This window comes from Argiope bruennichi, chromosome 4 (assembly GCF_947563725.1).
Source record: "Argiope bruennichi chromosome 4, qqArgBrue1.1, whole genome shotgun sequence".
In the NCBI taxonomy this organism is placed as follows: Eukaryota; Metazoa; Arthropoda; class Arachnida; order Araneae; family Araneidae; genus Argiope; species Argiope bruennichi.
In genome coordinates, this window is record NC_079154.1 from 34,093,380 (window position 1) to 34,356,693 (window position 263,314).

General features: G+C 27.6%; 11 protein-coding genes across 17 annotated transcripts; 6 read left to right on the forward strand and 5 right to left on the reverse strand.

The window, feature by feature from the left end:
* Positions 1 to 8,532: 8,532 nt before the first annotated feature.
* On the reverse strand, positions 8,533 to 18,597 carry LOC129966923 (CDP-diacylglycerol--inositol 3-phosphatidyltransferase-like). The gene is made up of 6 exons (XM_056081539.1): positions 18,479 to 18,597; positions 17,078 to 17,212; positions 12,970 to 13,123; positions 12,692 to 12,773; positions 12,446 to 12,530; positions 8,533 to 9,045 (listed from the first exon to the last, which is right to left on the reverse strand). Exons 1-6 carry the CDS (start codon positions 18,516 to 18,518, stop codon positions 8,888 to 8,890), a joined length of 654 nt encoding a protein of 217 aa, XP_055937514.1. The 5' UTR covers positions 18,519 to 18,597; the 3' UTR covers positions 8,533 to 8,887.
* Positions 18,598 to 38,874: 20,277 nt separating this feature from the next.
* LOC129965475 (copper-transporting ATPase 1-like) lies at positions 38,875 to 64,594 on the forward strand. Of its 4 annotated transcripts, none has more exons than XM_056079374.1 (21): positions 38,884 to 38,981; positions 43,704 to 43,936; positions 44,967 to 45,840; positions 48,045 to 48,182; positions 48,306 to 48,469; positions 48,881 to 49,042; positions 49,693 to 49,772; positions 50,600 to 50,765; positions 51,317 to 51,550; positions 52,160 to 52,300; positions 52,891 to 53,124; positions 53,809 to 53,949; positions 54,098 to 54,286; positions 55,695 to 55,877; positions 56,765 to 57,038; positions 57,303 to 57,458; positions 59,030 to 59,172; positions 59,683 to 59,886; positions 60,541 to 60,658; positions 60,743 to 60,845; positions 62,435 to 64,594. In XM_056079374.1, exons 2-21 carry the CDS (start codon positions 43,802 to 43,804, stop codon positions 62,691 to 62,693), a joined length of 4,098 nt encoding a protein of 1,365 aa, XP_055935349.1. In that variant the 5' UTR covers positions 38,884 to 38,981; positions 43,704 to 43,801; the 3' UTR covers positions 62,694 to 64,594. The 4 variants fall into 4 exon arrangements, with proteins under 4 accessions (XP_055935352.1, XP_055935349.1, XP_055935350.1 ...); XM_056079375.1 differs by lacking the exon at positions 43,704 to 43,936 and adding an exon at positions 44,693 to 44,822 and having other exon boundaries at positions 38,901 to 38,981; XM_056079376.1 differs by lacking the exon at positions 38,884 to 38,981 and adding an exon at positions 44,693 to 44,822 and having other exon boundaries at positions 43,807 to 43,936.
* Positions 64,595 to 64,970: 376 nt separating this feature from the next.
* LOC129965477 (GDP-Man:Man(3)GlcNAc(2)-PP-Dol alpha-1,2-mannosyltransferase-like) lies at positions 64,971 to 69,514 on the reverse strand. Its single transcript, XM_056079378.1, has 3 exons — positions 69,278 to 69,514; positions 66,884 to 67,803; positions 64,971 to 65,269 (listed from the first exon to the last, which is right to left on the reverse strand). The coding sequence occupies exons 1-3, from the start codon at positions 69,475 to 69,477 to the stop codon at positions 64,998 to 65,000; spliced, it is 1,392 nt and encodes a 463-aa protein (XP_055935353.1). The 5' UTR covers positions 69,478 to 69,514; the 3' UTR covers positions 64,971 to 64,997.
* A 466-nt stretch (positions 69,515 to 69,980) lies between these two features.
* Positions 69,981 to 74,195, forward strand: LOC129965967 (mediator of RNA polymerase II transcription subunit 7-like). The gene is made up of 2 exons (XM_056080279.1): positions 69,981 to 70,303; positions 73,189 to 74,195. Exon 2 carries the CDS (start codon positions 73,283 to 73,285, stop codon positions 73,937 to 73,939), a length of 657 nt encoding a protein of 218 aa, XP_055936254.1. The 5' UTR covers positions 69,981 to 70,303; positions 73,189 to 73,282; the 3' UTR covers positions 73,940 to 74,195.
* Positions 74,196 to 82,368: 8,173 nt separating this feature from the next.
* LOC129966681 (UDP-xylose and UDP-N-acetylglucosamine transporter-like) lies at positions 82,369 to 91,387 on the forward strand. Its single transcript, XM_056081196.1, has 10 exons — positions 82,369 to 82,609; positions 84,243 to 84,356; positions 84,847 to 84,949; positions 85,654 to 85,703; positions 87,535 to 87,616; positions 87,704 to 87,746; positions 87,907 to 88,016; positions 88,752 to 88,827; positions 89,771 to 89,843; positions 90,833 to 91,387. The coding sequence occupies exons 1-10, from the start codon at positions 82,536 to 82,538 to the stop codon at positions 91,056 to 91,058; spliced, it is 951 nt and encodes a 316-aa protein (XP_055937171.1). The 5' UTR covers positions 82,369 to 82,535; the 3' UTR covers positions 91,059 to 91,387.
* A 209-nt stretch (positions 91,388 to 91,596) lies between these two features.
* On the reverse strand, positions 91,597 to 103,258 carry LOC129966680 (tudor domain-containing protein 3-like). Its single transcript, XM_056081195.1, has 10 exons — positions 103,115 to 103,258; positions 101,168 to 101,252; positions 100,651 to 100,716; positions 98,819 to 98,976; positions 96,307 to 96,451; positions 95,222 to 95,324; positions 94,832 to 94,971; positions 93,687 to 94,265; positions 92,449 to 92,586; positions 91,597 to 92,146 (listed from the first exon to the last, which is right to left on the reverse strand). The coding sequence occupies exons 1-10, from the start codon at positions 103,147 to 103,149 to the stop codon at positions 91,946 to 91,948; spliced, it is 1,650 nt and encodes a 549-aa protein (XP_055937170.1). The 5' UTR covers positions 103,150 to 103,258; the 3' UTR covers positions 91,597 to 91,945.
* A 359-nt stretch (positions 103,259 to 103,617) lies between these two features.
* LOC129966815 (uncharacterized) lies at positions 103,618 to 133,814 on the forward strand. The gene is made up of 8 exons (XM_056081387.1): positions 103,618 to 103,690; positions 110,530 to 110,767; positions 116,139 to 116,215; positions 116,502 to 116,646; positions 119,112 to 119,351; positions 123,688 to 123,798; positions 125,728 to 125,805; positions 133,709 to 133,814. The coding sequence occupies exons 1-8, from the start codon at positions 103,653 to 103,655 to the stop codon at positions 133,766 to 133,768; spliced, it is 987 nt and encodes a 328-aa protein (XP_055937362.1). The 5' UTR covers positions 103,618 to 103,652; the 3' UTR covers positions 133,769 to 133,814.
* Positions 133,815 to 137,886: 4,072 nt separating this feature from the next.
* LOC129965799 (protein Red-like) lies at positions 137,887 to 157,654 on the reverse strand. Its single transcript, XM_056079995.1, has 20 exons — positions 157,523 to 157,654; positions 157,057 to 157,120; positions 152,980 to 153,090; positions 151,316 to 151,399; positions 150,635 to 150,704; positions 149,778 to 149,875; positions 149,228 to 149,342; positions 148,126 to 148,193; positions 147,013 to 147,056; positions 146,742 to 146,905; positions 145,153 to 145,310; positions 143,523 to 143,640; positions 143,360 to 143,398; positions 142,045 to 142,106; positions 141,509 to 141,610; positions 140,272 to 140,338; positions 139,163 to 139,251; positions 138,564 to 138,678; positions 138,093 to 138,136; positions 137,887 to 138,014 (listed from the first exon to the last, which is right to left on the reverse strand). The coding sequence occupies exons 1-20, from the start codon at positions 157,536 to 157,538 to the stop codon at positions 137,981 to 137,983; spliced, it is 1,662 nt and encodes a 553-aa protein (XP_055935970.1). The 5' UTR covers positions 157,539 to 157,654; the 3' UTR covers positions 137,887 to 137,980.
* A 399-nt stretch (positions 157,655 to 158,053) lies between these two features.
* Positions 158,054 to 203,130, forward strand: LOC129966573 (tuberin-like). 3 transcript variants are annotated; one of them, XM_056081030.1, is made up of 42 exons: positions 158,054 to 158,175; positions 163,200 to 163,334; positions 163,833 to 163,919; positions 166,554 to 166,664; positions 167,488 to 167,567; positions 167,659 to 167,723; positions 170,366 to 170,498; positions 170,576 to 170,624; positions 170,845 to 170,970; positions 172,387 to 172,460; positions 172,560 to 172,686; positions 173,159 to 173,308; positions 173,396 to 173,533; positions 173,835 to 173,938; positions 174,927 to 175,008; positions 175,150 to 175,305; positions 175,424 to 175,525; positions 176,617 to 176,739; positions 177,253 to 177,353; positions 178,411 to 178,537; positions 179,375 to 179,497; positions 179,595 to 179,735; positions 181,575 to 181,764; positions 182,538 to 182,631; positions 182,713 to 182,815; positions 183,502 to 183,554; positions 183,674 to 183,784; positions 183,871 to 184,040; positions 184,984 to 185,179; positions 187,996 to 188,060; positions 189,055 to 189,194; positions 190,086 to 190,209; positions 191,130 to 191,354; positions 191,769 to 191,918; positions 191,998 to 192,133; positions 193,692 to 193,770; positions 193,853 to 193,939; positions 195,244 to 195,430; positions 195,649 to 195,788; positions 199,766 to 199,847; positions 201,143 to 201,234; positions 202,826 to 203,130. In XM_056081030.1, exons 2-42 carry the CDS (start codon positions 163,209 to 163,211, stop codon positions 203,015 to 203,017), a joined length of 4,941 nt encoding a protein of 1,646 aa, XP_055937005.1. In that variant the 5' UTR covers positions 158,054 to 158,175; positions 163,200 to 163,208; the 3' UTR covers positions 203,018 to 203,130. The 3 variants fall into 3 exon arrangements, with proteins under 3 accessions (XP_055937005.1, XP_055937007.1, XP_055937008.1); XM_056081032.1 differs by having other exon boundaries at positions 191,772 to 191,918; XM_056081033.1 differs by having other exon boundaries at positions 183,677 to 183,784.
* A 2,574-nt stretch (positions 203,131 to 205,704) lies between these two features.
* On the reverse strand, positions 205,705 to 235,383 carry LOC129966466 (trifunctional nucleotide phosphoesterase protein YfkN-like). Of its 2 annotated transcripts, none has more exons than XM_056080891.1 (14): positions 235,118 to 235,383; positions 234,526 to 234,698; positions 233,312 to 233,398; positions 230,360 to 230,499; positions 229,241 to 229,366; positions 227,302 to 227,427; positions 222,329 to 222,494; positions 221,623 to 221,718; positions 220,654 to 220,821; positions 211,041 to 211,213; positions 208,965 to 209,042; positions 208,743 to 208,870; positions 208,137 to 208,314; positions 205,705 to 206,535 (listed from the first exon to the last, which is right to left on the reverse strand). In XM_056080891.1, the coding sequence occupies exons 2-14, from the start codon at positions 234,683 to 234,685 to the stop codon at positions 206,440 to 206,442; spliced, it is 1,722 nt and encodes a 573-aa protein (XP_055936866.1). In that variant the 5' UTR covers positions 234,686 to 234,698; positions 235,118 to 235,383; the 3' UTR covers positions 205,705 to 206,439. The 2 variants fall into 2 exon arrangements, with proteins under 2 accessions (XP_055936866.1, XP_055936867.1); XM_056080892.1 differs by lacking the exon at positions 235,118 to 235,383 and adding an exon at positions 235,064 to 235,088.
* Positions 235,384 to 235,687: 304 nt separating this feature from the next.
* LOC129966841 (protein asteroid homolog 1-like) lies at positions 235,688 to 243,478 on the forward strand. Its single transcript, XM_056081429.1, has 2 exons — positions 235,688 to 236,037; positions 241,420 to 243,478. Exons 1-2 carry the CDS (start codon positions 235,877 to 235,879, stop codon positions 243,377 to 243,379), a joined length of 2,121 nt encoding a protein of 706 aa, XP_055937404.1. The 5' UTR covers positions 235,688 to 235,876; the 3' UTR covers positions 243,380 to 243,478.
* The last annotated feature ends 19,836 nt before the right edge of the window (positions 243,479 to 263,314 follow it).

Sequence of the window (263,314 nt, forward strand, 5' to 3'; positions counted from 1 at the left end):
TTTCAACGTTAGACTCTGGCTGCTGTATAACTGTCCTGAAATAATAAAAACACCACCACAATCTCCAGACTTAAATCCCATAGAGAATATTTGGCAAGAATTGGAATCAAGAATTCGCAAACACACCATTTCTTCAAAACAACAATTAAAATCGGTGCTTCAAGAAGAATGGGGTAAAATCACTCCAAAAATCACAAAAAAAAAATTAGTCGAATCCATCCCAAGAAGATTAAATCATGTTTTAAAAGTAAAAGGAAATCCAACAAAATATTAAAACCTTTTAAAAAGTAAAATTTTTGGATAAATATTTGATGGAAAAGTAAGTGTCCCATCACTTATGTGAGCCATTTTTTGCTCCGTTCCAAACAATTGTATTTTTATTAAATTAATATTTTGAAAAAATGTATGTTATATAATAATTGTTACTAACTTTAAATAGGAAACACACACAAAAAATTTTTGTACATGTTTATTTATTTATTTTATTACAGTTTTCTTTTGTAAAGCACAAGTGTCCCATCACTTTTGTGAGACACTGTATAAACATTAACCGCGCTTTTTAGTACAGTACCATATTTTACATCATTGTTGCGCTTTTTCATGACTCACATTTTTACGCTTTTTGACATTTGGAATTTGTACTGATTCCATGTTCTGATCATAAAAATTGATACAAATATTTTAATTTCATGAATGTGGAGTAACTTAGCCAAAGATGGCTTTGTGCCATAAAAACAAACTCAATCCTACCGATTGAAACAAAAATTTCACACAAAACTACACTTGTAGTCACAAAATCCCGTACCAAATTTGATATGTTTAAATCATTGCGTTTTTGAATTCCCGCTTTTACATGTTTCCGAAAATACAGACTGACAAGATTGTAAGCCCCTAGTTAGATTTGGTCCAAAATTTTGTAGATCTCTATACAAAAGTTGTTAAATCTATGTACCGAATCTTATCTATCTAGATCTCTCTGTTTTGTTGTAATCGTGTTAGCTTATATCCGAACAGCCAGATAAACGAACTTCCTCTAAACTGATTTTACTCAAAATTTGATAGAAATCTGCAAATGTAGTGTTGTTGTTTATAATGGCACTTGTCACGGACAAGCTCACTGACGAAGTCAGCGATTTTAAGCCAAGGAAGCGTATTTTGTTTTAGTAGCGCCAACTAGGGCCAAGAGTACGTCTTAGCTACTCACGCATCACATTCGCTTGCATAACCCCTTTTTAAGGGGGGCACATTAACACATCTCACAGATAGAACAGATGAAGAACAACCAGGCCCAAACCGGAACTCGAACCCAGGACGACCAGGTCACGGGGAAGACACGCTACCCCTATGCCAGGACGCCGGCGCAAATGTAATGTAAAGACCACATACCAAATTTCATCCATCCGGCTCAAAGCGACTTTTTGTTATCTTCGTCACAGACAGACATTTACCAAAAATTTTTTGTGAAGACGAAATGTGTAGTAAAAAATGTGAACCAGTGTGTGAAAATTTTGAGAACACTCCCGCTTGTTTAAAAATATTTTTTTTTTGTCTCATTTCCAACAATAGATTACATTGTTGCCAGAAATTTAGGCCGTTTTCATTGTTGAATGAAATACGTAATCACGTGGTTTTCTTCCATTTATTGATGTTGAAATTAAGGAAAAAGAATTCTGTTTAATATCGATATTTGTATAGTTTACATGACAGGAAAAAAAAAAAAAGTGGAAGTTACAATGGCGCGAAATTTAGAAGACAAATGAACTGAATATTTAAATTTTTAATAGCACTATGAAATTATGGGATTGCCTCCATTAGAAAGGTTCATGTACACAAAAAATATAATTTAATTAAGACAATTAAAATAACACGGCTTTATTGTCTGACAGTTTGACAGTATCAGGGATATGAAGTTAATCTAAACGATATAACCAATATTACTAGCGAATCAGCTGGCCACCAATGACATTTAGTAGCAGATAAATAAAATGATTTAAGGTAGGCGACTACGTTGAAAAGTCGATTTTTTTTTTTTTTTTTTGAGAAAATATGAAATTTATTTTATTTAATATTCTTTATAAAATCGTTTGAATTGTTTTTAATTCAGTTTTTAGGAAGTTGCATTGATTTTTCTATTTGCATTTGTACACGTTTTAATGATATTTTACATCTTCACAAGCTATTTTCTCAAGTTCTAATTTTTGGTAGAATTTTCTTATGAAAGACGTCATAAATAAAAATCTAACGCATATTTTTTTCGTTCAAATTATATACAGCAATTTCTTAGTTCCTTTCTACAGCTTCTGAATTAAAGAATAAGTAATCTATTCATTTACAAATATTCTATGGTTGTTATAATGCTTCACAATACAAAATCATGTTATTAGTTTGAAACACGATCTTTAAAGAAGGGTAGAAATGCGAAATATATATATATATATATATATATATATATATATTTAATTCAGGAACTAGATAATATATTCCTTAAGCTATCTGCAAAATGTTAAGCAAATCATTTGATAAACCTCTAAACCAAAAAATTTTTATTTTATAATTTTTTTAAATAAAAAAGTGCACAGTTTTTTTTTTTTTTTTTCAATTTTTATAAAAGTTTAATCATTTCATTGGTATATTTTGTTTAAGCAAAAATTCAAAAATTTAACTAGTTTAGAGTCTTTCTTAAAAAAATTTATTCCTAAAATAGCTAACATACTTTTTCTGAAATTATCCTGGCAACTAATATCCCTGGTGAACCAGCTGATCATTAATGCCGAGGAATAAAAAATGAGATTACAATACCACAAATGTTTGAATATGCTAGAAAATTGCATTTTTAATATCGCTAAAATATCCCGGGACTGGTTTCCATTAAAATGATTCATGTACATAATGGGCAAAACCTATATAAGGGATTATTTATATAATGTGGTATTCAATGTAAATAACTTGACGCGTTAAAATATTTTCCAAAGGTACATTGAACATTAAGTTATGCAAATGAAATTTAATAACTTAACATCTTGCTGGGGTTACAAACCAGCAAGATGGCGAATTTGCATTATAAGTATATTTTGTATTAATAAAGAAACTGATGTCAATGAATATAAATGAAATACATATATGTTTGCTCATATCATAAAACCGACGAATGAAAACTTCGACTTAGTTCGTAGATTGGTAATTGAATACAAAGAGGATGGAAATGGGATTTACCCATAATTACCTTGCGAATAAAAATAGAAAGATAATTAAAATCAGATAATCATACTTCATCATAACAAATACTTTTTTTGATAGTTCCAATAGCTTAGACTTTAGGGGTTAAAAAGTTATTTTTAACCTCAAACTTCGACTACTTTTTATTACAGGGTGTAACACTTCGTTGGAAATCTCTCATCACTTCAGTATCTTCCACATTTCATTATCCATATAGCTAATACATTTAAGAAATTAAAAGAGGTAGCAATACAGGAATTGTTTTTTTTGTTGTTATTGTTTTTTTACTTACACTTTTGGGCTTCTCAATAATAATGTTTTAAACTAAGCTTTTGTTTTCCTGGTATCTCTGTAAACATCGACAAAATATTGAAAAATTAACAGCTACTCAAATATATTGTCTTTCCTTTAGAAAACCAATTAAATGAGAAAGGTTGCTTTGGAAACATTTTATGAAAAGCAAAAATAGTAGCTGAAATCAAAATTTTTATAAAGAATTTATCTCTGATATCTATAAAGTTTAATCAGAATTATAAATAAGTAGATGTTGAAAAATTCATTATCCATTTTATTATCTAGCATATCTTTTTTTCAAATTTGATTGCATCTTTTTCCTTTTTCTTAATTTGAGAGAAAATAACAAACCGTATAACTGAAATAAGATGGATGGAACATAACTGCTTCGACTGCAATGTGCAAATCCATATATATAACACTAAAGACTGGCTAACTAACACTAACACTGGCACAGAAATCACTTATTGTTGAACGGCAACAGTCAAATGTAAATAAACCGTCATATGAATTTAATAGCTGTATTGAATTCAACATTTTGCTTAACTAATTAATGGAGCTGCAAATTATTATTAGAAAAATGTTAAGATTAGGAAGAAATTTTTTGACATAGTTCGTCGTATCATCAAAAAGTGTAATAAATCAGATGAAATAATATATAAAAGAAATCAAGAAATAGGATTCATGCAGAAAGTTTAAAACAAATACTAGATAAAATATCCGAAATCAATAATACGAGGGAATAAACTGGTTGTCAAAGGTGGCTAGTTTAAGTAATATTGCATCCCCATATTAAATTGTCAGTGCAAAATCTGATACCCTACAATTTTTAAAACAATATATAACACGAGCCCAAAAACTATTATTTAATTAGTAATCGCAATATTTTGCTGCATTTTTTTTTATTATTAATAAAATACAGCACAAAAATTATCAAGATCTTTTTAAAAGTTGAAGGAATTTCCAATGGCAGATGGAACATCAAAATGATCAAGTTGTAAAAATTCTCTGCTTTAATAATTAATAAATAAAATTCTTGAAAAGCACATCCTTACTTTAAAAAATTACAACATATACTTACTATGGCATTATTTTTTACTCAAGTCATGATCTAATAATTTTTTTTAAATAAGTTATGATGAGATTATATTTGAGGTTTAAAAAAAAATCTTGAAAATCATTTTTGTAAAGAGAACATGGCTATTAAAAACTTTTCTGGTTACTGATATCAACTTACAAAATGAAGACAGATTAATATTTAGAAAATATGTGTTTCAATCATTCATTTTAAATGGCTTTATTAAAATTTCATTCTTTTGTAAACATTTTGAATTTTATAACTATGTGAAAAAAGTAGAAAGTCATAATTTGTAAATTACATTTTGTATTTTGATCCTGTTGATCCAAATTCCCTTTTTACATTGCATGACTATTTTTCTTTTATTAAAAAAAAAGAGAAGATTTTATCTACTACTAACAAAAATTAGAAAAAAAATACTGAATGATTTTTGGTGTGTGAAAAAAGTAGGACAGATGTTAAAATAATTGTTTTGGAAGATATTGTAAACCTTAAACATAGATATTCCATTCTTTTTGACAGTTTTTGTTATGAAAGGCATATTATTTTACTGAGAACTAAAGAGTTCATCTTTTTTAGAATGTGAACACCAACTATATCAAGCCAAATATTGTTTTGAATTTTATTAAAAATCCTAGTAGTCAAGGGACCAAAAAAGACTGGTACACACACACAAAAAAAAAACTGGTGCAACAAGATTAAAAAGAATCATTTAAGAACTAAACAAAGCAAAAAGAAGTGTTGCCAAAGTTTAAAATAATGTAGGCATTACACATGTTTCAAGAGCTGTATACAATTGCATTTTTAAAAAATCGAAAAAGTAAGTATTGAATAAAAGGAAGCACCAACCTAAATGAACTAAAAGACATGCATTAAACACCAATTGACCACACATGTCCTGGAGTTCAGAAAAGACCTCTTTTATATTTTTCAGATGAGAAAATATTTAATTTAGACTGCCCAAATACCTACCAATACAATTGGGCATGATAATGAAGAAAAGACATATTCTACTTGACAGATGGGAAAAAGGTGTTTAATGATTTGGTTGGACACTGAGGAAGAAAAAGCCTAGTATTCCTGAGAGGTAGGTAGAAACAAACTGACAAGTCTTGAATTCTTATCTCCTTCCCTAAGACATTAGACTAGACAAAAATGAATGGATTTTTGAACATGATGGTGCACCAATTCACCAATTAAGAGAGTTAAAAATTGGTTTACAAAAGTAATATTCATATTTCATCCAAACTTATTAAAAACCCAGAACATATGGACAAGGAATTTGTTGAATTTACAATGAAGAAAATCAGTTTGAATCTGTAGCAAAGATTTGAACGATGAATGAGAAAATATTTGCCAAATAGAAATTTAAACTTTATAAGATTCACTACCAAATCAAGTTTTTGAAATAATCAAAGCCAATGATGGAAGAATTTCCCTTTTAATAAGAAATTTATTTGCACTATTTAGAAGCGCCCTTCTGCTATTTTCACAGAGTATAATGTAATCAAAACTGATTTTTTAAATTGTAATTGTATTTATTTATTTTCGTATTTCATTTTTCAAATACAGTATCTATTTATAAACAGGCCTTCAAAATGTTGTTCATTAAATTGTCCTGAAAAAAATTCAGTGTTCCTCATTTTTCTAAAAAAAAATCTCATGTCCTACTTTTTTCATATAATGTAAACAAACATTTAAAGGATATAATGATTTATTTTTTTAAAAAAATCAAGCACTTAGGTAATCAATGGAATATTTTATTATGAATGACTAGGATAAAAAAAATCTATACAGAACTGTACTTCAACAATTACATCATAAATATATCTATATAAATTTAAAGTAAAAAATTAAGCAGCAAACAAATAGACAAATTTCTGAATCTACGATTAAGTATTTTTTTACCAGACCAGCTGGTCTATATTTCATAAATAACATATATTTTTATTTATTTATATGTACAAATAATTAAAAGCATTTCAAAATAATGATATTATAATCAAGTTTCAAATACTGTTAGAGAAAAAAAAATTAATATTTGCAAACATTAATATCAGATGTTTACATAAAAATAAGAATATTTAATTTCTAATTTATGGAAAAAAAAATGTGAAATATAAAAGTTAATCAGTTCTATTAGATTTAAAGCATCCTTGATAATGCACTTTGCAGCTTTCAGTACATTAAATAATGGAAAATAATTATTAAATTATTATTAATTTATGGGAATATAATAGCAGTATTCAATATCAAAAACGGAACACTGAAAATGCTCATAAGAACTTTTGATTTACATCAATAATTAACAGATAAAAAGTTTTTGAACATCCATTATAATTAGGTTTTACAATTTATTTTTTTATTTATTTATTTATTTTGATACAGCATATGGCAAATTAATTAACTCCAAATGTATAAAATTAACAGAACAAAATAAAATGTAATACAAAAATAAAACTATGCAATTTTTTTTTTTTTTTTTGGTACTGGAATGTATGCTAATGAATCTACAAATAAGAAGTTACTAATGATCAACATGAGATACTCCACTATGCAGAATATACAATGTAATGAAACTTATTACGACTACTAAAAAATATTTTTAAAAAACAGCAACATTGGCATTTAAGTTACATAATGGAGTACAGTAAATAAATGCATAGCAGAAAATTAAATAGCACATATAATGAAGAGCAAATGAACAGTGGAACCTTGACAAAGATAATAGAAACAGCATGCACTGAATACTGTGAAATGTTCATTAATTTTATTAAGAGCCACATAGTAAAACTTAAAATGATTACAAAATAAAAACATTATTTATAAGATGAAAATCAATAAAATCGCAAAATAATAATAATAATAAAACAAAGAAAGATTTTGAAAAATCTTAGAAAAATTTTATTTGCCCCCAAAACCTTTCTTGTAGCCTTCCTAGCTTCTCAAACCGTTCCTGGTTATTAAATTATTATTCTTGTCAATTAGTACTTATATTAATAACTAATATAATTCATAATGAAGGTTTACAAGAGAAATTTCTTGATTTGAAATAAAAGAATTCAAATGTTTTCTATGCAATATAAATAACAAATTAAAAAAAAAATTAAACACATTTTATTGTTCAATACCTTTAATCTTTGTTCTAAATTTGCAAATGAAATAAAATCAAAAGAATTTACTCTCGAAACCTGTTATAGAAACTAACTTAAAAGATTTTTCTACAAAAATCTAAAAAGAATATTTTCAAATAGTTTAAAGTTTTGAAAATACTTTTTATTATCAAATAAATACTTACTTACAATTATTTGATTCTTTGTGTAAAAATTAATATTAAATAATTATTTTGCAATAATTTTAACATTAGGCATATGAAAAAAACATGTGTATTTATACAATGTACACAGTATATACTTACATAATAATCAATATCAATATAAAGGCCACAAGCCTAACAAAATAAATGCAAAGCTAATTTTTTGAAATTCATAAAAATTTCGTAAACTTTATAGATATAAATTTAATCTATTTTCACGATTTAAAAAAATAGATGAATTCTGAACTTGCTGAATTCTGATTAGTGTAATGGATGTAGTATTTATTGATAGAAGCAGAATATTTGAAAATGTTGTTCTTTACAAATTATTTGGTAAAATTGCTTTCACATAAATAAAATAATTTAAAAAACATTTTCATCATAATGGATTTTTCCTTAAGTAGTTTTATATAATATAAAATACTCAAGTATTTTTTTACTTTACTATCCAGATAATAAAATTGCTAACAAAATTAGAAATAAATTAAGTACTCTATGTATAATCAGTTACCAAATAAACATTTTTTTAAAAATAATTATTTGTTCAATACTTCAAAATAATTTAGGTCTTAAAATATATGCAAAGGAATTGCAAGTTATTTTCAAGAATAATTATCCTAAAATATTTTTAAATTTATTCTTAGCATAGTTAAATATGGTATTATAAAATAAAATTTAAAGCCTATATTCAATAAAAATGGACATTTTTTTTCATGATAATTTTTTATAAGCCCTTTTGAATTGATTATAAAGTGTTTCTAAAAATATTTGAAACTGTTCAATAGGTATTAAAAACTAATTACTAACAGAAACTTGAAAATCAAAACTAAAGAGAAAAATTATATTATTAAAGCAAAACTGAGAGATTTAATAATGATTAAGATAATACCTTTGAATTAATCAGTGAAAATAAAATAATGATTTATAAGAATATTTCTACATCTAATCAAAGTTCCACAATAATAAAATGAAAGGGGAAAAAACTACTTTTTCTTTCTTGCTTCAATGGCTCTTTCATTGGTATCAATAATACCAATATTCATGCATGCAACATACAATTGTAAAAGACTTATCAGTGTCTTCACTATTGCAATTGGTGTGGAAATATATAGAAGAATGTGGAAAAATCCAAGGCCAAAAACTATTCAAATAGAAATTTCAGAATTAAAAACTTAGAGAAAGAGGAACACAGAGTATAAAATATATTCTAGACATAATATACATCAAAGAATTTAATTAAAATTCAAGTTATTTCAGATAACTTTTTTTATAATTATTCATTTTTTAAAGTTCAGAAACATTTAAGAAGGATTCAAAGTTGCATTCAGGAAACAAAAATTTATTAAAATAAAATGTTTTGATACATAAGTGCTTATAAAATTCAATTGAAACAAATCAAAATGCAGAATAAATACACTTCTTTCCATAAATTTTAAATAAAAGTTGAAAATAAATGTTTGAAACAAAAAGTATTCTACTATTTTTAATTTATAAATAATTATTCCAAATTTCATCATACATTTCATTTTTCTAATATAAATCCTATTAAATTGGAAAACTTGCAATTTTCAATTTCTGAATTCTAGTAAATGAACTAATCCAGCAGATCAGCTTTTTCCCTCTCTCATTCCCATTGATTAATGTTTCTACACTATCTACCAATAAGTATTTGGACACTCTTACAAAAGAGGATATCTTCTGTTCAGATCAACGTCACGCCTTCCGTGCTTAAATATCAAGTAGGAAGTATCGTTGGCATTAGTTACATGTAGGATGTCATGAAATTCTGGAGCTGTCTGACTTCCAGAATGGCTTAATTGTCGTATCACAGAAATGGCTGATCCTGAAGGGACATTCTAGTGAGTTAAACATTCCAAAATCGACAGTGGTTTTTGTTATTAAGAAGTGGAAGGTGAGTGATGATTGCCAGAATGTGCTTCAACCTGGCAGACCCACAAAACTAAGAAATAGAGACTGACGAATGCTATCCAAAGAAATTCGGAGAAATGCACTAAATCGATTTCCCATATACTCCAGAAGTTTCTACAAGCATTCAGGACAGTTATTTCGATAAATATCATCCACAAGGAAGCATATTTGTTTGGTTTCCATGGTCATGCTGCTGCCTATAAGCCTTTGATTTAAAAATTCAACTGCGCTGCTCAGTTGAGGTGGTACAAGGCACGTCAAAATTGGACTGTAGTTGAGTGAAAACAAGTTCTCTGTAAGGATGAATCAAGGTTCAATCTCTACCAGACAATGGCAGAGTCTTTGCTTGGTCGCTTTTTGCCAGAATGCATTGTGTCTACAGTAAAGTTTAGCAGAGGAGAATTATGGTCTGGGGATGTTTTTCTCATGGTATGAACTGCCACCCTCGATTCCAATTCATTGTAAGCTCAACAACAACTCCTACTCCACTAATGTAGATAACAATGTGCTTCCTACGCTGTGGCAATTTTATGGGTTGTATCATTGTTAATTCCAGGATGACAATGCCACTTGTCTTGTTGCAAGGTCCACCATGAATTGCTATGATTGCAATGGGGTGAACCGACTGAACTGGCCTGGTCCAGACTGGAATCCTATAGTGAAACTATGGGATGAGGGACAAGTTGGATCACCAAATTATGGAGTACAGCAACTATCCAAAATCGGTAAAAGTCCTTGCATGTATTCTCCAAGCCGACTGGGAGCAAATACCACTGTTCATCATCCAAACTTTTGGGAAATATGGCCGGAGAGTTAAAGTTGTAATTGCTTCAGGTGGAGTTGCTATTAACTATTGAATATGAATAAATTGTGTTTATCTCTTTTGTCACAGGTGTCCAATTACTTTTAGTTTATAGTTTATTTCTGAGTACCTCTTAATGTCCAATACCAAGTATATAGTTATATGAAAAAGTTTATATTAATATTGTTAAAGACTTAGGTTATTTTAGTGTCACAAAACCTGACTGGCTTAAAACCATTTGCTGGATTTATTTATAATGTTATATTTTAACCCATTTTTTTAATGTAAAAACTAATAATTACACATAATTATGATCAATTATACAAGAGAAAGACAATTTCAGCACAGTCCTTAAGACTGTTTTATGGTAGTCAATTTTTATAAAACTTAGTACAAATAAAGACATTTAAGTTCCTATCTGAAACTGAATCCAGCTTACTGCAATATCTATTCTTCATTGTATTCATAAAACAAGAAAACTCTTTATTTAAGGCTTTTCTTAAAATATTTGTATATTATATATATATATATATATATATATATATATATATATATATATATATATATAATTAACATCTATTATTCAGAAAAATACTTATTTTAAAATGCAAAACTTTTATTTTATATATGGGGGGGGATTTTAATTTTAATCTCTTATATTTTGTGTTTATTATCAAATTATTCAACGTGCATTCATAGGGGCAGACATACCAAAGGTTGGAAATCTCTAATCTAACTGATCAGATTGTGAAAAGGTTAAATAAGTATCTTTATTCTGAATACTTTGCTAATATGCTTAATTTTATTTTATGGTGTGAATAATGTAAGGAAGAATTTTACAATCAATATAAGGTTCCAGATGTTTATTTAAATCTCATATAAGTAAATATGTAAATAGTTTATTTTATAAAAATTAATTTGAACATAAGACTGATAGGAACTTGCATTAACTTATCTTTATTTATTAGGGGGGATGTAAAACAAGAAAGACTGTTAAAGTTTAAAGATGCTTAGAGATATTATTTTCCAAAAAATAGACAATGATTCCAAACAAGACATCTAAAATACTTCCATGAAGGGAGAATCAAATGCAGTAATAATGTTTAATATTATAGAGCTATGGTCAAAATATCTTCAGCAGAAGAAATATGAACAAAATTTTATAATTTTCTAATGAAATTTTTTCTTGTTCTGATCAATATCTTTCAAATAATATATAAAATATTTAAATGTTTAAAATTTAATTAATAATTGAGTTTAAAATCTAATTTTTCAATTCATAATTTACTATGTACGATTTGGAGTGCTTTACCTAGCTCGAAAACTCTTTTGATAAACATGCATAAACAAGCTATTCTTGAGTCAATATATAGAATTTAGTGTTAGTGTAATAAATTCATAAAAGCACACATAAAACTATTAGTTATATTCCACTTAATAATAAACAATATACCATGCAACTTTTCATTTATTTTAAAGCCTCGGATTCTGAGAAATGTGTTATAGAATTAATCTCATTAACAAATCATCAAACAGCATAAGATAAAAAAAAGTTATGAAGAAATTAATATTGATTTAAAAATATGTACTGAAAGTGAACAAATTCTACAATAACAATTCACATAAATAATCAACTATAACAGTTAAAAAAACTACTTTGAAAGAAATTCAATTAACTAACACAAAGAGGATACTTTTCAAATGATAATATATTTACCATATTAAATTTATTATCTTAAAATTCAACTTTACAATTTAAAATTGTACATGAATTTATTATTATTATTATTATTTAAAACTAGGAACTTACTTATAGTTGGTCCTGGGGTGAAATATACAAGGTAAAGCATACTATAAAATAACTCATTTCCAGCACACATGAAGAACAATACAGGCTAAAGATAAAACAGTAAACACATTAAATTAATTTCAGTTCCCAATATCTTTTGACAATAATTATCACAAAAAAAATGATGCAAAATGCAATGAAAAAAAAAAATTTTAAATACATATAAACCTGAAAAAATAAATGTTGTAATCTGATAAAATTACATACCCTGGATGTATAGTATATTTTGATAACAGGGTTTGCTGAAGCATCTATAAACTTGTGACTAGTTTTTCCTTGCATCAAAGCTCTGAATAATAAAATAAAATAATGATAAATAATTTCACTTTATTACTACACAACCCAAAAATAATAGATTATATTTAATGCACAAAAGTATTTTTTAAAATTTTATCATTAGCACTTCAATCAGTACAAGTATATTTAAAGTTTTTAAAAATTAGTAAATATGAAAAATATTAACTAAATTGTATAAGAATACATACGCTTGTTGGTGAATCCAATGACTAGCAATGTCAATTGTCATACTCAGTTGGAAAAAAAGCATCCATTTTGGATAAAAACATGCCAATGTAACAAGCAAACACATTGTAGCACAACGATCGGTCAACTGATCAAGCATGGCACCAAATTTTGTTCCTTAAAAAAAAAAAAAAAAATCAAAATAAGGTTTTTTTTTAAATTTATTTTCTAATTTTATTGTATGTATGAGTAACAGTAAAGAAAACTGAATATAGACAAAGTATTTAATAACATTAGAATGCTAATTTAGATGCAAATAAATGATCATAACACAAAAATAATTATAGGAAACATTATGATACCTATTAATTTCAACTAACCTATTAATTAACTATTAAACCTTTTGCAAAGCAAACATAAACTAGTTTGAATTCAATTTTTTAAAAATAAAAACTGCTGATTAAAATAAAGCTAGTCAAAAACTTAGATATAATTCATTTTGAAATAATAAAATATAATTTCTCATTATTCTAATCTTTTGCACAAAAATAGGCACTAGGCTTTTGAATGAATTTTAAATAATTAAAAAACCAAGCAAAATTATTTAAATAATATCAGTTAAAAGTCCACAAAAAAAAAATCAACATCTTAAATTATAATTTCTTTTAAATTAAACATAAAATATGAAGAAAAAAATTCCAGACATGAATTATTAATACCTTGATGCATGAAAATAATAGAGAAAAGGCACAATGTGGATACATGAATTAAAAAGCTATCAATCTTATTCGACACATTTTGAACTTGTTTAATTTGTATGCAAGATTTAAATGCAGATATTCAAACCATTTCAAATCTTCATATAACAAAACTTTCAAAAGATTCTGTCTTTCAAAAAATACAACTATTCAGGTAAAATGATTATAGTATATTAAAATAATTGGAATATAAAATTCTTGACTTTGATGACTGATTTTCCTGATTGACCAAATGACTGATTTTCACAAAATCAACTTAAAGAAGCAAGCTAAAAACTTTAAAAATAAGTATTAAGTACATTATATTTTAATTTCCTATTTTTCAAGCCTATACTAAAGGAATTACTTTTTGAGAATTTAGATTATCATGTGCAATTGTGATTTATGAAGTCATGTTAAGGGGTTGTTGAGTACTACTATTTAAGGAACATATGGTAAATGATCTACTCCTGCTGACTAGGTGGGCATAAGGAACTTGTCCAATTTCTTCCTTATAAGAAAATGAAATATGATGGTACATACTGAAATGAAATGATACATACAAATAATTTATTTGGAATAAAATCATATAAACCATTTTGAGTCTATGGTGGAGAAATGGGAAGATCCTTTCTCTAAAAGCGATATCTATAACAGTGAAACAGAATTAGAAGAAGAACAGAACAGAATTATGTAGAAAACAAACATTTTATTTCAATTATATGTCAGTTTAAATTAATTTCTTGTTTAAATTATTAAATTTCATTAAAAATGCTATTATTTATTTTTAGATGCCAAAGCTTTTCATAGTAAGTGCCTTTTATTAAGTTAAAAATAGTTTTATAATATTTATATTTATTCAAAAAACAAACTCAAACAACTTGCTTTAATTCTACATAATTTTTTTTTTCAGAAAAACAATTATCTTCATTTATATAATGATGAAATGGTCTTTAAAACTGAATGAGAGTGATGGTTATTTTTCAAAATTTTATTTATAAAAAAACTTTATTTATATATAAACTAAGCAATATGTTTCATAGAGAACCCATATACATTAAATGTATAAATAAATTTAATATAAAACTTTTCAGAAAGTATTCAAGAAAAAAAAAAAAACATTTTTTAATCTAGCTTTTACAATTTAAAAAGGTAAAAGAGAAGCTCAATTTACTTTAATACCAGAATCACTGAAATATGTTTAGTGAAAATTAATTTTAAGAAACAAAAATTACATGATTCAGCAAGATTTGGGATTATACCAAAAAAGATTCAAACATATGTACTAAGGTTAACAAAAGTGTTTTTTACAAAATCTTACGCTATGATAACACTTTATACAAATAAATAACACTTTATCTACACAATAAAATTTCATGACACTGAGAAATCGCTGATCAAATGTTGAAGACTAAGAGTCATCAAATTAATCTAATTATCAGCCTATATCTAAACATCATCAAAATATAACCTTTGAATACAAAGATTTTTTAATTGATATACTATTTGTAAACTGGTTATGCAATATGCATGATTAAAAATCAAGTATATATTATTTAAGACAGACTATCGGATCAATTAGTAACCCATCTGACATATAATTATTTCTTAAATAGCAAGAGCTGATTCAGGAAAGGTTTACAAAATGCTAGTTTGATATCTAATTTAAAATTTATCAAAATATCCATGTACTTCAATAATTTTGTATATTAAAGCACAAAAATTATTTTAACATCATTTTAAAATTAGTCACTATTTTAATCACGACATTTATATACTCATGCTAAATCTTTGGTGATTTTAAATGCACTTTTTATGTTTATGTTATTTTTACAATAAGAGTACTTAGATAGATTAATCAATCCTAAAAAAAATATTATTATACAATGTATCAAATTAGAAGGCTGAATATTCTTTATTTTCTTGATTCTATTGTATTTCCAATTTCAAAATGCAAATACAATTACTCATATTTTGCTTCCACATTTAAAAAAAAAAAAAAAAAAAAAAAAGGTTATTTTGTTTAGTAATTTATTGATTTTGGAAGTAATATTATTAAATAAGAATGGAACTAATAGGCTAAAATGACAATTATACACAATCGGAAACTTAAATGGTGAAAACAGCAATTTAATCAATTTAATATTGAGAAAATAATATTTCAAATTATTTTCTCAATATATTTTTATTTAATATTACAGAAGCTCATTTTAAGTTATTAATATTTAATTTGTTATATATTTTGAAATATTATTATTTTTAACTGATTAATTAGAAATAAAAGTTAATCTTCAATGTTCATTGAATATTTGTTTAGCATGCACCTGTCAACTTACAGATATATAACTATGTCATGCATCTGCTTACTATCATTATATAAACATCATTTAATCATATGATAATGCAAAACATTTGGCACATATATAATGCATTTGATAACCAAGAGAACTTTCTCTCAAATTCCCTAATAAAGTTGTTATTGCTCTTATCCCACATAAAAGTTTGGACCTTGGACATGGCTGCAAATGCTTTGCATGGCATTGGCAAACAATAATTACAAAATTTTTATCTTTGGCATGAATTCAGCATTTTTCCTGAATCTATTTTATGATCCTTAGCACCTTTATTGTTGTTGTTGACTAATCCCTGGTATGTGGTTAATTATACCCAAAAGATCGAACAGTGTTTCAAATATGTATTTTCAATCAACTGAAGGAAAAAAAATCTGGCACAGAACTACAATTGTAATCACAAAATTACATACTAAATTTCATATATTTAATTAATTGTACTTTTGAGCTATCACATGCATATTCTTGTGAAAGTATAGACTGACAAACAATACAAAATCAATGGATTAGATTCAAAATTTATCAGATATCTACATTTTAGATGTTAAATCAATCTAAAATTATCTCTAAATAAATTTCCTCTATCTAACTCTCTTCATTTAGTTTTTTTTTTTTTTTTATGTTAACTTATATTTAGAGAAATAGATTTTCTATCAATGGATTTCATTTAAAATATGATAGAAATCAACAAATTTAACGTAAAGATCATATCCCAAATTTTGTCACAAAGAGACAAACATAATTCTGAAAATGTGTCCTTTGAACTCATCAAGGTGAGAGAAAAATGAAAATTTCATCAAAATCTTATATATATATATATATATATATATATATATATACATACATACATACACACACACACAATATTTCCTCTATATTTTGTACATGAGAAAGTAAAAACTATATAAAAGATTATATTGTAAAAATACAATTGTTCAAATACAATAATTTTAGACATAAAAATGGAAAGTAAAAAATCAGTAGATTATTACAAAGGAAGTTCGAATATAAAACTGTATGAGAATGTGATTAAAATTGCAAACCTTGATTCAAGAACCTAGCAGCATATCCATCAAATGCATCCAAAAGTCCACTCAATAAGTAACAAAAAGTAGCCTTTATATGATCATTCGGCATATAATAAAATGAAATGAATGCCAAAATAATCCGTGCATACCCTAGGGAAATAAAATGAAATTTATACAATCTATCATAGATAGAGAAAAAAAATTGTTGAGAAAAAATAAAGTATGTGAATTTATGGTTTAAAAAAAGATATTAGAAGTTTTTAAGTCAAATCAGCAAAATGAAAAAAAAAAAAATTTTTTAAACTGATAATAAAAACAGCAAACATTTTCCCAGCACTTCTTTTCTCATTTTAAAAAGTTAAAAATGGACAAATAAAAAAAATTAATGGCACTTATTCACATAATTAAGAATTTCAAAATTATAAAATGTGCTGTATTGTTTGGAGTTGGTGAGTAAAATAGAATGATTCAAATTTATTAATTTATGAACACCCAATAATCTTAGTAAACCATTTTACAACTTTCTTGATAACCATGCAATTTTAAGCATTCATTATTTCACTCAGATAATTTATATTAAGTATTAAACAAGAATTCAATTAATATTACAATAATTAAATGAATAAAATATATAAGTTATAAACATAAAAAAAGAGCAACTAACTTTTATGATAAAAGAAAACTGATCAAAATGTTAAGGATATAAATAATTTTAAAAACTATAATCAATTTGACAAAAATATTAATTTCAGAAATCTGCAATCTCAAGATATCCTTCAGCTCGCAGAAACTTTCTTGACAGCTGAAAAATAAATGTTTTTGCTGAGTAGTGTTAGCAGTAAGCAGTGCTGAGCAGTAATTTTTTTTCTGGTAGATGATTCAATTATATTGCTAATCAATACCACTAAAGAAAATATGCTTTTAACTATATTAAATGGAGAAAAAATGCCGCATGGTGAGCAATTATTTTGTATAAGAATTTAGACATTAAAATTTTTGGTGAAGTAACCATAAATAAATGTTTATTTAGAAAAGAAATTTAATTGCCTTTTTTAAAACGACACTTCCATTAGACTTTTGTAAATTGATTTTTAACAATTATGTAAAGAGTTTTACGTTTATAATTTAACAATTATTTAAAATATTGTAAAATATTCAAATGTACGCAGATTAAAATCACAAAAATTGTCGAAATTTCTAAAAATAAATTTAATTTATGGCTTTTGTTCTGCAAACATAAAATTCTGTAGGAGTATTACCTCAGAGAAATGTGTAGGAAACAAATTTTAAGAAATTAGAGCTGAAGTAATGAGTCGGCATTTCCCCGCAAACATTTTCCTTTATATGTATATTGTTTTATAACTTGCAAAATAATTTTAAGTTTCAAATTTAAAAATGGCCACTTATTCAACTTACCAATTAGATTGGGTACAAACAGAAATATGTTTTCCGACATTTGGGAATGAATTGGAGAAAATCTTTCTAAGTTCCTCTTTAATTAAATTGAATATATGTTTATCAATAGAATCTTTGTAATGATGAAAGTTGAAGTTTTGATTTTAAAAACTTAACAGGTAAATATGCAATATTTTTTTAGCAGGAGATTAATTTTTTCTTGTATTTCTTGAATTTTTACTTATTTTGGGCATTTCTTCTTTAGTATAAAACATATCTCAGTAGTAACTAGCATAATAATAATTTTCTCAGAAACAGTGACGTCATATATGAGCGCATGTTTTTGCAGTTGTTGCATATTTATCCCGTAACACTTTTCAAAAATAAAAAAATAAAAAATATGTTTCTCAATTCTTTTTATTTTCATTGTAGTTTTAACACAAATTGATTTATTATAAAATAAGCCTTGGTTTTAAAGTTTCTGTTTTGTAAAGTTTTTTGTATTATTGACTATACTATTGTACTATTGAAACTGTAATTCGTCCACGTTACTTTTTCCGTTCCGTCTGATTGGAAGTTGAAAGTTCATTGACGTTTCTCACGACTATCAATTCGTTTTCGTTTTATCAGTCATAAAGCAATGATGCGTGATGTACCTTTCTTGTCGATCTTTTTTCTGAATTTCTCGTGTGTAGTTTTAAAGCATGCATATATCGAATATATATTTTTAATTAAATTTATGTTGCTTTGAAGAAAATTGTGCTATGTAAACAATAAAAATCTCATCGTGATTTGCTTCGGCTGACATTTTCTTGTATAAAATAGATATTTTTCAATACCTTTTTAATGTAAGATATTATAGGATATTTCTACGAAGTTTCTTGATGTTCTAAATTCCAGAAAATAACATAAAAAAAAACAGTGAGAATGTTGTTGGACATTTTCTGCAAATAAGATACATATAATAATTTCAATGAAGCATATACAGTGGCTCAAAAAATTGAGAGTACACCTTACGTTTACTTCATAAACCCGACTTTCAATATAAATAACACATTACCGGGAAGTGCAAACATGTTTTTATTTTTACACATAACAAATGGTTTAATTTAGAGTAAAAATAAATAAAAATCAACGAAAAATTTCTAAATTGAAAAGTTTCAGAAACATTTTAAATAAACATACGCAGAATTTTGCCTCAAAAAATTGAGAATACACCAATGAAATTTTTGCAATATCACGCATATAAACTATTAAATTGCATGTCATAATGGCCTTTAAACGTTATGGTACCGATTTGACCCATTTTTGGTGGTACTTGAAGATATTTTACCCCATTCTTCTTGCACCACTTGTTTTAAATGGGTTTTGTTTCTAATTTTGTGTTTTTGAACCACTTTATCGGATATGGCCCACGAATATTCAATGGCATTGATGTCGGGGTACTGTGGTGGTGTGTGTAACTGCTATTTACAATGAAAAAGACACCATATTTTGAAGTTACGTGTATTCTGTTTGGGGTCGTTGTCTTACTGGAAAATGAAATTTCCATCTAAACCCAAATTTATAGCACTTTCCTTTAGATTGCTGCTAAGCATATCCAAGTAAACCGTATCATTTATAATGCCATCTATAAAAATTAAATTTCCTGCCCCGGATGAAGCCATGTAACCTCAAATCATCACGGAGTCACCATCATGTTTAACTGTAGGATGTAAATTTTTTGGATACAAAGCAGTATTAGGCTTTCTCCATACAGTAAGATGGTTGTCACTGCCAAAAATGTTGAGGCTTCTTTCATTACTAAATATAGATATCTTCCAAAGGTTATTGGTCTTCAATTGATGAGTTTTTGGAAACTTCAAATGCTTTTTCTGAATTTACAAGCTGATGAACGGTTTCTCTCTAACAATGCTACTTTTATATCCAGCTTGTCTAATGGCATTTAGCACAGTTTCAGCACTTACACTTCTGCCTATGATTTGAAAAGTTTCTGTAACAAGTTGGATGAACCATATGGTCGCCGAAATCTAAAGGAAAGTGTTAAAAATTTGGGTTTAGATGGAAATTCCATTTTCCAGCAGGTCAACGACCCGAAACAGAATGCACGTAACGTCCAAATATGATGTCTTTTTCATTGTAAACAACAGTTACACACACCACCACAGTACCCTGACATCAATGCCATTGAATATTCGTGAGCCATACTCGAAAAAGTGGTTCAGAAATACAAAATTAGAAACAAACCCCATTTAAAACAAGTGGCGCAAGAAGAATAGGGTAAAATATCTTCAGATACCACCAAAAATGGGTCGAATCGGTACCATGACGTTTAGAGACCATTATAAGAGCCAAAAAACATGCAATTTATTAGTGACACTTTGTTTCTATGCGTGATATTGCAAAAATTTCATTGGTGTATTCTCAATTTTTTGAGGCAAAATTCTGCGTATGTTTATTTAAAATGCTTCTGAAAATTTTTAATTTAGAAATTTTTCGTTGATTTTTCTTTATTTTTACTCTAAATTAAACCATTTGTTATGTGTAAAAATAAAAACAAGTTTGCACTCCCCGGTAAGGTGTTATTTATATTGAAAGTCGCATTTATCAAGTAAACGCAAGGTGTACTCTCAATTTTTTGAGCCACTGTATATGCACACGTATTCATTTTAACAAGTTTTTTTTTTTTCTATAATTAAGTCAATTAGTAGAGAGGTTTTTTTTTTCAGTTTATTAATGTCTTTCAGAAAGTTCATATAATAAGTTAAACTGTCATTTTTTTAATAAATTCAATCAAATAGATTTATAATGTAATTTTCAAATTTAGAAAACTAAAACGCAATTATTTGATTTTTAACATTATTTGAATTATTAAGTTTAAAAAAATTATATTTAAAGTATTCGTAATTCTGAATAAAATTAAGTAAATTCATGTGAAGATTTTATCATGTAATTGATAAAAATAATAAATTTTCATTGACTACTGAGATTTGACTCCCCCCCCCGCCATAATGTCTAAATTCATCCACCAAAACTTTTAATGAATCATTTTTGTATCAATTTTCGAATTATTTATCTCAAAATCGATCCTCTGAAGATTTTATTCATTAATTGAAAATAACGGTCCTATTAGAAAGTATTGCAATTGACCAATCTCCAATTAGAATCCACACACAACAAAACAAGGGGAAAATCGATGAGCTGCATCTTATTTCTGAACTGAATGTCCAACAAATGCTATACTGCTCCTGTTCCATTCCAATATACTCCTTCACTTTGCATTGTCTTTAATAAATAGTTTCCACAACACCGCCATACCTCTACAATTACACAATACTATACAATGTCTCTATGATGTTCTTCTATCAATTGAATAGTGTTTGTGCAAGTTGAGGTTCGAACTCGCAACGTTAGGGTTCATAGCCGAGTAACAAAGCCACTAGACAAAAGTGTACACTCTTCTCCGGAAGTTGTTATCTGGCTTATGATGTTACCGATACAATTGTCCCCCACCAGTGAGTCGGTAGAGTTTATCGCGCCAGTTATGGCGAGCGACGAACGTGATTATCGCGCCAGGCGTTATGGCGAGCGACGAACGTGATTATCGCGCCAGGCGTTATGGCGAGCGACGAACGTTGTTATCGCGCCAAGTGTTATGGCGGGCGACGGCGAGCGTGTGTGTGAATGGTTGCTGCCGGTAAATGGAGCCACGACAGCTGAATGAAGGATGCGGTTGTTCAGAACCAGGGTCACCAATGTGCAGGTTGAGGTTCGAACTCGCAACGTTAGGGTTCATAGCCGAGTAACAAAGCCACTAGACAAAAGTGTACACTCTTCTCCGGAAGTTGTTATCTGGCTTATGATGTTACCACTACATGTTCGATATCTAAATATCGCTTTGCATTTTGACTAATAAAGTTCATTACCCAATATCGTAAATATATCATCAGCTTAGCACTGCTATGAACAATGAGCAGATTTTGACGCTACCTAGTCGAGAGGCGAAAACGTCCATGTGAAAACGCAATAAGAGTGTTTAATTTGACATGAGAAAAATAAGAAACTATTTAGCAATGTTGGGATAAATAATATTCAATATGCATAGTAACATGCATGAAACACTATTTCATAAGTATAAGGAACAAAATATTGCAACAAAAAAAGTCTTATTAAAAGTATATAAAGCTATGGAATGTTATTGTTTTTCATTGCTTCAAACAATATTGTTACAAAATTTTTCTATACAGCAAAATGCCGTCGATCAATCGTAATGCATTTAATCTCTAATGGTTCATTAGTTCAGCAGCTTTCTTGCTGTCTAATCCTCCAAGACCTCTACGTGTCGGCGACTCCGACTCTCTCACACACACTTCTTCCGATGATATACACGACAACTCGGACGATCCACACAACTTCTTCCGATACACACGGCACAACCCTTTCAGCTTGATGGTTGGGTTGACGGGGCGCCTAGCCCCGGCAGGGGCTTATCCCCGGTAAGGAGAGACTTCACAGTGCTTTGCTGTCTATACTTTGCCGTGGCCATCTTCGACGAAATTTGGAGATGACGAGTGTCAGGACTCATTGTGATTGTCTGATATTAGGGTGAGGGTGTGGGGGGGGGGGTACGCTGCCGTTGGGCTTAGTAAGTTTTTACTGCTTGTGAGCTAGAATTGGCTATTGAGAAACAGTATAATTTGAGTTTGAAAAAATAAAAGTTAGGAAGAAAAACTAAGGGGCTGAGATAAATTAAAGTAGTATATTACGGGGTCTTCTAGAGTTTGTAGATGGTTTATATTTAGGGATTTTAGCTATTGCTTCATTTTCATTCTTATCCATGTTTTTAAAGAAGTTAGTGGCTAGATTTTTAATGAATTTTTTAAGAGGGGGATAGTCTAGGCATAAGTACATATTTGTATTGGGCATGTAGTATTTCATATTGCAGAAATTTCTAATTAAGTTATTTTGCTGGCGTTCAATAAGTCTAAGATTAGTCTTGGCAGCATATCCCCACACAGGGCAGGCATAAGTTAATACTGGACGCAAGTAGGCAGAGTAAATAAGCATTTTATTTTGTCTACTCATTTTGGAGTTTCGAGAAATTAAGGGATAAAATTTACGAGTTAGGTCTCGAAACTTTTTAGCTGTGTAAATAAAGTGGGGTTTCCAAGTTAATTTACTATCTAGAATAACGCCTAAATATTTGCATTCCTTAGACCACGGGACAGTTTGATTTTTAATTTTAACTGGGGAGAAATTCTTTTTACAGTTATTTTTGTTAAAAACTATAGCTTCAGTTTTACTAGCATTTATTTCAATTTTCCATTCGACGAACCAGTCCTCAAGAGATTTAATATGTCGGTTTAAAGCTATGGTAATGAAATTTTGATTTTTGTTTCTAGCTAGTATTGCAGTGTCATCAGCGTACATGCACAACATAGTGTTAAATTGCTTGGGGATATCATTAATAAACAAGGAAAATAAAATTGGCCCTAGTTTAGATCCTTGAGGTACACCTGCAAGAATAGGTTTTACTTCCGAAAATTCATTGTTTATCTTGATTTTAAAGGATCTGTAACTGAGGTAAGAAATTATAATTTTGATAAGGTGTGAGGGTATGTTGTAATTAATTAGCTTGTATATAAGACCATCTTGCCAAACTCTGTCAAAAGCTTTCTGAATGTCAAGGAAAACCGCTGCACAACCCTTTCAGCTTCAGATTGCCCATCTTTTATAGTTCCGGGAGGCGGGGCTAGAATCTTCAGACCAATCAGGGCGTAGCTGGCTGCACCTCGTGTCTTAGTGGATGGATCGTGAAAGTTCTCGAACTTTCCGGTATTATCCATTTCGTCGCCAAACTCGCCAAATTTATCGCCAAGCCGCCAAATGCTCGCCAAGTCTGTCGCCAAGCTCTAAGTTCATTGATCTCAGCACGTACAGGACCGATCGTACAACGGTCTTTCTTACGATGACTCTATTCGTGCCGGGTAGCAATTTTATAGGTTTGTAACAATATGATGAATAAGGAAATAATTTATGAAAGGTAAACTATATAAATCAACAATTTTAACGTGAAGAAAACATATCAAATTTTATTTATGAACTTGTAATGTTTTCGAGTTAGTTTCGTGTGGCTACTTATCGGCAGATTTCCAACCAAAATTAAATATGTATCAACAATTTGGTGCAAAGATTACGCACTAAATTATTACATTTCTATATTATTACACTTTTGCGCTATCACTTTTACATACGCATGGATCGATTGGCAATCAAATTCACTGACAAATGCAATCTAAAATCTGATACCAATCTATAATTCTACATCTAAGGCCATATGCCAAATTTCATTTAACCAGTCTGCTAGAGCACAAGAAGGATTCAGGAATCGTTCACATAGATGAATTTCGTCAGAAATTTAATATAAATCTGTAAGTTTGATATAAAGACAGTAAGTTAAATTTCATCCTCCCAGTTTGTTTCATAGTTTGACATATGTATGTAAGAACATCAGTAATTTCTCAAACATAGCGATGACTCCAGTAATCACTGAATTTACGAGAAAGTTTTTAAACAAGATTTCATATGGTGAGAGATCTGCCATTTCTTCTTCTATATATAGGTGATATTATTAATTCATTTCTGACATTCTTGGAGAAAGAAGCCCTAAATCACCTGATTTGATTGTCATTAAATACTAAGTCTTCTTAACTAAAGCAATATTCCTAATTAATTATTGAGAAAAATGGCTGTGCAATTTCTAGCATTTGCTGAAATTGTATTTATTTAAATTCCTTAAAGGAACCCCTTAATAAAATTTTTCCTGGTGGATTAAAACATTCTTAGAGTCTGTGTAATTTCTGTAGGCGTTTCAAGAACACTCGATTTCCCCACTCTTCACTCTTTCTCCTTCTCCGTTGCCATGGTTTCGACAAAGCTTGCTTTTTTTTCCATGCCAGTACGTTTTAGTAAGGATGTTAAGCTGGTAGTGTAAGCAAACAATTTTATTCAATCGTTGAATCTGAGATATTTTCTTAAGCAAATAAAACAAATGATAATAATTTTAAATAAACCAGCTGGAGAGGTCTCTGTAAAACTTTCTCGCACATTCTTTTATAAAGATGCTAAGAACGCCTTGCATGGTGTAGATTAGTTATGAAATATTAATCTTTGACATGAATTTAGCATTTTTTACTGAATCTACCGTATGATTCTCGGCCAATTTTTTGATAGTTAATCCCTGGAAAATGGGCAATAAGATCTGAAAATCGAATTTCCGTTTTAGGCGAAGTTTTTTTTTTTTTTTCCCCTGATTGAAATAAAAAAAAATTATAGTCATAAGATCACATACCAAATTTGATATATTTAAAACATTGTGTTTTTGAGTTAAAAATAAATATATATATATTTATACATCGTTATGTTTATCAGAATAAATTTTTGCATGTTTGATATTGAAATAAATAAAACAATTATAAAACATAAAAATATCTAATTTAAAGTAAAAAAATCTACAAAATATTTACCGCTTTTACTTTATTGAAATTAATTTTCAATCTGTTTTCATTAAAAAATATTTAGGTGATAAATATGACAAACTTTCCTTATTTCTGCTATTTTCAAAATACTCCTTTTAAAGTAAGCAAGAACAAACTAATTTTCTTTTAACGCAATAAATATAATTGCGAAGGAAATAAAATCTCTAGAATGATAATTGTTTGGAGCGCGCTAATGATTCTATTTACTGACCAATTACATTAGATTTTTTTTTTGTTAATTTATATAGTTGTATCACTAAAACCTGAATTGGAAGCCAAAATTTGTCAATTGTAGCCTAAAAATTCAATTTCCTATGTATTATCTATCCTATTCTGGCTAACTTATAGTTTTCAAATTTCGTTAAGTGAAAATGTCCTCTTTTGACATCTATCTTCCTTACCTTTTTTGCAAAATATAATTATCTATTAGACATCATAATGTCAATGTTCAGAAGAGACAAATTCTTAGGGAGAACTTCTCAGTTTTACCATGAGAAAAAAGGAAAGGACCCTTAATCATTCTCTTATCAATACGAGAAATATGCATTCTCTATAGCCCCTCCAGATGCACGCCAAGTTTTCCTGCCAAAGGTAATTAAATCCCAGTAAACCTACAATGCGAGCGTAAATGAATCCCACAATCCCGAACAAAGTATAAAGCAGAAAGCTATCGGAATACCTTAACAGCTGTGTAAAAAAAAAAAAAAAAAGTGACACTGTTGACTGCCTCAGCGTTGCGAGGCAGACAACCAGTAACGAGGTAGAGAATATGACCTTGAACCGCCTACAGAAAATGCACAGACTCTAACACAATAAAATATTCTTATGATGTTCATTATGCAGAACACACACATTATGACACTGTTTTGAGAGTAGTTTTTACTAATAGAGAATTTCGAAATGGAATTATTCATTTATTTGTTATTTATTGTATTATTTGTATTCATTATTTGGGAACTTTTCTGCTATGAAAAGAAAAACTGCTGTTAAGAGCATATGATGTTTTGTTTCGGAATCAGGATCAGAAGTAAACTGATGTGTGGCAAACGCTCTGAGATAAGTGTCAATCTCATCATCGAGCCGTGGTTCAAAATTATGAGACTCATCCTAAAATAACTTTCATGTTACTTTTTAATACAATGTTAATACAATTCAACTAAATCTACAAGATCATGAATCAGCAAACTTTACTTTAAATCAGTTATGAAAGTACTCACTGCTTAAGAGCAAAAAGACATGATAAGCCCCTGAAAGCAAGCAATAACTGTAATAATGCTTAAAAAAATCATTTTTTAAAAAATAAATATTCATTTCCAAATAAGTCTGACTTTTCATGAATTGTTTAATCTATATTAAGCTCTGAGTATGGCATTATCTGCTAATAAGCCGAAGGTTAAGTGCACGTTGTCCAATAATAGTCAAAAGGAATATAGTCCTTTCGAATTTCAGGTATATGTTCACTCAGAGTATCTTTGTAATTTTGCAAATATAAAAATGAAACAAAATTTTTAATATTTCGCTGTTTTCAAGCTATCATGATTGTATGCGTAAGGGTAAATAATTTTCGTAGCTCAATTTTGAAAAATTAATGATTATATATAATTATTAGAGATAAACTATAATATTCGTCAATGACAGATTCGGGTTTTCTGTAGATATAGATTACAGATAACACAGTGATTCAACTTGTATGTGATCTTAAAACTTGTATGTGATCTTAACAACGAATTTGTAAATTTCTATCAAATTTTGAAAGAAATCCCTTCAGAGAAAGTCTGTCTGTTCAACCATCCGAGTACAGATGAACAAGTTAATTTCGAAACGTAAAGAACTAAACAGATAAAATTTGATATACAATCTTGAGTGTAGATAAGTATATTGTTAGGGAACTTCAACTGCACTGAGTCCGTAAAGTTAACGTGTTCATGTAGTGGGTGCCTGGAGACGCACAGTCAACAGGCCTCGGTATAAAACGACCACTTTATTAAGATATGCAGAAAAATTCACAGCTGGAGATGCAAACAAGCAGTACACACTAGCACAACACAGCACAACAATGATAAGCTTGTCGAAACACTCAGGGAGTAAGTTCTTTCAACTATTAACCAAAGTTGAACTCAAAACACTACCTTCAGCTTGAGACAGATGACATTTTATAGTTCCCGGAAGGCGAGCCGAGAAGGTTCTCAACCAATCAGGCGTATCTAGACTCCTATTGGTTGAATTGCTAATATTCTCAAAGTTTCCAGTAATATCTATTTTGTCGCCAAGTGCGTCGCCAAGCTCTGAAATCACTGACGCGGCACCCGATCAGCACCCAACAGAGCTGATCGTAAAACGGTCTTTCCAGTGTTTGAACTAACCGTGCTGGGAAGCAGCAATACAATACGAGTCGAATTTATCAAAATGTTGACTTTCTGTCGGTCTGTACGTACGGCGTGAAATTACACACCAAATTTCATCCATCTAGTTTTTATATTTTCTAGTTAACGTGTTTACAAACAAAAAGACAAATCCAAATATATATATATACACAGGGTGTTGTCGAATTCGACCGACAAACTCAAAGAGGTGATAGTAGGCATCAAGAGGATAAAGAATCACCATAGAATATGGAGTCCCAAACGACGTTTAGGGGGTGAAAAATCGCAAAAATATAGGGAGTCGGAGAATTGTTAGAAACTGTAAAAAATTAATAAAAAAATAACAAATGGTGTTTCAAATATAATTTTTTTTAAGTGAAAGCACATTCTTAAAGGCTATTTTTTATGTGAGTAACATACCGATTTGATGATCCAGGGGGTCGTAAATTATTGAAAACGAAAAAGTAGAATCCTTATCTTCAAAACTATTAAAACTTTAAGAAAAATAAAAGCTTGAAAATATAAGGAATTTTATACTCTTTCATTTGATATAAGTCTGCAGTGTTAAAACTGAGGAGGTTTTAAAATATTCAAGAAAAACTAAAATGTTTGCCGGGAAACATCGCTGCAACATCAGCACCAATGTTTACAGAGGGTGTTGCCAAATTCAAAAGGTAAATTTAGAGAAGTGATAGTAGGCATTTAGGAGATGAAAAATTATCATAAAACATAGGGTCGCAGGAGACGTTTATTCTGTGAAACTCGCAAAAACAGACATCGAAGAGACAATTAGCCTGGCGAAGAGAATGGCCCCATGAATGCGAGGATTTCGAAAAAGATAGTCGAGAAGAAGAAGATCTCTTGTATGTAAATTTTCCATGCGTTCGAGGAATATATAAGCAGCGAGCATTGCAGAATTGATGGTTCGATGAGTGTAAAAGCAACATCGGCACCGATGTTTACAGAAGGTATTGCAAAATTCTTCTAAAATATGATAATATTCAAAAAGGCGATAAGAATTTCCAAAGAAATAAATATAAAATCGCAAACGATGGTGAAAATTTATTTGGTGGAATACAGATACAGCATACATTTACAACACAGACATTTTAATATAAGAAAGGAGACGATGGGAAACTTTTTTAAAAAGTACTCAATGTTGCGGCCGCGAAGTTCATTACACAACCGACACCGATGTTTAAAGGACCACCGGACGCGCTCAAACATACTAAGTGTGCTTGCGATTTCTCCAGCAGTGACGACGATCCGTGATACGAGATCTTCCACTGTATCCAAAGATGTCTAATAAACAAGAGATTTCATGTAGCCCAGAAGAAGAAATCCAAGGGATTGAGGTCGAGGAACGTGGAGGCTAATCGACAGGTCTGAGATAAAATCTGAGAATAAAATTCTTGCAGGAAAGAATGCATTTTCCTGTGTGGCACCAATCATTCAGAGTGCCGAATACCCAATTCAGCTGCAACTGATCGTGTGTTTGTCAATGGTGTATCGGCAAAGCGCTGCAAAACTCGGTTTTCTGTTTCAGGTGTGCGCATTTTGCGTTCTTACCCTGCATTTGGCCTGGTTATTTTGAAAGATCCTGCCTCCAGCAACCGTCGATCAGTATTTGCAAAGGTGCTGTGGTGTGAACAACGCCTACTTGGTATATTCTTTGGTATCTTTCTGCTGCTCTTCGTATATTGCTCTTCGTATATTCTTTGGGCTAGACGTCCATTACCATCCTCTCGACCGTAAATTAAATGCATATACGCCATTCGTGAAATCTGACGTGTTGTTTACGAATGAAACTTATCGACTATCAATTCAGCACTGCTCTTTAATGAATACAAGATGCTTTTATACTCATCGAACCATCAATTCTGCAATGCTCGCTGCTTTTATATTCCTCGAACGCATGGAAAATTTACATACAAGAAAGCTTCTTCTTCTCGACTACTTTTTTCGAAATCCTCGCATTCATATGGCCATTCTCTTCGCCAGGCTAATTGTCTCTTCGATGTCTGTTTTTGCGAGTTTCACAGAATAAACGTCTCCTGCGACCCTATGTTTTATGATAATTTTTCATCTCCTAAATGCCTACTATCACTTCTCTAAATTTACCTTTTGAATTTGGCAACACCCTCTGTAAACATTGGTGCTGATGTTGCAGCGATGTTTCCCGGCAAACATTTTAGTTTTTCTTGAATATTTTAAAACCTCCTCAGTTTTAACACTGCAGACTTATATCAAATGAAAGAGTATAAAATTCCTTATATTTTCAAGCTTTTATTTTTCTTAAAAGTTTTAATATTTTTGAAGATAAGGATTCTAAACTACTTTTTCGTTTTCAATAATTTACGACCCCCTGGATCATCAAATCGGTATGTTACTTACATGAAAAATAGCCTTTAAGAATGTGCTTTCACTTAAAAAAAATTATATTTGGAACACCATTTGTTATTTTTTTATTAATTTTTTACAGTTTCTAACAATTCTCCGACTCCCTATATTTTTGCGATTTTTCACCCCCTAAACGTCGTTTGGGACTCCATATTGTATGGTGATTCTTTATCCTCTTGATACCTATTATCACCCCTTTGAGTTTATCAGTCGAATTCGGCAACACCTGTATATATATTTTATTATTTATTTAATTTTTTCCCAGATTCGGAGAAATTGAAGAATTTGATTCTTTAAAATTTTGTGGCAGATTTTTTTTTCAGTATTTTCTTTTTGCATACCTAGTATTGAGGGGACAGACAAGGGAGAATGCCGTACTTTGAGATATTTTTTCTAGTATAAGACTTAAACTTCGCAATTTACATTCTGGGTTCAGTTAAGTATGTCCAATTTCATGCCCTATTCATTCATCTTTACTTTTCACTATCTCTAAATATTTGTAAAACATAGGTAAGAAAGCTTAATTTAAAAAAGAATATTCTAACTGCATGTAAAATTATCCTATATACAATGCCAGCTTGTGCCATGAATTATCCTGTAGTCTGTACTGTCTTTTCTTCTTATTCCAAGTGTGATAAGTCAACCATCTAACTCTCCGACCCGCCCTAAGGCACACGGATTTAAACCATAAAACTGAATGACCGGACCGCCGCAACAGCAATTGGCGGGAACTGTGGTTGAGTCCTAAGGGCCGTCACCGGCCACGGTACAACCCTCCCCGAAAGAAGTACGTCCCATCATCGATGGGAGGAGCCAGATCCCTCACCTATTAGTGTACCCTCCAGGGTGGCGAGATCCAACCACCATGCCGGAAGCATCTCATCCTCATTTCGAGGTGCCCCCCCCCCGAGGGAGTCCAAGTGTGATAAGGAGAAAAGGAAGACATCTCAATATACGTCTTTGAGGTTCATACAGAAATTTCAACACTGATAGGGTTGAAAGCTCCTGCCTTTGACAAATTTGTCATTGTTTGGCTTTTCATGAGATAATTTTGAAATATCATCTCATAAACAGTCTCAATTTGTCTCCTTTGCCTTTTTTTTTTTTTTTCTTCTTCTTTTTGTTTCATTTGACAAGCGAATTTTAATTTTGGCCATTTCGAATTAATAAGCCAGATTCCGAACTGGTATCATAAGGTATCATGATACTTGCAATCTGAATGCTATAGCATCTGCAAATCACAGTCCATCATTCTGCCTTGTCGATATCATATGCACGTATTATGCTTTCTAACTATCTTTATATATTATTTCTTACCATTACCTGGAATAAAAGTGTTTCGAACGCATTTATTTATCTTTCCCCGCAATGTTTATTAACTATTCAAGTTTGATGAGATTTTCGATTAATTAATAAATGTGTTTGCTTTAAATAATTTTTTTTATTCAAAAAACAAATAGGTAATTCAAACAATGGAATTATTATTAGTAAATTAATTGAAAGCAAATAAAAATTAAGCTTTGAGCAAAAAATGAAATTTTCAAATTATAACGATTTTAAAAATCGATCTTAAAAAGGAAATACTTATATTTTTAAAAAATGTATAAATATTTTCTTAATAAGTATGACGAAATGCTTAAAAATAAAATTAAATTCTTGTAACTAGTCTTTTATAAAATTTTACAAAAGTTTTTAATTTTTAACAATGCTTTAGAAAAAAGTACAAAATTAAAATTTACGACCGAAAATATCGATAATGAACAATTTGTTAGATATAACAACCCTTAAAGCTAATATCTATTAACAGATAGCGTTTTGATATTTATTGATGAAAAAAGATTCAATTATCAGTTGTATAAAGTACAATCGAATATCAGTATATTGATATATCAACTTGTAACCGATTACAGTGAAACCGAATATTAAACCTATTGTAATTTGCATTGATATTCAGTATTGGTTCTTCTGTTGGAGGGAAAAAATAATCATATAAGCATATCAAGAGATAAATAAAAAAATTTAACAGATTAAGTGTCATACTTCAGAATGAGAGAGCTGTCAGGAAGCTCTCCACTGTCCTTGATAAGCACATCTTTGAGCTTTGCAGACATAATCATTCTGATAACAGACGATTTTAATGACATAATATTTTGCGCCTGATATATTTTCGAAATATTAATACGGTAATTCATGCAACATTTCTTTACTTTAGTTAACAAATAAAGTTTTTCCAACCCTGCAACTTGTTATTTAATATCCTCAAATTGTAAATGAATTTCACTTACAGTTATAAACCCTGCAAAGCAAGCAATAAAAAAATATATAGTATATATAAAAAGTTTTTTATCGCTTCTTATAGTTCCTACATTTTATGGCACAACTATGCTTCTAATTTTTTTTAATTAATAAAATAATCGATAAGGACCCAGTCAGTATCTGTAGAGCCTGAGTTCCATTCTGTGCTTAATGTGGATTATGGGGTTTTTGAATTTAACCCATTATATCACAGAAATTATGTGTTCTGTGATATAATGGGATTTTTAAACTTTTGAAATAAAATTAAGTCATTCATACATACTATCTCTATTAGCAAAAGATATTCTTACTATATTTTTGCGATGTTATATGATATTTTGAATGCCATAAAAATATTGTTTAAGCTAACTATGGAAATTAGATTGAAAATGTCGAATAATCAATTAAGGTCGCAGTTGTTCTATGGTCTCAATGATTTTCAAAGGCACATTATCGCAATCACATCCTCTTCATCTGTTTATTTTATGTTTTTCCTAGAAAACCACTCATTTAAAAAAAATTTCAATGAAATAAAATTTTGTATTAATATTTCTAGATTTTTTATATCAATATTTGTTGGTTTGGATCATTAAAAAAATAATAATCCTTTTTCAAGGCTTGAACGCAGTTTATTGCTTAATTTAATTTTTATATATTTAAATATTATTTTAATATAATAGCAAATATTCGAGGGTGCATTCATCGAATGTTCCAAATAAAACAGCTTCAAAGCCATCTTTCAAGTCGGTTTTTAATTTCACACGTGTAAACGAATGAAACTGTGGAGGTAATTTGTATATTATCATATGAAAAGGGAACATTTAAAATTGCTTTTTTAAATATATTTTTGTTTCATATAAAAGAAATTTGTGATTAAAAAAAGTTGCAGATAACCCTTTAAACCTGTTTTCATTGATATCGTCTTCCTAGAAATTTTGTCTACTTTAAGATTTTTTTTTTTTCGATTTACATTTTATTTCAATGATTTAAAACTATTTCTGTGGACTATTAAGTAATTGCTTAATAGAACAAAGTATGACCCCAAACTATCTTGGTGATCAGCCGTTCGATCGCGATCGACTTAATGCCCACCCCTGGTCTATTTCTTCCATGTAACTTCCTTGATCTGTCAGTCTTCTTCATTACAGTGTTCTTCCTCATCATCGCTCTCCAAATATATGATCTATTATATCGTTTTCATTAAAAGCAACGGGAATAGAATTGTCATTCCCCCATTATCTACCCCTCCTCCTTCAAAAACAAATTATGCATTTAACTTTATAGTTTTAAAGGTGTCGTTTTATACACATATAGTTAGTTAAATGGGTTTCAGATATGAGAGATTATGCTGTTACTTAAAGTAGAAACAACGACCAATGAATGTTTAATAAGCCGAATTTTTATTCCTCGTAGACGAAGCATATAGAGAGAATGCTTTTTAATCGTCAAAAATTTTGACTTCGAGATTTTGATGAATTTCATGTTTTAGACCTCTCCAAATATGGGGGAGGGGGGAATAAACGTTTCTTGGAGTTTTATTTGTGAACACGATAATTGAAAACATATCAAACTAGACGAATTGAATTTGGTATATGTCTTTAAACCAACATTTTAGAATTCTTTCAAATTTAAGGCAAAATCAATGCATTGGATTGTTTGTTTATTAAGTGGACGCAATAAGTACAAGATGTTGTATGCTAGATGAATAAAATTTGGTATACAGTTTTACTATCTAAAGTGTAGATCCTTAAATTAATACGATAACTTTGATAAATTTTGTTCAAATTTTGAACAAAATTTATCAAAGGGTTGACCGTCTGTTGCTTTGTATATTCACATGCATGTAACAGATGATTCTGATAAATGAAATTTGGCATGTGACTTTAAAATTGTAATTTTATATTAAATATTAGTTTAGATTAGTTGAAAAAAATACAATACAATAAATACTCAGTTCCTTTCACAATACAACGAAACATAAAACCCGCTCATGTGCAGATCTCTGAAAATAAAAATCTGAGCACTTGTGATGTTTACGGTTTTGACCAAGGTATTTAATGTTATGTTGGATGGAGAGGTAACACCTTTTTTTAGGGAGTTTCCAAGAAAATTTCGAGGAGGACATTCCTTTTGTTGTTTTTTTTACTCAATAATTTTTATAGGTTAGCCTCTATTATCCATGATGGATAAGTACGATGATGTAATTCTGCAAGGAAGGCTATTAGCTCTAGAGCTACCATAACTTTTACGTAACTATTCCTTGAGTAGTAGATGCTCAATAAGAAAGATTTCTCAAATATCTTATAAAAAAGTTAATCGGAATTTAATGGTTTTCCCTCGATAATACAGTGCATATAATTGCACAAAAATCATTTTTACACCAATTTAAAATTCAAAAATAAACTTTTCAGTGAAACCAATCTTATTTCCATGCAGTTTTTTTTTTTTTTTATCATTTTAATAAATTTTTTAATATATTTTACAACAATATTGTTTTAGTATTTCGTTTATATACTCTCAAATTGTAATAAATGTTTTGTTTTTTTTTTGTTTTTTTTTGCATTCACATTATCACTATTATTTAATTAAGAATAAATTCAAAAATAAAATAAATATAGACGAATCAAGTCTAAAATGTCATGATGTTTTGAACAAAAGGTTCGAATCGCCATTATTAATTCTTTTTTTTTCTTTGTTCTGCTTGTTTATTTTATTACATTCCAATTTCCATTACTGCAGATGTAAACTCACTTTATTGGATTTATTTCAACTTATTTTTATTAATTGTTCATATATTATATAGATACGAAAACTCCAAGAATTTTAATTAAAATTTAAGGTAGTGAACAGTATGAGGTGCCTTCTTTAACAATTTTAATTAATTTAATTTCACATTTCAACACATTATCAATTAAAAAAAATATTAATTATTTAATTTGTTTATTTTAGTAACTTTATTAAGATATATATGCTTTTATTTACTCATTACAACCCATGATTAAGCGGTAATCACGTTTGTGCATAAGAAGCCTTCTTTTTTAATAATTTGATCAATTTAGTTTTACATTTTTATGTATATATTTTAAGCTAAACCTTTTTATTGCATTAACTAAATGGAAAATTATTTGCTTTTATTTATTTATTATGACTCCAGACAGCCAGTATCTACATTTGTAGATTATATTTTTGAAGTACCATTTTTTATTTATAAATATTCTGTTAATTAATTGAATAAAATGAAAAATAATAGGACTTGACCAACTATATTTAATAGAGTATGAATATCATCCTATAATTTTATCATTCAAATAATTTTTATAATTCATTTAATGGCAAAAATAATAATTTTTTTTAATTGTCTTGATACGATCTCTGAGCGAGAATTCAGTCATTTATCAGAAGCGAATATGGCTCCAATTATTGCAGATAAGCGAAGTTCTATTGTAAATCTTCAACAGGGTAATTTAATATTTAAATTAAACAGGTCGTGAATTTAAAAAAAAAAAAAATCTAATTTTCAAAGAAATTGCGCAATACGGCGGTTTTGATTTTGCCCCCCCCCTCAGAAACCGAAACCAGTGATGAAAAAGATAAGTTTCAAGTCGTTTTTCAGGATTTTCGATAATGTTGCTACAGCAAGCACTGATCTTAGAAATTACTAAATTACAAAATGAAAATTCACTCTCAACCAATGAGTTTCAGAAACGACGATTCGTGACTGAGCGCACAGCGACACATTGTAGGGTTGCAAAATTAGATTTCCAGAATTTGGCGTAATTCTTCATACAGAAAAAAAAAGGGGGGGGGGAAATGTTACATACTAGAAATGCAAGTACACGGCATCTCTTTAGAAGTATAGAATACTACGTTTCTTGAAAGCTGGTAATGATAATTGGTATTTTAGCTTATTACTCTTAATTTGGTCAGTTTTCTAAACAATTAATTAAAAAAAAATGTTTGCATGAGAGAAATGAAATTGAATAATCTATTAAACATATCATACAATAAATTGCATAATAATATGAAATCTTAACTTAAATCCTTTATCTATTTCAATCCAATAAAAAAACTAAAAAAATGTGAATAATTTTGAAAAATATTAATTTGCAGAAGCAATAATATTTTTTGATATTTAATTTTTAGGTGGAAAAGTTAATAATTTCAATTTTTAAAAAATGAAATGATTAATGAAATGATTTCAATTTTTAATTAATGAAATGATTCTTTCTTCAAAAGAAATAAACACTTAACTATACTTAGTTTTTATTTGCTGAAAAAGTAAAAAATAAATGATATAGTGTGATGGTATATTTTAAAAGTAATAATTAATTATAAAGAAACTCAAATGTGATAAGGAAAAAGCTATGTATAAAGGAATTTCGAGGACAGCTAACTGCTGTAAGATATTTTGCCTAAGTTCTTTTTTTTTTTTTTTTTTCATTTTACTAATATTTTAAAGAACATATATGTTAGTATTCTGCAAAAGATAAATACATGTTATTTTTTAAGAATAAAATTTTAAAAAAAATATTTTTAGATCACACAAGAAACAAAAAAAAAGGGGGGGGGGTAATTTAATAACTTTTTCCCCTTTTGTAATAAATAAATCATCTGTATTAAATTTAATGTTGCTTCTTTCCTTTAGTGTTATGAACATTTTTTTTTAATTATAAACAAAATATCACTATGTGTCTAGGAGAAAATTGAAACCATATTTAGACAGGTCATGGATTTCTAAATAACATATTTTATACAATAAAATATAATAAGTTAAGAATGCTTATTTTTTTTTGTGTGTAATACATTTTAAATGCAGATGAATTATTTTTAAAAATATAATGTGAAATAAAATGTGTTCCATAATAAATAATAATAATAATAATAACATACAGAAAAAAATTTTTCTCTCTGATACTAATTTTCAATACAAAAATAAGTATAGCTTAATGCATCTGTCTTTTTTTTTTATGAATTTTTTTCTATCACAGTCTAATATGACAATCCTTCAAAATTCATCCCTCATTTAACTAAATTCTTCGTGAAAAAAAAAAAAAAAAAAAAAAAAAAGGAAAATTTTAAAATTTAAAAGGAAAAGTTCAATTATTTTCCCCAAACAAAATTGTGACAAATCATTTGAACTATACAATTTGTATTATCAATTACGAATTATTTTTTATCTAACAATTATGGTTTTAACTTTTTAAAAACCACATTGTATTGCATTCTTTTAATAAAAATTCTGATTACAAAGCTGATTAAACTGAATCAAGCTTTACGTTCACTGATAATGTTTGATAAGCAAAGTATTTTTGTGTCAAATTTCATTACACAAATGGGGAAAAACAAGGAAATAAATTTAAAAGGTTTGATTCATTTGAAATATTCAAACTTTTATTTAAAAATCAAAATTATCACTAAATGAAGAAATTCAATATTAAAAATAAAAATTTAAAAAAAAAACAACTGAAGAATATTTGAAAGATGAATACCATGAAATTCATCATGTTAGTCACTGCCAAATGTTTCTACTACTAATGTTTATACCAATAAGGATTATTGGTATAAAATAAGTAATAAGTAAAATGAAAAAAATTTAAAGATACACCTTGTTATTAAAAACAAACTTTTAAAATCAGTTATTTGAAATGATGTAACATGTGATAGATTTTAATATATTATTTTTTACTGATCATCTTGCTTATAACTGCATTATTTTGACAAATTCCGCAACACATCTTATTAGTCTCGATCTATGAATCTGAAGTGTCGCTAACGCCAAAAGCGCCAGAACTCCTTGACTATGACGTCAAAAATACGTGCAATTTCATTGGCTAATACCTAAAAATCATTTTTGTAGCTCTGCTATTATTAAAGGTTTTCTTTTGAAACATGGTTCAGCTGATTGTGAGGTGATATTGAACTCTTTTCGTAAGTGTATTTTTAAAAATTTTATTGTATCATATCATTCGTTTTAGTTCAATTAATTATTTCTTTGGTGTTCTGTTATATGAATCCTTGTTGAATGACACGATTTAGTTTTCTTGAATACAAAGAGTACTAGGATGTGCTTGGTACAGAGGTAATGGGCTGGAACCGAATTCACTGAAGAAATTGAAATTTCTCCCTTTTATGAAATCGTAAAGCTTAAGTTTTTATAAATATGGCATATTGAGAATGTATTTTTATAGTTGCCATTAATCTGAAAGTACTGCTGTTGTCTGTTCTTTAGTATTGCATTTGTTAAACATAATATCTAAATGAAACTGAATAAAAATCATTTTAAATAACAATAAAAATATTTTATCACATTTTTATCTATATTTTATATTTGCTTTCTTACTTTATTACATATAATTTCAGCAAATTTAATATTTATACAATTTAACAGTATTTTCAATTTTTTAAGGAAGATTTAAAAGATTTTTTATTTATAACAATGTTTTTTTTCATCTATAAAATAATATATATTACTTTTCAGTTTCGTTTCTAATTATTTTTTTAAAAAGGTAATGAATGTCGTTTATTGTTATGACAATTTTTGATGCAAAGATGTTGACCCTAAAAGTGTCAGGTTGCTCAGAATTGGATTGTTTGGACTTTGGAATCACCTAAGGGCTTCTTAGTGGTCAGAGAAAGTGCCCTACTTTCTCCTTTATGGAGCAGTATGGTATGGACGATGCTTGATTAATAGCTAGCTAAATACATTTTACTAACTAGCTTATTTCTAAGTAAAATAATTCATTGCCTTTTAAAAAGAATAGTAAATGTTAAAATTATAATAGTAATTTGTCATTTTAAAAATATTTTTCTTTATATAAAGGAGGTAAAAATATTTTACCTGGTAATGCACCAGGTATTTTGATTTCACTTTATGTGCTCCACTTTCATATTATTTTCCCCATTGCTCTTGATATTCATTTGATATAGTTCAAAGATTTAAAAAAAGTTTACAAATTAATATATATTTAACTTTTAAGTAGAAAATTAATGTTGCTTTTGGTTATTTATTAAAAGAAGCCTTTATTATGCATTTTTTTAAGTTGCAGTTTTCTGTTAGTTGTATTAATTTATTCTTGAAATTTTAAAATTTATTTTTAAAAAAATTAATTTTTTTTAAAGTGCTTAGCATAAATATTTTGCTTTATTTTAAATGTAAAAATTTTGCTATTATTTTTTCATGTTGTTTAAAAGATTTTCTAAATCTCATAAATTTTTTGAAATGCCAAAAGTTTTAAATAAAAATAAAAGAGATTGAATATTTTTCTTTGCAAAATATTTTAGATATTGATTTTTAACAATGTATATAATTCTTAAAAGAAAATGATTAATGCAAATTTATTTACTGGAAAACTTCATTGTAGACATATTTATCGATATTTTCATGTTATTTTCTATTTATTTTTTTTATTGTGAAAACATAAAATTTTAAATTCTTCATAATTTAAAAGATTACCTTCTTTTTAATTATAGTAGCCCCTGTAATTACAAGTTGATTTTAGAATTATATCAAGATTGCAGCTATGATTTCTAATATTTGCTAGCTAAAAAATAGCACTTGCATGTTTCATTAGAATATTTTTAACAATGTTTTGCCAACATTTCACACCATTTTTGTAATATGTCTCAGTTTCTTGGTAATTGAATCTTGGGTACAACTATAGTGAGGAAATATCAAAAATTGATTTAACTGTGTATGTTAAATTTTCATAAATATGATGGTTCATTTATATTATATAATAAATTAACCATTTTAATATTTAATATAAAGCTGATTGCAGTTGTCTCTAGGTTTTGTTTCAGGGGAGAGAGAACAGTAATTATAAAGATTTCATGCCTTTGTATCTTTGGTAGATAGAGAATATGTAATATAGCTTTTTATATAAAATAATTATATTAATATAAAATGGAACTAATATACCTTTCTGCTTTAATATAATAATTATTATTATGGGTTTTTAGTTGTGTTTTATGAAAAGCAATTGTATCTCTAATTTTCTTGAAAAGTTTTCTCTCTCTTTTTTTTTTTTTTTCTTTCTTATCCTATTTTAATAATGAAATAATTGTACAGCTTTTGACCTACAGTGGTAGATGAATTTCTCCTATAATTTATTTTAAAAACATTATGTTATAAAATCATTGGTATACAAGTTAATGTCTAGTTAATAATACATATTATAAATGTTTTATTTCCCTTAATTTTATTCATTTTATGTGTATGGTTTTTAAAAGTGATGTGATTACTAAGCATTTCTTTAAAACCTGTATTCTTTTACATCACCTAAAAATTAAACTTACACACATGTGATAATCATCAACCTTGAATTAAATTTAGAAATTAATTTAATATGTTTTTAAGACTTCATGATTTTTGCCATTTCAGTAGTTAGTGAAAAATATGAACTGAGTTTGATAAAATTGTGCCTCATTAAGAAATCCAACTTTTCCAAGTTCATACATTTCTGATAATTACTTTTTAAATATTGTTATCTTTTCATTAATATTTTATTGCACCAGGTATAGAATGCCATTTATGTGTAGCATTTGCTAAATACCTTTTTCATTTTTTTTTTTTTTTTGTACTTTAACTAATATAAACCACAGCAACATTAACTGTTAGTCTGTTAACTAAATCCCCCTGAAATTAAGTTGAGACATATGTGTAACATTGATGTGAAACTGCTGAGAATTATGAAGTGATAAGCTGTGATTTTTAAACCATTTATGCTCTGAGTAAGAATATCAGAAAATGATGTATTACTTTTTAATGATATTTAACTCTAGAAGATATAGGGGACACATTTTCTCCCCAATTAGAATGGAGTGTACTTTGATAATCTTTTAGTGATTTTTTAAAAAAATTTTTAAGCTGAAATATTTATATTGTAACATTTTAGATACAATAGCCCTCAACTAAAAAAGTAATTTACATAAAAAAAATAATAAAACAATTTTTCTTTAAGGCTTTTAGAATGCTCCTAAAATATATTCCTATTTTTTTTTTTTTTTTTTTTTTAGAGTGCTAAAAGATTGCACAATTTGAGGGGGGGGGAGAAGTTTTTAAGATCATTAAAAGAAATTAATTTTTGATTTTTTACCAAATTTATATAAAATTTATTTAAAATAGAATATTCTACATTAATAATTTGAAGAAATCATATTTATTTATTATATTATATATAAATATTAGGTCATTTATTCTACAAAGTAGAATCTCAGTCACTTCAAAAATATGATATATCTTATAATGAATGTAAAGTTAGGGATTCTAGATTAAAAATTCTAAGCTCACAATCTGTATCTGCATAAGATAAAATCTTCATATTTCCTTTTTCATAGAAAACACTTTTTTTATGTTGTGAAAAATACAAAAGTAGTTGAATAAAGTTATGTGTAGTAAACAGAGCTTTGTATATATTTCCTTTATTAAAAATATGTAAATATTTTTCAAAAATAAATAAAAATAATCATTGACTATTTTTATTTAGTAAAAACAATAAATCATAAATACTTCTCAAATAATTATATTCCTAATGTGCTATTAGATATGCTTGCAATTTTAAATTTTTTAAAAAGAAATCATTCTGGTTAATAGCTAAATTTTTTTTATCTTGATTCTTTTAAATATTTCTTTTATAACCACCTTATATTCACATATATATAGTAATAAAACTTGATAAATATTTAAAAAAAATTTGTGTGTATATATATATATATATATATGTAAATTTGTTTTTCATTTAAAAATGTTATACAGTGTCCGAGTCATTTCATCTAAACTTATTCTGTCATCTTTTTAAAAAATGCAGTAATTTTATTATTTATATAATTACTTTTCTTAGACTTGCTTTTTTATATTTATTGGATATTTATTTAATGGATAAAACACTAGCTTAAAAAATAATATTCAATATGGTTCAATATTTTAAAGTTTATGGTTGCAGACTTATTATTTATTTTAATACTTTTAATTATTTATTTTTTGAGTAGAACAATATATTTTTTAAGGGATTAAAACTTGAAATGAGCGCATCTTATAATTCATATGTATTATGAAAGGTTTATTTAAAAAATCCTTTTCAAAGATGATATTTCGCAAAAATATTATAAGCAAAAGTGATCTTGGGATATTTTATATAAATCTATTTAGGCATCTATGAGATCCAAGTACTTAAATTGTAAGTAAATTGTGTGTGATAAAAATAAATGCTGTGCATAATTTTTGTTCTTTCTTCTTATAACTCAGTTAAGATAATAATAGGCATATCTGTCAGCAAAATAAGTTAAATCTGTACAGATAAACTTGATTATTTGTTATTCCTCAACATTTTGATAAGATTTCTTAAATGCAGAGCAAACAACTTATGAGGTTAACCAACCAATTTTTCCAGAATTATGTACCTTTTCTATTGGTCAAGACCTTTAAATTTATCAGGCTTAATCTAGGATTTTTATGCATAATTCCTGACATTGTGATTGAAAAATTATTTAAAGAAAATTTTGAAAATTATTTAAAGTTAGTGTCTACTTCACTCAATGTTTTGAATTTTACAAAGTTATTTTTCTGATAGCCTATGATGTTGTTCTATGTTTAACTGTATTACTCTTTCTGCATCATAAGGTTAAAATTAATGTATTGTCTTCTTCCTGTAGAGATGTACATACACCTCAGCCAAACAGCTTATCTAAAAAGAGTCTATATATAGGACTTCCTGGAAGTCACTCCTAGCATAATACTCTTCAGTTAGAAGATGTTCTTAGGCTATCAAGAGTTCAAAATGAAAATACTCACTAAAACTTTTGAAATTCAGGGAATGACATGTAATTCATGTGTCAATACAATTGAACAGAATATTAGCACTGTTCCTGGAGTACAATGGATAAAAGTAGGAAAACTATTCTTTTTAAAATAATTGTTCTGTTATTCCTTATTCTTTCTGGATGGCATGCTCTGAAAATTTTTCACCCCTTTTCTTTTCTTTTTTTCCCCCTGTGTTCAAAATTGGCATACTATTTTAGAAAATAATATGTTTGTTATTTTGCTTTATCTGTCATTTTCATTTTAGATATAGTATATAGTTTTAAGAATAAATTAAACTAGCAAATATTTCACTTCTAGTATTGATTTATTATTATATATTTATTTTTTGTTTCCATATAGAATAATGGATTATTCCTTCTAAAAAGCATGTTGTTTTAGTTCTCTCTTCCCCAACCCCTCTTCTTTTTTTTTATATATGTATAAAGTTCAAGTAAATTACTTTAAAAGTTTTCTGTTTTATTATTATTTGATTGCATGAAAATATATTATTCCATAGTTGTTTATTATGATACTGTATAGTTTTAACATTAAATTAATATAGTAAATTTTTTTTTGGACTGTATTTTTTTGACTGATTACATAAAAAAAAAAACAGGTATACATTACAAGAATTTAATTTTTATATTGAAATAATGTGGGATTACTTAATGGTTCAAAGTAAGCTTTTAATTGTGCTTCAAATAAACAAAATGAAAGGAGGTTTAAATAAAAAAAAGGGTAATATTAATTTAAGGAGACATGTAATTTAATACTACTATATGTGGCCATGTATGGAGTTGGAGATAAGATCTAAACACTGTAATATATTAATGGATTACAGTAATCCTCTTACTCCAAGGATGAAAATCTAGGACGTGAAATAAGTACCTTTCATTTGCCGTCTTCACTTCAAGAAGTAACTTCTTACTAAGGGTAGCATCAAAATGTGGCGTTCCAAGAAATATAAATATGTTAGTATTGATTATATTTTTCTACTTATTAAAAATGAATTATAGTTTTATTGATTGGTATAAACTTTGCTTGTTGATTCTTTGGAAATTAAATAAATTGCACTGTAAGTTTTTTATTAAAAGTTACTGTTATCTTTCTTTTAGGTCTCCTTGGAAAACAAATCAGCTGACATTGAATACGACAGTGATATCATTTCTGATACTCAATTAGCAGAAAAAATTGAAGAAATGGGGTTTGAAGTTTCACTTAATGAACCAGACATCCAAAGAATGTCTGCAGCTATCAAGGGGATGACTTGCATATCATGTGTTCGGAAAATTGAATCTAATGTCCTTGGTTACACTGGTGTGAGTAGTGTAAAGGTATGCCTTGAAAATAGGCTAGCTAAAGTAGTTTATGATTCTAAACAAATAAATTTTGATGAAATTTGCAAAATAATTACTCAACTAGGTTTTCCTGCAGAACCTATATCTCTAACTGTATTTAATGAAGCATTTGTAAAAATTAGTGTTGAAGGAATGACTTGTAACTCCTGTGTACGAAGTATTGAAGATCTTGTTGGTTCAAAGCCAGGAGTTAACAAAATTAGCGTCTCTCTATCTGATGAAATAGCATCCATTTGGTACAACCCTAGCATTACAACTTCAGAAAAGCTTAAGGATATTATTTATGATATGGGTTTTGGAACATCGGTAATAGAAGTTGTTGATGCAAAAGATAAACCACAGTTTATTGTACTTGACATACAAACTCCCAGTGCTTCAGAGTGGTCATCCCATGATGAAGATCAATTATTCTATTCCAGTGGGGTTATTTGTGTTCAGTCAATGTCAAACCCAAAACAAATGAATGTTTACTATATGCCAAATTTAATTTCTGCAAATGATATTATGGATTCTATTCAATCAATGGGCTTTATTTGTAAAGAGATACATGTGGAATCTGTAAATGATCTTCCTGGTGCAAAACTACTTCCAAAGTCAGCAAAAATTATAGAAAATGGAATAAAGGAAACAAGTAAGTTTTTATTTGTTTATTTATTTTCAATTTTGTCTTCAGATCAACTTATTGTAAAAATTGCATTTTGTGTTTTTTAAATGAGAACAACATAAGGTTACAGATTATAAATATGTGATTTTGCATAATAATGAAAATATATCTCTTAATTGCTTGGTAATCTGTTAATTTTTTAAATTCATGATTAAAACTATTTTAGACATACTAATTTATGAATGGTTTTGGAAATTGTAATGCTTATGGGTAGCATGAAACATTTATTTAAAATAGATAAGTTCATGTCCATTATATAATTTTCTTTATTTCAAAGACCTGGTGTTGTGATTATAATCTTAAAAAATATTTCCTGTTAGATAATCATACCTTTGTTAGAAATATATAAATATAGCACATTTCTTTCATACTACTATATGTTTTTAATAATTAATTCTAAAGTATTATGTAATTTTCTTTCTTGTTTATGATTACTTGTGTTTAAAAGAATTGAAGTCATGAATAATATACTTTGCTTTATAAACATACAGTTTTGAAATAAATTAATTTTGTATTCTTAATCCAGTTCTCTCCAAGATTTGTCTATGTTAAATCTATCATTGTATATCAGATATTCCCAGATTAGGCTAGCCCTGTAAAATAAGATGCCAGCTAACACTTAAGAAAAGTAGTTTTTGTCATCTGACCATAAGATTTATTCATCAATTCACTGTAGCCTTTACTCATTTTCATAATCAGATATTAGTTTTAAAAAGTTAGTAGGGTAATATAAATAAATTTTCATTTATATTTTCTTTTAAAAATTATTCAGCTTGGCTAATTTTAGTAACTACTTTGAATATCTTGGCACTTTTTTCTAATAAACATCAACTTATTCTTAAAAAAAAAAAAAAAAAAGTTGAGCTAATCTGGACAGAGAAATGTCTTTTCCAGCTTTCAAGCCATCTTTGTATATGCTTTTCTATTAATTTGACATCAACTGTCACCAAGAATGTTATAAAAAGTCGATACTTTTGAAAAATAATATTTTGATATACTCATCTGAGAAATAATATTTTGAGAAGTTACCAAAATATACTGCTTTTTTAAGTTCATTAAATTTAGTGCATTTTAGTTATTATCAGTATAATAGAGAAGTATCTTTTGTTGAGTTTCAAAATTTTGATATTTAACAAAAAGCATAAGCCACATATACTATTGGCCATTAATTCAAAATGGCTCTTTCCTTCATTGTATAACATCTTCAGTATTCTAAAAATTATTTTGCTTCTATTTAAGAAATAATTATAAAACAGATAATTGAAAATTATTACTGAAATTAAAAAGAAATTCTTTTAAATAACAGATAAGGAAATTTAAATTACTTTTTATTTACTTATTAAAAAGAAATCTATTAAGCTTAATCATTTTAAAATCAGCAATTAATCATTTTTAATCAGTAAGACAAAACTTAGTTTTTGTCACTTTACTGCAAAAACGATTTTAATGCATATTCAAATATATAACACATTTTCTAAAAAATTATTATACTTTAAAAATTAGAAGTTCTTAAAAAATTTTAAATGGTGCGTTTTCGAATCATCTTTTAAAATTTTTATTTATAAGAAAATTATTTTCTGAGTAAATACAAAGAAATGGTCTACAAAAGAAAAAATAATAATAATTAAAGAAAACTTTTAGCATTCAATGAACATATGTAAAATAAATTCATTCATTAAAAACAAAACAAAAATACAATTTCCTTATCTGTTATTGAAATTGAAAAAGGTGGGATAAAGATGTCCCAAGGCCCATCAAACAATTGTGGGCCAGTAGGGGTAATTCTTAAATCTGTTCAGCAGTTCCTTTTAGTTTTGATTAAATGTTATCATTAATTTAAATTATATATATATAATATAATAAAGTTTTTAAACATTCATTTGAGGTGTGTAATTATATATATATATATAATATAATATAATATAATATAATAGAGAGAGAGAGAGAATGAAGAATTTTATCTCAAAATTAAAAGTTTTGGCCTCTTTATTTTCTTTAACAGAATAGGAATAAAAGAATAAAAGTTTTTTTTTTTTCCCCCTTCTATGCATTCTATTACAGTCTTTCTTCTCTTTATTATTTTATTTTCACTAATATATGAATGAGTCGTCATAATGACATTACTTGAAAATGTATGGAATTAAAAAGTATATTTACTTTTCTCCCCCTAGAAGAAATTTCTTCCAATAAGAAATCTGAAGTGCAACTTGATGTTGATAATGAATTGGAAAAATGTTTTATTCGTATTAATGGTATGACATGTGCTTCCTGTGTTGCTGCTATAGAAAGGAATGTGATAAAAATTGAAGGTTTGTTACCCTATTTTTTTATATTATAATATTTAAAATTTTCAAATTTTAATTTAACTCTTAATTGTAAACTTGAAATATTTAAATCCTTATTTACATTTTATGTCAATATTTTTACATTAGGTGTACATAGAGTATTAGTTGGCTTAATGGCACAAAAGGCTGAAGTGAAGTATGATCCAGAATATGTATTGCCATCAAATATAGCTGCAGCTATTACAGATCTTGGATATCCAAGCACTGTACTGGATGATGTATCCACTGAATATGGAGAATTAAATTTGCATGTGAGTTAATATAATTTTCAATAAATTAAAATGCTAATTAATATTTTGTATAATTATTCACTTCAATAATTTTTTAAAAATGGAATTGGAGATTTTTGCTTTATTATTATGGATGGTTAATTAAATTTTCAAAGAATTTTCTTTTTAAAAAATTTGTTTTTTATAATTTATAAAATTACTTTCACTTTTTTTTAAACTGTTATTATTTGCTAAGATTTGATTTGGAATGATGTTCACTAATTAAAAAAAGAAGAAAAAAACTTTTTGACAGAAATAATTAAACAAAATTAATAATTTTTTTAACTATTGTACTTTTATTTGTCTTGTGATAAATTGTAGGGCAAGATCTGTATTTAAAATTGAATTTATTATTCTGTCATTTCATAAACATGTCTTTTTTTTATTTCATAGATAGGTGGAATGACATGTTCATCATGTGTGCACAAAATTGAGACAATTGTTGGTAAAAGTCCTGGTATCATATCTGCATCTGTTGCACTTGCTATGCAACAAGGTCATTTCAAGTTTGATTCTGAAGTCACTGGGCCACGGGATATAATAGATACAATTAAAGTAAGATCTTTCTTCAGAATATTTTTGCATTTTTGTCGTTATAAATTTAGCATTGATAAACAATTAGTATTATTTAATTGTAAGAGTAATAGATTGAAATTAGTTTTAAAAAATATTTTGAATAAAATTCATCTGTTTTAGAAAGTAAACCATATAGATATTTCAAATATATGACATTATTAAAAGTTAAATAATCATGGATATTTTTAAATAAATTTTTTAATCTTTTTGTTTTGACTGAATTGTTTCTGTGGGGGAAGGAAAAGTATTAAAGGTTTAATTTACGACTGTCTTGATTTAAGAGAAATGTATGAGAAATCATATGATCAATTTGTTTGAAAATTTTTTATTTCATATATAATATGTACTGCTATCTGTTACAGTGACCATCAAATTGTAAATCTGTTGAATTCATGTTTTTTTGCTTGATTTAGTCCTCTACTTAATTTCAATAGAATAATAAGAATTCTTCAATTGAAATTCTTTTAATTTGAGCTTTGTGTATGTTCAGGTATATGTATATCCTTTTTTTTTTTTTTTTTTTTTTTTGCTATATCTCCATTTTTCCTTCCTCTTGTTCATATGTAAATTTAAAGCTCAAGGTATTAATATGCAATGGCAACTTTTTTCAAAATAACACTTTCTTTTAGAGCATGGGGTTTGATGCATATCCGCTGTCAGATCACACTCGAGATGCAACTTTTTTCCTTCAAAAAGAAGAAGTTCGAAAGTATGTTTGTGCTTTTTTAAAAATCTTAAAAATATAGGATATTATTTATTTTTTATTAAACCTTTTACACTGTTATTCATAAAATTTCATATTAATTAAACTCTTTTTAGTTATATATTTATTGGAATTTTTACCCTTAATTTTGAATTTTGATTGTTAAAATCATTTTTATTTTAAAGCATGTACTGAACATTATTCATAAAATGTATATCTATGTGAAAAAGTTATGTAATTGAACTTTATGTAATATTTTGTGTTTGTGAGTATAAATTTTGAACATTAAAGATTTCAATCCAGAAAAGTCTTCACTTTCTATCGCTTTGTTTTAAAAAATGAATAAATTGGATTACAAATGTTAATCTTTTGCTGTTTCTGTTTTAAAGCTGATTTTTTTACTTTTAAAAATTTCTGTTTTTAAAATTCTATTCTGTTAAAATCTGGTTTCCCTACTTTTATGGCATTGGTGATGTGATTAGATTGGATTTTACATTTATCAAACTTTTGTTTGATAACAAAAATTTCAAAAATATAATGCTGAAACTATATATGTATGATGCTTGATGTTTTAATTCATCAAAAAATAAAGTTATTTTTACATTTTCTAATAAAAAGTATATTCATAATTAGAACAAAATATTTTGATTTATAAATACACCTTCTTAGATATTGCATAGCATATCTTGAAAAATGTTTGGAGTATTTTTTTTATATTATTTAATACTTTATTTTATCTTTTACTATTTGGGTTAACTATATTTTGTTTGTATGTCAAAAATATTATGTATTAATTCTGAAAAGATAACTTTCATTTTTAACATAAATTTTAGGTGGCGCAATTCATTTTATCTTTCATTAATTTTTGGCGTACCATCCATGGTAGTAATGATGTACTACATGGTTATAAGGATGACCACCAAATATCCCACATGTTGTGTCATACCTGGTCTATCAGCAGAAAATTTATATCTCTTCCTCTTAGCTACTCCAGTACAGGTAAATATGTTATGTCATTTGCTTTAAACTCATTCATTACTAATTTTGTAATATTCATAATTCATTATTTTGTTTTTTGACAAATATCTGAGAGACTGGTTTCTATTGTCATGCATGCTTCAGTTTACAATTTATACAAAATATATTTGGATTATTTTTATAATCAAAATATTTAAAGCAAATAGCTCTTTCATTCTAAATTCATTAAATATATTAGCAAGTATTTAAAAATTATGAGACAGATATTTTTTTTTAAAAAGTCCATGAGTTATTCCTTAGTTTTTAGTCTAAAACTATGAAAAATATAAATTTCTATTAAATAAATAATTTTCTTACCATAATTTTTGCACATAAATGATGTGTTAAATTTTCTTAAATAATTTTATAGGTCTACGTAAAATTGTGTACTTAATTATTTTAATTTTTATAGCTAGTGATTGGATAGCTTTGGATTATTTGAATTGATGTAGAGAACTAACAAATGCATTATTCATTGTTGGATATTAATTTTTTATGTTTTTATTAGTTTTTAAATTCATATTTTCTTTCAGTTTTATGGTGGACGATATTTTTATGTTCAAGCCTACAAAGCTTTGAAACATCGCATGGCAAACATGGATGTATTAATCATGCTAGCTACCACCATTGCATATTTTTACAGTGTTGCTGCAATTATATATTTTGTTATTGTCGAAGCAGATCATAGTCCTAAAACATTTTTTGAAACTCCTCCTATGTTACTAATTTTTATTTCACTTGGAAGATGGCTAGAGCACATTGCTAAAGTAAGAAATTCTGATTATCTAAAATTTTATCTTATTGTATATTTAAGTAAATTTTTTATATTAATTGTTATCCACATTTTGGTGATATGTGTTATTTTTTACAATAAATGTGCAGTAAAATATTTTTATGTAATATCATTAGTATTGTGATTCTCTTATTTATTAAATACACGTTGTGTTATTAGATTACATTATTTAATTATGCTTTGTTTTTAAAAAAATCAAGGCCGCTGATTTCTAAAGCATTTTCAGGAATAAATAAGTATTGTTTCATCCCCAACTTTTTGTGGTAAAAACTAGAGTTATTTAATATCAATAGATTGTATATAGAATATGATTAGCATATATAATATAAATAATACTTGCACATAACTTGGTAAAAATAAATTTGTAATGCATGTAACTTTTTAAATAAATTTAATTTATATTCTTTTCATGTAAGTTGAAATATTTATAACATTTGACATATATGAAAAGAAAAATATGGAAATAATAAGATGCTCATAAAATTCTTTTTCAATAAATCTTTTTTTTTTTTTTTTTTTTTTTATTGTTGGCATCATGTAAAAATTGATTTTTATCTGGACTTTTCATTTTTTTATGTATTAGGGTAAAACATCAGAAGCATTGGCTAAACTTTTATCCCTTCAAGCAACTGAAGCAACTCTTGTTGAAGTCGATGAAAGTGGGCAAATTTTGAGTGAAAAGCAGATTGATGTCGAACTTGTCCAAAGAGGGGATGTTTTAAAGGTATTGATTTATCATTAACCTGATTAAAGAGATTATTTTAATTTTTTTATGCAATATAATTAGTAATTACTCTTTTTAAATTTATGTGTATTTAATTTTTTTTAGAGAAGTTTCATTTTGGATGCATGATTTGAATATTTTTAAACATATTGTCACGTAGGTACTTTAATGTGGAATGCAATTGCACACACAAGTAGAGCTAAACTAATTTATTAACTCAACTCTGAACTCAGAACACAGTGACTGACAGATCTGCTTTTATACTAGCAGGGAAAGTTCCAGAAGACTTTTCTGGAGACAGTAAGAAAAGTCCAGAACACATATCTGGTAAACTAAAGAAAGGTCCAGAATCTTCTGGAACATGAAATAAAGGAAAACATAAAATCAAGAAATTAAATATTTACACAAACTGTGAATCGCATTGTCTCTAGCGGGATTCGAACTTATGATATCTTGATCTTATTTAGAAAATAGAACAATGATTTTGTGGGCAAATTATTATTATCATGAAATCATTATTATTATATAGTCATTTTTAATTAGTTGTTAGTTTATCATTCATTATTACTGTAACAAAAAAATTTTGGTAGGTGGTTCCTGGTGCAAAAATACCAGTTGATGGAAGAGTGCTTTTTGGTACTTCAATGGCAGATGAATCCCTTATTACTGGTGAATCTCTGCCTGTGCCAAAAAGGCCCAAATCTCAAGTAATTGGTGGGTCAGTTAATCAGAATGGTTTGTTACTTATTGTTGCCACTCATATTGGAAAAGATACAACTCTAGCACAAATTGTGAAACTTGTTGAAGAAGCTCAAACATCAAAGGTAATTTTTTCTTTTTAAACATATTAAATTTTTATATCAACTATTCTTATGCAATAAAATGTTATGTTTAAATATGATAGGTCATTTTGAATTTTATAGCTAGTGTTATTTTACATTTCAACTTTTATTTTAGTAATTTATTTTTGTTATAGGCTAAAATATTTTTATCAATGAGTGTAATAAATATTTAAACTAGTATAAGTTATGCTTTTTTATACTTTTAACAATTATTATACATTGTTACTTATATGTTTAATACGTTTCTTAAACCAAGTTTATGCATGGGGTGATTTCTTACTTTTTCAATATTTTCCTTTTTTATCCTGTGGATAATTTCATGATTCTTCTGGGAATATAATTATTTTTGATAAAATCTTATGTGTTATACCTTCTTCCCTATGAAACAAAATGTACTAATTTCTCCCTAGGTAAATTCAAGCAAATTTCAATGTTTTGTTAAACATTAGTTCATTTACATATGATGCTAGATTGTCTATAATGTATTTGATCAACATATCTCAACTGTAGTATATATATTGTATGTAAACCTAAAGGTTAAGTACAGATAATAATTAAAAACAATAATATTTGAAATTAAAAAAAATATTTAGATTAAATAAAGAATTGTTTTGATGTAATGATAAAAAATTTGTAACACTAGTAATAAATTTTATTAAATTTCAGGCTCCAATTCAGCAATTGGCTGATAAAATTGCTGGATATTTTGTACCAGTTGTGGTGGCAGTATCTGTTATTACTCTGATTGGATGGATTGCTGCTGGATACCTTTCAATTGAGTCAGTGAGACAGTTTCATAAAAAGCATGTAAGTGTCAGATATATGTGTACATTTTATTATAAGCATTCAATAATTGTTGATTGTTAAATAATAAAAATATTTGTTGTATTGTGAGAAAGTTCCATAGATTATTATTGATTTTCACATTACAAAATGTTTCAATTTTTTTTTATAGAAAGAAAATGCCACAGATTCAGAAATAATCTTCCAGTTCGCTTTCCAGTGTGCTCTTACAGTTCTTGCTATAGCTTGCCCATGTTCATTGGGCCTTGCAACTCCCACTGCTGTTATGGTTGGTACTGGTGTTGGTGCAACAAATGGAATCCTGATAAAAGGAGCTGAAGCATTAGAATTGGCTCATAAAGTAGATTTTAAATGTTTCACGTTTTGATGGCTCAAAAATCATTCAAAATAACCTTTTTAAATTCATTTATATATTTAGGTAGAAAAATTTGGATATTTAAATATATACCTGCATAATCACCATTATTTAAAAAATTTGATTGATAATATTTGACAAAAACAATTATATATAGATTTTGCATTGCTACAAATGAAATTAATTACATAACTTAAGTGGAATGCTTATTTTCATTTTAAACTTTTTTTAATGCATTTCGTTAGTAGTATAGCATTTTCCTTTGCTCCTTTTTCAAACCTATTTATTTACTGCAAAGAACTTCCTGATTTTATGATATTTTACCTTAAATTGATCTTCCCTTTTTTTTTATTATAAATTATTGTATCATTGTTTCTGCTCAGTAGAACTAGCTAAGGGAAAGTTCTTATATAAAAGGGTTTGAAGTTTCTGAGTCTTTTATAGAAAGGTTAATAGCATCAGCCGATTGACAAATTGTTGAAATTTTTGGTGTGCTATTCTGTGACATGCAGAAGTCAAATTATTAAATATAGAAGTATATCAAGAAATAATTACATTTTGTTATATGTTCTTTAACAACGATTCTAGAAGGAAGCTAAATATATAATGATTATTTGAGAAGGGTTAGGACTATAAATTGTCCTTAAGTGCGTAACTATTAAAATCACCAAAATTTAAATATATGTGGCACAGAAATCATTCTTATTATTTATTGTCAGATATCAACAATGAAATACAAACTGCTAGTTGAGTATTCCAAACTCTTTCATGGAACATTTTTACATTTGCATTTAATTCGGTGCCTCGTTTAATTAATGGATGTGTTTACAAAATATTATTAAAAATCAACTAACTACCTGCAAAATATATTGCAGATAATTGATATAGGTTTTCAAATAGCTATTCTTCAAATTTCGAAACTTTCTGTTGAAAGAAAAATTGTTAAAAGTGTGAAGTTTTTAACTAAAAAACATTCTTTTCCCTTTGCTTTTTGTGTTCCCTTTATACTTTTTACTTACCAGGTTAAATTATACTCTTGCTTTTTTTCCCCATCATGATTAAATTTTTGTGCTCTTATTTTTTCTTATCAAAATTCTGCACTTGTGAACAAATGTTTTGATTTTTTTTTTCTTTCTTATATATGTTTAAATTTCTGATTTTTTTTAAAAAAAATCATTGTTTTCCCATTTCATTTTCTTAAATTAGTAGAATTATTATATATGGTAAGACTTGTTTCAGCCCTTCATTTAATTTTTTGGATTAACAAAAAAAAAAAAGGTGTTTATTTAACTTTTAAAATGAAACTTTATTATTCTGATTAATGATCTTTTAACATGTACCAAAATAAAAATTCGCAATCTTATTTTAATTCTTTCATTGTTAATATTTTTAGGTGAAAAGTGTAATATTTGACAAAACTGGGACAATTACTCGTGGTATTCCAGTTATGACACGCATTTCTGTGTTTGTGGATCAAAATGTATTTTCTTTTGGAAAAATATTAGCGGTGGCTGGAACTGCAGAAGCTAACAGTGAACATCCAATTGCTTCTGCTATAACTTCATTTGTCAAAGAGGTATGCATAAATATCATCAATTATTGTTTACATTAAAAAATATTTCGTTCTAATATAAGTCGTGAAAGTAAACTAATTTTTATATATGCATATTTTTATTTTCATCTTTTCTTTGCATTATAAACATTGTTACTAAAAATATTAAATACTATGGGTCTTTGATGATTAGTTTATTTACCAGGAGGAAAAATCGGAAAAAAAAAATACATATGAAAAATAAGTGCTCAACAAACCAAATATACCCGAAAGTTTTGCTATTATTTATCATGACTTCCTTTGATGATTAGCTAGTTTACTGAGAATATTAGTTATGTTTAATTTCATTTCCTTGATATTCATATCTTTGACAAAATCAAATTGTGATAGAAATTAAAGCTTTTTTTTTTATAACCTTACACCTGTTCAATTTATTGTGTGCATGAACTTTCTCAGTAGAATCAAGTTTCATAATGTTATATTGGCAATATAAATATAAGCAATCTATCTTTTAATTGCTTGTTGTGTATTATGATACAGTCACTTTACTTATTTATTCTTCTTGTAAATTGTACAGATAATAAATAGAATATTTACTATTTAACTTTAAATAATAATAATAAAAAAAAATATGCAAAAAATATTTTTTTTTTTTTTTTGATTTCAAAATGAAAAGAACTAGACATTTTAACATCTTAAAATAGTTTAGAAATTATTTTTGGCAATTATATTTTTAAAAGTTATCAGGAAAAAATTTTAGAATTTCCCTTCTTTTAAATGTGTATTAATGAAACTAATTTGTAATATTTGTATTGATTAAACAATTAACAACGAAAAACCGTACCATTGAAATTTAAAGTATAGTTATTATATTAAAAATGATAATGAACTGCAAATTCCATATATTATAGGCATTACAAATTGAAACTTTTGGAAAATGTGAAGACTTTGCTGCTGTACCAGGTTGTGGTCTTCGTTGCAAGGTTTCTAATATCCATCACATGCTAAAAGAAGAACCACATGTTGAAAATCTTGTTGGAACTAATAATAGAAGAAGCACAATCAGCTTAAACTTTAGAAGTGAGGTACTTGAAAATGTTTTAATTGATCGAAAAATCCACAATTCACCCCAGCACAATGCTTCTAGTCTTGCTGCCGATTTGATTCAGAATTTAAATGAAGCAGGTAATTCAAATAATTTTCACTTTTATGTTCAGACGTACTTTACAAAAAGTTATGAAATTCTTCGAAACTTTATATATATACTTGTTTTTATTTAATTTTACTGTCAACATTTATTACCTGATATTGTTTTCTGTTACCTTTCACCATCCAGAATGTCTTAAATTATAATTTAAATATTATAAAAAAAACACTGGCATTTTTGAGTATGAATGTTATCTAATTTAAATTCTGTGTTTATTAAACATAATTTTCTCATTATTAAAGATAACAGTGAGGAGGAGGCCAATCATAAATATACTGTATTGATTGGCAACAGGGAATGGATGATAAGGAATGGATTGCATGTATCTGAAGTTATTGATTCCATTATGATTGACCATGAAGAAAGAGGTCACACAGCTGTTCTTTGTGCCATCGATGGTAATGGTTTATAAATATTATGCATTTTTACTTTTACTTTTTATGATTATAAAGCTAAATTAAAAGGATTTAAAGCAGCTCAAATTATGATGTATTGTTATGCTTCTCAGAATTTTAGACTTTGTTAAATATTGTTATTAAACAATTCGAAGTATAATTGCATTGCTTTTTGAGCTGATGAAAAGTCATTATTATATCCATATTAATGATTATGTTTTGTATGTTAAATTTTGCCAGCTTACAAAATTAATGTCCCTTGTCAACAATGTGAAACTTAATAATTTATGCTTGTACTAGCTATTATATAAATAGTTCCATTTTCATTCATTCATTCTGTAAGAAAAAGCAAAATATTTCGTGCAGTTTTCAATTTTTTATATTCACCTATTATTAATAATAATTACTATATTGATGATTTTGAATAAATGACATTCTTAGTATTTTGCTCAACATATATAATAGAATGATTGCTTAGAATCTTATTTTAGAACTGAACTTGGCAGTGGAAATAATGAAATTTCTAGGGGTTTTTTTAGTTTAAAAAATTAAAAATTTTAAGAACAGTCTTTTTTGTTGTTGTAGTTTTTTTTTTTTTTTTTTTTTTTTTTTGGAGAAATTGACCAAATTTATGATCCACATTCACATCTGATCTGTTTTAAGGGTTTTGATATTCGAAATTATTATAATGGCATCAAAATCCACTACTTGGATTTTCAGTTATGATTTGCTGCTATGATAATAATAGTTAATTTGAAAAGAAATGTTTTCTATGTGTTATGATGTTAAAAAAAAATGCCAAAACTCTGTAATTAAAAAACAGAAAGTTAATAAATACGCATTTATACATTTTTAAAAATTTAACTTTGAAGCTGGTGCAATATCATATACAGTAGCACTATACAACTGAGAAATTTATCAATTGAAATAAAATATTATGCAATGAACTAACATTTCAAAAATCAGTAAATAGAAAATATCAAAAAAGTAAAAGCTGTTATGCTATATGCAAATATGCTAAAATATGAGATGAAATTGCATCAGACAGTAAAGGAAATTACAACCTTTTTAAATGAAAATTTAAAAAATGAATTATTATTCTTTCATACCAAATGACAATTATTCTATTTAATAAAAACAAAAATGAAGAAAACTATTGGCAATGATTAAATTATATATGATTAAACAGTACAATATATTTAATATGTGTAAAAAAAGAATTGTTACAAATTATTTTAATATTTTAACTGCGAAATATTGATTAAAAACACAAAAATGGAATCAATGTTCTTGAAAAATTACATTTCTCATTGTAAGGTTTGGAATAAGATTAGTTTTTGTTTGGTGATATGTTTTCAAAATTATGTTGGAGAAAATTTAAAACGTTTTGACCTTATTTCAACATTTTAGAGTTTGGGCATTCCAAAAGCATAATTAATAATGTGCTAAAAATATGTGTATCAAACTTTGTTGAAATCTGTCAAAAAGAGAAAAATTGCGTAGTATTTAAACATATTTCAAGAGTTTTTTTTTTTCCAAGTTTTTATTCAAGAGATATTTTCAATTTCTTTCAGGTATTCTTGTTTGTATGATGGCAGTAGCTGATACAGTTAAACCTGAAGCCCATCTAGCTGTGTATACTTTAAAGAAAATGGGATTAGATGTTATACTCTTGACTGGTGACAATAAGAAAACTGCTGCAGCTATTGCTAGACAGGTATCATTTTCTATTTTATTTTTCAAAATGCTTTGAATTCAATATTAAACACAGTGAGGGCTTTTCACACAAATGTTTGCTCATGTCCTTGGAAGCCTCAAATATGCCCTCGGCTGAGCTTGACATATAAACAATACTAAGCTGATGGCAGATACACAACATAAGGAAGGGAATAGGCTTCAAAATAGTTTTGTGCCTTTAGACTATTTAGCCAGAATCTTCCTTAGTGAATTCAAAAACAAATAAAAATTATGTATTTCAATTATAGAAATTACATTCTAATTTAATAGTATAATAGTAAAGTATAAATTATTATCTTTATTTCTGATTGAATTATAAATTATATTACTAAATATAATATAAACTCCTCTATATAATTTTTAAAAAGTTAATTTGATAATAAAATAAATTACTTATGTTTTTTTCTGGCTGAATTTAATTTTTTTTAATTACCTGTTTTTAAAAAATGCTGAAATTTTGATACTCGCTTATGACTGATTCATATTTTAGGTTGGAATCTCCAGAGTTTTTGCCGAAGTTTTACCTTCTCATAAGGTTAAAAAAATCCAGCAGTTGCAGGAGAAGGGTATTAAAGTTGCAATGGTTGGAGATGGGGTTAATGATTCACCAGCACTAGCAAAAGCAGATGTAGGCATAGCCATAGCCAATGGAACAGATGTTGCTGTTGAAGCTGCTGATGTCGTACTTATTAGGGTATGGTTTCTTTTCAGTAGTAGTCCATAATTTATTAATACTTAAAATAACTGTAAATTCGACCAAAGTAATAAAGCTTTTCAGAAGAAAAAAAACTGCTGAAAGAAAATTTTCTAATTTTCTTTCAAATTCTGGGAAAAGAATTTATATTAACATATCTTAGAATCAAATATTAATATTTAATCATTTGGGTTTATTCATCAGCTTATGGGTTTATTTTCTGATTAGCACATTGTAAATTGAAATTCAGTTAGAATATAAATTACATTTATATAAATGAATAGTTTTTTCAGAATCTTACAAATTCTAGATTTAATTATTTTCATAATTATTCTGCCTGCTTGCATAATAAAGAATTTTATTTGCAAAATACGGTGCAAAAACAAAGCAGCTTTATTATTGCTGCCACCATGATTTGTTTTATACTTTTTCATAAGTTTGATTTTTTTCCCCTCTTTTCTTTTGAAAATTATGAAAATAAACAATGGATTGAAATAAAAAATTTTAAACGAGTGCAAAACTTATGTGAATAGAAATATGTTAAAGAATAAGTTAATATAACCATCCTAAATAAACAATATTTGAGTAGATATCCATATGAGTTTTTCTGAGTGAATAATTATATAATAAACTAATATGTATTTTTTTTTTCAGAATGATTTATTAGATGTAGTGGGTGCTATTGACCTTTCAAATCGTACTGTTAAAAGAATAAGATATAATTTTATATTTGCCAGTATGTACAATATCATAGGAATTCCATTGGCAGCAGGTAAGATACCAATTACCATAAGAATTTTTTATTTTATTTATCTATTATTTATAACTTGTATGAAAATTATTCATCCTTTTATAGGAGTATTTCTACCATGGGGTTTGGTTCTAAAACCTTGGATGGGTTCAGCAGCAATGGCAGCTTCTTCTGTATCTGTTGTGTGTTCATCGTTGCTATTAAAACTGTAAGTTTATTAATTTCTAAATAATTTTAAGTAATTAGTTGCAAATATCTGTTTTAATTTATGTGCAAATTATTTTTAACAAATGTGTTAGTTATTTTTTACCAATTTGTTACTTCTGTGTAAGCTTTGCTTTTTTTTTTTTTTTTAAATTTGTGTAGAATAAAGTGTTATTATTTTATAGATATTTATAACTAACAAATTCATGTTCTTTCAGTACTAATTGAACACTAAATCTCATCAATTTATTCATACATTGAACAGTTATCAAATAATGAATAGCAGTGTAATAATTTGTAGTATATTCTTCTATACTATTGCTTAAAATTCTCTATATTCAAAAACTATTATAATATAAAAAATACTTAAGCAATTGTAAAAAGAACAAATTACATTCATCAGTTAAAACATTAAGTTCTCCAAACAAGTCATTTTTGTAAATTAAGGTTGAGGAACAACTAAAACTTGATCAAATATTATATATTGCTTTGAATTTTTAATATTGTATCCTCGCATAGTAAGTCTTCTAGTAAAGAAGATAATTTTACAGATACAGTAATGGATGCCTAAATCAGTACAACCTCCAACTTTAGATTTGATTTTACAAATTTAGTAATAAAAATGGAGAAATCAAAATATTCGAGGCTCTTGGTGATGGCTCCATTAGGACTTGAATACCAGTGTTTGGTATAGAACATTTAGCTCCCTGCCGTGGGAGCTATAAAAAGCTGAGAAATAGTCAGTGGAGATATGAGAAATTGAGCAAAGTCTATCTTTGGAATGCTTATTTTCTGTGGGTTCTCTCTGAATGCTTTGTATTGTTATGGTTGCTTATTACCAATTTGTTTTTTGTGTGTATGCTCTGCCTGTATTTTATTACTTGTGTATCTTGTTTTTGTGTAGAATATAATGTCATTATTTAATATTGAGCTTCTGTACATCCCCAGATGTTTTTTTTTTTTTTTTTTTGATAAAAGTATATATATACAATGGATGTTAGACTTTAGAGTCTTGAAGGAAATGCAGTGATTTATTAAAAGCCATTATTCAGGGTTTATTTATTTATTGGAGAAACTTGAAGAACTAAAGATGAATCTGAAATGTAGTTTTGAGATATCATCAATGATCCTGGTTCATAACCATTAGAAAGAGCAGTGGAGTTTTGTCCAGATGAATAACAAAGAAAGAGGACCAACGAGTAAAAGATGATCTTTTACTTCATTCCATTTTCAAAAGTGAAATAAAACTTAAAATAAAGAAAAATTACTTGGGCAGCAATTTAAGAAATTAGTTACAACTATTAAATCCTAAAAGACATGGGAGATCTAAGTAAAATGTTTAATATGATAGAAATTAAGTAACTTTAATTAAAATAACATCTTTTAAATTTATTGCACATGTATATATAATTTATAAATGAAGTTGTGGTAAATATATGATAATGGTCAATTATTATATGAAAAAGTTCTATTAGTATAATTTGGATTAATCAGTTATAATTTAGTAAAGTGTTGGAATATTTTACTATATACAAATTAATTGTTTGCAACAATAAAATTTAAGTATTACATTCTTTTTTTGTCTTAAAATAGGTACAAGAAGCCTACAAAAGAAAAGCTGACAACTCCTGCCTACCAGGAAGTTCTGCACAAAACCCATTTACATGCTCTTGAAAATGGAGATGATATATCAATTCATAGAGGTTTGGATGATATAGAATTGCCTGAACCCAAAGGTTCGATTAAGAGTAACAATTTAAGTTTTATTATGAATTTTGTTCCTGGCAACAAAACAAAAAGCAAAAATGAAAGTCAGGAAATGGAAACATTCATTGGAAGCGAAGAGGTTTAAGAAGATTTCAAAATGCTAGCTTATTACAGTTATGATTTTTTGTTATGCTTTAAAGAGAGTATTAAAAATATTTATCTTAATCTATGCATAATAGACAAGCAAAGGTGAAAAAACGAGCTTGAATTAATGATAATGATATATATGTGTATATATGTCATTATTCTTAAAAAGATGCACTGTATTAATTGAATTGAAAGATAGCTTTCATTTTGTACTTAAGATGCACTGACCACACATCTTTTTAGTAGGGTTCAATTTCATAATGTTTGCAAAGTATTAATGAAAATTTTGAACCTTTTTTATTTTAATATTAATCTAATTCTATTCAGACAAAATCGAGATTATTTCGGCATTACAGGAGTTTATATTTCTGATCATAGTTAGAAAAAAAAATATTTATGTGAACAAATATTTGTGATAAAGAATGTTATGTATTTCAGTTATTCTTTTGGATCTTTATAATTTTGATTTAAAAAATGAGAGGAAATGCTTAAATGAAAGATATTTCTAAATTACGTACTTGCACATTTTTGTATGTAAATGATTTTATTTATTCTTTTGACAATTTCAGCAGTGAAATTTTTATAACTGTTTTATGTATATCAAAATATTAAAATATATAATGTCAATTAGACCCTTTTATTATGCTTTAAGATTTAGTATTTGGTCAAATACAATAACTATTCATACTATATTTATTCATTATACATTTTATTTATTTTTAATCAGTCACTCTTCAGGAATCATATAGCTCTTAAATGAAAATGCATTTTACGTACTTATAAATTTATAAAAGATCTGATGTGATAAAATGTACTGTTAAATACAATACATTTGTGAATAGTAGGAATAAATGTACATTTATTTTCTCACAGGTTTATCTACTTTATACCAGTATTATTAGCCACTCAGAGGAAAACATACAATTTTAAAATGTGGAAATGAATTAACCTTATTGAATTTTGAAATTTAGATCTTTTTAATTTCCATTTTTTTAAATCCATTTTATTGCAGAACTATTGTGTTGGTTCTGTTACAGAAAAAGGACTAGTTGACATTAAATGTTTTAAAATATTGTTTTTTGAATTTTTATACAGCACAACTGTTTCTAGATTTAGTTTTACTGTGATGAATGTGTTCACATTTTCTTTTAATAAGAGCTTACTAATGTGTATCTTAGTATCAAAGTATAAAATTCTCAGTGTTTATATTTTGTTTTTAGGGATCAGTGTTGCCATATCCGTTGATGAAAATATTTCCATTTAAATATCTCTAACAACTGACATTTATTTCCTTTGAATGATTATTGCTGGTGTCAAGCTGTAATACTTAAAAATTAAAAATTTTAATTTTTTGATTCAAATTTTTTTTATTAGTGAATTCATTACTACAAACTTCTAGCAAACAGATTTTAAAAATTAATTATGAATAGTGCTTCATAAAGTTTTTTGTAACACTCTCATATACCCTTTTTTCTTTTCAACATAATTTGACACTTTTAAGTTTGATTTATTGACTGATTGTAAGGATAAAAATGTTTGATGTTTTGCAAGATTAAAAATTTAAGTACTCGCTTGAAAACAAATATATAATTGTGATATTGGCAAGTGAAAAAAATATTGACTGAATTTCCTGAAAAGTTTTTAAGAATCATGTCAAATTTGAATCAGGTGACGAGTTTGAAAAAGATATGTATATTGTGAGAATTCATATTTTAGAAAAGTGTGAATTAAATACAAATGTTGTCATATTTCAAATCTTTTCATTGGTTTTTAATCAATGCGAGTGAAACAAATTGTTCAGATCTCAATTATGAATATTAAATTTGCTAATTATACTCTTATATGTGATGTTGCATTGACCAAATGTTTTATATATGGATGTAAATTTTATGTAAATATATATTTTATTAAAAATATTTACAATAGCTTATTTTTGTTGCATTATTTTTCAAAACATTTTCCCATACATTCTAAAGTCAGTATTGACTTTAGTCAATAAATGGCAAATGATCTCTTGCCAGAAACAAGGCTGTATTTCGATACAAATTTAGATGAATAATTCTTGATGCCTGAACTATAAGTTTACTAATTTACATCTTATTGGCAATATTATTTAAGAAGTCATTTTAATTTTTACTTCATTTATCGTATAGTGCTGCAATCAAGTTTGGTTAAAAAAAAAAAAAAACTTGCTGATCTTTTTTAACAATTTTACAGAGAAAAATTTCTTGATAAAATTATTAATGTAAAAATATATATATATATATATATATATAACAAAATAAATATTTTTATCACATCTTTAGATGGTAAGTAATCTGAATGCTGAAAGAAAAACATCTTCAAATTTATCAGCAGAAAAACGTGAAACTGAAGCACGGGCATTTGTTCTTATTTTGTGTAAATCTTTTTTACCCATTTTCCACACATCTTCCATAGCATCTGCAAAGGAGTCTATGTCATCTGCTAAGAAACCAGTTTTTTTGCCATTATAATCAACAACTATATCCATCTTAGGGCCTCCAGAATTGTGGGCAATCATTACTAGACCTGCAGACATGCATTCGACGATTCCTATAAAGACATTTTTACTGAATTATTAGAAAAATAAATTGTTACATTAAAAAGTTCAAAGGTTTTTTACATAATTCTTTAATAATCCTAAACAGTAAACAATTTTTTTTTTCCATATATATCGATTAATTGACAATGAAGTTGAGTCATCTAGTTATCAATATAGTCTAAATATTAAGAATTAATTTTTTTAACATTACATTTTATATCTTTCAGTTATGAATTATTCAATATCTAGATGGGATTACAGATGACAATTTAAAAATCCATAAGACATTTGAAACGGTTACAGAATAAGAAAAGTTCTATACTGCAAGCAGATTCATGTCTCGGAATTTATAATAAAGCTTTGAAAGAAAACAAATTGTTAATTTTAAAATGAATAAGATTTAAAATTAAAATATATCTATGCTTGCTTTAATTTCTCATATACAAAGTATAGTAATAGTCAAAAACTCTAAACTCAAGATTTTAACGAATCTTCATATTTCAGTCCTTCCTGAAAATAAAAATGCATTTTTGACATTATCTTTGTCACAGACAGACAAGACTTCACTCAAAAACGCTTTGAACTAAATGCACAAATTATATGTGATATACAAATTTGTAGATTTCTATCAATTCATAAGTAAATTCTGTTCAAAAAAAATTCCAGCCGTCCAAATATACATTAACATAATTACAAAACAAAGAGAGCTAGATAATTTAATGGTAATCATTTGAAATCTATAGTGTTGATCCTATCTAACAATGCGTTAACCATCTGTTAGCTTGTACTTTCAAAAACATAAATGCAATGACTTAAATATATCAAATTTGGCAAGTAATTTTGTGCTACAAGTGCAGTTCTATGTAAAATTTTGATTTCAATCAATTATTAAAAAACATGTCTAAAATACAAATTCAATTTTCAGATACTGTTAACTGCCTCCTATGATTAATCACCAAAAAAACTTGTCAAAATAACATGACAGATTTAACAATAGAACTAAAGACTAATATTTCATAACTATTATATGTGAATGCTAACACCTTTATTAAAGAGTATGCGAGAATATTTGGGGGAAACCACGTCTGCTGGTTTTTGTATCAATTTTATTTTACTTATGATTTTGGAATCAAGATCAATTACATGTATTTTATTTTTGCATTTCATAGGATTTGATTTTTCTTCAGATCAAAACTTCATTCTGAAAAAATTTCTTTTACTCTTTGGAAATGAATTTCTATCTTCACTATCAGAATGTATCACATAAGCATTAATTCAGATTACCTATATTAAAATACTAATTTAAAGTATATTTTTAATTATAATGCTACACAATTTTTGGTGCCTGAAAAATTATTTCTGCAGAAGATCATTTGTAAAGCTGGATATTTTTTTATATTACAACAGGATTTTATAAGAAATTGTAATAAATATAAAGGAATCAAAACAACAGTATTTTCACTAAGCTGTTGGATGAGAACAACTTCTAGTTTCACTTAGGTACTTTTTTTTTTTTTTTTTTCATTTTATAATTTTGTTTTTAAGCATAAAATTAAAATTGAAATAAATTTTAAACTGAAAGGCTGAAATAGAATTATTGTATGAGAAAAAATATTCATTCTTACCAATACCAAAATGTTCATCTTTCATAGTATGAAGTGCTATGGTAGAATTCTTCATTTCTTGAATAACTTCTTGAAAAGACAAATTAACCTTGAATTCCACTTTTTCTGAAATCTTCAGTTCACAGCATAAGATTCTTAACACTTCAATCCTTTGATAATCTTCTTCGTGCCTGCAACTTCCAATAAGCACAAGAATAGGAGGATTTGTATGATTATCTAAGCTTTCAAGAAACTTATAGAATGCTCTAATTTGAAGCTCATGGTTTTTTTCTGGACGAAATTGAGCAATAGACACAATTCTTGTTTTACCATCATGTATTTCCAATGGAATGCGATTAAATTCAGGAACATCACAAGGTGGGTAAACAGTAAAAGTAAACTGGGGTTTTTTCCAAAGTTCTAGTATGTGATTCCGTGTCCATGATGAATTCACCATGATAAGATTAGCTTGTCTACCAACTAAGCCATACCAAGATGCAAAGATTTGATAATAAATAAGTTTGCATAGTGATAATATTTTATTGTTTGAAATATATTTACGATTATTTACAGCAGTCATTCTGTTCTGGACATTCTTCAGCATATCTGTACTAATAGTTGGAAAATGTACATAGGCACCCACAGGACAAGATCCCAAAAATTTAAAAATTGGAAATGTCCAAGCATATCCCATAGTGTCAATATATATATCAGGAACATATTTAAGTAAAGCTTCTAGTCCTAAAACTACTGACCCCAAGCTTTGCATAAGTAAAGTGAATATTGGATAATACTTGGCTTCAACTAAAAAACGACTTTTTAAGTATATGATATCAACATTTCGCAGAAGTTTTATATTGAAACGCACTTCAACGTTCTTTATAATGTCTATAGCTGGAACAGGGTCTCCTGAATAAATAACACAATGTGCATCTTTATACCTAAAAATATATGTATAATAATTTATTAAATTTTCAACTTTTAACTTAATTTTTATTAGATAATTTTTTAGGTTAACTTTTTTTTCCTACAAATGCCTGCAGTATAAGTACAAGAATATAATATAGCATAATACAAGAATATAATAATCTTTAATACAACCACTTTAGGATTTATGTCTTTTTATTAAAAAAAAATTAATTATTTCAACCTTATTTTTATACAAAATTATTTCCATGTCTTATATTTATAGAGGGAATAAAAATACATGTAAAATAAAAAATATAAATAGGTAATATATTAATATAGTTGTCAATTAGTATATAATTTATGAGCACAGAATTTGGAACATTACAATCCCCCCCCTCCAAACATTGTGTAACTAACCAAGCACTTTTTTAAATAGAAATTCATTAAATTCTTAGAAATGTGATTTTAAATGGAATAAATTGCATATTTTAATTTGCAAAATAATCTTTTTAATTTAATGAATTTTTTTATCCTCATATTTTTAGATTAAATAAGTCAGATGCTTTAGAATTGAAAATGAAAATAAATAAAAAATGCAGCTCTTAAGAGTATTTAAGAAACCTTGGTCTGATGACAATGTACATCGCTTGAAAATTTAGCACTGAACTTACAGCAAGATATATGATTATGATTCATATGATTTTTAATGCTGAAGAAAGAGAATATTTTGAAATTCAATATAATTATATGCTTATTATAGTATTAGGTAAAAATATGGTAATGCTTTTTTTAGATCTGCATTAATAATTCAAATGAAAATTACCTTTACTAAAAAAGAATACACTCCATTTTATTAAACAAAAATACACCTTTAAATAATATTTCTTAATGCGATTAACATCTTTCTTTGCTATTAGCTAATTTATAAGATAATTTATTTTAATAATTTGTAATATTATTAAATCCTTTTTTTACGCTACAATGGATTTGACTTATGGTCACACTTATACTTAAAATATTATCTAAATTTTATAAAATTAAATAGTAGTAGATTTATAGTATAGCCACAAATAATAGAAGTGTGTGAGTTATAAAGGTTAACATTTTCAAAAGTCAAAATTTTAAAAAATCGTATTCAAGATAGTTAGTTATAAGGTATATAATTCGCCTTCAGCCAGGTAAAAAATGTCATGTTTAAGTACTTTCGCAGAAATATATTGTATATCAACCATATCGCCACGATAATATTTAAAATAATCATGTAGACAAATTGTTTATGTAGCTAGAAATGCTATGCAAAATTTCTAAATCTATAAAATATATTATTCTATAGAAACATATAAAACAATAACTAATTAAATAGTACAGTCATAGTTTGAAGTTCAATCATCAAATCTTTAAAGCAGATGCATATTTATAATTATGGTAATAGTTATAGCAGTGCATTTTGTTTTGGAATTAAACATTGCTTTTACATAGCATCAAATTCAAAAAAAGGAATATTACTGCTTTTGAATTGCTCGTACGGCTGACCATAAGACTCTCTCGCCTCCTCCGCCGGCATTACAATAAGGGTGAAAAAAGCCAACATTTAACTCTTTATTCTTTTTTTTCGAAATTAATTTTCTTAAAGCTATATATAGTTTAATAGAAAACAATACAAGGCATACAAACAGAAAACCAATAAGTAACATATTTAAAATCATCGTCCTCTACTTTTGAATTGTCAACTTAGCAGACCAACTGATGACATCATTTTATTTTGATAATATTGTTGCCAATAGAAAGAAATATCTTCACATGTCATTATCTTCAGCTGTTGCTTGGCAGTGAAATTAAAAAATACAAATATATTTTTTTTAATTCTTTGATATTCGAATTGAGATTGCACTAAATATTTCCTTTAAAAGAGAATCAACAAATATTAACATATCTTCAGCTTGACATGAATGCTTCTTCCTATTTTTTTAAGATCTATATTTGTTTTGAATGATTACACAACATAATGTTTTTCATTTTAATGATGAATAAATGAATTTGCAAATATTAATAGCTACCTCCATCATTCTATTCTGTGATGATTATAACAGCAGTAAAACGAATTCCAAATATTTTTAGGACATGAATCATATATGAACTCTAGTACGACAATTTTGAGTTCAAACAACATTGCATCCTTTTTAAAATGAAGTGAATTGGTGTGAAACGAACAACATCGAATTTCCATTACCAGTTCGAATCCCTATTTACGAAATATGCTTTGCATTTTCACATATACTTTTGAAATCTGCTTTGATTTTTCTAGAAACAAATGTCGATAATTTAAATCAATCATTATAGCAGATCATTAATCAAGCTGATTATGTGCAATTAAAACTTTTTGTATTGATACCATATTGTAACACTTCCGAATACGTGCCTACAAGTTCAATGTTTATTACAGTTACAGAAAGATAGCACGATTAGTTATTTACGTTTGTGAACTGGCATGCAGTAACAATTCATGGACCACAATAGGAAAATAATAAATAGGTATTTTGAAATTCATTGATTGAATTAAAAATACTTTGAAAAAGTTTTCTTTTTGTTTAGATTTTGAAATATTAGCGTATTTTATTTACTTTTTTTCTTTCGTTTCATTCAATTTAAAATTTATTTTTACAAAGATAGTTTAATGTGAATATATAATGACATGTAATATGATTTTATTATTGATATCTAATATAATACTGGCTGCACACTCTTTTGTTAAAAGTTTTATTATTGAGATTGCATCTAAAAAACTATTGAGTTAAACTTATTTTTATAAAAAAATTAATTAACAGGATTTATTTTGTGAAGCAAAAAAGTAAGAACTCTGCATGAGTATGATTTTTATCATGATTCTTTAAATGACACACTGAAGATTTTAGTTTATTTCTTTTTCTGTAATAACTTTTATTTGGTCTCAAAAATGAGCTAATGCCTAATTGTTACACATGAAATGTATCAAAATTTATTTCCTTATGGTACAGTTTCAATCATATTTAGTGCATTCCTTTTAAACATTGAGTTTCTTCCTTATTTAAAAACAACATTTGTAGTAGATTGAAATTAAAATCTCCTTAAATTATAAAAAAATTTTATAAACTAAATAATAGTATCTCATATAAGTAAATAGATTCATAATTGTGTGTTAATTTTATTAATGTAGTACTTCTTATATCAAAAAGATAAATAATAAGTTCTATCATTATAAAAAATATTCATATTAATAATGTGATTTTGTTTTGAAAGGATGTTTAATAATTCAGGTAATCCACAAAACTATTAAACACTTAAATGTACATTTGTAATCATCATCAATATTTTTGGCTTATTTTTTAGGCCATTTAGTGAGGAAGAATCAATAAAGGTCTATTGCAACTATTTTTGACCCATTTATTAATTAAAGATAAAGGAAGGCAGGGATTAAACTATATGTTTTGATTACTGTCCAACTAAAAATTTGAGTTTGATTTTGTTCTGAAAAAAAAATTGACTAGAATATTATAATCTTATATTGCCATATATTTAAGGATAAAAATTATATGTATTGTATTTTTCCATATTGATTTCTATGTATTCACTAACATTTTGTATCTTGTGATACCAATAAATTTTAATTTTTTTTTCTTATAATTTTATGCTTTGTAGTCTATAAGAATTTTTATCACTTGCTTTATATCTCACTGTAATGCAATTGTTAAGAACATCATTTCTGGTGATTTAATCAGATTCCCCTTTACATTATTAAAATGTGTTAAAAACATTTGAATTTTAAAGCTATTTTTTATTGAATAGATTAGATTTTCTTTTATTATGTATGTATAAAAAGTTTTAATTCTACACTCTCATTCTATTTATCTGGAATAACCAATATTTACACAACTGGATTAGAAAATGTTGTTCAGTTCTATTTCACTTGAATAGAACTGCTTATTATGTTTTGACAAAACAAGGACATGAACACAGATGAATTAGAAAATGTTGAATTCTTTTTATCTTTAATGTGCTATCTACTGGTGTCGTCAATCTTTGTCTTGGGCTTTGTATCAAAGTTTAATGACATAAATTGCCTCAATGTTGCAAATAGTATTCTTTAAAAAAAGCATTCATCGTTTTTTTTTTATGGTAAAAAAGCAGAATAACTTATTCTCGAAATTGTATTCTGTAATATGATGTACAGATGCATGGGGGGGGGGGGGGTAAGAGAAACAATTTTTGATAAGTTTTATTCCATTTCAGTCTACTATCAATGGAAATTTAATTAAATCTTTAAAAAAGAACATTCTTATTTCCTGGCATTTATTTACTGCAAATATAAAAAGATGCCTTTATTCTGAAAAAAAAATATGCTATAACCATTATTTAAAAATGTAATATTCTGTTAAAAATACAAGTAAATAAAGAGATGATGCAAATTTTACATCAGTTGCCATGATAATAAGTTTTTATAATAAACTTAATGTTAAACTTGTCATGCAAGCTGTTTAATATCCAATCAGATTTAAAGGAGATTAAGATATCTCACCCAGAAACATTGCTGCATCAAAATATTTTAAACTGACTTTGCCTGTATTTTATTTTTAAAATTTATTCTGTATTATATAGCAGTAATATTATGCACTGAAAAAATATGTTTAATGCAAGATTATAAATCTAATAAATAAAATAATGAAAAGTATTTAAAATATTTTTTAAAGTATTAAAATTAGAAACAAAAATTTAAGTGATGTAAAAATGATTTTATGCAACAATATGCTCCAAAATTGAGGGGAAAATGTTAATTAATCATTTTTTTATTAAAAAATTTAAAATCCTTCTTTAATGAACATATAATTCACTTGAAGAACTACATGTCCAAGTTGTGTAACTTTATTCAACAGTCTGCTTTATAGTGCAGATTGAATGATTTTTAAATGTGGCATGTTAATGTGGCAAGTTTTAAATATCATTATGTTAAAATGAAGCTTATCTTTTAAATATTTTTACTTAAATAGTATTATGTAATTAATTCTTATATTGTTAGTTTAAATAATGATTTTAAAATAAATTCTTAGTGTTTATCATTCATAAAAATTAGTTGATGACTCAGACAGGTGGTTGATTAATATGAAATATTTTCCAAAGATTCTATTTCCTTTTCCAGTGTGTAAAATATAAAAAATTCTAATTAATTATTTAGCTATTCTAATTCTTCTGTATCCATATGGTGAACTTAATTTTTTTCTTCAATTTTGTAATTGTGGATTATTTTTTAATTTAAATATATTTGTAAAATAATACTTAATTTTTTAATCAATATTTTTTGATAAATTTTGTGATTTTAGAATATTAAGACTGCAATTTTAAGTCAAGAGTAACAATTTTATTAAAATTTTTCTTTTTATTTCTAGATTTTTATCTGTGGATTTTGTTTGAAGTCAGTAAAGTTATTACATGTTTTAAATATCCTGTGTGGTGTTGCAAGTTTTTTACATTGGCACGAAAATGGCAGAAGCAGCACATGTTAGTTCCTTACCTCTCCCACCTCTTCAGTATGTCAATTTATACACAGATGAAAATATTGCAAAAGGTCATGCTCCTCCTCCACCTAAGTGCAATGTTGACTCTTATTCTATGTTTGGATCTCAGTTCCACACTGATGACCCAATCATCCGGCCTCTTGAGAGTCAAGGCATCAGACGATTATACCCTCAAAACTATGATCATAAACGTGAACTAAAAAAACTTAATCATTCAATTTTAGTCAATTTCCTCGACATGCTTGACATATTAATAAGATGTCCCGATACAAGCAAGCGGGATGAAAAGAAAGAAGACATTAATTTGTTATTCATTCATACTCATCATTTGATCAATGAATTTCGACCGCATCAAGCCCGTGAAACTTTACGAGTTATGTTGGAGGTTCAGAAAAGGCAGAGGATTGAAACCACTGAGAGATTTCAGAAACAACTAGAAAAAGTTATGGAAATGTTGCAACAAACAGTTGCAAATCTTCCAGATTCTGTGGACATGGATTGTAGCATAACAATCAAGAGTGAACCAATTGACGAAGATGAAAAAATCGAAACGTCAGATGAGAAAGAAGAGCATTGTTATGGTCTTGATCGTATAATGTGCGATATTGTTGATGCTATGTGATTTTCAAATTTGAAAAAATTTTGTAAAATGGAATGAACTCTAGTATCAAAGCTGAGCATTAACAATTCATTCTGAAATATGATTAATGAACTTCTTGAAGTAAAGCTTCATATATGTGCCTTAATCATCCTATATTAAATTTAATTCTCTTTTAATCTTATTGAAAGCTCATTTGTATTGCATTTCGTATTTGTACCTGAGAGGTAACAGTTGTACTATATTTGTAGTTAAATATGCAGAATAAAATTTTCATTACATCTTCACAATGATTATATTAATGCTTAACATTTATTTCAAAAATTGGCCTATAAGTAGTTAACTTTCAAGCCATTGTTGTTATATTTTAAATTAGTAGAATAATATATTAAAATTTATTATTTGTTATGTTATATCTTAAAATATAAAGTTTGTATTGTATTATAAATTTTACAAAACTGAAAATTCTTTAGAGATTTTAAAATTTTCTCATAATTTCTAATGCAGTCCCCTCTTTCTCTCTCTCTCTCTTGAAGAACTTTCTAAATGTGTTTATTACAGAAGAAGCAGATACATTTAAAATACTTCTATTTTAAATAGTTTTGTCATGATAAATTATGTTATTCTTCTGTTGGTAGTTTTTAATCATTGTCCTAGTATGTATTATTGATTAGTATTGAATATGAGATGCTCTCTTAAATAACTTTACGCACTAGCGTATTTTAGAAAATTTGAACAATTATGATGGTAAAATAACAGTGATTTTTGGCAGACAGCAAATGGCATAACTGCTAATTATTATTTTATTCATCTTTCCCCTATGCTTTCAACCTCAGTAATTTTTGTGTCCTTGACAGAAGACATCTGACATCTCCTGTTGAAGATAATCCCCCCCCCCCCCCTTCCTCCCTTCATTTTCTTTTACAATCTTTTGATTATTGGAAATTTCTCATTAAATTAATACTAGTTAAAAAAAATTTTTGACTAATTTAACCTGTAGAGATTTAAAGAATAATACTATTATATTGAATTTCATAACACTGGGAACTCGTATCAAGAATGCTGCAGTTCAGTATTTTTCTCAGACTTATGAATTTAAGCTTACTTTGTTTCTGGAAGCTGCATCCTTCACTTCAGGGCTATTTTATTCAAAAATGGGTGATATGTAACATATAGGAAGAGTGGTTTTTTGAAATTCTGTATTTTTCATTATCGGTACTTCACTTAGTAGATCATATTATATTTCTGGCGTTGTATGTGGAAAATCGCATGATTCATTTAGATATGGAACATACTTAATGCTGAAACATTTTGGTAATGGTATAAAAAAGAAATTGATGCCATTTGCAAACAAAAAGTGGGAATGTAAATTGATGTCTACATAAGATAGCTTGCTTCAAATGAAAAAAATAATAACATATTGCATATTAGTTCAGTAATGGATAATGCTTTATTATACGAAGCATTGTTAGCAGAAACAGATGCGAAACTGATACGAAAAAAAGGCGAGGCTTACAAGCGAGGTAGTGAAACCAATTTTTTTTAAAATAATCGAGAATTAACTATTTTATTTCAGTTTATCAGAATTTACATTTAAAATTGTTTATATATAGATTGAAACTAAAATCAATAATAAAAAACAGCGAATGGTCTCATCGAAACTTTCTCGCATACTCTCGCAAACATCTTCTATAAAAAATTTATCCGCCTTTCTCACATCAAATTGTGGACCTTGAGTGGGACCACGAATTCCTTACACAGCATTGTTAAACAGTAGTTAACGAAATATAGATCTTAGGCTTGAATCAAGCCTAAAATAGTCACACGACAACAACACAACGAAAGATAGATCTATAAGGGCCGGATAGCTTGGTTGGTAGGGCGTTGGACTCGCATCCCTTAGATTGTGAGCTCGAACCCCCCCGGCCGAAGACTGTCCGTGTGTGTGGTGGCTGGCGCACGTATAAATCTGTCGTGGTCCTCCATGTCGAGAGTAATACCACTGGGGGTACTAGTTCAGAGGTGATCGTTCTCTGATTCAGGTCTAAATTACGAACTGTGCATGCATGAAGAAGTTAGCCCAGTAAAAAGGGTTGTGACGCGTCAGTGTGTGTGTGTGTGCCATCTTCATACGAACTAGAAGTCAGACTTCTGCCCTAGGGTGCTCAGGGGTCTTTACCCTCAGAAGCTACTGCGAAAAACTGCATAAAATAGTCACACGACAACAACTAAATATAGATCTTTGGCTTGAATGAAGCATGAGTCTATTAGAAAAACATGTATTTTGGTCGCCTTTTTTGCAAACAGATTGACACCAAATTTGTGGCAAAAAACTACAGTTAGTTAAATTTAGTTCAAAATTTTATAAGTATGTATAAGTATATTTTAAATGCTAAATCTGTATGCCAAAATTTATTTACTTAATACTTCGCTTTTTACAGTTATCAAGTTTACATGTAATCAAATGGAAGACAGATTTCTTGTGAATGGATTTCTTTCAAAATTGAAAAGAATTTAAAAATATGGTTGTAATCCCATTAAACAAATTTCAGTCATCTAGCTCATTTTTGAGCTATCTTTCTCATAAACAGGCATAATGTCAAAAATATATTTTTCCAACAAAAAGACATCTGAAATGTGGAGATACGTCAAAATCTCAATTCCGGATTTTTTTTTCCGATTACTTCCGATACTTTATACTTCATATGCAAGGAACTAAAAAGGATAAGAAGGAAGTCACTTCCCTTCCGAAGGCATCAATATAGGCTTTAAAAATTAAAAATCTTTTATATTTAAAATCTTAATTTCCTTCAACTGAATTTTATAAGGTCAAAGTATTGAACTCCTGGAATAAGAATTTAGACATTCCATTTCATGTCATTCATGAAGTGCAGATTTTCTTATGTAAGTAGTTCTTTTTGAAAATTTCTCATCATAATACTCAAAAATCAAATATATTGAAGTAAGCTTTTCCATCAACTTTCAGCCTTTTCCAATGCATTATTATTTAGGAATGTTAAAAATAACATTTTGTGAATCATTCGAGAACATCAAAAACGAAGGATTTAACTTTGATTTCTTTAACCTGAATCTTAAATTATATATTTTTATCATTTTTAGTGTCGTAATAAATCTTTCTTCATCGCAAATTGTACAAAAGGTAGATAAATTTATATCGCACTTATTATTTTTGTGAATGTCCATTCTAATTTTCGCTAATTATTGTTTTAAAATATGCTTTCGACAATTTTTCTGGATTGTCCTTTATGTATTTAAAGGTAAGCAGAAATATAATACATAAAGTTGATTTTTTTTAATCAACTGATTGTAATTTATATGAAGTTGTTACTTTTTTTTTCTGAGTTTCAATTCACTGTTTGATTTTTCTAAATTTATCATTAATTCAAATTTGGAAACTCTTTGATCATATGCAATTTTTTTTTTCACATTTTTGAATGAAATTCTTATCGATAAATGCACAAAAAGCATTCATACATAAATATAAATCTTCATTAAGTCGTTAATTCTTTGATATTCTCACACGAAATTGCTATTTTTTCCCCTCTTTGTACTTTAGTAATTCCGCACAACAAAATAATATATCGTTTTCTTTTAGATAATGGTTTAAAAATTAGGATTCAAATTTCATTTATAAATTTTAATCACATCCTTTAGCAAATTTTGAAATCTTTTAAAGTACTATTTACATCAATTGTCATTATTTGCTTTTATTTAAGTTTAAAATTTCATTTTTTTTATAGATGCAGGCTTTTTTTTTTTTTTTTTTTTTTTCCTACTTTAAAAAATAGATGTACTTCTGAGGGGGGATAAAGGATAAAAATTTACAAAATATCGTGATGCATGTACTGAAAAATTACAGAAGACATCATTGTCATTAATTGTCATAAAATACGTGCAAAATTATTAATTTGAGCTTTCTCAAATTATTTCTTATATTGGGTTCAATAAAATAATTTAATTTTCTTTAAAACTGATTTTCAGATTACAAAACAATGCAGGAAATCGAGAAATAATATTCTATTCTAAACGAACTGCATTACAGAGCAATGCTTAGATATATTATGCCATGTATTTAAAATAGCAAATATATCAAATATAAATATGTTCTGCCATTAAATTCGACAAAATTGTGTGAAATTAGTTATGCTTAACTTAATCTATCCATCTAGTGCTTCTTTCTAGTTATATAAAAGAAACCAATTGATTTTTTTGTATCAATTAATGTAATTAAATGTATAAAAGTATATATTTTATATGAAAAACATTAACACAATGACATTTATTTACTTTATCTCCAAATTTTATCGGGAAAAAACAAATGTATATCCTTTTGTATATGTGTGTTCAAAATGTATATGTGAAAAATACATCTTTTGAACGAAAATTGATAAACAGAGCAATGTCTTGTTTTCAAAAATCTTAGAAAAGAAGTAGAATTATTTAAAAATTTAGCTAAAAATTCAATTAACATTATGAAAATTTAGAACAAAGGAATTTCAAGTTTCATCACAGCTGATTTTTTTTTTAAATTCCTCGTATTGAGAGGGGGAGTGCATTGTATTCATACTGTTTATAAATTAATATAAAATCAATCATTCACAGCTCAGTATACAACACAGTATCAAAAAAACTTGTAGACTTTCATTTTCTATTCTAGGTTGATGTTAAAATCTTAAAGCCCATAGGAAGAAAAATTGTTCAATGTGGAAAAATAAGTAAAAACTGCTACGGATTTTAATCAATCCAAAAACCAAAGAAATAATTCCCCATATAGACATTACTCTATCAAAAGTCGAGTAGGTCTATCGTAGTGTCATCAACTTTTCTACTTCGCACAGAACATCTACTTAATTCAGGTCATAAAAGGGAAATTAAAGTTTCGTGAATGAGTGGTCGAAAAATGAAGTGACCATTTATTCTTCAAACTACAGAATATCATCAATTATTATCGAAACCGCATCATGTAATTTATTATCGTCATATCAATGTAATTTGTTTTTTTTTCACAAGAAAATGTAAAGTCGCTGTTATAAATGTCACAAATGAGTGACTACTTGAAGCGATGAGTTCATGGAAGTAATCTGTCATTTTAGTATCAGCCTTCTATTTGCCTGCCTGCTATTTGAATTCGCCTATCGTCTGACCATTATGCAGACGCCATCTATTGAAAGTATGACACAAACTTTTAAGGAAACATGATACAAATGAAATACCATTAATGAAATAGTAATGAATAGAATAATAAATTTTAATTTTTTTCTATATATATATATGTATCTAGAGGGTGTTTTCCTATTAGCGATATGTCAGATAGAATTGTTACAGTCCAACAACTTTGTTATGACATGCACGAAATATTGTCTGGCATTCAGAATATCGAAGAACATCATATAGATATCGAAAAATATCTTGTACTAATAGGGAGAGTAACTAACGAAAGCTGTAGTAGAAAATTTCATAAACATTGGTTTGTCACAGAGTAATTGGCAAAAGTTACTGTAGAAAATCTCTTGCACATTGGCAGAGTGCTTAAAAAAATATATATTATCTATATCACACTTCAATTGTAAATGTATAGCATATATTTTTTTCCCCTCCTGTAAAAGAATCTTCTCTGTTCAAAAACACTTAAATGAAAAATTATTTCTAAAATCAGTTTTAAATAAATGAAAATAGATAGAAAGCAGACATGACACAGACTTGAGATAAAAAAAAAGTTGAATTTCATTTATTCATTCATTATTATGAATCTGCCAAACACAGACACCGAGAAATATCGAATGAACAGTAAAATAAATAAGTTTATGCTAAAAGTTCTTGCGATATTAAAAAATATTATAGAGTTATGACACGAAAGAAAATTAATCGATCTAAAGCAGAGGTTCCCAAACTTTTTTATCTCGTGGACCACTTTCAAAGTTTTACTATTTTCGGTAGACCCCCTGCTGCATTTCTATTGCATTCCCAAAACTCCTAAAAAATATCACCCTAAATTGGGGGTGTTAAGAAAAAAAAGTAGCGCATTTTCTTGTGTCCTATTCATTAAAATAATACTTGTGGTTATACAAAATTATAAACATTTATTATTGCAAACAATCAACAATTGACAAAAAATCAACAATGAACTCTGAAATGTAAATCAAAAATAAAAAATAGTCATACTTTTAATGAGACGGATGTACTTGATGAATTGACAAAAAATCAACAATAAACTCTGAAATGTAAATCAAAAATAAAAAATAGTCATACTTTTAATGAGACGGATGTACTTGATGAATTGACAACAAATTATCAATATTCGGCTTCAATTTTGTAAGAAGTAACCTCAAATCTTAGCGTTCTGTGATGTTCAATCTGCTCCTTTTTTTTTTTTTTTGTTAACAGGTTGGTAACGGCACTAAAACTTCTTTCGACAAGATATGACGAGGGAAACGCTATCAAAAATTTTCTCGCAATTTCCCACAGCACAGGATATTTTTCGCGAATTTCTGCCTGCAGCCAAAATGTTTGATAGCCTTTTTTAAATTTAACCTTCAGTTCCACGTTGGTGCTGAACTCAAGTAGCTCCTCTTGTAAATACTGCATTCGCCTCTTTCGTTTCATCAAATGGGGTTATGGTCCATGGTGGTATTTCCATCGTCAGAATATCTTCAAATCTATTGTTGAATCTATGTCTATGTCTAATCTATGTCTATGAATCTCTGTATGAATATCCTCATCAAGACATTCTATCTGTGACAAGTGCGGAAACTGGGAGAATTCGCGCCGACTAATATTTTGCTTCATTAATTTCAATTTACCAAGAAAAGCCGAAATTACACCCTTTGTTTTTATTAAATAAGGCTGCCCCTTTGTAACTGCAAGTTGAAGCCATTGAATTTTATGAACAAATCTGTTAAGTACGCAATGCCCGCTTTATATTTGATCAGATTTTCTTTTAAATCTGGTTCTTTAGTTTCCAGACACTCTATCACTGATTCGAAAAGTGAGTAAAATCTCGATAAGCTTGCACCTTTCGATAACCAGCGTTCTTCAGTATATAAGAGCAGTCGTTGGAAATCTTCATCATTTTCATCGCACAATAGTTCAAATAAACGGGTATTCAAAGCATTGCTTCTTATTTTATTAACTGCGTTCATCACAAATTGAAGCGATTGGTGCAATCTCTCAAATTTGGTGAATGACACAGTGAATTGCAATTAGTCCTGGTATTATTTTTTTAAGATGGCTTATAAACCCACGATATCGCCCGAACATGGCAGGAGCTCCATCTGCTGCCACCGAAATATTGTTTGTAAATGGAATTGATTTTTCTGTAAAAAAATCACTCAGGACATTGAATATCGATTCGCCTTTAGTGTCCGACTTCAAAGTTTTTGCGAATAGCAGCTCTTCATTAATTTCTTCGTCCATAACAAATCGAACATATGCCAATAATAAGGCTTCATTACCAGGTAAACTAGACTCGTCCAACTGAATAGAAAAATGAGGGGTTTGCAGATAATTACACAAGAAGCTTTCTATATCAGAGCTCATTTCATCAACACAATTTCGGCATTCGTATTTATACTAATGTAGATTGCAAGCACAGCTCAAGTCGCATTTCATCCCTGCAGGTCTAAACAAGCATCCCGGACGAGCGGGCGCACAGGCGGCACTTTGCAAGTCTCGACACTTGTACTATTATCTATTGTTCTATTCAATTCTGTGTTTGAACTGAGTTTGGATTATTTGTGAGTACCTACCTAGAGAATGATGCTACCTGCCCATGTTGATAGGTAAATCCAAGCCAAAATTTTTGTTCTTTATTATGAAAACCAGAAAATTTTTCGTGGACCCCCACTTACAACTTGTGAACCCTTGTTTTCTTTTCACGTCTACGTGGACCCCCGTGTGGTCTCCTATGGACCCCTGGGGGTTCACCTGGAGCAGTTTGGGAACCTATGATCTAAAGAATGATAAAATTCGATTCCAAAAATATTGATATTCGCGTTTCCACTGGATAAAGGATAAATGTTTTTTTTTTGTTTGCTTGTTTATGTAATGCCAAGGATAAAATAAAATTAATGTCGAAAGAAAATATTAGCAGACTTATTAACTCATCAGTCTTTGCTACTATCCAGCATATTTAAAATGTAAATAAAAGTTGAAGTTTGCTATCGTATACATAAATAGATTTTTTTCACATTGCACTCTGATGGCTTTTCTTTTCCTGCGGTGATTTCTGCAATTCAGCATAGCGACTAGTGAAATGATATCATCGTCATTCGCCTCTGTTGATGAGATTAGTTATAAATGATTTTATTTACGAAAATTGCCTCTGTATAATATAAAATCAATAAATGAAATAGTCTATGAGTAATATTTTTATATAAGATAAATATATAATTAAGCTTGAAATCTCACTTTAAATATAAAATTGTATCAGGAATTGGCAATACTGCTTGCATTGTTTAGAGAGACGTGGGAAAATGAAACCAGAAAGTGACTGGAATGTTTTATATACAATACTCTTGAAAACAATCTAAAGCCAATTGATTTTAAATGTATAACGGCTCGTAATTTTTCACAATCAGAATTCTCATTTATACTGACGGCAATGGCACTCATTTTCGTTGTACTTACAATTATTTCATGCTGCTCAAATGTTGTTCTGCTGGAGATTTTGATGAAGTATTTACTTTTTTTAGTGTTTTTATTTTGTTATTTCTGTGCACATCTATGCTCTTGAAAAATTTAAATCAACTGTATTGAATTCATTAAATTTGTTTTCTGAAAATATTTTTAAATATTCGATCTTCCTAATAATTTTGCTATCAATGATAATTCTTTTTTTTTTTATAACTAATCAATGATATTTTATTGTTTACTATTATGATCAGTGAAACTTTTTTGAAATGTAAGAAACTTTATATTTTAAAACTTTAATATTTGATAAAATTTACGAAAATCTTACATCATGCACATCTAGATTAAATACTGTTAATGCTGGTTCAGTGCTGTAATTTTATAGATATCCAAGGCGCTTTAAAAAAATCTATATATAAATGCATGCATACAAAATCACAAATATGTCTTCAAATTTTTTAATATTAATCTCACAATGAACATTATGATTTTTATGAAAAATTTAGAAACCTTAATTATACAGCAATCTTCTCTTGTTAGTTTCTTCAAAGTAAAATTAATAAATTTACGATTTTAAAAGTTTAATTATTTATTGAAGTCCCAGTTATCTTTAGGAGTTTGCAGGTATTGCAATTAGGAAATAATCCAAATATTCAATTTTAATAAATTTATTTAATATTATAATTTGTCAAACATATTTCTTATTTATAATTATATGCTGTGAATAATAAATAAATAAAAATCTGCAATTTAAATTGTTGTGTTTTGATAAAATTTATTTTTAACATTGTGCCATATATCAATTAGCATATGCCAATTAGTGTGAAAATTTTACCTCGCACCTAGAAAATTAATGAGTCATATTTTTTTACTCAGTGAAAAATTTCAACTCGGACAGAAGTGGCAATTTTACTTATGTTAACCCAAAATTTATATATATATTAACAGATTTTTCCAACAATTTTTATTTTTATAAGATTCTTATTTCTGCACTATTATTACAAAATATTCACCATACTGTGAAGGATTCAGAATATTGAACATCATGAATCATTATTGCTGCAAATATTGTGCAATATCTTGTTATTATTATGAATTTGTCTAAATCTTGCAATCCATTTTTTCTTTCTTCTAAAATCACTTTTCAACATCGACAGTATTGAATAAAATTTAACTGATATTTGAATTATGAAATTGTTAATATATATGAATATTATTATCAAATTCTGTTACATTGAGAAGTCTGTGTAAAATAGATTATAAAATTTCAGCTTTATAAATATGAAACAAATCAACTAAAATAAAATTGTGCAACAGTTTATTTTACTTTTCTTTTTACTTTTATTTTTTCATTTATTGTTTAAAAAACTTTTTAGTATTATGGAGCAAGCAATCTTTATTGTAAAAATCATAAACCATGAATTATTATAACTGTTAAGACATGATTATTGCTTTCGTTAATAAATTTTTACACAATGCAGTTATTTTTTATACTAAAATATCACTATTGATATATTAAAATAATTTAGGCATTTAGTTGCTGTTACAATATTTTTTATACTTTTATTTAAATTATTTTTTCCTTTGTAAAATAATTTTTAATATAGTTTTAGTTCATTAGAAATTCTTGCATGTTTAAAATAAAATAATTCTACATAAATTTGAATTTTTTTTCTAGGGAGCTTCCAGGATGTGGAAATATTATTACATTTTCACAATTCCTTTTCATAGCTTTAGTAGGCTTCATTTTCACCAGTAAATTTGGATCTGTTCACCCATCTGTTCCTATTAGGTAATATTTTGTATAAAATATGCTTAATTTTTGTGGAATTTTTATTTTAGTATGCAGCTTAAAAGAAAAAAATTCTGCATTACAAGATTTAAATTAATGCTTGCAGACTAAACTTTATTATTCATAGATTGAATATATGTTACATTCAATATGATTAATTAGTTAGTATTACTAATTACTAGCTATCATTATTTATAAATGATTTACCATATTGACTATAACATTCATATTTTTAATTCTATACTTAATGTGAATTTCACTTCATCTTTATAAATTCATTTATTTATTTCAGTTATATAAATTTTTTTATTATACTCTTATTTTAGTGTAATAAATTCATTTCTTTATTGAAGATATTAAAATAAATATTATTGTTTTATCTTTGCCTTTGAGAATTAATTCCAATTAATATATATTTTTTTTAAATTTATGATAGTTATGTATTGAAGCTCCAACTATTTAATTTTATTATATATCTACTTTCTTTCAGGAACTATATACTTTTAGTAATTATGTACTTTGCTGTGAGTGTTTCTAATAACTGTGCTCTCAATTTTGATATTCCTATGCCTTTACATATGATTTTCAAATCGGTATGTAAAAATTACTTTAGTTTTGAATTACTCTCTTTTTAGTCTAATGCTGAACAAATTAACCATGCCTAAGACAGAAATGAATCGTGGATAAAATGTGGTCATAATGAAATAGAAATTTTAAATTCACATCTGATTTATTGTAATGTTAGCTAAAATATTTAACTCTAAAATAATTTAATTCTTTGTTAATCAGTTGAGTGGTTAAAAATAATGCTAAATATAAAAATTAGGTGGTTAAAATAATGTTAATAACAAAATTTTGTTCAATATTGTGTTGGGAAAATGTTTTATTTGTTTGGAGTTTCAAATTTGTAAATTTTATTAAAGCAATAAAAATACTGTTACAACATGTGCATGGAATTAAATTTTAAAACGTATTAAAATTAGAGAACATTTTTTTATTGATATGAAATGACTGTCATTAAAAAAGTATTTTTATTTTTTATATTATTATTTCATATTTTAAGATGGTGTGAAAATCATTTTTGTGAGATTTAACTTGGAAAAACACAACAAAATATGTTATTTAACTGAAATCTTAAGTTGAATAGTGATTTTTCTCTGATTTTGAAGACCACCAATTCTAAATTTCAATATATATATATATAAGATAGAAATGTTTCTAATCTGCACATTGTATCATTGTTGGTGGAATATATAAGTTAAATAATTATGTATACTTTAAACTTTCTATATTACAGGGATCTTTAGTAACCAGTATGTTATTAGGGATGCTACTACTCAAAAGAAGGTAAGTTTTAAATTGTATCTGAAGTTTTTATTTTTTGGCTTATTCTTAAAATTGTATATACAGGGTGTCTCACAAGGAATGCAGTATTAATTTTTACAGATTCGTATAGAACACATCATGATGAGTATTTTGATGTATAACATGTGGTGCCCCCAATTATAGCGTCATAGTCGAATTAAGGTGTGGAGCTTGTGTCATGAAAACTTCAAAAAATTTGGGGGAAAAAAACGAGTGAAAATCAATGTTTACTGAGAATTTTCAGTACAACAAATTTTTGAAATGTCACCATTTGAACAAATGACAAAGGTGAAGTCTAGAGTAGAAGTTCGCAACTGCTTTCTGCAAACCATCTGTTCCAATTTCCTTGCCCATGGTTTTAATTGCCATCTGTTTCAATTACTGCTCTCAAGTCATCCAATGCTGGGGGCTGTGTGAGATACACTGTGTCATTCAGATGTCCCTATAAAAAAAGTCGCATGGGTTAAGATCTGGTGAGTAAGGTGACCACTCTATACCATTGCCTGTTCACATAATGAAATTCAACGTGATCAATCTCTCATGAAAATTTTCCACTAAGAGATTGAAGTTTCGTTGAGTGCGGTGAGGTTTAGCACCATCTTACATAAACCAATAATAGCTTATCTTGTTTATGCCATGGGATGATACTGTTATTCAACACTTCAAAATATGACAATATAAAATTCATTTAAAATATGACAAGTTGACATTTTCTATAAAAAATGCTGGACCAATGACTTCTTTGGCAGATAATGCACATCAAACTGTGAGTCTAAGTGGGTGCAGTGGCCAAACTGTTGCATGATGAAGATTTTCAGTGGTCCAGAACCTCTAGATCTGTTTGCTAACATACCCTTGGAGGTGGAAATGCTCCTCGTCATTGAACCAGATCCGATTAAAATCAATTTCACCATATTCAACCTTATTAATTATCATGCCTGCACAATCAAGCCTTCTTAATTGATTAATCCAAATCAATCAATGATGATTATAAGGGCATTAAGCAGCAAAAGAATTCGATATTCACTTGCAGGCGCTCTTTTTCTCTCTCATTGATTGCCACAAATTTCCATAATCACCTAGGGAAGTTTCCATGATATGCAGTTGTCATATGTATCGTAATTTGGAATACGAACTGCCCAATTCGTTAACTAACATTCTTCATGTAATTAGACTATGACATTATATTTCGAGGACCCCTAATGTTATACATTAAAATACTCGTCTTGACGTGTTCTATCCGAATCTATAAAAATTAGATGCTGCAGACCTTGTAGGACACTCAGCAATAATAAGATATGCATAAATGTTAAAATAAAGGAATCAAAATTTTAGTTCTAAAATACCACATAAAGTAAGAAAAAACTTTTGAGAAAATCTCAAAAGAATTTTTAGAATTCCATTCAGTATTTAGACTGATAGTAGTTAAATAATGGCACACTTTTTTATTATTTTTAATAACCATATGATATTTTCAATAAAATTTTTTGATAGAATTATTCTTGTATCTCTTCAAAATTTTCAAACTAAAAATTATCAATTTTATTTGTATTGATATTTTATAAATGTTTTTAATTTGAATTAAAATCTGTAAAATTTTAAAAATTGATTTCTGGATTTTACAGTACTAGAACTTAAAATAAGGCATTTTTCTTTGTAAATTTACTTCTCATGTTTGTTTCCATTTTAATAATTTTCAGATTTAATTTATTTTTGTTACTTACTAATTGATGGCAGTTGTAATTCATTTCTTTGTATTTTATATTTATTGGGCATTTTAAATAATTTTTGTATAATAGTGGAAATTTTATAGATACTCCATTTCAAAATATATATCTGTCTTACTGGTTTCAATTGGAATTTTCATTGCTACATTTGCTTCGAAAAAAATGAAGGTAATAATATGTTCTTTTTTTTTTAAAAAAAAAAAAATCCATTCAAATATTGATATTAAATTTCTTTTTATAATTTGCTGAATTTAGGCAGACGAATTAGAATTCAAAGCTGGTGATCAGTTATGGATTGGTAAATATTTTCATAGAAATTTATTTTTAAAAATCTTTAAAGTATTTAATGTAAAACATCAATAAAGTATTTATGATTAAAATTTATTAAAAGATTTAGTTAAAGATTTTGCCTAACCAAACTAAATAATATGTTATTAATTTGATTTATGTTTGTTTAGGTATTATTTTGTTGTCATTTTCTCTACTAATGTCAGCAGGACTAGGTGTATACCAAGAAACTATATACAAACATTATGGAAAACATCCTTTGGAAATGTTATTTTATTCTGTAAGTGGTTTGCGAACTTTATCTTTTCAAAAGAAAATTGAAAAAATTACAATTTGACTATTTAAAATCATATCAATGTCTTTTATTTATATATTTCCTCTTTCATTTCTTCTGTTTCTTAGTTCTACCTGATATTTTAAATAACTATTTTGTGATAAGAATGGAATTTTTTGATTTTCAATTTTCATAGTTTTTAAAATTCTATGAATATTCTAAAATTATCTGAGGCACAGAAGATAATTAGTTTAAAGCAACAATAATTTACATATTGCAAAGCCTTTTTCTTTTTAAAAATATTTACTTGTCAAAGCATTCAAGTTATTTTCTTTACATTGGAATAGCAGATAGTGCTAGATATTGATATTTCTTTTTACCACTAATTAATTAAAAAATGCAAGAAAAATTCTTTTATGTTACATACTTATTTTCACTTATTCTAATAGGTTTATTAACCAAGACCTCATTTAATGTTTACCTAGTAAATCATGACAAAAAGAAGCTGTCAGTAATGACACAAATTTTTTATTTATTTTATCAGTTTTAAATTAGATTGTGAATGTTATTAACTTTTTATTTAAATAGTTGATTTAAACTTCCAAATAATTAGACAAATTTGTATCAGTACTTTGATCTGAATTATTGTTATGATTTTTATGCAAATTTATTTACTAATAACTATTGGTAAAATTTTTAAAAATTATGATTTTATATGTATTTATTGAATTTTCTTTTTAGCATGCTCTATCTCTTCCTGGATTTATATTGCTTGCTGGTGACATAAGTCCTTTTATTCCTTTATTGTCTAAATCTGGTAAGATGGCTTTTCTTTTATGTTGTTTAGATGTCAAAAGTTACTAGTCTCTTAGTAGACTAGTAGTTACTTGTCTCTTAAAGCAGGATAGAAATCGTTAAAATAATTAACATAATTTATAATAAAATTAGCTTTTCTGAAAAAAAAGATTATATTTTGATTTTGTAGCCTTTGCATTAAAAAATTAGCTTTTAATGTGAATAAATAGAACATTTTTACATTTAGTTATATCTCTGAAATCTTAAGAATAGTTTATCTATGAAACTTTGTATATGTATATTTATAAATACAAATTATCTGCTTTGGAATTAAATATGAAAATTGGAAAAGCCAATTTCTCAACTAATAGGGTAAAATTACTCAGATCGATCATCTTCCATATTTGAATGCTTTTGCTTCTTCACATATTAACTCATTTATTTTAAAAGCACTCTTAGGACATTTTGCTTTTGAAATATATAAATTACCAATATTTATTTGATTGCTCAATTACTTTTAAAAAAAGGTTTTAACAGGAGTTAAAAGTTATGTGGGAATCAAATCTGGTTATGTTGGATTTTTCAACTGCTAAAAATATGTAATTTTTTTTTTTTCATTATTAAAAATCGTATAGTGCAAATATATAATGAAGAATTATTATCATATGTTATTATCATACATATTATTATCATATATTTGTCTAATTTAAGTTAGAGCTTGAAATATTTCCCACTTGATTATTATCAAATTTTTGTTGAGATACTTTTAAAAGCTGAAAATATAAAGTTTAATTTTTTACTGCTATTGTTGTGTTTACTGTGTTGTATTGTTTGTAAAATAATAAATTATAAGACATTATGCACAATATTTTAATATGATGGTCCACATATGTCAATGATTTCTGCCATTTTTATTTCCTTTATATTAATAAAAAATATTCCAATTTCTTATTCTTTTTTTAAAGCTCCTGTTCAAATTTTGCCTGTGCTAACCATTCCAAAGATGTGGTTATGTCTATTGGGTAATGTTTTGACTCAGTATCCTTTATTTTAAAAAATTATTTTTAATGTATTAAGAGCAAAGGTATTTTATAAAATTTCCAAAAAAAATCATTTTCTTGGAAAAAAGCTATGTGATAATTATTAGAAATTTATATTCCGACTGTCCTTATATACTTTAAAATTTTTCTGCAAGGAAACACCTTCAGCCAATATTTTTGCCATTATATTATTTCTGTAAAAATGCAAAATTTTATAGACTACATGTTTAATTTTTGAAAGAACAATTGTTTTTATCATTTAAATGCTTTCTGTAAGTTTACAATTTTCGAGTTTAATATGTCAGAAAATGTAAACTATAAATTGTGCATTGAATGTTAACAAACCATTCCTTTTACAATATTATATGTCTACTCATTTCAAAAGATATTGGAGATTGCAGTAGTATTTAAAATTATTTGAACAAATTAAAAAAAAAAATTGTTTATTTTCTGCTTTTGAATATTTAAAAGAAATTTTTAAATATTTATTTAGAAACAATTCAAATTTAAGTTTGCTATAGAATTTAATTGGAATTTATTGAACAAATGTGAATAATTTAAATTACAGAAACTATATAGTACAACTATTTTAGATAAGCCACGAACATTACTCTTTTGTAACGAATTACAGTTTGTCTAAATTTAAAATTGTTCGAGTGTAAAACAAATTCAAAATTTTTGTTCATGGTTAATTTATGTTTTATATTAAAATTACATTTTTAGAATTACTGTTGGTAGATTAACATATACATATTAATAATTTTGAGTATATAGATTATTAATTCAAAAACTCAATAATTTCACAGGAATAATCGCATTTTGTTTTTTGGATTTGTGATAACCAGTGGATTACTCTATGGATCACATTATAAAGTTTTCTTACAGTTATTATTCACTAATTTTTTAAGAATTTTTTTTAAATTTCAGTATTATATTAATAATTATATTTCTGTGAATGCTGTTTGTTATATTCTTAACTTCATTTAGATATATTTGTGCACGGTCTGTATTTACAATTGCTTCCAAGTATTCATCATTGACAGTAACAATGGTTATCACTTGTAGGAAATTTATTTCATTGATATTTTCAATAATTTATTTTAATAATCCTTTTACTTTAGCCCATTGGTTGGGTACATTCCTTGTATTTGCAGGAACACTGTTATTTGCTGATATTGGGAGCTTTAGGTATCAAAAAAAGAAGACTCAGTGAGATTTCTATGGAATAATTGAGTGATTTTATTTATTTAAATTATTTTTACTTTTGGAATGTGTGATGCGAGAAATTCATATTTATTATGTCATGAACAAATTTTCATTAATGATTTTAAAAATACTCTTTTACTTAGAAGAATTTAGAATAGTGTATTCTTATGGCCAAACTGCCTGCTGTTTGATAATCACATGGGAAAAAAGATTTAAACATTTTTCTTCAACAGTGTTCATAATTTGGATATTCTGTGATAAATACTTTTTCCATTCAATTGGAAGTTATTGTGAAATTTGTTACTTTTATGAATAAATGATACCTATAAAAATTATGATTTTTTTAAAAAATCTAGATTTAAGCAGATTTCAGTTTATGGTATATATTTGACAACTCATTATAAACTGGTTGATTATTAACCTCAAGTGCCACTGAAATCAATAGAATATGGGAGGGGAAGTAGAAATATTTCTTAAAAGAATGGGCAAAAAAAAAAAGTTTACATTTTTATTACACATTTAAAAACTATACTACAAATAATGAACATTTTAGAGATGGCATGAAATTTATATATTTGTCACAGTCAATTAATTCATTTCTTATATTTTTGACTAAGAAACACCGATTCCAGTAAATAGTACATTTATTGGGATTACTCTATGGTATATCACACTTATACTATAAAAGATTGTGTACAGATTGCTTTTTTAGCATTCATGAGAAATATGTACAAACATGTTTTTTGTTGTACTAGAAACTTTTAAAAAAGAAGTATAAATAGAATCATTCTTGTTTTTATATTACAAAGATATGACCCATGTTGAATTACAATTAAATGGTTAATAACTTATGTCAAAATATTTAATACTGCATCCATGCTTCTGGACGTGAAATTAAGATGTTTGACGCTGATGTGGTGGCTGATACAGTTTTGCAGAAGGTCTATCTTGTCTAGGAGTCCTTTGCCTTTCTTGATGCCCATGTTGTTGGCTATGACTTCTGTTAGAATTGTGATGAAACTCTGAAATGGGCGGAAAATCTTGATTACGATTATTCTCCCAATGGCTTGGTCGAAATGAAATTGGTCCTACATCCTAAATTTTAAAAAAATCAATGCTTTATTAATTTAGGTAATATTTTCATTTTATGAATCACTTTATACTAAACTAAGAAAAGGTATCATAGAATAGATTTAGAGAGCCATTAGTAAAATAAAAAAAGGTATATGATGATTTAATTTCAGTTTTCATTTATTAAAATATCATTCTTAAGAATACTGCAGAATTTTACATATATGTAGAAATATATTTCAATGATCAAATTAATAATGCTTATCAAAAATAATCATTAAAATCTTTAATATTTGAAAATTAATTTTATGAAAGAAAATGCCAACCCATCCACTGTGTCCAGTATGTACTTGCAATGGCTGAACATCATCGATTAGAACTTCTTCATAGTTTCCATATTCCATGAAATGTACAACACATGTAGTTCCTTCTTTACCAACTGCATGGACTGTAGCACGGTAAAACTGAAAATATACAAACATTATGACAATGAATTAATGAAAAAATGTAGCGATCTTAGGATAAAACAAACTTTTCTTTTGTCGGAATTGAATGCCAGCCTGTTCCTAATGAGCAGATATTTTATCCATTAGCCTATTAATGTCTTATTTATTTTTGATACAAAGTTATAGTCAAATATAATGGTTAATGAATAAATATCTATCATTTTTATTTTTAAGCTAATAGAAAAGTATGTTTACATTAATTTCTTTTCATGAATAAGCTTAACACAGAATTACGCTGAAATTTTTTTTAACTGCATAGACAAATTTCTTGTTTAGTTTATATGCCACAAAGTAATCAATAATTCTATTTCAAGCATAAGTTTAAATAGTCTTCCTCTTTAATACATGATATTAAATTTTCTGTTCTTTTTAATGACAACCATCTTCATCTATTAGTATCTCTGAATGATTAGCTAAACCAATAAGAAAGTATATTTAATAATTTTTATTTTAAACGTATATAGATAGAGAAAATATGGCAGCCTTCTGCAAAAGAAAGATTAATATTTTTTATATATCTCTGAAAATATAAGAGCAAAAGAAAAAGAATTTATGGTAACCAGTTAGTTCAAAAAAAAAGGGGGGGGGGGTTGATTTTACTTTAACATCCAGAATTGCAGAAATAAACTAAATGTTGCATTTTCAAAATACCTGGAAGCAATAATAATAAAACTTAATCACTAATTAACAATTAATTTCTCAAATTGTTGAGAAAATTTAAATATATGCTATGATGAAGCATTATATTGCAAGACAGACTTGTACAGAAATTGAAAACATGCAAATAAAACTAATTTATGAATGCTATTATCAGCCAATATTAATCAGTAGTTGCTGTGATTTAATGATGGGAAGAGAGAATGATTCATTATTAATATTTTAAAAGAAAATAAATTTACTATGCTTGATTTATAAAATTATGAAACTGATGCTAGATAAATCAAACTGCATATCAAGAAATTAAAATCTTTCAAATATGATTTGTGAAGAAAATATTTTTTCTAAAGTTGATATTAATAAATCATTTGTGTATAAATTAATATTGAATATGTTCTTACCTTATTATCTTCCCAGTATTTGGCCATAACTTCAACACCAGGTTTAAGGAAAGGTTTGGATGCAACAAAAACTTGACCAGAGTTTTGATTATCATATCCATGCAACTTTATTTGAGAAGTTTTCTGAGTTATATCTTCAATATTATTGCTTCTTCTGTCATTGTTGTGATACCTATCATTGGCTGTAGCTCTTTGAGTTTGAGATTCATTATAATTAGATTTTTGGAATCTTCGAGAAGGATTTGCATTATCTGCATTTTCACGATAAGAGTTACTGAATGTTTTTTGTTGATAAGTTCTTTGATTTTTATCATTGAAATATCCATTTGTATTAGATTTATTTCTTTGGTCATTTCTTTTATCCCTTGAGAATTGCTGCCCATAATTAGAAGATCCATCATGTGACTGAGGTTTGTTAAAATCTTGATTTGACCGATTCTTGTCATACCTATTATCCTGATTTCTTGACGATTGATTATCTTCAAATTCACTAAAGTTTCGTGGAGGTCTATTGTATCCAGATTCATTTGGATTATTGTTAGATTGCAAATTAGAATCTGATTTTGCATTCATTGGCTTCTGAAATAAAAAACAATTTTGAATAAAAAAATAAATATAATTATCAACTTTAACTAGTGTAATATTTGCACAAAAATAATATCAGACAAAAACAAAAGAAGAAAAACTTCTCAGAAATTTTAGCACTTGTTAAATTAATGATCCTCAGGTTATTTTATTGCGAAGTGAACTCAAAAAGGGTGTAAAAATAAGCAAGTACCGAAACTTTTATAAAATTATCATAAATTAAGATGAAATTTTCAAACTTTACATATTTTTCAAAAATATTTTACATTTATATTTGTGGCATTTTAGTCATTTCTAATTTTTCTGAATCGAATTTACATGATGTTATGATTTTAAGATGAAATTCAACAGTATAAATATTAGTTAATTGCATATTGCCATAAAGCTCTATTTACTGAAAATTGCTTCATTGTTTTTGACAATATATTTTTCAACAATTAGTTATGTTAGGAAAATGCAAATTCAATAGAACAAATTTTATTTAAAAGTATGAATTTAATTTTTTATTATTTCAAATATATTTATTTTTTAAATACTATATAGTTTGAAAATTTACTTACAACATCTTTACCACCACCAAATACTTTTGGTTTTCCCTCTTTGACCCTTGAAACTTCAGCAATGTTGGCTAATCTCTGTTGTTTGAAAGATGCATTTTCTTTGGCTTCTTTCCCATCTTGTTCTAAAGCACGGAAATTACCTAAGGATTGTTTAAAATATATATTTATTTACCACTCTACCTGCAATAAATTTTAAAAACAATGGCATTTCAGAGTTGTTTATCCTTCTAAATAGTATTATATATATATATATATATATATATATATATATATATATATATATATATATATATATATATATATATATATATATATATATATATATATACATAAAACTGAATTTATGTATATTAAAGATAATATTGACTGAGAAGATAAAATTATACTTACTTGTCTTTGTTTTAGTGGTGTTAATAGGTTTTCCAAATGGAATCCATGGTGGTGGACCAGTGCCATCTAAATTCTCCTTTGTCCGTACATGAGAAGCAAGACGCTAGAAATTTTAAACAAAATTAAACATAAAAATTTGAAACATTTAGTAGACCCTACATAAAAATTATTAATTAAAAACCTTATTTATTTGAAAATATTCAGATACTTTTTCACCATTTTACAGAAACATAATTGCATAAATTTGAATTAAAAAAAAAGTGAAGTTGGTTGTACAGTTTTTATATTTAAAAAATAATTATTATTTCAGAAACTATAATCAATGACCACCTTAATTGAAATAATTCTTTCCCCTCATATAATATTTCTTTATTTAGTATTAATTTTTTTTCCTTATCTTGTAGCTAGAATATATCCTATTTTGGAATCTACTATATTTAATTTTTTTTCTATTCTGACGTTTTGTTTCGATTTTTTCAATGACCAGTTTTTTTTTCTTTTTTCTTTTTCTGGTGGATTTTAATATTATAAATAATCTTCTGTGGTAATGATTTGCTTGTACTCCTTTTGCTTCTACATCTGCATCTCTATAAATTAATCCTTTTGAAGACTTTTGTTATCTGAATTCATCAACTGATTGTACCAATTTTCACATATAATCTGGGCCAGTTATATACAATTGACAGTTTATTTTATTACTTGAGCAACAACATCAATCATTCAAGTTGATCCAGATTTACTTTTGAAGAAGAATGGATAAATTTTGTTTTTATTCCAAACATTTTTATTTTTACATTTATTCTAAAAGGGTATTGTGTAGCTTTGAGCTTGCTTAAGTTGGGATAGTGAAAATTGTACATTTAATTTGAGCTGCCAATAATTGACTATAATTACATATATAGTCAATATTATTTTCTGTATCAATAAAACACATTTAACTGATAGCCCATTACTGAAATATATTCAGAAATTTTCACATATTTCAAAAATCTTAAATTACAATAAATTTGCATATTTTTAAAAATTAATTCTAATTCTTTTCTAACTTAATAAAATAAAATATCAGAGTAGTTTTGATCACATACTTTGCACAGTTCCCATTTTTCCACCATAGGTGCAACACATCCACCAAGAAAAGTAAATTGTGTTTCACTTAACAGCATGAAACTGTTTTGCATCATAATTTTCCCAGGTTTCAAATAAATTTTTGTTCCTGGAGGTGTATCCATACTAGATAAAGCAGAAAATAATTTTTTTATACATTTAATATTTTTAAACATTCGAATAAAACATGATTTTGAAAAAAATTAACACAACTGCTTTTTTTCTGCCATTAAATAAAAATTAAAGTAGTTGGATACTCAATAAATAAGTCAAAATTTAGTTAGAATCAGAAATTGTTATTTGTAGTTTAACTTAAGCTAATGACCAGCATCCTGTTTTTAAAACAATTACATTTTGCTTCCAAAGATAAATCAAGTACATCCCATTTCATTCCTTATTTGCTTTTTCAACTTTGTCTAAAAGTTGAAAAAGCAAATCTGAATATATAATATGAACATGTTTTATTTTTTTTCACATTTCTTAACAATTTTTGAATGGCATATACTGTTAGTCAAAATACCATCATTTTGATCCCCCCCCTTCTGATTTAATTTTGAGGCAATGTCAAGAAATCTTTTTTGATATCTCTCTACAGTTTAAAGATATTATAATACATGTTTATAAAAAAGATTTTCAAATAATTTTCTGACTTTTTCTCAATTAAAAAAAAAATCGGGCATTGATTTTAATACAGAATTTAAAAAATTTTTGGATTTATTTTTTTGTAAAATATTAAATAAAATTAATGAAATATTTGTTTTGAACTCAATTAGACATTAATGGGTTAAATCATTTCTTAAAAAAAGTAATTGTTCAAAAGGGATATTGTTTCCTAACATATCCATTGCATAAAGAAATGTATGTAATTATATTGCAAGAAATATTACCTTAAACATTGCTAATTTAAATTAAGTCAAATAATTTTGATGCTCATTACATTCTATACTACATGAATATTATTCTGTCTCTAGATGAGCACATGATATAGCAGAGTAACAAACATTGTGAAGTTATATATAACAAATTATTAAAATATTCAATATTTCAGCATTGGAAATTAATGTAAAATTATATATACTCATAAATATTTCAAAATGGGAAATAAAATTTAATATATAATAAAAAATAAAATTTAATATTTAAGAGTTATGAGTTTGTATACTATTCAGTGATCTTTCCATTAAAAAAAGAAGTTTTCTATACCATTTCACAACACATACACATATTCCAAGTAAAAATATTTTTCTATTCTCTTCTCCAATGAATAAAATGGTTTTAAAAGCTGAATATAATCATATAAGAGAAATTTGTCCATCAGCAATTTTTCTGTGGAAACATATATGTATTATTTGGTCTCGCAATAAAGTGAATATCACTTTTTGTGTTTAACAAACCAAGTAATTTGCTGTGATTCTTACTTCAGCAAACTAAAGTGACCACATAAGCAATGCCAAGGTGAATGGCATCCAAATTGCAGTTTTTTATTTATTTATTTTATTGGCCCATTATAATCTGAAATAATGAAATGATATTGATAATATTTGCCTTCATGTCATCCACCAAACCAAACATATAAAGATTGGTTTGTCCAAACTATCATTTATTATGCCATTGTTCAGTTTCAGTAATAATATAGGAAACACTAAATATGTCAAAGTGAATAGCACTGAGAATATTCTGCTACATGCATTTTTCCTCCCATATGTTTTCTTATCACTGGGTTATAAATCAAAAACAATTTTTTTATCTTATATACAATGCTGCCATAAAATAATATTTTAAATGATGATTCATAAGGATTTTATATATGGAGGGCCAATATAGTTTGTTCACTGTCTAAACATGCTCATAACTTTTCCACTGAATTCCCAGATAATCAACCTTGTTGGGTGAATTCATGAATTCACCCTTCAGAAGATATGAATTCACCCTTTCAGAAATTCAATTAATTGTTTGGCATGAACTCTCAAACACAAGAACTAGTAAAATGTTTTCATTAAAATGAATGATGATTTTTTATGACACCCTTAATGTCAATGATAGCATAATATGATGATTTATTGAACAATAATACATATTTATTTTATTTTAATATTTTCCAAAGGACAAACAACTTAACAAAATTTATAAATGTTTTTTAAAAATCATTTTATCAAAAATGTTTCAGACTAAAAAAAAATCTAAACTGAAAATATGAAATGTATGCAGACTTTGACAATCACAACAGGACTTAACTCAATGCTAAAAGGCAAAATTATCAATAATGTATAAAGATAGCATTAAATACTAAAAATTCCTATTTTATCATTAAGTTTAGTCGAATCCGTAATATCTCCTTGATAAATTGTAATCAAAAAGAAATTAATCTTATTTATAATTTCATTTGATAAGTCATTTAATTACAGAACTAAATCATAAATTAAAAAAATATGCATTGTTTTATGCACATTACATTCTGCTAATGATTTTTGTTACAAAAAATTATGTAAATACCTTACTGATTTCCATGCACCCCACTGTAAACAATTTACAAAGGTATTTCCATCAGTTAAGAGAAGTCTTAATATTGGTGGTGCACCAGAGCCATATTCATACTTAGGAGCACTAGCATTCTTAATTTTTTGAATTTGAACAACACCAGGACCTGAAATCTAGAAAACAAATAGATTCATTAAAAAATATTGCTAATTACAATCATTCATAATGAAGAAAAAAACTGTATATAATGTAAATCACTACTTATAAAGGGGAGGTGTGATGTGGTGTGTTCTAGGAGTCAAACCTTTTGACCTAGAGCTACAAATTTTGGTACAGATAAATTTGGACCTTGGGAATATGCACCTTACAGTGATATTCAAGAGAAATAATTAAATGAAATAAGATTTGACATTTTTTCACATTAACACTCAAAAATATTTCTGCACAAAATTGTTTTTTGTAACATTGTCTTTTTAATGATAACTGTAATTAGCTAACATACAAGCTTTTTATCTCTTCTTTTTTGAGTTTTTCCAATAAAAAATTATTTTTAATTTCAATTATTTTTTTAAATAATTTTCAAAAATACATTTTGTTGTTGTATTAAAATTCAAACTTTATTCAATATTTCACAAAATATTTAACAGCATGATTTTACTCTATTATGAAAAGTTAAGGAAGAAGAAATTTGTTTAATATCTGTGTATTCTATTTGAGGAATAAGAAAGTGAAGTTACAAACAGAATAATTACATTTTTAATAGCACTATGAGATTTGACTTAATTAGAATGAAGTGAAATTATATATCAAAGATTTAGCAAATATATTTTATGATTATATATTTATGTCCTACCATGCATCAGATACAATGTAATGGATGTATAATTTATTTTGCATTGCAGATAAAAGACTAAATGTATCACAAATGATATGATAAAATATATACTATTAGAATGAATTAGATAACAATTCTTGAATTTTGTTGTCATATGAAATAACAAAAGATTTTTGGAATCTAAAAAGCTCCCCTTATTCATTTTCTTTATAGTTTTTCATAGCTTATTTTTAATAGGAAATTGTAGAAAGTGCAATTTAAGAAAAAGCTAAAGGCCAATTATTTTGTTTATAATGGTTTTTTAAGTACTAAGGAATAAAGTTTTATTTAATAAATTATGCTAGTGACCCCTCCATTTTTTTTATAAAAAGAAAGGGGCGAAAGTTGCACAAAAATATTAATTAGATATTATCATTCTATTTCTAAATATTTGTTTTCAATCTGTAGAAAAATGTCAAAAAAAAAATGAAAAAAAAAAAAAAAAAAAAAAAAACCTTCAAGTTTATAATAATTATATATAAAAAAAATGAAAAAAAAAAAAAAAAAGAAGGAAGCATTATATTTTGAAGAATCAGAGTTCATTTTGAATATTAATAATTTCCTTAGATCATCATCTGCTCAAATAATGAAGGAAGAATATGGAAATTAGTTTTAATATTGGGTTTACAAATATTTCCATTTCACTGCATGTGTCTGCCCAAGTTACGCAAATCTAACTTTTTATACAAGGAATAAAGAGTTAGGATTTTGCATACAGAAATTATTTAAGTATATAATTTGAAATAAGCAATATACAAAGTTATTAGCAATTACTAATAGAATATTTATAAATATGGCCTTTTTTAATTAATTCTTTTTATTCATAATTACAAAATACCAAAGCTGTTATAATTTTATAAATATAAATTCATGCATAAAAAAAATGTTTCCTATAACTATATTTTCACAACAATAAGTATATTTTTTTGCAATTTATATTAATACAATTATCTATACAAATTTATAAACTTACTGATTCTAATTTAGCTGCTTTCATATCTTCTGGGAAAAAATTTCCTCCAATGTCTCGCAAATCCATCTGTAAATGTATTATTATTATTATTTCTACAATGTTATAAGATAAAACACAATTTTAAAAAATTCAGATTAAAAGCAAGGAAGATTTTTTTAAAAAAATATCTAGTTACATGAAATAATTCATATTCTTAAATAAAGATAAAAATTCACCAGAAATGAAAACAAATATGTTACATTTCAAAAATAATTATAATGGTTTGAATATATGCAAAATAAATGCTATTTTAGTACATAAATTAGTGAAAATGACTTCTTTATGTATTATTTATTACAAAAAACAATCATTAGTACATTTTTTTAAAATTTTTTTTACTTCAAAAGCTTTTTTTTACTAATTTAAAACTGTTAAGTCTATCAAGTAGTTAATATTTGCCAAATGAAAAGAAAAAAAAAAAAAAAAGAACGAACTAGAATAATTTTACATTAAAGAATAATGATGAACATTTACTTACATTTAATGCTTTTTGAATAACTGCAGATGCAGTTACTCTGTCTAAACCTTCTTGGCACATTTCTAATCCTTCCTTCGATAAATGCCTAAAATATTCATTAATTTCATATTATACAGGTTATACATTTTATTCCATATAAAATCTGCAAATTGTATATCAAAGTAGAATAACTCAAATCAGCTACTATTTCTCCTAATTAGAATAAATATATTAATAATAAAAAAAATTCAGATAGAATTTCTAATTTTTAAGAGTTGGCTCTTTCAATATGTTCCATAGATTAGATTTGCATATCAACATATAATTACTTTTGTTTTAAAATCTTAAACATAATATATTTTTGGGAAAAGTATCATTAAATTTTAAATTATTTTTTTCAGTAAGCATTTTTTTATCATATATCATGAAAAAGGCACTAATTCTTCTTATCACAAAAATGATCTACTTATAGCTAAATATAGAACTCCTCCATTAATTTAATTGTATTTTATTATTAAAGAATAATCAACAGTTCTATGTTGTTGTTGTCTTATATTCAAACATCATTTTTTCTCCAAGAAATTGATATTATTTTACATATATCTTACTACTACTAATAAATAATATATACATTATATATGTCTTACAGCTTTCTATGAACAATTATTCAATTTAAAACAGTATCATACAATAATTGTACTATTCTAATATTGAAACAAAAAATAAAATGTAGTTTTGGGTTAATGTATAAAAAATTACAGGCCAAATTTGAGTTTTAACAAAACTAGTTTAAAAAAAAAAGCAAATATAAATATGTGTAATATATGTGAAAATATCAGATGATTAATCTGAAAATTTTGGTAATTGTTTTTACTCCATCTATTTAATCGCTCTCTTTTTTTGAAAGAACTATTTCAATATTTTATAACGATGTTTAAAATATCTATAAATCTACAACAAATCTAACAATGCATTTTATTTAATATGGTCTTTGAAAAATAAAATCCATTTAATGAATTTTATTTGTAGAAAATTCAACTAATAATTACAGAGATAAAAACTGAATAATATATTATCTCTTACTTCATGAAACTGACTACCTTATTAAATAAAAAATTGGGTTGTTAAATTAAAAATCAACTAGAAAATCCACTTTTAAAATATCAGGGTAAACAAAAATAATAATTGGCTTACAAAAAAATTATTAATATAAAAATTTGCAAAATAGACCATTAAAAAAAAGAAGACCTGCAAAGAGAAATAAACAGGAAATACTGTTAAAAATATAAGATTTTTTTCAGTATACCTACATTCTTTGTTCCAATAACATTTTTATTAATTTAACCTAAAACTTGTTGTTGTCATGTGTTTGTTGTAATGTTGTCATATGTTTAAGAATAAAGGGGAGGGATAATCATTATTAATAATGTTATTTTTTTCTTACTTTGCACATGAAAAAAAAAAGAAAAAGAAAGTGGCTTTTAGTGCACTGATTTAGATGGTCAAGGTGCTATTACTTTGAAAATATACAAAATGTAATAACTAAACCTTTTATATAGATGAAAAATCGGCAAAATTTACTAAAAAGAAAATGCATACAATGAAAAAGGTAATAACACTGGAAGGACATGTTATGAAAAAAATATTCTGTATAAATTTTTAAGGGAGTTTATTTGCAGCAATTAAAAATGATAACAAAATAAAAGAAAATCGTTTTGCAAACTAATTCTTTAACAAGGAGGTATAAATGAAAATAAATCAAATATATTTATTATGCTCACAAAATAATCTCTATGTAAGTTAATTTTTATGTTCACTATAATTTCAGAATAAGTTACCACAAATTATACAAGTAATTAATTCTACATTTGGTAGCAATATTGTAATGTTATGAAAACAAATTCTATTTTAATGTATTGAGATAAAAATTTATAATAAAATTATTTTGAAAATTTTTTCTAGTCTTACCATCCTTTATTTTTGAGTTCAGATGAAATATCCATTATTAATTAATTCCTAAAGATTGATTTTCTTTTATATGAAGTCAAATATCCACACAATATTTGTGTTTGCAATGTGGCTCTGGAGAAAAAACAATATCGCATTATGGGGAAAAGCGTACTTTGCCACCGATGTTGCTCATAATTAATTAAAATCAAATCAGAGTTATTCCATCACAATAATAGATTGAGGCGAAAATCATAATTTTAAAAATAAATATTTTATATCGTTAATCATCAATTTTCTTTTTTGAAAAATCCTACATCAGCTAAATTACTGCTTAACATTAGAATACTGCTTTTTTTTTTCTTCCTTGTGTATTACAAATGAAGTGAATTAAAATTCTCTGCATTCTCAAGAATTGTTTCCATAACAACGGGAAGCATCTGAAATTTCTCTGTACTTACTGAAAATAAACATTTGGTACACTTTAAATACCTATAAAATATTAAAATAAGTACTCAAATAAGTATATGAAATCAAAATAATCCATAATAGTTTGAAAATGAAAAGAGAAGACGGAGCGAAAATTGAAGATTCCGGGTAATAGTTTTGAAAGATGATTCTTTTTCATACATGATAATGAAAGAATAGTTAAAAGCGATAAAGTGATGTAGCTCTTGGAAAATAAATGAATTTTGTTGGAATTGGAATAAACCTAAACTTACTCAACGTAGTTCCTGCAATTGATTTTACAATGTAAATCATAATTTATAAAATAATAATATTTTATAATTACATCCACATTTTTTCAATATTTATTAGTATTGATTTATATTTCGGAAGTCCCTATTTTACTTAGTAAGTCATGAAAATTCGCCATCTGTTCTTGCTCAATATATCAGCTATTGAAAAAAATTATTTTATTCTGAATCTTTTTAATGTTTGTTACTCTCTTGTATGCAATGTATAAAGAAAGTATTCCAATCGACAAAAAAAAAAAAAAAATCGACCTTGAGATTTTGTTGAATCTCGACGTTTTAGACTTCTTTGAATTTGAAAACCACATTGTTGGAAAATCCATCCATCTACCTGTCTGTTTGTGACAAAGATAACTCAAAAACGCTTTGAGAGAGACGAAGGAAATTTGGCATGCTGGTTTAATACTGAATTTGTGGATTTTTTTCAAAATTACAAAAATGAACAAAATCCATTCTTAGGAAGTCTATCTGAAAAATATATCAAATTTCGTATGTGATTTTGTGACTTCAAGTTTAGTTTTGAGTCAAATTTTTGTTTTAATTATTTCTAAAACCCTAATTCGCTTTTTGGATACTTTAAACCTATACAAGGATTAAGGGCCAAAAACACTCGCCAAGGATCGCACGATAGATTCTATAAAATTGCTAAATTCGGGATACAAGTTAATATTCGTAACTATTGTACGCCAATGCCATGCAAGGCTTTCACTATGGCAACAATTTTATTAAAAAAAACGAGGGTAAGTTTTGAAGCAAATAAAATTATAGGTAGGATTTAATATAGTTAATACCTAAAAGTGGGGGGAAAGTCACGAATTTTGGAACGCAGATAGAATTATATTGTGTTTTAAAATCTAAAAATAATTTTAAAAATAAACTTAGGCATGATAAAAAGAAAATCTGACAATAATTAACTTTTCTTGAAATGTAAGAACCTATTTAAGAACTGTGAATGAATAAGAACGAAGAATTCAGTTGTTCTATAATCGTTTCTACAAAGAGTTATGCATTTGAGACCTTATTCGACCGATGTTTATCATATAAAGGAATCTAATTCACAATAGAAACATCGAAGCAAAAAGTGGTAGGGTGTGAAAGTTTGAAACAGGAGAGCACTTTAGGTTTTTGTCCTCGTCTTCTAATCAGTGTTTAAAATTACAAGGTTCTTTATAAAATAGCCGTTGTGTAGTCAAGATCTGCTTTCGGAGATGTGGAACCTGATCAATACCGAATTCTTTTTTCCAGATATTAAAAATCCAAGGATTTTAAGAAAAAAAAAGCAATTGTAATGTTTCCCCCTACTCCTTATACCAACAAAACTAAAAGGCTCTTATTAATACTAACAAAATGTAGAGAGCGAGTATTTATTTTGGGAAGCTTCTTTTTTGATTGAAAATGTTTCACATGCCTGCCTGTATTTCACCATGTTTGTAATTGGAATGGTTGCAGGGACTTGGGATGGAATTTTAACTCTGAAAATAAACATCTATAAAAATTTGAGCTAATTGGATGAAATTTGATACATAATGTAATCTAATCCTTTGATCCAAATTTGTAAAGTTAAGTCAAATTTTAAACGAAATCCTTTCGCAGAAAATTTGTTTTTATGATTATCTGAGTACAAGTGAATATCTGTAGCAGTTTTTCAAATTTAGGACAAAATCCATGCACAGAAAGTTTTCTGTCAGTACAAACATTCATGATAATTACTAAATGTAAAGAGCTAGAGGATCAAGATTCAACTGTTATTCGTTTATTATTTAAATTATAGATCTGTATTAATTTTTAACTCCAATCCATTAAAAGGGTTGATCGTCTGTCATTATGAATTTTTGCATGTATTTTACCCTTTCTAGGGCCGTGGGGTGTATGCTTCCCACCAAATTTATCAATCTTTGCATGAAATTATGTAGGTTGACATAGGTTTTGATAAATTTTTTTAGAAAGTCAGAAACTTAGATGATTCAGTTCTTTATCTTACACAAAATGATGTGTCTTGATTTATTACTTAATTATTAATTAATGAAATTAAATTTATCTAATAAGCTAAATGAATCCCTTTTCTTATTCTAATTTCAAGCCTAAAAAAAATGGCCCTTTAAAGGGTTAAATAATTCAAAATTGCAACAATTTAGATGGCTAAAATTTTCTACGCAGTCTTACCATTTTAATGTAATTTTTTTTTTCAAATTTTGAATTAAATCTATAAAAAGTTGACTGTGTGTGTCTACCTGTACTTCTTACGGATGTTAATTCAATAATAAAAAAAAACGCAACAGCTTGGGAAAATGAAATTTGGTTCAGAATTTTATCATGTAAAACGTAGATCCGTATCTAAACCACATCAGTCAACAGGTTAACAAGTTTGAAGGCCCGTACATTCACATACATGTGAAAGTGATAAATCAAAAATGAAACCACTTAGATATATGAAATTTAGTATGTGATTTTGTAAATAAAATTATAGTTTTGTATTAAATTTTGATTGAATTGTTTGAAAAAAAAGCATCCAAAATCATATTCCATTTTCTTTGTTATATTACGAAGCATATAATTTTCGTATGCAGGGTTCTGAAAATAAAAATCTGAGCGCTTGTGGCACCCATGGCTTTGCCCACATTCACTCTATTTAAGTACCCGAGTCAAATGAAATGTATGGTTTAATATTTATTTATTTATTTATATTTGCACTTTTATAGCATTTGCTGTTTTAATATTATTTATTTTACAATAAATGCTGCAATATTGGACAATATTAAATAATTATCCACGGTCTTCTCAATATGCAACCTTTCATTGTTTCGATCTAAATCTGAAAGGAATTTGAAGATATCAACCTAAATGAAAACGAATCTATATTTGCTTTCCAGTTTGCACAGACAAATATTTCAGAATAATTAAATGCGAAAAGAAATAAATATTTTAATTATGTTTCAATGAAACAACTTAACATCTGTTTGTGAATATTAGAATCTCAGTTTCATAAAAGTTAAGTTAATAACAACCATTTTTTTTATTTTCTCACAGAAAAAAAATGTTGTAATCGTCAAAAAAATTCAATTTCAAGATTTTGGTAAATACATTCGATGCATTTCATTGCCTTTTTTAATTAAAAAAAAAAACAAAACTTTTTTTGATTTACATGTATGTAAGTATATAATTTTCTAATCAGAAGGCAGGTTCGAAGACAATTAAGACTTTCGATTTCTTGACGTCGTTTTATTTTATCCAGGAGAGGCACACATTATGTACAAGCAGGAGCGACGAACATACACACAAGACAGAACGACACAGAGCGAAAAGAGAAAAATGAAGACCAACTGACCATTTTATACCTGGTCTTATATAACATGAGATTTCTGACATGTGTCGATTTGATTGGAATTTCTCACACGTGGCTTCCTTGACAAGGAGAAACAGAGGGATCCCTTCACTCGGCAAGTGGAACCGATGACGCAATCATTTTTACAAAGCTTCAGTTGAATTAATTAGAAAGAAAAAGTGGAATGGGATCAGGAAATAAGAGAATATTTTAGAATGACTTTGACATGGGCTGAATTAGGCTAAAAAATTAGGAAATTAATCAGGATTAAATTAAATTTTAAAATATCATTACATGTATTTATCTGGCACTCTATAATTCCGAAATTCTAAAAGCTAGATGAATGAAGTTTAGCATATGATCTTTAATTCTTTGATTACTGATTTTTTGAAACTACTTTCAGCCTTTGGCAAATCGAAGCCCTTTCCAAACAATAAAATCAATTCAATGGAATTTAAAATATCCTAAATAAGACAAATTTATTGTTGAGATTTCTTTTTCCTCCAGCGCTTTTAAGTTACAGGCTGGGACCCATAAAAAAATTTTTTTCTTTAAGAACCATTTTTTTTTTTTATGTTTGAAACTTTATCATTAATACTTAGTATGAAAGCTCATTTATATATTTATTACTATCGAATTAATACTTATTGCAAAAAATGTATAATACTTGCTAAATTATAGATCAAAACTAGAGTATAAAACAAATGTTTTCAATAATTAATAGTTTTGACTGGAAAATAGTCTACAGCTTCTAAGTGATTAATTATGAAATATAAACATTTGTCCTTTATTATAAATGGGAAATATTAAAATGAGTTGCAAAATAATTTTTCCCTGAAAAGTAATTTTAAAATCGAAGGATAATTAAATTTGATTGAAAACTTTATCCTTTAAAAAAGAAAAAAAATTCTGTTTATCGATCAGCTTCAATGTAAGCACGAAAATTCACAAACGCAACGAGCTAAATAAATGAAATTTGGTTTGTGATTTTATTACTAGAAATCTAGTCCTGGACCAAATTTGAACCAAATTCTTCAAAGGGCTGATTATTTGAGAATGTGTTAGTTCAAAATTGTAGCAATCTGTATCGATGAATTTTAGTACATGACTTTTACATCAAAACTGCCGAATACTTCTCTAATTTTAGATTAAATCTATCTATGAATAGACTGCTTGTTTGTGCCAAAATATAATGGGCAAGATGAATGAATTTTGACACAACTATGAATTTTTTGGTCATATTTTTGATGGGAAGACATCACAATTGCACATTCATTCTCTTCATTATACCAAGAAATTAGATGAAAAAAATTTATTTGAAGGTTAAACACTCCTACAGATTGGGACAAATAATTTATTCCATGCCTTGAAAAATATCTTCTGTAGTTCTGCTGAATTTTGAGTTGACAAACCATCACTGATTAGTAGTAAATTTATATTAAGAAATTGCTTCGCCGATTAGTAGTTAGTCGATGATATTAATAGCATTAATTTAGTTATATAGTCAACTTTGATGAATTATACCTTATTGTAACATATAAAATTACCCTTTTGAATCATACTTGCACAATAAACATAGAGCATTCTGTTTGGTTAGCTTTGTAAGCCTGTTGGTAAATTTAACTTTCGAATAAAAAGGACGAAATTGGTCCTGTTATTGAGGCTGGGGGCTATGTTATAATATTAGGTTTTTATTATTATTATTATATTGTGTTATTAGTTTCCCTCCCAAAGAATAGTGAAATAGCATTTTAAAGATTTCTTTCGAAAATGGATGATGGCAGGAGACAAGCGGCAATTGATAATTATCTTGGAATCATACACTTTCATTTGAAATAAAGATTCATTCATTTCATTTGAAATAAAGAAATCGTGTCAGTGATTGGGGCTGAGAGACTGGCTCTTTGATTTACCAAATTCTTTAAATACATCAGTCCTGTTATTAAATATAAACAACATTTGATGGTTTGTAGGTATTCCAACCTTTTATCCATGCTGTTGGCAACACATACTACATGAAATATCAGTGCTTCCTTTTCTTATGGAGCAGTCAAGAGCAATAACAGCATTAAATGAAAGCTCATCGCAACATGCTAGTATACTTCACCTAAGTGGAAAAAAAATGTCATAACAAAAGTTTGGTTCTTTGAAGAAACGATCTTTCATTGCCACCACAAATCAAATGCGATGAAACAGCTTCTTAATTTTAACAAAATATGGAGAAAGCTTCGGATACCTTTTTTTCCAAATCCTCCAAACTGTCTGATGCCAAGTTAAACCAGCAGGAGATGTCTCTTCGAAACTTTCTTGTATACTCTCTAATGAAGTGTTATCCCAGAGAACGTCTTGTATGACATTGTCATACAATAGTTGATATATTAATTTTTGGCGTGAATGCGGCATTTTTGCTGAATTTATTGTGTCATCCTTGGCATGTTTTTTGGCAGCTAATCCCTGACATGCAGTTAATAACGCCAGAATATCGAATTTGTGTTTTAGACAATTTTTTCATCAAACGACTGAAACCAAAATTTGATGCATAACTATAATTGTAGTCACAAAATTCCATACCAAATTTAATATACTTAAGTCATTGTCTTTCTGAGCTATTGATTTTAAATTTTTCTAAATATACAATATATAGATGGTCAACCTCTCGTTAGATTTGGCTCAAATTTGAACAGTGCCTACACTATAGAATGTTAAATATGTGTACCGAATTTTATCCATTTAGCTCTTTTCGTTATTCGAACAACTGGATAGATAGACTTCCTCTAAACGGATATCGTTCAAAATTCGACAAAAATCTTCAAATTTAGTGTAAAAATCGTATACTAAATTTCATCCAAGTAGCTCAGAATTCTTTTAAATTAACTTTGTCACAGACAGACAGCCTAACATTTTCGAAAAATGTTTTTTTTTCGAACTCAGGAAGTTCTGAAGTGTGAAGATTCGTCAAAATCTCAAGTTCGAATTGTTTGACTGTTAAAATAGTTTCTCTATTCTACGTATTCTATTCCGAAAACTTTTATTTGATGTTTCATTTACAAACACTATGAATGAAACTGAAAGGGAAGTATTTAATTCATTCAGCACTAAGTTTTGGATTAATATAAAGGATTTGGATTGCAAAAGTGTGCTGAAAAGGACAATATTAATATTCAAAACGCAAGGCAGCAAAATGATCTTCAATGGTTTTTCTAAGGGTTTCAAAACGTTTCCCATGATTGATTTTCCTAATTATTTTAAATATATAGAGATTTACTTACTGGAGAGGTAAAAATGATTAAAAAATAATAATAATAAAAAACTATTGCATTAGTGGACAGTAATCTCATTCTAAGAATGTGTTTTTATAGTTATTCATTATTTTCACCCAAGTGCTGCAATGAGCATAAAAATGCTACCACCAAGAAACGCCATCTGGAAACTTCAGAGTGGATATTTGAAAAGGAACCTGTGGTGCTGCAAGACAAAAATTTTGATCCGTGGAATCGAGCAATGCCATCAACACAACAAAAGATAAAATGCATGGAAGAAATTGATCAAAAGTTGGAACATGACACAAGGCAAGCTCTTATTGAAGAGATTAAACAGGTAAGCAATTTTTAGCTAGGATTCATTATATAGACAAAATTTTTTCAAAACTTTTTTTAAAATTAAGCTGGACGTACCTTCTGAATTGGTAAGGGTGGTATAAATATAATATAAAGGATTTGGATTGCAAAAGTGTGCTGAAAAGGATAATATTAATATTCAAAACGCAAGGCAGCAAAATGATCTTCAATGGTTTTTCTAATGGTTTCAAAACGTTTCCCATGATTGATTTTCCTAATTATTTTAAATATATAGAGATTCACTTACTGGAGAGGTAAAAATTTTAGCACCCATTTTAGCACCATGGAGAGCACCAATTTTAGGGTGTGCCATGGTGATAATAATCATTTTTACTATCTAGTATATGTAGTATAGAAAATAAAGTATTGCAATCGTCAAAATTTTTGAATTTGAACTCGAGATTTTGACGATTTCCACTTTTGAGACTTCACTTAAATTCAAAAAATACCTTTTAAGGAAATGTCAATTCATCTGTCTGTCTGTGACAAAGATACCTCTAAAACGCTTTGAGTTAGACGGTTGAAATATAGTATACAGTCCTTACATCAAACTTGCAGATTTCTAAATCTGCTGTAATCTGTAAAGTCTGTTCAGAAGAAGTCTGTCCGTCCGGCTTTTCGAATATAAATTAACTATTACTACAAAACGATCAGGACAGATAAGATTCGGTACACAGATTTAACATCTATAGACACTTGTTAAAGTTTAGGCCAAATATAACAGAGGGGAAGAGCATCTGTCGGTTTGTACTTTCAAAAACATGTAATCCCGACAACTTATAAACGCAATGACTTAAATATATCAACTTTGGTGGAGTATTTTGTGGCTACAAATGTAGTTTTATTTTAACCGGTTGGGAAAAACCTGCCTAAAACTCAAGTTCGATTTTTGGATACCATTAGCTGTTTACTCTTACCATACTCTTAAACACACCTATGTTTAAGAGTATGCAAGAAAGCTTTGTTTGGGGACCACTGCCATTTTTTTTCACTTATACGAAAATGCATAGAATGTTCTTCGTATTCGAAAAAAAAATAATAACTAAACAAAAATACAGAGAACATATTTTAAACTTCAAAATATTCAATATCGAAATTTATATGAATTCATATTTTAGATTCTTACAGAGTACATATTTTTAGATTTAAACAAGGTAATTTAAAAACGCATTGAGTTGAAAGAATAAAATTTAGTATGTTATCCTAGTATCAAATTTGTAGGTTCAATCAAGTTGTTGACATAATCCATTTAGAAAAGTTTATCTCTCTGTTTTGGATACTATGATCATATTTTATTTATAACTGAAAAATGCAGAATAGTTTTATATTTAATGTTATCAGAGAAATTATATATATAGTAGAATGGAGTAGAAGTGTATTTACTGTATTATTCAGTTTTATTGCAAGAATTTCTCATTTAATTAAAATTCAAACATATTCAAAGCATAAATTAAATTCATCAAAATATATAAAAGAACATTTGCAAAATATTTATAAAAAATCCCCAGCTGCTTTATAATTCCCGAATTAAATAATCTATTTATAAGTTTAAAATAATTAAATAAATATTTAAAAATTGCGAAAAATGGCTATTTTCGATAAAGCAAGAAAATGTGATTTAAAATTATTAGCTGAAGAACTGTGACAAGATGTTAAAGACATTCATACAATGAGCAATTCGAAAAAGGTGATTTTGGGGAACAAGGAGTACTAGAGGAATGCGCCAAAGAATGGCTGAAGACAATATTAAAGGGAAGGAAAGAAAATGAAGAATGAAAGTGCCAAGAGAAATTTGAAGTACATAGATAAAAGGAAGAAATAAAATTTGAGCTGCAAAACTTATGTATTGAAATACAAGGTAGACTTACAAATTCCATTGCGAATTTTAATATTTGCAGTACGTAAATGAAGCTAAAATTAGAACTTCATCAATTTGAAGCAGAAACTTAATCCGAACGAAAATTATTATAATTTTATATTTAGTTATACTTTAAATTTTGACCAATCAAGCAGATATAAGAGAAAGCACATTACTCATTTATTTGGCTTATTGTCATACGACATTACTCAGTTAATCGTCAGAGAAGCAGATGAAACTGCAAACGATTATAAAGAAGTTAAAATGATTTTATTAAAGCGATAAAGGTTAAGACTACAAAAATTTCGCCAAAAACTGTCTCCGCTTAATAAGATGTAAGAAGTACATGGAAAAAAAGAGTATAAATTAAAAAGGCTTTTTTAATGTATGGTTTAAAGTATTTAATAAAAATGGTATTAAAGTAGCAAGTTTTGAGAAATTGCGTGACCTAATAATAGCGAATCAGAAATAACGCAAAATATCTCAAGAATTAAAAGATCATTTTATTAATGATGCATCTTAATGTATTTCACCAGATAATATATTTCCACCTGGGAGTACCTCGGAAATGAGGATGAGATGCTTCCGGTATAGTGGTTGGTTCTCATCACCCGGGTGGGTACAGAAATGGTAGGGGGCAGCTACCTCTACCGACGACGGAACGTGCTCGCCACTGGAAGGGTTGTTCCTTGACCGGTAATGACTCTTAGGGCTCAACCATAGTTCCCACCAGTGTTACTATCGCGGTGGTCTGATCAATCAGATTTATCCGTGTGCCTTAGTGGCCTTTATGGTTCACCAGATGATCTATGGATGATTATGATACCTTGAGGTCAACTTACAGGATTATACAACTGTGTAGAGAAAGGCATTACGGCAAACGTAATTCCTGTAAAGATATTCCTGTTACATTCAAAGAAAAGAAAAAGATATATGGGATTATACAGAAAGTGAATCAAAAGACTTCGATTGTAACAATTTTTGATACATTTCAGTGGATTGCTCGTTATCAGAACCAGTTTTACTATACCAAAATGTAATAAAATAGGGCATAAAACTAAAAATTGTGTCTACTAGAGTTAAAATAATCCTTCAAGTGATGAAAGTTTATCTTTTAGACACTGACGAAAATTCAAAAAAGAGAAATTCACATTTGAAAGCAGAAATCACTAATTCTAATGGAGTACAGACTTTAATTGATACTGGGAGTTCCTATTGTCTTCTAATGATTTCTATCGCTCAGACACTTAAATTGACATCCGAAAATGCTATGTATGAATTATACGGCTTTGGAAATCAAAACCTACCTGCAGTGACCTTTATAAGAAGAATTAAAATCGATATTGGAATTGATATTGTGAAAGGTCAATGCATAAGTACGTATGTTGTTCCTAATAATGTGTAGCCAATTGATCTGATGGACATGGTTTGATCTCCCTCATATAACTTATACCAGAATAGGAAAAAAATTTACGTTGGATATCGTGAAGAACAAATTTCCAAATTGATGAAAAATAAATCGTTTCAGAGAGTGAATATAAAAAACATAATACCATAGCCAGGACGCATCAGCACTTTTTAATTAGCTGATGACTACGAGGGGAGAGTGTGAAAATCATAATATGCCTCGAGTACTCTTGCTGCTGTAATGGAAATGATTTAAAGAAATGAAATTTAATATGCCTTTTTTTACCTTCTTGTATGCGAAGTAAAGAGGAAGTATTTTAATCGTCTAAAAATTCGACCAAGATTTTGACAAATCCCCTCGTTTTAGACCGTCCACTTTAAAAAACATATTTTTGAAAAACGCCCGTCTGTCTGTTTGACAAAGATAACTCAAAAACGCTTAGAGTTAGACGATTGAAAATATGGTATATGGTCTTCAGATCAAATGTGTAGATTTCTATCAAATTTTGCATAAAATCCCCTCAGAGGAAGTCTGTCCGCCCGGCTGTCCAAATACAAGTTAACATAGTAGCTACGAAACGAATAGATTAAATAAATAAGATCCGCCAGGCAGATTTAACATCTAGAGCGTAGACACCTGTCAAAGTTTAAGCCAAAAACCAACAAAGGGTTGATTGTCTGTTGGTCTATACTTTCGTAAACATGTAAACACGGTAACTCAAAAACCTTATGACTTAAATACACCAAATCTGATAGGTGATTTTGTGAATCAGTGCCAAATTTTTTGTTTCATTCGGTTGAGAGCAAAGCGTCTAAAATACAATTTCGATTTTCGGATACTATTAACCGCATGCCAGAGATTAATAATCGCCAAAAAGAAAAAAGCACGCCAAGCGCCACATAATAGATTCAATGAAAATGCTAAATCCATGCCAAAGATTAGTATTTCATAATTATTGTACGCCAATGCCATGCAAGGAGTTGTCTGGGACAGCACCTTTATTAGAGAGCATACGCGAAAGTTTTGTGGAGACCACTGCCTGTAGTGTTCTTTTTTAAAAAAAAACTAAAATTGTCGTTGCATTAAAATTTTGACTCAATCGTATGAAAAATAAACTTTCAAAATTCATAAGTGGCTTTCTTCATTATATTACGAAACTCAAAGGGCTAAACATTGAGTCACAGCATGCGGAAATTAAATATGAGAAAGGGAATTGCTCGTGTAGAATTTCTGTTACTTTGGAGGATGAGTCCTCCTCCCTCCCCATGATACATCGGAGAGAAAATAATTCCGCTAATTAGAAATTAAATTCGATGAGAGGCTGGATAAATAATATTGTTACGAAATTTCCGGGTTCGTTTGGATAGTGGAAGTGATAGGGTGTGGAGAACGCTCAATCAGCAGGCGTCAGTAGAAAAAAATCAACGACGTTTATTTACACGATGACAGGACAGCACAAAGACGACAATTATGTACATTAGAGACGAACACAGTAGACGATAGTAGCACACTTCAGTAGACAGCAGCACACGAAGCGGATAGACAGAATCCAGCAGGAGAGGGGTTCCTGGGAGCTTCACTCTACCGCCTCTCTACGGCTGAACTTCTCGCTACTTCTCACGCGACTTCACTTACACCACCCCCTGCAGCTTGAGAGTGCCTGTCTTTTATAGTTGCGGGGGGCGGGTCTAGAATCTCCAGACCAATCAGGACGTCTCTGGGTGTATCTCGGTTCCTACTGGATGGGTCGTGAAACTTCTCGAACTTTCCAGTATGATCCATTTTGTCACCAAAGTCGCCAAGTTAGTCGCCAAGCTCTGAATTTTCATTGACGCTTAACACGCACAGGACAGATCGTACATCCTGTCTTTCTTACGATGACACTAGTCGTACTGGGAAGCAAAATTACAGGTTTGTAACAATATCTTGGCTAGAATACCATTTATCTTACTTTCAGGCACCTCTGTCCTATACCATGCTACTGAGCAAAGAGCGACAATGTATTCTCTTTTACATATTGAAAATTTCTTTTTGAAATTATTTTAAGCTTTTTAATAATGTTTTTATTAAGTTTCATCGTTACAGGTTGCAGCAGAAAATAGCAGTGATGGCATACTGGAGAAAGAATTCGATGTAGAATCTTCTTATTCGGAGCCTTTGAGGTAAATTTAATAACTAATCAGAATTTAATAACATCTAAAAAATAAAAGCGCTCTTGAACATTAAGTGACTGCTAACGAATATTCTTTAAAAAAAAGTTATTTTACTGATTCTTAAGTAGATCATTTGCAGTGTAAAATTTAATATCACACTGATAAAGTAAATTAACAAAGCAACAATCATAGAATTTTATTTTTATTAATTTATCATGACCTTATCCAAAACTGATAAAATGCTGTTAAATGTTTTTGAAGTCTTATATTTCAGTAAGTACATGTTTCGTTACAGTGGAAGAAATGAGGAAGAGGCTGAAAACTTGAAAAGCCTGAAGGAAAGCATTAAAGATGTCAGCCCATATTTGATCCTTCTGAATAGACTGGACGAAGAAGAAGGCGTTAGAACACCATCTATAGAAGATAAGCTTAAACTCGCTGTAAGATCATATAGCAAAATGATTCTATCTAATAAGCAATTTAATTATTCACAAACATCTTTAAGGGAAATCGATCAATAAACTTTTTGTCAATGAGCAGTAACTTTTTATCTTCTCGTCTATGAAGTATAGAGAAAGCATGTAATCGTCGAAAAATTCGATCTCGAAATTTTGGCGAATCTCTAGTTTTAGATCCCCTTGAGTTCGAAAAACACGTTTTTAAAAATTTATCCCTCTTCTGCCTGTGACAAAGATAACTCGAAAAACGCTTTAAACTAGACGGATGAAATTTGGTATACGATCTTTACACCTAATTTGTAGATTTCTGACAAATTTTGACAAAATCCATTCAGAAGAAGTTTGTCTCTACGACTGTTCGAATATAAGTTAACAGGATAACTACAAAACGAAGAGAGCTAGACAGATAAAATTCGGTACACAGATTTAACATCTTTAGTATCTACCAAAATTTGAGCCAAATCCAAAAAGGGTTTGTACTTTTAGAAACATGTAAACGCGATAATTGGAAAACATAATGACTTAAATATTTCAAATTTAGTATATGATTTCGTGACTATAATTGTAGTTCTATGTCACATTTTTATTTTAATTGATTAGAAAAAGCGCGTCTAAAACATAAATTCGATTTTCATATACTTTTGACAGCATGCCAGGAATTAATAGCCAAAAAACTTGCAAAGGATGAAGCGATGGATGCAGTAAAAATTATTATTTCACGCCAAATGTTAATATTTCTTAACTGTTATCTGCTAATGTCATTTAAGGCGTTATCTCTTTACCCATTATCCGTAATTTTTAGGAAGGTAATGTGAGAGGCAAGGACATAACACCTTTATAAGCGAATTCCCAAAGAAGTTTTGAAGAAACCACTCTCGCTGGTTTTATCTTAATTTTAACGCTGGCAAAACTGCGAGATGTATAGTTTGGCGGACGCGTCTGGATTTTATCGTAACATTAAAAGTATTGTTACTTATATATATATTTCAATTTTAAGATAATGAAAAAAAAACATTTTTGTGAGATAATAGTTTAAGAAGAAATAAACATTAGTTACCATAGGCAAATTGTAATGACGGTAAGCCTGTTTTCCTGTTCGATTAAATTTTCTGTTTGACGCCTATTTATATCATCTTGATTTCTTTTACATCTACTTTCCTTTGACCGAATGGATTTTTTGATAACACAGCAAGTATTTCTAATAGTATTTTATTATTAATTGGTTAAGCGAAATTCTGAATTAAGTGTCGCTATAAAAGCGTTCAACAAAGCAAGTCTGAAATATTGCGGCAGCTTATTTACATTTGACTGCTGTCATTCAGCAAAAAGAAATAAGAATATTTCTGTGTCATGTACGTTAGCTTTTTATATATCTAGATTGCTGAGTTTTTTTAAATTCATATTTTATAAAATATTTGAAAGAAGATAATGATATAGTTATTGTAACTCTAAAAATGCAATTTTAACTTTAATAAAGAACATAAGTGTAGCCTCCAAAGAGAATTTCGAATTCGTTTTACATTTAGAACATTTCCGAAATACATACCATTATTATATAGAAAAAAGTAACATATATTCTGGGTTTAACCTAAAATATCATTATCTAAATCGGCGCTCTACTCCCGTGTTCTTTAGTTCGATGATTAACCGGGATTTTACATTAGCTATGATATCTTATAAGAATTATTCTAGACCATCATAGGCTATAATATCACTATCGATTTCGAATCATAATTTATTTGGAGAGATAAAAGCAGTATTCCATATTATTTCACTTTATTTATTTAAACATCGACTATAACTCTCTAACTTTTTGAAATGAATTTTTAAAAATGTTTTTCATGTCATTTAATCTGAGAACGAAGAAAAGAAGTTCCAATTACGACAAATTTGTTGCCTGTAATTTTTTCTACGGAGGTTTTTAAACCAGAAATTGTAACTTATTACTGAAGAAAAAAAAATCGTTTTTGGGTTGGTTTTTGGCCTAATGGTACATTACAGCTCCTAATCAAAAATATTATTTATAAAGATTGATTATTATTAATTATTATGAAATCTCCTTTATATATTTATTTTATAAAATCAGTATTTATTGCAAAAAATATGCAGTGCTAATCTCTATATCTAAACTGGCGAACACATACATAAAACGGAAATCTTAAGTAAACAATAGCTTTTAGTGAGAAAACGGGCTGAGACATCTGGATAATTTATATAGATTTGTAGCTAATATAATATATAGATTTGTCCTTTATTTGCGCCTGAAATGTATTAAAATGAACTTAAAAGAAATTTTTTTTTATCCCTGTAATAATTTTAAAACATGGCATGCTATATGTTCCATTAGCAATCAAAGAGTTAACGATCATTTTGACACACAAAAATCCATTTCAATAAAATATTTCAAAATTGTCCTTACTGAGTTCTCCTTTTTCTTTTTCTTTCAGGAAGACCGTTTGAGAGTATCAACAACGAAATTCTGCAAAGCCTGCGAAGAGTTAATCGGTGACAAAGCAGATGACTCCAAAGATACAGAAGAATATGCGTTTCTAAATCCAGAAAAAGTTCAAGAAGCGTTTCGACCAAAAGTGTTTGATCCTAGCCTAAGACCACCTCAAGCATTGCATGTTTCAGAAGTCAGCAAGAAACCCATACCTGGAATTTCTGAAACAGCAGAGCAGAAAAAAGTATATACATATTTCCTTGAAATGAGAAAAATAGTATTACTTCAACTGATTTTTTTTATCAAACTCCTTCATATTATATAAATTGTATTTGATTGCAAATCTTTGGAGAAGGTAAAATATTCAAATATGAATTGAAATCATATGACAATGCAGTGTCATAAACACTCTCATTATGTCCCTGAAAAAGGGTTGTCCGAAAGAGAAGTAGGACCAAATCCAATGGCATAACTAGAGTAGGACAGGTGTCTAGACGCTATTACCAGGAAGCACAAAATTCTGGGGAAAATTAATTATTTTTAGGGGAAAATTCATCCTCCACAGAATTATAATAAAACTTTTGTAAAAGAAAATGAAGATTCGTTTCTTTTGATTCCATATTAGACTGAGTTATTCCGAAAATTCTCAAATTCAAATCATTATTTGAGTTCCGTCGCATCTGATGTTAATGATCGAGTTAAGAACGTTTGAAAATTTTTTATGATGTTAACACTATGCTGTCCGATGGTACTACGGTGGGCCAAAACTATCGAGCAAATGCTGATAGCACTACACTGATGCCACGCAAATTTTCATTTATTTTATAAACTTTTTATTTTATTTTATTTATTTACTATTAATTAATTCGCATATTATGAAAATTATTATAATTTTAACTATTTATTTATTTATTTTATGAAAATAAAAATTATGGTCTCCTGAAAACTTTGACAAACCCCCAGTGACAGATGTTCTATTAGCATCAAACAAAAGAATTCCTATTACACAAGCTGGGGGCATAGTGCTAATAAGTAAAAGCTATATACATCTCCATAAATTAAAAGAGTTATGGAAGCAGTATTTGATAAAACTAGAGTAAATGTGGCTGTGTGTGGTGGCTGGCGCACGTGTAAATCTGTCGTGGTCGCAAAGTCCTCCATGTCGAGAGTAATACCACTGGGGGTACTGGATCAGGGGTGATCGTTCTCTGATTCAGGTCTAATTTACGATCTGTAGATGAATGAATGAAATGCTTGAATGAAGTCCTCACAGTAAAAAGGGTTGTGATGTGTGAATAGCTAAGTCATACTCTTGGCTCTAGCTGGCGCTACTGAAAAAGCAAGAGACGTTCATTCGATTTCAATAGCTGACAAATAACTATCAGCGGGCTTGTAAAGTGCCATAAGTCACAACACAACACAGAGTAAATGTGAAATCCTACTTAAGTTTTAAAGATCAAATTTATATTCATCGAACCTTCCTACCAATAATTGTTAATAGTAATAATAAGTAATAATAAATAGTTTAGTATTACTGTAAATGAAAATAAATGAGAAAAACTATATAATAAATTTCATTAATAATAAAGTGCTCAGAACAGATATTATGCCCAAATAACAGCAACAACAACATTCATGTGTTGAAAGATGATGAGCATAGAATAATGAACTACTATTAATTAGATATTTCGGACATTTTTTGAGGTTGGAATGATTCCATTACCTTGTATTCTCGAACCAAAATACTAGAAAGAAACTTTCTTTTTGCCCATAATATCATTTTGCTTGTGGTGAACCTTATAAGCCAGATAACAGGTACGACATATGAGTATTTCTGTTGTCTTATAGTCTTGTTACTGGCTGCGAACCACAAGGTCCCATGTTCTATCCTCGCTCATAACAATTCACCACATTGGTGACCTCGGACGATGAAGCTTCAACCTTCGTACAGCTGTTGTGGCGCCATCTACCTACAGCAACCCAAAGTCGTCAGATTCACTTGACGCAACAACACAAAGTCGTCAGACTCACTTGACGTAACGGCAACCACACACGCTCGCCATAACGCTTGGCGCTACTCAAATGGGTACGGGCGCATAAGACTCAACAGCTAATACGTCACCACCCAACAGCCATATCGTTCTTCTCTTCTCTCGTGAACCTTATAAGCCAGATAATAGCTTCGAAACACGAGTAATGTGTCGGCTGCGAACCGCTAGGTCCCAGGTTCTATCCTCGTTCATAACAATCAGCTACAAATTCTTCATTGGGGTTTTAGTTCTGTCATACTGGTTCAGTTTGAATTCTAAAGCAAATAATTCTTTAATTGCTGCTCAATATTTGATATTTAGTAATTAATCAAACTACTCTTCTGCAGTCAGATAATCAATCTTATTGAATTCTAGAACAAATATATATTATATAAAAATTCAAAATATTTTCATGTCCTAAGTCCTTTGTTTTATTTTTGGGGAAAAATTTCTATATATTATTGACTTTATAATTGCTTATATTATCTTATTTTAATAATCATTTTAGTTAATCTTTGAATAATTAAAATGCAGTGCTTGAGGACCTATTAGTTCAAAAAATGTTTTAGTTATAATTATTTGGTTTAACTTCGACTTTTAATCTCAAAATATTATGATTTATGAAAGGGGAGTGGGTGAAACGTTTGGAGAGAAAACGGTAACGTTTGGAGGAAAGGCTTAAAGTTTTGAAGAGGGGGGGATATGAAGATTATAGCTTTTTTAAAGAAAAAGGGAGGGTGTAATTGGGATTTGCCCTGAGCGCCATTTAATAAGAGCACGTCTCTGACTCAATCGGGAACGATTTCAGTAGTTTCGATTCTCAGGCAATTTCTATCAAGTATGCAAGAATAAGAACCTCATAAGAAAATTGAAGTTTATTATAAATTTCATATCTCAATGACAGAATGGGAAATAAACAAAAATCTGCTATTGAAACAAGTTAATAAGCCAAACGGAATAAAATTGTTTCAACAGATTCGATTAGCCTGCAGCTGTATAGATTATTTAGCAATTAGTCTTCTTCAATGTAGAGAAAATTTAATAGCTTTTTTTAACAGCTTTTGATGCTGTAATTTTTCATAGCATCCGATTTGTTTAATTTTGTCATAACTTAGGTGTGTGTGCACGTGTTGTGACTTATGGCACTTCACAAGCCCACTGACAGCTATCTGGCAGTGATTTAAGCTGAATGAGCGTCTCTTGTTTTTTCAGTAGCGCCATCTAGGATCAAGAGTACGACTCAGCTACTTCATGCGTCACAACCCTTTTTACGGGGTGGACTTCATTCATGCATTTCATTCACTGATCCACAGATCGTAATTTAGACCTGAATCAGAGAACGATCAACTCTGATTCAGTACCCCCAGTGGTATTACTCTCGACATAGAGGACTCTGTAACCACGACAGATTTATACGTGCGCCAGCCACCACACACACGGATAACTTAGGTAAATAAGACATCGGTAAACTACAAAAGTACATAAAAACAATGTAAACTTTTTTGTATCAGCAGAAATGAACTTTCGTAATTTAGAGAGAAAATAACACATAAAGTTCTGCAGAAAATTTCGTTAAATGGCGATTCAACTGTTTCCCTTTTTTCTGATGTCCTATTAGAAAGTCATATCATTGACACTCCGCACCGCCTCGAGGGCACACGAATAAAAAACTGAATGACCGGACCGCCGCTATGGCAACACTGGCTGAAACTGTGGTTGAGTTCTAAGGACCACGGTACAACCATTCCCTAAGGAAGTACATCTCGTCATTGATTGGAAGTCCTATCAAGAAGAAAGCAATTCTTTCATTTAACATTTCCAAACAAAATTTGAACAAAGTATAAATACTAATTTATATTCCTGATAGCACATTAATAAGGAATGCTTTTTTTAAAAAAAATCAAAAGGAATGCTTTTTTACTATAAAAGACTCAGTAGCGAATTTCCAACTAGATAGACTAGGCAGTTGCCTAGGGCTGGTGAATTGAAGGCGCCCGCAAGCAAGTCGATTAAAAACTTAATTTTCCTAGTTGCCAAATAAATAAACTTGTGATAAAAGTAAATTATCTGTGATAAGATATTAGGTTATAGGTAACTCTAGATCAAATTATCTGACCCGTAGAATGCTGAAAGACAAAACATTATTGTTTATTATTAAATGAAATGATCAACTCCAAACTTTAGAAACATCTCTGAGAAATACTTATTTTAAATTATATTATATTAAAAAAAAAAAAAAACTTCAAACACGTTTTATTCACTCCTGTTTTCAATTATTAACTAGGCATTTTTTATAATTTATTATTCTCCAATTTCAATTATTTATAAAATTTTCTACCGCATTAATTTGTGATATTAATAAAAATCAATCATACAAAAAATTGATACAGAATTACAGCAATTTAATTTATTATAAAATATACTCTTATGGATCTTTTAGTTCTTTAATTATATCTGAGTATAAAAATATTAATAAATGCCAAATAAATGGAAAATTTTAGTGCCTAAATATGATAAATCTATCTATTTCACGAAATTATTTACTTTCAGGAGACTCGCAGGAAAGAAATGAAGATGAAAGAAACTTTTAAACAAGGATTTTATTTACCTTGCGACACTTGGTTTCACCGAGAAAAAGAGACACCACGATTAAGCTCAGAGGTAAAATGGTGTACACTTTTTTCTTCTCTTTTCAAAAGAATAAGGAAAGTTTGAGGCATAAATTAACTTGTCCTTTAAATATTTTTCAGCGGATAAATAAAATTATTACGCAGCCAAAAGGAAAAGATTTTTTGAATGAATTTTAATTTATTTTATCCCGGGAGACGTGGTGCATTCGATCGCATAAGACAAGAGTGAAAGTGATATAATTTTTCCCTTTAGTGATTTTATTGCGAGATATCAATCGAGATTTCTTTGACAGTGTCGACTTATGAAAGGGAATCTTAGGTATCTTTAAAAAATACGCGTAGGAATTTTTGTCCCTTCGCTCATGAGATAGGAACCAACGGAGTCAATAATTTTTTAGAGCACATATTAGAAATAATTAAATAAAAAAAGTGGAATTTGGATCAGAAAATATGGGAATATATAATAATTGACTTTCTGTAATAAAATTTTGAACCTACATGCTCAACATTATGAAATAGGTAACTGTAAAATGACGAAATAAATAGAATTTTTTTTTTCGGGACTATAGATGAACCCAAAAACTGCCAGAATGTGATAAATTAATTGCCAGTATCTATTCCACGAAGATATACTACTCTTTTCACACAGACTTTCATGTTCTAAATGATGTCATAACACGTAGCTTGTGACGAAATAAATTTTTAATTCAAAATTTAAAAACCTTTAGTATCTAGAAAAGAAAAGGCTTTAATAATGGATGCGTACAGATTTGGCAATTCGTACCGATCATGCTATGCTGTACTTAAATCAGTACACTTCGCCAGCCATTCACTCGCCTAATATTCTAATAATATAAAAAGATTTGTGTATTTTTGCAATAAATCATTCAAGAAGAAACATTTATTCAGCATCATTTATCAGAAGTTCTAAAATAACTGTCTTCAATGTGCTTCTAACAGTCTTCAGAGAAAGATTTACATGAGATTAAAAATAATTTTCTCTATAACATAATACAGTTACAGTACCTGTCTTAAATTCGAAATGCAGTGTAATGGACAATCGATTCTTATGTTCCTCTTTTTATACAAATATAACACAATCATCAAATTAACTCATCAACACTAATGATGGTGCGTAAGCTATCTCCATATAAAAATTCCCGAAGAATCTCTGTGAACCGAATATCATAAACTTTCAGCCTTGTTATATCTAAGAATGTTATTTTTGCTTTCACAAAAACGGGATTTTCTCAAGTTAAGTATACAAATATTAGTTAGGCATAAAGGCTGTTTGTTAAATATTTATATGTAACAACGAGGAATTGACAGGATATTGCTATTCGAGTTACAGAACTTTCCAGCAGTTATTTTACTACGATGTCATACCGCATTGAGAAGGTTTCCGTTTTATGATTCTTGACGGATCTGCCTAATTGCATTTGTAATTTTCAAGTATTCTAGTATCAGATTATCATCATGCGAGATTTTCCTAATCAATCAGGAAATCATTATTTAATAAGATCCATCTGAATTAGTTGTCTGTATAATACTAAGGACTCGCTTTAATTATAATACATCAGACGATATTTTTCATGGAATAAAATAAATATATTGATAAATTACGCTTTATAGATTAAATTCTATGTTTAAATTTACAAATTAGAAAAAAATGCCACTTTCAGTTTTCTTTTTTAAAAGAACAAAACCTTTTTAAAAGTTTTAACAGGTACTAAATGCTTAAATTTCATTAACTTTCCACCATATTATTAATTACATTGACTTTTAGAATATTTTAAATTCTAATAATTATTCTAAATAATTGCATAAAAATATTTTATAACTTTTGAGTCCTACTGCAGTGTATAAGAAATGTCACAATTTCATGAAAATGAAGTTATAGTAGTATAGTAAATAGTATTTTCATTAAAAAACACTAAATTTGAAATTTATGTTTTTTTAGGAACTTGATATTCTAAATTCTACATCTACTAAAGCATTCCTTAAATTTTTGGAAGAACGGAAGAAAAGTCCACCAAAGGTAAAAACTATTATTGCCAATCTTATTTTATTATTTATTACTTCATAATATAAATTATTGTAAATCTAAAGCAAAGTTGGAGTGCGAAATAACTACTATTTAAAAAAAAGGGGGGGGGGAATGTATTTCATGTAAGAAAGGAAAACAAATAGATACTTGTTTTAAATTATATGTTAAAACTTATTTATTTAATTATTTAAATTTCTTCACTTTTTTTTATTATCTTAAGCAAAGGATTTCTCAAAATCTAAAATGTATCTTATTCTTCAATTGTCGTATAGATTTTAATTCTACGCATAAGTGTGTCTTATTCATGAATCAAATCACAAAATTTTGATATTTCAATCTGAAATTATGTCATCGGAACAATAAATTTAAAAAAACCATTTGGATTATGCATAAAGATCTGGATGTCTTTTAAGTTTTTAATGGAGTGAAATGGTAATAAATATTTCGAATTAAATGTTTCATCAAATTAACACATTAAAGAAATTCGAAAATCAAGCAATCAAAAATAAATAAATAAAAACTAAGTTCATTTTATACGAAATCTATTTTAGTATAATAATAAGTGCTTTCCATAATAATATCAGTCTGTATTTTTTTTTATTACATACCGACATATTAATCGATTTGTTTAACCTTTTGTTTTACCCTTCTGATGGTGATTCTCATTCATCATTCAAGACGGTGCATCATTTTGACATTTTATTTATTTATTTATCAAATTTTGATTGTTAAAAATGACTGCAAAGTAGTAAGAAGATGCAAATTAATTACACGAGAGAATTCAACTTAAAACATTTATATAAATATATTTTTTGGATCAATAAACAAATCTTTGTATTAAAAATACGTTATCTTTGAATAATTATGCATTGAATTCCTTTTCCGAGTGCAAAGGGTTTAAATTATTTAAGCATATAAAACATTTTAAACAGATTAATCTATATGTTTCAAATAATTAGGAAAATCCGAAGAATTAGTCTCAACCACTAGTGCAATTTCAACAATTTTAATTTACTATGGAAACTCATGATTCCATCAACAGGCTACCTGTCCCCCACCGTCAACCTTCGTTTTGAATGAAATTTTAAAAAATACCATTTTGCCGTACATTCTTTATGGAGAGACACCTCAGTGGAGTCCTTTAGCCACAACTGTACTGATTTTGATTATTTTTATTTCGTAAAAAATCTCTACATTCGTCATCAGTGCATGACACGCAGTATCTTTACATTATCAGAGAAATTTCACAAACTCTATTTCACTATACATTCTCTAAGGGGAGAAATTTGGCAGAGACCCCCAGTCGTAACCACGTTCCGATCTTACCAATTTTTATTCTTTATGAAAGTTCATGTCTGTTATATCTGACATTTCCGTTTTTAAGTGAAATCGCAAAACAAAACCTTAACAGATTCTTCACCAGTTTATCCCCCCCATTTTACATAGTTAAACCAATGAAATACTCTATGTTGATCCACAAGTATAATTTAAAATACTTACTTTTTTGTGATAAGGCATAATTAATAATAAATAGTTAACGTGATTAAATTTATACTATTTATTTGGTGAGTGAACAACTGGTCACTGAAGGCATCCAGTTTGTTTTTAAAATAATTAGTTCCCACCCCTCCCCTGTAGTTATAAAATAAAATAAAAACTGAGAAAATAAGTTTATAATATAAAAAAATGTAGCAAATTTTAGTGATGTAAACACATCATGGAGATTAAGATTATACAATACGAAGATCAAAGAATATTATAGAATCATATGTGTGGTCCTTGTCGTTTGACTGCAGCTTAAATTTACGAAATTCGTTTATAAAATAAATCTTTCAGGACCATGGTGCTTTGATGGTAAGTCTCCATGCTTTGGATTTGAAGATTTCGAAATATGATTTACGGTACACGTGTACATTAAATTAAACCTTGAGAATGGAATGCCCTCCAGCTGGTGTGGTATCCAAATTTGAAGAAGCTACAAGTGCATCATTTGATGCCAGCCAGCTCCAAACTACGATGTCCGACCCAAAATAGCGTTTCCTTCCTTTCAAAACTGGACTTCATTCATAACTTACTAAATGGAGACGAGCATTGATATATCAATGCCACTGGAAATATTTCTCAGTATGCCATTACATAATGGCATATTGAGCTCATTACTTCATAAAAAGTTCAATTCAACTTTGAATAATAGCAACGATTTCGGCATTTTGGAATGATGGTCAATGGAGGTTTAGAAGTTAAGATCCATCGTTGTATCAAAGGAAGGATATTAATGCATTGATAGTGATAAATGGATTTTTAAATAAACACTCAGGATTTGCTTTAGATGAATTTATTGATTTGAGCTTAACCTATTTTAATTTGATTCACAAAGTCTGCCACATAACTTTTGTTAACGAATACCCGAAATTACAAGAAAACTGGATGAAAGTTATAAAATAAATACCTATAAATTAAATACCCTAATAGTTAACCAGCCGCCTTCAGCTATCAGTTTTCTTTCTTCTTATTAATACCATTTTTCAGCTAACCTTGATACATTACATTTTATCGTAGAATGAAATTCTGTTTTTAGCCTTACTTCTATATCTATCTATATATCTATATCTATATCTATATCTATACTTATAATAAAGCTCAATGTGTGTGTGTGTGTGTGTTGGCGCTCTACAGGCCAGGTCATTTGACGTAAAGCTACCAAATTTGGTACATGTATACCTTAGAGGTCGGGAATGTGCACCTGAGGTCCCTTTTTTTGAAATTTTAATTAGAATTTTAATTATTAATTAAAAACTAACTTTCCCGCCAAAAAAATCTTCCATTTTCCCCACCGCCAACTTTTTCGCCAAAAAAATCTTCCATTATCTCCAGCGCCAAACGAGAAAGGCTTCAGTTTTTTTTTTTTTCTCCCAACAGTAATGAGGCTAGGGTTAAAATTTTTCGGCGGATTATTTCAATCGGTTCTGTTTATTTTCTTAATGTTTGATGCATTTAAAATTAAACATTGTTAATTAATCCATGTTTCAGATTCATTCTGAAGTACTTTTGAATTAAAATAACACAGAATAAAGGAAATTAAAAATGTATAATCTGCATAGCGTTACCCCAACTGGCGTAGAAAAATTCACGCTTTTGCGTTACCGTAAAAGGCGAAGAAAATTCACGCTTTTGCGTTACCGTAAAAGGCGAAGAAAATTCACGCATGCGCACTGTGTTCTGATTGTTGGCATGGCAACCATTATCAAGGGACGATTTAAATTACTTTTAGGTTAGTTGTATGCTTTTGTAAGTAAATTGTATTTATGTTAGTTATATATTTTTTGTATATGCTTATAGTTTTAAGTACATCGTTTTTTAAGTAGTTTTTTTAAACCTGTTTTCGACCGATTATTTTAAACGATTCATTTTATTTTCTTAGTGTTTGATGCATTTAAAATGAAACATTGTTAATGAATCGATCTGTTCGTGATGAATCTGAGAAATTTTTGTTGACAAATTCTTGAGAAATTAAGAAAGATATTCTTTAGTGCCCATAAAGTTTAAACGCTCAGTGACTCTATTATCAGTAATCATATTTTTAAAAAAATGCTTTGTTTCAGTAAAAAATATTATTATATTAATTGCAGATTAATCATTTACACTTTAATTTAAAGCATAAATTCTACGAGGGGTAACAGAAAATGAGAGAGATACATATCACGTTATGACTGAAGGCCTTTATAATATTATGAGTGAATTATATGACTATCAAAATTTGAAGTTTTAAAATATTTTGCTGAAGAATCTATTAAAGTTGGAATTGCGTAAAATATTTAATGGAGTTTAACCCCCTGCTTGGCGCAATTTTTAAAAATTGCCAACAACTTCCTAGCGAAATGTTCAAAAGCAAAGGAGCAGATGTTTAATTATAGAGCATAATAAAGATTGCCAGCTTTGGCGCGTTATCGCAACTTGGCGAAGAAGGGGGTTACACTCCGGTTCAACCTATTTAATTATTAAAATTTAAACGAACATTAAGATTGGTGAACCGGCTGGTCGCCAAAGGCGGCTAGTACTTATAATAAAGCTCAATGTGTGTGTGTGTGTGTTGGCGCTCTACAGGCCAGACCGCTTGACCTACAGCTACCAAATTTGGTACATGTATACCTTGGAGGTTGGGAATGTGCACCTGGGGTTCCTTTTTTCGAATTTTTAATTAGAATTTTAATTATTAATTATAAACTAATTTTCCCGCCAAAAAAACCTTCCATTTTCCCCACCGCCAAATGAGTAAGGCTTCAGTTTTTTTTTTTCTCCCAACAGTAATGAGGCTAGGGTTAATATTTTTCGGCGGATTATTTCAAACGATTCTGTTTATTTTCTTAATGTTTTATGCATTTAAAATTAAACATTGTTAATTAATCGATCTTTCAGATTCATTCTGAAGTACTTTTGAATTAAAATAAAACAGAATAAAGGAAATTATAAATTTCTAATCCGCATAGCGTTACCCCAACTGGCGTAGAAAAAATCACGTATTTGCGTTACGTAACTGGCGTTGAAAATTCACGCATGCACATTGTGTTCTGAATTCCGCATTCTGTTGACAATTATTATCAACAGATGCTGACTGGATTTAAATTATTTTTCGGTTCGTTGTATGCTTTTGTAATTAAAATGTATTTATGTTAGTTATATATTTTTTGTATATGCTTATAGTTTTAAGTACATCGTTTTTTAAGTAGTTTTTTTAAAACCTGTTTTCAACCGTTTATTTTAAACGATTCGTTTTACTTTCTTAGTGTTTGATGCATTTAAAATTAAACATTGTTAATTAATTGATCTGTTCATGATGAATCTAAGAAAATTTTGTTGACAAATTCTTGAGATATTACATAAATTAAAAAAGATATTCTTTAGTGCCCATAAAGTTTAAACACTAAGTGACTCTATTTTCAGTAATCAGATTATTAAAAAAAAATAAAATGCTTTGTTTCAGTAAAAAATATTATTATATTAATTGAAGATTAATTCCTTCCACTTTAATTTAAAGCATAAATTCTACGGGTGCTAACAGAAAATTAGAGAGATACATATTACGTTATGACTGAAGGCCTTTATAATATTATAAATGAATTATATGACAATCAAAATTTGAAGTTTTAAAACATTTTGATGAAGAAGCTATTAAAGTAGGAATTGCATAAAATATTTAATTATTAAAATTTTAACGAACATTAAGATTGGCGAACCGGCTGGTCGCCAAAGGCGGCTAGTACTTATAATAAAGCTCAATGTGTGTGTGTGTGTGTGTTGGCGCTCTACAGGCCAGACCATTCGACCTACAGCTACCAAATTTGGTACTTGTATACCTTTCAGGCCGGGAATGTGCATATGGGGGTTATGTAGTGGTAACATTATAAGCCAGATAACAACTTCCGGAGAGGAGAGTACTCTTTTGTCTAGTGGTTATGTTACTCGGCTATGAACCCTAACGTTGCGAGTTCGTACCGCAACCCGCACATTGGTGACCCTGGTTCTGAATAAACGCATCCTTCATTCAGCTGTCGTGGCTCCATCTACCGGCAGCAACCACTCACACACGCTCGCCGTCACCCGCCATAACACTTGGCGCGATAACAACGTTCGTCGCTCGCCATAACGCTTGGCGCGATAATCACGTTCGTCGCTCGCCATAACTGGCGCAATAAACTCTACCGACTCACTGGTGGGGGACTATTGTAGTGGTAACATTATAAGCCAGATAACAACTTCCGGAGAGGAGAGTACTCTTTTGTCTAGTGGTTATGTTACTCGGCTATGAACCCTAACGTTGCGAGTTCGTACCGCAACCCGCACAGTTATTTTTTCGAATTTTTAATTAGAATTTTATTTATTTAAAAATTAAGCGGAATTTTGGCATGTTTCTGCTATAACTTCCAAAAATATTACCGCACAAAAAAGAGTTTTACATGAAGTTAAAGATCAAAAATTTATCTTTTAAATGATACCAATGTTTTAACCTTAAAATTAAATTTCTATTTTTAATGAATTTTTAAATAAATATTTTAACTATATTTTTCAACAATTTTTTTCGTACAAAATAAAAATAAAATTTAAGCTGCACGAGCACGTTTCGCATTCATGGGAAAAAATTAGCTATTTTCAAAGTGTTGCCATCACATTGATTAAAGCTCCAACTAAAAATAAATTAAATCTTTTTGGAAATGAAATCTGCAAAAATATAATTTTCGGCACGTGTCGGTAGGAAATTAAACTAATATGAATTATTATTTTTTTTAAAAATAAATTCAAGAAAAATTATTTTATGATCTTTTACACTCTCTATATTATTAATCCAATAAATCAGTTTTGTTTTAAGGCAAGTTTTGTTTAATATGAACAGGATATCCATTCAAATCAGGGCCACACAGCTAATTTGTATATCTTTAGTAAGATACAGATCTGCTAAAATGATCTAAATGGAAAATGATTATATTTTATGTAACTTGATTCAATAAATGCTCTAATAAATAACGAATTTTTGATTTTACATAAAGCTTCTGCTGTGGAAATCACGAATAACAAAATGTTCTTGAAACACTAATATTTTAAATAAAAAGAGTTAATTTCCAATTAACTAAATCAATCACTTAAACTGACTAATTATGAAAATTTGAATATCACTATTCAATAAAAAAAGGATAATTTTAGATTTTCCATCGATCGTTTCAAAGAAAATACGCCAATCAGCAAGCAGGTTTCTCAAGATTAATTGACCTAAGATTATGAAAATGTTGAGTTTTTCTAAATTTTTAACATTCAAAACTTCATAAATAAGTCTTAGTTGATCGTGGAAAATAGAAACATTCATTCATTTATTTAAAATTTGGTGTGTCCTGAATATTTCTCAGAATCTGATACCTTACTGCATTAAATTTAGACTTCATAATTTTTGAAATATATTTATAGGCCGGAACAAAATATTTTTATTGATTTCATTTCAATCCTTTTGAAAGCAAAACTAAAAACTGAATTTGAAATCTGAGAAATTTTTATTGAATTATTGTTTGAGATTACATAAATTATGAAAAATATTTTGTAGTTCACATAAGACTTAAATACCGAGCGATTCTGTTTGCAATACTCATATTCAATAATAATAATAATAAATAAATATCAATAAAAATGATAAATAAAATAAAAAGCTTGGTTTCATTAAAAAATATCTTTATATTAATTGCAATTTCAGCATTTCCACTTTAAATTCAAGTTTTATCGGAAATGACAACACATTAGGAAAATATATATAATAAATTGAACGAAACGATCTAAACAATAGTATAAGTTTGGTAGGACTATCAAAATTTGAAGATTAAAAATGTTTTGTTTAAGAATCTATTAAGAGACCAGTTACTTAAAATATTTAATTGAAAATTGTAACGAGCGGTAATACTGGCGGACCGGCTGGTCGCCAAAGGCGGCTAGTACAAAATAAACATAAAGCATATTGATTCTTAATTATGCATGTAAAACGCCGTAATCGGCCCAGTTATTGAAGTTGGGGGGCTATGCTAAGTTTTTATTTTGGGATTTCTCTAAAAAATGGGAGACTTAAAGGAATCGGCAACCATTTATGGGATATTAGAAGGCAGAAGCTTTCGTATGAAATAAAAATTGACGAAATCGGTAGTATAGTTGGAGCATGGAGACCTGTTCTTGGTTTTGATAGTTATTTTAAATATATGAATTAAACAGCGAATGAAATATAAACGTCATATTAAAATTGGACGCTTTCACTTTTCTTTTTGTGAGAGAATCTTATAATCAATATTTATGCAAATAAAATATTGAATACATATTTTTAGACACATTAAACGTAATTTTAATCTCATCAACTTTTGGCCAACAGGTTTTGCAAGAAATACAAAAGAAACTACTAAGTATGAAAGAATTTGAAAAGTCAAGATAAGATTCCTGTGGTTGATTTTTTTAAAGTTATGCAACTGTAATATGACGTTAATAAATTATTTATGTATTATGTTATTTTCATTTATATCTAATCGTAAATTTAAAATAAAATAGAAAGTGTTTATAAAAAAAAAGTCAACAAAGCACACAACTAGTGATTAGCTGGCCTGCAATAATATACATAGCATTATCATGTAAAAAAAATGCTAGTATTATTTAATAGCCGAAATTATTTCAGCAAACTTCAAAGCAAACATTTAAAAAAAAGTTTTTTTTAAAATTAATTTTTATATATAGATAAATATGGAAATTTCTAAAATACCCTCCCAATTCATTTTGCCATAAAAATGACCTAAAACAAATTTTCTTCAATTAGTAATATGATGTATACAATTATAAAATTAATAACCTTGGGGAACAATTTTTTTAATTTCTTAATTAATTTTTTAAGTTTTTAAATAAATTGTGATAAATAATTACATAGGTCATTATAAATTCATAAAAAAATGATGAAAAACCGAATTGTAAAGCATTATTATTAATAATAATTTTGGGAGAAAAAAATTATTCAGAATTGTTCTCACCAAAAAGAATTAGAATAGCTTGATGAACAGGTAAACATAAAAATTGTAATTTCACATTAAATCAAATAAGTTTATATACTATATATACAAGACAGACAGTCTAAATATGGTGAATGGCTGATTTCTAATGTAGTAGAGATAGCTATAAACGTCCACAGCTCGAAGAATGCTTTAAATGATATAAAGAATTGTATTTCGTATTGTCTCAGTCGATAAATGGTCTGTTGAAAAAATTAATTTAAATTTTCATGCAGTCCTTTGAATCTAATAATAATAATGAGTACTAAACTTTTCTTCACATATTAACATTTTGAACAAACAAACAAAAAATTCAACTCTCCTGCAATCAAAAGTTATGAAATTCTGAATTTTATTATTTTAGATCAACCAACGATCGCATGGAAGAAACGGAATCCATTGAGTAGACGAACCCCTTAGATACAACTACTAAAACAGTTTAAAACAATTATTTACAACAATTAATAAATTGATCAGTTTTGGTTGCAGATGATAAAAAAATTTTTTTTCTTTAAAATTTTTTAATGTCGTCAATATTTAATTAAATATATTAGATATGCCAAGGGACTGAATAAAAATTTAGATTTCACAATTTTTCCATCAATATATTTTTTGAGTCAAATCAAATAAAATTCTTTACACTATTTAAAGCATTTTTCCAACTGGAAGCACATGACTATCTCAATTTAGAAATTAGTTATTGGGTCAGTGAATATTCTGTATATAAAAATGATTTTTAAATATCTACTGATCAAATAATTTTATTTAAATCAGTACTTTAACTTTCTGCCACAGTAGAGTATTTTAAATAATGCCTTCTTTGTGTCTGGGAAAGAGGTGTCATTAATTTATACCAAGAATTTAATTGAAATACACATACATGTGGTAATGCTGTGTATTGGGAAAGATTCGTAAATGAATTTAATAAATAAAATTTTTCTCTATCCTTATTCTCTTAAACAATTGTAAAGAACTGAATATCATTCAGAAATTGTAATTTGCCAGCTTGTTGATGCTACTGAATAATAATTGTAAAATTAGTAGGAAATGTGCATATTGAGAAATGTAGAAAAAAGCCTAATTATATGGCAACCACGCTTGAAAAATTCGGATCGTTATCTTCCCGCGTTGTTTGTAACGACAGAGCAATCACCAGAAGAATTGATGAAATCAGCGTGCTATGAAACAGGGGAGAGCTTTGTTTAGTTATATTAACGCCCTGTTGTAAATCAACACTAGAGCTATTTTAGGATGGACCTCGTAATTCTGAACCGCGACCAGATGACGATGACACCTGAGCTGGCGTCTTCCCTTCCAAACTTCCACACCACACCAGCGGAAAAACGTTTGAGCCCGACGGATTTAACTTGCACGACAGACCCGTTTACAAGGAGATTCTTTGTTGGAACTGAAATTCTCGAACCTGGGGCCCTCCGGCCCTGAAGCCGAGACCTTACCACCAAGCTACCACAATCTGAAACAGTGGAGAGAGAAGGCCTTTTAGGTATAAGCGTGCAACGATGTATCCCCCAAGAAGACAAAATCACTGCTCCACTCCCAGGTTTCTAGAATTATTGCTCATGCTGAGAGGACGTGCAAAATCTGTGAGAATGAGGCAGACAGTCAAAGTATCGAAAAACTGTGAATTACTATCTTTCATATGTGAAGCCTGAGCAGATGCACGATTGCAACCTCTACTAAAAGGCTAACAGAATTTCAAGAGTCCGAAAATTCAGAGCAAATGAGAAGCCAGGATAAAGATCGCTGTTGCTTAGCATTCAGCCGAAACCAATCATATCAAAGAATAAATTTTTAATAACTTTTTTTTCAATAATTTGGGTCGCAAAGCAATAATAAGTTTTTGGATCATGTCCAATTGGTTCTATCTCATTTTCAAATGGTGTTTCAGCCTAGCCTGCAAGGATTACGAAATTAGATTCAGCACAAAGCTCCCAAATTAGGAAATTGTAGATAATGTACCAAATAATGTGATTATACTTTATTAGTATGATATAATAATTAAATGACAAATTTTAAGTAGTGAAATAAGTGTTGCACCAGTGTTAAAATGCTGATTTAGTTCAGTACAATGTTATATATATTGTTACAGAACTTCTTTCACAAAGTCCGTAAAGTCAACGGGTTCGCTTGTAGTGGATGTGTGGTGTAACACAATCAACAGGCCTCAGTAACAAACGATGACTTTTATTAACAAGAATGCACAGACAACAAATAGTCGAGAAGCACACAAGTAGTAAACGATAGCTAACAACAATCACAGCACACAAAGCGGCCAGACAGAATTCAGAAGGAGGAGGGAATCTATGTAACTACTCTCTACGGTCTCTCCCAACGCCTACACCGTCTCCTCGCTTTAGCTGTATCCAGCTGCCGACTCATTACTACACGACTGGCTACTCCATACACGATTCGACGCTGCTTTTACAATAAACTCCAGGATTCGGCACACAGCTCAATTCAGCAATCACTTGAATTCCACTCAACGCTTGCGCTTCGCTGGTCGGATCCAACTAATTCGCAGTTGCCTCATTATGTGATTCTAAACCTCTAGACGATTTGTATACGGCTGTCTTCGGATTGGACTACCGTCCTTTTATAGATCCCGGAACAGTTCAGAAAAGTTTCTGGGGCAATTAAACATATCTCAGCTTCTATTGGCTCTATCGCTAAAATTCTTGAAGATTATAGTATTATCTATTTTGTCGCCCAGCCCTGGAATCACCGATTCGGCATCCAACAGAGTTTATAGTAAAATGGTCTTTCAAGTGATTGAACTAACCGTTCTAGGAAGCAACATTACAGATTTGTAATAATATCCTTTATGTGTATGCAAACTTGTTACAGGTATATATAAAATTAAAAATCTTAAGAATCAGTTGCATCCAGTTTTGATGTGCAGGTACTAACAACGTTTATTTCCTATATTTAACAAAGTAACTTTTTAGTTTAATAAAAATTTAATTATATTTATAAATGCATCTTTGTTCATTGATTAGAGATGCTATCACATTTGAGGGGGCCTGTGCACTTAAGAGGAAAAAATTATTTGAATTACAAAAACACCCTGTTTATAGATTCTACTATACAATCAGACTATTTCCTAAAATTAAAGTTCTTACTTAACAGGACCAAAATTAGGCCTTGTAACACAAACATTATCTTCTATGAAAAAGTGCATATATTCATCCAAAGAAAAGAAATCACTTTATGAGATACCTAAAAGATTTATGTTAACCTTAGATAATTTCATGAGAAACTATTGATTTTTTTAACAAAAATAATGAAAAAAGAGCTAATATGAAATTTTAATCCAATTTCTAGTTTTAGGTATTTTTCTGAAGTAGCCAATTATGATTTCTATAAGCAATATATCTAACTAAATGAACCTTAAATTAATCGAAAATAAATGGTTTTGCTAAAAGAAGAATTACAATAAGCTGTTGTAAAACACCTTTTTATTTGTAGGTAATTATTTTGAAAAATGAAATTGATAACATATTAGCAAATACATTTATTTCTATTTACAAAAGAATACATTATGATTACATTAGAATAAATGATTACATCTGAAATGCAATAATATAAAGAGTTTAGTATCGAGGTCTTTTGTATTCAGGCGTCCCCCTGAAAAATAAATTAGAAATATCAGTAAAATCCACATAATTTAAAATTTACTAAAAAAGAAATTTAATAAACACTTACACTCCACTGGTATATGAATCCATATCTTTGCGACGAGCAATAATCTAAAAAACAAAATGTACAATATAAGAATGGGGAAAAAAAAAAAAAAAAACCCTGCAAGAAATTTGATTTAAATATCTTACTAATAAATTCAAATGGAATTCTAAAGCTAGGGAGTTCATACAGAAATAGGTGATTTATAAAGTTAAAATATTCATAGATGTATGTAGATTAATTATAAATATCTGGATGCTATTTATCATTATATTATTCTTTAGAATTAACAGAGTATCTTTTATATTTGATATATATGCTCATAAAAAGTATTAAATGAAAGAATTTGTTAATATCAAAGTATTCCATTAATAAAGCAGAAAAATGGTCTTTAAAAAAATGTATTTTTCTTCTTTTTAATCTTTCAATGCAAATTAAGAAAGAAGTTTTGTAACTTGAAAATTAAAATATATATATACATATATATATGCAAACCTGGTTAATTTTCTGAAGTTCTCTGTCCAATTTGGTTTTTTCATCCCGTTTACCAGTACCAGTTCGTCTTGTTTTCCTGCCATCAGCCATTTTAACACCATACTGAAAGGCAGCTCTGGAAAAAAAAAAAAAGGGAGAAAAATCTTATTTTTCACAATCATACTGTTTTTTCCAGTTTATCTAGAATTACAAATATAATAGGTATTAAGTAAGCAAAGGAAATGGGATAGAGAATATTCATTGTTATATAGCATTAGAGTTATAATACACATATTGAGGAGCAACTCCTCCAAATGGTTTAATTATTTATTCTTTGAATAAAAACTAACAAAATTTTACATGGACATAAATATAAACATAAAGTCAACCAAAGATCATAACTTCATTCAGGATAAATTATGCTAGTGGTAAAATTGTTGAATGATCAATTAAATACAATGCAGATAAAATGTAACAAATAAATATGGATTAAAATCTAATTCCAATTCATTGTTAATAATTTGCAAAATTAATAACTAATAAAAACAGACATTAATTCAAGTACCAAATATTAGAAAAATATTATTTATAATATAAAAATTAAAAAAACATTTCCTTACTTGGGCAGAGCTTCTTTATTGCTCATATATTCACTGTATTCTTCAGGGGTATCAAAGTCCCAACGTCCTATTGGACCCTTTTTGTTACCCTTTAAAAAGTACACAAATATTTATATAATTAGTACAGAAAAATCGTGACAGATTAAAGTTTAACAATATTGCTACAAAACCAACATATAAGGAATTAGAATATAAGAAATAATGCTAAAATTTATTGAAATTAATTGCTCCACTGTAGGATAACTGCCCCATTCAAACTCATGCATGACTCATTCATGATAATAGTCCCTTTTATTTGCAAACTGAATAAAATGACTGTAATGTTTATTTTTACTTCAGCTTATATCAATTTTGTTCATTGCTTTAAGGGTATTTCTTAGTATATGCAAAGCATTATAGAAAATAGTATTAGGAATAAAGTATTGCCTTTTAATAAGCGAATCTTAATAACGAATATGTTATCCAACATTATGACAGGCAACTCAATGAATGTTTGATCAATTAATACAACTGAAATGCAATATGAAGAGCCTGTATAGTATTCTAGTTATAACTCCTTTACCAAATAAACATTTATTAATTATTAGACCTAGGAGAAATTTATGCAAATACTTTAAATTTTAATAATAATGTATTGACAGTCTTATAGCTTATTTTTTTTTAAATGCACTCCTTTCTCCAAGTCTGAAATTGCATTTATTACATCAATAACTTTTAAAGAACTAATATTTAATAGTAGAAAATAATTTTTTAAAAATTGCTGAAGTTTTCATTAAATTTACTTCTATTTAGCAGGGTTTACCAGTCATGAAATGCTATTTTACTATAGACAGAGCAATATTTAATAAAAATCCATTAATATGAGTTAAAATTATTTTTCATTCTTTTAAATGAATCTTTAAGTTGACAAATAGAATAACCATTTTAATTTAAGGAAATGTTAAAATATGCATTAATTAGGAAATTGAAATAACTAGTTTATACAACATAAAATAAAAGAACTTAATAATGAATATTTGGAGCAAAACTTACATTTTACAATATAAATTAATTTAAGAAGCATTAAATTTCTTTTGAAGTCTGAAATATATTTAAATGCATGAAATTACCATATCCATTTTCGAATAATCAACTTCATCATCACTATCAGCAACAGCATCTTCATTTTCAGGAGCACTGAAAATATAAGCATTGATTATTTCAGGAAGGATTTTATATACTTTTTGTCTACACAATCGATTAAATGCAGAGCCAACTTGAAAAGTTTTTCTAGATAAATCAATATATACAAATACCTGCTGATGTTGTCGCTGTATATACAGAATCATTTTACACTACAGACAAAATTATATTTGACATCATACTGTTTTACATTTAATTAAAAGCATTTAATTATAATCATTATTTTTATTGTTTAAATTTCATATAGCATAATAATATAAGGTATATATGTGACAAGTAGGTGGAATTTTAATTGATATTTTTTTTTTCTCTTGAAAAGCAAAATTAGTAGTTAATTTTGAATTCATAAAACTAAATTTATTCTGAGCTTACTGAACATTATGAAAATGCTTCAGAATACAAATAAAAAAAGTGACAACCACAAATTCCGGTTTTGAGATACTGTCATTTGAAAGTGAGTAGTTACTCTGAAAAGTTCAGTTTGTATCACTCTAAGCTGAAACTCATAAACTATTGAAGCTAAGTGAGAATTTTTTTCTTCTAAATTTCAAAACATGTATATTTAAAAAAAAAAAAAAAAATCTTAATTTTTTTTTTTAATTGAGCCAACGTTATTTAATAAACTTATAAAATAGAGAAAAATCTTTATTTTATTTTGAATATTAAAACTCATTTACAGTGATACATTCACCAATCTGAGGTTTTTACAGTCAATAAAATATTTAAATCTGATAGAAGTAATATTGCTCAAATATGTGTCAATAATAAAAAGAATCTGAATCTTCAGAAAATAAAAAATAAAACTGAAATTAAGACCTTTAAGACCCAAAGAAATATCAACAACAAGCCTTCTCATATCAATTAATATTTTTACTATCAAGTAACATACATTTAAATCTATAAATAAACTTCAATCAAACTGCTCAGGTTAAGCATTGATTACTTTAAAACAAAAATAAAAACTATAATTTTTTAATAGATTAACAAAAAATAAATTATTGTGATTAAAAAGCTTTTATCAATAGTTCAAATAAAAAAAAAAAGATTTATTTCAGAGAAAGAAAAAAAAAGAATTTTTAAAAGAATTAAGTCCCATTTTAAAATGGAATTAATATAATATATAAAATCAATTATTCAATAAAGTTTAATAACCCTTTTTCTTACCCAGGATAACACTCAGCATAACTTTCAGGCATATCTCTTTCAAGTTTACTTGTCAATTTCGCTTTCAATCGACTATCATCTCCCTTAAGAGCACCAAGCAAACTAAAAGAAATATTTGTTAATAGTAGCAAGGATATAACTGTTTAATTAGAATATTAAAAAGTTTAAGAGCATTAAATATATTAAAAATATTTTTTTTTAATCGATAGCAAAATATTGCAGGTATGTGATAATTTTTTCCCTTTATCAAAAATAGTCAATAAAAGGAATATAAGCTAATTCAATTTGTGAATAACTATTTCTTTAATACAGATTTATACTTATATTAAAACTTTTACATTCTAAATAAGGTAATTTCATGCAAAATATCCTGGTTTAAGGTGGGCATTCATTGAAATTTGAACACAACAGTTTTTAAAACATAAAAAATTTAAGCACAAATTAAAAATATAATGCAATGTTTATTAGTTTTTAATATAATGCTTTTCAAAAATGAAAAATATTTAAAATAAAATAGGTGAAAATGAAAAACATACAGCTTATCTTTTGATCCACTTTCACCAAAGTCTATTTTATCCATATTAATTGTATCCCATTCCTACAAAAAAACACTTACAATTAATTATAAAACCAATTATTTAAAAATGACAAAATATAGAATTATTATGAATTTTTTTAAACAGAGGCATCATTAATAAGGTGGCAACTGCCCCCCAACGGGAATTTGCGAGTTTCACCTGCAAAAGTCTTCACCACTTGAAAACGATTGTGGAGAGCTAAGCATTTATGAATATGATGATTGAAAACCATTATAAAGTTAATATATTGAACAACTGCAGACAATTGAAGTACCCAAGTAATGGTAAAATCAGTTGAATGAATACATTTGGTAAAATAGTCAATAGGGTGACAAATCAATGGAATGTCACCTTTTGCCAATAATTTTTGGTCAATTTATAAAAAATGAATGCAATGATGTTAAGCCTGCAGATTATCAGATATTTAATTTAAATGTTTCTTATATAGCTTATAATTTGTACTACTTTTAGCAGTCTAACCATAAAGGTGGTAAGTAAATAAAATATCACATTTTTGTTGGTTGATTGTGTTTCATTTAAGATATCATCATGATTCATGAAATTTATTTTTAGACACTGCTTTGACCACCTTCTGATGGAACTATTAGGGAAATTGAAGCTTTTATAAAATATATGAATAGATCAATAGGATTATTTTCCCTGACCCAGAATTCCTTGATTAGGTCAAAAAAGAATTGTCATTTTATCCATCTGTTATTTCTTCAGCAATCAATTTGAAAGTTTTTTAAAATCTATAATGCTTATTTCATTATGGTAATTCTCTGACTAAAATCTGGTTAATGGTTAAAGAAAATTTAATAAACCATAGACAACCATTGTCGACATTCTTCTGCAATATACATGCTATGAAGAGTTGCTTTGCAGAAGCCAAACATGTGAATTCAATATAAATCACTGGAGTAAGTAAATTGTTTAATTGTAAGTTAGGTTTATTTCACAGTAAAATATTTGTTTTTTGCAATTTAAATGCAAGGTGGACTGAATAAAATAATAATGCTGCAAGCTTATATCAATTTAGTAAAATTGAATAGTTTTTCAAAAATTAAATGATTTAAAATGTTTTTTCAATTATAAAAACGTAAAATATAGAGTGTTTATATATAAACTGATGAAAACTCAGAGCAACATTAAAATAAAAAATTGAGGTTCATGGGATATATATATATATAATGATTCTGTCGAATATAAATGAAAACACAATGAAAATTTGATATGTAGAATTAAAATTGATGTATATTAAGTTATCACTTACATTAACTCTGTCTCTTTTGTCTTCTCGCCGTTTTTCATCCTGAAAGTGCGATAAATTGATTACGAATCTATACAATTAAAGATTAAAGCAGAAAAAAAAAAAGGATAAATATAGCAATTATTTTGAGGCTTATGATTGATTAAAAATTGAATTCAAAAATTACATCAGTCCTGGGTTTTTCAAAGTATGATTTCTTTTTATCAGCATCTGCATTCTTCTCTGGTTTTGTTTTGTCTTTTTTTTCAAAAGATGGTACATAGTCACCAATATCTCCAAATATACTGAAAAAAAAAATGTATAATTAATCATAACAAAATAAGTAAATCTCAGCAATAGTTGTCATTGATATATATATATATATATATATATATATATATACAGGGTATCTCCAATAAAGTATTTATTTCCTTAACCCCTTACCTGCCGAGGATAATTTGCGAGATTCAGTCCCCAGTGCAGTGCCACATATATATATACGTATATAGTTGCGAGACGCATATATATATATATATATATATATATATATACAGCAGCGGCAGTTAACACATTGACTTAGGACCCACAGCAGGCAAGGGGTTAATTATTACATTTAAACATATACTTATCATTACTAAGTTTCATCAAATAACGTACCCAAATGTATGAAAATACTTTGCCTTCTGTACAGGGTGATAACACAAAAATTAAATTTTGATACAATCTCTAATGCGAAAAAGTATCAATGAGTAATCTTTTTTGTCTTACACTCATTTATAAAGGGCACAAACTTTCATGCTAATATCCGTAAAATTTCAGGAGATACTATAAGAACTTTATCAAATTAGATAATTTTTTAATATCTCTCTGACTGGTGTTAGAGTGAAACTTTCTTTGCAATTTCCGCAGATAATATATCTATCACAGAAAATTATTAAAAAGGCAGCACCAATAAATAATTATGCATTTATAAATTTTCATTAAAAAAAAAAACTATTAGATAATAATTAATTGAAGTGCTTCAAAACTTGTTTAGAATAAACACCTTTTATGCCTATACAAAATTACATTCTTTAATAAAATTTGTGCATATGTGATCGATTGATGAGAATTCGTCATTTACAATCTAACTACACATTTTTAAATTCATTACAAAGATGCACAGAACATGCATCACCGAAGCCAGTTCATACCTTAGTTCAGACATAAAGCCAATGAAAACTAATTGAATATACCAGTCTCCATTCAGCAAATTAGTGCACAAAATGAAACCAACCAAAGAGTTTCCAAGTATTCCACAACATGCATTTAAAGAAAATTGCCACTGATGGTCAATCTCTTGTATGAAGAAAGGATTTTTATTTTCTAAAGTTAAAGTTTTGAAGATTAATGAGTTCTGGTATAATAACTTTGTCTTCTGCTATTGGTGGGCAAAGAAATGAATTCATAGAACTCTGGTTCATCCGGTTTTTTTGTTATCATGTTTGTCCTTCCACCACATTAGGCAGAATACTCGGGAGTGTACTGTATATAAAATACTTACATAGATTAATTGCGATAGTTATCAATTAAATAAAATAATAAAAACATATACAATAATTGCAAAGAATCATTATACCAGTGTACATATCATAGACAATAATAAGTATATGTAAATGCTCAGCTGGTAATTTAATAACTAAGATTGCAAACAATTTTTAAAAGAAAATTTTTTTTAATGAAATTGTTTTATTAGAATTAGGCAGATTGTGACAGAGGCAGAAATCAATTCATGCATTGTTAGCATATTTTCTTTAGAAAAATTCATTTTTACTAACCTGTCATCAGCAAGTTTAGGCCGTTTTCCATCATCTTCTTTCAGTTTTCCTTTATCTTTCTTTTTGGCCTTTTTATTATGTAAGCCTTGTCGTAAATAAGACAAAACTTGCGTCAATTTTTTTATCACAATGTCATTAGTTGTTAGGGTTGTCTGAGACTAAATAAAAAAATAATAATAAACATTAAAAATCATTGCCATTGCAACAATAAAAGTAATAACAAATTATACCTTTCTCAAGACCTGTGGAAAATAACTGTAACTTTATGACTCAGAGCATACAATAATTAATCATCCCAGTGGTTAGTTATAATGATCAGACAACTATTAAGATATGGTTTTAAAAGGTATAAATTGTAATTTATGTTATCGCATGAAACCATTGAAAGCTTAGGATTAGTTTACTCATAAAAATTGTAGAAAAAAAAAGTATAGTGAATGATTAGTTAACAATAAAGACTATGAATACTTTCAGTAAAGACTTTATATTTATACAACACACTTCAATAATAAGCACTTAACAGAGAAGTAAGTGAAGCTGCATACATTTTGTAAAATTGTATCTTACTGCCATCTATTGATAAAGAGCAGAAGAAATAAATAGAATTTAGCAATAAGATAAAGGAATGCCAGAAAAATAGGTGAATTTGCATGGAAATTAATATGTGGCAAATTATGCTGTAAAATTGCTTTGGTAAAGACATATAAAAAATTTTAATCAAACTTGAAGAAGTTTTTCAAAATTTTAGTTAAAGGAAGTAACATCGAATATTTGTATTCCCAAATTTGTTGCCAGCTGATGCACCAAACAAAATTAATAAACAAATGAACATAAACATTGTATTTCTGAAAAAACTGGTTGTTTCACAAAATGAGTGCAGAAATTAGAAATATGAACAGTTATAAATTTTGGGATGAGATTCCAATAACTGTATATATAACCTTCAAATATGTTGTGTAGCTGATTTCTATTATCTGAATGTTTCCAATTTTTTTTTTATTAAAAAATTAACAACATTCTGAGCTTGGAAGGTCAAAATTTGAGTTCATTATAAAAACAAAATAAGAGATATATGTGATTGTTTTTACATGTACATAAATGTAATAAGAAACTACATAATATTTTGACTAAAAAACAAATATATCAATTAATAACATTTTATCATAAAGATTTATGATAAATTGATGGTCTGTTAATGAATAACTCACATGATGTGCATACAGTATTTGTTTATAGGCTATACCATTCATTTGTTAACTACATTATGTACAGTCTTTGAATGTATTCTGTTTATACACAGTATCCGATAACACACACCTAATTATATAAATAATGTGATAACATTATTTGTATAATTAGGACTAATTAAACAAGTTCGAAAAGTGAAAAAAAAAAAAAAGATTTTTTTAAAAAATATTATTCCCACCTAAAAATGTAATTAGCAGAAAAAATATGTAGCAAATTATAAAATTTTGAAGCAAAATTTAAAAAAAGCTCAGAATTTATGCTATGTTTTTGATTATGAAATAATATCATTCATGCAATATAAATAATTTTAATACAGCAGATAGCTTTTATAAATAATATACCTCAAAACTTGGACAATCTGCTTTGCTTCTTAGAAGAGTAGTAGGGATATCACTTTCAGCATACTCATCTTCCAAATCAATTACGTAAGCCATCCTGTTTGGAAGAAAAAGTTCACTTTTTTCTGGATACCTATTTTTGAAAACTTGACGATAAATGTTTTTTCCTGCAGAAAATAAAATAAGAGTCCTTTAATAATGCATAAAAAAAAGCACAACTATCTGGAAAAATTCTAAAAATACTTATATAATTTAATTTTTTAAAGATTTTTACCAAGTTTTGTTTTGAACTGTATCTCTTCCTCTTCTCCTTTGTCTCTGAAAAATAAATAAAATTATTACACAGAAATATATGCGTTTTAGCTCAAAAATAACACAAAATCAACCATTTTATAATAATTAAAATTTCTTAAACTGAAAATTATTCAGAACATATTCTAATAAAAAATTAGATTTTATTATAATTAAATGAAATGTCCTATACAAAGCTACAAAACTATTCATTTTAAAATAGCTGAAGTTGCCTATTTATTAATATAATTAATTTTGAAAAAAAAAATATAGTTTTAATAATTTTTCAATTAAATGTTGCAAGATGATTGCAATTAAAATATTCAAAATTTCTGATAATGCATTTAACTCATATGAATAGTTGAATAGTTTTCATCATCATTTTGTTTTGAATGACATGTTTTATATATATATATATATATATATATATATATATATATATATATATATATATAAATAAGTAAATATGCATTTTAACTAGTAATCCAATAATTTAACTCAACAAGTAAATTAAAATTTAAAAAGTCCCTTTGGCTCTTGAGGAATTATTTCATTCTTAATTTAGCCAGCTATTATATAAAAAAATTTTTGCAACAAATATCTATTAAGAAAATTGGCATGAAACAACCAGAATATTTACAAAAGTTATTTGATATCTAATTTCATAACTGAATTTTTAATTAATAAAAGATGATAAGCAATTAACACAAATCGAAAATTTTTGAACCATCAAATAAAAAAAAAAAAATGAAATTTTGCAATAGGCAGTTCTTTAAATTGAAATTATGTAATAGTTAGCAATTTCTGAAATAGTCACAAATTTTTAACTATCAATTAAAATGAATAACATATTTGAAAATAGCAAAGAAACTTGATTTATGAGCAAACTGACAAGATGAACACTATTTTGTTAAACTTTAGTTATAAGTTTTTGAAGTTGAATTAATATAACATTGTTTCAGGCACTGATATGAACTTGTAGAAACTAACAACAATATTAAAAATGAGTTTAAGACTGGTTTTTGAATATCAAAAATTTCATCAGAAAGGGGGGGGGGGCTTTATTGGTTAATAAATCAAAAACAAAGCAAATTACTTATGTTTCATAAGAAGATGCTCCAGTTCTTCCTCTTCTTTTTCTTTGTAATTTATTTCACTGCGCACCTAAATATTATATAAGGAAATATATATAAGATATTTTAATTCTTTCTATAATATATTCAAAATTATTTAATTGTTATTTTTATTGTATTTAAAAATTTAAGCAGCATATATTCAAATTATTTCATAAAACCAGAAAAAAAAGTACAAAAATTATTTTAATTACTCAAATGATTCAGATAATTTATCAAGTAATAAAAAAGGCAATTAATTCTAAAACAATTGTCCATTAATAAATTTTATTTCCCAACATTTATACTATTATGTTGGGAAATAAAACTTATTATTGGGAAATAAAACAATTGTCTATTAATAAATTTTATTTCCCAACATTTATACTGAAACAAGAAGCTAATATTGGATTGAAGCTAAAAATATTAGCATTGAATCAATTTAATGCAGGTGAATGTTTATCTCACCCCATTTTAAAAAAAATTTTGAACAATAATAAATTATTTTGCTTGCTTTTGTAAGTAAATAGGGCTGGATTAAGTCTTCTAAAGGCATTTAAACAATGCAAATCTTGAACATTTTCCTCTCCAGACCAAATGCTTTTATCAATTTTAATTTGAGTTTTATATAATAGTTTTAAGTAGCAAATTTTGACAAATTGATAAAATAAAACACTTAATTCTACATTATTTTCTAAAAAAGTTAGTTTCAGTATATTGTATGTAAAATGTGCAACAGAAATTTAAAAATAATTTTAAACAAATAGTAAAACATAATTTAAATGATATTTATAAATAAGATTGAACATCTTAAAATTATAAAGCACTACAGTTTGTTTAGAATTATAAACTAACAAAACATATAACTTGCAAATGGTAATTAGGACACTACTAAAACAATGTTCCAAAATTAATTTTTAGATTTAAATTTGAATAAACTTGAACACTTGGCCTTTATAAAGAAATGGTAGCCCATACACACACAAAAAAAAATTTTGAGGGCTCAGCAGCCCTTAAAGTTGTGAGGTCACTAGGCAATTGCCTGTTTAATAATTGGTAAGTATTTAGCTTTTGGGAAGTACTTACTTTCTGTAAAAGAGCATAATCAAGACCTTTCACCAAGTGAGTATGTTCCATATCACCACCCAAGAATTTAGATTCTTGAATCATTTGCCTTCTACGTTCAGCAGCATCTAAACCCCTAGAAGAATAAAATAAAGAATTTACTTTCACATTTCTAAAAGTCATGAATGGGCTAATACTCTGAAATTTTATCATTACTTAAGAAAACAGAAATTGAATTTTATAAGATTTTTGCAATAAGAAGTTAAAAGTATCTGATTTTTTAAGATTATAAATCATTGCATCATTGTAATGTAATTAAAAAAATTATACAAATTATCAGTAATAATTTTAATTTTCTTATTATAATAAATATAAATACAACTATACAATGAACTAATATTCACTGTAACTATACAATTAACTTAAGTATAGATGTTTCTTTTTTGACTCTCAAGAAATTTGAAATGCTGATACAAATTTTTTCGGGACATCTTAAGGTAAGATATTTATATTCTGTCATAAATTATTGAAAGCACAGATTTCAAATATATTATATGAAATTTTGTATTACGATTTAGCATCTGGAGCAACAGCACGATAACCAGCAGCAGAAGTTATTGGATCTTCATTCTGATAATCTGGATTTGCACCATCTCTTCGTTCTTTAGCCTGTACACACACATAAGAAATTTCATATTAACAAATGCATGAATACTTACATGTAAAATACATGTTAACACATAATGTCTGAACATACATTCTAATTAATGTACTTTTAAACTATTTTTAATAGTTAATTATGCAAAGAAGATTAAAATGATCGTTATGTGTTAACAAAAAACGATAAGCTCTAAGAATGTAAACAATCCTATAATAAGCTCTAAGAATGTAAACAATCCTATAATAAGCTCTAAGAATGTTAAACTATTCAAAAATAGTACCTAAAATGAAACTTTTAATTTTGTTAATCTACTTTTATTAATAAACAATGTTTGGATATTTTAAAATAGGTTTTGATATGTATTTGTGCCCATTCAATCTTCAAACTTGCCTGTATCACAACAATAGCGTAAAGTGCAAATAAATAAAATTACATCATATATCATAAAAATTAAGTACCTCAGAAATGACAGAATATAATTGACATAAATCTTTAGGTATATCTCATAATAGCATAAAGTGCATAATTTATGAAATTTAATATAAGATTATATAGTGTCACAAAAATAATAGATCATTTATTGTACAAATAGGGAAATAAATTATTTTCATGAAAAATTTTCTCTAGCCAAGTCTAAAAGATAAAATTTTACAAGGGGATGGGTTGCTTACCAGCTTCTCCAAACATATTTAAAAGAATTTTAAAAATATAAAAAGAAATCCAATATGATCATAATTATCTGATTAAAAAAAAGAACTTATTCTTACCCTGTCCCTATACCTTTGGGCAAGCTCAGCTAACTTATCTTCTTGTTGTTTATTTAAACTGGCATAATATCTAAAACACACACAAAAAAAAGCTTTAATATATTGTTTTATATAATATGCATATCAATTACAAAAGTTATGCTTTTTAACTTAATGACAATAAAGAAATTAATACTAAAAGTAATAAAAACAGAAAAAGGCATATTTTACATATATCTATTGTTGAAATTGCAAGGAAGTCACAAATTCTGACATAGAATGGTTTCAAAGTATTAACAACATATATAAAAAAGGAAAGAAAAAAAAAAACACTGGGAAATTGTATTAGGAAATACAATGAAATTGCATTCCAATTTAATCCTTTACACACAGATATTAATTTTAGAAATTATTATAAAATACTAACAAATCAAACTATTGAATGGGATTTTAGTGTTTCCCAGCAATAATGTATGCTCATATATCACAGCAAATTAAAAAAATAAATTCATTTTCTGACATTAAGTTATTCATTTTTTTAAGTTATAATTATTTATTTTCTGACATGAATGATATTTGAATATTAAAAATGCAATGGCAATATATACATGAGGCAGTATATACAAAATAGAATTTTCAATTAAATTGTAAAAGATATTTCGTTATGAGTACATATTTTCCATAAATAAACAAAAACAGTACTTTTTCTTTCTTTTTCTTCTTTCAGCTCTATCATCAGTAGTACCTCCAGCTTCTTCATCAGATTCACTTTCAGCTTTCTTGGTTCTAAAGTAACATAATACCAATTAAATAAACAATATTACAAAAATAATAAGAGTATGTAGATTTTTATTAATGTTCCTTAATCAAATAGTACAAAAGAGAATTGCCAAATGCATACAAAGAAAATTTATCACTTATGACATTATTTAATTTTTACATCAAAATTCATAATGCTATAATATTTTATAATAAGAAATTGTCTCTATGATTAATAGATATACATAAACTTAATGATATAGTTGAACATCAGATAATAAATAATCTTGTTTTTAGGAAAATATAATAAAAACAAGTAATGCTAAGAAATATTATAATTAAATGAAATTCTTTAACCTATTTTAATTTTGTTAAGAGTGAATATGAGTCCCATTTTGAAGTTATATCAGGGATGAACCTAATAACTTTGACATATGATTAAAAGAAGACCTTAGTCAATGTTGTATTTTAAAAATGTCATAACAGTATGGACATATTTCACCCAAACATGCAAGAGGTCTAATCAGATATTAAATGTTTCATGAAATCAAGTCTCAGAACTATACATTCTTCAACCCTAAAGCCGAGAAAGTGATGTCTTCTACAATCTCATACTATTTAATAATCCTTTACAGTCTAATATTATTCTTAAAATAAATGGAAGGGGAAAAAGACAAAAATCTAATATTTTTTCTTAAGGAAAAATTCCAATTTTTCTCTATTGTCACACAAAGATTTCTTAGTTAAAGCCATGACAAGTACAGTGCAAGGAACAACAATACAATTTCAGAAAACAATTTCTAACATGGCATCTTAGCTCTATAGGAGAGCAGAAATATATACAACTTCCAAGTTAAAGTTATAGTAAGTCAGAGTTTGAATGATTAGGAAATCCTTTGAAGAAATTTAGAAATAGATTAAGTAGAAATTGTCACTCACTCTCTTTCTCTCTCTCATTTACACACACACACACACACGCACACGCACACGCACACGCACACACACACATATTTGTTATTATATATATATATATATATATATATATATATATATATATATATATATATATATATATATATTATATATATATATATAATATTCTTATATATATATATATAAGAATATTATATATATTTGTTGAAAAATGTTTTTCATTTAATAATGTGGCAAACTTAATTAGAAAAGAAAGTGGTTTAAAGTTGGAATATAAACTAAAAAGGGATCTCACTATCATTTATTATTTTAGGTCCTCAAGTTCTAATTTATAGCCTAATTTACAATAAAATTCACTAATTATTTTCACATTAAAAAAAAAGGAAACTTGTCTTAAAATAACTTTATTTGACTATTATAAACTTTGAATTGGCCAATTATATGTGAAAGTTTTGTTTAATAATCATAAAAGATTAATTAATAAAACTTTCATGAAAAAATTTCAGTTAGCAATATTTACCATATAGAAGCTTCTGTTTGGTTTTATTAATCAGATCTACAAATGCATGAAATATTTGATAAATTTCTAAGTTTTCAGAATTAAATAGCAAATTATGAAAAGAATAATGGAAAATTCAGAAAAGCATAATAAACAAAATAAATTAAAATCTTACGGAGGATGAGAATGGGTTTCCTCTGTTGCAGGTTGGGCAGCTGTATGAGGTGGAGCTCGAGGTGTCATTAACAGCTTTCTAAAATCATCATTAGTCATAGGGTGGTGACTCCTGAAAATATATATATAAAAAATTAAAGCATTGTACAATATATTTTATATTTATTTATCTTCAAAAGCAAAAATATCATCTGTTCTAATAATAAGGATGAACATGTATGCATTTGTGTGTCGGCACTCTACAGGTCAAATAGTTTAATTTAAAGCTCCCAAAATTTCCACATATATATTTTGGAATGTGCCCCCAAATGTGATTGTTTAAAAGAAATTTTAATCAGAATGTCAATTAATTAAAAATTAAAAGAAATGTTGACATTTTTTTCACATTAACTTCTAAAAATATTGCAGCAGAAAAATTAATTTTCATATCATTTTAAAAATCAGTTTTTCAATGATACTGATTTTTATAGCATAATTTTTTTTATTTGCAATTATTATTAACTGCAATTTGAAGTTTAATTTAAATATGTTTTGCAACAATATATTTCATTTCAGCTATAAAAATTTGATTTTGGATATTTCTTTTCCATTGTTGTTGATGAAGATAAGTTTATTTTTATATACTAAGTAGGTTTTAGAATAAGGCATGCTTTTATTAATATTTTGAAATTTTGTCATATTTACAATAGAGGCTTGACTACAGAATCAAGCAATCATGAAATTTTTTTTAAGTGCGTACATTTTTAAATATTACTATTCTTTGAGTTATAAAAAAATTTTGATAGAAAAATTGATGAAAATGCAGAGCACAATGAGCAGAATAATACAAAATTTTTAAAACAGTTTTTTTAACAATAAAAACAAATAATTCAATTTAAAAATGTCTGAATCATTTCTGAAAATTCATGAAAGGTAATTTAGCTTGGGATGTCATTTTTCATCAGTATCTATATTTTTGATACAGGGTATAGTATGAATTATATGTACAGGTAGTTATCGAAATAATGGAAACGCCTTAGATTTATAAAGAATTCTTTATTAGTATGATGTAAGAGTGCCTTTGGCATGTAATACAGCTTGGAATTGACTAAGAATCGATTCATACAAGTGTTGAATAGTGTTTAGAGGGATATTGTACTATTCTTCTGGGAGATATTGTGAAACTTCTGGGAGAGATGCTGGTGGAGGATTTCAATTCTGTATTGAACGCTCTAAAATCGAACATAACAGTTCAATTATATTGAGGTCAGTTGACTGTACGGGCCAAGGTAGATATTTAACTTCATTTATCAAATCATGATTGGACAAGTCTTGCTGTATGGATAGGTGCATTATCATCTTGGTAAATACTATCTCTTGCAGGAAACAAAGTTTGCATCATAGGATGGACCCGTACAGTCCATTTTTTTCCAAACCCGTACAGTCCAAAATTTCTCTCTACTTCTCTCCAGTGAACCTTCCTTTCAGGGTTATGATTGATCCAGCAGAAAACCACAACATGGCTGCCCATGTCATGATAGATCCATCTCCATGCGTGGCAGTTGGAAGGAGATAAACAAGATCACACGCTTGTGCAGGTATCTTCCAAACGTGCACCCGTCCTGTTGAAGGGAAAAGTGTGAAACGCGATTCGTTAGACCATATTACTTTCTTCCACTTACGAATTGACCAGGTTTTGCTACTGTGACACCACTGTAGACGATGTTTATCATTAATATCCGTGACAGGTGGCTTGAGAATTGCTGCTCTGCCATAAATGTTCTGTTTATGAAGATGCCTTCTATTTTGTCATCACTGACACTGGAGAATTCAGATGAGGATTGAGCTCTGTGGACACTTTTGCTGAAGTTGTTCGCTTTTAAGACATTACAATCCACTTCAATACCCATCAGTCTCTTTCACTGAGCTTCTCTTTCTATCCACTATTTTGCTTTGACAAGCTGGCCTTGCCACACTGTGTGTATGCTGTCATGACTTTAGACACTGTACGTCTAGAAATGCCTAAAAGTTGGGATGTTTCGGTCACACTTGCTCCAGCTAGATGGGCTCCTACAATTTGGCCTCTTTGAAAATCTGAGAGTCTGACATTTTACGCTTTTGAAAAAAATCAAAGAATTACAAAACTTCAATAAGCTAACACATACTACCAGAATATATATATTGCTATTTATATTTAAAAAAAACACACACACACACAAAAAAACTGGAGGCTATTATTATATATTAATGCTTACGAAGTGCATTAAAAAATGTTACTTTTATTCACAGGTGTTTCTATTATTTTGATAATCATCTGCATATCAAAATTCAGCAATATTTTGCTGAAGAAGGCATTAAGACCAAGTTACATAAAATATTAAATTTTAATTGAACTTTTAAAAATAATTAATTCTAATCAGTCAATTAATCCCCAAAGATAACTAATTTCTTCGTAAAACATCTAAAAATTAATCATAAGCTATGTTATAATAATAAACTATTTACATACTAACAAAATTTAACAAACTACAGTAGACTCCCGATTATCCGCGCCTGCCGCACAAAAGTTTTTTTTTTTTTTCCTACAAGCGTAAAGAAAAGAAAATATATTCACAAAACTGAGCGAAACGTTAAATTTGCTATTGTGCTTATTTCTGGCAAAAATATCCCAGGCCTTCTTGGAACCTTCCTCTCTAATGAGTAATATATATTACATATGTATTAATTTTTCTGTGAATCCTTGATGCCTCTCGTAAGTACAAAGCACTTTTCTGTTTTCATTAACAAAATGCATTTTAGGTTAGTGTTGAGTAATATACTAAAATATTAAGCGTTAGTTAAACATTTCCTGCTGTTTAGTTTACGTTTTATTGTACATAAAACGATTTTTCAAAGTTGGAATGACTGTTTTCTCTTTTGCTATACCCGTTTTTAGCTTTTTTCGGATTACACGTGATTTTTATTATCCACGGCGGCCGCACCACCCAATTCCACGGATAATCGGGAGTGTACTGTATACTATAACATACTAACAAAATTAACATAACTATTTACATAAAAATACAGCATTCTAAATGCTTAAAATTATATGTAATTTATATGTATTATTTTAAGAATTAGAATAGTATTGTGATGACAACAAGAAATACTTATTAGATTAAAAGTATCTCACTTAGAGAATTTTTCAAAAATTTACTAATTTTACTTTCCATGGAAAATAAAATAAAATTCCAATGTAAAAAATTATATTTATTAATCTGTAATGAAGTTTATTAAAATATTTCTTAAATTAAATATGGGGATATTTCCTCTCTATTATTATTATCTAATAGAATTTTTCCCCCCTGGATTGGTGAATGTTGAATTGGGAAAGATTTTATCAACTGATTATCCATTTTGAGAAAAGACTGTAATGCAGCTTTTTACTTTCTAGTTTGAAAACTGCATAGAAAGAAAATACTTTATCCAAAAAAATAAATAAATATCTTCAAGAATTTCACAAGTTTTGATATTTTTAACCATCCTGATTCTGAAAACAACAATACTACATACTTGGAATTATGTTTCGGTGAACACCATCATTCAAAAATTCAACAACTCTGATAAATGAATTTTGTGAGTAATTATATCTATTAAATTTTGGTTAAAATTTGATGAAAGAAAGAAGTTTAAAATGCATATTCAGTTCTCCAATTAATGACGAAATGAAATTCTAAATGTAACATATTGCAGAAAAACATAAGAAAGTTAAGAGATAACATTTTTAATGTTTATTGAAAAGAGTCCACATTTTCCAGTCTAAAAACTTATGAGAATGATCAAACTAATTTGAGCTATATATCTTACTGTTCAGAGTAATTAATCCATAATAATAAGCCTAAAAGTATATTCAATAGTTTTGAATAGAGATAAACAATTATATTCAATTTTAAAAAATTTCTTTGTTCAATAACCTTCTGAATAACTGTTTTAAGAATATTTCTCTATCAGTTGATCATGTTTGAGATAATAAAATTCAAATATATATTTTTCTGAACATCAGAAATGGTAAAAAGTTATTATAAATCCGAATATTTAATCCAATAAACAAAATACTTACTGGTTTTCCTCATTTCGAGCATTATGCTCAGATGGAGGTAGTGGATTAGAAAATGGTTCATGTTCTGAAAATAAAAAAATTATATAGCAAATTATAGATCAAAAAGTTTCGAAATTATAGTAAAAGTTCAAAATAAAAATGTTTCCCAAAATTTTAAAAAAAATAATCTATTTTAATATTACGTGACATTTACAATCTATTTTAAGCATAGAACTTGGTAATGCAAAACTGATTTAATAAACTTAAATTCTTTTTTCCAACATATTTTTTAGAAAAAAAAAATTCTTCGAATAATTTTAAGTAGAATTAATGTTACTAATCTAAATTCACAGAAGAATAAGATATCAAATAATTGAAAGTAAACATGTTATAAACTAACGATACATGGTGATTTATTACATCAATTAAAATTAGGTGATTATAAAATGGAAAATACACAAATCACAATATAAATAAAAATTCTTACCACTGCGATCATGCATCTCTACTTTTCAAATGGATGCATACAATTCTGAAATAAACAGATTTTCCAATCCAAAATCTAAACAATATTACACAAGTCGCAGCTACTTGCACAGCAAAAACAAACAAATAAAACAAAAACAATTTACTTACAATTACTTCATTTCAGTTCAATACATACGTTATATAAAGCATAAATAAATAAAAAATTAAATCGAATTTTACGCCTATTGAAATAACAAATGAATTTGAATTTATATTTCAAATTTTAAAATTTAATACAACTTTTCGGGATAAATTTAGGGAACTTATATAATTTTTCCTCAGTTTATTATGATATGTAAGAATTTGAATTTCATGCAAGCTCATGCAATAAATATTGGAAAAAAATATTTCCATATCTATTTTAAAACTGAGAAAATGTATGATCTTTTGAATTTTGATTCACTGCACAGATCTAGTGCGACAACAATTCCTAAAATGAATAATAAAAATAAAAATAAATCATATCTTTAACTTTCGGTTTTCTAATTACTATTCTGTTCTATTCGGCAGCACGTCTTCTAATATTTATCTTTTTCACCGCGAGTGCATGTGTTAGTTTTGATACTCAGTTGTCTGTCAAAGTTCATGTTTAGTTAAAAGACCTTTCTATTGGTAACTGAAATATTTTAGTTATTTTTACCGTGGTCTCTAAAACTTTTCCTATGTACTATCGCATTGTATGTTGCAATTTATACTTCAGCGCTAAAGTTTAAATATTCTAGCAATTTATATTTTGTATTATTGTTGATCTCCTCGTCATTCCAAAAATTTATCTAAAATAATTTGTTTGCTTTAAAAAACCATTTCACCATAACTCAAAGAGTATAATGCGCATTTTCTGAAAATAGTAATATTTATCTATTGCGTACATAGGGTGACGACTTTAAAAGATTTTTTTTATTGATAAAATTAATTTTTTTGTGTTGTGCTGTTGTTGTGACTTATGGCACTTTATAAGCCCGCTAATTAGAATTTAATTTTTCTAAATTCTGTTAAATGAATTTTTATTCAAACAAAATTTATTTCTCAGTAAATTTTATTTTAGACGTAAACACTATAATTATGTATGCAACGTAATTTATTAACTATTCTTTTCCAGTCTTCTTGTTGCAGTTTATTATTTCAGGTCTTAAAGAAGAAGCCTGTTTTATTTTTAATATGAAAGCTGGAATCTTTTCTGATAGTTATATTTCGTTTTCAGAGACCATTAGTAAAATCAAATGAAGTCGGTTGTCTCAATACCTTGCAACTTCATTTTTGGATTTCTTTTTGTACAGTTATATGAGCTTTCTAAATATTGATAAGCCTGATCAGTTTTATTTTCCGATTTTAATATAAATAAAATTTATTGCCATTCTGTATGTATGCATGTTTAGCATCTCTTCTTAAGCAAAAATTTTTGCACACTTACATACAAGTTATGAAAAAGAATACAAGTTTTTCATACAAGTTATGAAAAAGAATATTGTCAAGTTTTGGAAATAAAAAAATTAAATATTCAGATAATTAGAAATTAATAAAAAAAGTCATCTTCTTTATATATTGAATTACACTAATAATATTTTTTGAAATCTTTTTTTATTTTAATATGTCTTTTGACAATGCTTTTATTGATCTTAAAATAACGATTTAACCATGCTTAAAATTTAAGTCAATTGCTCAAATGAAAACATTTTTTCTGAAACTTTAGTATTTGTAAACTAAGATTTGCTGTACTAATGTAACAAATATTAATAACTTATGAAGATAACTTGCCATCAGCGGTTTAAAAAAAATATTATCATTAAGCTTTTTACTCGTTCATATGGTTACCATTTTTAAAAATTTAAATTAAATATTCAAGACTGATGGGAAAAGGAGGGACTATTGTGAAGAAATAAAAGTAGGTTATTTAAGGGCCATTAATATCATTGGACTTGGAACCTGAGTTTAAAAGTTCTCTGAATGAAAAGAAAAGATATATACATTTTTTATATTTCAGATTTTATTTTTAAAAAATTGAAAAATTAAACTTTTCACATAATATTTATATTTGCACTTTTTATGCTGAGAATTTTTTTTATCTGATTAGAAATAAAGTTTATATTTAATTAAATTTTAAAAAATGATGCTCATGAATGTTATTAAATAGCTTCAATAATTAATCAAATAGCTTCCAATATCATATTTTTTTTTTTACTTAACAGGATTAAACTGAAATAAATAAAATAATAATCCACAATAGCACAGATCTGCAAGACATGTATAATAATAATAATAAAAAACTTTCATTGTATTAAGGTGTATAATGCTACTTCAGTTATTAAGAAATTTTTCAACCACAACTAAAAAAGAGAGGTGATTAAGTTTAGAATAAATGATACAAATTGTGGACCACTATCATTTTACTCAACACCTCAGAATTTTCAGTTATGGTTCTTATAGTTTAAAATAAGTTTTCCTTTTTCTTTAAGAACTACTTATTTCAGATGTATATAAGCATATGGATTCAGTTATGGTTTTTAACAATACTATTTGGTTTTACTTATTTATCTTTCTGATTGAGAAATAAATTGATCAAAATTTTATCTTCAGGAAAATTTTCTATTAAGGAATTTTTTTTTTTCACCTTAAAATAAATTACTACTGTTTTGAAGGGGAGTTAAGAAGTTCATGTATTTATTATCTTATATTTTTCTAAATCAATACTAAACACATATCAATATCGCCTACAAGAGAATTTAGTTACACATTCAATAATTTTCGATATGAACGTGTGTTTCTAAATTATGTGAAGCTCAAATTTCTGGAACTGTATGTATTTATTGTTGAAAGAATAGTTTATAAACACTAATAGGATAAAAACATTACAGAAATAAAAATTTGACTTTTGTGTTCAGCTTAAAAATAGTTTTTGTTCATAAAATATTAATTGAATTAAATTCTATTGGCAGGCTTCTTGATTTCTAAAATGATCATACTGTATCCCTCTTGCCATTGATAGCAACCTATGATTAGCTGATCTGCTTCATACTTTGGATAACTATATGATAATGAAATTAATTAGGATTTCAAGACATGATTCTTCTAAAGATCTATTAAATTAAATATTGTCCTGCTCTGGTTTAAAAATTTTGAAAAGGAAATTCTCAGTTAGTTGTTATAACCATCTGATTACAGGATCAAACTTCAAACTGTAACATAAATCTATTTGAGCTAAACTTACATTTCATGTTCTAGTCTCATGTAATAAAAGTAAAATGAATAAGTTAATAATATTTGTTCAAGCAATGAATTATCTACAATTTAACGTACATTAGCGGTGTCATATCCTTTTTAAGGAGGCTACTGCCTATGACTGAAATTAGTTATCAGAATTATTCTTTTTCTGGCTGTCTTATTGTATTACCAAGCAATTTAGATTATAAACAGAAGATATTTAACATCATCTTAATGCTTAAGTTCAAATTTCTATGAGTAATGAAAAAAAAAGTGTTTTATTTTGAAAAATTTAGATACCTTTGCTAACCTGCTTACTCACTAAGAATATTAGTCCTAAAAAAAACCCTTCAAATTGTCAGACATTATTTCAGTACTTTGCATCTATTATCTTATATAGGGCTGTATCTTTCTTATTCCTTTAACAAAATATTAAGTTCATTCCATATTAAAATGGTGTATTGCACTGATTTGATGACATCCAACAGGGTGTTTAAATTAAAACATTTGTTGAGTTGGTGATGATGAAACATTTGATAAAACAGAGTTTGATGACCAGATTAGTTACTAGGAATATTGATGTTTTTAATATCAGTTGAATCTCTTATGCTTAGTTTGATATTCATGGCTTCCTTAACTAGCTTTTAAATTAAGAATTAAATTAAACTAAGAAATTAAACTTAATTTTAGTAGCTTTTTGTTAGTTGTTGGTGGCTAAAAAAAGTAGTAAAAGAATAGCAACCATAGTCATTCAGCTTGATAGATGTATTTCGTAACATAGACCTACCTTAAAGAGTCTTGCTTACAAATTCAAAAAGAAAGAAGAAAAAAAGTAAACTTTTTCATGATATGACCACCATTTATGAAAAAAATTAATAGAATCTTCATTCTTTAAGTTTCAAGGATGGAATGTTAAATATTGGTGAAAATGATGGAAAAGGTTTTAATTTTTATCATTAATGAAAAGTTCTATTGCAAAACTTGCTTGAAAAATATTTCTTTCCCTTTACCTAGAGGAGAAATTGATAATCATTGAAAAGATTTTTTTTTTTTAATTTTTAGGTAATAAAAAATTATTTTTTATATTAATATCTCCAAAATCTATCATTAAAAATGGTAAAATCTTGCTTTATTTTTAATTAAAATTTTGAAAAACTCCCTTTGAAATGCATATTTTCACCCTTCAAAAATATTTGTGCTAAGTTTGGTATTTCTAGGTCAAATTATCTCCCTTGAAGAAAGCTAAAAGACATATATTTACTTTTTTAATTAAAAGTTAAAGTCAAAATTTTTATATTCCCTCTTCTGATTAATGCTGTAATGCTGATCTATACAGAATTTGTTTTTATAAAACAGTTGAATAGAATCTGTTTTGTAAATTTCAGTGCTAGTTTTGCTTTATGATAAATATAAATACATATAACAAGAAAAAGGCATTAATAATCTATAAAAGAAGTGAAAACCTAAAAATAAAGTAGGAATATAAATTGAATGTACAATCAATATCTAAAAGTATTCTGAATTGTGTACAATTGATTTATAGTAAAATTATTTTTTTAAAGATAATTCTCATTTTAATAAACTTCAAATTTACTAGGCGTGCATTATTTTTATTGCTGGCACTTAACATCAATGATAATTTTCTCAATGAACTTTCTTGCTCTTGTACTTGAATATATATATATACTTTATCTAATCATTTTGTATATGAAAAATTTTTTCGCATTTATTGTTTGACTGATGGTTTAAACTCATTTTTATTGAATTTTCATTATTTGAAAACTTCCTAAAATTTGTTTTTTAAGTTTACACATGAGTTTGATTTTTTATGGTTTTAATGAAGATGAATACTGTTTCCAAAACTTTATTTTTGCTACATTTTTAAGACACAAAATAAATTTTGAATTATTAATGTGGAATAACAATATATAAAATTAATGTTAATAGATTTAAAAATCTGCCTTTGTATTCTAAAGAATAAAATAGCCCCCCCCCCTTTTTTTTAATGCAATGGACCATATAGTAGAATTACTTGAATTGCATTTTCTGTTACCAAAGTGAATTTTCAGAAATTCTTTGAAGTTTTCTTAGAGGCCATATTTTGTCACTAAAAAAATGATAAGGATGTAGAAATTGATTTTTTTTCTCTATCAATAATTCTCAGATCTTTCTTAATCTTAAAAATTTTATAGGAATTGATTTACTTACTTTGAATCAGAAATATTTAAAGTTCACTTAATAGAAAATTATGTGGCAGGAATTTATACTTCAATAATTCAAAGAATCATGTCTCTGTTAAAATTGAATTAATGCTATTGTAAATCACAGGCAGATAGCCATATCCCTAAAATTTGAACTTTGATTTATATGCATTGAAAACAAAACTTATTTTTTTTCTTGTTTTCTGAGATTTTCTGAGACTAATTTATATATTTTAGAAGCAAAACATGTCCAAGAAAGAGAAATCACTTCATGAAAAGATGAAAAATTTTTTTGGTAGAAGAGATACAACCCCAGTAAATTTTGAAGGCTTGAAAGTTGAACCATATATTGTGAGTTTAGAAACAATGAAGGTAATTGTAATTTTTGATCTATTTTTTGTGATTGAATAGGGTATATTTAAAAATACTATTCTAAACCTATTGATGATAGATCTTTTTTATGATTTTTCTAATTATAACCTTTGTAATAATAATATTTTCTAATGTTTATTAATATTTAAATGAGGGGGAAGTGCATATTAGTACTTTATAGTTTATCTTTTTTTATTATGAGGAGTTTGCTGATTAAAAAAAGGAATCTTATTTCTTTTATTAGTGTTATTAAAATGGTATAAATTTTTAATGTTTATTATTTATTATTTTACTTTCTTATAGAAGGGCAGGCTCATTGGTATAGTAATTTTCTTAATTTTATGAATGTAAGAAAACTGTCAATAAATATTTGATTTTTTAATGATACAGCCAAAATACAAATTAGTTACACAACAATTCTGTTATATATATATCATGAAATCCAATACATAGATGTATTGAGCTGACTTGTTTAAGTAAATTTTTATATTCTTTCAGGATATTGGTTCTGAAAATAATGTAGGCCATCGAATAAAAGCCTTGAAGGATTTGTATGAACATGTTACTACAAAATTATTGGTTGAAGTAAGTTATGTGTATCTTAAAAAGAACTATTATTTTAACTCATTATTAGAAATATAAATTACACTTATAATTGACTTCCTAGAACAAATGAATTGGCTTAATGATTGTATGGATCATTTACTCCATTAAAATCTTAAAGTTTTCAGTAGTTTTATTCTTTTTCTTATAGAGTGTTGTTGGTTTAGTAGCTTGGTGTAGTTACTAAACTTAAGGAATCAATAAAATGTTATTCTTTTTCTTTTCACATTTAAGATGCAAGATAAAAAGGAGAAAAAAAAATGATTCAATTTTATAACTCCTTGCTTCACTAATTTACTTATTTTTGCAATCTATCCCATTGGAGAGAGCACTATTAATGAGTGGATGGGAAATTGCCATATAAATGAGCAGGTTTTCACTTCCTTGTTTGATATAGCAATGCTATAGATGCATTTTCTTTCATTCCGACAAAGGAATATAATTCTTGCAAGAACTGAGCTTTGATAGCTGGTAGTCATTAAGACTCTATTCTTAGTTTTCACTTTTTACAATATTTGAAGCCTTAAATTGGAATAACCACAAAAAATCGCATGTTCATTATCATCTATTCATGGACAGTTTAAGTGTATTGAAGGCTCTTTTAAAGTTTAGTCTAAAAAGAAATTTAGTACAAGATGTTAAAAGTTTGGTGATGGTAATATTGTACTGCATTTTAAGCCCATACTGTCATCAATAATCGGGCTATCATCTTGGAAAACCTGAAAAAAATAATCAAAACTCTTTAGCATAAAATTCTTCTGCTTCATCTTCAATATCTTTTCTCAAATAAAAAAAAATTGATGCATTGATAATGAATATTTAGATGAATTAACTACAAATCATAGGCTATCCTCATATTATCTTAAAAGATTTATTTTGAGAAACTGTAGTTGTAGATGTGTTGATGATTCTAATGACATTTCCCACTTTATTTTTCATTGTCCTATTGTTTATCATTTGAGAAAATTTTGTAAACCTCAACCAAAATATTTTTAAAATTTTATCAAATAAAAAACTGATTCTAGAAGCTCAAGCTATTTTTGGCTTCCTGTATTACAATGAAAATAGGATTTTCCAAATAGAATAATAATAAATTGTTCTTATATAACTAATCTTTCCTGTATTAGATTTGGTTGCTGTTGGAGTCGTGTGTTATTTTACTACAAATGTAAAAGTTGTTTTTGTTGGTTTTATCTTCTATAACATTTTAAAGTTTTATCTTTTATAATATTTTCTAAGTTAAGTTTAAAATATATTCTACTATTGCTTAAGCTTTCCAAAGTATGCAATGAAAAATAAAATATTATTAAAACTGATCAGTATTTTATAAATATAAGGAGGGGGGAAATACAAAATGGATTATTTATTTTAGTTTTCTGTTTCTAGAGAAGGGTCTCTACCTAAGAGCCAATGTATATATTTATTGTTGTTTCCTTTCTTCCTTCTTTCATTTATTTACATTTTCTTTTCTTTAATATTATTTTACTTCCTTTTTATTATGTTTTTTATTTATTTTTCTCTTTAAATTGTCTATCTTTAGTAAATTTTTTTGTTCACTAATTATGTTTGAATGTTACTGCTTTTGTGTTGTGGTGAACCTTATAAGCCAGATAACAGCTCTAAACACGAGTAATTACTTTTGTCTTGTGGTCTTGTTACTCGGCTGTGAACCAGAACCTGCGAACCTGCGTCCCAGGTTCTATCCTCGCTCGTAACAATCCGCAACAGTGTAATATTATATAAGCTTTACTTTTTATGTCATTCAAACCACCCCCATGTTTTCTTTTTATGCCTGTCTTTTTATTTTCTTTGGGTGTTTTCAGCTTCCTTTATACCCAGCATATATGTGTGTGAAAGTGTTTTGAGTGTTAAATCCTTTGATAGTTTTATTTCAAATTCTGAATTTTAAAATTTTTTAATTATGAGAATTTTAATGATGTAGTGCCACTTTTGGCATGTATCTGATCATCATCAAACTACAGAAATTAGTTTCCACTTATATGCTGCTTATAATAGTGATGATATTCACACCCCACTGGATGCTTAGACAATACAGTTTTTTATGCTCTTGTTCATTTTTTATAAATTAATGCTCAAATTTTTTGCATATTTTTTATAGTTTTAATTTTTAATTAGTTAGAATATGCATTCTTATAAAAAATTGTAATTTTTTGTTGTGTATTGAATAATTACATATAATAGATTTATTAAACAACTTCATGAATATATTGAATATATTTTTAATTAAAAGATTTGTAAACATTTTCTCTTTATGAAATTTTGTCAAAATCTGCTGAAACACTACTCAGTCTCTGAAAATCTCTGTTGAAACACAACTTGGGGAATTATTAAACTGTTTGAAATATGAGGAAAAAAGAAAAAAAAAAAAGGTTTTAGAACAAAATTGCCTCAAAAATTTTCAGATAACTTATAAAATATAAAGTTACTTGCATTTTTAAATTTCTCTCCTCATCTTTTTATAATACTTCAGCTTTTTTTTCTAATGCACTGCTAAAAAAAATCTGCTGAACTGTGCAATCTTTCCCATATTCTAGTTTTTTATGTGATTTTTCAAATTTTATTTTAATTTTTTTTTTTCTTTTTTTTTTTTTTTAGAATGCTGTTGAAGCAATTTGTATGCAAATTGAAGACTTATTAAATGCAAATCAGTCTGTTGAAACTAGGCACATAGTTTTCCAATTTTATTGTGCACTAATAAATGGCCAAGTAAGTTGTTCATGAAAAATTATTATTTTAGGAAACTAATATGTTAATATATGTTTTAATGATACATATGTTAATAAAATGTAATGACAGAAAATATTAATGCTGAAAGAAATACATGCAAACATTTTATTAAAAGTTTTAAAAAGACAACTTATTTAAAGTTCAATAAACTTTGATGCTTTTTTTTATGAGTCTAATGAATGTATTTTTTGGTGATCTGACCATCATTCACAATTTGTTATACTTATCTGTTAAAGAATTGTATATCTGTACGTTCTTTTTAGAAAAGTGTTTTCTTTTATTAGAAATCTGTCCAGCATTTATTCTTGCATAATATTAAATTTATTATCTAAGTGTTAAAAAAAAAAACTAAATAAAAATCATGCTTTGAAATGAGTTTACATTATTTGAGAATCAATATTATACAAATCACAAATGTTAAATTTTGTATTATTGAATATAATATTAATTAATAATAATGTTTTTAAACATTACATTTTGCATTGAACATGGATCTACGTTAAAAAAAATTATGGAAAATAAACTAATTAGCATTCATGTATTCTTTATTTTAGAAAAGAAGTGACTTTGTAATTTTTCCTTGTATAATGAAATATAATCTTGGAATGCATTGTTTGAGTATAATATTTTTTATAATTATTGATGAAATTAATCAAATGATGCACCAAATTTTCTTGGTTTTCTTATTATGGGAGAATGATTCTTTTTGCATATAATGTATATTAATGATTATTTGATATTGATTTTCAATATAATTTTCTTTTCATAATTCTTAATTCTTTCTTTTTATCATTTATTGTAGCTTGATCACATGTATGCAACAAGAAGTTATTTATTTAAGCTTATACTTTTGCATAATATACAAGAGGACTTAATACCAAGGTATCTTTACTTTTTTATTCAGTTATATTGCATTTTACTTCAAAAACTGATGATAGATACTATTTTAAATGTTAAATGTTTTTAATATTAGGTTAGAAATGTTAAAGGCATTGACTCAGAATGGAAAAATCATTACTTATTTTGAAGAAGAAATTGGTAATTATTCCATGTAATCTTGTAATGTATTTATTTTTAGATTGTGCATTAATTTGTAGATTTTTTATCTTAATTATATTGCACTTTTTTAGTTATTACATTATAGTTTCTGAAATTACACATTTATATAATATAAAAAAGTAACATTTGAGGTTGAATCAACTTAAGTATAGGAATGAAATAGGAAGACATACTTGATAAGTAAATACTATTGGACTTTTTAGTGCATTATGCAGAAAATTCTAAAAGTGAGTAAGTTACAGAAGAATATTCACTAGCTATTGTAAAAAAAATCACAAGGATTCAAGAGAAATATGGAGATCATTGTATTAATTACAATTGACATACTTTCAAGATATCTAAATATCATAGGACATATTTGAATTATGTGTTCTGAAATATGTTGGATACTATTGACAAATCAAATCAACATTATTGTAATGAATTCTCTGCATATCATGGATCTCTGGAGCAGCTTAAAGATATATATATATATATATATATATATATATATATATAATTTCTTTTACCTGTGTTCATGGAAGTATAATACATCAAATTTTCTTGATCATTCAAAAAGATTAATCATGGTAGCTTAGTTCTGGTGATTATTCTTTCCAGTATATTGGCTACAATGCTTAATTCATCTTTGTACATATGTGTTATGTATTATAACTGAAGCAAATAAGATCCCTATCATTTTACAACTACATTTCTAGATGCAGCAATTGTTCTAGGAAAATGGTCCTAGAGCAATATATATAATTTCTGTCCAAACTTCCATAACTTTATTTTTCCAACCAAAAAAATTTTCCAATGTCCCTGCCAATGCTGAATCAAACATTTAATGGAAATCAATATAATGTTTTGAGATTTTTTTGTGTCATGCATAGGGGAGGTGGAATATCTACATTCCATGTGCATGTGTGTGTGTGAGGGAGAGAGAGAAAGAGAGCATTAAATTTTTCCATTATAAGAAATATATCTTGAATGTGAATAACAGAAAAGCAGGGAATGATGGATCCACTTGACTTTAGTCCATACTAGTACAACTTGATATGAGTAGTCATCAGACTACAGTCATTATGATTCATATCATTTACCAAATAATGTTTCTAGCCTTTCATAGACTAATTTACTCTTTCCAAAAATTCTAAAATATCCTACATAAGTACTTTAAAAATTTGCAGCTCTTAGAAGTTCCTTCCGTAATTTTCTTCATTTATTATTTATGCCGCATTAATTTTTTTTTCTTTTTGCTAAATGAAACATATTTAGAAATGCCATGGTTTATTATTTTCAATACTATTATTTAAATTCTTTTTTTTTTGTAATTATTATTTTATATTCAATACTTTAATTACAAAAGTGATGAAAGTAGTTGAAATGGATAAAAATAAAAGTTGTAATATTTTGAAACATCAAAAAGTAAATTTAAAAAATACAATTTAGGCAATAAATGAAAAAGTTTCAAGTAAAAGAAATTTTTGGTGCACCATAAATAGTTCCATTCTTTTTTCAATATTTTTACCTTGTACTATTACAGAACATGGATGTACAGTGAAAAAAGTTCAACACATTGGATAACGGGAAAATTATACTTTATTCCACAAAAAAAGTACAAGCAGCAAAAGTACAAATGAAACATAGACAAAAACAGCATTTGTAGAAGTCACAATACAAACAGGCAGCATTAATAATAGCATTCTGAGTGCATCTAGAGACTGTTTTGTGAATTCCCTAGATTGACTTACTTTAAATCTCTTGCCTTTGTGTGGGTTTTTCGACATGAATCTCAAATCCTATTTTAGATATCCCCCAAATTCCTACAGTTTCGAGAATTTTTATTTTTGTCCAGAAGTAGTCTTCAAAATTGGAAGTCATTAACATCGCATCTGTTTAGAATACCTGTAAATGTCTCTTTTTAGCAATGAGATTTATGTTGCAGAAAAGCAATGTTGCAAATTCATAATAGTGCATTTTTTTTTTTATGTTATTGTTATCTAATTGTCATGTTCTCTCATGCATTTTTTTCTCCTTTGTATTTTATCTTTGGCTCACAGTTCATAATTTTTTTTTATTTCACAACCATTTCTGCATATATTTTTTTATATTTGTAATTTTTTTAAATTTAGATTTTGCTATTCATAAAGAATTTTATTGAAAGAAATGAAAATAATATTGATTTCCTATATAATTTGATTATCTTTTTTTACTGAAATCTAGATATTCATTTTTTTTAATGTATGGTCAATTAGTAATTTCAAACATACAAATACATGTTGACATGAATTGATGCATTTCATTTGCTGCATGTCTGTGAATGAGACACATGTGTAGTGGGTTGTCAGAGTTCTTGAACTAAAAGTTCTTCACATGCTGACATTGCTATTGCTGGAAATAAAACAGCATTGCAAATATTGTTACTTAATAAATGTCTCTGAATGTAGCAATCAAATATTTTTTCAGATTTTCTAAATGCCTACTTTGTGACCGTGTTATCATTTCAAGTTTAAATATTAATTTACCATCCCTATTAAATTATTGATTAAAGTTATGTTGTTGACTTAATGTAGTAAAAAAATTTATTAAAAAATAATTTTTTGTATATCTTCTAATATTTAACATTTTCAATTTTACAGGTCCTTTTCTTTTAACATTGTTTCCCGACTTTGTTGCTGCTGGAAGAGAGGCAGAATTGCTTGCCTTTATTTTCAGTGTCATAAAATATAATGCAGCTTATCTTGATGATGATATGATTGAAAGTTTTATTAAGTAAATATTTTTTATTTTTTGTATTTAAATGTTTTTTAATTTATATGAAAATATTTCATTGCTTTGTGTTTTTTTAGACATATAAATAAGCTGTGCTCTTATTCAAAAAGAGATGAAGATGTTCAGGTATGAAATTATGTATTAAAAATATTATAATAATTGTTGTGCCTTTATTAATAAAACTTTAGCATTACAACACTCTTTCATTTCGAACTATTTATCAATTTAAGTTACTTATTGCCATTCAAAAGTTTTTATCTACAGACTAATTTTTTAAAAATTTAATTACATATCAACTGTTAATATATTTGGTGATAAAGTGATGGTCTTTATTTTCTTCTCCTAGGAAAGTCTGTCTGTATTAGATGCAATTTTATTATATAGTCATCTTCCAAAAACAGCTTTGCATTTATTCATTTGTACTTTATGCATTACTGTGAACCTTGAAAAGTTTGTTGCATATAGCTGGAAGGTAATAGGTTTATAATACTCATTAATATTTTTAATTTAAGAACTGTAATGTGTTGTATATTTGTTTAATGTTTTTCATACCCCTTGACAAGGTTTTTTTGGGGAAAAAAAGATGCTTTAATGCTGCATGCGAGGATATTTTATATATAACATTATTTTTATAGATCTTTATTATTGTTGTTATACTAGTATGTGTTTTGGGCACTTAATTTCAAAAAATTCCAGCTTATTCTTGATCTATCAGTAGAAAATTGAGCATAGTCTTTAAGAGGTGATTCACCAGTAAAGGTTGTTCAGTTACTTACACCATTTAAGGTGAAATTAAATTTTCTACCTGCTCCATTCATCTGTGACAACTACATTCTGTACTTTATTAATAGTTTTATGTGTGTTTGCACAGTTTCACCTTTTTGCTTTTATAAAATAACTTTAATCTACTACAAAATTATTATTTTTTTTTTTTTTGTACATACTTGCTTATTTTGTCATAAAAGAATATTTTTCTTTAACAAAATATTACTGATATTGAAATATTGCATAATTTCAAACACCCAACTTAAATAATATTTGCAATACATCATTTACACCAAAACATTTGAATTTCTCTCATTCAGATAATAAAAAATCTTTTATGACCAAAAACTTAATTAGATATAAATGATTTTTAGGAAACAATTGGAATTTTTTTCAAAATTTTTGATTCTGAGTATTATAATAATATTAAGTAAAATTTAAATATTTTTAGCTTTCTTTTTCATGCAATGTTTATACAAAAATTTCGTTTTTGATCCTTGAATGACTTTAATTTATTGGAATTTTTTTTTCTTGTATATTGTTTTATTAATGTCAATTACTATTCTAGTAATAAATCAGTTATTTTAAAACACCGATTTTTAAATTGAAAAAGTTAAGGAAACTTGCCTTATTGACATAATAAAGGGAATTTGGGGGAAGGGAGAGTATAAATTAGCCAATCATTAGTCTTAAATTATGCCATTCAGGTAAAAAATTAATGTTTCATGTTGAATATATTGAAATGGTATTTCCATTTCCCAAGCAAAATTTACACTACCTAAGCCATTAATGATGATTGGGAGGGGGGGGGGATAATGCTAATCATGTATTTTGCTTAGTATATTGGGCATCTAACTCATGTTTTAAAGCATTTAGCAATTGCTTTAAAACTGTTTGGAACCACCATATTCTTATAAAAGTTTTTGAGAAAGATATGAGATACCAGATGACAAAAATTACTAGTACTAGGTTATACTTGCTACTTTCTTGATATTGCTGCTTTAAATAATAATAATAATAATACTCTACATGTTAAAAAAAATCTTTAAAAAATTGTAAAATTTTTGGTGTTATTCTTAAATGTCTTTTAGCAATCATTCTTTTTTTTTATTACTTTATTTAGCAAATGCGTAATCTTATGGGAACAAATATTGGCCACACAGTTATTCGTTACCTTTGTGTCATCCTTCAAGATGTGTAAGAATATCTATAATTTTTTATTAATTTTAAAAAAATTATATGGAAAAATCTGAAATTATGAAGTAATAGTTACAAATATTAGTTTCTCTCTTGCAGAGTTCATCATCCAGATCCAAGGATTGTTCGTGGTGCTGTGTATTTTATTGGTAATGCATTATGGGGGCCTAATAAAGTGCAAACTTTAACACACCCTCCATCTGCTATCATACCATCATTTTTAAAGGTATTATTGACAATTTGCATTAAAAATAAAAAAAATAGTTATTTTTTGTAAAGTATTTTTTTAAATTAAAATTTTTATAATCTTAAAATTTACTAATTTGAATTATGGAAACTGTAGTTTTTTAAATTTTTATGGTAACATGTTACTTATAAAATATTGAAATTAAATTAAAAATTCCAAATTTGACATGACTTTATTTTTTTTAAAAAAAAGAGTATGTTTTTAAAACTTTCATGAAAATTAAACTTAAATTAATGCTTAAAAATTTCCTTTTAAAGTTATAAATTAGATTTGTTGAAGATTTCAACCAATTTACAAAATTCTAAATTTAAAACAGAATAATTGAAATAATTTTGTGTGTGTGTGTGTATAATATATATAAACTAATTTTTGGAGTATTTAAATGTGTTATTAATAACGTAATTAATGCTTTTAATCTAATGAACATGAGGTCTGTTAATTTTTTTAAAAGGCTGTTGATAGGAAAGATAAGATTGTTGCCTACGAAATTATCTTAGCTCTAAACAAACTGCTTTTGGAACATGGTGATGAACTTACACATAGAAGTTTAATTTGGGATGCTATATTAGAAGTTGTAGGAAAGATTCTGCTTTGTCCTGAAGTAAGTTGAAATTTATGACAGCATTTTCATTTTTAAATACACTCCACTCAATTATTAATAATAAGGTTTTTTTTTCTTTCTTTTTAGTTTCAAAGCACAACTCCTTCGCTTTCAACTTATACAAAATCACTGCATGATTTCATCAATATTGCTGAAGAAAAATGTCCTGAGCAATCTTATGAAAACTTATATAAAATTATTTATCAGTCTGCTGATTTTCGAAATGTATGTTTGAAATTTGCTCCATTAAATTAATTTTGAAGTAGTCTGTTCTTTAACAAAAAAAAAAAATCTGTTTTGTAAAATCTTATGTGTTTAATTTCTTTCTTTTATCTTTGAGTAATATATTTCATATAAACATTATCAACATACTAAATACCTCCTATTAATGAATTTTAGAATTCATATTATATTCTGTTTTCAGTATTAGTTAAAAGTTAGAAATGCAATATTTTTTAACTTAAAATATTTAATTTATCTTAGATTATAAATTTGTTTCAATAAATTTTTGAATAATATGTTCTAGGTCCAATCTATTTTAAAGCTAATTGCTTTTAAAGAGAAGAAATTGAAAGGATATAACCCTAATTTCATAACAGATTTCACTGAATTGATTGAAAAGTTTTTCAAGTAAGTATCATTTAACTGCCAAATGCATATAAATCAAATTAAATATAACTTTCAAAATGTTTAACTTATTATTCTCTGTAATTAACTAGGGAAAAATGACTAGAATTTTATACATGATTACATTCTTCCAATTACTGAAGATTAAAAAAAAAACATTAACTGTAATAAATATTTCATATTACAAAATTAAAAATCCAATAATTTTTTAAAAATATTTATGTATTTTGAAACATTTTTTTTTTTCTATCATCAGTTGGAAGCAAAAATAGGAATTGATTATGCATCTTGTGTTTCTTGCCTGAGAATTATTAACAATGTACAGGGTCTGTCTAAAAAGTATGTGATATTGAATTTTTCTACATACAGTAATAATGCTAGAATGACACCATTGTGCATAGAGTCAGACAACAACTTAATGTGCATGCCTGAATTTTTTCTCCATATTCAAGTGTTCAATCACTGTCCGCTAGACGCTGAGTAAGATGCCATCATAAGTGTTTGTTGGATTTTTGATTATTCTGAAGATGGCTGAATTTTTCTGAAGAGCAAAGATAGCACATAAACTTTTTCAAAAGCTTGGTGATTCTGAAAGCAAAACAATTTATAAGATTCAGAAAGTATTTGGAGATAAAGCTATGGGGGTAACATAAATGAAGAAGGGGTTTAACTGATTCGACAATGGAGATGAATACCATTTGAAAAGAAACCTTCCAGGAGTGTTTTCAGACATGGTAGGATTGGTGAGCTAAGTGTGTGAAAGTGCAAGGGGCTTACTTTGAAGTGGATTAAGGTCCCAATTTAGTCCCAATTATCACGTAAGTAATAATATATTTTCCCTGGTCAAAGGTCAGATACATTTTAGACAGCCCTCGTGGTTTTACACCTGTTCAATTTATTATTTTCAAATGCTGTAATTAAATGGTTCTTCCTATAATTTATGCTGCTTTTTTTAAAGTAAATAAATTATTCTAAATTTTACTTTTTATAGAAATGAAAGTCGTTCTGCTATACAACTTGAAACTGTAAGGTTCATTGAACGAGTGCGACTGAAAGCTCTTTGTTACTTTGAGGTTTGCTGAATTTTTTGACAAATACAATTTGATTAAAATAACAATGTGTTTAGTCATAATTGATTAAGTTTGATGAATGTTTTATAACATTTAATTTTTTTCCTAATTGAAATTATTTAACATAGCCTATAATTTTTTCAGGAGGACATAATTGATCAGATCATTCTACAGCAACTGGCACATACAGTCTCTGTACCTGATGTTACAGTGAGAAAAGAAGCTGTGCAGCTCTTAATTAGTATGGCTGATACTGACAGTCCTTCATGTTTTCATGAAATCTTGGAAATAATTGAAAAAGTACCATATTGTTCTTAAAATTATTAGAGTATTTTCATTATTTTATCGAATACATTTACCATCTTTCAATGCTCTATTATTAGTACCAGTCTTAAAAAACAATTTTTCTTTTATATAGGTAATGAAACTTGCACTTGATACTATCAATTCAAATGGTGATAAAGTTGAATCTTGCTCAGATATTGTTGCTGCTGTTGAGGGTCTGATACATGTATTTAAAGTATGCATTTGCTATAATTTTTCATTTCATTACTTTAATATCAAATATAAGTTCTTTCAGCTACAGATACCAAAATTATTAATTTTATATGTTTCTAAAAATGTAAAGTATTTAGAGTTTTATAAATACAGATATTTAGGCATTGCTTAACAGTAATTGGAAAGTGGGAAGAAGAAACAAAATAGAATTCAAATATATTTAATGAGTCATGAGAAAGTGCATAATATGAAAATTTAAGACCTTATTAGTTTCCCTAAAGTTTGTCAGGCATGATAATTTTTAAACTGTTGCTAGCCATGAAACAAATGAAACTTATATAACTGGGTGTTTTAAAAGAAGGAAATTACTTGTATTTCTACCTACAACTTATTTCTTTATTTCTCTAATATTTACTATTACCAAACTACAGTGGATTGTGCATTATTTTTTGCCCAACCTTTGTAAATGAGGTAGTTTTCTAGAAATGACAAAATATATTCTTTCATGTAATTTTTTTTAAAAAAAGGACCTGAAATTGATTTCAAATTGTAGTTTCTATATCATTAATTTAATAAAGTAGCAATACATTAATAATTATGAATGTTTATTGCACAGAGCTAAATAAAAAAAACTGACACATTTGAAAATACTTGCATTTTATTGATAAAGATATAATTGACTAATTTCTGATTCTATTATACTTTAAAAATATTTTTTGCAAAAATTTTATTAATTGTTTTCATTAATGAAATTTATTTTGAAAATTTATTGAAACTTCCATAAAAGTATATTAATTTGAATTGAAATGTCTGATTCTGTATGACATTTAAAATTCAAAATATTTAGATATCGAATTGTATGTTTGATACTGAGCGATTTATTAGAAAATGCACATTTATTTCTTTCAAGCTTATATGCTTTCGATATCTTACTTTTAAGTTTCTTGAGTACTGAAAGCTGCATACTGAAATTTTAATTCAAATAATATTAGTAATTATTACATTATAGTTAACTTTTGTTAATCTCCTTTGAGATTTTTCTCTCTTAATTAAAAACACAAAAGTATTTTTATTAAATAATTTTTTTTCTTAAAATTATATTCAATCTTACAGAAAAAATTGTTCGACTCCAAACCAGGCCATTGCATAGAAATATTTAATATACTTGTCCGCCATCTGGAACAACAGTATGAAAATCCACGCTATGAGGAGGATCTGATTAAAACCAGAAAAATGGTATCTATTCGATTTGATTCCTTAACATGTTCCTTTGTTGAGAAATAAGATTTCAAATTTTAAACTGACAATGTTTTTACCCAAATCATACATTGTTGCTTAGTGATATGGAACAATTACTCATTTTTTAAATGAATATTTTTGTAAAGCATTAAAATTAATTGCTTTCATAACATAAATTGTAGATACCTAGAGAACATTTATTTAGGACCTTTTTGTTTTAATATTAAAAAAATAATCGACCTATTATTTGGCATAAAATAGAATGGAATGTTAGTAAATTATGTATGTATTCTTATTAAAAAATTTGATAATTTGACTGTTAATTTTTCTGCAGTTGTGAATGAATCATTTTGCAGTATTTATTGACTAATAAATTATAAGAGTATTTACGGTAGATAAAATGCATTCCTCCTGAAATTTATTGATTTAGCATTTATGTTTAAGTATTTGTTTTCTTAAAAATTATTTTTGTAAAATTTTAGCTTTTAAAACTTCTTTCTTATCTTTTAGATAATAGAATTTTTTCTTCAAATCCGAGCTAATAAAAGAAGACAAATTGGAATTGTTTCAGATAATACTGTGAAATATTGCTTGTTTCTTTTATGCCCTGAGTAGGTTTTATTTATTCACTTTATCTATTAATCTGAATCTTTTAAATGCATTTTTGAAGATAAAGCATTGTTATATATTTCGTATTCTTTTAGAAGAGAAAATTGGGTGTTTATCTTTTGAAAAATCTTTTCTTCTTTTACAACTTTATTGAACCTTAACATTGATATAAATCAATTACTATTTTACAAGTTACGTCTTAAATACATTTATATGAACTTATGAAAATATTAAAGCATAAAAGTTATTTAATCAATTTAATTATCTTGATTAACTTTTATGCTCTTAGAAATAAGCTTTTTAAATAAATAAATAGAGCTTTTTAAAAAGTAATCAAAAGTTTTGAAATCTTAAAAATATTTTATCCATGCAAATTTAAGCAATTAAATAAATAACCTATTTTCTTTGTTTATATCTAGGTTAAATAACCTATTTATTTTAAAATTAAATGTGGGGAAAGCCATTTAGCCTGGTTGGATAGTTTAACTTAATTTGAAAATGCTAATAAATTTGCAGTTTTAACTCATTAATGCTCAACTTAAAATATAGATTTCAGTACATTTCTTTTCAATGATATTTAAAACACCGAGATTATAAAAACTATGATTAGAATTAAAAAAGAAAATAATAATTATCTACTTTAAAAATAAATTATCAAGAAATTGTTAAAAAGTTTTTTTTTAATTTTATATATATATATATTGACTTTTTAAAGCATATTAAAAATTAAAGATTACTTTCAAAATCCTTGAAATTCCCCTAAAATTAAATAAAACAAAAATTAAGAAGATTTCAAAATGACAACACTTTTACTTCAAAATCTTGTTAAAGGATAGTATATGGCAGTTGAATATTGTTTAGAATTTCATGAATATGTATTGACTTCTTAAACAAAGCAAAAAGGAATGCTTTCAGCTTAGCTCTGGAAAGGAAATGTAACTGTCTTATAAGTATCATAATAGGTATTAACACATTTAATTTTAAATACTTAAATTTTACTGAATATGGTCTGAGGATATCAATGCTTATTATAAGTGCATTATTGTAAAAATATTACAGAGAGAAAAGAGATTCAGAAAAAACAGGTTCCATTGCTTCAGCTCCTTCATCTCCTTTACCAGGTCCTAGTGTATGTGAATTAGAATATTTCAAAGCATTTAAAACTCTGACTACTTGCTTGAAAGAGGTAAATAACTTCAATTTCAAACTTACTAAATTTAAAAATCATGCTTTTCTTAACTAAAATTGATTCAAGGTTTTAAATATCAATGCTTAATTATGTCTAGACTTTTAATAAAATTTTAAATAAAACAACTATGCAGAAAGATTGTCACCATTTGCTTTTTAATATTGAATTTATTATTAAAATACTGGATAATTATTAAAAAGTTTCAATTATTTAAAATGCATTGAAGGAAATATTCTTTAAAATGCCCAATCTAGTAATTTTGATGTCAGAATCTTAAACTAATAACCAAAATTTGTTTTTATATATTTAATGACATTTATTATTTATGAATCATTTTATTCACAATTTAATTATTTACTTAAAAAGAGCTTTTTTAATGACAATTTAATTATTAATTCTCTTAGTTTAAAATGATGAAAGAGTAACTTCATAAATTTTATGAGGTTAATTTTTAATATTAAATTGGTGCACTTTTCATAATTATTACTTAATATTAATTTCAGATTAAAAAATTGTACATTTTTATAACCAAAGTTATTATTTTAAAAAAAATATACTTGCCGTTTTGCTATGAAAGAATTTATCACATCATTTAGTATATTTTTCATTACATTATGTTGATATTTTTCAATATTAAATTGATAAAAAGCATGATCATGTTTTGTTGATTGTCATTTCTTTAATAAAGAAAGGGGAAATACTTATGTAACATTCATCCATTGATTTTCAAAGTATTTTGGTGTCTAGATAGTTCTTTTCTAATTTTTAAATAAATTTGATTTGCTTAATATTTTGTTATTCTAAAATGTATTTATTGTTTTTTATTTTCTGTAGGAAAAAGATTGGGGTATACTAGAAATGCTGTTTAGAGAGTTGCCTTTTTTGCTGAGGAATAAATGTTTAATTTTGTGTGGAAAGCCAACACTGAATTCTTTTTCTAGAGCTTTATGCAATATAGTAAGAAAATTTCTATTTTTTCTTAAAAAAAGAGGGAAGCATTTCTAAATTCATTCAATTGAATAAAGGTTATTAATTGAATTTCCTCATTTTTCAGGTATTAAATAAAAACAGTGGACTTCCTACAGTTTTAAAAAATGCTCCTGCAAATCTGAAGCGAATAGATGTGCACTGTCAAGTATTTTCCAGTGCTACTGCTTTAATTTGTTACCGTTCATACATTGAAACCTATGTCCAGGTATTTTTATATATTTATACTTAAATTGGCATTAAAAGGTTTATATTAGCTTGCCTGTTCTATAAAAATTAGTCATGGCAGTATTTATATGTTATTTACAATGATTAAGCCTGTAACTCCTGAAGGTAATCAAAACCTGAAGACTGTTATAAATGGAGGTTTATTAGCTAGTAATTTGTTGAAATGTACTTGGTAACTGGAAGTTATAAAATCATTTCAAAATTCATCAGGTAAAATTGGGCTCTGTTTTTTTCCATTATCATTTGAAACTACTAGCAGGCAAAAAGCAACTTAGTCCTATTGAAATGAGTAGCAGATATTTTCCTCCCAATTCACTTTTGGTGATATTTCATTTTTCAACCTGTATCCTTCGTTTTTACTATAGACCAATCCACTGCAATAAAACTTACTCAGTTGGGTCAGTTTATTATTAAGAGGGTTGAAGTTATTATTATTTGTTAGTAGTTTGGATTTATTAATTTGATATAGTAGCATTTAAACATTCAAAATTTATTTATTTATTTTGCTATAGTTTGCTGCATATTATGAAACTGTTTTGGAAAATCAAACTTGCTTTGAATAAGAAAATCTAAAGCTAATATGACTTTATTTACATTGTATTTTATCTCTCACTCTCTCTCTTTCTCATATATGAAGCATATAATGTGCTATAATCATCAAAAGATTCAACCTTGAGATTTTGATAAATCTGTATATTTTAAATGCTCCTGAATAATAATAATAATAATAATAAACGTTCTTGGAATATGTCTATCTATCTATCTATGAGCACAATAATTCAAAAACCACTTTTAGCTATATGGAGAAAATCTGGTATGTGATCTTTATTACAGCTTTTTAAATTCCTATAAATTTTAAATAAAGTATGTTTAGGAGTTTAAAGTATGTTGTTGAACCAAATTCATTTATAAGTTGATTATCTCTGACATAAGTCAATAATAAGGCATAATAACTTAAGTCAAAAATACAACTTAAATAAGTGAAATTTGGTGCCAAACTTGTAATAAGATCACATATGAAAATTTTTATCAAGTTTTGGCTTCAGGCTCAATCTTCTTTGCTCTATTACAAAACCTACATTCAATTTTGATACTTAAAATAAAAATTCGAATGTTCATTGCTTGTAGCTTTCATTGTCTACCCAAAATTTGCAAATTTTGTGTGAAGAAAAGGATAAGATCTTTATGAAAAAAAGTATTTGAGAAACTATTCCCACTTGTTTTATAGGTGTGCTGGTTTTAATTAATGCTTTTAAGTTTGGTAATTAATTTTAACATGATCTTTCCTTTCTTTTTAAAATACACTGCTTATCCTTAGTTTACAATAACTTTATATAACTTTCAAATATAAGAGACTAATAAATCAGTGGTTTATATAACAAAATTTGCAGAATTGCAATTTCTGTAAGCATGAATGCTTTTCTATTTTAAAATGTAATTTATAAATCTTTATTTAATTTCTTTATTTTCAAACAAGAAGAATTTATAATGATGGATATTTTATATACAATAATCAATCTTTACAATAATAAATGATACAATAATTAATCTTTATTACTTATAATTATTCCAAGAATCACGCTCTTATTTTTGTATCCACATTATTAATTTTACAAAGTGCCAGGGGATGGGGAGAACAGAAAAAGACTTATTGGTTGTGTTATAATTAGCTATAATGCTTTTTATCATGCTTGCTTTGCTCACTTCTCTCTCTCTTTCTTTCTTATTTCATAATCTGAGATCTTGAAATTGTTTCAATTTTAATGCTTTTTTTTAAAACTATTTTCATTATATCATATTGTTTTATTTTAATTTCTAGAGAATTTTAAATCTTTGCCTACAATCTGGCTTGGTATCAAGAAGTGCTAAGATTTGTATGGAAGGTCTAACATTGTGTCTTATGGAAATGCAAGACTGTATGGTGAAACTTTTACCTGATATATTGCTCCAACTCTCCAAGATCTCTGCGACTAAATTAGTTGCAGTTCCTGTCTTGGAGTTTTTGTCAAGTAAATATATTAGTAGTTAAATTATATAGTAATGTTTTCATTGCATTCCTGTCATTTAGCTACAGCTTTTAATTCTTTTGTAATTGCATAGCTACGACTTTTGTTCCTTTGTATTTAACACAAAAAATGTATTTAAGTACATTTAATTTAATTGAATTTAACCTATACTGATTTAATATTGTATAAGTTTTCCCAGTAGTCCTCATTTATAATATTTTATGTTCAAAGAATTGTGTATATAATTATTTAATTTCCAAATATCGCAAATATGGTGGATATCTTCCAATAAACTAGTATTTGTAAAAAACTTTTCACATTCATTCTAGTGCTGTTGAAGTAAATATAAATTCAGCTAGTATGGAGTAACATTCCAAATGGCAAGATGTGTCCTTTTCTTTTTATTAAATGCCATTTTTTTTTTTTTATTTCAATCTTTCCTGATCCCCCCCTCCCTCTTTTCTCTCTCTTTTTACTAAATGTTTTGCTTCCAAATTGATGGACGTGCTTCCAAACAGTTAGACTTCTACAAACTGTTAAAGTCTTCAATCTCTAATTGAAATTTGTTATATTAATGATTATTTGATTTAAATGTATGTACTAATTTCTTAGTGAACAATTGAAAAAGGGTTGCCATTTATTCTCACAAAAAATAACAATGCATATATTTACAATTCTTTGATTAATGGTATTATTAGCTTGCATTTTTGTAAAAAAAGGGCATATTTCTACTTTTGCTAGGTTTAATTAAATATTACTATTTGTTTGTTTTTCAGATTTAATTCGACTGCCTGATCTGTATGTAAGCTTTGTTGAGGATCAGTACATGAGTATTTTTGCAATAGCACTTCCTTATACCAACCCATTTAAGTGAGTGTAAATGAATATGCTCTATAATTTATTGAAATATGTTAAAAGTTCTTTCCTTTTATTTTATTTATTTATTTTTAGGTTCAATCAATATACAGTTGCTTTGGCCCATCATGTGTTGTCAATGTGGTTTTTAAAATGCCGCATTCCATTTCGAAGGGATTTTGCGAAGTTTATTGCCAAGGTATAAAACTTTTTGTGAAGATATATACTAATTTTTAATATGAAAATTGTTTTATTCCTTGATATTTATACTTTTTCTTAATTTATTTATTTAAATTATTTTTTTTATTCAAGGAAACAATTTGAAATATGTATATAAAAATGGTTAAAAAAGAGAAAGTGTACTAAATATTTAATATATATATATATATTCGTTTTTCATCAGAAAATTTGTAACTTTATTTTAATTATTTTAGCCACCCAAAAGTTAAAACCTTTATTGAGAATATATATTTGTACAAAGAAATTGTATAGATTTTTTTCATTGCATATTAATCAATTTTTATATCAGGTCATAATTTATTTGTAACTGACATAAAAAAGTATTTATTTTTAAGTATTTAGAAGTTTATTTATGAAAAAAAAATTATGAGAAGTGTCAAATGTTGTTTCAAATATACATTTCTGAATATCATATTCAATACTATATAATTACATTTGCTATGTAATTATATATTTTATGTGAAAGAGCAGAAAGAAAATTATATTTGATTTGAGCATTTAAATTATGAACTTACAAGTGTTTAATATGTAATTTTTATATATTTTATGTGAAAGAGCAGAAAGAAAATTATATTTGATTTGAGCATTTAAATTATGAACTTACAAGTGTTTAATATGTAATTTTTATTTCCAATCCATTCTTAGGGCCTTCGCAGTAATTTAAATATTCCAAAACAAAGAGATGGTGAAAGCTCTTCGTAAGTATCAAAATAGTCACAAACTTTCTGTTGCAATTCTTGTTTCTTTATAAAAATTTCATGATAGATAGTTATAAATAATTTGTGTATTGTGTTAAATTATTTTTCTTCATTACTAGTAGTGAAAAAGCAAATCAAGCTATTGTGGCTTTGCACACAGAATTAATGGAAACTGGTTTAGATTTGATGGCTCGTTTTACTTTTGGAATGTGCACAAATATTCCACAAAGGTAAGTTGGTTCCAGTATTCTAAAAAATTAAGTTTTCATTTTTTGAAATACTTTTTATTGTTACCTCATTTTTTTATTTTATTTAGATGCCCTATTGCTGAATTTTTGCTAGAAAAAGGCCAAAAATGTAGTTGGTTGGTGGGAAACAAAATAGTTACTATTACAACTAGTGGATGTGGTACAAAATCATTTAAAAATGGTCTGTGTGAATTATGCTATACCTCTTCTCATGAAATGAACAGGAATGTAGATAATGGTAAATAATTATTTAATATATTTATAAACAATTTTGGCGTATTCTTTTTACATATCATGTATATACATCATAATATTGTCATAACATATTATATGTCTTTATGATATGTACCAATTTTTAGTATATTTAAATTTCAATTATTTGATAAATGCAAAACACCCTGTATGCTCGACAGTTAGATAAAATGTTTGGATTTTTTAACATATTTATTATTATATTGTTTGAAATTCATTTGGAAAATCTTTTAAGATGTCATCATGTTAATAAATAATTTGAAGTATGTGGTTTGATTTGCTATTTGATTTATTTTTGAGTGCTCCCAAGTATATATATGATAAAAATATATAGTTTGTGCCTCTAATAGAGAGGCTTACTTGCAATTTAAAAACAAAAATTCTACTTATTTGTAAATGAATATAAACTAATTCTTTTCAGAGAATCCTAATAATTTTCATGGATGATTATATGAAAAATATATTTTTTACTGTAACAAAAATTTTTTTGTAAACTGAAGTGAATGACTAAAATCTTTATATATATATAATGTGAAAAATTACCATTTACACTACTTAAAAAAAACTTACAATTAAATAAATTATATTGTTGCTATGCGATCATGTTATATTAAAAACACCACAATACAATGTTATGCTTAAAATAATATATTTAATATTAAAATTTGCACAATTTATTTGCTCCCCCCCCCCAAAGATATTAGAATTATATTGATACATTTATAGTTAGAGAAGTGATAATATCTGTTACATAAAATGTTTAAAATTATTATTTTTATTTAAAGATTGTGATTTTTTTCCCCCTTAATGATAGTATGCATTTTGCAAAAGTGATTAAAATAAGATTTCTTGTAAAAAATAATTAATAATAATTGTAATTTTTAAAATTTTATTTATAATAGCCTTACTTTTATTATGACAATTTTTAGATGAATCTGCCTTTTTGGAATCCAGTTCATCTGATTTTGGAGCAGAAAATTTTACATCTCAGAGAAGGCGCCATCGATCAGCCATTCAACGATCTAATACAGTTGTTTCTAAGGAAATTCTCTCAAGTGCTAACAAGTCTAAAGATGACCTAACTTTGCATTATAAAAGAGACAAACATTTAGAATATGCTCGTCGGTAAATATTATTTTAATATATTTTTAAATATACTATTTATTATTTTAAAGTATGAAAATTATTTTATCCTGAAAATATATATTGTAACTGGATAAATATATAATTTTCAAATTTTAATAATGTAGTATTAAATTTGAAGGTGATCATAGTTTGATTTTAATTAAATTATTGATAGAATTTTGAATAATGTATAGAGATGCCATTAATATCGTATGTAATAATTTAAAACATAGGTGCTATTTTATATTAAGTATACTATAATCTGCTTTACATTTGACAAATATTAAAAATTAACTTTATTTGGAATTGATTGTTTTATTCACAGCCAAGTCATAATATTATAATCACCACATTTTGCATCCAACATCAGCATGGAAAAAGCAATACCCCAAGATGCATATGATCATCAGGTTTGGTGATATACAAAATGCCTAGTTAGTATTTGAGAGTTAATATTGCTCCCAAGTGATTTTCATGAATAACTTGAAGTTTTTGGTAGAATTATATAAAAAAGGAAGAAATGATTAGTAGCTTCTAGAATAAAGGTGGCAGGAGTTCCAAAATGGCATAATTTGTCAAACATTTGTCGCTGCTATTGTTGAAGTTTACCAAAAATAGTAAAATGACAATGCCACAAATAAATTTTGGAGCACCACAGGCTATAGATTAGAGAGACATATAGCAAATCATGATGGTGCTTTCAGACCAAACAGTGCATTTCAGTGGAGTAACTAACAGGCCTGATGAAATAGAAGCGTGTCAAAATGATGGTTCAGCAAACTTACCATGTATGAGGCTCTAGAGTACACTATATGCTTACAATTGTTTATTGGTTGGTTTAACAATTGTAAGCTTAATTTACATTGTTTATTAGTTTATTCACATTTGTATATCAGTGCTATCAGTGGACTTGCATGGCTTAGGAAAAAAGTATTCTTTAATGGATGTCAATTTCTATTTCGGGAATGTATATAGAGTATTTTTGTACAGAACTAGAAATACAGGAAGAGCAAATTTCCCAGAATGATTTATGGACTGTTATAAAATAGTTGCTGATCAAATTTTAAATCTTCATTTCACTTATTCTCATCTTTTTAATTTGACAAAGTAAGGCCTCAAAGACAAATGCCTAGCCATTTTTGAAAATTTGCAGGTGTGATAGAAAGGCTCCTTCTAATTGCTTTAAACATTGTTTTATTAAAAACATTGTAGAACAAATACTCTTGAACATTAATGTATAATGGCCAGATGATAAAGGCAGTATTATAAGTTAGAGAATAATTTTATTATATGTTGGCGAGGAGGATAGCTATGATTATGAAATGCATCATGAACCAATTTAAGTGTTCATCTGTACTTCAGATCATTTATATAATTGCATACATACCATCTTTTCTATTAGGAATTACTTTTTCAGATGACAATGCAATATATTTACCAGCTAATATCATATATGATTGTCTAAAAGAATATGAGAAAGAAGTAACAGCATTTTTTGGTCCCTGAATTTCCGAGACATAACTCTAATTTGGACTTTATAGACCCCCCTTAATTGTATTGTTCTCATTAATTATCTTTCATATGCCTTTCAGCACCTGTAATCCACATAAAAGTTGGCTTGACTTCATATATCTGTGAACCTACCACGAAAACTGCTAAGACAAGAATAGAAGTTATTTCAGATTTTAACTGGAGTGTCATTAATGATTCTGTACCCGATAATTTTGTGATAAAAATTTGGTTCCTGTATATAGTAAATAAACTGGAACTTCAGGAAATCCATTTTTCAGGCAGAAATTTTTTTAAAAAAAAGTAATTCTCATAAAGACTCTTAGTTGTAGAATTTAATCATCTTAATGGTGTAAGTAATGACTGAAATTTTTAGAAGATTGAAAATTTAGATATTACTTTTGATTTTAAGGAAAAACAGTGATATTTGTTTCTTTTCACCAAAAATATGTTAAATTGTTTTTAAATTATATAATTCTATGATAGTAGTTCATTTAAGATGTGCAAAATTCTAATAATGAGTGAGATTATCAATCATACTGTACCATTGAGAGCTTTGAAAAGTGTGAATGCTTGAAATCTAATATTTAACTGAAATCCATATGAAATAATGCATGAATGATTTTTATTGATGAGTATGGGAGTAAAAAATGAACTTATTCTTTAAAATAAACAGCGTACTAAATCAAATCATAAATAATTAGCTAATCACTCTTATTCAAATAACAAAGATGTTATTCTTCTCTATAACAATCTTTATAAATTATCTTTTATAAACTCTTTCTTATCTTAATCTTATGTTAAACTTTTTTCATCTTTTATAAAGTTGCTTTCAAAATGATTAAAATAACTGTATTTTTAATTATGAGATGTAGAGTTAATTTTCTTTTTTATACAAATGTTTTATATTTTCTTTCAGTATTTCATACATTTAAATAGATTAGCTGATAATTGTATCATAAAATACAGGCTCCTGTCTCCAGTAAATAAATGTTGCAATTCTAGCATTGTCAATCTAGAGTTATTAATCTGAGATTAATAATTTGGTGAATTAATTAATGAAATTATCAATAGTGAAAAATTTGATTCAAATATTTTTATTTTAATGTAGTTATGAAAGATTTGAACTAGTTAATTTTGAAATATTACATTTAAAATTGAGTAAATAAATCAATTGAAAGTTTATTGATATAAGATCCTTAGCCAATTTTTTGACAATAGCATTTTAGGTGTTGTACTGAGTTCTTCTTCTTCTTATTATTATTATTTTATTTGAGATTGTAAGGATATAATTTTTTTTTCTCTAGTCGTCATACTTCATATGATCCAGGAGCTGGCTACTCTAATTTATCTCTTGAATCAGATGTTGAAGGTATGATATGATTTGTAAAAATATTAATTACTTTAGTTTGATTAGTTCTTTTCTTTTAATATAGTTATGATATGTACTAATTACCACAGTAACTGAGTTTCTGTTTTGAAATTCAATATGACTGAAGATCCTATTATGTATACGGCCCTGGTCTACGTTAAATCTGTTGAGGTCAAACATCCTCTCTCTAGTGTGGTGCAAAAATTTAAGAAAGGAGAATGCCAGCTCAGGTATTCTTCAAAGTTGCAAATTCCATCTTAAAATTGCTCTTATGTAATTTTAAAATGAGATGCTGATCTATTAAAAATAAAATTATCACATTTCCCCAAAACTATTTTTAAAATTTTATTTTGTACACTGTTATTAACCATTACTATACTATTATAGCAAATGATTTTTTCAAATTTCATAGCTATTTGATTGTTAATAAGAATGTTAAGTTTAATGAAATAATATTCTGCCTTGAAACAAAAGCATGACTTTGCATTCGTTTTTAAAAAGCCTTTAATGAATGGTCTAGATAAAATATTGCATAGTTGAACAATGTAAAATAATTTATAGCGTTTTTGAAAAATTTTACATACAAGAATTTTCAGTTTTATTTCATAGTTTTTTATGCTTCATTGCCTTAGCTTGGTTAATTCTTAGAGCATTTTCTGCATTTGTTAAATATATTTTTATTTCCTTAATAATATTTTGGCAAATATAATTTAATATAATTTAACTTAAGTTGAATATAATTTATTTATTGCATCTCGGTTCAATTCAAATCATATTGAATTTCTGGAAATTTTCTATGAAACTATTTAAGTAATAAATTGATTCAGTAGTTTATATGAAATTAAGATAATTATTTAGAAAAATATCTTTTTTATACTGTTTTCATTTCTGATTATGATTAAAATAAGAAACTGAACTTATATGCACACAGCTAGCATTTTTTTTATAAATATTGTATTACATAATTTATATAATTCTTTTAAATTTTTTACAGAGAGAGAAAAAAGTAACAAAGTTAATCATCTTTGTAGTTGTTGGTGTAATAGTTGGGCAGAAATTCATATTCGCAGACCAACTGGAAGCACATCCTGGATGATGAGAATTCAAAATCAACTTCTTCTCCCTTCTGCTCCTGTAAAAATCTGTTTACATTTTTTTTAAAATAATTGTTTTATTTTTTAAGAAAGCTTTCTTACTGATAGTTTGAATTTATGTATAAAATTAAGTTTTATTGAGTAAGAATGTTTATAAAGTCTAGAAATTCTAAAATATATGAAATTTGTACTTGAGCACCAACCCATATAGATTCAATCCTCAGATGTGTTTAAGTAAATATTCTTCATACTGTCGATATTCACATTGCGAAACTTGAAAAGTATATATTTGCATTTGGTAAAATTTTTTTCTAATGTAGATATTCGGTATTTTTAGAAAACTGTCATTATATCTAATCCATGTTCTTATTTTTTTCTCATCTTAGCAATGTAATTCATTGAAGATATGATCAAAACAAAAATCTTGAATTTAACAGCATATTTGTAAGATATTTTAATAAATTTTGATAGGAAAAATTTAATGTTGTTAACATTTTAATGAGATAGTTTAGAAGCAATTAATTTAATAATTGGTTTTGCTTAAAAATAATTATGAAATTTTATGACCTTACTTTCCTGATACTTGAGGCTGGGGGTGCTTTGGCTAATTTTAGAGGATTGCTAGATTGAATCTTTTAACAGAGATCTGTACAGCTCTAATACTCCTTAAATCTATAGGGGATCAAATGCCTTCATAATTTTAAGGGGTGGATATTTGAAAAAACATGTCCTTTTTGATATCAGAATGTAATTCAAATCATGAAATCTGTCATTCAATAGCCCTCATTTAACTTTAAAACAAAAGACTGAAGTGACAAATACTAGTAAAAGAAATTGTTATCCTGTATGTGTGCCAAGAATTATTAGGCAGCAACTTATGTATATCATAAATTTTCACATTTTTATTCTTATTGTATAAATATATTTTCAGGAAGTTCCTCTCTCTGTACTGAATTCTTTATTGTTACCAAAGAAGATAGAAAATTTTGAAGAACAAACTATTGAAGAATGTACAAATTCAGAAAGTGATCTTTTAAGTCTTGATGAATCTGATAGTGAGTTTAATTTGTTACTATTGCTTCATTTTTTTTAAAATTTCATTCATGCATTTCTGCTTTTAACCTTGATTAAAAGATGAAAGCAAAATGAAAATTTTCTTTCTTTATAATTTCAAAGATTCACTAAAGTATCTTATTTACATATGAGGAAATGTTATGTACTTGTGATGTTGTGAATATTGACTTTTTGATGTATAGATAATTTGGAAGAATTTTGAAACAATTCTAATTTTTTTCTCTGATATGTTAAAATTTGATAAAATTAGATGCCAGAAAAGAGAATTTTTGATTGTTAAAATATTTAAAGGATTGTTTTTGTTCAGGAAAAACTATACGAAAGATGGCTTCTTCTTTTTTTTTTTTTACATTTATACAAAGAGTAAATTAAATTTTGAAAGCCATTCTGATGTGTTATTGATCCCTTCTTAAAATAGCATCACATTGATTTTTGTAATCTGCATCTGATATTCTCTCTCTAATTAATATTGTTGCCAAACTGCCACGATATGCTATAAAAAAATTGCCTTGTAGCTTTTATTTTCAGCCTGTGGTAAATGCATAAGCCAATAAAAAAAATATATATATAACTTTACTATGAACTTTAAGTATAATAATTTTGTTCTTTCTTAAATATTTAAAATTATAGATGGCTATATCAGAATCTGATAAGAATCAAAATATATTAAAATGGAATGAAAATAATTATTATGAGTGGGATATTTGTATATTAATATATCCTATTTAAATATTAATATATATGGTGAATCTGAATTTTTATTTAATGATAATGATCACTGAATAAAGATTCACATATATCAGAGTTTACCCAAAACTGGTGATTGACGTTTTGCTCTCTATTGAAATTAAGGTTTTCTTGTAAATTTTACAAAAAGAATGAAATTTTTATTCTTTTACAGAGGAACTGTCTGTAGAAGGAGCTATAGAAATAGCTCCTAGTCAGAAATCAAATCCTCCAATGCGGCGCACAAATTCTAGTCCAGATGTGAATACAGGATGGCTCCAGTCCTTCGAATCAGATAAAAAATATCCTGCATCAGAAGGATCAGTTGAAACAGATAATGATGAAATCACTTTACAAGAGTCATGCGACAGACTTACAGAATCCACTGCTAGAAAGCAAGGTAAAAATTTTCAATAAATAAAAGTTTCAAATAAAAGTGCACTCCAAAGTAATAGTTAAAAACTTCTATTATTAAACTTCCAACAAAATTTTTTTACTGTTCTGTTCGATGTTTCTTTTTTATTATTATTAATAAACTTTTTATTGTATATTTTTTATAAGGTAAAAGCTTTCATCTTCATAATAATTTTTTGGATTTTTAATTGTAAGTGAAAGCAGTTATTAACTGTTCAGGTTTAGTTATTTTTTAAATAATTCATATTGAATTATTTAATCGCATTGAAATAATAATTTATATTATTTATCATTTAAAGGTTACATTATGATTTATGGTATGGTTTTGTACCTATTCTTTACATTTTTAATATAATAAAACCTTTCTTAAATTTGATTATTTGAATATTTCTTTATCTAGCAGATAAAATGAGGCCACGAAATTTAACACTCGATTTAAGTTCCACCCGTACCGATCAAAGTTCCTTTCTTCAGGCTGATTTACCTACAGAAAGAGAACCCCTTGCTTCTGCACCAGTACAAAACGAGAAACGGACTTACAAAAACGAAGGTGATTATTTACCTTAAATTTGGTTTGATACTTAAAGAATGAAATAGTATCTTTTAAAATATAAATATTTTCATTTCAGTTGAACAATCGTCTGTATCTGGTTCATTTAGAGATCGAGGTCACACAATATCTGTCATGAGTCCTAGTCGTCCAACAGGTTCTGAAAATTCTGCTAATGTTCCTGAAGTTAGTCATCGTTCTGGTATGAGTCCTAGGTGAGCACTTAAAGACCAAGGAAGAAAAGAAATTATGGCAGTCATGTTTTTTTTTTAATTTTTACTGTATTTATTGGATTACAGTAATGTCTCTTGTTTTCTTTTAAGTTTTAAACAACACAATCATATGAATTTGAAAGAGTTGAATGAATTTTATCTTGGACAAATTGTATTTGTACTATTCAAATTATATCAGTTATCTGAAATATAATGTAGCTCACAATTATAAATTAAAAAGTACAAACTAAAAGGAATTTTTAGATAGTGTATCATTGTGTAAGAATGGTTTAATTTTAGAATCAATTTAGTTATTCATGAAAAATAATTGCTATTTGATACTTAGCTCACTCATTTTATTTTATCCATTATCTTATTATTTTATTTAATACTTTCAATTCAATTATTTATTTCTTTATAATTTTAAGTTTAAAATATTTTAAATAGAATATTTGCCTGTAATTTTAATTCAAAAGGATGTAGCTGAGCATGATAAAATAGGAAAATTGTAAATGCCAAAAAGAAGAAAAAAAAATCTTTTAAAAGGTTTTTTAAAAGATAGTTTTATAAATACTTGAACAGATACAATAAACTTAATATAAATTGCAAATTTTATTTTATTATATTTTCTATTCTAAATTATATTGTCATATAAAAAGTAAAATTTTTGCAGTAATTTTACTTCAGTTTTCTTTTTTACAACATAACTTTTAATTACTTGTTTTTGTGCTACAAAAGTTTCATGGTGAAAAATATTGTAATTGCTAAAAAATTGATGAAAGTCAGTGCTTTATGTTTTACCCAGTTAAAGAAAATCGTGTCTCTCAAAGTTGGATAAACGAAATTTGTTTGTGGTCATTTGCTAAACTTGAAAATATTTTCATATTTTTCAGTTTCATATTTCTATCTCAAACTATTCATGTAGTAGAACATTTTATCTAAACACGCTGTTGATTTTCTTCACTATATTTAAAAAAATTTCTCTTCATATGATTCTCTCTTTTCTCTACATTTTTTTTTAATGTATCACTGTTCGCATCAAATGAAAATGCTACAGTAACTAGTATAGTAAGTTAACTAGTATCTTAATTTTTCTTCTCCTGCAAGTTACTTGATTTATCTGCTTCTTGTCACTCACATTCAAGAAAAATAATTACAAATTTTTAGTTTTACTAAATTATTGGTATCATTTAGTTACAATTACATCTCAGTTTTCAATTACTTACAATCTTAGTTTTATTTGTTGTAACAAATAGTTATGATAACTTCATGCATGAAAAATATAAAATATTTTGTTTTAATATAATTTATCATTTTAAAGATGAACACTCATATATATACATTCTTATAAAGAGCTATAACAGAAAATTTAAGGAGAAATACTCTCAGTGTATTTTTAAGATAATAGTTAATTCAGATATAATTTTAAGTCCTTTACTGGATTAATTTTTATAATTAAAAATCTTTTAATTTGCTATAACATATAAATATGCTTCTTTATTATATAGTCAATCTTGCATTTTTTCTGGAATTTTCTAACTTTCTAAATGGAATATTTCAGCTTTGTTTTCCTACAGTTATTTCATAATAATAGCTTTGGGCCTGCTACACATAAACCACTACTTCTCCAACCAACTGAAGTGAGTTATTTAAATTTTATTTCTAATTATTAGATGAATTGTTAATGATTATTAAAATATTAATCAAACTTGTCTGTTTCAGCAAAATAATAGGGCATTACATGTTTTGGACCACATTCCACCTTATGATACTCATAAAATTGGAGTAGTTTATATAGGTCCTGAGCAGGTAAATAATTTTATGTAATTCAGTAGAAAACAATAGACTATCAGTAATTTAGCACTGCATCAATTTAGTTTCTCTTGTGCATCAACATTTTTAGCTAAGCAACAAGAGAGTTTTAAAAGAAAAACAAGTCATTGCATATAGACATCAATGGCATTGTTATTATATATACAATTAGCTGCTGATAATCTTTTAAACTATAATATTTATTATATAAAATATAATTTGCTAAATTATTTTATGTATTAAAATTGTATTTTTTTAATGAATTTAAACTAATTTAGCGCTTATTCTTTGATATGCTATCTGCTGGACCACTGAAAACCTACTATACTTGTGTTATATTTATACACTGTACAACATAAATTTATACTTTATCCATAATAAGATTTCTAGATTTAACTTAGTAGATTATAAAATCTGGATAAGAATTTACAACTAATTGTTTAATTTCCATGAATATGTATATTGTATCATGTATATTTATCAAATATATATTATGAGTATGTATATTTATCAAATATATATATATATATATATATATATATATATATATATATATATATATATATATATATATATATAACAATGGAAAGAGCATATAAAACATAAAAACAAGATATCAGAAAACTTTGAGAATCTTCACCTAATCTTAAAAAACCAACTTTGCAATTATATTTAAAAGAGCAACTATGATTTTAATGTATTTTTTTATTAAAAAGGTTGTGGGAAAAAAATACTGTTATTATCAATGAAGGAACATATTGTTTTCATTGTTTGATCAAACAATTGCAAACATAAAAAAATAAAAAAAATGTACTTCATGTAAGATGGAATAATTTCAGTTCAAAATCATTTCATTAATAATTTTAATTTTAAAAAATCATTTGAAAAACTTTTTATATGTTTATATTCAGAAGATTTTTTAAGATATGGTAAAATATCAAAAATATAATATATTCGCATCCGGCTAATGGGCAGCGTAATAGCCATCAAAATTATTTAGGAGTTTAGATAAACAATTGATTTTTAGACAAAGCAAATTACATTTGGTTTAGTCATGAAGCTAAATATAATTGTCCTATAAACTAAACAATTTAAAATGATTATTTTATGTTGTCTGTTCATTTTTTTAATCCATGGAGAAGAAAATGTTTTATACCAACAAATTATTGCATTCATAGGATATGATGATTATTATCTTCTTTCTAAGAAACAACTTTAATTTATTGATTTTCTTTGAGAAATATAATGTGAAAAGTGTATAAACTTTTCATTTTCATTTTATTATTTTTCAACCTTTACAGGCAAACAATGAAGTGGCCATATTAAGCAACGATTTTGGTTCTGCCAGGTATGTTGATTTTTTGCAAGGACTTGGGAAAATTGTTTATCTTGCTGATGTTGATCCCAAGAAGACATATCTTGGTGGACTTGAAACAAATGGAGAAGATGGAGAGTTGGGCTTAATATGGCATGATGATGTAATGCAAGGTAATCTGTTTCTTTTTTTTTTTTAATTTATACCTTGATTTAGCAACATAAATTTTAATCCCTACAGTATTAAGTGATTTTTTTTATGAATTTCTCATGAATTATTCTTTTATTAAACTTTAAATTAAAGTAGTGCTGATAAATAATTACTTGTTTAGTAATTAATAATTTCTAGTAATTTTCACCATTTTCTAATTTGTGTCTTTTTCTCCTTTCAGTGGTCTTCCATGTTGCAACTTTCATGCGAAATAAGCCATCTGATGAAATGAGGAATGAAAAAAAGAAACATGTTGCTAATGATAGCGTTATGATTGTGTATAATGAAAGTGGAGAAGATTTTGAAATATCCACAATTAAGGTAATTTGAAATGTTCTTATCATTATATATATATAGGTAAAGATTTCAATTTTTGAAAGCAGAAGGCAGTTCGAATCAGTGAAGAGACTTTGTATTTTTAATTTCATTTTATTCTCTCCCGTTAGACAGGCATGATTATTTACAAGAAGGCGCAGGGTGGCACAAAAAAAGAAGTAAGAAAGAGGGAAGGGTGGAGAATAAGGTAATGTGCCAAATAACAAATATGCAGGAGGAAATTTTGTAACTGAATGGGGTGTTAAATTATATTCATTGATTACTTGTTCTAAAAGTTTAGTCCAAAGAATTTTGGTAGGAGAAGAATTGACCTTGCACTTTAATTTAGTTACTATTGACTGGTTAACTCTTTCACATTTCCCATTAGTGTGTGGATGATGTGAGCAGATGCTTGACACTATAATTTCTGAGGAAATATTTGAATTTAAATCGGGTAAAAGCACCATTTCTATTAGTTAATAATTTGGAAGGAACCTAAATTTGGAAAACTTGCTTTCATATATTAATATAAGTTTCAGAATTTTCATTTTTGGAAGGAAAAGCCCAAACATATCTAGTCGCATTATCAATTACTATATGAAGAAATTTTTTAGCTGAATTGTAATAGTTAAATCCACCAACAGTATCGACAGAAAGACATTCAAAAGGACAATCTGTGGGTGGCACAGCCTGTAAAGGACCAAATCTTTTTTTCTTTTTATTTAATTGACAAACATCACAATGTTTAACAGAAAGTGTAATATCTTGAGTAATTTGGGGCCAATAATACTGAAGAGTAATTAAATTTATCACTTTTTGAATGCCTGGATGTCCAAATTGTTTATAATATATAATTTAATTTTCTTATTTATTTGGCCAATTTTTAAATATATGTCAAAATTTGGGTTAATTGAAACATTCTATGTGCTTGTTTGACTCTAATAGGGTTTTCATTCTTTCTTGTCAAGTTAAGTTTTTAACAATATCTGCAGATGTAATTGAAAGAGTGGATCCTGTGTCAATAACAATATTTACATTGCTATGAGGGTTATAAACATTGTCCAAGTTAGCTAGACTTAGTAAAGTTGAGATGTGTCCGGACACTAACAAAACAGCCAAGAGGAACTTTGTGCACGGGGAAGTAAAATTGGCTGTTATTGGAACATTTATCATAAATTGGGGTTGAGAAGGACATATTTGTGCCCAATGATAAGCATTTGGAATACCTTTTTGTGTAAAAATTCTACATGGAGAAGATGGTAATCTTTGTTGGTAATGCAAATGATGACCATAGTTATTGAAATTATTGGGACATGGCCTTATTGAATTTTGTCTAAAATTATTGGGAGCCCGAGGAGTAAACGAATTTTGAAATCTATAATTAAAATTATGCCTAGGTGTAAAAGGTGCTGGTTACCTTACTCAGATTCTGGTTTCATTATACCTGCCTGGGTTTGGTTCTGAAGATTCTTCCATTTTTAATAGTTTAGTTGTTATTGTAAGCCATTCTGTAGGAGTACAAGGAGCTTTTATGCTTACCAATTGTTTTAATTGAGTTGGCAATTCATCAGTAAAACCTTCTAAAATCAGTTGTGGAATAAGGTCCAACTGTCTTCCGCAATTTAATTTTTTATGAAAATAATCAACTAATTTAGCATTTTTTGAATCAAATTTCAATTGTGAAAAGTCAGAAAAATGAACAGTATTGAGTTGAATAAACTGTTCAGTTAATACACAACATAACTCATCAAAATTATCAATATTTAAGCAACTATTTATATAATGTGTTAAAGCTGACCCTTTTAGAAATTAAATTTTCCACAAATCAGTTTTGTTATTTTCTTGACAAATTTTGTTGAAATATCCCAACCATAAATCCATTTTCATCCCATTTTCGGGATCAAAAGGGATTATGGAGGATTCTTTGGCTATTTGATAATTTTCTTCTTTATCAATTTTATTTTCTGAACTTTGAGAATTAGGCACATTTGTTTTATCTTGATCAGTAATTTTTCCAGATCTTAACAACATTAAACTATATTTCAAATAAAAAACATTATAAATTTAAGCATAAAATTTTAAAAAAAAATAGATTTGATAAAGGACTAAAAATTCAATACTTTAAATAATACTATAAAAATATAATTTGCAATAATTCTAAAATTCAAAAATTAAAATCAAATGAAAAGAAAAACACACAATATAAATCTTGATTTTCATCATTGAGTCGGGAAACTTTAAACACTTTTTTGATGAATCATCACTTTTTTAATTAATCACAAAAATGCAATTTTGCACTGGCGCACTACGGCAGGTGACTATTATTTTGGTGATGATAATATAACAAGGAAATGACGTTGAGATCGGGATTATTCATCACAGGTAAGGAGCCAGAAATTTTTTATGATGACAAGGAGCCCCAACTCCTTGAAGATATAAGGAGCACGCAAATGACGATATGGAGCACACAGAATGACACAGAAAGGAATGAGGGAAAAGCACTTGAGCATTTTATCCCTGGTCTTATATAACCTGATATTTTGATAGGGATTTTCGCTACACTCGCCAATAAGGCAGGGTAAACACAGGAAGGTTTCAAAAAGAATGTGCTTACTGGACATTTTTCTAGCCCGTCATGCGGAGTGTGGGAAAGTTAGGCTTTCAGCCGATTCATCAATTTTACAAAGCTTCTCTTGAATTAATTAAGTAGAGAAAGTGAAATTGGATCACAAAATAAGAGAATATTTTAGAAGGAAGTTACTATGGGCTAAATTAAGATAAAATCTAGGAAATTATTTAAATTGAAATTAGTGTTTAAAATATCATTACACACACACACACACACACATATATATATATATATATATATATATATATATATATATATATATATATATATATATATATATATATATATATATATATATATATATAATGTTTGTGTGTGTGTGTAAGCATATAATTTTTGAAGCAGAAAGTAGTTTCGAAGACAGTTATTTCGATTTTTTAACTTTCTTTTATTTCTGTCCCTGGAGCCATGATTTTTTTTTTTTTTTTTTTTTTTTTTTGCACAAGCAGAAGCAACGAGCACAACACAGAACACAGCACAAAATGAGGAAAAGCTGATGAACATTTTTTCCCTGTGAATATGCACTGAGATTTTAATAGGGATTTCCATCACATCCAAGGAAATCATAAGGATCTTTAGAAGAATTTGTATAAGGTAGCAATATTTTATCCTTCACTTGGAATGTGAGAACTTGTCGGCTTTTAGCCGATTTGGCAATTTTACAAAGCTTCTGTTGAATTAATTAAATAGAAAAAGTGGAATAGAATCAGGAAATAAGAGAATGTTTTAGAGTGAAGTTAATAAGGGCTAATTTAAGACAAAGCTTTGGAATTAATTAAGTTTAAATTAGATTTTAAAATATCATTACACATATATATAACTATTCTCCTTTTTTTTAAGTATTTAACCAATTAGATTGCACCAAGTTGATTGAACAATTTCATGATGCAATCAACTAACTCATTTACCATTTCTTTATTGAGGTGTGCAAAATATATATAAGAAGGTTTAGTTTTATTAGTAAATTTAAATTTATTTTATCAAATTAAAAAATAATGGTGAATTTAATAAAAGAAGTAGTGATTTAAAGATGAATGCCAAGAAATATTTATATGCAAAAACCAGAGTATAATTTTTTGATGTAGTTGAAGATTTTCTGTATATTTTGCTAAATGAGAATTTGATATTTAAAATTTATGAATAACAGTATTTCTTTTTAAAAAAAATGTTTCAATATTTTTTAATATGAATTGAAAAGAGAAAAAAAAATCAAAGTATAATCGATAAATTTTTTTAAAAAATTAAATAATTGTTTTTTAATTTTCTTTTTATTAAATAATGCATTTATGATATTCTCTGGATTTTAAATAAGGAAGTAAGAGTGTCTTTCAATGATGTTTTTGTTTTTGTTCAGGGCCAAGTCACAAATGCATGGATTGTCATTCAGCCTGAAGAATTTGATTGCAATATTGTGACTGTAAAACACAGAAATGAAGGCAAGTTATTTCAATCATTTGGGTTATAATATCTTTTCCCTTTAAATCTAATAATTTTTAGGAGAAGGGAATTTAGAACAGAATTATTAACTAGTGGAGGCATAAAAAAATATTTAGAGTTATGTTGAAGATATTAGAACAAAAAAAAAAAAAGTCCACCTGTTAAATTAAAGATTTATTTATGTACAAACTGATAACTCTCACTTTCTCACTTAGTGGAAAATCGGTATCATTTGCAGAATTAAGTATTTGTGTATCAGTAAGTTTATTTTGAAATCAATGTATAATATCCCCAACGAATAATTACTGCAACAGTCAAAAGAAGTATAACATTAATTTAGACTTTAATTTTAAAGATATTTTATTGTTATTTCTGTTATCAAATTAAAATCTAAGATGCAATAAGAATGTAAAATGGTTGACTTCCTTTAAAAAAAATTAAATTGAAAAGTTTTGATGTAATATAATAATTTTGTTCATATGAAAATGTTAAATCATCATAATTATTTCTACCAGTCATTGTGCTAAACGAATAAGAAGTTTATTGTTAAATTTATCTCCGAAATAAAGAACTCTTGAAGTGTAAAATACACCTACAGTTATGTGAAAGGAGTAAATCAAAGTGCTCTTTATGAATTACTATGAAATGGTGAAAAGAAATGGTATTATTTTCTCAAACATTCTTTGTTACTTTGTTTACTTTTTTTCCTTATTGAAACTTAAGAATAATTTCACAAGATTTATATTGTATCTCATTCTCTTATTATTTCTAGACAGTTAATATGGCCCTAACTCACTGAAATATTAAAAATGAATTTGAAAAAATATTGCATGTACTTCTTTAATTTAGTATTCTGCTATTAAGAAACAAGTGTTTAAAGCCACAAGATAATAAGGTTTCATAAAACTGAAAGTAAAGATTTCAAAGAATTGAATGTTATAAATAGATATTTAATTCATTTGTTTCCAATAAACTTTTGACTTATTTTGAAAATTGCATTCATTTTACATTGTTGATTCATGATTGTTTTCCTATAACTCTTTTGCACATCTTTTCAGAATTTAGTATAAATTGGGTTTAAGAATAATTTTGTCCATATTTTGCTGAAATATGAGTAATTATTGTAAGAATTATCACATGAGCCGTGAACAAACAATTAGATCACATAATTATGGCTAACAAAAGTATTTGTATTACTGATAGTTATCAATGTACAAGAGAAATAAAGAATTTTTTATGTGTTAAATTATTGTTGTAGAAAGTATCATTTACAATATTTATTATTTTATTTTAGATCTTATAAACATGTTTGGACACACAGAATCTTATATGGTTTCAGATAAAAGTTTACCTGTTTTTGCTCGTCAAATGGCTTTGCACGCTAATGTAAGTGAATTTAACTGAAATAGCCTTTGCGTCTGATTTGAATTAAACATGACGCTTTATTTTTGTATAAAATATTTTGGTTTAAGATAAATTTCTAGTGCTAAAAAACCAAAATTAGTTATCGCATTTACGCAAAATAACTTTTTGACAAAATTTGTTCTTTTGCAAAAAAAAAAGAAAAAATGTTTAAAAAGTGATAGATATTCCTTTATGGTGAAGTCAAGGACGAAATTTTGTCTTTTAATTCTATTATAGATATTCAAATGTAGCAAAAAAAAATCTTTATGAAATTTTATTATTTGTATTTTTCTCACCATTTGATAAAAAGCACCTCAAGTAACAAATTTGTTCTTCCTTCCCTTTTCTTTCTTCTCTTGTATTCAGATTTATTTTGCAATGATTTTGTCAAAAATTTTTTAATTATATTAAGATTCTCTCAAATTTCATAGACCAAAATCAAGAAATATAATATTGGCAAAAGTTCATATTATAAAATTTGTTCACTTGAGCACTGATCTAATAGCCAAGTTCTAAATTATTAGAGACAAACATAAGCTTCAATTGGAAAAACATGGCATGAAATCATTATATTTTATGTTCGAATCAATAAATGTTCAGCTGAAAAGACACTACCAACATTAATTTTTACTATTCTTTAAAATATCAGTCTTCAATAATTTAATATTTTATATGTAAGAATAAACCATATATTTTTTATAACCATATAAAATTTGACTTCCTTCACAATAAACTTTGAAGAATGAATGTGGACAGAAAAAAAAGTTTTGATAAAGAAGAACTATGAGGCATAATTCATTTAAGATTAGCTGTTGTTGTATTCCGAGTATTTCAAAATTCTTAGAAACAGCCCTAGTGTTGCTTTACAACGGGACATTAATATAACTAAACTTCAAAATTCTTAGTACAAACAATGGGGTGGTGAGTACAATGGGATGGTGAAATATACCCAGATGACTCCAGATCACTCAATTAGAACATTCGAGAATTTTGACATTTCAAACCAAGCCCTATAGTTCATTTGGCTTGAACTGTTTTGGATTCAATGTTTTAGAGAATTTAAGGAGAAAAATATAAATATTGGTCATTCAATCTTCCATATCTGGACATTTTCTTGTATATCATATAATGAGCTTTAACCCTTTCAATTAAGATATTTTTGGAGTTACAAAAATATAATACCAAAGTTTTCATGAATGAGTGCCAATCACACTTTTGATTAGTGTCTTTATGTTCTACCAAATATATTTGTTAAATTCATTTTGTTTCAACATTTCAAAACATTCCAACTGTCACTCTAAATGTTTTGTTATTTGTATGTGTTCTATAACCTCCGAAACTTTTTGTAAATGATCCTGTAATTTGACTGTGAATATTGCAAAAGGAACAATTTATTTGAATGATAGAATTGAAATACTAATATTAAGATTAATACACTGTGGTATATTTGCCTGAACAATGCATGATTTAAGTATTGCTGTTATGTATATATTTCAGTTGTGCAAAAATATCCTACTATAACCCTAATCAAAGATGTACTCTTGTAAAATATTAAAATTATTTTTATTTGCAGCTAGCTTCATTGATAATAAATAGAAACAAACAGTCATCTCCAAAATTTGCACAAGTTTCCAATTGGCTTGAAAGACTGCGCACCATCAAACGTCTTGAATCCAAGGTTTTAGACGACTTGAAAAAGAAAAATGAAAATACCGATATTGAAAATGAAGCAAATGATTATGACGATTTTACAGACTATGTTTAGTAATCTAATTCATGTTCCTGAAGAAATTCTATTGGTGTAACTATTGTACAGAAATGTGGAAATTTTTATTGTCTTTGTTTTTTACTGTGCTGTGCCATTTTTAAATAAAAATTATTTTTAATTTATCTTTTCTGACCATTATTATACGTCTTTCATAGATACATTTTTCTTTTAGTTTGCGAAGAGATATTGAAGTTCCTTTTTTTTTTCAATGAATAAAAAAGTCTCTTTTAGTGTTCTAATGTGATCAAAATGTACCCTGAATGATATATGATGCAAATATATCATATAGAACAAAATATATTAATTTATCGTAACTCCTTCAAAATCTTTTCCAATCATCAAAACATATTTTAAAGTTGTGTTTTTGGCAGAATTCGTAGAGAATTTTGTCGAATTAATGAACGCAAAACATTGATCATGAAGAAATAATTTCAGCAATGAAAAAGAGTCATGCGATGGCCATATCAAATGAATACGGAGCTTGTGGAGTCGTATTTATTGAATGTTAGGTTAAAAGTCACAAATAATAATTGCAACGCGAGAAGGTGCATTATCGTGGTGCAAAACCCACGAGTTTTCACGCCATAGTTCGATTCGTTACTATGGGCAAAATATTCAAATAATGTTTTATGGACTGTGGCCAATTGGTAGGAATTCGTAATGCACTACGTTATAATAATGACACAGATATTACTTTGATTTTTGAACGACTCTGATGTAGTCTTTTCAATTTTGTTTCACCTTTTTCAGTTGATTGTTGAAATGTTTCTATATACAAATTTCATCATCAGCAAGAATGTGTTTTAGACATGAACCGCTTCAAGAAATCATTTCTGGGGCCACTCCAGAATATTGTTTTTGGAAAAACTCGAGAACAATGCATCACAACCTTAAACGGTCTTTTAAAATAGCTTAATAGGAGCTAAATGATAAGAAACTTGTTCAGTAATGCCTCTTGTTGTCAAAAGACGATCACCAAGTATCAGTTCACCAACTTTATCGATATCTTGACCATAAATCGAAATGGACGTTCTACCAGATCATGTGTGATAGATTCTTTACCATCTTTAAACTTTTATACCAGTCAAATACAATTATTTTTGATAAATAATCGTCTTCAAAAATAATATTTCAAATACTTCTATAGAAATTCAATTGCAAAAAATCAACATAATGAAAATTTTTATCTCATTAGGAATAAATTTATTTTTAGACGATAAAATGAAGGAAATTCCAGATTGTCACCACATGTTTATGGAAGTCATACAAATATTTTATAAAAGTTTGCAGACAATATGTCTCTAGATTTTAAATGAAGCATTCCAGATTTATTCTGATTTTACAATATTCTTTGTTGGTTACCTCGGATTTCTCATTTTTATATTTATGAAATTTTGTTTGATTATGGTATTTCATGATAGCCAATCAAAAATGCTTTCAGTAACCATGGCATAAAATGATCATAAAAAACAAACTTTAGAATTGTGGCCAAATTAAATAATTTCTAATTCATTGCATTTTAAAATTTTGAAAGGTCTGCTAGAATTCATATATAATTGTAATACTACTATGCATTGCATATTATAGTATAGAGAATTTAAATAGAAATGAATCAATCAGTAACTATGTTATTCAAATTTTGTACAAAGACTAGCATTTAAAAAAAAATTAATATCACTGTTTAATTAAAATAAATGCTCCCCTGAGAATCTATCTTTTAGAGTTCAGTGTTCTATTGGAGTTACAGTATTAATAAAATTACTACAACTGGTGAATACAATTTATTTGTATTTTGAAATGAACAGCCCAGTACAATGTATAAATAATGTAATTGCTCTAAATTGCATGAATAAAAATAATACATCATATAGAAGTTAAATGTGAAATTGCACAAAAAGCAATAGAAATTTCATGTCTAAAATTATAAATAATTTGACGACTTTTTAAAATAGAAAAACATATTTCGATGCAAAGACAATTTTAAGTAAGTATCTATTCTTAAAAAAATATTTGGTCAATTTTTTCAAAAATCATTATTAAATGATGCAAAAATTAAGTACCTTCCAAAAATAGTAAACAGTTTAAAATGGAAAACTGATTATATAAAATAATTTTTTGACAAGAAAAAAAAAGTAAAAAATTAAATAGACCATTTTAACAATGCATTTCACATTCAACACATCTTTAACATTGAGGTTAAATATATAAAAAAAATATATATCACGTATAATCTAAAATGGACTAGACTAAAAATTTTACAATAAAGGCACCTTATGAAACAAATTTCAGTCAACTTACCACTGTATTATATCCTAAAATTCACTGTTTCAAATATAACAAATGACTAAATGATATAACATTTTTGCATTACAAAAATATAACATAAGTTTAGAAACTCTGTTTTACATTAAGTAACAACCTCGTCTATAACAGCAGGGTAAGTTAATATAATATCACAAGTTTTGTTGTAATATTCAACGAAGGCATTAAGAGGTAAAAGGCAGACTGGTTGAACTTTGAATATTGAAGCAAAACTAATTCCTTGCATCCCCCCCCCCCTTATATACACACACACACACACACACCTTCCAAAAAAATGTAAAAACTGTACTTTAAAAAGTTCTCAAATATGAAAAATTTTGAAAATAATAAAAAGAAAATTATACAATTTTTTTTCTTTGTAAAATGAGAGAATCTACACAAAAAAGCAAGTGTTTTTAATAAAATAAATTTTAAAAGCAAAAGTATTAATCATCATAATTGTACACATTTATATATCATACACAAAAGACATTGATAAGATTTGTCTTAAATGTGCTTTTAAGTAAAAAATTTAGTTTTTACTTCTGAACTTATGAACTATCATATTTAAAGTATCAATTTGAGAAGAAACCTTGTGCCAAGAAAAAATTCCACCTACCAAAAAACATATAAACAAAACATTAAATTAAATGTAAAATAATAATTATATTATTATAGCATAAGTAGAAAAAAAAAACTAATTTTCACTAACCTCACCTCTAAAGCAACAAGAATATTCAGAGTTAAAAAAAAAAAAAAAAAACTGAATGTAAAACTAAGCTATTGCATTTTCGTTTAAGAAGAGCAAATTGAAAATGCCAAAAATCTCCTTTAGGAATTCTTCCAAACTTCCCAATCACCTTTAAAAATAAGGTACACTTCACAGCCATATAAACTCTAAACTTAATTTAAGTAAAATAACTACAAAATAATATATGAGTCAACACTAAAAGACAATAAATCTATGTATATACGTGTATAAATATATATTTGTCAACAAGTAAAACATCTACATAAATCTCTTTAAGTTACACTTGGGTTTAACAGTGATTGCACTAGAATATAAGTAATATGAGCGATACTTCAAAAGAATTAGTATAATCAAAAGTTAACATTTATCACATTATAGGGATAGCTTCACCATCTGTTTCATAGATAATGGCAACCTTACAATTGCAGATATCATTTTTCTCTTTTTCAAGCTTTAAACGAACCTAGAAATAAAATAAATATTTTTATATAATATAAGAGAAATATAACACATTTTTTGAAGGATTAAAAAAATCTTCACCATTTACATGATTTAAAAGCAATCCTATCTTCTTTTTTTTTTTTTTTTTTTTTTTTTTCGTTTTTATACATTTGCTTCTTTGTTTCTGTTTACCTCCAGAAAAAAATATTTAAATACTTATAAATACAATATAATATTTAGAGTAATGGAAACATAACTGTATCGGATTTGAAATGGCAAAATAAATTATACATAACGATTTTACATGTAGTAATGCATCTTAACATAATTTTAAGAAAAATTTTAATGTAAGAAATTTTAATTTTTATTCAAGATGCTTACTATATTCTTGTAAGAAAAATTGTTCAAAACACAAATTAACATTTGGATTAAATGGAACAATTCCCTTCTGATAGACTTTGACAATTACTGAAAAAAGTTTATTTGTCCAAACCACGTTCTTACAATAAATGTAAAAAATTTTTTAATTGAAAAATTCTTATTTATATGTAATTATATTAAATTACTTGAAAATTTGATAGAAAAGTATTCTGAAATGTTTTATTATCACTTGTTCCTATATATTTCATCTTAAATAGCAAGCTGAACAATTCTACACAACAATTATTAAATATTGTAAATTAAATTTTACTTATATACAATGTAAAAACAATACACAAATCAATATTACTTCCAGAGCTTATCTATAAAATGGAAATTTAATTTTAAAATAGAGATTATTTAATATATTATTGGAATATAAAAATGTAAACTCAGATTATTGGACAGTTAAATGGTGAACATCCAATGTTGTTGAATAGCTGATTCACTGGAAATACTGATTATGTTCAATTAAAACTTTTATGCACAACTTGATATTCCTGATTCACCCAAAAAAGTAATTTTAAACATTAAATTATAACAGACATTTAAGTTGTATTATTTCAATGGTCATACATCTGTTCTCTTTATTTTGTAAATAAACCATCCTAATAAAGTCTTGTTCCCGGGCATCATAGTTCCATTAAAAACATAGAGTTTTATAGCTCTCATCTAAATGCACATTGCTTTTAGCAGTACTGTAACTTTATTTTCTTATTCCTCAGGTAAACTGCACAGAAAATAAACAGAATCTTTTTTACCTTTAACTATAAATAAAGGAAGAATGAAAAAAAAATTGATAAGAGAATTAAAGTAATTTGAATTCTATTCTAACAATAAAAAGTATTGTTAAAAATTTTTTAAAAATTTCAAAGAATTCTCAAAATTTAGGGAAAAAAATAGAACATCTGAATTAATATTATTTAAAACCCAGTATTTTAATTTAAACCTATATTTAAAAATTATTTTTATACAATAATCTTTTTGGAAGTTATTGTGGAGAAATGTCAAAATCAGTTTTAGTTTTTAATTAAAATTAAACTCTGAAAAAAAATTGTTCCAATGTACATCATTCTATTCTCCGAACAGCATTTGTATCCAATTTGGTGGCTCTAGGCCAATCATTTTGAGAATGCCAATACACACATATGCACAGATACATTACCACCTCCATTATTAATAAAAATAACCATTCTAACTTACTTCATCAGTCATGATCAAAATTCGACCTTCAACTTTCGGTTGCAATCTGCATTGTACTTTTTCAACTTCATCAACTATAGCAGGTAGTGCCTGATGAGAATCAGTAACGTCTCGATGGTCACTGGGCTTATGAACTTGAAATTTGCCAACCTCTTCTAAAACTTTTACAGCACTATGCCTGCAAAATTAAAGTAAAAACAATTATTAATAATATATATAAAATAATTCAGAAAACTTAATTATTTTTTATTTGAAATCCAAAATAAAGTTAATAATTTTTACAAATATAAAATTCAAATTTATAACTTTTTTAGATGTAAACAAGTCTAATTATGTTATTTAAATTTGAAGAAAAGAAGAAAATATTTTAAAGGCATAAAAAGTATTTAATACTTAATTCACAAAATATTAAATAAGAAAAAAATGTTTTGAAGAGTTCTGGATAAACAAAATATATTAAAATGAATTTTACATCAGATTTAATAAGTGCTATTGGTTGTTCATAGATGTCTTAAGCATGTTGTAAGTCAAGCAATTTCAATTATTTGATATATTACATACAAGCATATAAATCTGTAGTGAAAAATAATTTTAAAAACTTATTACCTCCTTGATAAGCAGAGTAAACTCTGTCGGTGATTTGTTTTATGTTGCACAACTCCAGTTAATACTTTTATAGCATGGAAGTGATTTTGCACTATGGTACATAATTCAGGGCATTCTTCTTCACTCATCTATATATATATATATATAAAATAGTTTTAATTAAAAAAACACATAATAAATTATAAAAATATTTATGAATTAATATAAAAAACATAATCTTACCAAAGTTTTACAATTTTTCAAGCTATCATATCCATCTTTGCCTTGACATAAATAAGCTTTTGTTACCAATCTATATTGCTACAACAAGAAAGCAGGAGTTTATTCATATGTATACAATAATATCACATAAATAGATAAATTATGCTATCCACAATGAATAAAGGCTAATAATGCATTTAATAATTAGTATATAATAATTTAAAGTTTTTGAACATTCTTACAATATATATGGTGCAATAAAATGAACAAAAATTTGTATATTCAATATTTATGTTGTTGTTTCTGATGGCACTTGTTAAAGGCAAGCCTGCTGACTAAGTTAACGAATTAAGCTGAAATTTTTATGTCTCTTGTTCTTCAGTAGTGTCACCTAGTTAAGAGTATGACTTAACTACTCACGTGTCACAACCTTTTTTACGTGGCGGACTTCATTCATGTACCACAGATCGTAATTTAAATCTGAACCACAGATCTATCACCTCTGAACCAGTACCCCCAGAGGTATTACTCTCGACATGGAGGGCTTTGTGACCACGACAGATTTATATGTGCGCCAGCCACCACTGCACATGGGGGGTCTTCGGCTGGCAGGTTTGAACTCACAACCCAAGTGATGCGAATCCAACGCCCTACCAACTAGGCTATCCCGGCCCTCCTCAATATTTATAAATACTGTATCGATAATTGAATATAATACAGCAGAATGAAGAATCTGGCTATTTATATTTTGACAGTGTTAATATTATCCTAAAATTTTATAATTAACCAATATTGTATCTTTCTGAAATTTAAAATGATAATACCTTTTTTAATCAATATCTTTAAGCCTTCTTCTACCTTAGCCCAGTTATTAGTTTGTAAAGGTATCAATAACAATGCAATCAAATGAAAAGTCTGGTGCAATCAAATTAAAAAAAGGTATACAAATCTAATTTTTTAAAAAAACTATTTCACTAATTTTTATGATAACAGAATTTACAAAACATAAGCTGTTACGAAAAATGTTTAAATGGCGAGTCATATGTTATTTGCAGTTTCTATTTTATGAATATCTTTTATAATCTGAATTGAGATTCTTACTTTAAATTCAATTGCAATTTACTTTTCTTACAGGAAGTATGACCCCCTAAAGAAATCTTGAAGCAAGAATAATTTCTCCATCTTTATAAAAGATGCAGAAATTGCGATGAAAAATAAGGACGAGTCAGAAAAATGTCTGTAATTTTGACAAATTTGTTATCAACAATTTTGAAAAAAAAAAAAAAAAAAAATCATGATTTGGTTATTAAAACTTCTGAAAATATCAGAAGAGATAAAAGAAATTATTTAAATCCTTGAAATTTGATAAGATGGGTGAAACATTGTTGGAATAGGTTAAAATAATATGAGATAAGAACATGCTTGTGACTAGGCATCTTATTAAGGATAAAGCAATAAAAATTCAAAAAGAGATATGGTAGTCAAGAAAATGTTATATGGGTGGAAATGATGAAAAATTTGCAGTTTGTATTTCTATTTACTGAAATTTTTATATAATGATTTTTTCCAAAGATTTTCCAAGTTTTATATTTAGAGATTTCAGTTTATATGAATCAGAACTTAATAAATCAAGAGCTGAATCCAAAGAAAGAAGTATCAGATGTGAGAACACTTCAAAATTTGTGTTTACAAAGTTTTCATTGATTACGAAATCTAATTTTTTTTAAATAAATGATATCTACATTATATTGTCTAATTTGAATACAAAACTTGAAACCTTTGTAATAATAATAAATGTGCAAAATGGAACATAACGAATTTTTTAAAAACATTTGCGATAAATAAAAATAGCAAGTAAGAAAAAATATAAGATATCAAGTAAATGTAATAATTAAAAATTACAATTTTATAATGCGTTTTACAACATCATAATTCACAAAATTCTGGATAAAAAGATTTTCTGATACTCATTACAATTTCACAGAAATACAAATTAGCATACAATGAATACTAATATATATACTAAATATACAATATTTAGTATATAACGAATAAGCAGTAGCTACTTCTTTTTTTCTAAAAAGTTAATTTTCATACCTGCGAAAAGTCTAAATATTCATCGCCAATTTTAATATACTGTGGGTCAACTCGCTGTCCAGGAGGTTTATTAGGATCGAATGCAAAGGTCATTCCAGAGACCTGAGGAAATCTACCTTCCAGCTTTGGGTACTGAGAAACACCATTTTCCAGTGCTTTATGCAATTGCTCCCCTGCAAAAACAATAAATTCAGAATTCACATACTGTGTAAAATAAATGTTTTGGCAATCAATGAAGTTTTGCTTGTGGTTAGGTGTTGTCAAAAAGAAGAAGAAGATATATATAAAGAAAAGAAGAAGAAGATTATATATATATATACAATCAAAAATGACATAGCATAGCAAATTAATGTATTGTGCTAAAGCTTAAAATTGAGAAAGCACATTTTCAACAGCAATATGGGTGAAAAAAATTAATTATGACTATGCAATTTTGTTACACTGAAATTCCATTTTGAAGCAATACTATAATTTATTTAATGTAGATATGCCAAAAGGAGTATGTAGATGGTGCTATATGTATTCCTATACTCATGTATATAATCTTACACTCTGTCCTTGCATATTGCTCACCCTTGTAAATAAGTTTACCAATAAATATATCTAGACCAGGTGTATGCAGTGAACTCCCCTTCAGGCCACACGATGGGGACAAAAATTAAAAAACTTCAATAAAAGCTAACAAAAAACGAATTCTAATATTAAGCAATGATCAGCAATAAATACTGAAACGAAAACTGACTTAATAACTAAGTACCGGTCTCTTTCAATCCAGTGCCTTTTTTTAGATTAATTTAAAAAATAGCAGTTCAAGCTTATCTAGTATATAATTTTCCCTTTTATACTAAGGAGACACAACTGATTATGTATAATAGAACCTGAATAATTCAAAGACGATAGGACCAAAATAAACATTTTTTTTTTTTTTTTTTTAAACTAACTATAAAGTCGCCAAATGGTCGCAAAGCTCGGAGTCATTGGTCCAACATCCGATCAGCATCCAATAGAACTGATCGTAAAACGGTCTTTCCTACGATGGAACAAACTGTGATGGAAAGCAACATTACAGATTTGTAACATTTCTCCCTTCAAGGATTGATGACCTGGCAAGGTTGCTACAATTAATAACTGGTAAGGGCCACTGTTTGGTGTGAGCAATTTTTGGTACAATGTTGAGCGAAATCCGCAGTTTGGCTGAAGACATTATTCACTATGTTGGCGATAGTAAAAGATCCTTCTGAACCCTCTCGCTGCTAGGGGCTTGGACCTTTTCTTCATTTCGAATTGCACATCAAGATTTGATCTGGCTTCCAAAAATACAAGGTGTCACAAAGAGCCAAATATCGTATCGTAACAGAAATCTCCGGAGTAAATTCTAAGCAAGCTGGCCGATTGCCCACTTTCAACTTGCTCCATCAAACCAACTGTCACGGTTTGACATCGAATCAGATAATATTCTTATTCAGATACTTTCATTAAAGACTCTGCTTTCGATTTCTTGGATGAAAGGGCATTTGTTTATGGAGTAAATATAAAACTCAAAGCCATTCTCAAAAGTAAACACAACCTCTTTTAATGAATTCCAAACTATATATACATCATTTTTAACACCGTTGCCATTCGGAACAAAACAAAAGTTGAAACATAGACAATATTAATAGATATAGAGAATCAACGCGACATCCTCCCACCTAAGTTAATATTTTACATTAAAACTTTAACTTACACATAGTTACAAGAAAGATATATAAAATTAACAAAATTAAAATTGTTCACAAGTCCAGTCTTTTAGGTATTTTGACCGTACGACCTGTTCTAGTCTTTTGAAACTGTGGTTCAAAGCTTACATCACACACATTGTTAGAGCCAGACTCTTTACAGGTTTCCAACTTCTTAGTTGAAAAGTTCTCAACAATAAGATCATCATTAGAGACTTCTAGTGGATACAGTCTCTGAGTTGGTCTTAGTAATTCTCCATTTGCCGTTTTCAGTCTCACAAGTCTTGTTACTCCATCTTGACCTGGAATAATCTCTATTATTTTTCCCAGTGGCCAATTCAGTCGCTTGGTGTTGTCACTTCCTATCAATACAACATCACCGATATTCACTTTCACTGATCTTGTCTTATCCGATTTTTGAATAAGTGCTCCTAGATATTCGGATCTGAATCTTTTCCGCAGATCCTTTTGTAAGTTTTCTCTGTATTTGACTCGTTTATTCAGACTTCTGTGTCCAATATCATCAAGATCAGGAACACCACTTGTTTGAATGTCTTGAAGAAATAGAGATGGACTTAAAGGCATCAAAGTAACATCATTTTCAGTAACATAGGTCAATGGACGGGAGTTGATCACTGCTTCACAGTCGCAGAGAATGGTGATCATTTCTTCAGAAGTTAAAGAAGCTCTTCCTAGTACTCGCCTCAGTAAACTCTTGAGAATACCTATTAATCTCTCCCACCAACCTCCCCACCATGAGGCAGTTGGTGGATTAAACTTCCATTGAATTGGTGATATAGATGTATCATCAACAATCTGCTTCCAGTTTAGATCTCGTAGCGCATTTGAAGCTCCTACAAAGTTAGTTCCGTTGTCACAGTAAATTATTTTACTTCTTCCTCTGCGGGATATAAATCTTCTAAGGGCTAGTAAAAAACTCTCAGTAGACATGGACTCAACCAATTCTAGATGCACTGCCCTGTATACGGCGCAGGTGAATAAGCAAATCCAGGATTTGGTGTTACCTTTTAAGATCACTGGACCAGCAAAATCAATGCCACAAATTTCAAATACAGCCGCTTCTCGGAGTCTGTCGTTTGGAGGGTTTGCTGTGCAAACTTGCACGCTTTTTGCAGAAAATCTTCTACATACGGTGCACTTATTAATCACAGATCTCACCGTTTTTCGAGCATTAAGAAGCCAAAATCTCTCTCGAAGAATATTTATTAAAATTTGGGTACCATGTGCATTTTTCTCGTGATAATATCGTATTAATCTCTTGACCACCTCATGATCGGACGGAAGAATAGCTGGAGTTTTAAACTCTTCTGAATCCTGTCGAAAGGTAAGTTTCGTTTTCAGTCTGAGGATTCCACTCTGATCCTTAAATACTCCTAAAGTTTTTAATTTATTATCTCTCTCGTCTACAAAGCAATCCTCTTGAACCATTTTAATTAATAATTTCTCGGCTTCAAAAATTTCATCAAAATCAAGGTCTCCATGTCTTTTCTTAATTTTTTCAGCTCGACAATTAAAGGTAAACCGTAGAATCCAGGCAATTAGATGAACTATTTTCTGGTATTTCGAAAAATATTTGTAATACCAGTCTTCCTTAGGAACAAAACTTGTAGAAATCAAACTTCTTGTCACAGATGAAACTATGGTCTTTTTCTTTTCCCGAACAATCTCGTTTTCATTTAAGCTTAGATTTCCTTTTGGCCAATCCTCTTCAGGCAAGTAAAGCCAACTAGGTCCTAACCACCAGTTAGATTTCAATAAAGTTTGAGCTGTACAACCTCTACTCGGGAGATCAGCAGGATTCATGGAACCAGGGATATGTCTCCAAGAACTTTTATTTGTTAACGCTCTAATTTCCTTCACTCTATTCTGGACAAAGACATTCCAGGCTTCTTCTCTCATAATCCATGTCAAGACAGTCGAAGAATCAGTCCAGAAGTAAACCTCTTCACTCTGTATCTCTGACAAAATAGAAGTTGAAAGTCTTGCTGAGACAGTAGCTGCAAGTAACTCAAGTCTAGAGATAGTAATCCCTTCCTTTCCTGTTGGTGAAACTCTACTCCTGGCTTGTATAAGTTGTACTTTAACTGAATCACAAGTCTGTATTCGGATGAAAGCAGCGACAGCATAAGCATGCTTACTAGCATCACAGAAAATATGTACTGAAATATTTCCACTTGCAATCTCTGAACCAAAATATCTTGGAAAACGGATTTTCTCTAAACAGTCAATATCTTTTAGCCATTTTAAAAATGTATTTTTTGTAATTTTATCAACTTCTTCATCCCATGTTATTTTCTGCTTCCACGTTTCTTGAAGCAATAATTTAGGAATTAGGATGACAGGACAACATATACCAAGAGGATCGAACAATCTATGAGCTGTAGATAAGATTAATCGCTTAGTTACCTTTTCAAAGCATAATTCTTTTACACTTGCAGTATTAATTCGTAGAGTGTCAGATTTTTTATTCCATACCAGGCCGAGCACATTTGTATCGGCAGAAGTATCAGCATTGACATCACTGAACTCCCACCCTCTAAGCTCGAATTTTTTCTCGGCCATTACCTCAGTCGAAACGTTAATAAAACGATGTAGTTCCTTTTCATTTTTAACGCAACTAACACAATTGTCGACATAAAAACTATGCGCAAGTTTTTGAATGACATTTTTTGGATACGAAGATTCTCCAGTTCCTGTTTTTTCCAAAATATTTTGTAAATGAAGCTGAATAGTAGAATTTAGAAGAAAAGGGCTACTCGATACACCAAAAACTACACGGCAATGTCTGTACTCTTTCAGCTGACCATCATTACCAATCCAAAAAAACCTCAAGTAATCTCTGTCCGTGGGTGAAACACCTATTTGTAGAAAGGCTTTTCGGATGTCAGCAATAACACCGATCTTCTCTTTTCGAAATCGGGTTAAAATACTCGGAATCTGCTCTATTAGATTCGGCCCCTTCTCAAGACAATCATTAAGACTAGGAAATCCCTTTGCCTTGGCCGAAGCGTCAAAAACAGGCCGGATTTTTGTAGTGCTATTCTTCTTGATAACTGCTCGATGAGGCAGATAATGTACTGAAGCCTGATCATTTTTGGCAACTTCCTCAATTACTCCCTCCTCAAGCCATTCCCTAAAAACATTCCCATAAGCTTCATAATTAGACTCGGTTTTAAGACGTTTAACAGTCTTGTTCAGTCTTCCCTTTGCTAAATCAAAATAATCTGGGAGTGGTGGATGATCTTCCAACCAAGGCAAATCTACTTCAAAACGATCATCTACCAAATGAACTGTATTTAGAAAATGCATTCGAGCAGCTTCTTGCAACTCGATCTGGCTTTTCTTCACAGATGGGTCAGTTATGCCAAGAGTATCCAAGGACCATAAGACTGTTATTGTCTCTGCTGTAGATAACATGGACTGAACTAATAAAGATGAACATTCACTTCTCGCAGTATCAGTTATTCGTCCCATTACAGACCACCCAAGTTTTGTTTCAATCGCTACGAGTCCACAAGATATTTCACGATAACCTCCTGTCATGAGCTTCCCAGCTACATCAGCTCCGATAAGGATTTCAATAGGATCTTCACAATTATCCACAATATTTACATTATAAGCAGCTAACTCCTTCACGCAAAACTCATTCACAGTAGGTGGCACAGTTTTACAAATAATTTGTTGACTAAGAACTTTAAAATTACAATTATAATTCTCATGTACACTCGATAAATACAAAGTATATACATCATGTTTACATACCCCAGTATGCTTGCCACCAAATAGGGAGTGCTGCAAATATTCACAGCTAGTAGGCTCATAGCTCATTTCTTCAGCTGTAGCTCGTAGTAAATATGACCGCTGTGAACCAGTATCGATAATAGCTCTTGCTACACGTTTTTTCCCGTTGCCTCTAATTACAACTTTGAATGTCTGCAGGACTACGTTTGGATTGGTAGACAAGTTGGAAAGAGCTTGATCCATTTCAGAACTACTATCAGTTCTCTTATCAACTTCAAGCGATTCTTTGTCTTTAGACTCAGATATCGGATTCATTTTTCTACACAGAAGAATGTGGTGTTTTTTGCCACAACACAAACAACTAGCTCTGACTTTACAATCTCTGACAGAATGTCCAGTTTTTAAGCATAAAAAACAATTATGAGATTGTTGAACAATTGCCTCTCTTTGCTTCAAGGGCATTTTCCTTACTTTAAAACAATCTCCAGAATAGTGTGCATTAGAACAAAATATGCACTGTTTTGACACTTGCGACGAAGTCAAAAGATCAGTTGCACTAGGTGCCTCATAAAACTTTACATTCCTAGTTTTATTTTCACTCATTTTATTATCACCAGAAAATTTATTATATTTCACTTCCGCTTTCGGTTTAGAAGCGTTGAAACTTCTAGAAGCAAGAAGAATGCGTTCTTCTGATTCAACCTCATCTTGTAAAAATTCTAAAATAAATTCTAAATCACTTTTTTCTATCTTAGTTGAATTTTGATCGGAATCATTCGTGTTCGTTTCACGAACTCTACGATGAGCCGATCTATAACGCTCCCAAGCAATCAAAGTTTCTTCGGGTAGCGATGACTCAACTAGAGGAAATAACATAGCAGCATACTTCTCCCTAGTAACTCCTAATAGTTCAAGTGAACGTAGTTTACTCTCGAGTTGATCAAACAACTTTCTTAATGAGTTTTTTGAACAGTTCTGTTTTTGAAGAACTAATGCTAGTAAATCTCTAACATATACTTGAATTAATAATTCTTCTCTGCCAAAACGCAATTTTAATTGTTTTAAAGCTTTTTCATAGCTATTACCACCTGGAGGAAAACTCTTAATTAATTCTTCGGCAGGACTACCTCGTTCCATTGCTTGAGATAGATATGAAAATTTATCGTGAGAATCGATATTAATGTCCTCATCAATTTTTTGAAACTGTCCCCAAAAATATAACCAATTGCGTACATTACCGTCAAAAGTAGGTAATTTTATTTTTGGATAATTTAATAAGGTATTCGTACCAATATTAAAACTTTCGTTTTTAGAGGATAACTGTTCAATCACAAATGATTCTAACTTTTGTTTTAAAGATCTCCAGCGATCAATGTAAGTTTCCGACTCATCTACTTCTCTCTCGATTTCAGTATCGGAAGTCTCCTCGGAATACAACAACTGTTTAAATTTTTCTTCACATGCCATCATTAATAAAGCTTTCTCCTCAATTAGCTTTAATTTATTGATTTTATCGGCACAACTCAGTTGATTTTCTGCCTTGTCAAAGGAATTGCATGCTATAGTAAACAGCCTTCTCAGTTGCTTCCTATCTTTCAAAACAGTTTCCATAATGAAATAAATGCTGAAATGTTTCGTACTTACTCTTAAAAAGCAACCGAGTCCTGTCGCGGACGCCAGATGTCACGGTTTGACATCGAATAAGATAATATTCTTATTCAGATACTTTCATTAAAGACTCTGCTTTCGATTTCTTGGATGAAAGGGCATTTGTTTATGGCGTAAATATAAAACTCAAAGCCATTCTCAAAAGTAAACACAACCTCTTTTAATGAATTCCAAACTATATATACATCATTTTTAACACCGTTGCCATTCGGAACAAAACAAAAGTTGAAACATAGACAATATTAATAGATATAGAGAATCAAAGCGACACCAACCAAATATCAGGAGGCTTCAAAAGTGCCTTAAAGAGTCCACTTGAAAGTCAGAAATTCTTCGTCGTCGTCTTCAAAGCTGTCAAGGGAATTTTACCGCCATATTCCCGGCCCATTTTCGACAATCAAGAACTATCCACAACTCTCAACACAGAATCCTTTAAAGAACTGGTTTTGCGGGAAAGATTTTTCTGAAACAATGTAATTTGTCCGGATATACAGAAGATTCCTCGACTCCCTTTCGCATCATACTCTTATTCAGATCCACAATCAAGTCGAATTCTTAAAGAAATCCGTATCAAGACTACAAGAATCAGCGATTCCATCTACGGAGACATCATCGGTAGCAATCCGGTAGGAGATACCAAGAGGTTTGGAAATAGGTTGTCCCTTCAACATACTGGTACAAATCCACTCTGAACAGGATCGCATTAGCTTCTGTGTCTATTGACATCGAACATGGATTGCCATAAACAGAGCCGACCAAACAAAGTTCATTTTCTCCACCCCCAAGAATTCATTTGATGAAGACAGCTTTCTTTTGGCAAAATAGTTGCGATGGTAATGATAAACTGTTAAATGAATGCTGGAATATAGCATATTGTTTCAAATAACATGTTACAATAAGTGCATTCATGAATTTTTTCATTTATTTATTTAAATGACCCGATTATACGTAATTAAGACTGAAAAATAATCATATGTAATCAGCATGTAATTTCGTTTCTAAATACTTTTTCAAAAAAAAAAAAAAAATGCCAAGCGAAGCTCGGTTTTCAAGATATTTTATATTTCAAATATATATATATATATATATATATATATATATATATATATATATATATATATATATATATATATATATATATATATATATATATATATATATATATATATATATTAAACTCTTAATCTCAATTTAATTAATTTCCAAAATTTTATCTTAATTTAGCCCATAGTAAGTTCATTCTCTTATTTCTTGATCCAATTCCACTTTCTCTACTTAATTAATTCGAGAGAAGCTTTATAAAATTGCTGAATCGATTAAACGCCGACACTTTCACACGCTCCGCGTGAATAGATAAAAAATGTTTAGTAAGCACATTCTTTTCAAAAGATTCCTGTGTTTCCCTTCCATGTGATTGACATGCGTCAGAAATCCCTATCAGAATCTTATTAATATGTTAGCACTATGAAGAAATAATTTCCCTATCAAATTCTCTGGTAATATAAGACGAGGGATAATTTTATTTCGCCCTTCTTCCCCACTTCTGCTTTGTGCCGCGCTGTGGCGGACGCGCAATGTCCGCGTCTTTGCTTGTAAATAATTATGCTTTCCCAATGGATTAAAAAGAATTGAAAAAGATAAAAACTCTCTTCACTGTCTTCAAAACTGCATCATGCTTGCCTCCCGAAGAGAATAAATCGAACTTTAAAAATTACTAAGTTTCTTCACTGCTGGTCGCACCTGCATTGTGCTTCAGAACAAATAATATTACATATTAAAGAGCTGACAGGATTCGAATTTGTTACATATATATATATAAATAAAAGTTACATATATATATATAAATAAACAATAATTTTGGTAAATAAAATTGTAATTAGGTGTAATTAGGAATAATAATTTTTAAATAATAATTTCAAGGAATAAGCAAGTAATCTTAACAAAAAAAAATATCAAGAAAATTTCAAAGATTGTTTTTAAAAAACATGAGCAATTTTTATATCATGCCTTTTTATTGAACAGATCATAGAGCAATTAAGTAAGCTTACTGGCTTTAAAAATTATTCCTAATTCAGTTACAATACAGGGTACAAATATAATCGATTAAAGAAAACAATTTAGAAATACTAACATTTTTTTGACAATTATTAGCTTGACTTTAAATTAAGAAAGAAAATTCAAATTATTAATGATATCTTAAGATATTAATATAAAATACAAGGGACCAGAAAAAATTTCCAATAACTGTTTCAAATAAAATTTCAAATTCACAATAAAAACATTCAAATTAACCAAGTTCCATTGAATACATCTAAATCGTACAAGTGTAAAATTGAAGAGAGCATGGTAGAAAAATCTACAACACAAAAACATAATACAATTAAAAAGAAACTAGAACACTAACTACTTTATAATATATATAAACATATAAACTAAAAATACAATAAAAGCAGAAATAATCATACCTGAAATACTAATTACTAATAATGAATCCATCATCGGCAGTATTGTAACTAAATCTCGCATAGTAAAAGGGCCTTTTGGATGAATCCTATCAGATCGTAAAGTCCCCGAGTTCAAAAGTGCTACATCGGAATGTGTTGCAGATAGCATGATATCGCATATGAAATTTCCTGTAATGTTCATGAATTTATAAAGAATAAATTAAGTTATTATATATCTTGTTATAATTTAAAAGCAGCTGTAGAAGAATTATCTAAAAATATATTTGTATTTTGAAGAATCATCTAAAAAATATATTTGCATTTAGAAGAATCATCTAAAAATATATATTTGCATTTAGAAGAATCATCTGAAAAAATAATTATTGCCTTTACTACAGACTTCATTTCCTGTATTTCTTTACAAAACCATTTTTTAAAAAATCTTAGTAACTGATTCAATGCTAATAAAAACATTCCCATTTCATGTAATGTTTAACACAATATAGTTGACATAATAGAAATAAAACAAGAGTGAATATCTAAAAAACATCTTTATACATGTAAATACCATAAAATTTATTATTTGCTCAATGCAAATCGACATAAACGTCATGTGCCGTCAGAAAATATACATGCAATTACTTATTAACAAATTCTATATTCAGATCTTCTTTTTATTTCAGAAGTAAGAAATAAATTCTTAAAATGTCATTCTTCATCATTATGGTAGAAGACAAGCATCTTATGGATACTTCAGATGCTCATGATCCAAAAATAAAAATAGAAATGAACGAGAATGTACATACAATTGAATTCAATCTCTTTCAATTAATTTAAATTTAATTAAAAATAAGCTATAATTTTAAATATAAGAAATATAGACAACCGAAGACTCAGGATTTTAAAGAAATCTTTAAAAAAATATTCTGTTAGTGGGAGCATTAAAATAATTTACAATTTAGCAACTGTTTGATGTTTAAATATACAAACCTAAATTAGTTTCTTGAGTTCTGATACTTGAAAATCTGCCATCCAAATCCACTGAAAACTCACCCAAAACTTCATCCATTTTCCCATCAACAACACCTGAAATAAATAATAATAATAATAATTAAGAAATAAATAATATAACAAGCTTATTAATTAAATTTGTAATCTTTTTTATCATGTGTAAAAAAGAGGTTATCCTTTTATTTCCTTTGTAATTTTTTTTATGTATAAATTCATTAACTGGGTGGGTGAAGCAAATTTTAAGGATAATCAATAATTTTATCATATATAATAATAATGCAGTGAACTCATAATAGTTATTTCTTTTTTTAGATAAATAATGTTAAACTATTTTTAATTATTATTTATATACACTACTTTCACTCAGATAACTAACTTTTGGAATAAAGCATATTGCTATGTAATGAAATATTATATTAATATAATTCAATAAAATAATGGTTTAGGACAATTAATTTAAATTTATATGTAGTAATTTTAACCCAAGAAAATATATGGAATAATAGACTAATTGCTCCACAGTCTACAATTGCAAAAAAATTGAGATAGATTCTATGCCATCTAATGCAAAATAGTTAGGTGTTTATAATATCATTTCCTTTTATTTTAGTATTAATATTATTTCAGTATGCTTTAAAAATTTAATATTTTACAATTAATAAATAATAAATGTACAGATACTAACTTTTGTACTTTTCGAGTTCTTCATCTAAACCAGGATCTGGATCATACTTAGATGTAACAGCTATATTTTCAATTTGTACATCCACAGAACTTGAGTTGAAAGTTAAAGTTATTTTAGAAAATCGCTGAAAATCTGTTCCACTCTTTAAAATATATTTTCCATTCACCTTAGAAAAATAAAATAAATCAATTCTACAAAGAAATTTTTTAAAAATTTATAAGATGGACAGAAAAATAAAAATAGACATAAAACGTTTCTAAGCAAATTTATCTGTCATAAATCATTAAAAAAAAACTTTTATTCATTATGTGTTTTCTATAAAAAAAAATTAGTAATACTAAATACTCTTTTAAACAAATATTAAAAATGCATAAGAGAATTCATTATTCAAATAAATTGCTTATTTCTACTTATAACACAGAAAATGCCTGAAACACAAAGATATGCTTTTCCATTTATATTATTATTCTATTTACATCGGAACTAATCACTCATAACTACTATTTTTTTAGGTGGTACATTCCTCATAGGAAGACCAACTTTGTAATAGCTCTAATGACAGGATTTCAAGAAAATTTCCGCAGATCTTTACTAATCATGCTCTCTATAACCCAAAACTATACTTCAAGTGCATGAGTGCATGTGTGTGTGTGTGTACAGAGTGCAGCAGAAAAAACGGAACAAACAATTTTTAACATAACTTGATTAAAAGTAAATAAATTAACATAATATAACAAATAATAGTAAAAGTAGACTTTTATTAATAAATAAAATTCCTATGTTTCAAAGTTGCCACATTTTGCAGTGATGCAGAAGAGCAAATGCTTGAAATTTTCAGCTATGGGTCGGAAGTCTTTTACCTTTAATCTATCCCATTACCAACAAAGCCATTACTTTAGAGGGTCCAAACTTTTCGATCTCTCCAAAATGGACCTTACACTATAACAATGGGACTCAGATTCGGCGAATTTTGTTCCCACTCTCCAGATGTTATTAATTCTGGAAAATGCGCCTTGCATCATTCTTCTGTCTTTTTAGCCTTATGAGCTGGTAAAGGAGTCTTGTTGAAACTCCCACATAACATTGCCGAAGTGCGTTTTGGCCCACGAAATACAGCTTCTAGAATGCCACGCTGGTACAATTTTTGATTTATTTTAACGCCCTCATCCACAAAAACCAGAGGTGTTTTGCCGCTTCCACTAATTCCACCCCAGACCATGACAGACTATGTAATTTTGCGATGTTCAACAATTGCTTAAGTACTTAGAGCGTCTACAGACTAGATCTTATAGTTCAAGGAATTCAGAACTTTTGGACGGTAAAGAGCTTCTCATTAGTGAAAAGGAATCTCTCTTATCGCTGACTTGCGGCCCGCTTCAAAGGTTTTCGGCGTCTTTTGAGCCGCACGAGTTTGTTTCCTTCAGTGGGAAGCTGAACTTTTTGGAACTTGTAAGGTTTCATCCCAAGCTCTGTTTTTGCAATTCGTTGCACTGATCGGTAACTTATTCCCAGTTCACGAACGATCTTTCTCATGGACACCCTCGAATTCCATTGAACTTGCTTTTTGATAATATTATGGTCATTGAAAGTGTTCATCATACGTTTTCATTCACTTCCTGGACTTTAACCATCATTGCCAAGGTCTTTGAAACGATAGATTGCATCAGAAACTGTTTGCCGAGGCACATTAAGCAAACGAACGACTTCATACTGTCGTCTTCCTTGTTTGAAAACTCTAAAATAACAGATCATTTGCTTGGAATTGTAAAAACGCTAAAAAAATACGTTAAAAAAAGATACATTATAAAATATGTTATAATTGAAGAGACAGACAAAAAGAAATGAACAAAATTAAAAAAGAAATTAATTAACTTCTATTCTATGATATAACAACTTTGTCTGATTTTTTTTTTGCCGCACCCTGTATATATATATATATGTTATGGTACATGTCTGAAATTGGAGAATGTCGACTTTCTCCAATGAATGCCAACGTATATCAAATATCTCGGTGAAAGACCGAATATTTGATAATATTCTTATATATTCAGACTATCACTGGTGTATGTCGACAGTCACAGACATGCTCTGGTGAAGGTCAAAAAGAGAAGAAAATGTCGACGAAGAGGCGACAGTCTGTCACCAAATCCTTTCTTCTGATGCAATTAAGGTCACATTGAAGGAATACATACCAAAGTCGTTTTTGGTTTAATTCGAAATATGACTTCATAAGAATTCATATTTCGAATTAAACCAAAAAGAGGCATAGCATGGCAAATATTAAAATCGAAGAACAGTTTAAAAAAAATTGTTAATATTTTTGAAGAAAATCTGAGAAATGCCATACTAAAAACCATATTCCAAAGGAAAATGTTGCAGAGTAGCTTCAACTTACCACATCTTCATTTCGAGCCCTGGTTGAACAACAAGAGTTTATTTCTATAAAAAGAGCGACAGAGAAAAAGAATCTTCTAATGCAAGCAACAGAAATGCTAAAAACTTGCTAAGAAAAAAATGCTAAGAAAATTTTGTCTTGTTGAAATTGGTGATACGAACGAATATTAGGATTCTGTTTGGCAAACTATATTTTCAAATTGACAAAATAAAGGCAGATGACAACTGATGACGTATCTAACGGTCACAAAATTATTATATAAAATAAAAATTGACGAAATCAGCCAGTTTTTGGGATTGAGAGATTGATTGAAAATAAACATGGTGAAATTGATCTAATCTGCCGAATGGAATAGGTTGATAAAAGAACCCTAAGTGGATCAAAAAACACTGTAGCAACCTACTAATTACTACTCCTATCCATCCTATCTTTTACCACTTACAAGCTATGGTGAATAAAATGAATATACTATCAATCAGGAGAAAAAATCCAAAATTAAAAAAATTTCTAACAGAGATACATGTAAAATAAGACCATATTTTAAAAGAATATAGAAAATCACATATGTTGATATTATTTTTATCATTGTGAACCTACAGCTGAGCTCGAAACCTTGGGAAATGCAAAACCAAACTGTCACCAAACATTTTAATACTGAATATTGCAAAGACCGTTTCTTGCTAAAATCAAATCAAATTTACTAAAAACTTGTCCACTTCTATTCACTTTTGAATGAGCCTATGATAAACAATATCACTTTTCTAATTCAGGAGAAAGTTAGTCTTTTTGCTAAGACCATGCCATTGCTTAGACCACCATGCTTCGAAATAGACATACGTCAAAAAATCAGTAAATAGGAGAATGGTAGATAAATGGAATGTATGCAAATTCGCCAATATGAGCTCTTTCAGATATAAAAATGTTTGCTGGTTTATTTCACATTATGTTTATAAAAATGCTACTATTTGTAAAAAATTGGTTTCAAAATTTTCTTTCTTAAATCCTATTAAAACAGCAGACTTAAAGAGAACAGAAAATTAAAATCAAGCATAAAAATCAAATCAAGAGTCTTTTTTTTTTTTTTTTTTTTTTTTCGATTTTTGTTATGTATTTCAAAAGAAAGATTAAATTTCTCTTGAACACTGATGATTTATTGCAGGCTCATTTGAAAACTGATGGTATGAATAAATTTATAGCAAATTTTAGTTAGAACAGCATTTGCAGTATTCAATATTAAAGAGTTTGGCAGCAATTTAATTTTGTTTGTTTCAGTGTTTATAGCTTGACTATAAACCAAAGTATAATGATGAAAATGGAATCATCATACAAGATTTCCCTTGTTCTTTCAAATTATATGCTTATTTCAGGTGCAAATACAGTGGGGAAGAGGTCATGATCTCTTCCTAGTTTTAGACAATATTTTGTAGTCTGAATGAAATAATGCCTTAAGATTGATACCATATCAATAGGTGATTGCTGTGTATGATTGTTTGATAAAAAAAACAGTTTTATTGAAACTGGTTTGTTAAAATAATTGAATAAATTGATATATTTTTATGCCCAAAACTTCTTTTTAAAATTTTTTTCACTGGTCCATAATTAATATAAAGTCATAGCAATAAACATTAAATATATTCATTTTACACTAAGCACAATACATTCTGCACAGTTGAATCAAAACAGTGTATCTACAAATTATATATTACATATAGTATAAATTTAGTTAAGATAAGTTGCAATGTAATTTATATATTATATAAACATCTTATATATTAGACCATATTATAGAGAAAAATATAATGTTGATGATTACTGATCATGGAAGCTTTAAGAAGAGATTTACAGTAATTTCTCTTTTTATTTCATATGAAGTTAATAACTAAAATTGAAAAATATCAGCTCCAATTTTACATTTAAAATAAAGTAATGCAGTTTACAACAGCATAGTCTAACCCCAAATGTCTTATTCCTGGTCGATTTAGTTTTTCATTGACTCCTAAACCTATCCAGAAATTGTTGTCTGTTCTGCTCTTGAGCATAATTCCTTTTCCTCTAAAATGTTAGTCTATATCTGCCCTTGACTTATTTTACATGCAGGTCTATTAAAAACATTTTAAATTATGATTTTTTTTTCTTGATTGATAGCATATTCATTTTATCATCCATAACTTTCAAATGGTAGGAGATAGGACTAAGTTGATACATTGTTTTATGGTTCACATGAGCTTTTTTTATCAACCTTTTATGATTGATAGATTAGGTCAAACTCACCCTGTACAGATGAAATTATTAAAGTATCAAAATAAATATATGTTATATATCTAAAAAATATTATACAAAATACTTAATTATTCTGATAAATTACAGCCCAAAGTAAAATATTTTTAATTGAGAAAAATGCATAAACACAAGTTTTAAGTAAAAAATGGAGAGAAAAAAAAAGAGCCAAACAATTCTAATTTCACTTATTTAAAGAATAACTAAATTCTAAACGAGCAACTATTTATAAATGAATAAAAGAAGATTTTTCTCTTATAGATATAATCATAAAAGAAGATGCTAGTACAAATATTCTTACTTGTTTTATTTCATAAATATGATCATGTCCTCCCAAAATCAGATCTATCTCTTCCACATTTTCTGCGAGACGGACATCATTAGGCATTCTCATATGAGTCAAGGCAATGACATAATCTACTTTTTCCTAAAATAAAATATACCAAAAAAAAATCAACATGTGCAAATTTAATCAATGAATAAATACAGATGTGTTCACTAAGCACATCTACATTTAGGTAACAACTTCAAATCCCAAATACTAAGAAAACCAGCTGGAGCAGTCGAACCAAAATTTTCTTGCACACTCTAATAAAGGTGTTATCCCGGAGAGCGCTTTGCATGGCATTGAAGTAAAATAATTACGAAAAATTAACCTTTGGCATAAATTTAGTATTTTTACTGAATCTATCATGTCATTCTTGGCGATGAATCCCTGGCTTGCGGTTTATGAATCCCTGGCTTGCGGTTTATAGCATCCGAAAATCGAATTTGAGTTTTAGATGCGTTTTTCCCAATCGACTGAAACAAAACTGGATACAAGTTACACTTGTAGCCACAAAATCCCATATCAAATTTAATATATTTAACTCATTGCGTTTTTGAGTTATCATGTTTATATGTTTCTGAAAATGAAGATCAACAGATGATCAGCCACTCATTGGATTTGGCTAAAAATCTGATAGGTGTCTATATTATAGAGGTTAAAAATATGTACCAAATTTTACCCCTCTAGCTCTCTTCGTTTTGTAGTTTTCGTATTAACGTATATTCAAACAGACAGACTTCCTCTGAAGGGAGTTTGCTCAAAATTTGAAAGAAATCTACAAAGACCTATCCGTTTTGTAGTTATTGTGTTAACTTATATTTGAACAGCTGGACAGACTTCCTCTGAACAGAGTTTGCTTAGAATTTGATAGAAATCTACAAGAAGATTCATCAAAATTTTGAGTTCGAATTTTTTGGCGATTGCAATACTTTTCTCTATACTTCGTATACGAAAAAGTAAAAAAGAGAGAGAGAGAGACATTAAAGCATGAATTCCCAAAGTATCGACATAATCAGTAGCAACTCAACTGTCAGGTCTGCAAAGCCCGTCCTCTACCTAATAATATTTTTAAAGTTTGTTTAAATTCTATTTAATTCTTCTTCTTCAATAAGAGTTTTAAAAAAATAAAAATGTGAGAAAATAATAAAAATGATGAAAAATAAAGGGCAAAAAATTAATTAAAAGTAAGTGATACATAGGCTTAAGATAGTAAACCAAAAGCTCAGAAGCATTGGTATTTACTTAATACACTTCGCTGATAGATCAGTCAGCAAAAAGTTTATTTCGCAGTTGAATTGAAATTCACTCTCCCCTTCTCTTCACCTGAGTTGAGAAATGGCTAGACAAGAAATTTTGTAATTCAGGTACTTATTAGCACAAGATATTTTACGGCATCTCCATGATATTACTCGATATTCTGAATGACAGCAAATATCAGGAAAGAATCACAACAATATTGTTAAGTATTTTGCGATACTTGGCACTTGTAGTGTGTATTTGTAGTATGGCACTTGCCAGTTTTTCTCAATCACTCCAAACTCATCTGGGCTCTCTTAATTTTTTTCTTTCACTTTTTATCCTTTCCTATTTTAAAGTTTTGGGTTTCCTTTTATATTTCCATGGTTATAAACATGTTAGTTAGTCACTCATCAAAAAAAGGGATATTGATAATTTTGAAAAATATAATTAATATAACTATAATAAAAATGTTAAATTATTCTGACAGGATTTTTTTTAGCTATTATTTATCTGATATAACAATATAATACTGTGCAATTGTATAATTATAGACCTATTCAAATATTTTAATATATATTTTTTTAAAATATGTTTTGTCATTTTATAAAAACACAGAAGTAAATTATAACATTTAATATTTAATATTAAAGCCAACATAAAATAATTCACATGCCTGTTCTTTTAATTGCAATGCTAGTTTTCTGCCTTCTTCAACAAAATCAAAGTAGGTAACTTCATCAGCTTCGATGGTGGCAAGTGTTGCAAGCCATTCTTCTTCAACAAGTCCAATAATCCCAAACTAAAAAATATATATAATGCTTAAATATTTCAAAATAAGACAATTTTAATTCATGAAAGCATAAAACAGCATTAAATAAACCGAATTAGCTCATTCTGAAAAATATATCTTGATGTTTAGATTAGAGAAATAAAATGACATTCAAAAATGCTTTGTTTAATTTCCTTTTTTTTAAAAAGAAATAATTTTTCATTAAAACTCATAATTATTTAACAAAATATTTTAACTTAATCTTCTTTTAAGATATTCTATCACAAAAGTAGAGAGAGAAAATTATTTCATATAAAGAATGAATAATTTCCCTCAAATATCATTGCGAAGGGGTGATTTGACTTCAGGACAAGTAATTCAACAGGATCTTCATACATTTTGCCAGTCAGTTCTCTACAGATGTTGATAAAAATGAGCTACTCATTTTTTACTTCAACAATTATAAAATTATCACTTTAATTTTTTTCATAATTTTTTTGGAGGGGGGGGGACTAGCCCTCTTTTTGAAACTGCTCTTCCAATAGACTTGTGTATAAATGCTTTTCTGGATAATAAAGCGAATTTAGTAGAGATAATAGTCTTAACTGCATCAAATTTTTGAAGTATTTTAATTTAATAAAAGATTAGTTTAGCTAAAAAAAATTATAGTAAATTTCTGATTAATTTTTTATGGCAACTTATTTAATACATCCACTTTAGATTATAAAATGAATTTTTAAAAGTTTATTTCTCACAAAATTATTGACTTCAATACATCAGAATGTTATTTATCCATAAATTTGGAATATATTTATGCACATATTATACTTATTTTCAAAACTTCATTTCATGAAATATAAATTTAATGGCCAAATAAATAGTTAAATTAAATAAATTATGACATTTTTTTAATGAAAACTTGACAAATTCATTCAGCACTATAATAAAACATAATATTTTTTTTAAAAATACAATAGGCATACATTATTATGAAATTATATAATGAAATCAAAACAATTTTACCTTTTTTCCTTTGTTTTCTAATGTATAAGTAATAAGCCCATTAGCCAATGGTTTTCCAGTTTCATTATCAATAACATTACTAATCAGCCATGGAAAAGTAGTTTGTACGGCAAAATCAGTCAAGATATCAACACCAAAATCTAAAAGAATGAAAAATTTTCTTTAAAGTATAAAACACTGAAAATTTCTGATGAAAACCAAGGGAAAAAACAGTATTCAAATAGATTATCCATTCAATTATCCTAAAAATTTCAAAATTTAAAATTATAAAATACACTTCAGAATATTAATATATATTAAAAAAACCATAATAAAGTAATAACAATAATTTTTATTGTACTTTACTTTTATTATATTATTGAAGCAAAACAAGAAAATAACCAATAAAAGGTTATCATAAACATAATAAAACTTTTCATGGAGCAATGCTAAAAACTTATTTCGTATCTAAAATGGCTAAGATTTAGTACACAGAGAACAATTAAAAGTCAACAGTAAATTAGCTTTATAACAAAGAAAGAAATGTTGGAAATATAAGAACAGCAAAGAATGGCATAGTGCCATAGTATATTTCATATAAATTTTAAATGTAATCACATGACAAATTTCATATTAGTAAAAAAATATAGATTCAAAATTAAGATGCAAAATACAGTTAAGCAACTGGTTTAAATTAGAATAAAAAGAAAACATTATTTATAATATTCATACAATTCAGAAAACTGAAATTCATAGTTACGGCTATCGGGGCAATCAAATGATTTAATCTTAGTATCTGAACCATCAAGTATTATATATATAATTGAAAGGGAATTTAATTTTGAAGCATGCCCAAAGAGGATAGATACTAAGGAAGAGCATTTAATTTTCAAGTTTGAATACCAGTAATACTACAAAAACAACAGTAAGTCTTATTATTCTTCTTGATCCATTACTTCTATACTTTTCAACATTTACTCAGAATTTCCTCTGCTTATGTAATACCGCAAAAACAACAGTAAGTATTATTATTCTTTCTTTTTGATCTATCATTTCTATGTTTTCAACATTTGCTTAAAATTTATTTTTTAATTACTTAATTTTAAAAAATTATGCTATAAAGGGTGTCACAAAAAGTATATAGTGTTTGATAATGCTTATATGAGTAATTCATCTGAAAAATATCAAATTTCCATAAATACAATCAGTTAATGGTTATCAGAATTAATGCATTAATTTGATTTATGCATTAAATGAAGGTCTACCTTTTGAAAATTAAATAAAAATATCATTAGTTTAAACAGAATATATTGAGTTTCTGCCACACTTATTAATAATGATGACACTTCCAAAGAATGGAACAACTGGAACATAATAATAGCTAAATATTTATTATATTTGATAAGTTCAGAGCAATCATTGAAAAAATGTGTCAAGTATCAAATGGTTTACTCTTGTGATGTGACAAAAGATTACTTTCAAGTAATAGATTTCTTAGTTGTAATTTCCAACCATTAACAGGTTCCAAAATTTCCATAATGAACAAGATTGATCTTAAACAATAAAGAGAAACAAATAAAAATATAGCAAAATGTTTCAAAATTTTATCTTTGCATCTGCAAAAAAATTAATATTCAGTGTTTTAATTTTATTTCCTTCTACCTATTTAAATTCACAATATTATAATATTACAAAGCTACAAATTTGATTAATGACATAAAAATAAAAAAGTATTTTTGTTAAAATAAAGTACAAACAAAAATAAAATAAGAATCCGACCTGGATTCTTATTTTATTTTTGTTTGTACTTTTGATTCTATTTTTATTCCTTTTTATTTATACTAATTTGGTTATGTTCATCAGTGTTTTAGTAGTAGCAGCATTAGTGCTCTCTAAATATAATTGTGCTTTTTTAGTTTGATTCAGAAATAATTTTTTTTTTTAGTTTGTTTCAAAAATAGTTTTTAATTGGAATTTTCATAATGTTTATATTTTTTTATTATTTCCTATATATATATATATATATTTAATTTCTATTATATATCAGCAAATATTTTTTTTAAAAAAGAAAACAATAATAATATTAGTATTCCTTACTTACAAATATTACTTCAAGAAATATTTTATTCTAGAGAATGTGGCAAATATATATATATATATATATGAAAGATTTTCATTGTCTTCTAATAAATACAGATAAGTAGTTCATGATAATGGAAAAAGAGGAAAGGACTAATTAAAATGAATAAAGAATGAAAGAATAATTTAAAACATCTTTTTACAGTAAGACTTATCTTTACTGTACTTTAAAATGGATAAACAATTTTATCAATGTTAGATCATATCATTTAATGAATTATCTCAAGTAGATTTTTTTTTCATTCTCAAGATGATAAGCTACATAAAAAATTAAATAAATAACTGAAGCAGATAAGAAAATTCTTCCCCTTCTTTCTTGAAATGCCGCCAGACAAAAAATATTTTCTCAGCTCAGTTGAGAAATAATTATAAAGTACAATAATTTGTACTTTATAATTTTTTTGAAGATAAAGTACAATAATTTGTTTGTACTTTATCTTCAAAAACAACCTTATCATATAGCAATGAATTAAAATAGTAATTATGCAAAAAAAAACTTTAAGTTTATAAACTAATAAGTAAATTATAAAAAAAAACATTTATAACTAAAGAGATTTTTATAAACCAAAAATTTCTTAAGCATAACATTTTCATTGTAAATATTTAAAAAATAACTTATTTATGCCATTTTTCAAAAATGGCACATTGCCTTGAATAATTAGATAAAATCCAATTGATACTTGAATGATTTTACAAATATAATTTTCTATAAAACATTTCTATACCATAAGACTAAAATTAAATAAACTAAACCTAAAATTCAAAAGCAGGTTGTATTAAAAATGTAAACATTTAAAATTTTTGCAATTCACAAACAATAAAATCATAATTTACCAAAATCATGGTTTCCAAAAACAGCGCAATGAACTCCAAAGGAATTTAGAGCCGGTATCATCTGTTCACCTTTTGTAAAAGTACTCACTGAAAAAAAAATAATACAATTTTAAATAAATAAAATATACATAAACAACCAGGAAATAAATTTTGCAGCACTTTACTCAAATTATTCAATAATAATAATAATTTAAAAATAATTATTAATTAATCAATTCATTTATAAAATTTAGAAAATAACTGAATGTAATTTGGATATCAATTTTTAATATATATGCGAGAGCTGAAGTTGGAACGCAGAAGGCTGTAAAATGCTATTTCATTAATAAATGATGTTATCTGTATTTCATGCATATTAAAGCTAAGAAAACAACTTCATGAAATGAAACAATTACATCAAACATTTTTTTGGATAATTTTAGTTTTACTATAAGTGATATTAGTTACTGGTGTATAAAAAAAATAAGATCTAGTTTGTTTGTTTGAAAGTTATCAGTTAGTTTGAAATATAAAATCATATTCAAAGGTATTTAGCAGAACATGCTGATCATTATACAGTTTGTCCCATACCATTGATTTCAGTTATTACTGATTTCTCGTGAATTTTGAAATTTAATTTGAAATTATAGAAGTTTTGACAAGACAGAAGGATATGAAAAAGATGAAAAATAACTTAGCTAATTCAGTTAATATTTTATTGAAAATATTAGTTCAAAAATTATTAATACACCCTTAATTTTTTTAGAATAAATAAACTTTTACAAAATAGTGATAATAAAGAAACACAGCACAGCAACAATTATCCATAGAAAAAATCTGCAAAGGCTTTCATTTTATAAAATTAACATTAGTCACAATAAAAATTTAAAATATTTATTATTTCTCACATAATTATCACTTTTACAGATGAGAATAATGCATATATACATATTAATTATTTAAAAATGTATAAAGCAATTAAAAGATGGATACCAAAAGTTATAGTACTTAAAATAATATAAATTTCAATTCATAATAAAAATTGAAAAGAAGTAATTATAAAATAATTTGTTTAAGTTATGCATAGAATGAGGATATCCATATTCAACTAATTGTTTATTATATATATGCCTTTCTATTGATCAGACTGTATTTAATCATAAATTATAATAATTATGATAAAAATATTATTTCAAATGATATTTTCATTAGCTTTTTTTATAAAAATAACTTACTTATAGAAGGAGCAAAAATGTCACCACTAAATAAAATTAATGGATCCAAATCATTAAAACTTTTAAGAGCTGTACAAAATCTTGCTGCACCACCCACAGGTTCTGAGGATTGGCTTTCCACATTGTAGCAATCATTAAAATGTAGAATTGTGACTGACATTTTGAATTAGAATCTGTAAAATATTTTTTAAATGTTACAAAAAATTTGAAAGCAAAACATAAAATAATAATATAATTACTAGGAAATATTTTATTTTATTGTGATTAAATCAGCTGATTCTAAAATTCATTCATAAAATAAAATTCTACAATTATTATATAACAAATAATTTTAATGGACGAAAACATCCACTTTAGATTTTTTTATAAGTTATTTCGATGTAACTGCAAATAAATAACTAAAATAAATAAATAAATTTATAATGAAGGTAAACTTTTTCTTTTCTTAAATTTTTGACAAGATATAAAATAATATATAACATTTAATTATTAGATAAAATTAGAAGAAATATAATTAAATATAAAAACGTTTTCTTACTATAAAAACGTGAAAAATCAGATCAATTAAAGAAACATCACAGCAACAACTTACCCTTAATGAACTAAAAATAAAATGAAAAATTATTTGACTAGATTATTTTTATTACTAATTCATCATAATGCCCTATTTATATCTACGGAAGAATTAGAAAGCTCTTATACTTGACTGATCACGATTAGAAATTGTAAGGAAAGTATTTAAAAATTTAGTTTTTCTTGTTTGTGTCCCCATTTTGTTTGTAAGAAAAACTTGAAATTCATAAATTACTACACTTCAGTAATTCGTTTCAAGGCGCATGCGTTTGAATACAGATTAAAAAGAAAAAGAAAACATATGACGCAATTTCTGGAAACTTGATCATTTGAAAATAAAATATAATGTTGCCGTTCACTGGTTTTAATATTTATTTTTTGTGCAAAAATATTCTCAAGACAAATTCTAATCTTTTTTTATTATTCAGGTAAAAAAGTTAACTTTTTAATTGTTCCAATTTCAAACTAAATAAAATCAACTTATTGTATTGACTCTCTAAAAAGGCTCTAGTGTGATAATCATGCAGCAAGAATAAAGTAGTTTGAAGAAAAGTAACTTCAAACATCTCTACTGAGAACAGGCTTTCGAAAATATTTCTTTCTGCTATTTTGGATCCGTGTTGGTTTTGATTAGAATTATTACATTTGTTTATTTTATGAAAATTTCAAAAGCAAAAGTTGTTATTTTCAATTGTTGTGTCTTGTACGTGAAAAGATGTTTATTTACATTTAGTACTATAATATTACCAAATTATAACATTATATTTTAAACTTGGAAATGGGTATTAGAGGATTAAGCACGTTTTTCAATAACAATCCAGATCTTACAAAATCTCATAAATTATATAATACTCCAGTCATAATTGATGGAAATAATCTAATTCATCTTTTGTATTTTTCAAATAAGATCGATTGTATGTATGGTGGTGATTATTATAAGTAAGTATATTTCACATGTTTGTTATAAATTATGTTGCTTATTACAATAGATATGAAAAAAATAAAAACATCCTTGCAGAACTATTAATAATTCCGAATTAAGTTTCATTAGGAGTACTTGATTATTATGTTTGAATAATTGCATTTATTTTGCTTTAAGTTGAATTGTATCACCATGTTATTAAATTTAGTGTTAAGAATAAAATATTGAGTTATGGAGGAAGTATAAGTCTTTCTGATTTAACTTGGATTTAGAAATACTGTATAATCTTGGTATTTTGTATCAGATACTCAAAACTAATACAGAATTCAAAGGATGATTGGCAAAGACTTATCTTTTAGTATAAGCCAGTGAAAACACTCTTCAATTAATATACTAGATTAATAATTTTTTTTTAATTGTATGTACTTGTTTAGTCATAATAAGAACCAAACCAAAAAATAAGTACCAAGCTAAAAGAATATCATTCCACTAACAGTTTCAACAGTACTAGTGGCACTATCTCTGACACCATCAATTCTGTTGGAAAAAAAGATGCCCTTTTTACTTATTAAAGAGGGCATTTAAAAAAAAATGTCAATTTTTCATTCCTTGTAAGTTATTGTTAATTTAATTTGTTATGAGTAGTAAATATTTGTTCTAATACATGACATGATCAGTTACTATTTTGTGAGAGGATAGAATACAATACTGGAAACATTTACTGAAATGGAATCTTAGACATCAGATGACCCATTAAGAGGTAAACAGGAGAAATAGACATGAAAAAACAATTGATTTCTTAGAACATCATTTGTATGTGCGTCTTTGAAAACTTGTAATTATGTCCAACCATCAGTGGTTTAACTAAGAGTTTTAGTTTGTTTAGATTTTCAGGATTTATATCAAACTGTGTGTAATCATATTTCAAATTTATCAATAAAATATTTCTTGCATCATCTTCTGAATGAAAAATTATCATTTCTGTTGTATATTACGAAATTTATTATAAATTTTAAGTAGAAAACTCAAATCTAAATGAAAAATTATGAAAAGATAAAAAATATTGCATAATATTTATGTTTTTCAATATATTTTAGCATTTGTACATGAATGTTAATTGTGCAATGTTTTCTTTCATTTGTTAACTGATCTGAATTTTTAATGATACTTTTAAAAATACATTATTGTAAATTTTAATTTTTTAAAAAAAATTTCTTTGTCAATTATAGAAATAAAGAAGAGGATTATTTTGATTGTCAAAATTATTTTGACATTAGTTTATTCATTTATTTAACATTGCTTTCACTTTAAATCTCATTAAAATTCTATAATATCAAAAACTAAGAATAGCCAGAATTGCAGATTTTCACCATGTATAGAAAATGTTATGAAAGGGTATCTCAAATTTTCTTTTTATATTTACTAAGATGGTTTTTTTTATTTAATTAACTTTTTAACCATCTCCTTAAGAGTCGAATCATTACCTTCTTGAAATATAATTTTCTTCAGTACAAAAAAAATTACTTAATGGTTTATATTATTTTTTATTTAAATAAAATTAATTAATGTTAGAAAAAAGATTTTTATAGTCATTCCTTCAAATCTAGGTAATAATAAAACTGGGATGTGTGTCTTGTTAGAGCTCCACAAAGCAGATCATTGAACCTAATGCTACTAAACATAGCAGAAGTACTATGGGAAAGATATATGTATTTGCATTTGGGAAGGATTTTTTTGAGGGGCTGGGGGGGAGGTAATTTGAATTTTTGGCTTGTAAAAAAAATTTAGTGTTTTTGAAAATTAATGTTTTTTGTGATAATTCAAAAGTATTGATGCACAAAAAAGATTTTTCATCATCTTCAAATTTTAAAAAGTATCTTTTAATTATTTTATTTCTTGCACAATGTTCCACTTATTTTAATAATTTTTTTATATAATCTGCTTTTATTGAATCATAATATTTTTATTGCCATTTTTAAAGTTAAGCAACTTTGTATAAATGTGGAAAGAAAAAAAAGTGTCTTAACAATATTTAATAGTAGTTGGAAAGTCCTGATTTTAAATTTTTTAAATATTTTCAAGTATTTTTTTGGAGATTTAGTTTCTTTTGCGAGTTATTTCATTTCGATTTTAAACATCATAAATTTTTGTTCACATATATATGATGACATAGACGCGAATTTCTTAATCTTTTAATTTTTTGCTCTGAAACTGATATTTTACTCAGTGAAGTTAATATTAATTTATATATATATATATATTAAAAAGCACATTTAGAAATAGATTTATCATCTCCACATTCATTACAATTTTTACTAATTTAATTTGTTGAATGTATTATGTAATTATAGAAACTATATTAATACTTATATGCATTTTGTATTGATTGTTGTGCCATCAGATTATTGATGAAAGACAGCCGCACCTAAAACGTCTGAGACCTGGATCAGTTAAATTTTGAAGCAGTTAAAGCAGATGATAGAGATAGTAGCGTTAAATTATTTTTATACTGCTACTCTAAAAGAATAGATATGAGAATAGTTTTCTAGAAAATATTTTCATAACAAGAGAATTTGTACAAAGAGAGGTAATGAAATAATAATAATTACCCAAATCCAGTCTTTTTCGATTATTTTTCTTTCATTACAATCAAAATCAGTTGTTTTTGGGAAGAATGACGATATTTTTGAAGAGATCCGTTATCAAAGAAATCAGCAAATATGATCGTTAAATTATTAAAGATCCGCTTTCCAGCTTTGACGTAGCATCAAATAATTAATTTTTAATTTGTCTAGTTGTTAGTTCTAATGTATGACTAGAATTTCGAAAACGAGAAGGAAGTGAAATCAGTTATGCATGTAGTTAAAAAACAGTCCAAGGAATATGTGGAGCACGTAATGGAACACTGATAAAGAGATGGGATAAGTTTATCAGTGCAAGAGTATTTTTAAACGAAAGGGCTCTACTGTCTACTCACTACAGTTTTAACAACTTTTCTAATTATTTCTACTCAGCTGTCTTCGATCCGCTCCGCGAAACATATCGTTCTGGAGAGGGGAAAGTGTGTTATTTGGAGTTCCTGTTCTAAACCTAAAAAAAAACCTGACCAATAGTAAAAATAAATAAATCCTAATCGCGGTTTTTTTAAAAAAAAATTAAGTCTAATTACTATAAGTTAATATCTTTACAAATCTAACGTATATTACTGAGCGTCAATGCTAAACTATTAATTTAAGTGTTAATATGCTCATTTCATAGTAAATTATTTTTCTACAAGTAAGAAATGTAAAACAATATTTTATTGAAATTTCTGTTGTAATGATTGTGATTGTATGAACAGAACATTCAGAATGGAATAAAGCATTTGTTGTAGTAATGATCGCATTGCATTATTTGTTTGGAAGTTAACTTTTTCCTCTTAGACAGTTGAAAACAAGCATCTGTGCAATTAAAACTGATGTTACAGAATCACTTTCAAATTAGCTGCCTCTTTTTTCCTGTTCAGATTTAAAACGGAAAGTTTATATAACTAGACTAAACTAAACACTTCCTGTTCAGATTTTTAATTCCATATCTTTTCTCATGCGATACATTTTATTTGGATTGTTTCAAGAAAAAAGTAAGTAAACTGTTTACTAGTTAAATGTTTCTTCTTCTTTTTTTTTTTTTCCCCCGTGTGCGAAATATAAGAAAATATTGTTTTTAAAAAACCGATTTTCAGGTTTTAATGAAACACCGCATTTCACTTCCCGAGTCCAACAAATACATTTTTTGGAATATGTCTATTTCCGTTAACCCTGTAACTGAAAAACGCAACGAGCTATTAACTTAAAATTTAGTTTGCGGCTCTTTCACCATATTTGCTGATTTCTATCCAAATTTGGACAACATTCAAGAATAAGAAATCTCTGTTCGCCCATCAATATGAACGCGATAACTTGAAAACTACAAATAGATTCATGAAATTAAACTTAGGTATTATTTATGTTTAAAGAAAGATGAAATATTATAAAGTAGAACATATTCTGAAAGACCAACAACAGCATTTTTAGTGTTGATTAAATAAAAATGTAATGTAATAAAATATATTTATTAATATCCTTTCATAATCAAATTTGGAATTATATTCGATTCGTATTGGAAATCGTTATTTTATATAAATTCTAAGATGGTAGAAGAAACGCCAAAAGATATTTCTGCCATTAGGTGGAACGTAAGCAAGCTATTCTTGCAGTCAATAAGGTTCCAAGAGCTAGAATAATATGGCATACGCCACAAAACATATAGATTTGTTATTAGAATTCTGATTAAATTTGGAATAAAATGCTTCAAAGAATCCATCGTTTATACCCTTCTATTTATGAGTAAGTGAACTCAAAAGTTCATTGGAATTTGGTATGTGATCTTGTCACGAACATTTTTTTTTATCTGTGTCAAATTTTGGATTTAGTGGATAGTAAGAGAGTTACTCCAAATCTGTAATTGGTTTTCTTGTTATGAAGTAGTGAAAGTGCCATATTGTGCTAGTTTACGAAAAAGGCAAGGAATTGAACACTCCTTTTGTTTACCTGATTGTTTCTATGTCGAAAACTTGGCTTTGGTATAATGTAACCCAAATGGCTGTTATATCATAAAAACCTAGTAATTACTTTTTTAAATTTGATTTTGATTTTCATTAATTGTCCCATAATCTGCCAGTAAACGTGTATCTGTGGCAAGGGAGTTATCATTAAGGTTCTTTAAAAGTCCAGTTAGCATGACATTATTTATTAGAGCTATATTACCCTCGAACAAGTCTACAGCAGCAATTAAAATATATATTGTTTTAGAGATATTATTAATGCATATCGATTTGGAAGATAATTCCTAGTTGAAGAGTATAGCATAAAGAGAATGAAGGGGATAGATAATTCGAAAACAAATGATATTCATATTAAAAGTGCCACAACAATCTAATTCATTTTGCTAGATGATTTGATTCCATTCATTCTCTGGTGTTATTGAACGCCATCAGACTCTTTACATTTAGGTGAATTGCACATACAAAGTTCTTATGTGAGTGTGCCGTAAAATGACGGGTTTATTAAAATCAAAATAAGGAAGCATGCATTCTATTGATAAAAAAGAATTTATTTCTTACAAGAATGGAATCACATGAGAGTAATACGATAGATGTTTTGATATTGATATTAAAATTATAAAATTTGAATTACCGTCGTCAAAAGAAGGGGGACTTAAAGCTGAGTCCCCGAAAAGATTGAAAATGCTGCATTGTGCTATTCTCTGATTTAAACTATGTGTAATTTTAAAAAGTGCTGTTAATAATTAGTTGTTGTCGTTTTTCCTCACTGTGTACATTATGTTTTGTAGTTAATATATATCTATTTTTATTTGATTAGGTATGCCAAAGCGATAAGGAAATATTTTTCTGCTTTCCATGAGTGCAACATCAAACCAATAGTCATTTTTGATGGTGGATATGACAAATCTGACCGGAAATTCCAAACAAGTATATTGAGGTCTAAAACAAGACTTAGTTTAACTCAACATATTGCTAAATATGGAGATTGTGCAGGTAACATTTTACCAATTTGTGCTAAAGAAGTTTTCCGCGATATTCTGTGTGAAATGGGTATTTCCTTTGCCTTATGCGATTTCGAAGCTGATGAACAAATAACAGCTTTAGCAAATCATTACAAATGCCCTGTGCTTAGTGATGACAGCGACTTCTTTATATTTGATGTTCATAATGGTTTTATACGTCTATCTTCTGTTGAAATGATAGTGCAAGAGGACGATGTCGAAGGAATTACGCGTAAATATCTGGAATGCGAGATTTATCATATAGATAAATTTCTGTCTTATTTCCCTGGACTTGACCGTAATGTGTTGCCATTGTTTGGAACTTTAGTGGGAAATGACTATGCTAATTCAAAAGAGTTTGAAACCTTCTTCGCCAGTATTAACATTTCGAAAAGAAACTGTCGGGGTTTGCGTGTTAACCCCAGACAGAGAAAAATCGTCCGGCTTCTGACTTGGCTAGAGCACTGTAACCTAAATGAAGCAATAAAACAAGTTTTAGATCATCTTAAGAAAAAGAAAAGAGAGCGCATTGAGGATGTGATAAACATGTCTATTGATGGTTATAAAGCGCAAAATTCTTATTTGATGCATGTCGTTGAAGGGTCATTGGATGAGTTATCGAGATTATTGAATTTAAATCCGAAATTAAAAACTCCTTGTTGTCAAACTCTACCGACCCCGTTTGTGATTGCTTTTCATTTAGGTAAATTACCATCATTTTTCCTTAATATAATTAATCTTCATAGGACGTTTTTACAAGCTCAGGTCGAAAATACTTCTGTAGAAAGCAGTTATGTTTGTTCACGATATATTCGACAGGTGATATATGGAATCTTATTGAAACACGTTGCAGCAGATGAAAAAACTCACGAAGAGGATTGTTTGCGGCATATTGACGAATATGATCATCGCACTGGGCTCCTGTCACGCGAACCGATTTCTGCCAGTTTTAATTTAACAAATGGAGACTCTGTGCCTAGTATCGAAGATGCATTTTTAATGGAAAAGAAGCATTCACGACAGTTTTTGTTGGATGTACTCGGAGCAGATCTTGACGTTATTAAATCTTTGCCTGATAAATTGCAGTTATTTTTTAGCTGTATAATATATTGGTTAAAAAACTGCAGTCCTCAACCAAGCGAAGACTTCTTACATGCCTTAATATTAAATATTATATATTTTCAAGTTGTATTGAAAAAATCTTCAGCACAGGAAGTCGAAAATAACCTTATTGCCAATATTTCGTCTGATGATATTGAACTTGCTGCACAAAATATGAAAAAGTATTTACAGAAACCCACTTTTAACAAAGGAAATCCACTTTTTCTTGACATTGTCCATAGTTTTAGTCAGTTACAAACTTGCATATTGTACACTATGTATTTGAATTCTTTGCTTTGTTTTCCGTATAAAAACCCTAAGCTTCATGAAACTGTTGCAGGTACTCTCTTGTATAATTTGACCAAGGATCTCTTACACCGTCCATTTCCTGACTTGTTCATATCGGAATTGTTGGGTAGAAAAAGTAAGTTGCGTTCTCTTTTTGACAGTTTAAAAGAGAAATTATTTTCAAGCGTTCCAGAGGACTGTATTAAGCAAACAGATCGTTCTCACCTTCAGAAAGTAAAAAAGGACGTTAAAAAAAGTGGTAACCGAAAAAAGTGTCTTTCAAATGCTGATGAAAAAGATATCGATGCTCTTTGTGCGGAGTTAGATAATATGACCACTCATAGTAAAACAATGACTATAGAACGTTTAGGTGAAATATTTATATAGTTTAAATTTGTTTTATATTTATCAATTCTTCCCTGGACATTTTTTTTGGTAATAAGGGAAGATTTTAATTATGATATTTTTATACTTGTAAGGAAAAAAAAACAACACTACAATAAATTATTTTTGAAGTTTTATTTGTTTTCTAATTTATTGTTGTAATTTTTCTTATTATGCATTATTTTCTTATCATGCACCGTACATAATTTTGAATGATTAATCTTAAAACTTTTCTGTTTGAAAAATTATTTGTTAAAGTAATCAGCATTTCTTTAAAATAATATTACAGCTCTTTTTGAAATGCATAGACTTATATGATGGATTTATCAGATTGAATTTTCTTATTCCTGTTTAAAGGTTTTTCTCGTGAATTTTTGTACAGTTATTCACGTGGTAGGAAAAGCAATAATGATACTATTATTCCTTATATAAAACAATATTCTGAAATATTAACCACGTATTATTAGCATCTAATATAGCGGCTTGTTTGTTTTAAAATATTCATCTTTATTTATTAATATGAAATTATTGTAAAATTGAACTGTTAATTTTAAATTTGAATGAGTTTAGTTTGGGAACGCTGAGCAATCAAATCTTTTTAATTGTAATTTTAGGTCACAAAATAAAAATAGTTTAAACTCGGTTAACCGCAAATGATCTGATAGTTCCAAATAGTTCATTTTAAAATATAATGCTTACAAAGATAAATGAAATACATTATGCATATATTGACCAAATTTCAGTGGCCGACAGTTACAAGATGGTAATATAGCAGGAGAAGAGCTTTTGTGAGTTAGAATTTGCTGTGCTTTCATCTGTTATGATGCCTACTATGTGTTTCCTTCCTGTGTGGTTACATGAAGTACAAAGTTTTCTACCTCTAATGCCATGTACGTGCTTCTAATGTTTATTACTTTGAAGGGAGTATAATATTGAGCATAAGGAACAAACCGAATTGCCATTTAAAAATGGGACCATCACTCATATTTAATACTTGCATTCTTTTTTTCCTGATTGAATGCATTTTCATATGTATCACTCCTTTTTTGTCGTTGCTGATTTTATAAATAAAAATTGCTTTGAAACCCCATAAAGCATTTATATTCTCACTATGTAATTAAAACACTAATTACCGTTATATTTTCTATATTTTTTTTTTATTATATTCATCGCTATATACGCAGTTCTAGCTACGTCTATTGTTGTCTGTGTATGTAAGGAAAAACAAAATACATATACCGTCCATATCTGTCGTAGAGATTTTAAAATTCTCTGAATAAGAAGTTAACATGAATCCTAATTAGCTACTATTCTAAAGAACACGGAAAGAAATCGAATTCTTTGTAACTCCCCCTCTACAATCTAGCTACATATTAATGGGAATGGGAGAAACATGGTGCTTTTAGTTTCATCATAATGTCTTTAAGAAATTAAATTTTAACTTAAAGATTACTTGGTTTTTTTTTTTGTTGTTGTTGTTTTTTTTAATGTACTAATTTTGCTCTTTAGCAAAAAAGAACTAAGCCCTAAGACCAAGAAGTTAAAAAATAATATTCGTCAAAACTCCTCAAAGATCGGAGAAGAATTTGCTGATGGCGCTTATTAAAAACCTTTTTTGAGAAAAATTTCGACTGATAAAATTAATTTGTGATTAAGATCATGCTTGTTCCATAGTTTTGTTCTAATAAATTAAATATTTGAAACTTCTGTTGACTGCCATATTTAGATTTCCTATTTCTATTTAGTTTCTCTTGTTGCAGCAACTATACCGCACTTTTAAGCTTTCAAATATAGATGGCTTATGGTAGAATCTGGGATTCGGAATTAGAAGGTTCCAGATTTAATAATCGATTTCACCAAAGATCCGCCGCATATATAAGCCTGGGGCGTATTAAATCCGAAGACTAAATACCCATCCTTTCTTTTGTGTGGCATGAAAGTCTGAGAATGGAGATGATAGTTCAGGTGTCATTATCATCTGATCGCGATTTGGAATTTCAAAAATCTTTTATCCCTCTCCATATTGCTTCTAAACGGAATATTAATATAATTAAACGAAAACTAAACTATCGTATGTTAATAATTCAATTCTAAGATTTCAATTATAAATATTGATGAGTAGAGAATGAGACCTTCAGAGAATACATCTGAAATAATACTTACTTTGGACAAATGTATCAAAAAGGTGTTGTTGTTGTTGCTTATCACCCTTGGATTGAACTCCTATTCAAGCCAAGTAAGAGATTGGGGAAAGAGGGGTACAGTAGCTTCTTAGGATAAGGACACTTGAGCACCCGCGGGCAGAAGTCTGACTTTAGCTCATATGAAGATGATGCACAACCCCTTTTTACGGGGGGGGGGCTCTTTCACACACCTCACAGGATATAGAACAACCATGCCCGAGCCAGGACGCCCAGATCACGGGGAAGGTGCCCTACCCCAAGACAGGACGCCGGCATCAAAAAGGTGTTTGCTACTTTAGAGTATAATGTTCTTATGAGTACTTGTTGCGTCAGACACATTTTCTTTGGAAGTCACTCAAAAACTCAGTTTTCTAACTGTGATATTGTTCTTCGCTAACGAAATGTGGAAATTATCACATATGTTATTACTGTTAAAAATTTCATCGAATCAAGATTTTGTAAAAATTGCTTACGCCTTGCCATTTTGCGCAAGTTTATTTCGTTTCATATATTTGCTGCTTGAAGTATAATATTTAACTGAATATCTATAAGACAGCATGCGATAAGAAGGCTTATTTTGTGATTTTTGTTGGGACTTTGACATTGTAATGTCTTGAGAAAGAAAACATAGTTTTAAAAACACACAGGGCATTTATTCACAGACATAGACACAATTAAAATTAAACATAAATAAAAAAAAACAGGTTTAACATTTTAAAATCTCTGGGGTTTTCAAAACCAAACTAATTAAAAGTCTCTAAATATACAGAGAGTTCAGGATTCGGCCATGACACAGAGCTAAAACCAAACTCTCTCGTCTCGTCCTTTCTTTTAATATCATCGAAGCCCACCTCCCTTCAGTTGAAGTTCCAATAAGGCCGAAGAGTTTCGAACAAATTCGGCTCCAGGAACTGGTCGCTGCTGCCCAGAGGCAATTTCTGATGTTAAAAAGGTTCCACGATGAGAAATATTTTTAAATGCATTAATTAATTTAACTGTAGATCTAGTGAAGTTTTGATTTGATCTCTTCTTTAAAATAATCCCACCATAATTTCCTTTAAAAGAACTTAATCTTTAAACAATATTTATAAGTTTTCACACTATCTAAAATTTTGAATTTTTCTTTCTCGGTGTTTTGATTTCCTTAATTGTCATCTCATTTTTACTATCTTATATACAAAATGTATAAAGAGAAAGGCACAGTAATCTTCAAAAAGTTCGAAATCGAAATATTCATGAGTTACCGCATTATAGAACTCCCCGAAAAACACATTTTTTTTAAAATTATGCTTATCTATCGTTCTGTATGTTTGTCTGTCTGTGAATAAGATCATTCAAGAATGCTTTGATCTTGACGAGTGAAATGTGGTCTATGTTCTTAACACCAATTTTGTTGGTTTCTATCAAATTTTGAACAAATTCTATTCGCAGATGGTTCGGATGTTCGAATAAAAGTGAGCACAATAATTACAAGACAAGGATACTGACAAGAATGAATGAATTTTATCTTTGTAGCAAAATAGATAAAATTTAATACACAAGTTTAGCATTTAAAGTATAGACCCGTATCAAATTTTGAAACAAATCTGTCAAAAAAATTGACTTTCTGTCAGTCTGTATTTTCCTGTGCATGTAATGACGAGAACTTAAAGGCACTATTACTTAAATAAACACTATTTGGAATGACATCTTGTTATTGAAATTGTATTTCTATGTCAAATTTTATTTTCAATCGGTTTGAAAAATGTTAGATAAAATTTATAATATTTTATAGATAGGTTATGTGAAAAAAAAAAAAAAAATATTCCACATACTTTTCTTCTATTTTCTGTAGCGGTGACAGGCCTCTAAAATAACAGTAATTAGTAATCGAATTTTTGTTAAATCCATGAAGATAGACTGAAGCTTTTAGACGAAAGGAACACCATTTAATATATTGGACGAGCACACAGGGGAAAAAAATCATGCTTACATTACACCTAAAATGAAAAAACATAAGCGAACAAGGTGAGTGGATGTTTTTTGATTACAGAGTTCTACATGAACAACCCCATCAGTCTGGCGTAATAAACAATTAGTCAGTTTCTTTTTAAAGGTAAGCATAAGTCCAATAAAAAGATGTCCGTAATATATATTTCGTTTTTATGGTACTTGTATGTTAACTGCATGTCAGCGATTAACATTACACCATAATAGCTCTATCGTAGCTATTAATCGCCAGTACAGAAAATATATAAAATATTCTGTGCTTCTATACTACGAAGCACAGAAGGTATATGTGTAGGACTTTGAAATTAAAAACCTGAGCACTTGTGGCTTTCATGACTTCGACCGAGATCCAAAATTTTATATGGATGAAGGAGATAAAGCTATTATCTATACTTATATAAAGCTCAATGTGTGTGTGCGTGTATTGGCGCTCTACAGGTTAGATCGTTCGAGCTACAGCTACCAAATTTGGCTCATGCATACCTTGGAGGTCGGGAATGTGCACTTGGGGTCCCTTTTTTTTTTTTTTCCCCACCGCCAAATGAGTAAGGCTTCAGTTTTTTCCCACGCTAACGAGGACAGGCTTAACATATTTTCGGCCGATTATTTCAAACAATTCTGTTTATTTTTTTAGTGTTTGATGCATTTAAAATTAAACTTTGTTAATTAATCCATCTTTCAGAGTCATTCTGTAGTACTTTTGAATTAAAATAAAACAGAATAAAGGAAATTAAAAATTTCTAATCTGCGTAGCGTTAGCCCAACTGGCGTAGAAAAAAATCACGTATTTGCGTTACTATAATTGGCGTTGAAAATTCGCGCGTGCACATTGTGTTCTGATTGTTGACAACTCTATTTTCAACCGACTTGGTTTTGAAGGCTTAACATGTTTCCGACCGATTATTTCAAACGATTTTGTTTATTTTCTTAGAGTTTCATGCATTTAAAATTAAACATTGTTAATTAATGGATATGTTCATGATGAATCTGAGAAAATTTTGTAGAAAACTTCTTGAGATATTACATAAATTAAGAAAGATATTCTTTAGTGCCCATAAGGTTTAAATAATCAGTGATTCTGTTTTCAGTACTCATATTAAAAAAAAAAAAAATGCTTCGTTTCAGTAAAAAATGTTCTTATATTAATTGAAATTTAACCATTTCCACTTTAATTTAAAGCATAAATTCTACGGGAGCTAACAGAAAATGAGAGAGATACATAATACGTTATGGCTGAAGGCCTTTATAATATTATAAATGAATTATATGACTATCAAAATTTCAAGCTTTAAAATATTTTTATGAAGAAGCTATTAAAATAGGACTTACATAAAATATTTAATTATTAAAATTTTAACGAGCATTAAGATTGGCAAACCGACTGGTTGCCAAAGGCGGCTAGTTATATAATATGCAAGAAAGTTTTTGGGAAGACCATTCTCACTGTTTAAATAATAGCTTACGAAGAGATATACCGTAACGTCACAGTTATTCTCTAGAACAAGAGAAAGAATATCATCAATTTTTCAAAGCGCAAAAGCTAATTAATATTCAATTAAAAATTAACGATTTTTTTGCTATTTGATATTTTCGGAGGAAATCAATTCTTACAAGAAATTTTTTAATAACTATTTAAAAATTTTACCTTTTTAGTGATACCAAAATCCTCTATTTACCATATTTTTCTTCAATTGTAATGAATTCTTTTAAATTTTAATGCAGACGATTTTAAAACACGATAACGGTGAGACTCTTTCATTTGTTTTAAAAAATTTTTATTCGTTTAAAGTAATTATTTTACGATGTCTGGAAGAATTAAAACAAAGAATTAATATGCCTTCCATCTTCAAGTGAACAAGACCCAAGAACAGTAAATCAAATTACGTGATTTAATAAAAGGACTGTGTGCATAATAATAATTTATACAGTTTATATTATATAGGAAAATATTTTAATTTCGAATAACGCCAGGTATATCAAGTAGAAGTTAAATAAATGTCAGTTTATTGTTTTATAAATGGAACACTTTGTAATTATCCGTAATTCTGAAGAAAAAAAAAATTGAAACTCCCGAAGTATTCTGGAAATGTATGTTCTTATACAGCTTTTAAATTTGAGTGTTTTTAATCTGGTCGCAAATAGATAAATAAATATATTCATTTTGCGATTAATTACACAAAATATTTTTACGAAATGTGTAAAATACAGGCGACTATGATCATCATATGTAGAAATGAATAAAAATTACGCAAGTTCCTCACGCACAATTTTATAAATATTATATAGAAAGAGACATTTATTTTAAAAAGGGTACAAAAAAAACTTAAAAAATATACTTAGTATAAATAACCTTTTGTTCCAGACATATGGCTCATTACCCTGCTAAGGACCGTTGTGACCACTTGGAGAAATTTTGATCTTAAATGAAGCCGCATAGAATTTTAGAGTCGCTGAACTCCCGAAAAACACTTGGTTCCTTAATATCAAAAAGCAAAAATAACGAAGATTTTTTTTTTTTTCTTCTTCTTCTTTTTTTTTCGTATACTAAGAGAAAGTATTGTAATCTTCAAAAAAATTCGATTAATGAATTCGTTGTTGAGATTGCGACGAATATCCACGCTTCAGATCTCCCTGAGGCCCAGAAAATACATTTTTTGAATTATGGGTGTAGGCTTGTGAACATGATAAAATCGCTTTGAGCTGGGCGAATGAATTTGGCATATGATCTTTGCACAGAAATTATAAATTTCTATCGAATTTTGGACTTAATTCATTCCAAGGAACTCTGTCTGTCCGACAGTCCGAGTACAAGCGAAAACGGTAACTAAAAACGGAAAGAGTTTGAAAGATAAAATTTCGTTCTCATGTTTTGCATCTAAAATATAGATCCGTATCTAAATGTGGTAACTCAAAAACGTTTAGATATATGGAATTTGACATGTGATCTTATGTATGCAGCTTTAGTTCTTGTCGAATTTTGGTTTCAATCGGCCGAAAATAGAAATGGCATCTTAATACATATTTGGTTTTCTTTTGCTTGTGTATTAATCGCAAGAAAAGAAAAAGCTCCAAAAGGTCTCTTTCTAATATACTTTTTGTTAATTGTCGCTCGCTAATGGCATACGATTAGCGCATGTATACCGGCTTTTTTTTTATTTTTATTATACTATGAAGCATACAACATTCACATGTGGGGCTTTTAAAATAAAAACCTAAGCATTCGTGGTAGTTAGAATTTTATGGGAGAAAAAAGAATGAAATCCTTAATTAGAGAATATGAGAGAAAGTTGCGGGCGGACAACTACTGCTGGTTTAAAATGTGATGTTAAAATTCATGAAATAATTAATTTTAAGCAAAATTCTTTTCGCTTAGCTTTAATTAATATTTTCTTTGCTCGACTCTTTTCTTTTTGCCTGCATTCATATTCGAAATTAAATCGAAAAACATTAGCTGAGGGGGACCGGGGGGGACAAAAGCAAAAGTTGTTGTACATAACAATTTTGAAAATATTTTTTTCCCCCTCTTAATAATGACATGCGCAACAGCTGCACTATTGCCCCTCTTTTACCCCCAACACATATGTCCCCTCTTTTTCTGTGCCATTATGCGTGCTGACACTAATCGGGAAATAACTGCCGTTCCGAGCAACGATTCTCTCAAAATTGAAGGGATATTTTTGTTACTTGTGCGCTTCAAAGATGCCTTAACTTTCGGTATGAACTCGACGCAATGAAGCAAAATTTTATTATTTACTTTATTTATTTTTAAACTATATACCTTAAAAGAATTTATATTTGGGTGGTGTCTGATTGCGAATAAATTAATATAATAGATTTATACTAACTGTGCGGGTCCATTGTCGACAAAAAGAAAGGAAAAAAATAAGAAGAATATTGAACAATTGGTATTGTTTAATTCCCCAAATTAAACAATACCTTTCATTATTTACTATATTTCAACTTAAAAAAGATATACAGTGGCTCAAAAAATTGAGAGTACACCTTACTTTTACTTGATAAATCCATCTTTCAATATAAATAACACATTACCGGAAGTGTTACACATTACAAATGGTTTAATTTTAAGTAAATATAAAGAAAATTCAACGAAAAACTTCTAAATTGAAAAATTTCAGAAGCATTTTAAATGAACTCAGATTTTTGCCTCAAAAAATTGAGAATACACCAATAAAATTTTTGCAATATCTCGCATAGAAACAAAGTGTCACTATTAATTTGCATGTCTTTTGGCTCTTATAATGCCTCTAAACATCATGGTACCGATTCGAACAATTTTTTTTGGGGGGTATATGAAGATATTTTACCTCATTCTTCTTCCAACACTTGTTTGAAATGAATTTTGTTTCTAATTTTGTGTTTTTGAACCACGTTTTCGAGTATGTCCCACGAGTATTCAATGGCGTTGATGTCGGGGTACTGTGGTGGTGTTTGTAACTGCTGTTTACAATAAAAAACACACCATATTTTGACGTTACGTGCATTCTGTTTGGGATGGTTGCCCTACTGAAAAATGAAATTTCCATCTAAACCCAAATTTTTAGCACTTTCCTTTAGACTGCTGCGAAGTATATCCAAGTTAACCAAATCATTTATAATGCCATCTATAAAAATTAAATTTCCTGCCCCGGATAAAGACATGCAACCTCAAATCATGACGGAGTCACCATCATGTTTAACTGTAAGGCGTAAATTTTTTGAATCCAAAGCAGTATTAGGCTTTCTCCATACAGTACGATGGCTGTCACTGCCAAAAATGTTGAGTTTTCTTTTATTACTAAATATAGCTTTTTTCCAAAGGTTATTGGTCTTCAATTGATGAGTTTTTGCAAACTTCAAATGCTTTTTCTGAGTTGGCAAGCTGATGAACGGTGTATCTCTAACAATACGAGTTTGATATCCAGCTTGTCTAATTACATTTCGCACAGTTTCAGCACTTACACTTCTGTCTATGATTTGAGAAATTTCTGTAACAAGTTGGATGAACCATAGGGTCGCAGCAATCTAAAGGAAAGTGCTAAAAATTGGGGTTTAGATGGAAATTTCATTTCCCTGCAAGACAACGACCCCAAACAGAATACACGTAACGTCAAAATGTGGTGTCTTTTTCATTGTAAAGTTACACACACCACCACAGTACCCCGACATCAATGCCATTGAATATTAGTGGGGGATACTCGAAAAAGTGGTTCAAAAACACAGAATTAGAAGCAAAACCCATTTAAAACAAGTGTTGCAAGAAGAATGAGGTAAAATGTCTTCAGATGCCACCAAAAATTTGTCGAATCGGTACCATGACGTTTAGAGGTCACTATAAAAGCCAAAAGACATGCAAATTAACAGTGAGACTTTGTTTCTATGCGAGATATTGCAAAAATTTCATTGGTGTATTCTCAATTTTTTGAGGCAAAAATCTGAGTATGTTGTTTATTTAAAATTCTTCTAAAATTTTTCAATTTAGAAGTTTTTCGTTGGTTTTTCTTTATTTTTACTCTAAATTAAACCTTCTGTTATGTGTAAAAATAAAAACATGTTTGCACTTCCCGGCAATGCGTTATTTACATTGAAAGTCGTATTTTTCAAGTAAAAGTAAGGTGTACTCTCAATTTTTTGAGCCACTGTATATATATAGAGAGAGAGGGATCAATACTGTTGGACTTAGGTCAGACTCTCCTCACAGAAAAAATCCCTTATTTTGAACCCCTGCCATATATATATATATAAGAAGGCAATCTAGAAAGTCGAAATTACTTATAATTCTTCGGAGATTATTGGGCTTGTAGAACACTAATCATTTAATGACGGGTTCAATTCCATAACTATTTCCTTATTGTTTTATTTAATTGGCAGCTACTTTGCGACCAACTTGATCGCTGTTAATAGTGATTGGGTTTCACCTTAAGTTTATTTTTTCAAAGGCGTATAAATCACTAGGCATCATGGAAACAAACAATAAAAGTGAATTTATATAATATTTTAAAATCAAATATAATGGGGAACAAAATTAATATCATATCCTTGCTAATTCACTAATGACAGATGAAGATGAAGAAAAGCTCCACTTGCCCTCGCCATGATACTGGATCTCTTATGTATAGTTTTTTTGGAGGGGGGAGGGATCCGTAGCATTGTATTTTTAAACTTCAAGATCTGATTGTTATTTAAGATGTGTTATGATAGTATCCTTGCGCTTATTCTGTTCATCCTGTTTATGAATGTTCCTTGGCCTCGTTTGGTTACATTAATGCCCGTTTGGAAGCAACACTAGGTCTATTTTGAACGGACCTTTTAATTTGAACCCTGGCTCTAAGACACCTCAGCTATTACTTCTCTCACCAAACTTCCGCTCCACACCAATGGGAGAACATTTTGCCTACGATATCAAATTTAACTCGTACCTTGCCTACATGCACGACAGCTTTTATGGCAGAATTAGGGGTTTTGAACCCGGAACCCTCCGATCTCGCAGCCAAGAACTTACCAGAAAGCAGCCGCTGCCCACATGAAAATTCTTAATGGCGTCAACTTACATAACTGTCCGCGTAATCTGTAGGGATGACGAATATTTCACGAGTGGTTATTACGTACCCAATATCAAAAAGTCACAAATACCAGTGATCAATACTTTTCTTTGAAGGGTGTGATTCAAATCCTTGATACGATCTTACTGGTGACATTTCGATTACAGGTTTTGGATCACGATAGAAAGTACCAATCGATACGATATCACTGAAATTTACCGGAACGGTGACTTCACTGGAAAGTAACAATCGATACGATCTGTCCAATGGAAGCTCTCGAACAAAACAGAAAAGGAGAAATCTGTGAATGGATTGAAAAGTGAACGGACCGGTTATTGGAATTATCGTATCGTTGAATTGCGTATCACTGAAATTTATCGGAGCGGTGACTTCACACTTTCCAGTGAAGTCACTCTCCACTTATTGAGAGTAACCTTGACTTTCCGATATTTGATTTGATGATGCACTATTCCATACAAATCCTTTTTAATTACTTGTGACTTGATTTCTCATATATTCCATTTACTGCTAGCGCCATCTATTAGTAGAATATAGAACTAAAGTAAACAATTTAAAGAAATGAAATATATATTTAATTCAAATTTTTCAGAAAATGGTTTACTCCAATAAAGAAATTAAATAAATAGTTTTGAAAAAAAATCAAGTTTAAGAAATAAGCTGAAATAGATAAATTAATTCGAACACACGTTACTTAAATTAGTAAATTAAGTATTAATTACAATTAATAAATTTTATATTTAATATTAAGTAATAATTTTTAATTAATAGTATGATTGAAATAATAGATATTTGGAACAAATATTGAAAAATAACAATAGCAAAATTATTTGTTATCCAAAAAATCGTGGATTATGCATCTCTAGTAATCTGCCTTTTGATTCAAGGATGTAATTGACCAACAGACAGAAAAAGTGGAAATCCAAAAAGCGACACGAAAAAGCGAGCGAAGAAAAACATGCAAACAATATGAATTAAATAGTCAATGTACAGAAAAAATTATCAAAACTACAGCCCAATCAGTGGTGGATTTTTGCACAGGGTTGGAGGCGGTCGCCTCGTAACTTGACACCTGGGAGGGCCATAAAATCTATATCGTAGTGCAGAATCGGCAGTAATCTTTTTCATTGCAGACACACACACAATTTTTTCCCTCTTTTACTCAAAAAAAAGAAAGGGGAAAAAAAGCGAATGAAAAAATCAAAAATAAATAAATAATTTCAAAAATAGTGATATTCGAGAAATTTCTAAACTATAAAATATTAAAAAAGCCCCGAAAGATCAACATCAGTTTTCCAAATAAATTGTAAAATGATTAGCAAAAGCATGTGATTTGAAGGAAATATGGCATACCGAGACGATCTAAATACTTTTATTTTTCGGAACAAATGAGCAACTGTGTTTTATTTATTTGATTTACAAGGATAGTGTACTCGAATAACTTATAATTAAAATGAATTTTCTGTCAAATTTCAGAATATTTCTTTTAAAATTTATTTATTTCAAATTTATTTGCAGATCTTTGAGATCCATCTTTTCTTTTCTTTGACTAACTGACTCACAAGTCAACAGTTCTCAGCTACCATAAGTAAAAAAAAAAAAGCCCTCTTTTATGAGGTATATCGATGCCATTTCCTGCACCGACAAAAGGGTGTGACATTGTCCTCATCATTGACATTAGGTTGAAGGGATGACGTTGTTTTGTAGAGATTTCTGTGTATTATTGTTTCCTGACGTCTATATTTCTTTTAAAACATTTTATTCTCACGAGATCTTCTTTTTACTAAATTTTTGAAGATGCCAGCTTCTAGGATCTTTTAAAATCTGGGGGCAAACAAATGCAAATGTAACTATAAGGATAATCAGTTTTAAATGCTCTATTTTATTTTTAATCCTTTTGCGTTGTTAGTTGTAGAGCTTTCTATATTGCTGCATTCATGATCTTTATAAAAATAGGCAGTTTTTTTAAATTTTGTTTTATGATTTAATTTTTATCAGGCTTTAAAAGTTGTGTGTATGCAAGTAAAGAATAGATTTCTTTTTTACTCCTGATGAGAGAATTGGTGATGTAATTGAAATTGGCAAAATTTGGACTGATGTATTTATATTATTAGAAATGCCTAATAATTATAAGATAAAGACAATTGAAAAAAAATTTCGAAGATGGTAATACGAAATATTTTGTATTTAGTAAAAAGGAAAAACTAAGTGCTTGATATGCTACGCGAAGAATTTTCGTGGCGTTTTGAAGTTTATATTAAAGTTTATTGAATATTCGAATATTTAGTTAATTTTCCAAAATGAACAAAAATCGAAATTAAGGAAGCTACTCAAAAGTTTAAAGAATATTGTTCATAGAATATCGAATCTGAAATTGGTAATGAAATAGTACACTTTAAATTCATGTCACAGCTTCTCGAAATAAATGGAAAAAAAAAAAGAAATAGTGCCTGCAAAGAATTCTTATGAACTGATGTATGATAATATGGTGCAATCAACTTTTTCGAATGTAATGGCTGATGGCCCGAAGCAAACAGTTTCACGAAAACTAAAACTGATTTATGAAAAAGTGAACATGATGTGTGAAAAAAAATTGATCTCCAAAATAGTTTTACTGAACATTTATGTCAAACAAATTGACAAAAGTTGCAACATGAGCTTGTACATAATATAATAATTAGTGCAAATATAAAATATGATTTGTTTTATAATTCTATCATATAATATTGTTTTTAATTTCAAAAATATCTAGTCGTATAATTAAAGAATGTTTAAATCGTGTTAAAAAATTTTGGACTGTTTTATTATTTTAATGAAAGTAAAATACTTGTTATTTCGATTTATTCTAGCATTTTTTTCCCTAAAAATTCTTATTGGAAAAACTTTTAAATTAATTTAGACCATTAAATAATTTTAGATTATTATTTTAATACTTAAATAATTAATAATTTTTATTTTTATGACTTAATTTTAAACTTAAGTATTAATTAATTAAAGAAAGATAATAATATTAATTTTACTATTTTGATATGCATTTTATGCATAAAAATATTAGTTTAATTATTTTAATATGCATTTTCACTAAAAAATTTATATATAAATATGCAGTCAAATGGAAAATACCATTCAGTCAATGGGATAAAGAACATTGACACTTTTTTCCTTTCTAAAGGAATATAAATAGGAATATTTTTTCCTCAACAATTTTCGGTTTATAATAAAAGTAGTTATAGTTCATGAAAAAAATTGGCAACTCAAACCATTTTTCAAATAGAATAAATTATCTTTTTTTAAACTTAAATAAATAAAAATTAAAATGATGTATTTGTCAAGAATAATTTTTTCAGTTTCAAAATTTGAATGCTTGAATGTAATGTCCATCCCATTTTGAAAACACGTAAAGACAGAAATAAATCGCTATAAAAAAAATTAGCATAAAAAATTAAAATAAAAGGTAGCAACTTTATAAGTTTAATATATATCAAATAAACAAAATAAGCATAAAGATGAATTTAAAAGCGTAAATAAGTTTAGTTCAATTTACTTGGCGACCATTTGGCGACTTGGTGACGAATTTGACGACTTTGGCGCCAAAATATATTATACCCGAAACATCGAGAATTTTCCCGACCCGTCCATTAGGAACCGAGATACGCCTCGAACATTCCTGATTGGTTGAGAGGCTTCTAGCCCCGCCTCCTGAGACCTACAAAAGGAGGCAGCCGCAGCTGCCAGAGAAGGGTAGTCGGAAGCGACAGAGTAGAGTAGTCGGAAACGACAGTGAAGAGTAGTCGGGATCGACTGTGAAGAGTGGTCGGAATCGACGGTAGAGAGTAGTCTGAATCGACGATAAAGAACTGGCCTTCCAGAGATAAGCGGAGCAGCGACGGAGTCAAGCTAGTGCTGAACTAAGCTGTGCGCTACTGTCTGCAGTAGAGTCTTGTTGTATGCTGCTGTGTATGTTGATGTATGCTGCACGTGTGGACTGAAGATAATCGTCTTCTATGCTGTGTATAGTTGTCGTCTTTGTGCTGTCCTGTGTGTCTTCGTGTAAATAAACGTCGTTGTTTTATTTTCTACTGCCTCCTGCTGATTGAGCGTTCTCCACACCATATAACTTCCACTATCCAAACGAACCCGGAAATTTCGTAACAATATATAATTGATTCCAATATTAACCCTTTGCAGTGGGATGGTGACTCTCACTCACAATTCAATATGGTGCATCATTTTGATGTTTTATTTATTTGCTTAAATTTGATTGCTAAAAATACCTGCATAGTAGTAAGAAGATGCGAATTAATTAAACGGGAGATTTCAACTTAAAACAATTATATGTATTTTTGTTTTTAGGAGCAATAAACAAGTCTTTGTATTAAGTGAATAATTATATATCGAATTATTTTTCCGAGTGCAAAGGGTTAAGCCAGCGCAATGTATTTGATGCACTACACCACGACAGCCGGCTTAAACTATGTAAATAAAAAGAATTTAAAACTTTTATAACCTTTCAGCTTATGGAACACATTCCTTAATATACCAAAATAGTTTCGAGGGATTTATTTACAGATTTCATGAAGAATTTAATGAAATAAATAAAGAAAATAAAATAAAACGATACTAATAAAGAATATGGGGAGGGGATTAAAGAAATTTTGATCCTCGAAGTTCGAAATATAGTAAGTAGTAAGATAATGTTTTTGGCTTGATTTGAATGTATTTATTTTATTTTTAAAAATTTGCTCTTAATTATAAAACATCTTTGGCGAGTCTATATATATATATATGTAATGATATTTTAACTCTAATTTCAATTTAATTAATTTTCATAGTAACTTCATCTTAATTTAGCCCATAGTAACTTCATTCTAAAATATTCTCTTATTTCGTGATCCAATTCCACTGTCTCTACTTAATTAATTCAAGAGAAGCTTTGTTAAATTGTTGAATCAGCTAAAATCTAACTTTCCCACACTACGCGTGAAGAGATAACATACCGCTGATCAAGCAAATTCTTTTTTAAAATCTCCCTTTGTTTCCCCTACCTTCTCGGCGCCTGTAATGAAAATCCCTATCAAAATCTCATAATACATTAGCACTGTGAAGAAATGTTTTCCCTATCAAAATCATAGGTTATATAAGACCAGGGATAAAATGTCCGAGAGCTCTTCCCTCATTCCTTTCTGTGTCGTTCTGTGTGCTCGTCGCTTGTACATATGCTTGCTTCTTCAAAATGAAATAAAACGACGTCACGAAATTAAAAGTATCTTCATTGTCTTCAAACTGCATCATGCTTCGCAACAAATAATATTACATATATATATATATATATATATATATATGTTTGATATCTTTTCAACATACGTGTAAGTAAATCCCTTAACTAAAACAATGAAGAATATTACTTTAAAATGTACTTAATTTTTTAAATTTATTAAAATGTAGAGAGAATTCTGTGAAAATACTATAATTGGAAAGCTTATTTTTTAAAATTTAAAATCTTGTAAAAAAATATTTTCAGTGCAATAATATACTCCGAAGTTACAGAGAAAAAACTAAAATTTTGATTTAAAATTCTTTTTTAAAAAATTTGAAAATTCAAGTGAAGACCTACAACTGGAAAAGTAATTATTTGCCAAATTTGTTAATAGCAAATTCAATATTTAATCATGGTATTGCAATATATGGCTGATAATGTGTCATCCCATAAACATCACATTAAAGATAAGCGAAATCTTCATTTATTATCTTTAAACAATAGAAGTGAAATACATAATTAAATATCTGAAATATCTGTATTAATAATGAAAATGGTTTGAATTTTATGATAAGAATTAAAAGTTCTTGTGCAAATTATATCTATTTTTAAAAATTTATTAAAATTAGGAAGAAATAGACTATAAATGAATGGTATTACTAAAGATTGTTATAATTATAATTTCTTTTTATATTGGCGAAAAAATCATTTTTGTTCGATAATATATCTGAAAGTTATCATCAAAAATAAAAGTGTCTAAGCTTTATTTTATTTAAGTTATAATTTGCAAAAATTGTGAAAAAAAATTAAGTACATTTCTAAAGCATGCATTTGCAAAATTTTGTTAACTCTCGATTATACAATTTTCTTTGTAATGTGTTAAAGATAGGCAAATTCATATTTACTTTCTTGTTAGTAGAGATGATTAAAAAACCATTTTTCTGATAATATATTTTCTTTATCAGTTAGCTTAAAAAAAACTCATTATATTGTGAAAATATATTTTAATTTTCAGCATACATTCATTTGAAAAGTTCTTTTAAAATTATAAGAGAAGTAAATTTAATTAAGTTTACTTCATTAATTGCCACATCACTATAAGTCCATGTTAAAATGAATTTAATGGGCATCAGAGTAATTTTTTTTTTTTTTTTACAAATTTTTGTATTAGGGAACACGAAAATAAATAAAGAATTTTAATTTCGTATCAAATATAGAAAAGAGTTCGTAATAGACTAGTTTCGGATTCACTGTTTTGAGACATGATTCCCATTAGATACATTTCTAACGGGAATCGAATGAATGTTCCCGTTAGACACATTTCTTTCATCTCACCTCCATTTTAGCGAAATAAATCACCTTTTGGATGCCCCCAAATGCGGAGGTTTTCAAAGAATTAACATTATGTAGATCTAGTACTTATTAATTATGTTATCGAAAATCAAACGTCCTTAAGCTTGTGACGTATGAACTGTAAGTCGAATGCAGTCTTAGATGGCGTTCGTATTATGAATTAATTTTTTAACGAATTATCATTTAACGGAAGCTTTTCAAAGCAAAAAGTTAATGGGACCAAACAAATTCAAATTAAATTTATGTGCGATGGAAAAAGGGAATAGTCTCCTTGAAATTTTCTAGCATATTCCCTATTACAAATGTTGACGACCCTCCTCCCACCCTCAATAAAAATTGCGAACTTTGAGCAATGCCATGAACGCTACAAGTGCCCCTATTTTTATTTTCAAAGATCCGTACGTAAGTATTTTACGCTTTAAAATATAATGAGAGGAAGAAAAAAAAAAAAAAAAAACGCATGCACATTTTGGATGCCTTTTTTTTTCTCCCCATCTGACTTAAATTAAAATTTAAATGGAAATATAATTTTAATGACAAGATTCCTTTTCGAATTTCCTGAATCTAAATAATTGCTTTTTTGAGTTTGCATAAATACGATTTGCATAAATACGAAAATACAAAATAACATATCAACTTTTCGACAGATTTCGTTCAAAGTTTGACAGGAATATACATTTTATATGTTATTTACCAAATTTTATCCATGTTGCTCTATATGTTTTGAAATTATCATGTTTAATTGTACTCGGATAGACAATATGGATTTCATTCACAGTTTGGTAGAAATTTTCGAATTTGGTATAAAGACCATATACTAAATTTCATCTGCTTAACTCAAAGATTTTTTAAAGTGATTCGAAGCGTGGAGATTGGTTACAATCTCAAGATTGATTTTTTTTTTTTTTTTTTACGATTATAATACTTTTTTGTACATTTCAGATATGAGAAAGCAAAAATGCAAATTGATTTAAATAAATACAGTATGAAGAAAGCAAATTGATAAATAAATGCTTTTTTCCTAATATGGTGCTTTGAATTCCACCTTTTCTCTAACTGTCTTATCTTTACAGGCAGAATAAGTTCAAATTTGGCTCTTGCATCTAAAAATGCAGCGAGTTCTTATACTGAGCAAATTACTCACTCAGATTACTTTAAATATTGATCCAAAGAGAAAGTCAATACTTTTTTATCTTTCAGCCTTAGTTCTATTTCCAAATGTAAGTATTTTTTTTAATTAGTCACCTAATTGATTAAAACATTTCTGAGAAAATCGAATGGAAGAAAAAAGTTGTGGGTTTTATGCAACGTGTCTCTGGCTATGCTTTAAATGGCGTTATTCAAAAGTTGTTAGAAATGCGCTTTATCAACGATTGCTCGCTGCAAGAAGTTTTCTTCCAAACGAAACACAGATGTAAATCAATTTTCTCTCTGTAGAAAAAGGTATCTTAACCCCATCATATATTCACGTTAATTCTAATTTTTATCTCAGATGACACTTAAGTGCTCCAAGGTTCAATTAGCCAACTTATATTTATATATATTTATCATATATTGAAATATTATCACTTGAAAGCTGGATATCGAGATAGTGAAAACGTCTTTTTACAAATAAAGTAAATGCATAAAACAATAGATATTTGAACCTTCCGCGTCTCATCACAAGATGATAATTTCATGCTATTTTTACAAAATGTTTTCGAAAATTTAGATATTTATAGATTATGATTGTGATGTGTTGCATGGTCTTAGAATTATTTTAATTCAATTAAATTTTACAACTCTGAGTCATAACTGATAGATATTTGCAATCGTTATATATTTTACAAAGTTGCGAAACAATCTGTATTTTACATTTTCTCCTCTAAATATATATTATAATATGCGCAAACAACTGAGGGAAGCTCCAATAATCCTTTTGTTTAAATCTACTTTAACCTTTGAATCTTGAAAAGACTCGTCATCCAAACGGTATGATTGTGTGCTTCTTTTTTCATATATTTTTTCCAAAACGTTAACAGAATTCAAAAGCATTGATTGTTAATGGTCAGTTTTTTGCGTCATAAAATAATAAGGAACTAAGCCACTGCATTGAAATGCATCAAGGTCTAATGCAGTGTTTATATTTTATAGAGAATCAGGTCTACACCATCATGTTACATGGAACTCAAAAAATTAATTTACATCCTTGCATTAGGTGTAAGCTAATACTTTAATGTTTATTTTTTATTGAAGTGGCTGAATATTATTTCAATCTAGTCAGTGTCCCTAAAATTAAATAAATTGATTTAAATCAGTGTATGAACCTTGTATGGATAGTGGACTTTTCTTACTGTAGGAAATCACTTTTCATTCGTACAGAATGAAATGAATCACGACCAATGAAATATGTTTATTTTAAATAAATTAAGAATGGTTAAAAAAAAAAAAAGGATACAAAAGAAACTTGAAAGATTATTTTCTAAAGAAACGCTAGAAATTTAAGAAATAACTAACGATGAACGAAATTCTGCATTAAATCAAAAAATAATGTTAGTCAAAAAGAGAGAGTAGTTGGATAACGGAAATAATATGTTAAAATCGTCTTCCGCTTTTAAAA

Coding starts and splice junctions, on each gene's coding strand:
- LOC129966815 (XM_056081387.1), top strand. CDS start 103,653: ATGAAAAGAGAAGACGGAGCGAAAATTGAAGATTCCGG. Junction 110,768..116,138: donor TTATTGAAGAGATTAAACAG/GTAAGCAATTTT, acceptor TCATCGTTACAG/GTTGCAGCAGAAAATAGCAG. Junction 116,647..119,111: donor AAGATAAGCTTAAACTCGCT/GTAAGATCATAT, acceptor TTTTTCTTTCAG/GAAGACCGTTTGAGAGTATC.
- LOC129966923 (XM_056081539.1), bottom strand. CDS start 18,518: ATGTCGGAAAACATATTTCTGTTTGTACCCAATCTAATTG. Junction 17,213..18,478: donor GTTTGTACCCAATCTAATTG/GTAAGTTGAATA, acceptor TTATTTCCCTAG/GGTATGCACGGATTATTTTG. Junction 12,531..12,691: donor AAATATACTATACATCCAGG/GTATGTAATTTT, acceptor TTTTATCTTTAG/CCTGTATTGTTCTTCATGTG.
- LOC129965967 (XM_056080279.1), top strand. CDS start 73,283: ATGGCAGAAGCAGCACATGTTAGTTCCTTACCTCTCCCACCTCTTCAG.
- LOC129966681 (XM_056081196.1), top strand. CDS start 82,536: ATGGCACTCATTTTCGTTGTACTTACAATTATTTCATGCTGCTCAAAT. Junction 87,747..87,906: donor TGGTGATCAGTTATGGATTG/GTAAATATTTTC, acceptor ATGTTTGTTTAG/GTATTATTTTGTTGTCATTT. Junction 89,844..90,832: donor TTGGGTAATGTTTTGACTCA/GTATCCTTTATT, acceptor AACTTCATTTAG/ATATATTTGTGCACGGTCTG.
- LOC129965477 (XM_056079378.1), bottom strand. CDS start 69,477: ATGATTTTAAATATGTTACTTATTGGTTTTCTGTTTGTATGCCTTGTA. Junction 67,804..69,277: donor GTACGAGCAATTCAAAAGCA/GTAATATTCCTT, acceptor ATATATTTTTAG/GTATAAAGATGCACATTGTG. Junction 65,270..66,883: donor AGATGAACATTTTGGTATTG/GTAAGAATGAAT, acceptor ATGTCTTTATAG/GAATCGTCGAATGCATGTCT.
- LOC129966466 (XM_056080891.1), bottom strand. CDS start 234,685: ATGTCAGTCACAATTCTACATTTTAATGATTGCTACAATGTGGAAAGC. Junction 221,719..222,328: donor AGAACTCGAAAAGTACAAAA/GTTAGTATCTGT, acceptor TATTTATTTCAG/GTGTTGTTGATGGGAAAATG. Junction 206,536..208,136: donor TTTTGATCATGACTGATGAA/GTAAGTTAGAAT, acceptor TTTTATTTCTAG/GTTCGTTTAAAGCTTGAAAA.
- LOC129966841 (XM_056081429.1), top strand. CDS start 235,877: ATGGGTATTAGAGGATTAAGCACGTTTTTCAATAACAATCCAGATCTT. Junction 236,038..241,419: donor TATGGTGGTGATTATTATAA/GTAAGTATATTT, acceptor TTATTTGATTAG/GTATGCCAAAGCGATAAGGA.
- LOC129966573 (XM_056081030.1), top strand. CDS start 163,209: ATGTCCAAGAAAGAGAAATCACTTCATGAAAAGATGAAAAATTTTTTT. Junction 179,498..179,594: donor CTAGAGCTTTATGCAATATA/GTAAGAAAATTT, acceptor CTCATTTTTCAG/GTATTAAATAAAAACAGTGG. Junction 181,765..182,537: donor TGTCTTGGAGTTTTTGTCAA/GTAAATATATTA, acceptor TTTGTTTTTCAG/ATTTAATTCGACTGCCTGAT.
- LOC129966680 (XM_056081195.1), bottom strand. CDS start 103,149: ATGGATATTTCATCTGAACTCAAAAATAAAGGATG. Junction 101,253..103,114: donor GAACTCAAAAATAAAGGATG/GTAAGACTAGAA, acceptor TGAATATTTTAG/GCATTTATCGAAGGAAGGAT. Junction 100,717..101,167: donor TTATTCAAAAAGCATTAAAT/GTAAGTAAATGT, acceptor ATACATTTACAG/ATGGATTTGCGAGACATTGG.
- LOC129965799 (XM_056079995.1), bottom strand. Junction 151,400..152,979: donor GAAACCCATTCTCATCCTCC/GTAAGATTTTAA, acceptor ATGTTACTTTAG/AACCAAGAAAGCTGAAAGTG. Junction 148,194..149,227: donor ATTATGCTCTTTTACAGAAA/GTAAGTACTTCC, acceptor TATAATATTTAG/GTGCGCAGTGAAATAAATTA.
- LOC129965475 (XM_056079374.1), top strand. CDS start 43,802: ATGTTCTTAGGCTATCAAGAGTTCAAAATGAAAATACTCACTAAAACT. Junction 45,841..48,044: donor AAATGGAATAAAGGAAACAA/GTAAGTTTTTAT, acceptor TTCTCCCCCTAG/AAGAAATTTCTTCCAATAAG. Junction 53,125..53,808: donor AAGAAGCTCAAACATCAAAG/GTAATTTTTTCT, acceptor ATTAAATTTCAG/GCTCCAATTCAGCAATTGGC.